This window comes from Pangasianodon hypophthalmus, chromosome 16 (genome assembly GCF_027358585.1).
Source record: "Pangasianodon hypophthalmus isolate fPanHyp1 chromosome 16, fPanHyp1.pri, whole genome shotgun sequence".
NCBI classification, from domain to species: Eukaryota; Metazoa; Chordata; class Actinopteri; order Siluriformes; family Pangasiidae; genus Pangasianodon; species Pangasianodon hypophthalmus.
In genome coordinates this window covers 6,966,371-7,254,728 of record NC_069725.1, presented here as the reverse complement: position 1 = coordinate 7,254,728, position 288,358 = coordinate 6,966,371, and the positions used below count along the sequence as shown (strand labels likewise).

Sequence of the window (288,358 nt, the reverse complement as noted above, 5' to 3'; positions counted from 1 at the left end):
GCAGAAAAGTCATCTGTCCTGAAGATTTTCCCGTGGTGGAAAACTTTTACAAAGCACCGATGCTGGAGACTCCTTCCATAAATGTTAAATATTAAATATTAATGATGTGTTCTTTGTTCAACAACACCACGTTTTTTTTAAAAAAATCTGTTCGGTATTATTCTTAGATTATGTGGAGCATGGGATTTGATTTACAGCCAGAAATGTGGTTAGAGCTGCTATTCTAGAAAATTAATCAACACCTTCTGACCAATAGCTGTGGTATAATTTAGGATCAGGAATATTCGAATATGAATAGTTTGAGATACAAGATGCACAGAGCATCATGCATGATATAAAAAGGGCATTTACTAATAAAGCTGGTGTAATCAGTACTAAACAGATTCTTAACTATATTAGTAAATGTCATTTTTTATACACCCCTAACATTAAAACTACAGACCTAATATTGTGTAGGTCCTCTTTGTGCCACCGAAACACCTCTGACCCATCGATGCATGGACTCCACAAGACCTCTGAAGGTGTGCCGTGGTATCTGGCACCAAGACGTTAGCAGCAGATCCTTTAGGTTCTGTAAGTTGTGAGGTGGGGCCTCCATGGATCGGACTTGTTTGTCCAGCACATACCACAGATTCCGCACAATCGGATTGAGATCTGGGAAATTATAGGCCAAGTGAACACCTTGAACTCTTTGTCATGTTCCTCAAACCATTCCTGAACAATTTTTTTTGCAGTGTGGCAGGGCGTGTTATCCTGCTGAAAGAGGCCACTGCCATTAGGGAATATCATTGCCGTGAAGGGAGGTGTACTTGGTCTGCAACAATGTTTAGGTAGGTGGTACGGGTCAAAGTAACATCCACATGAATGCCAGGACCCAAGGTTTCCCAGCAGAACACTGCCCAGAGCATCACGTTGCCCCTCCGCCAGCTTGCCTTCTTCCCGTAATACATCTTGGTGCCATCTCTTCCCCAGGTAAGCGACGCACAAGCCCGTCCACCTGATGTAAAAGAAACGTGATTCATCAGACCAGGCCACTTTCTTCCATTGCTCCATGGTCCAGTTCCCATTGTAGACGCTTTTGGTGAACTTTGAAGGCGCTTTTTGTGGGGAATTTTGGGGCCAAGTCAACACTTCGAACTCTTTGTCATGCTCCTCAAACCATTCCTGAACTATTTTCGCAGTGTGACAGGGCACAACACACTTGCCCATTTTTCCTGCTTCTAACACATCAACTTTGAGAACTGACTGTTCACCTGCTGCCTGATATACCCTACACCTTGACAGGTTCCACTGTAATGAGATAATCAGTATTATTCATGTCACCTGTCAGTGGTTTTAATGTTATGGCTGATCGTGTATCTTTAATCTATTCATATCATTGATATCGTGAGAAGACAGTTATCTTGGATGACGCAATCTTATCCAGCCGGTTGATCCTGCTTTGCAGTAATAGCTCTTACATGATCAGCTTTAAATTAATTTAAGAATCTTGATAAGTGCTAAATGAATAGATTTCAAACCCACATTAACATGAAGTATATTGGATTCTAACAGTAGGTGGTTGTGTTAGCAATTCTGATCAGCCATTATTCTCAATAGTCCATGTCCATAAACGGTGCAACCACAATGTCTTATTTGATAAGTAGTTAATTAATCCTCTTCATGTTCTTCTGGATATGAGGAGATGTAAAACTGAGGCGTGGTGTGATGACAGTGCACTCTGTGTAGCATGTCACCTGGAACACGACAACCACAAGTATGCTTCATCATGTGATCATTATGGGAAAGTGAAAAAAGAAAAAAAAAGAATGTACAAATACATTTTTGCTGTTTATTCTGCAGCCGCACCCCAACAGAGTGCAGGATTTAACTTGGGTGGAGAAGAATATGGGTGGGGAACCTTTTCTTTTTGTCAACATAACCTGTCCTTTTAGTCACAGAAAGTACCAGTGTGACAAAAAAAAAGTATACATATTAATCAGACGTGAAGGGAATTGAGAAGGTATGGTGTCTAGGAGTATGAGATTATTTAATTTGACGATGGCCTCATTTACTTTTAGAAATAAGTAGCTAGTTTTATTGGGATTAAGAAACTCTTAACTCAGGAACAGCCTCTGCTGTCAGTCTCTTTGAAATCCACATTCCAAACACTCATGGCTCATGGCCTGCTCTTTAGCTGCTCTATTTTGGGTCTTGTGATAGTGTTATACAGTGAAGTATGTATGGAGACAGACAGGAAAGACGTGTTTGGCTTCGGGCTGAATATGTAAAGTTTCGTTTTGTTGTCGGCTATGCCTCCTGCCTGAATGTGATTGGCTGCTGAAATTATAGGCTATGTAACTATTTTTTTTTTGTTCTTTATTTGTAATCCTCAAAGAGCTGCAGTTTAGGTGCTGTATTGGCGAAAGGCTAGTCAGCACGAGGTCGTGTCACGTGACATTGATTCGCAAATATTGTCCCCGGGCTGATAGTGCAATGTTAATGAATGGATCAATGAAGTGGATCATGCCAGGCTGATAAATCTGTGGCACACCCCGTTTCACCCATGCTGGTCACGAACACTCATTTTCAGAGACATGCATCTGACAAAATTACAGTTGTTATCTGGTTAGTGTTATACATTTGTCTAATGCCTTTAAAAAACAGACATATTACTGTATTGTGTGTCTTTTAAAGCAGATTTTAGAGGTGTTATCTTCTCAAATAAACACCCCTTAGTTGGTGAATGTTTAATTAATAAGAGAATTAAAGCTGTGCAAGGGGAGTTGGAAATAGGGTCTTTAAAGGGTACTTATTTTTCCATCTTGGCTATCCTCCAAAAAAAAAAAAAAAAAAAAAAACTAGTCAATTAGTGTCTTAAGCTGCAGAAACAAAAAAAACATTATTGGTTCTAGCAAAAAAATAATGGGTTTGAAAGGTTTTCATGAGAGTCAGGCGTAGGCTCAAAGTGAGTCCTGGGCCGCCATACTGTTTACATCCAGTATATATTCAGTATACACACACACACACACACACACACACACGCACACACGCACACGCACATACAGTTGAGGTCAAAAGTTTACATCCCCCTTTCAGAATCTGCAAAATGTTTATTATTTTACCAATATAAGAGGGATCATACTGTGTTGTTACCTGAATGATCCACAGCTGTGTTTTTTTATTTAGTGATAGTTGTTCATGAGTCTCTTGTTTGTCCTGAACAGTTAAACTGCCTGCTGTTCTTCAGAAAAATCCTTCAGGTCCCACAAATTCTTTGGTTTTCCAGCAATTTTTGTGTATTTGAACCCTTTCCAACAATGACTGTATGATTTTGAGATCCATCTTTTCACACTGAGGACAACTGAGGGACTCATATGCAACTATTACAGAAGGTTCAAACGCTCACAGATGCTCCAGAAGGAAAAACCAAGCATTAAGAGCCGGGGGGTGAAAACTTTCTGAATTTGAAGATCAGGGTAAATTTAACTTATTTTGTCTTCTGGGAAACATGTAACTATCTTCTTTAGCCTCTGAAGGGCAGTACTAAATGAAAAAATACGATATTTAGGCAAAATAAGAAAAATGTACACATCTCCATTCTGTTCAAAAGTTTCCACCCCCCGGCTCTTAATGCATGGTTTTTCCTTCTGGAGCATCTGTGAGTGTTTGAACCTTCTGTAATAGTTGCATATGAGTCCCTCAGTTGTCCTCAGTGTGAAAAGATGGATCTCAAAATCATACAGTCATTGTTGGAAAGGGTTCAAATACACAAAAAATGCTGGAAAACCAAAGAATTTGTGGGACCTGAAGGATTTTTCTGAAGAACAGCAGGCAGTTTAACTGTTCAGGACAAACAAGGAACTCATGAACAACTATCACTAAACAAAAAAACACAGCTGTGGATCATTCAGGTAACAACACAGTATTAAGAATCAAGTGGATGTAAACTTTTGAACGGGGTCATTTTTATAAATTCAGCTATTATTTTCTCTTGTGGACTATATGTAAACATCTTTTATGTGAAATATCTTATTCAGGTCAGCACTAAATAAACAATAACATGTATTTTGTATGAAACTCTTATTTTGGTAAAATAATTAACATTTTGCAGATTCTGAAAGGGGGATGTAAACTTTTGACCTCAACTGTGTGTATATATATATATATATATATATATATACATATATATATATATATATATGTTTGACCACTTCGTGTTTGCTTTAGTGTTCATTATCTCACTGGTTCGTTGCCAGTTCCAGGTGAGTTTTGGGATCCTGTTATATTATGGGATGTGATTTCTAAATAATTGTTTGCTTTGCGTGGTTGCTCTGCATACAACAGCCACACCCTGCGATATACCTTCAGGATATTTGATATAGACACAAAGAAATTGCCCCAATGTCAAGTAGCAGGTGACTGGCACCTGCTAAGTGAAATAGGGGGGAAAAAAACTGAAACACTTCTTGTATTACTGCAGTTAGTGCCATCAAAGATGTGACAGCAATCTAATCTGTGCTATTTATTTTGAAGTATCGTAATGGACACTTTGACTCGCTGTTCTCCTCGGCTAAAGAGTCCACTTCGTGGGAGAACTATGATTGCAAATAAAATATGTTCATCATTCAGGTCAACCTCTTTTTTTTTTATTAATGAAAAGGCTGCTGGAGAGGGGTTAGGCATCTTTACCTGTGAGACAGCCATCCAGAGTGATTTCTACTTCTTGTGGTGACGGTGTTTTAGAAGAAAAAAAAAACACGTGACCATTTGCACATCTTGAGGCCTTTAACAAATTCAGGCGAGCGATTGGCTACAGAGGATCATCAAACAAATTAATTGTTTCCCCTCCGTGGTAAGAAGGTGCTACTCTCCCAAATTGAGTGCCTGCACTTGGTTATTGCACTTTAATAGCTTGCTCGCCAAACTAACCATATATTACGCCGTGTGCAGGCTCAGATCGGAGAAGATGAATAGGCTATTAATTAGAGTTGCGCTGAGAGGGCACAGGGGATAGACTACTCATAGCCCTGCAATCAGCGTCAACGGGGCCCTTCTCTCTGTACACCAGCCAGGCCACTGTCAGGTCAAAAGGCTCCACTTCTAACTCACATACCCCAAAGGACAAGTGAAAACATCTCAGCTCGCCAGTGTATGTCATGGATGAACCATCTCAGGCTTTGCTATGAAGATTCAGCCATCTGATTGTCGTAAATATCAGCTGTATTGTCACACTGAGGCGAAACTAGTCAACAACTGACTCACGTACTGCTGACTTTAAATGAGAAAGTTATGGATAAAACATTTGACATCCGAGGATGATTTGCAGCAAAAAGGCTACTTTGGCTTCATTGCCGAGCTGCGCTTTCCGAATTAGCTTTTTATCACAATTAATTAAAGGAGTTGTTCCATCTTGTGCTCATCCGCGTGGGATAAATAAGTCAGAGCCAAGGATATATGTCCCTTTATTAGCGGCCATGATCTCGCCAGCATCTGTAGCTACAGAGCTGTCTGTGTTTGCCTCGACTTTACCGACGAGTTGTGCGCCATCAATCACACCAAGCGCTAGTTTTATGGCTCGTTTTGTTAAAAACCTCTTTTTTTTAATGCAAGGTATCAGAGTTATGGCCTGTCTATGCAAATAAGGCAATTTTGACAGTTCGTTATTCATGCCATCGCCTTTTTAAACACTTAAAGGGAATAAATTCGTCGCTGACAGGCTGCTCTGAAATTGGCACTAAATATTATTAAATATTTTAACAAGTTCCTTGTAAATATGCCTTAAATGTTTGAATGATGGGCAGCAAGAAAAATGGCCTTGCATCAACTTATTAGAGGCAATAAAGTGGCCATGATTTATGGCAGAACAACTTAGGACACCATTTTCCTTTTTTCTTTTTTTTCTTTTTGCCTATCTTATCCCGTTTGTCCTGATGCGCACAGTAAACAGCTAAGCGTTGTTTAAAACCCGGTGATTTTTATAAGTCATGATACATCAGGGAGAAGCATGAAGGGTCCATGCAGCCCATCAGTTAGACAATCACTCTGATGGTGTACTGTACATCACGGGCGTACTTTTAACATCTTTTAAAGTGCTTCTTATCTTTTTATTGTTAAATGCTTTAAATTTTGTGGTGCCGCGAGCCATGAGCAATGACTTCGAAGGCGTGTTTTTGTGTTTATAGCAAGGCGTGAGTGTCCTGTTATGAGTATCAGTATGAAATCACTTTAATTGAACAGAGCACTATTTGAGATTAGTGTGAGGTGGTTGAGATATATGCCCTGTGCAACAAAAATTTAAGTCTTGCCATGGAATTTTCATAGCTTCCTCATCAATATGTCCAAATCCTACTACCTGCATTTTGTGTGCGTAGGGTTTCTATGGAGCTGATTGTTTACTGTACATAACAAAGTTTTTTGGCTATCTGTCAGAAAAGGCATTTAGATGACTCAGAGCAGATCTGTTTTTTCAAACTTCAAAAAAAAAAAAAAAAAAACGTCAATGAAAAGCCGTTTTATACTGTACTATTCACTGTTCAGAACTTTGCCATGTAGGAATGGTTATCATTGTTTGGCTTTTTTATCTTTAATAAAGAGTTTTTGTAGTGGCCAAGGCTGCCCTCAGGCCTGCTGCTGGATGCAGGTGTGGGAAAGGCCTGCAGTTCATCAGCCTGTAGTTCTTGTTTCAGACACGACTCGTCCGTGCTCTCCAGATGTTTAATAAGAGCCTCCGCTGCTCTGGACTCTTTATTTGATGATCACATATACCAAGTCATTCATTTGTGTCAATAAAAAGCCAAGCAAACGGTATTTTCTAGAAATAGATTGCGCAATATCAAAACCACGAGCTTGGTTTGTGTTATCTATTATTACAGACCTTTTGTAAAAGAAAATGAAAAAAAAGATGAATGCAAAGGAATATATGTCTGCCAGAGTGTTTTAGCTGCTACATATTGGGAATCACTGTTTTCACAGATGGTTTTAATTGGCCTTATCTCTGAAAACTGTAAATCATTTCCAAAAAAAAAAAATAATACAATTCAGACTCCACACACACGCACACACACACAGTGTGTGTGTGTGTGTGTGTGTGTGTATATATATATATATATATATATATATATATATATATATATATATATATATATATGTGTGTGTGTGTGTGTGTGTGTGTGTGTATATATATATATATATATATATATATATATATATATATATATAGTGTGTGTGTGTGTGTGTGTGTGTGTGTGAGTGTGTGTGTGGAGTCTGAATTGTATTTTTTTTATGATTTACAGTATATATGATCTAATACAATATATAATATGATCTAATATATAATATGATCTAATACAGTCCAATTACATAATATATGCAAGGATCAAAAGACTGGGCAAATATTGATTGTACAAAATATATATTAGACACAACTCTCTCCTTTTTCCTCTAACACATTTTTTTAAGTAATAGTATTTTCTGCCAAAAATATGGACAAGAATATTTAAAATAAATGCTACCAAATTGCCTTCCTCAAAAAAGTAATTAACACATTTAACACATGTACACACACCTTTAACACATGTACGACAGATGGTTGCACAAATTTGTTGGACTGCACAAATTAGTTATTGGATGTAAAAATACGCAATCTGGGGTATAACAAAAAAAGTTTAAAACGTCTTTAAAACGTGAAAATTTGACATGAAGATGATTCATAAGAACATACAATGTGAAATGAGAAGGAGCAAAAATGTTTGGCAAAAACTAAAGGCAAGGGGGTGCCAATAATTCTGGAGTTGATGCTATAAACTATATAGTCTACGGATATATAGTCCCTTTTCAGAAAATGTTAAGTAAGGAGTAAAAAATGATGGGGTGGTACGGTGCGGAATTACTGTTACCAGGTGATTATTTTCCTAGAACAGCATGTCTTGAAGTGTTTTTTTTTTCACAGCAATTTGCCAGTAATTACAAAATTATAGAATGATCATGATATCTTCTAGTTACATTTAATGTTGTGGAACGTCCATGAGAGAAGTTAATTCCTGTTATTACTTATGTTATAACAGTTATAAATAGTCATTCCTTCACCAGCCTCTCTTTTGTTTCTCTCTCTTGAAGTTAATATCGCAAACTGTCAGAGATGTCAAATTAATCAACACATTTTGACAAATCAGATTTAAGAATTTAAAGTGCTCTGGTAATAAACACGAACTTTTCCAGTCCTGGCATTCAAGCATAACACCTATTCTAAGTGTATTTCACTGTATAATTTTGATCTTGTGGTGCAGCTCTCTGTTTTCTTCAGCATGCATGTCCGGGTGTGTCATTCCTAACAGTAGCGAGGTGACGGCTGGCCTCTCACCCCTCTCTTTCCTCTCTCCCACCCTTCTGCAAGTTTTTTTGCCAGCTTAGCAGAATATGAGTGTCTGTTCGGTCTGGCTGTAACCTTGCCACCAGCTCCTGGGTGCTCCCCCACCCACATCTGTGTTAAGACTGGAACAGCGATGACTCAAGGCCCACAATGATGAGTGCACCTCGAGGGAAGGAAATAAAACTTGGGGCGTGGAGGAGAAGGAGGGTAGGCAGAGTGGCTTTAACAGTGGCTGGATGTGATGGGGGCTTTTGGGCTAAAAGCTCGGGCAGCTCTCGCCTCGCCTTATTCGATTAGGCTGTCTGTTCCACAGGAAGCGCTGAAAGGCACTGGCGATAGTATCGCTATGAGGAGCGCCACGCGCAGACCCACAGACAGTTGCCAGTCCTCCTCTTTTGAATGCCAAAGTGGTCTTCAATCTAGTTAGAGCTGGACTGGCTCTCCAAATTCCCCCTCAGGTCCTGATTAGGAGGGTTAAATATGAGGAGCTCTGTGTTGGTATTTCTATGGTTGCTCTTGTGCTGTGCACATTGCATTTTTAAAAAATTATTTATCATCTCCTTGCCATATGCCTTGCAACTTTTTTTGACTCCGCAGTTGCTCTTTGTAAAAGCAATGAGTATTTTGGAATGTTCAGAGTTTGAACTACATTATTCAAAACAAGATATATTCAAAATTTGTTATACCTAAAACACATTTGGGGCACTGTTGGCACAGTGGTTAAAGTCTCTGTGTTATTGATCAGAAGGTCGGAGGTTCAAGCCCCAGCATCATCAAGCTGCTGCTGTTGGGCCCCTGAGCAAGGCCCTTAACCTGCTCTGCTCTAGGGGTGCTGTATCATGCCCTGATCCCAGATTCCTCACAAGCTGGGATATGTGAAGAAAAGAACTTCGCTGTACTGTATATGTGACACATAAAGGTTTCTTCTTCTTTAAAAAACATATCTGAGTAAATAAAATATAATATCTGAGTACGGGTCCCACTATGATTGAGGAAGATCTTTCCTATTGTGGTCCTAAAGGGAAGACAGCAGAGCAAAATGGCTATGGGAAGAAAAAAATTGGAAAAATGGGGTCCTGATCTTCTTGGAAATGCCACAATAAATCGCAGCGCCTCCCCAATGGATGGATGATTAAATGTGCTCCTAAACTGCCCTGATTTGTGGGGGCACCTTGCCGATTTTATTTGCCACTGTTAACATTTTCATTCCTGCATTATGCATGCTGCTCTGGGGCAAGGAAGTGCTACAAACAAATGGCCTGAGGGATGAGCGTAAACACAGACTGCCTCCAGAGCTGAGAGTGTGAGAAAGAAGGAGAGAGAAGCATCACTCGCTGGCTTTATTCCTCTTCGATCGTTTACTGTATAATGACCATCAGCTGCTTCTTGTTTGAGGTAAAGCTGCAGTGTTCCTGAGGTCATGAGGTTCTCTGCAGTGCACTGTAATGGTGTGTTCAAGTAGGAGCTGATTGCAAAGAAAGTGATGCAAAATGGTTTTAAATCATATGATTGCACCAACAGCTGGTGGAATGATTCTTTAAAAATCATCGTAAGTAACCCAAACTGCCAAATAAGCAATGCTTGTTCTACAATCATTTGTGTTTTATGATTTCATTGGTACATTTCACTTGTAAATCCAGTTGATATTTAACTACCATTTTTACAAGCTGTGGAGACTCTTTGTCTCTCTCGTAACATACATTGACATCTGTTTATTCATATAAAAGTTTATAATTTCACTTGTCTCCAGCTGATGAGTTCGCCACTCGCAGGGCCAGTGTGAGCCTGGTTAATGCCGGTATATGCACGTGTGTGTGTGTGTGTTTGGCATGGGATTGACATCCGATGTCAGCTCCCTTAGCATCACAGTGCAGTTAGATTTTCATCGCCTCTCGTCCCTCACTGCAACCCGATAATGCAAATCCATGCAAATAACACTTCACTGGCAGACCGTTCTCTGTGCCTGCTCTGTATTACACTCGGCACAGAGAAACTGTTCACGGTGACGCTTTTGATTTACATGAAGGAAATGGAAACGCTAGAAAAAAACAGGTTTTTACCCAAATATGGGTAAAGTACTGAATTGCAGTAAACCCCTAGCTGCAGATTAAATTTTTTCCCTAATACTTGGTTTATTTGTTCATCTCCAGTAAGCTCTTCAGGATCACTCAGCATGACATGGAAATACAGCCTAGATGGGACGCCAATCCATCACAGGTCACCATGCACACACTCATTCACACCTAGGGGCAATTTATCTTGCCGATTCACCGGCACGGTTTTGGGATGTGGGAGGAAAACAGAGAACCCAGAGGAAACACGCAAAGGAAGAACATGCGAAACTCCACACGGAAAGTTCAGGAACTGGGGAACCTGGAGCTGTAGGTGGCAATGCTATCCACTTCACCAGTGTGCCATCTTAATATCTGGGTATGCCAAACCTGACAGCTAAAGAGTTTCTGTCAATTTTAATACAATCATCCACTGGGTGTGCAATTCATGAGGCATATTATACTCTCCTCCTGTTCCAAATAATCCCACAAGTTTATCAATTCCTATAATCATCCACTGTGACAAACGTCCTTTGACGGGTGTCTTTTTGCCATTTGCCACTCTGTAACGTCCTTCATCTGACCCATTTATTATAACACTATCTCTGTTGATGGTGCTTATGACATGGTCACACACCACAGAGTCCATCCAACAACTGACAGTCAGGTTTAATATTAAGTTAGATTTGTTTTTAAAAATTAATAAAAAAATATTAAAATTCCCTGAAATATCACATTTTTTAGGGTAGCACATTACTCGATCCTTTGCTCGAACTGGGAGTTTTGCATGTTTTCCCCTTGTCTGTATGGTTTACCTCTGGGTTCTCCGGTTTCCCCTCACTTCCTGAAAACATGCCAGTAGGTGGATTGTTGGCTCTGAATTGCACCGAGGGGCGATTTAGATTCACCAGTCCACCTACTGGCATGAGTGTGTTCATGTTGCCCTGTTAGTTTTACTGGCCTCCCATCCATTGTGTATGTATTCCCATCTTGCACCCAATTTTCCGAGGATAGCCTCCGGATCCACCATGACCCCAACCAGGATAATGTGGTTACTGAAGATGAATGAATGAACCATTTACAAAAGTATTTCCGAACATGGCAGCAATTACAGCCTTAAGGTTTTTTGTGTTGGGGTGGGGGTGGGGGGGGACGTTCAGTCATTGTTGTGTTTTTGGTTATTGTCATATTGTCACTTCTGAGGTCTTGGGCAGCCAAAGGTGTGAAATCCTTTTTAAGCTCTTTAATTTTTGTAGATTAATGAAAAAAAGGTGTTAGAGTTTAATTTCATAGAAAGTGTAACAAAATGAGGAAGAAATATTGAGGTTGGAAAGCGTTTGTAGTATGAACTCACAGGACCAGGTTCAGTATTCATGGTGGTATTTGTGCTGTGATCGAGTGCAGTGAAACAGAGGCTGCGTTCTTTTCTTGGCTAAGCTTTCTCAGTTATCTCAGCTCTGGCGGTTAAAGAGCTCTCTTTTGCTTTGACATAATGTGACTCATGCACAGTGCATCAGAGGGAAGGCTGATATTGTCTTTTTATGACTTGACCTTTGAGTTATTAGTTTCCTCTTTGATGAATAACTGTTGTCGCCGTGCCTCCGAATAAGATGAGAGCGCCTTTTTTTGTGGAGACTTTCGCTTTTTCCGACAGCGCCTTTGCCACCTTTTGACACGCGGCCGAAAAAAGGAATTTGCTCTCTCATTCAGTTTGACAAGAAGATATGAGGCGATCTAATATGAAAAGTTATGGTTTGATTAATTGAGTGGAAAGTTGTGAGAAGGTCAAGAGCAGTTTGTTGGAAATGACTTTTGGTTCACAGAAAATGACCTTTCTCAGCGTAATTCTTGCACGTTGTCATATCTATTGGAAGCTGAAGTGCAACTGGAAACAATTAACATGACATCCTCCTCATATGTCACTCATTCCATCCCAGTGAATTTGAAACATTCTGTTCATCAGAGCACATGCATGGTGTGGTGTGCACTATTCATTCTGAGAATTATACAGAAAATTGTGGTCATAATTATACGATAAGACCACCTTCAGCGCAGTACAGATAGTGTTGATAGTGTGCATCGTTACACCACATAGCAGAAGCAGCTATATATCTTTATTTTTGGACTTTGTGGACCAGTCATGGCTCTGATGTAGGTGGAATATGTTATAGAGTAGAAGTCATAACTTATCATTGCAAGCCTCACTCTGCCATATGAAGTCATCTGGCAGTGGGATAAGAACTGAAATGATGAAATATAGATGCACTTTTATCGCTTTTTTATTTATTTATTTTGATTGCACTTCTCTCTATAAGAAATCTGACTTCCAGCCTTTGCTGTGTTGATAATCCAGTCCTCGATGAAGGGAGCAAATATTTAAGGTGTCCTCGGGTGTGATGCACATCTGTTTCGCAGCCCGAGGGCCAAATCCAGCACACAACAAGGCAACAAATGCTGATCCTGGCCTTCTCTGCAGCAAAATAAAATATGGCTCAAGTTTTCATTAAGGTGCTATTGATTAGCTTTTCCTGGCGATGAATTACGGGCGACGATAAATAAAAAGGAAAATATTTTTATGACTTTTTGCAGGCTATGCCAGAATTGGCTCACTTCTCTCTCGCTGGCCTCGACATGCGTGTTGTTGGTTTTTTTTACGCTCAAATTCTTGTGGCTCGCACAATGGCGGAGTGATGCTTTTTTTAATCTGCAAAAAACCAGCATTGGGTGTTTTCACGATAAATCGTCTCATCCCTTTTATGTGTCAGGAGTGAAAAAAAATTGAAAAAGGACAGAAATTGCAGACAGCCTGCTTGTTTCAGCCAGTCACTGCACAAAGTAAACATGTTCATTTTCGATGCCACGTAGGCTCCCATAAAAGGCAAATTAAATAAGAGAAAGTTGTTTGAAGAGAAGAATCAAGAAAAAAAATTTAGTATGAGGAATGTGAAAGACAAAGTTGAACGTGAGAGTTGTCTCTCTGTGGAAATTTATGTTCAACCCACTTTCAGAACATGTCCTACAGTGTTTTGTTTCTATTCCAACATCAAAGGAGGTTGATTTTCCTTTGCTTTTAAAGTTTAGCCCGGAGTTCACTTTTCTGCAGCGTTCTAGGCCTCTGTGTGTGGATCAGATTGCATCTCATGTTGTGAAGATGTACGGGGGCACATTTAGGGAATAAAATCTGAGGTAAGGCAAAGAGAGCGGTGATTTCTGAAAAGATGAAAGGCGTGCGGTTATTAGGAATTTTTCTGCTTCCTTTCTCTTGAAACGAGCTTGACACACTATTGTGCTCCAAAGCTACTTAATGATATATGATCTTTAGATTGATTTCTATTGGTTTTCATGTGACCGTCACAAAATGATGGAAAGCTTATCATCTTGACTGTTTGGTAGAAATCTGAGTTCTCTTTATCTGAAATTAAATTGTGTAGAAATTATGTATCATGATCTAAAAATATATATACTCTCTCTATGTAAATACAGTACATTGTCAATTCTATCTTGCTTATACCAAAAAGAAGAGAGAAAACAGGAAAACAGAAAAAGAAAGGAAGAAAGGAAGGGTGGGGTTGGGGGGGAGGTTTGGGGAAAACCTGGCATCCGTTCCAACTTTACTGTGCACCTGGGGAATATTTGGATGTTTGACTCAGGAACACTTTTATTGAAATAATTACATCTTTCACATTGTCCACCAGGCAGTTTGACTTGTTTTGTGATCCAAAACACATCTTGTTTACCACGATTAAAAAAAAAAAAAAAAAAAAAAAAAAAAACTCCCCCACCACCCCACGGCGGATTTCATGGGCCATTCTGTATGTGACCTGAACTGAGTTCATTTATTTAATTTTCTCCCCTAGATTGATTGGCTACAGCGCTCACAAACAAGTGATGAGGATTCAACTGGACATTTGTGAAATTCTGGGACAGAAAGCGTTTCTTGTGTGTCCGTGTGGTGGGCAAGGGGAGACGGGCCCTCCAGCCCTTTGAAACACGAGGCTTCAGAGATAACATTTCACACCCAATAGCGCTGCCCAACCATGCAGCCCACATGAAATAAGCCCTCGGCCTTTAGGTTTGGCTTTCATTTTTTTTTAAAGCTGTTGACAGGCGTTTCAAAATGTGCTGGAAAATGCATCTGAAACCTCACACTGCTGTAAACATATCTGAAACGACCCACTCCAATGACAGCGGCCTGTCTTTGGGTACACAGCAGATACACACAATAGAGATCAGGCAAAAAAAACAAGGTTTCATAAATTTATACTTTTATTCACTTCTAAACTTTCTACTTGGAACTTATAGTATACTTCCCTGAATTAAGCAGTTTTTCTAGTTAAAACATGAAGGGAAAAAATCAAAACATGCAAATAATCGCTTCCAGCGTGAATATTACGCAAGGAAAAATATCTCTTTCTTGGCAAAAGGGTTGTCAAGTATGTTGACACAACTATAATGACATCACTGTCTGAGTCTCTTTCTCAATGATGCAGAAATTATTGTATAATCTTCTTTAATTAATATTCCTCATACTCAACAAAGTGTCTTCAGCAGTTCCTCACTGACTTCACTTTCATAGCTTCTCAGAAGCACCTCTCTTTTTTAGCTCCTTTATTTGTTATTTCCAGTTTTTGACATTTTGACAAGTAAGCACAATGTCTACGGAAGACGCCAGAGGCTCCTGTGCTGCCACTTTTAGTTAATAATCTAAAGCTGTAGGTGTGTACCAGGTGTTTAGCTTAGATTTATTTTTCCAGAAGTCAAATGGAAAAGTGCCATCTTCCTCAGCAACCCCATTAATGCCTTATACCTCTGTACATGATCAAACCCTAAAACATGATTTTATTGCAGAATCTTGTTATGGTGAGGCATAGCTTCCAGTTTACGTTTTCAGTTAATAACAGCTTTGTGCGCACAGAGTCTCACAAATCAACACTTTGGGCGAAAGATCAGTTGGCTCAGTGCCCGTCAGCACCAGTCTATCGCCAGGACATGAGAGGGAGATAATACACGCGTTTGCACGCATGCACACCCTCATTCAGTCAGACACACACTCGCTTGCTCATACACACCTAGCGTCTCGCACGCTATTTCTTACTCTCTAACCCATAGCCCACATATTATATATGTCATTTTATTTAGATGTTGACTGCTTATTTCTAAACGCTCTGGGTGTAGCTGGATGTAAGTATGTAGAGGAACAAAGAAAAAAGAACTTTTCTCTTCGAAACAACTTTTATTTCACTACATTTACTACAAGGTTTAACTTTTTCCTTTTAATTATCTTTGACTTGTCAAAGATAATTTAACTAAAAAGTTAAACAAGATTTAAAATTACCCCTTGTGGAAAAAAGAAAAAAAAAGATTATTTATTATTATGTCTCAGTCATCGTTTAACCATTCTGCAAAGACAGGGAGCTTGCAACCAAAAAAAAAAAAAAAAACTGAATACCTTAATTCATCAATATTTCCTCTCAGACAACAGATGGTCCATATTTCCACTTAGAAAACAGATGGTACTGTTAGAAATAATATATTTTTGGTAACAATTTACATTAAAGTTCCCTTAACTGACGGTCTTTACTACATTATTTAACATTATACCAGTGAGTATAATACACAGAAGCAGTAGTTCTGGTTTATATTAATGTGCTCGTTCTTAACTCATTCATAGGGACTCATCTGGCAGACGCTCTCTGTGATCTAAAAATAATAATAAATGAATTAAATCAATAAATGCTTAGTTAAAGAAAGTAAAATGTATCATTTTTGATGTGGTAAAGGTTCTGCTTAGGGGACGTTTATGTAATATTTACGGAAGGAGTTTCAGGTGTTCACACTTTGTACCAGTCAGTTTCCCAGTTACATTATCAGCTGTGTTTAAAAAAAAAAAAAAAAAAAAAAAAGGAAAAAGGCTAGAAAGGGAAATGACTGTTTGCCCATATAACGTAAGTGATAACAGGAACTAACTTGTCTTGCATACGTTTAACAACATTAACTGTACCCAAAAGAAGTTAAAAAGTGTGAAAGGTCGTTTATTATAAATAAAAAATTTAATTCACTGTGGTATATGTGGAATTACACATTTCGGATTGTGCTGTTGTATAAAAATAATCCGCTTCACTGTGGTAATGGCCACCATCCCAGCGTGGATTATTTTCGTATAACAGCACAGGCCATCATGTGTTATTCCTTAACATACCATAAACCTAAGCATTAACAAACCGTAAGTAAGTTAATATATGCATTAATTAAAATTTTTAAATGTTAACAAAAATAAACCTGCATTGAATAATGTTTATTCAACCCCTGTCTTAAAATAAGTCATATTAATTAGCAAAAATTAAAATGACAGAATGTTCCTAAGTGTTGGCAGCTGAACTCTGGTCTCCGGGTGTAAATATTGGAACTTGTTATTCAGGCTCAGTTGTTCATTTGCCAGTTAACAACCGCAAACACTTTCATTGAGGTGTTGGTTAATGTAAGTCATTGTGTGTGTAATTGTAGTCATTGCTGATATGAACATTGGTTAATGCAAGTGTTTATTATTTGTCTTATTTAGTTTAATATTAAAAAAATCAACGAATAAAGTGTTAGTTACTTTGTCATCGATACTTGTGGTGTATTAATGCTGAAGTTCATCGTTTGCCCATGTCACCTTGTTACCTACTGTGCTAAATAATGCCAGTTAAGGAAAGCTTAGCAACAGGCATGATACCGCATGGTGACTGGTACAGTTTGGTCTGTTTAGCTTTCTTCCTGTTTTTGAAATAACTCTGACATTAATTATTTATATCTACATAAAGAAACTCTTTGTCTATATGTTATCACAAAAGCTTTACTTTCGCTGCAATCTCACTTAAGTCTGTTTATCCAATTTATCCAAACACGTAGTCTTTTACTTAATGAATCATTGAGCTAAATGAAGTAGTCACTAGCTGCTAGTGCTGTGGGTTATGAGCAGTTTGCACTGCGCTGATGGTATGAGTATGCCGTATGTCATTACTGACAAAGTTTTAGTCATTTCTTCCATTTGGTCTAGTGCTTGTAAAAGTCTGGAGTGTGAAAAAAAATCAACCCCCGGGGTCCTAATAGGGAGAAGAAAAGAAAGATGAATCTGTAAAGTGGGTTTTATTCCTATAACAGCATACAAATAGTAAGTTTTTGTGAACTGTTGCTAAGAAAACTTGAATAAAGCTTATGAAGCAAAGGGAAGAACCTACTGCATTTTCACTGCTTTTGACTTTTTTGAGCATTAGATAGGGGAATTCTAGTACAGTCATTTGCTCAAACGTACGTATATCTTCAGTCTATGGTTTGACGATGATGAAGATCATGAACAGCTCGATGTAATGAAATTTAACGAAAAATAAAGGTGTGTCCGATTTTGCAGTTACATTTGTAATGAAGGTATGTGTACACTGTAACATGGAGAAAAACGAGCAGAAATCACATGTTTATATTAGAATACACTCACTGTAATTATCGCTTCTACAGTAACAACTATAACAATGTCTATAGTAACAATTATAGAACTTGTGTAACTGTTGAAAAGTTTTCTGTGTGGTGAAGCATTTTTAGAAGGAATCTCCAGTGTCAGAACTTTGTAAATGTCAACGGTAACGCTGTAGGTTTTCTAACATGAAAAAGTCTTCAGGGTGGAGGGCTTTGTGATTTCTCAGAAACAGGATAAACTACAATTTTTTGTCTTCGTAACTTCAAGAAAGAGAAAAAAGAGAGGCAGGTTTACACGTAGATCACTAGTTTATAGCTGCCATCTCATAAGTGATGACAGGAACTAACACATATCATTACATTTAACAATATTATATATAAATATAAGCAGATAAAAAAAATATGATGTGGTGGTTTTTTTAAATAAATAATAATTGGTTAGTATTGGCTAATTACTGTAGTATAAGAGGAATAAAATACTATACCACATAAACATATGCAGAACATATGAAAGAAGTTCAGGATTAAAACAGTTCTCAATTTGAGTGCATAAAAGTACTTTTAATTTTCTTTTAATAATTACAAACTGACTAGAAGCAGTTGATTTTAGAATGTTGATTTTAGAAATTTGTATTTAATCTATAAACTTTGCAGAATTTTAAAATTTATTCTCCTTCTCAGTGTTAATTTTTTTATTCTAATAAAAAAAAATTGTAGACATTAAATAAAGTCTACAGTGATTTTAAACTAATAATCTTTTCAAAACAAAAACACAACATTGCTGTTTAATAGCAACCTGTATTGTGATACCTATTGTGTATCTTATTGTGAAACTTGAAACTGACTTCTATTTGATTTATATAAAAAATCTGATTTGGAACAAGTGTTACAGCTAATCTGCGGAGGAGTCGCTTGATTTTGTTGCTTATTGATTTCTGGGAGAAAAGTTAGAACCTTTGCTAACTTGGAATTAGAAAATTAATGATCTAATTGATGAGTTTTGCCTCAGTGAGTACAAACGAACTGTAAATCAAAAAACAATTCAGATTCAAGATTTGATTAGACTGGATTATCTTTAATGTCATTTACTTGAATTTTATATCATTTACTTGAGTTTAACACAGTTATAATTGCGATGGATCCGTGCATATAAGATATTTTAAAATAAGCACTTTTCCACTAATAGAGTCAAACATACAGTTGAAGTATGACTATACAATACTTTATATCCTAACCCTGGCCTACACCTGCTCTAGATAATCTAATCCAGCTAATCAGCTAATTAACAGCTCCTTCCTGTATTCAGGGTTAATTCAAGTGAGGAAAACAGAAAGAGCTCCAGGACCAGGTTTGGGAACCGTTGCTTTATGCGCAGCATGGATGAGGAGAGTTGCTCTGTACTCATTTCCTGCAAAGGCTATGACACACACTGAAGAGAGAGAGAGAGAGAGAGAGAGAGAGAGAGGCATGAGAGCGTCTTTCATCCGGGTCGTAACCGCTACCATTCCCATGAGGGCCACGCATAAGGTCTCAATTAGGCAGGCAGTCCTGCGCCAGGAGCATTTTGCTCACAGATTTGTTCGTGGAGAGAAATGGATGTCATACGTTGGGCTGTGTGAGTCCAGGCCCATGGCCACGGCACAAGGATGCAGAGCTTGCGATTAAAACCAGTTCCTTCTTATTACAAGTGGAATTTCCTCCATGCTGATTGAAGTTCCAGCATATTGCTGCCACACTCCCTCCCACAAAAGAGCAAAGACTTTTAAAGATTTTTGGAGTACAGGAAGGGGGAGCCTGGCAAAATGGAGGACTTTTTTTTTTAAACCCTCCCACGGTACTAGGCCATGTGTGTACAGTTTCAAAGTCACTTGATTTAGTGTAAGCTCTCCACAAATGATCGTTTTTGTCATAATTCGTTTCCGCCATGAAGGATTTTTTTCTTTTTTTTTTCCTTTTTCAGAAGTGGCTTCCAGTGACTAACTGATTTATGTGATCAGCTCAATTACCAGCAGTTGCGTGGACGGCCAGATGAATTTACGCTTGCTTTGAAGTGAGATCTAAGCAGCGTGAATTCATATCGGGAATTGATATGGATATGCTTTTTGTTTTAATCAAGAAAAAAAGCGAGAAAGCTGTGCAACAATAATCAAACTCGTGCCATTTAGCTTCTCTTTGCTAAGTTAATGGAATCCTGTAATGTTTAGTGTGAAGCATCAATCATGCAAAAATCTATTGTTGCATTAGCCTTGAAAGAACAATAATAATAAAAATGCTATAATGGCTTTAGCTTCCTTTCCATAAATCATGGTGCAGGGGGTACAGTGAGGCATGTGTGTGTGTGTTTATTATGAGGATGACTTAACTTTGTCGAATATGCTATTTCAGCCCTTTCAGGCTGTTGAGGACACTGAATATTGATGTGATAGTAAACAATAATAAAATAGTTTTTTTTCCCCACCTTTCATGTCTCATGGCCAAGTACAGCATATAACAGCGTGTATTTCTGGGTGACTGCGTTGGCTCTGGCACATTCGGCCGTGACTCTGAGCTGCAGCGTGCTGGATGCTGGATAGCCGTTCAACATTTGGCTGTAAATCACTGGTAAATGCATAAAAATGGTGTCGAGCGAGAGATTTACTGTAACGCTGAAAATCCTTTTAAACAAATATTAAAATAAGGCAACAAGGCGCCTGAAAGTCGTTTAAGAGGGCATCGCACTTCAGTTTGGACGCGAGCAGTGAAAGCTGACAGGCTGTCGGAATTTACATTGGTATTAGCATTTGATTGATGACACACTGCACGCACTTTGTTAAGTTGGTAAGATGCCGGTGAGGGGGAGTGCATTGTGCCGTTTCATTCTGCCAAGTGTGTGTGTGTGTGTGTAGAGACAGGAAACAAGGATTCTAAGACACAGCAAAGTCAGGTATCGATTGAAATGTATACACCCACTGGCCACTTTAATAGGAACACCGGTACCCCTGCACATCCATGCAATTATCCAATCAACCAATCATGTAGCAGCAGCAAAATGCATAAAATCATGCGGATACTGGTCAAGAGCTTCAGGTAATGTTCACATCAAACATCAGAATGGGGAAGAATGTGATCTCAGTGACTTTGACTGTGGCATGTTTGTAGACCGGCTGGCTTGAGTTGTCAGACTCCTGGGATTTTAATGCCACAGAATGGTGCAGAAAAATTAAAAAACATCCAGTGAGCGAAAGTTCTGTGGGTGGAAACCCCTTGTTGATGAGAGAGGTTTGAGCTCAAAGGAAAGCTACGGTAATCCAAATAACTCTTTACAACCGTTGTGAGCAGAAAAGCATCTCGGAACGCACAACACGTCGAAACTTCAGGTGGATGGGCTACAACAGAAGACCACATCGGGTTCCACTTTTGTCAGCCATGAAGAGGGATCTGAGGCTACAAAAAACTGGACAGTTGAAGATTAGAAAAAGACCAGACCAGACATTTTTTTCAAAATCCTAGGAGATCAGCAGTTTGTGAAATAAACCAACCTGTCTGGCACCAACAACCGTGCCACAGCCAAGTCACCGAGATCACATTTTTTCCCCTATTCTGATGTCCGATGTGAACATTAACTGAAGCTTTTGACCTGTATCTGCACAACTTTATGTGTCGCGCTGCTGCCATCCAATTGGCTGATTGAATAATTGCATGAATGAGGTGTACAGGTGTTCCTAATATAGTGGACAGTGAGTGTATTCTACATATTAGAAGCATTAATGTAAAAAAAATCTCACATATGCTATATAGCCATGTATATATGGTGCTCTACACAAAATATCAGCATATGCAGAAACCAGGCACAGGTTAAGTGTAGGGTTCTCTGTGTAACCTCAGTAAGCAGGTTTAATGTCTGTGCAGACATTTAGACTCACTCCACAGTCTAAAGAGAAAAAATCTCCATTACCTGACTCCATACTTAACACCCAGCACTGCACTTACACCGTGGGTGGAGAAGATAATGCTCTGAAAAGAGAGGTGGGGGAAGAAAAAACAAAAAGTATGAAATTAATAAAGCTTTTTAGCTGGCATAATCAGTCATTTTGAACTTGACTGGAGAGAGCAACAAAACAAATAAATTTTGGGGAGAGAATACATGTATTTTAATGCCTTCAAGCAAAACTAATTAAAGACGACACCTCATTTACATAAATAAGCATTATAATTTGCATGGAGGCACCAGGGAATATGGTGGAGAAAAAAAGAGAAAGCAATATTTTGCACTCTGCTAATTTCATTTTATTTGGGATTTAAGCCTAATAAAGATTCATTTTGGTGGGGAAGAGAATAATCAAAGGGGGGGAAATTTAAACTATCTCCAAAGATGCAGCAGTCACTATTCAAAGAGCCCCTTTCAGAGGCAGCAGAAACCCCCTAATCAGGAGTGGCACTTCCTGGCCTGGCTCCAAAGCTCCCAACTCCTTGAAAGGTGAAAAAAAATTTTTTAGAGCCCAATTTATTAGTATGCAGTTCTGGCATTGGTGGCTGAATTAATGGCGGTGACTGATAATGACTGTAATCGTGGCACAAATGGGGTGTTGAAATAGCAAACAACGGGCACCAGGCATGTAATGGGGCTTTTATTAATTACCCGAGCTGGGGCAGGAGTGAGACGCAGGATTTACAGTAGCGGCAGCGGCAGCCGGTCGGGCCGGCTTGGTCCGGTCTAATCGACACAGTGGAGGGGTTGGTGTGGGGATGGGGGGGCAATGCTCACACACTCACTTAAAGGTACTTTATAATGCTGCTGGAGTGATGCTGGACAGGCGACATTGGTGAGATCAGCAGCTTCAGTACAGGAGCATTGGAGAAAAAGGCTCAGGCTCATGTCACACATTAAATGTGTATGAGAGACAGAATGACAGAGAGAGTGTTTCAGGACTTTATGAGCTTTTTAGACTTAACAAGTGCAGATATCTTGAATATATAAAAAAAGTTGTCTAATATCTCTCATTATGAGATCACTATATAAAAAATATAAAACCATCAATCCTATTTCTAGACTTATTTACTCATTTTAAAGCTTAAAATGGTCATATTCTATTGGCTGTTAATTTTGCTTCATTCTAGAAATAAACACTTGAAATAAGCAAAATGATTTGCCAATAGAATAAGAAAATTTCAGGCTTGAAATGAGGAAGAATAAGTTATCTTAACATCTAAAGTACAATATAATGTAGATGACTCCATTTTATAATATTCTATCTAAGATTAACTCCTTTAACCCATATTATATAAGTTTTATATTTATTACATTTAAGATTTTTTTTCCCTCAAATCTAAATTCTAATCTCTTGGGAAACTGGATTTACTCATGCGTTATTCTGGTTGAGTAAAATGTGCCTTTGTTTTATTGAAATTGTCTTCTTAAGCCGAGGCAGACAGAACACTGACTCATACATTTTTTCATAATAATTGGACCAGCTGTTCCAAACCGCCTCTGTTTTACACAATATTTGCACATTTTATTAAAATACGACCTCAGCTGAGATTTTACAGATTATTGGCTGACCTTCATCATCGAGCCATATGTTTAGGAAGTCATGGCCTGCTTTAAAGCTTCTTTTTCTGTGGGGGTGGGAGGTGTGGTGTAGCAGAGTCTGGCCTTTTTTATATTATATTATAGCAGCAGCAATATCATGGACCAGACTGAGAAACCACCGGACCACTCAGATGTCAACTCACCCACATGAAAGGCTTGATTAAAAAACCTTCCTTATTATCAAACATATCCTTAATGGACAACATACTTTAAAATAAAATGAACAATTAGATTTTTATTGTTTTCGGGGCAGTTGTGGTTTATATAAATCATGGGCGTAAATTTTACAATAAAAAAAAACAGAGGCTGTCTTCGCATAGATAATCAAGTTAACGAGATCACACCGAGAACGATCTTCTGCTTCTCGTTCTTTCAGTTTCTTTAACTGTCATTGTTCTTAAATGTTCTTAGCTCACTGAGTTTAGGAAAAATGGAAAAAAAAGTACTCATGCAAAAGTCTAAAATTAAGTGCTATATATATATATATATATATATATATATATATATATATATATATATATATATATATATATATAAAATCTGATGTACATACACACACACATGTATGTATATATGTTTATCTCGTTTACAATGGCACCTGTCAAGGTGGGATATATTACGCAGCAAGTGAACAGTCTGTTCTCGAAGTTGATGTGTTAGAAGCAGGAAAACTGGGCAAGCGTATTGTGCCCTGCCACACTGCAGGTTTAAAGTGTTGACTTGGCACCAAAATTCCCCAGATCTCAATCCGATTGAGCATCTGTAAGATGTGCTGGACAAACAAGTCCGATCCATGGAGGCCCCACGTCGCAACTTACAGGACTTAAAGGATCTGCTGCTAATGTCTTGGTGCCAGATTCCACAGCACACCTTCATGCCTCATTGGCTCAGAGCTGTTTATATACAGTGAATAAATTTTTTTAACTAACCATGACTCAACTCAGCTGCCCTTTGAAAACCCCTTCACCCCTCACCCTGTCCCATCCCAGCACCAGAAGTGTATCCAGAACACACACACACACACACACACACACTACAAAGGGAGCAGCTGGGTTTTATTTCACTGAATAAAAGCAATACTGGTTGGAGGCCTTTGAAATCATTAATAGATAAAAAGAATGAATGCTCACATTACATCTGGGAAGAGAGAGATTGAAGCTTGATCGTTCGTCTCTCAGATCCGCCATTAGTTAGAATTAGTTACGTTTAACACAGACAGTAAATGACTGTAATCTCCAAACTATTGAGAAAATGATCTTGATGCTGTAAAGTGCTGCTGGTTTCAGTGTTAGCGAACACTAGATGATCGGTAATAAATCTGGGTGATGCTGAGTGCAGTTAAAGGGGAATCTGCACATCTGAGATAAGCACCCAGCATTAGTGACAGAACTATTTTTATTTGTCACAGGTAGGGCTGAGTATGGGTAAAAAAAAACAAAAAATGAGAGAGAGAGAGAGAGAGTTAATAAAAACATCAAAGTCTGCTAATTGGCTGGGTGCGCTGGAACTTAACTGGAACTTCTGGCTCTGTCTTCGACTTAAAGAGCAATTTCCTTGACATGACTTAGCTCTGTGTCATGGCTTTACTTTTGCCTGTGTATCACATAATTCTACCGGCGACTACAGAAAGTTCTTATAAATCATAAAAATACCCTTAAAAATATGAAGTTGCACAATTTTCATTATATTCAGTTCATTAATTACTAGTTGGTGCGATGGAATTTAATGCTCAACTCAACTTTAACTCTTTAAACATCCAAAAATATATTTAATTATTTATGTTAAAGCATATAATGTAGTGTCTACTATGAATGTATTTTGGACAGCAAGGAAAGTAACAACAAACCTACTGTATCTATCTTCCTATCTGTCTGTGTCTCTGTCTGTCTGTCTGTCAGGGTGTCTGTGTGTCTGTCTGCCTGTCAGGCTGTCTGCCTGTCTGGCTGTCTGTCCATCCTTGTGACTGTCTGCCTGTTCCTCTGTCCATATACCTATAGGTCTGTCTGTCCATATGTCTGTTTGTTTATCTGTCTATCAGACCATCTGTCTGTCTGCCTGTCCGTATGTCTGTCTGTCCATCCATCAGCCCACCTGTCCATCCGTTCATCTGGATCTCCACCCATCCATCTGTCTCCATCTGTATATCTGTCTGACCATCTATCTGTGTCTCTGTCTCGCTGTCTTTTTGTCTGTCTGCTTTTGTCTGGTTATCTGTCTGTCCATTTTACTGGTCTGTCCATCTGTCTGTCAGTTCATTTATCTAACAGTATGCATGTCTGTCTATCTGTATGTCCATCCATTAGCCCCTCTCTCTGTCTGTCTATCTATCTGTCTGGCTGTCCATCTGTCCATCCATCTGTTTGTCTGGCTGTCCGTATGGATGTCCATCTGTATATCTGTCTGTCCATTTATCTCTCATTTTGTACGCCTTGTCCATCTGCTTGTCCCTCCAACCATCTTTACATTAATCTCTCTGTCTAACTGTCTGTCTGTCTGTCCTATTCCTTGCCTATTATGGATGTTTTAATGCTTTTTTAAGCTCAGATAATCAACTCTCATTTCAGTTTAGTTTTATATAAAATATGGCTTATGTTGTTATTATAAAGAATACGGTAATTTCAGTCAACCATCATAGACATTATTACCTTGATAAGGTTCAGGAGGTTCAGATAAGGTTCCTGATGTAACCACTGAACACGGATCTAAACACAAGCCATTGCAAACATACACCCTCCAATTAGCTGATATGACACTGTTTTTTAGGCAAATAACACGTCAGCCACAAAACTAGGTGGTTTTCTGGTTCAGCTTGAGTTGTTTGATTGACACACTTAACTTTGTCCTGCTGAACTAGCATTTCTTGTAACTGTTGTATTATCAGGACATGAATCTGAAACATCCGAGATGAAATAACTGAACTAAGGAAGGATTATTGACAATTGTCTTGTAGTATCATGACTCGTGTGTGTTAAAACATGTTGATATGATTACTGTGTCAGAAAAGGGGCTTGTGTGTGTGTGTGTGTGTATGATGGACAGTCCTATATTTAAAGCAAACAGTGAACAGTGAGTGTTTTTATAAGCTTAGCCCTTGACTTGGGTTGTTAGTGCCTTTTAACACAGCTTGCGTGCGTGTGTGTTTTTTTTTCCATATTTAAAAATTGCTGTATCTCATTAAGTTTCCGAGCAGGCCATTTCTTTAAGATATTTTTTTCCCAAAAGTGCCTTTTGGGTGTGTGCTTATTTGCAGTTTGTGAGATCATGCTTAAGAAATGTGGTAAAAAACATTTCATGTTGCGACACATCAACCCTTGCTCCTATATAATCATCGTTTTTTTTCATATCCGACCAGACAGTCACTAAACATGCGATGAATGTGCCATTCTTCTTGTGTCTGGTGTGCTTTTTATTCTTCTCTCCATTTTGCTTTTACTGGAACTGTTTGATTCAGGTGAATTAAACTTGGCAGCATTCTCTATAGAACACATTAGGGTTCTGTTTTTTTTTTTCCCTGTAGGTCATCAGAACCACTGCAATGTAGCATATAGGCAAATAAAGCGGCCACCTTTGATCAAAGACAACAATGACACTTGTTTATCCTCTATGCACAGTGTGTGTGTGTGTGTGTGTGTGTGTGTGTGTGAGACCAAACGTCCCCACAAGGATAGGACTGTCTGACAGTTTTGACATTTTAGGGAAGTAGAATTGTCATACAGTCTGTTTTCACAGAATGTTTTTTTTTCTTCTTTTCAGTGTTAAATATAATAATTTTGTAGACAGTAAAAACATAATCGAACTTCATTTTCACAGTTTTTTAATTAATGCAACACTACTGTTTTTCTGGAAGTTTCTTAGAAAATCTCAATTGTGATACTTATCATATCATCGTACTGTCTTGTGATGTCTGCACGTGTTTGCACATGTGCAATTTATGTATAAATTTAGTAGTCCCTCGTAGTTCTGTGTTGCTCTCTGTTTGTCTTATGTAGCACCTTGGTCCAGGAGGAATGTTGTTTCATTTCACTATGTACTAACTGGCTGTATATGGTTGGAATGACAATAAACTCCACTTGACTTGACTTGACTTGACTTGATGTGTAGCGGAAATGTGTCCGAGAATCATGATATGATATTGTTGTCATATTACTCACTCTTAGTGTGAATGTGTAAAACCATAATTGTATCAGATACCGAGTTTAACACAGAAGACTTGAAGAGATTGCTATAACTACCTGTTAATAATTAGATTAAATTCCTAGACATTTTTATTTGTGTAGCATTTGCAGCTGGAGAGATAAAGAACTTCAGTTAAAGAAGGAAACAAGCTGATTGACACTTATGACAATAATTAAAGTTTAGTTTTAACATATTAGAAGCTCTCCGGATGTTGTGTAATGATGCAGTGCAAAATACAGACTATATTTCAAAAACAATTTTTAAAAAAATCTTCAAATCAGAAAACAGATTAAAACTAGAAGCGTTACATTGGAATGATTGTCATTCAGCACTAACGTCATTTTAAAGCCACAGCACACAGTGTGCTCATGCATCGCAGACATCCATTTTGACTTTGTTCTTGCCCTTTCTGTGTGAACTGTTATGGCGACATACATCACGCTGAGCTAATTAGCAATATAATTAGCATTGTAATTAGCGGCTATAATAATTTCTTTTATTTATTATGGTTTTGGTTATTTATCCGGTATAAAAGAGGAATGTATGGTCATTAGGTGGTCTTTTTATTATGTTGATTTCAGCCCTGATGTGACTTAAAGAAAGTATTCGCAAATTAGCTTATATGGTGGTGTTAGCATGGTGGCGGGAGTTAACTGGGACGATTGTTTTAAAGACTAAAGCATACCTATAGTACATGCTGGCTCTTCTGCAAGATGGAACATGTTTCCTAGTATATCTGGCTTTGCCTTACGATCATGCAGATGCCCAATGATCTCTTATACCATATCATGATTGTGGGAAAAAAAACTCTGCCTGACATCCATCCTAATGCGAATGTGACCAGTTGTGTTTCTGGAGAGCCCTTGGCAAAGGAGAGATGAATGGCAAATTAGTTTTCTCTTGAGGATAGACTAATTCAGTCGACTCTCAGAAGAACTTTATATGAGAGAATAAGAGCTGCGTTGTTTCAGTAGTGCATAGATGAAGATGCCTGTAAATGGTAGTCTACATAGACAGACACTTCCTGCTTCAGAAAAAAAAAAAACCGAAAGGGTTTTCAGCCATGAGATGTCTCTAAAAGGCTATATAATTCCTTTTTATCACTCTGACTGTCTTTGTCAGTAAGCTTCTCAGACTGCTGAATGCTCTCTTACGGCTTTTTTTTTTTATAAAGCCAGAAGCCCCTGTTTTCCCTTTGAAAGGGTTGCATGCAGAAATGCACAATCTAATAAGAGCACAAGATGGATGATAATGTCTTTTTATTAACTTACTGAGTGGTTTGTTTTGGTAAATTGAAAGTCGTATTTTTCTCTCTAAACATCTAATTGGGCTTTTGGCGGATTTTACAATGAAATGAAAGCGGTTATTGTGCCGTCGAAAGCAGCGCTGTTCGTAAAATCCAGTGTAAAAACAAGCCATTGACAAAACTAATATAAAATGATATATAAAAGCTGTCACGTGAACCGAATGCTGATTTGTCTATGTGGTATTCGCTTTGAGAACTTCAGAAAAAATCCAATAGGAAAGATTGCATGTGACGGCTCTGTTATGTATGGTGTTTCTTTAGGGATCAGCTGGCAGAGATGTAAGTGTGTGCAGCGTTTCTGCATGAAGAGAGACTGGAAGAGGGGAAGAGGAAGTGATCGACAGACAGAGCTCAGTTCAGCTGGACACAACAAGGTGAGTTTTACTTAGTGCATGGATCCACTTGCAGGATTTTTCAAAATCCAAATCCGGCTCTGAGCCATTAGATACTATTACATTATTACGGCGTGGGAATTAGGGGTGGCATCATTACTAATTTACTATTCGACCAGTAATTAAAAATAAAATAGAAGACTAGTCTAGTACAAATGAAATTCCTAGCTTCAATGCATTTTAGGTTATACTGTTAACAGTGAAATTAAATGATTTGGGAGGGTTTTCTGGCATGTATAACTTTATTTATTGTTATTTAATATTTATTTAGCTTTGAAGGACAATAAAAATAACTACAATCTTGCATACACCTCTTCAATTCAAAAAATTTGAAAAAGCATAGTTTTCAAGCATAGTCTTGTGCAGTTGAGTGTAGCTAAAGTACATTTAGCTGCTATCTTTACTGCTTCACTGTTTTTTCCATCTCCCCAACATCCCCACAGCTAAGACTTGTGAATATACTGTATTACTCGACTACACTATGAAACCCCTGTTGCAAATTCATTTATTTAAAGAATTTGTAAGCCATGTTGAGTATTTGCTGTTCACTTGAATTTTTTTTTCTTAACATGGCCATCCAAGAGCGAGGCAAGTTTCTGCTATCATAGCATTTTTCAATACAGGCAAATAATCAGTTTAATAAATCAGCGGGGGAGCGTGCATTATACAATGCCACTGAAGCAGATGAAGATATGAGCGTGTTTATGATCGTCTTGGTTTTCACACAACACAAAAGCCGACTGGCGGCGGTACAATAGCGGAGACTCGGAGCAACATTGAAGTTGCACCTCTGCTTCACAACACAGCTTAATTGAGTCACACATGCAGAGGAGCAGCCCAGTCACATCATGATACCCAGAGGCCTGGATTAATTAAGGGCTGAAAGCCCAGGAGTACTCAGTGTTCAGCAAGTGCAATTTGTGACTGCATTTTACCTCTGAGTGAAAGTTTACCTCTCAGTCCTGTGTAAAATAGCGTTCTGCGTGTCACACTTCTTTATAAATCTGTAATGCTTTGAAACATAACTTATTTAGTTAATGTTATGGATTCATATTTATAATGGTGTAGCAATCCTTGCTCTTTCGACAGGTTGTTACAACCTATATGTGTTTCATGACTCCAAAGTAAAGATGTTAATCCCACTACTACCCCTGCTGGTTGCAGGAATAGACCCCCTGCTTCCCTTCTGTTCCAGCCATCCTGCTTTGCTCTCCTAAGTGAATAGGGAGAGGTATGTCTCTGTGGGTAACGGCTGCCATGGAGGCACCTGGAGTGAAAGAGAGTCAGAGAGAGAAAGCTGGGGTTTAGGGATGAGTGGGGAGATTTTACTGGGCCTTAAAACCCCTCCTCATCCCACTGTCGTGCTGTGCACTGGTGGTCAGGCCCTGGCGGGGGGCAGGAGGAAGCTCCCTGCTAGACGAGATGTCTGCCAAGAGCTAGAGGAAGGTAGGCCTGTCCCTGCGAATGGGCAGAAAATTGAGGTTAACAAGCATGGCGCATGCTAAGTGGCAATGGGAGTCCCCAAGCTCGTGGTTAGGGCCCTGGCCCAGCAGCCTCCTCCTCCTCCTCCTCCTCCTCCTTGCAGAGATGCTGGCAGCGTTCTCTGGCAGGAAGTGACCCGAACTCCCTGTATGCCTTCCTCTCAAATTAAGCCATCATCACACTGTGAGCTACCGATCCAACTGAATTACTGATCTTACTGATGTTACATGGTAATGTACTCTCTGGGTCCATCAAATATGGTGCCTTGTCTTGTATGTTGCACTATTGTCCTGGACAATATTTTGTCTTCATAGATGGGATGATCGTAAAACTGGATTTGATGTGAACATATTTCAAATGAGTCAACTGTATTGTAGATTTGTAATAGACTTTTTTTGGTTTGGTATAGTAATGCTAGGTCATTTGCACACTTGTTTTTCTTTGTGGCTCATTTACCCAGAGAACATGATCAGTTCAACTTGACAGGTTACTTCCAGTTTCCAGTTTTGTGATGGTGAGGAATGAGTCGTTAGCGGAGGAGTTCATCAGTCCTATGAAAACCAGACTTTCATAGGACTGGAGCACTGTAATTAGTTCACCTTTTGGTACAGTGGTTGCACTGAGAGTATCGCATAAAAAGTCTTGTGCCCACCTGCATGGCTAAAAATCTTCTCGTACCAGAAAGGCTCCTCATTTGCAGGTATTCCTGCACATGCCATGCATAGAAAAAGCACTGTCTGATGTTTCCTGAGTGTTGGTGCCAAAGGCAAATAATAAAACCTAATGCCTAATATTTTGCAAATCTGCATGCAAAAAAGTGACAAATGGAATTGCGCAATCAATCCGTGGTCCTCCCCCAAACAAGCCCAGAATCGGTCTTAGGTATGGACTCACATATTTGGGCCAAGTGTGAAAGCACTCTTAGACCAAGGGCCAGAGGTACTAAGCTGTTGAAAAATTCTGCGTGAAAAACCTTGAGTGTTATGTACAAAAATGGCGTACAACCCTAAACTTGCAATCTAGGCACTACATATGCATCAAAATGCATTTCCTCTGCTTATGCATTAGAGGCAGAATTGCACCAAAGGGTGGAGAAATAGGAAGTGTGTCTGATTACATATATTCTATTTGTTGAACTAGCAGCAGCCAGTTTTATGAGTAATCTTGTATGCCACCCAAAACCAGGTGTAAATTAACACCAAATGTGTTGCTCTTAGATTTATAAATAGTGTTGCCAGGTGTCTCTTTTTTTTTTTTTTTTAGAATTGGGCTGCACTTGAACTGCCACTGCATTTTATTTTATTTATTCTCATATGTATTATTAATTTATGACAAAATATGTACTAATATGAGATCATTTTGGGACATTGGTGAAAGAACTATTAAGGGAAACTGTGTCATTTCATACTGCTTGTCGGTTGGGATGTTTTTGTCTTGCAACCTTGGCTATAGCACATACAGTATATCAGGAACACACATCTCACATCTAACAAAGAAATTCAACACATTAAACAGGACTTCTATTACATAATGTTTTCAAGATATTACAGGAGCTACAACTGACCACATGAACCCCAGTTTAATTGCACACTTTTATATGAATTAGCTACCTTATTCAATACCCAGCCATCTTTTTATTAAAAGCAATTAGCAATCAAATGGCATATTAGACGTATTCATTTCCTCCACACCGTTTACTTGTTCTGACATGAAAATCTTCACAGCCCACAGCTCCAGGGTTTCTCTTGAGCTGGGCTGATGGTTTCTGTGCATGTTCTCCAGGTGTCCCATCCTCGGTGTATTCCCACCTCACTATAAAGTGAGGTTCCTGGGATAGGCATCAGATCCAGTGCAGCTCTGACCCTGAAGGTGAATGAATGAACTTCATTTACTTAACGTATTATCTTCATTACTGAGCTTGCATTTCTTTCGTTTCAATCTTTTTGACAGCTTTATGGTTGACCATGTCCACCACTTCACCACTAAACTGAAATTTGTGCTTTATGTAGAGTGCATATAGTAGGCAGTCCTAGGTGCAGTTTGCATCAATTAATCAGAGGCACAGAAACTTACAGTATTTGCTGGAAGTATCAATTTTGACTGACTGACTGATCCCCAGTGTTGAAATGTGCATGTGAGAGAGTTGACTTATGCTTAAAACAAGGAGAAGCAACACAGCAATAAACTGGGAGAAGAGTAGCCAGGAACTCAGAGTTATTTGTTCGCCTCCTTTATTCCCAGAAATTCCAATATAGTTGTTCCCACTTGCTGCCACAGAACTGGCTAGTAGTTCTTACTCAAATGAGAAGTCAAATTGTGGAAAATTGAGACGTATGTCGGAATGTGGGTGGGACTCCAAAATAGTAAACCGGAGGAACAACATGTTCTATGTGGTATAGAAAGACTAGCTGGTATAACGAAGATCGTTGTAATTATTGTCAATATGGCATGGAGTCAAGACCCTCAGGTAGTATTTGAGGGTGAGGTCGGGTATTGTGAGGCTTGATAGTGTTATCAGATTCGAATACAGACACCTCTGTGCTGCTAGTGTCAAAGGCACTCTGAGCTTTCCCCGCTGATACCTACAGTGTGGATACTGAAGATTGAGCTGAATGCTCCACATCCTGCTTAAATCCCCTCCCCAGGTGTCCTAAGGCCTATGTATTTTTCCACCACCTTTCCTGCGGCAGTGCTTCCAGATGGCAAAGAGAGCTTATGTGCTGCAGTTTCAGTCAGGTGTACTTGTTATGCTCTTAAAGAGAAGGCTGAGTTGCAGAGTTTTCTTAAGACAGCGGCTCAGGAGAGGCCTTTCAAATCTAATCCTCTTCCCCTGATTCCAAGGGCTTGCAAATCTCCCTCGTTAACTTTGGGCTATGTTTGTCGGTGGGGCAATATTAAGTTGCTCTGATGAAAAGAGCTAAAGTTTAGACTGCCTTTGACTTTGGTGTTTTTAAAAGACATCAAGAAGATCCCTTTTCTTTTTTAGTTGCTTGATTGAGTTTGTGTGTGTGTGTGTGTGGGTGTGTGTGTGTGTTTTAAATGCTCAGAACTGCCACACCTTGATGTTGTAACCTAAATTCCCCCTCTGGTAATAATTTATGGAACTTTTATTATCTTATTTCTTCTTCAGTTCTTTGACTTTGGCAGGTTTTCCAAGAAGACTGTTTACAATTTACATTGCATTTCATGGAATATACAAAGTGTGTCAGATAGGCTACGTTAAATCTCTTTACAGTATCCCAACAAAAATGCATCTTCAGCTTCTGGCTATTCCCGTATGATTGACTAACTGTAGATTCCCTGGGAGGATACATACAATGTGTGTCGTGAAAATTCCCCTGCTGACATGCTTCATAAAAAAGGATGAAACAAAACAAAACAAAAAAAGACGGTCTCGGGTCCCCACGTTTGATTTTTTTTTCCCCTTTTTAAACAGTGCCGGGCTGATTGTGTTAGACACATGAAAGAGCCGAGGCATGGCCAGGGAGCCTCTATTCAGGGCTACACTTCTAGAAAAGCTGGCCGTATCTAACCCCTGGCGACTGGCTGGCCCTATCACTCAAACGTCCCAGCAGTCTTTGTGGCTTTCCCAAGACCACAGTGAAATGATCTCTTTTGTTGCGCATCATTAGTTCCATCTGCTGTGTGAGCCTGGCTGTCTGTTGCGGGGGCAGGACGCCGTCATGGTGGCCAGGGGGCGAGGCGAGAGACCCGCAGCCCTGACGCTCGTGTCCCGACCTCCTCCTTCTCATCTACCGCTTAGGACGCCTGCCTAGCTTTCTCTCACTCAGCCTCTTCCTTCTATTCATTTTCTTTAGTCTCTTTCTTTCAGTCTCGCTCTCTGTCAATTCAATTCAAGTCAATTCAAAGTAGCTTTATTGGCATGACCATATTAATATACAGTATTGCCAAAGCATTCGAATACATTTACACACACAAGCACACACGCATACACACACACACAAACACACACACACACATATACACACATGTTTGTCTTACTATCCTTGTGGGGACATTCCTTTGACATAATTGTTAATGCAGCTAATTAATGCTTTGCATCTAGCCCTAACCTTAACCTCACTAACCAAAAGGAAACTTTTTTTTTTTTTAAATAAAAGCTGCAGTATTTGTTATATAGAAGATTTTATTGTGGGGGCCAGCCAGATGTTGTGGGGGCCACCCAAAAGATCAGAAATACCTATCTTCGTGGGGACATTTTTGTATCACACTATGTGATCAACATATGTAATGTATGAAAGATACATTTAAAGCAGTGATTTTGATGCAATACAATATAATACAATATGATACAATGCTGCATTTGCATTAGAATTCTTTTTTTTTAATGCTTTTTTGCCCTGGCACTTTATATTATCATTGTGACCCATATCCTTCATCAGATCTGCCCTGAAATGACCACATATCTACATTTTGGAAATACTGTAATGATTCACATGCCCCATAAATGATGACTAAAACTGTCATACTTGCAAGATAATTCATCATTTCAGAAGTGAAAAATTGAATGAAGTAGTAGCACAAGACTTAATTATTTGCTCTGGAGGCCGGCTGACAGCCCATCAGCTGTTCATGATTAGAGCAAGAAGGGGAAAAATAGACCTGATGCATAGCTTTTGCTATTTTTGCAGCCATTAATGGCAGTCCTGCATTTTCACAGCAGCAGTAATGTTCCTTCTCATTGCAGTCACATGACCACATATCTGATCCATGAAAATGGCTTAGATCTAATTTGAAAAGATTAGATTTCAGTGTTCATACATGTGATTTGTGTGACTTCAACTGTGTAATGTGAATGTATCGAATTCACATTTGTTCAAACAGTGTGCAACACTTTGCCTTAAAAATAAAAAACCCAGTAGGCAAAACTCAATACAGCATATTTATAGAAGGGAGAGAATCTCGTTTCTCATGTTTTGGCAGGCAACAAAAATAAAGTAAATATGTTCTACTTAATATTTGAGCAGTTAGCTTAGGCCACGCCTCCTTCCATGGAACTGCACACCGCCTCCGTCACTGGGATTACAGACGGGGACAAATTTGTTGGTACCCTTCCATGAAAAAAGAAGAACCCACAATTTTCTCTGAAAAAACTTGGCATCCATCGTTGTTTATTCCATATTTAATAAAAATCAGACTTTGCTTTTGATTTTTGATTCAACAGAATATTTTAAACAATAAAACAAATGAAAATGGCATGGACAAAAATGATGGGACCCTTAACCTAATATTTTGTTGCACAACCTTTAGAGTTTCTGTAGCTTTCAGTGAGACTTCTGCACCTGTCAACAGGTAGTTTGTCCCACTCTTCCTGAGCAAACTGCTCCAGCTGTCTCAGGTTTGAAGTGTGCCTTCTCCAGACTGCAGGTTTCAGCTCCACAGATTCCATAGATGTTTGATAGGATTCAGATCAGGGCTCATAAAAGGCCACTTCAGAATAGTCCATTGTTTTGTTCTTAGCCATTCTTGGATGCTTTTACTGTGGGTTTTCGGTCTTTATCTTGTTGGAGGACTCATGACCTGAGACTGAGACAGAGCTTTCTGACGCTGGGCCGTACGTTTCGTTCCAGAATGCCTTGATAGTCATGAGATTTCATTGTGCCCTGCACAGATTCAAGGCACCCCATGCTAGATGCAGCAAAGTAGCCCCATAACATAACCCGAGCCTCTTCCATGTTTTATAGAAGGTATGCTGTTCTTTTCTTTGAAAGCTTCATTTTTTTGTCTGTGAACATAGAGCTGTTGTGACTTGCCAAAAAGCTCCAGTTTTGTCTCATCTAAACAAAGGACATTCTCCCAGAAGCATTGTGGCTTGTCAAATAAAATTCCAGTCTGGCTTTTTTATGTTTTTCTTTCAACAGTAGAGTCCTCCTGGGTCTTCTTCCATTGAGCCCACTGTCGCTCAAAAAGTGACGGATGGTGCGATCAGACACTGATGTACCTTGACCTTGGAGTTCAGCATGTATCTCTTTGTCTACCTTTTGCACTATCCTTCTGTTCAATCTGGAGATAATTTTCCTCTTGCGGCCACGTCCAGGGAGGTTGGCTACAGTCCCATGGACTTAAACTTCTTAATAATATTTGTAACTGTAGTCACAGGAACATCAAGCTGCTTAGAGATGGTCTTATAGCCTATGCCTTTAACATGCTTGTCTAATTTTCTTTCTGATCTCCTCAGACAACAGTCTCCTTTGCTTTCTCTGGTCCATGTTCAATGTGGTACACACGATGATACCAAACAGCAGAGTCACTACGTTTCTCCATTTAAATAGGCTAAATGACTGATTACAAGATCGAAGGCTGTGTGTGATACTATGTATACTAGGATATGTTAGCTAACAGTTAGCTAAAATCTTTTCTAGGGGTACCAACAATTCTGTCCACGCCATTTTAGAATATCTTTGTAGAATAAGCAATAATTTATCTCTTTTCACACTTTCTTTGCTTTACTCTATGACATACCAAAAGCATGCAGGTATACATGAGACAATTGCTTTTAATTTCTTCACATTTCAGGAGGAATGAAGCATTGTTTCAGTGCGCTGTAAGGGTACCAACAAATTTGTCCACATCTGTAACAGGCACAGAGACCACACGTCCTTTTGTAGGACTGACAGGCATAGAAGCAACGTCTCCTTAATTGGGACTGATGAGCAAACAGATCAAGCCTCCATCGTTGGGACTGACAGGCACGGAGGTTACACCTGCTTTACTAGGTCTGACACACACTGAGGCCACACCTCATTCACTAGGACTGAAAGACACAGAAGCCACACCTCCTCCTTCACTGGCACTGACAAACATTGAGGCCACACCTCCTCCTTCACTGGCACTGACAAATATTGAGGCCACACCTCCTCCTTCACTGGCACTGACAAATATTGAGGCCATGTCTCCTCCTTCACTGGGACTGACAGACACACAGGTAACACCTTCATCCCCTGGACTGAGAGACATCAAGGCCACACGTCCTCCTTCACTGGGACTGACAGGCACTGAAGCTGTGTCTCCTTATTCCAGCTATAAGCCTGTCTGACCAGTACAGATGCACTTCTATCTTTCTCCATCTCCCTGTGCATTGGTGAATTCATGTTTAGGTATTTATTCAGGCATTTGGCAGAAAGGCAGAGGGGCTTGTGCTTATATTTCTGCTTGGATGGAGGCATGTTAGAAGAAAATCATTCCTCATATTCCTACGGAACACACAGTCTAGTGTGTAGTTAACAGATATGTGCACACAGATGTTTGGTGTTTTCACAATATTATGAAGTGTCAATTTGTGAATATTCATAAAGGTTAATGAAGTATCCCAGTAAAGCTCGGCTATATTGCAGACCAACTCTCCTGAGGAAAATGTGTTCCATATTTAATACATAACCAAACACGTATGCAAATGTGGGGGAAAAAAACAATCATTCGCACTATATACAGGTATACACAGTATACAGTATATAGTATATAACTATATAACTTATACAACTATATAACTGTATATGTATCCAGGGAGAATAAAGAGAGTAACTTTAGCGTACAATGAATGTAGGGGTAGTTAATAAGGTTAAGGGTCATTCGTCAGCCCTGCGAGTAAAATGCAAAATTCAAAAATCTGAAATTGTGAGATAGATAGATATTGTAGTTAGACAGACAGACAGATAGATATTCATATTCATGTTAACATTTATAATTACATGTTATATATCTTCTAAACTTCGCTTATTTTTTATTTAGATGGTCACTAAAGTTCTGCTTGTACTGATTTTCCCTCTATCCGAGATGCACCAAACAGATGTAACATTTTCTCCCTGCAAGAAAATATTTTATTCATGATTTATATGAAACATAAATCTTCAGAAAGTCTTAGAGCTGATGGGCATACACAATTTAACATCTGTCTTCCTCAGAATAATTAATAGCGCAGAGGAACACTGGGGACCAAGACGTCAGGACTTTTCCTCCCCTTCCCTTTCTGTAATTATTGTCAAAAACAAAGCAAGCATGGATTTGCATCTAACAGTTGTGTCACTGTTTTCTAGGCTTGGGAAATAAAGTGAAGGAGCTGATTAATCCTGGAACTATACAGAAGTTCTGTCTATGTGCATGTTTTAAATGTTCGTGATGTAAATAATATAAAGGCTATAGATGTATTTGTAAGATTTATGTTCATAGTCAGTTTTCAGTGTCATGCAGTTGATGATAATGCATATCACAAGCGATATGTGTGTGTGTGTGTGTGTGTGTGTGTGTGTGTCGGTGCGTGTGCGCGCACATGGATTTTCTCAGCCTAAGTTTGGCAGGCCCCAGAGGTCATCTAATATAACCTGACCTCACACATAACGTTTTGGAACAGTAAGCTAATCCTTTACTGTAGGATTACTGTAATGTCTGCCTGATGCATAGAGCACAGAGACATAGGGACACCGCAGATTGACTGCAGGACTGGACACTATTGGATAAATGACTGTGTTGCTATCGCCCTGAGTGACATCCTGTTGCCCAAAATCCAAAGTGCTATATTTGTTGCAGCTATTATGAAATAAAAACCCTCTGAAAAAGGCCACTATTCGGTTTGAATTGATTCCCTGAAAACTCCTGCGGTGAATGGGCTTTCATTTTGATGGCATTACTATAGAGAGAATGTGTTGTGTCAGTTTCACCTCTCCATTACTTTGTCCATTAGGGTGAAACCGCCTGATTTTATTTCTCGCACTCTATTTTCTGTGATAAAATGGAAATTCAAACGCTTATTAAGTCTGAGTGACATCTATGTCTGGGAGCTGGAAGGAAAGTAAGTCAACTATATCTCGTTTCAGTTCATTTTTGCTCAATTTCCCTCTCGTGATCAAATATTTCACTTTCCAGTAGGGTCCTAATGGGAGTGTCAGTTTCGGGAGGCCTTATCTCACTGCCTCTGCTGCCATTAGTTTCAAATTTCTACCTGTCAACAGTAAAAGCAACGGGTCTCCGTCTTAACCCGTTTCTCTCTCGCTCTGCGTTAACTAATGTCGCTGGTTCAACTGCCAGTTTTAAACCACAGGAGTATATTGTATGGAGGCTGAGATTAAACCTGCTTGTGTTGGGTGTTGACTTTTCATTGCCTCTCAGGTTTTTTTTTTTTTAAAAAAAACATGATCTATTCTGTACAGTTCCACCCAATGGTATGTTGTTCAACGAGCACTCATTTTGTAACGACTTTCTGTTTGGCCTTATTTACCCTTTATTTTAATCAAGCATGTCATTTATCCACCCTCAGCACACCCAGAGTTTTACATTCTGGTTTCTTACAGAATTTATTGCTAATACAGTAATTAGCGAATAATACAGGGAAGGTTCCGGCTCAAAATGATGTGGTACGATGAATGTCACAACATTTTTACACATTGAGCCACACCTCAAAGATACAGTTTCTCTGTTTATTGTGTAGCATGCTTTTAACGCTCTATTAGTTTAAAAATAAATGACCTTTGATGGCTTTTCAATAAAACACTCTGGGTTGTGAAACCCGCAGAAACTGTGTCATACAGGGCAGACCCCCCATTCCCTTCCTAAAATAAGCCCTCCATTTCCTTTTTGGTTCTCCCGGAGGACTCGTTGTTATTCTGTTGTCTTTATCTAACCTTGTCAGGAAGGTCTAGATTGTTTTTTTGTTATATAGTCAATCCTTTTACAGATCCTCTAACGTATGTTTATTTAGACTCCCATCTTCAGGGTGACATAACTTGTCTGAATTTAATGATATTATGACTACTTCCAAAACTATGTGTCTTGCTCTGCTAGTGAAAATGAACGAGAATGATGGCACGTAGCACCGAAATGGGTAGTGGCTTGGGAAATCCCTTCACATGACATGTCATGGACATTTTAAAGGACTGTATAGGATGTCCTTAACTGAAACGTGCTTCTGTTTTGCATGTATCTCTACCACAAGTGAGGTTCTAGCATTTTAAAATCTGATTAACCCTGGAAGTGAAAAGGAGATAGTTGTATTTAAAGATTGCATTGAAATACCACTGAAAGATGCCCCACCTCTACATTTATAACCTAATGTACTTACGGGAAACCACAAGGCAAATTTTAAAGAATTATGTGTTTCCAGTAGGAAATAAGTTATCTCTTGATTATCAGCATCATCCACATCAGTCTCTGTCTCATTGCCTAAGGTAAATCACTCACAGCATTTAAACATGAGCCTCATTGTCGTCTCTTCAATCCACTGATCTCTGTCCACACTAACATTGCCAATCCTAATTAATTCATTTACTTTTATTTGCTAAATTTCCTGTCTTTTTATTAGGTCATTTGCATATTTAAAACTTTGTACAGAGACTGTTGTCTGTACTGACAGCCAGTATCTGATTACAGTCAATTATGTCAATTTCACTATGGCACACATCTATGCAAAAACTTGATTAAATCATGACTCATTGCGTGAGAAAAGCACACTTAGCTAGCATGTAGAAAAATGCAGAAAAATGCCAAGGCAAGGTTAGAAATTAGCCTAAATAAAAACATTTCCATGTTATTTTTGGTAAAATATATTAATGTTTTCTTAAAGTAGACATGTCAGAGTATATTATTGACTGAAAAACCTTAGGTCAAGAGCCAGTATTTAATCATTTTTGGTTGTTTTCCAGAATTTTGCCGACTTCTGATGGGTTTTCCCAGACCCCCACACAGTTTCCAAATGCATTGCGCTGCACTTTCAAGGCGCATCACTTTAGTTCCAGCAAACACAAAGCACCCTAAAGTGTTACAGAGCGTGAAATGTTAAATAACTGTTAGGAGCCACTTCACCTTATTACCCTACCATATGGAGAGCGTGTCAGTGCCATAGAGAGAGGAACAGACCAAGCTGATTTTGGAAACACAGTGTAAACAGAAGATGTTTACTTAGGCTTGGCCTTCACTCAGAATCATAGCTTTGTGAAATTAAGTACATTTTTAATGTTTCATCCAAGGGAACATCTAAAACCAGTGTTAACTGTTTTCGTTACTCTTGTGCTCTCATAGTATGGAGAACTCTTTTGAGAATTTATACGGATGAAAAAAAAATCTGAGATTTATATAGTGTGTCATCTGTGCATTAAAAATGCCTTTGCATTTGTGCAAAGAGTAGGAACTGCTGTTATTTTCTTTATTTTTCATTTGTATGATTTATTTACTCATAAATGGGCAAATGTTTCTGTGTACTCTGACATTCAGCTGAACCCACTTTTCCCTTAAAGCATATGATTTTCCCCCCACCTTTTTTTGCACCATCATAGGAGGATAATTGTACTTGAGCCAAGAACGTATTGGACCATTAAACCACTGCCTCTCCCAGTAAAGCTATTCTCCTTTGTGTAAATGCATTGGAATTACTTTCAGGGGGCGTTACAGAAAGAATATGTGAAAGGCTACTTATTCTCCTAATGATTCTTTGTCCTTTTAAAAGTCATCAGGCTCGTTTAGAAGTGGATATGTACAGGGGAAGAGGTGCCCCCTGAGACTGAGGTCATCTCCATCTCCTCATCCAAGGCCAGGAAGTAAGTTTGTGTGAATGGACGTCTGCCAGTTGAGGTTGCTCGGGCTGGTAATGTAGGTTACGTGTCTGTCATACAGCCCACAAGCTTCTTTTAAGTGAGTGCTGAGGCTGTGTATTAGCATGGCATCTCGCGAGAGTTAAAGGTGCAATACTCTTTTTTTTTTTCATTTCTTACTAGTTGAAATAACCTGGAAAAGTTGTAGAATATGTAAAAGAATCATTGTTTAAGCAGCGACTTCACCACAAATATATAATGTGGTTGAGAAAACCCATTTGGAAAGCTGTAATCTGGACCGGAATGCTTGTCTGTGTTTACATGGGCCTCCTGTCAGTCTTTTTATAGACACTCCCTATTGGCTCTTCACTCCACCTCCATCTCAATCTATTTCGAAATGAAAACATGGCAAAATCTGCTGTGTGCGAGATAACGAATCAAGTAAATGCATTTTTATCACTTAGAGAGCCAGGTAAGGTAATGCTTTGGATGAACCACCATCATAGAAATGTATGTAATGCTAGCTAACTCACATGCAGGTAACAGTGCTTACTAACTAAGTGACATTCAGCTTAAAACCTCATGGGAGCTCATTAGAATAAAGCAGGACAATGAAGGCACTCTTGAACATTCGCACAGCAGCCAATCAGAATGGAATTTTGCATGCTTATACTGTAATGTTATAACTTTACTATTAAAGTGGACAAAACCATCCATTTTACTGGGGTTGTGCTTTGTTTACGTGGGCAGGAATGGGAGGTGGGTGCAAGGAGTAAAGAAAAATCTGTCAAGTGTTGTCATATTTCTCCTACTTAACCACTAGAGCTCCAATCTTGACTAATCTTGACTAATACCCCTTTAATAAGTTATGATATTTGGGTGTATATAGTTGAAATGTATATAATATATTTCACAAGGATGTCTGGAAAAATATTTTTCCAGGGCGTATCCTGTGAAACCTTAATCCCACTACAGTATGTTGTTAACACCTAGATTCTGTGGTTTCAAAAGTGTTGCAAAAAAGAGCATTGCCAAAGAAAAGGAGCATTATGATGAAAATAGATTCATATGAGTATGGTTCAGGTACACACCTCAATTCTTAAAAACAAATTATCCCATCCGTTCATACTCATGAGGTGAACAGTCACCCTTTGCAGCATGAGTCCTGAATCCCAGGAATCACACCACTGTTGTCAAAGAATGGGAAACAGTGCCAAGCTGTACTTCCCTGTAGCAAGAGAGCTGGGTTATTAAATGGGAACAGAAGCAAGTTCTCCTATCTCACTCAAGAAACCGTGCAGATTCCCATTGCTCAGCTTTTCCTCACTGTGCCAAAAATGAAACGGTAGACCTTTTTCCCCCTTTAGAGTATGACTTCTTCCAATTATGTATTTTGTCGAGTTTTCACGTGTTCGTGACTTCAGGCATGGGCAGGCCACAGCACTGCTCTAAAAAGGTACTGCTGAATCACTCCAATTTGCTATAATCATTCCGGGCTTTTCATCGACAGATATCTCTTATGCAAAAAAATGGCAAGACTGAGACTCTGAAATCTAGGACGTTTTACCCTGAGGAAATTCTCTGCTCTGTTCTTTAGCCTGATTTATGAGCATTTGATGAAAAATGATCAAAGTGACTCTAATTTATGATCCATCATCTAATTCTTTACTTTTACAGATAGTATTAAATTCTTAATTGAAAACCTAAGGCTTGGACAGTGTAGAATTATTACTCAAGCAAATAAATGCAATGTGGGAAAAAAAATTAAATCAAATTAAATCAAATAACATTTGATGGTGAGGTACATCCCAAGAGCTGCTAAAGAGACATGTGGACTTTATTGGATTTTGCTGCCATTTTAGCAGCTCTGTGACAGTCGTTGTCCCTTGGGGCAGGTTGGTTGGCCAAATACATCTCCCAAGGTCAGTTTGCAAGTCACCCATGCCTGTGTGTTAAAAAAGATGGAAAAGAGAGATAGGACAGGATGAAGGGATAGTTAAAATAAACAGAATTTATATGAGTTATATGCGTATGTCTGATTTATTTACCTACCAGTCGATTTTCAGTTTGGGTGACATCGGATGCAAGGGAACAGTGCTGAAAACCGTGGCGAATAGGTCTGTTTGAGTTTAAAATTCAAGAGGAAAGGAATCCATCTGGAGGATGAATAATTTAGATGGCTCAAGTTGGTTCCTGTTGCTGTTGTTTGTGCCGTGCTCCCCCCTCCTCCCAGCAGCCCCCTGAACAGATGTGGCTCCCGAGGCTTGTTCTTCACACTCTGAGGTTAGATATGGCACTGTACATGAGGGACTGCAGTGTGGTGGATAGACTGACTCAAAACAAGTGATCACACCTGCAGTGCAGGTTTGCATGCTCTGAATCTTCTGTATTCAATGTAATAAGCATTATTGTGCATATGATGTGGGTTAGCTAAGTCGGTTTGCTTCTGGCCTTGGCAAGCAACAGTTTTAATATTCTTCAGCTTCAGTCTCAGCTAAAATGGCAGAAATCATTGTTATTGATATTATCAAGTCTTGGATTTGGAGCGAAACTTCCATTTGTGCGATAGAAAGTGATAAATACACACATTTGGGTGTTACTGCTGATATAGAAATTGTTAGAATTGGACAAATAGTTTTTTATATATATATACATATAAATAAAAGAGTTCAGGGAGTAACTGCAGTGTACTTCAGTAATAATCTCTGCACAAAGTCTCCAGAGAAACAGTTTCAGAGAAACAGCACTCAAATTGTACTATATATGTATGTATATACTCACCAGCCACTTAAATAGGAGAACATTTAACTGAAGCTCTTGTATCTGTATCTGTATCTGCATCCTGTATCTGCATGATTTTATGCATTGTGCTGCTGCCACACAATTGACTGATTGGATCATTTCATGAATGAACAGGGGTACAGGTGTTCCTATTAAAGTGGCCAGTGAGTGTATAGTGAATGTATTGTTATTTGACTGGCTCGGAGAGCTGAAATTCATATACTTGAAATTGAAATGTAATTTTAGTTGATATTCACGTCACTTTAGCACATGGACAGTGTTTTGTATATCACAGAGTACGGCAACTGCTATACATTAGTATAGGACCTTAATCATTGTGTTGAAGTGATTTTGAAAGCATTATTAGAGGAAGTGTGGTAAAAAATAAAGAGAAAACAGATGATTTTTTTTTTTAAAACAAAAGAGCTAATTACTAAAAATCATAACAGAACAATTGATCCTGAAAATTGACATTGACTGCCGCTAAACTTGTTTCAACTGAGTTAGCCGATATACTAATAACTAGCAATATTAGCAAAATTAAAAACTATGACACAACTAGCTAGTTCTTCGTAAGAAACACACTTTCACAAGTCGGTGAATGGACCACATTAGATTTAAATTTCTTATGTTTCTATACAAAAGGGATCATGTGGCGTTGTGGTGAATAAAGGCTAATACTACTGAAAACACTTCATGCACACATGCTGTCATATGTTTCTATATAACATTCCTGCAGATGTAACTCTTCACCAAACTTTTTTTTTTTTTTTTGTCTGGGAGAACTTTTCATAAGTCTGCACAAGAGTCATGGAAAATGTGGAATTTCAGAGAATGGAGAAAATGTTGGATATTGTTTTGTCACAGTAAGACACCTTCAACCCCAAGGTTCTAAATGTGTTGTCTTAGACATTCCCTTATTCCCTGCACTAATGCAACCTTCCTAATGAACATCGCATTTCTTTGTTTTCCATTTTCATTATACAGTTAATGAACTTTTAAAATTAGCACGGAAATACAAGCGCAGATAACTCACACAAGTCTATAGGCTCTGAGTAGAATTATGTTAAACATCACCATAACAACTTTTTAAGGTTGTTTTATCTATTTTTGATTTTAAATCTACTTAAGCAACCGGAAGAATGTGCAAACTAAGAATTTCATTATATATGGAAGCTTGTGCATCTGAATTCAGTATTCAGTTTTTGAATACTGGGGAAAAAAGAACCAAGAACATAGAACTTTTCACAAGGGAAGTGCAAGAATCCTGATCTTGCAAATTATATACCTAAAAAACATGTCATTCCCCTAACAAAAGAAAATGTAATCACATAACACAATACTCATAGTTAACACAATACACCAAAGGGCTGAAATTACATTGACGATAACTGATGTAAATCAATATTCAGTGTGTATTTTCTTAGTCATTCTGGTTGTTGTTTTTTCATTTGGATCAGATTTTTGCTTTCCATGACTCCATGAATTTGTTTATGTCTCTAACAAAACTGTTGTATTTATGCATACAAGTTTCCACTGGTTCTCTAGTAAATGAGGAACTAACAGAGCCCAGGTCTAACATCTATTTAAAAGCATCTATGGGTAATACAAATGTATATGTGTATACATTATTTTCATTTTAAACTTAAATATTAATATAAAAAGTGACCAAATATCCGTTAGTTTGGTAATCTGGTCTCCAAAGAGGTCACCGAAAGGTGGTTGGAAAATGCCGAAAAAAGAAGAAGAGAATAAATCGTCATTTCTTTTTGAATCTTCATCTTATTCTTTCTCTCATCTCAGTCCTTATTCTTTCTCTCCTCCTATGGTGTGTTTATGTGAGGTGTGAGGTGGCGTGTCTCTCTTTAAGAGGAGCAGAGGAAATTGTGTGTGTGTGTGTGTGTGTGTGTGTGAGGGGGGTTACATGGGGAGGTGTTTGGGGGGTTGATGTGACAGGCCTTTGGAATCCCAACCTCTCTCTCTCCTGGCGCCCGCACTAATCAACCCCTGTAATTTATGCAGAAAATATGATTTATATTTAATTTCACTACACTTGCATTGTTAATTTGAGATGTAATTAACGCGTCGCCACGGCAACTAATTTCTCAATGCCGTAAATTATCGCCGCCTTTTCATCAAAATTCAGTTACTTTGGCTCCTGTGTGCAATGTACTGATGCAATTAGGTTACCGGGGCAACCTGAAAGTGTTCATTTTCTTTTGTGTAATTGCAGCGAGGCAGAAGTTTTTATAACAGGGAGTCATGTTCACTTTTTTTTCAACAAAGAAAGCTTGCACATTTTAGCACCTCTGTAAAGAGTGCCTGCTAATACTGTGGTACAACAAATATGCCCCTGGTTTTTTCTCCTGCTCTCTGTTTCTGTCTCATTACACACACACACACACACACATACACACACTTGCAGTAATCTGATCCTTTGACTTTACATGAGTATTAGATTACAATGTTTATCTCTTTCTGTCCAGTTGACTTTCTATGTGGCATATCAGAATATTGCACAATTTACCTGGTGTGTGAGTGTGTCACCTCAGTCCTTCATTCTTTCATTCCTCATCAACCGTTTGCCTCTTAATAAAGGGGATCTAATTTGCTCGCGACACATTTGGAGCCTGGGTTTGCCATCAGCTTCTCTGTCGGTAGGCGCCGAGAGGGAATAAGTTCTCCAATGCCCAGTCGTCTCATCGTCCTCCCTCCTCCAACCCTCCCGAAACTGGCTTGCAGTGGAAATAACAGGTCATTGGCTCCTAAGCTCTGGTTAACTGAAAAGGTAATTAAATTTGTAAGCAGGCTTTTTGAATCTTCCGAGCCTGGCCAATAATATGAGTGGGGATTACAGCCATCCTGAGGCAGTGCTTGTAGTCTGACTCCTCAGTAGCGAAGGCTCGGGCCTTCTGACCAGGCCAGATCTGCAGCTCCAAACCATAATTAGCTTCAGTTTATCCCTAATAGTCCTGGCACACTGTTCAGCACTGATGGAGGGATATTTCTCATGCAAAAAAGCTTAAATGTGGCCAAACACTTCACTTTAAATCACTTAGAATGAGAACATTGTGGCGTTTAACTAGCAAGCGCCAACATTTTCTTACCATACAACATATTTAAATGCCACATTATAAATGAAAATACTTTCCCCCAAAACAGTTGTCTGTGCATTTGTAACTGCCTTTCATCATTTTAAAGGATTTTTTGCTCTCGCCGGAATGTCCCAGCGCGTCTTCTGCAGCTGTCAGCAGTAACCTCGACATATCCTTAGTACTTTGATATCTCCGTTCTGTTTGATTCTCTGTGATTTTACCAGGGGATTGACTCGCTGTATCTGTTTCTGTAAGAGGGGGATTTCAGGGGGAGAAGGTGTCTTATCCTGCTCCGCTGTCCCTGCTGACAGAAAACAACAGATTACAATCATTTACAGAGACAGCGTAAAGCATGAGTGGGAGGAGAGCCGGAGGCCTCTCTGGACGGGCTCCTCGGGGACACCCTGAAAGAAAAAGCACCCTGTTTAAAAGCACGGCCCTCAGCACACCGGTGACACGTTCGATTTCCGCTACGACTACTTTCATGATATTCTGTTTTACGAGGATGTCGAGCTCCAAATGACTACCAGCCTCTTCAGATGAAGTGGCTGTAGCATAATTACTGCTGCTACTTTCCAGCCTTTGATCAAATCTTGTTGTTTTCTGTGTCTGACATTCTCTCCATGTGTGTCAAACGTGAGGAGCTTCTCCCTGTTTATCCATAATGCATCATGCTCATGAAGTGGGGGACGGTAGCCTCTTGGGCGAGTCCTGATCATATTGTTGATGTTGTACAGTGCAGTTATACGTATATAACACCACATCGGTCTGAGCAGAGTGGTGGCAAAGTTATTCCGGTCTTAGAGAAGGAAAAGTTGTATGTTTGATTTTATACCAGCTGAATTCTCGAGTCTAACTGGTCGGATGGTGTTGATTATTTTTCTATGTTAACCTTTCCATAATAACACCTAATTCACATGGACCTGTATGGCAACCACTCCACATAATCTAAGACTAATAATAAACAAATTAAAAAAAACGTTTTGTTATTTACAAAGAAAAATTTATAATTTTTGATATGTTGAAGTTTTCTGTAAGGAGACGTTTATGTAAGATTTATGGAATGAGTCTCCAGTGTCAGCAACAGTAAGTTTTCCACCACAGGAAAGTCTTTGAGACTTCAAGAGACATAAAAAAAGACAGGCTGGTGAAGGAACAACTGTTTATAGCTTCTATAACAAAAGCTATCAGGAACTAATTTGTTTTGTGGACGTTCCACAATATTATGTATATATAATGTATATACATAATGGATATAATGTATCCAGAATTTATTGAATATGCAAAGTCTTGTTCTTTAATAAGTAAAACATTGGTAGCATTGGCAAATTGCTGTGGTATAAGAGAAATAAAGCGCTTCAGGATGTGCTGTTACAGGAAGCTAATAAACTTCAGGGTGGTAACAGCCGTCACGCCCCAGTGTTGTTAATTAATTTCCTATAACAGCATGCCCATATTTTATTCCTTACTTATTCAACACAGATACATTTTCAATGATAATGAAACTGTTTTTAGAAAGTTTTTACATAAACCTATGATTAAGGACTAATGAACTGCAGTTCACAAATGATTTTGAGCATTTTTGTGTTTATTTTAAAGCTCAAGTTCAGTGGATTCATACAAAGCCATTTTCATTTCATTATTTCTTAACCTTGACATGATCACTGGAAACAGTTTCCATAATCTCTCTTCTTTACTGTTTAGTATGACAAATATGATAAACCTTTGATTTTATCTTCTCTTTGAATAATTAAAAAAAAACAATAAAAACACATCTACAAAAAGTTTATTAAGCATGTTTGCTTATTGAAGTCTAAAGCAGTATTTGCTTTTGTCACATTTATTCCCCTTTTACCAGTGCAAGGGTCTCTGGAAGACGAGTTACCAAGGAACACAAAATTTTAATTAGTGTATTTTAATCATTCAGGCTTTTCGAGCTAATCCACAGACCCCTGAGAATTCCCAAGATGCAGCACTGCACTGCTTTACCATTTATTGTTGAGTCTATTATAATTACTGTTAGCAGGTGGGGGCTGGGAGACGTTTATTATGTTTTTCCATCTTTATTATAATTACTGGAAAAAAAAAATGAAAGGATGCTGTTTCATTAAGTTTAGAGATGATGCCATGTTAGCCTCCTGTCCTCCATCTCATTGCGGTTTTGTGCTTTAAAGCAATTACATTCGCTTTCATTCTCTGGTATTTATACATTTACAGATCCATATAAAAAAAGATAAATAGCAAAGGATAGAGAAAAGGGGAAAGGCATGAGGGAAAAAAAGAGATGGTCTTAATGAAGGGCTTTTCCGGGGCTGCCTTTCAAAATCCATCTAAAGCTCTGAAATCTGTGTGTGTCTGTGTGTAAAATCCAAATGTTTCAGATAGAATAATTGGAGCCGGATCAGAACCCATGAACAGACAGGAGGATGTGTTTTCTTCATTTACTCACTCTGTAAAAAAAAAAATGAAGATAAGACGTTGGGAATAAGTCTTTAAGCCTTCAGCTTTGGGTGTTCTACAGGGATTTTTTTCTCGAATCTCCTAAAATCGTTTGTTTTTAATGTCAGTGTTTGGATTCATTTGCAGCTTTATTTGCAGCTTGTTCACAGACTGCCTTCTATGAACTGAGACTTAGAAGTGAATTTTGGAGGTGTTTTTTTTTTTCAGAGGGTGTTTTAATAAATGCTTGTTGGATGTGTTTGATGGGAAATGGCTTAAATAAACAGCTCTAATCTGATGTGTCTGTATGTACAGTTTTATAATTTCTATCTCCATATTCCATACAGCAGTGTAACATAATGTCACATTTGACAAGATATCTGTTTAGTACAAAGTTGGGTTGTTTTCTTCCTCTAAGTTCACTTCTGCCTCATTTTCAGAATTCCAGCATGTATGATGTGTATTTGGTGCCGAATCATGTGGCTATTTCTGTGCCCCTCTGTAAGTCTGCAGCATTGCTGACAGCCCTGTTTTTTCAAGTTTTCATGGAAAATTCCACATGTCCTTATTAGCTGAGAAAGCAGAAATATATTTCACAGCAGATCCCGGGAAAAAAATTAATTAATGGAGCACTGCGGTGAGCGAAAGGCCAGCGCAAGGCAATTATAGTGTCTTTGTGAAGTGTCAGGATTTTGGAATTATAGAATCAGGCCGGACTGCCAGTGGTAATTATGGTCGAAGGAGGAAATCTCCTCACACCTTTGCTCATATTTAACAATTTTCAACTCAATTTCTAGAGCTCGGCTCTCTCTGTACCCCTGTGGCCTACACTGATTTTGTAGGACTTAAGCACGTCTCCTGATTCGGCTCTTTAAATCATTTTTGTCTAAACTTTACAAGTATAATACCATGACTACTGCAGTGCTTGAGGAAGATAATAACTTTAAAAAGCCTCTAGAACAGACTGTGTGCTGACAGCTTTATTATATACAGCCAGTATGCTTCAACTTGATGTAAGCAGAGGATAAGAAATTTATCCAAAAGAGGGGACTAAACCACAACAGAGTTCGGTGCGTCTTTTCTACTGAAAAATCTCCCATGATGCCCAGTACTGTAATCCACAGATGGCTTAAGCTAGGTCTTTGTTGGGTTGGGTTGTCTGCCTTACACCATGTGTTGTGATGTGGATTTAACTCTTGTTTTTACAGATTAGGACCAAAGTGATGGCTTTGGGGACTTCAGCCAGTGCTCGGTCTTTGTAGACACTTTAAGGGTTAGCTTCGACATTTGTTATGTCTGAGGCAAGCTTGTATTACTGATAAGCGACTATTTGGACTGCACATTGTCATTTTGGTAGAAGGCTAAATTAAATTGAAGCGTGACACTAGTCTTAGTTGTTCTTAGCCGTATTGTGGAATTGAGCTTAATTGAGGTTTATCACGGGTAAGATTTGGTGGTAATGTCTTCATGTTTGTTATTCTCTTTCAAACCTGAGGTTAGATTGTTGGCAATCAGGATCAACAATCTTCAACAAATCTTCCTCTCTTGATGTGGAATATGGAATGTGGATGAATACAAGACTGCAAATCATATACAGAATGGGGCAATTTGTGATGTTAATGTTTTTCAGCGACTCTTCAGGGAAGTGAAGACAAACACGCAATTAGTGTGTTTGCCGGCTCGAGTGTGGCTCAGAAACTGTGAGCGGCGTGTCACAGACAGGAACTGAAATCTCAGGTGAGATGCTGGCGAGTCACCTGACAGCCTTTCCACTTCAAACGTCTCCATCCCCAGTGTGGAATACATGCTCTGGATATCCCTTGAGCCAAGCGCATCAAAGGCTGTTTTCTTAACCCTTAACAAAGTGATGGGTATCGCTTAGGAACTTGTGGAGTTTCTTACAATGATGACCTGGTGGGTAATTTACTCCGGTATTCTAATAATTCAATTTCACAGTTTAATGTAAAAAAAAATCCAGAATGAATTATCTTAAAATGACTACAAGTTCTAATAATACTTGGTTGGGCAGAAAAAAAGAATTTCACTGTGCTTTAATGTACATGTGACAAATAAAGGCTTCTTATTCTTCTAATACTTTCCTCGCTTAAGAGAGATATACACCACTCTTCCACTGACTGACTGCAATTCAGCTAGAGTTCATGAGGCCTGTTTTGGTGTTTCACCTCCTGTTAAACTACCAACACCAACAAATTCTGCAGCTTCCTTTGAGATTTCCGTTTGATGTACAAAGTGTGATAACACCCTATTACCATTCTGCGAAGTCCTTCTTCTGATCAGTTATACTCACCACTGTCACTACTGATGCACACCTCAGACTAAGGGTAACTACATTTTTAAAGGTCTAGCCACATAGACCTCTGCTTAAGTAACTTAGTGGTTCAATGGTTAAGCTACTGGTTTACTGTTCAGAAGGTCAGGGGTTCAAACCTCAGCACTGCAAGTTACCACTAACCCTAAACCCTATCTGTTCCAGGGGTGATGTATCATGGCTGACCCCAACTTACTAACAAGCTGGGATATGTGAAGAAAAGAGTTTCACTGTGCTGTAATATGTACAAATAATGGCTTCTTCTAAAGAAGATACCTTTAATGCTTAACCATTAATGATTAATTTATAGCTATAAATAAGACGGTTTGATTGAATGCTTTGTTTCACATTAGCGCTTATGACTACAGCCGTGGACTCTGAACAGATATGACACGTTTATAGCATTTAAACAACATCTTTAGTAGAGAGAGATCAGTTGGTTGAGACTGACCAATCATCTCAGTGGGAACAAATGTCTTATTCTCATCCCCAAGTTCTCAAAATTTAACTTGACTTGTGAGTGTTTAAAGTAGTGAACAAGTGGTGAAAGGAGGAAAGGAAGTACACGTGTCTTAGTGCTCACAGAATTGCACCTTGTTCACCTTGTTTTAATGATCACACTTGCTCTGCGTGCTCTCTGGTCATCTGCCCTCGCACTCTCTATTAAAGATACTGTTTAAAAGCCATACACATTTCTTTTGAATTTGACATGGGACAATAAATGTACACGTCTTCATCCAATCATTGTTAAAGATTTGGCGCTAATGTCTCCAGCCCTGTAGCTGGTCTCTGGTCTGATGAGCTGTCTTCAGCCAAAAATAACCAGTGAAGACGTTACCATCAAATCTTACCTATGATAAACCTCATTTAAGATTAACACTGCAATACAGTTACCTTTCAATGCTTAAACCTCAAAGATTAGTTTATGGCTATAAATCAGACAATTCAATGTGGTTATATTTTGTTTCATAGTGGTGATTCATGTCACAACTTTTGACTAGCGCCACAAACTCTGAATTGATGAGATGCAGTCAAATTTGACACAAGGAACACACTTCTCTCTCCATTCATTTTTAAACACTGTTTTACTTGTCTGCTTTTTTAGACAAGCCGTGTAGTCAGTTCGCTAATCAGACTAGAAATGGGAAATAAAATTGAAAACCCACCATTCTGAGCTAATGTCTCTAGCCTTATAGCTAGTCTGGTCTGATGAGCTGCCTTCAGCTAAGTAATTTACTTAACTGCATGTGATTGGATAAGCTGCATATGTTAGTATGTTTAAATTGGTACATGTGTCTGGTCTGCTACAGTTTTTTTTTTTCAAGTTCTTCGTTCTGTCTGCTGAAATATACTATGAAATTTTCTGCATCTGTGCAGCAATCTGGTTTGTCCAAGTTTGCAACAAAAAGGCAGTGCTATTGATGAATGCAACAATTTTTTTGTCCTTGTAGCTTATGTTCTTGTTATAGCATTAAATTAATTCAAACATGGAGGAACTGGAAGGCCTTAAAAAGGCTGAGGTCAGAAAAGGAGCAAAAGATGATGAGCTGTGTAATGCTTCTGGCGAAGCGAACGCATGTTTCAAATGAACAGAAGAAGAAATTGGGCTTAACTGAAACCATATGGTATCGCGCTACAGAAGAGGTCTGCTTAAGAGGATCATGGCTGAGTAATAAAAGGAGACAGTAAAAGGGCACGTGTGGCGCTTTGGGTGCATGATCGGCGTTCTTTCTCATTCAGAACAGGTCCTTTAAAGGACCAGTAGTGCAAGAGTGAAGCCTATTAATCAGACTGCTCAATGCAATGGACACACACACACACACTCACACACACATGCTTAGATGCACCATCATGAGAGTCTTAAGCCAGTGCTCTCAGAATGCTATATTTCCTATTAGTACTTTGTGTCTATAATTATTACTATTAAACCAGGCGCCCTTGTTGTACCCTATGTAATTTTGTAATTATAATTAGGATTTCTTGATCTTGTCTTGTCCCTTGTTCTTCTCGATATGACTGTGGAATTGAAATTTGTGCCTAAGTTTAATCATAACAACCCTCTGGATAAAGAGGCATACTGCACCAATTACTCTCTTTTCTCTCAACTCATACACTTTCCAAGGCTCCGTCATGACATTGTCAGGTTCTTTTCTTTTTTTTATTTAATGGAGTGTGGAATTTAAGAGATGTTTCTCTTTATTTTCACACCGTTCAGCCTAATTAAATGAAATGAAAAGGTAGTCTTTGAGTGCCGAGCTTTGAAACTCAGGCAGCAGATGACTTTATTTTATTGTTTAACATTTAGGTTTAATTCACTCAACGTGTGCTACTCATTTAGCCCCTTTTTATCATTTTTATTATGGCTGTTTATGTCACTTAAACACGACAGGCTGATTTTCAGCTTATTGTCCAACTGCTAAATGTTAATATATAGCCACAAAACACTGAATTCATTTGGGAAATGGCACATACAATAAGAGACCACTTATTTACCCGTGGTTAAACAGGAACGCTTTTATTTTCTGGAGTTAACAAGTAGGCCCTGGATGTCCATTGAAAGACGCAGTTCTGTATGAGGATTCTGTATTAGCACTCGTGGTATGTTTGTTCATTTACTGTAGCTTTTCAGTGTCATATTGGTGGTTACAGACTGACTGCTTCAGCTTAAATTGGCTGCAGTGGTGACACTGATTATCCGGACCTCAGCGAGATCTGCTGGTTAAGTAACCGTGTCTACAGCAGAGAGAACGCAGAAAACGATCCTCTGCTGTTGTGTTAAAGGACTGCTCCAAAGTTTTTCAGCAGTCTGTGCAAGATTATCACAGCAAATTTCTCTGTAGTGAGAAGAACTAATATGTGCTCATGCAGAATTCACTTATAATATCAGATGATTAAAACAGGGCACTGTCATGAATTCTTCACTTGAAAGTTTTTGTAAATTCAGCTCTAAATCTACATAATTTCAGAGACGGGACTGCTTTTTCAGAGGGAATAATTAGTCATAGACATGTAAGCAGTGACTTTTTGCTTTTTATAGTATTGCTCAAGTGTTTGAAAGTTAGGTGAAACTATATAAGAGCATCTTCAGTAAGTCTGTTAACATCTGTTTTTCAAATAGAAATTGATGTAGTGAATTTGTATTCACATTACACACACCGTCCACTTTATTACAAACACTTATACACCTGCTTATTCGTGCAAATATCCAATAGCAGCAACGCAATGAACAAATTCATGTAGGTACAGGTCAAGAGCTTCCGTTAATGTTGGCGCTGACAGGATGGCTACAGTAACTCAATTAACCACTCTTTACAACCGTGGTGAGCAGAAAAGCATCTCAGAATGCATAACACTTCAAACCTTGAGGTGTTTGCACTACAACAACCGAAGACCATATCAGGTTCCTCTCCTTTTAGCCAAGAACAGGGAAATGAGCCTACGGTTGGCACAGGCTCACCGAAACTGGACAATTGAAGATTGGAAAAACCTCTTTTTCCATTCTCCAAATGATTGGATGAATATCAAGCAATGTTTTCCCATTCTCCAGCTGCCCAGTTTCAGTGAGCCTGTGTCCAAAATTTGATGTGCATTACACCACATTTGTAAAGAGTGGTTATTTGAGTTATGTAGCCAGTCTGAACCTGCAGAACTGCTGTTCACTGGATGTTTTTGGTTTTCGCACCATTTTCTGGACACTATTATACATGAAAATCCCAGAAGATCAGTAGTTTCTGAAACACTCAAACCATGCCTGTCTGGCACCAACGATCATGCCACGGTCAAAGTCACTGAGATCACATGTTTTCTCACATTCTGTGGCTAGATGCGAACATTAATGAGTGTATTTATATACAATATACGTGAGTTCTCTATCCTTTACATTATCCTAATTTAAAAAAGAAATTTTTCATTCATGCTTGTCACACTGGTTTCATGACAATTTTTTTCTTAATGGAATAAACTTTCTAAAATATTCTATATGTGCTAGATCTCTCTGTTTTTTTTTCTTTTTATCACGCTGCAACTCATATGCAGCAGGAGTACAGAAGCACAGTACAGGCAAGCCTGTGTGTTTTTTTTCTTTAATGTATGCAGTGATGTGATTACACAGGCCTGAGTGTCACCTCCTTTTTAGCATGAATTTCCTCTATATTAAATGTAAGCTGCTATAGGACCCAGAGGGGCCTCAACACTCTCTTTTCCAATGATGTTGTCAGCCATGTGGGTCCCCCCCTCAGAGAGAGGAGGAGTAATCAGGCCTTTCATCTCTAGAGGAGGAGAGCCAGGTTCAGGCTGACTGCATCGCTTCTGCCAGTCCATGTGGGCTCACGCTTCTCAAGCTTTCCCCGGCACGCGGCAGAAGTCTTGGAAAAGATTTTGCACTGCAGCGTATATATTCTGTGTGTGTGTGTTTTTACATGTGTTTTAAATTACAGGGCTGGTTTGTACGATCTACACCACATTAAGTCATTTGTATCCTTTGTAGATAAGTGCTGAAGCGTGAAGTATCGAGTTCAGCATGTGAAGCTAGCTCTAAACGTTTCGAAATGTTACTTATGGTGGTTAATGGGGTGAACTTGCTGAATAAAAGCCAGCCACATGTGCAGGAGGTTGTAATGGAGGAACTGATAGCTGGTGCTTTGCTCTTCTCTCAGAATCATACATACAGTTTGGAATAGAGGGCTAATAATTGTACATTCTTAAAAAAAAAATCGCATCCTTTAAGGGTTCTTCAGTTGTCCACCTGGAAAAACCCTTAAAGGAATAATAGTCTATATTTTTAGTTTATTACTTGTACAGATAACCTAGAAAATATTAAAACATGATTAAAAATTATGGTTGAAGCCATGACTTGAGAACTGGTGGCTGAGAAGACCTGTTTGATTTGAAAAACTGATTTCCGGTCCAGAATGATTGTTTGTATTTGGATGGACCTCCTGTCAGTTATTTTATAGACACTCTATGGCCACCGTAGATCCTTGGGGTGGAGCTTTGCGAACATGGACGGGAATGGGATGGGGTGGTCTGAAGGAGTAAAAAAAATACTAACAATTCAAATGTCGAACCCACCTACTGTACCAGCTGTAGAACCTAGAACTAGAATCCTTTTAGGGTGTTAAGAATCCTCAGCTACCCCAAGAACTCCATAAGATATTGATAAACATGTAGAGAATGGAATTCTTATACTATTATATATGCATGTAGTGTCCCAGGTGGGAAAAATTATACTACGATTGCATGTTAGACATCTTCATTATATATTTTTCCAGAAACAAATAATGAGAAAAACTGTATTCTCATGATTAAAGCACCAGTTTAGCAAAAGATCAAAATCATGTCTTGTTTCATTAAAGAGTAAATTGCTTCTATTCTTTTAAAACTTTTTTTTTAATACAAACGCTAGATCCAAAATCCCTTCATTTGTGTAGGTGTTAGAAGGCTGGAAGTATCGTTCTGTTCTGTGCACCTCCCTAAAATAGCAGACGTACCGAGCTTGTAAGAAAATTAGGGAATTTAATTTCCTTGAGTAATGAAAATGTCATGCACCATTTAATAAAACTCCATGAAAAAAGCCAACATTCCTCCCAGCGCAGATAGCTGTGCCCTGTGGATTTGAAAGTTAGACCGCCTGCCCCTTTTGATGTTTTCGCTCGTTTTTGTTTCCTTTTTCTTGATGTGATTTCAAATTAATCAGAACAGCTTCTTTGTAAATACAAAAAGGAAAAAAAAAGTTGTTTGGTGTCGCCCACAACTCACAGCACAGCAATTTGCTGCCACAGATAACTCTCTCTTTCAAACCTGGAATTATTTTACGTTTATGAGTTTGTCTCATCTTCAAGGTCAAAAATGTAATTTTTGCTCTTTCAAAGGGTTATAACCTTAAAAGGGAGCCTCATCCGAGGTGATTAATGAGAGACTCCAGCATTTGATGTTTCAACGTTGACATTTTAAACTTATATATTTTATATGCACGGCCGGGAGGAGGGGAAAAAATGAAGCTACGCATTCATGTGGAATAAACGGTATTGCGGAGAAGAAAGGCCGGGCTGGGTATCATTTTAATAGAACAGTTAGAGTGCAATGGTTTTTCTTGGTGATTTTTATTTGAGGTTTTTATGTGTGCGCAAGCTGATTTAAAGGCACACTAAATCATTGGGGATGGGGAGTAGTGGATTATGCATTTAATCAAGTAGCAGGCCTTGGAAAAGTGGCTGGCCGAATCACTAGGGCATCGGCTCAGGGCCCTATAACACTCTGGCTGTCCTGAAAAGAGGCGTTCTATTTTCACCTGCGTGTGAGGTGAAATAAACGGACTTTATACTTGACTGAAAGAGGGTGCTGCATTTTCAGATTTAGTGCCTGATTTCCAGCATTTCCATGTGCATATGCAATTCCATGCTTGGACAAAGAATGGAATTGGACCGATCGTCTTGTTCATAAAATCTCCTGAAAGGCCAGATTTGTTTTGAAGAAGCTCTCAGAGTTCTTGCAGGATGCACAATAGCCTATTGGAATGGTCGCATCGAAAGCAATTTTATGTGCGCAATAATAAAGCTCAGGAAATGGAAAGCATAAGAATGCCGCAGTTAGCCATAAAGGCTCTATAGTGATCTCGCATTCACACCCACGGCCCTGCTGTCATCCCGTCTCTCAGCGCCGTCACTCAACAATCACATGTTCGGTGGCTCTAATGGAGACGGATACGTGCGTGTGTGTGTGTGTGTGTGTGTGTGTGAAGGGGGGTCAAAGCCAGAAACAGCGTGTGAGAACTTGCAGTCCGGTGGTGTTGAGAAAGCAAGCTGGCACGTGCACAGGTGGAGCAGTGGCGTGCTGTTTGATTTCCACCGCCCGGAGCTGTGTTTGGAAAGGAGAGAGCGAAAGGTAGGCCAAGCATACACACAACTCAGGGCCACCGACGGCACCATGTTAGACGTCAGACAAGACTGCCCTGCTTTCCTGTTCATAAAACATGCCCATTATTGCTGGCCCATTGAAAATTAATATGTGCTTAATGCTTGATGACTTGCATTTTCCTGAAGGACCACGAAAGCTTTTAGCTCACTGGTTAATTTATATGTGACAGTGTTCTGCCTGACACTGCTGTAAAAATGCATGATGACTTTATTGCGGCAAGTGTTCACAATTTAGCAGGAAGTCACTGGAAAGCAAGAGAAAGTTCTGGTATGAGGGTGAGAAAAATCTTATCTGGTGTTATTCGAGTGGTTTTGGTTGTGTTTTCTAAGCTCTAATGCTACTTGATCTCAGAGATAATATGTAGTAAGTTAATATGTGAGTCTTCAGAATTAGGCATTAAGCAACAATGTAGAAAATTCACCATATGTATAGATATGAAGGCTGTAGGATTTTGATAACTATAATTTAAACCACAGCATTGTTGAATTCTTGATTCTGATTGTTCAGAAGGTTTTGATTAGTTTTCTATAACAGCTGCTCTAACAGTAGTTCCGACTGGGATCCACGAGAGGGATTACAAAAAACTGTACCATGCTGTACTAATAGAGACCAGTTATGAACTCGAGTGAGGAATTGTCAGAGCCAGAATTGCCACACCACGCTGACACTGCAAAAAAAAAAGCGGTTTAGCCACACCCACTTTGGGATGAACTATGCAGATACAGATAGTTGCACTGTGATATACCCCTAGAGTGGATGCTCCACATAAACTTGTCGATATGCTGAATTTTTCTGCGAGGACATGTTTATTTAGCATTTTTCGAAGGAGTCTCCAGTGCCAGAACTTTGTAACAATCATAGGTGAAGTTGTGACATTAAGTTTTCTGACATGGGAAAGTCTTCAGGACAGGATTTTGCACTTTTCGGTTTGTCTGAAACATAACAAGCTGAATGTTTTTGTCTTATTAACTTCAAGAGGGAGACAAAAGCGAGAATCAACTGTTCATAGCTGTAATAACATAAGTAATAACAGTAACATGTTCAACAATATTAATTGTAACTAATAATAGATAAAAAGTACAAATGTACAATGTTCTTTAATAAATAAAAATTGTTAGCATTGGCAAATCGCTGTAGTATAAGAGGAATAAAAGACGACAAACATCACTCGTTTCATAGCAGATGCCAACTTCTGGCTTCAGGTTTCCAGGTTTGTGGGGTAAAATTCTGTACTCACCTGCACCCCTCAGGTACTTATTACAATTCCCAGCAATCCTGTTGCTGAACTTGTTTTAGCCAAACCCAAACCTTATGATTATTTACAATCATGGAAAAATCATTTGCAATTCAAAAAAAAGTGTGTAAAGCTTGTGTGTAAAGATCGTTCATCAACTCCATATGTTCATGGAGTGCTCCATCACTCCATACATTATCTGTATAAGGTGGTCAAATTGGTGAAAGAAACTATCATCCATTTTAAAAATGTCTTTAAAAATAAACATTGTATCCGGCTAGCATTTGTTTTCTCCTCCTATTTGCTCCAGTGGGGGATTAGAGCTGCCAGTCATGCTGAGTGACAGCTCTCGAATCGCATGCTTTCAGCAAAGTGGCTGATTTTTGTCAGGCCTTGTCAGCGAGACAGAGCGCTGTTATCAGGAGCACCTTGTTTGGAGACGCTCAAAACCGCTAAACCCGCAATTCATGGGAGATCTGTTTACAATCTGCGGCAGCCTCTGACTGCTAAGCAGGCTGCAGTGATGCACCGGCGGCTGCTCAGAGGAGAGGAGCTGAGTGATTACCGCAGCCGTGCCGAGAGAGCGTGTAGACCAACAAACAGTGCTCAGACACACACACACACACACACACGCACTCAGAGAAACACAGAGAGCTCCATCAGAGCTCATTCAGGCTCTCTGGCCCTGAGCTGGTAAAAAAAGATGGTAAGGCTTTATTAGTTAATCTGTGTTGGAAAGTTGGGATTCCCAGGATCCCCCCTGAATGACCAGGATAAAACGGTTCCTGAAGATTGGTCTGAGATAATGTGCAATAGTATAGTTAGTCTTGAAATGAAGCTGTTTAAAGCTGTGAGTAAAAAAGTTTAAAAAAAAAAACAAACAGGCAACATCCTGAAGCACTAACATTTTGTTCAATGTAATTTATGTCTTTAGCAAAAGCAAGTATAACTCATCGGTTTTGTGGGTCAGAGGCACTCCAGCTTTTTCAGCAGCAGTAAGATACGTCAGTACAATACGGGATGTGCTATTATAGGAAAATAATCAATGACGGGACGTGCTATTACAGGAAAATAATCAATGACAGGGTGGTGTATTGTGGCCCAATGTGAAGTGGAGTTACTGTTACCACCCCAAAGTTGATTGTGTTCCAATAACAGCATGTGAAAGTGTTTTTATTCCTCTTATACCACAACAATTTGCCAATAATAATTTTTTTTTTATTAATTAAAGAACATGTCATACTCTTTATCAATTTATGGTTACATTTAATATTGTGGAACGTGTGTAAAAGAAATTAATTCATGTTATCAATAACATTGTAACAGGTGTAAACAGTCATCCTCTCACAAGCCTCGTTTTTCTCTCTCTTGAATTTAATAAGCAAAAAAAAAAAAAAAGCTTTACTTCTGACTGTTACAAAGCGCTGACAGGAGACTCCTTCCAAAATGTAAATTAAACATCTCCTTAGAGAAACCTTCACCATATCAACGACTAGGCACATTTTTAAAATCAGTTAATTATGTATTAGAACTAGTGTTTTAATATAAACCTTGCAACTGGAACTACTGTCCGAGCTGTGCTGTTACAGAAAATTAATCATCACCTTCTGACCAATCAGAATCGAGCATTCAACAGTGTTGTTTTATAAACCTGGAATAACAAAGCAAACTGCTTTGTGACAATGTCCATTGTTAAAAGCGCTATACAAATGAAATTGAATTGAATTGAATAACATGTCTTCTATTTTTGTGACCCATTGTATTCTATGTAAGGCTGTTTTATTAATGTACAGCACACTGTTAATAACAGTGACGTTTACACACTGTCATAACGTGAGCTTAACGTGAACGTTCATAGTACTTCTGATGAATTACAGCAGACTGACTGACAGGTTTTGTTTGCTTTACATTATATTTCACCATTTGTTATTTTGAGGATAAATCTTCTAAATCTGAATTCAGCCAGATGATTTCAAATGCAGGTTATATCCTGACTCAGCTATTAAAAAATAATTTCTATTTTGCTGCCCATTAAAAGATTTTAATATTAAATCTATTATATTATTACAGTATCATATCAGTTAAGCTTACATATTGTTAAGTGGATATTAGGTGTATTTTAAAGCAAAAATAAATATTAATAATAAAGGGAAATGAATGAAGGTGATAACCCTGTAAGAAAAGAAAAATCTAGCTATCCTAAAAACAACATTTTATTTCACTCCATTCTGAATAGGAGATATTTTATTTACGCCACCACAGACAGATCGAGAGCATTGCTAGGAAACGTCTGTGTACTGCATCTGGGACTTTGATATATATTACGGCTTTGTAAATAAATCCACACAAAGTGGCAAGGGGAGAATTTTATCTGAAATGTGGTATTTAGGAGATTCGGAGTGAATGATGATATGTGACAATCAGTCACAGCAATTAGTGTTGCTGTTAAGAGGCCTTTTTGTTTTCTCTCACCCATACAGAATGTCACAAATAAATCCTCACTTGCATTTGCATATTAATTGGATCGGAGACGTCAGGCATCTTTCATTAAGCAAAATGATCTGCATATTTGGAGACATAAAATAGTTTATTTCGACGTGGGAAAAAGAAGTCATTGAAAATTGACCGCGCTGTGGATGGAGCTTGACATGTTAACCCATTGAGTGCTGGATGTAGCTGGTGTGCTTTGTTACAGTTTCCGAGGGAATTGGGCTTTGTGAGTTAAAACAATAAAACAAAGCTGAGCACCAAAGAAGACATTTCTCACACACTGTATGGACTGAGTTCAGTGGTGATTAAATATGCTTTTTAGATAATGTTTGCATAGGAACCGCTTAGCCTCTGTGTGGAAATGTATACGACTAATGTTTGAGTAAAAGCCAGGATCATTTCAGGTTATCTCACTACTATGGCTAGAGGCTCTCTCACTGAATAACGTCTTATATGTAATCAGAACACTGTATAGACTCACAGAATTGGGAAGATTTATGGCTTTATAATGAAATGCTACACAATCTATTTGCACGGCCGTTATATTTTTTTCGCTGTACTGTACTACTACACGAGCTAATGTTCTCCTTATAAATGTGTCTGTCAGATGAAAAGCAAATATGAGCGAGGACTAATTCGAGATGGCAAGCCAGTACAGACCTGGAGGGAGCCGAATGTGTCGGGATCTTTGTGCGTCAGACGTAGCCGTGCTTTGTTTGCTGTCGTTCTGAAGGGAAAAATCGACATCGGTGTGGTTCGATATGATTAAGGCAGGGGGAGGACGGTAATGGAAGGGCTGTGTATCGAGGGGTCTGCATGGTTAGGGGCTAGACTTGTGAATAATTTGATTAGGTTGCAGGGGAATATATCTGAAGGATTATGTAAATGGGCTTGCCCCCATGCCGAATTCTTTTGAACTCCTCAGAACTCGCATCTGCTGGGGTCGGCAGCCAGACAGGACGGCTTGCCTGCGCCGCCGCTGATTCCTCTGTGTTTCCGTGAAGTGTTTAAAGGTCATATCGGGAACAAACAAAATTGCCCCTGATAGAGCTGAAAGGGCTTCTGTCATAAATGGCTCAAATTTATCTTTTGTTGATTAAAAATGAATGATAATTGTGAATGCATAAACATTTGCGCACCAAAGATTGGGGTTTAATGTGTTTATTATCCCATCATAATTAGTCTTCATAGCCAAGCCACTAACATTCTGTCTAAGCCACATACACACACATGGTAGTACACACTCTGTATTTTCCAGGCATTTTCTAGCCTGCCGTCTCACCCTTCTTGATTATGAGATTTTTTTCCCCCTTGGCCTTATTTGGTATATTTCTGGGTGGGGATGTGTTTGTGTTGGGCTCTATGGCAACCAAAGTCAAGGTGACCAAGACCATGTTGAACACATTAGATTAGCCGAACACAGACACAGAGACAATGCAGCCTGCACAAAACACAATTTATCTGCTGCCTGATTGGAGGCCTTTCAGAAAGCAGCCCCGTCTGCCTGCCTGGACGTCCGTCTGTCTGGGGATTTATTACCGGGTGAGTGTGAGCACTGCTCTTCTGCTGCTCTGCCTCTGGCTGTGCGCGTGCATATGTGTGTGTGTGTGTTTGTGTGTGTGTGTTGGCTGAATGGACCAGCAGTGGACCACATTGGGCCTGTTAGATAAAACAGATTGGACTGTACTACTGTTCGGGGTGGAGTTTTAGGCATGCATGGGAGCAGTTTTACTTCACCTCACAGTAACAGGAATGAAAGCAGAAATGTACATTGAGATTATTTTCAATTCTGTAAAAGAACGTGGCATTTTTTCTTACCTGACTTGATTACTTTAGAATGGAAATTACATATTTTCTGATGTTCTTTCTGGTTATTAGGTTATTATAACACAGTATATTTATGATTTTAGGGTATTGGAATTACTTTAGGTATTAGATATATTGGAAACTGATATGATAGCAAAATCAGTGTTGAATATCAACTGGTTTGAACTCCTCTAGCTTGAGGAAGGGCTTTTTTCAGAAACTTACTGTTTCTCTGGAAATTTTGTGTACTGTGATACACTTAATTTTTACTAGACCTACTATTATTAATGAAGTTCACTGCAGTCGCTTCCTGGATACTTCTTCAGATTCATTCACTGTACATACATATATACAGACACTCACCACCCACTTTATTAGGAACACCTGCTCCTTCATGCAATTATCCAATCAGCCAAACATGTGGCAGCAGCACAGTGTATAAAATCATGCAGATACCGGTCAAGAGCTATAGGTAATGTTCACATCAAACATCCGAATGGGGGGAAATGTGATATCAGTGATTTTGACCATGGTATGGTTGTTGGTGCCAGACGAGCTGGTTTGAGTATTTCGCTTTCAAACTGCTGATCAGCTGGGATTATCACACACAGCAGTTTCTAGAATTTACACAGAATGTTGTAAAAAGCAAAAAACATCCAGTTCTTCAGGTGGAAATGCCTGGTTGATGAGAAAAGTCAGAGCAGAATGGTCAGATTGGTTTGAGCTGACAGGAAGGCTATGATAACTCAAATAATCACTCTTTACAACCGTGGTGAGCAGAAACGCATCTTGAAACACATAACACGTCAGACCTTGAGGCGGATGGGCTACAACAGCAGAAGACCACATCGAGTTCTACTCCTGTCAGCCATGAACAGATATCTGAGTCTACAGTGGGCACAGGCTCACCAAAAGTGGATAGATGAAAATTGGAAAAACATAACTTCTTTTTTTCCCCTAATCTTCAACTGCCCAGTTTTGGACAGTTATCATCCTTCAAAATTATGTAGATATAAAATCATGTAGACATCAGCATGGAAAAAAGAGAATACACATTACTATGTAGAGAAAAAAATTAATTTATTAAATTTCATGAAAATCCCTGTGAAAAATCATGCAATGACTATTATAATGGATGCAGAATGTAAAGGGCTTAAATATCTTAATTCTGATCTTAAATATCTCATTAAAGGCTTTTAAATTCATAATTACAGTATTTAATTTGTTAAAAAATTTGTGTGGTTTCTAATATCAGGAGGCATATATTTAAACAGATTGAGTGTAATTATCAGCCTGACTAAGCTCGATCGATCTCCAAAACAGCTAAATGCCACGAAGTTTAGCAGCTGAGCTCAAATCTGGCAGCACATGCACATAAACAGCAGTAATAATTTATTCTCTCGTCAGCGCCGGATCTGTGGCTCGGGTCTACGCTCGAGCCCGTCGCTTTTCCGAGGGGAAGTGTTAAAGAATGCTTCATAGAAAGTGCAGCATGCTTTCCTATGCTGTAAAAGTAATCTCTCTGGCAGATGCTAAATTCGCAGCCTTCAGAACATAGATGGGAAGGTGCAGAGAAACGGAGTTTTTTGCTCTTTGCATGCTTTGTCTCTGTTTCTTAACCAATGCTGCAAACATGTGAAGGAGTGAACAGAGAACTCTGCAGCACTGGACTCCTCAGATGATCTCTGAGATGGTAGAGAATTTCTTAGACTTGAAACTTCTCTCTCTGTCTGTGGCCTTGCTCTGAGTGTGGAATGCACAGCGCAGCTCATGGCCCTAACAGGAAAAGTGCAAGGCTGAAAGCACGGCGCTCACACACACACACACACACACACACACACACACATCAGAGGCGTCTTAGGATAAAGTTTTTCATACACAGCTGTTTAAGGTTTTTCCTCTGAAACACAGTAGTCCACCCTGGCTCACAGCCACTTGTCACTGAGGTTGTAAGTGATTTAAGGGCGACAGCTGGATAACTGAGATTTTATTTATGTGTATTCAGATTGCTTTTGCTGCTGGCCAAGCTCATTCTGGACTTTGTGTTTGCATTGTTATCTACCACAGAGGTTTACATTAGACAGCTGAAATAAGAAAAAAAAACAGAATAAAGTGGAAATCTTAACCGGAGGGCAGTTTGAATCTGAAAAGCGTCTGCTTCCTCTTCAGAATCTCACGCCGGAGAGGAAAACAACATTTCTCAGGAAGGGTCAGGGACAGGCTCTGCATTTGTCCACATTTCTTCTGATAGCTGGAAAAAAATCCCAGAAATAACTTGTGTGTTTGAGGGGGATGGGGGACTGATAGAGAATTCAGATGTGTGTTTTTAACCCACACGCCACAGTTCATGTCCTCTCAAGACACTCCGACACTTACTGTGTGTGTGTTTTGTGGGATGGGGTGGGGGGTGGGCGGAGGTGACTGGTCTAATAGAAAATAATGCTGCTTTGGAGTCACCTGGATTTTTGATCATGCTGTGTGACTGTGTATGTGTGTGTGTGTGTGTGTGTGTGTGTGTGTGTGTGTGTGTGTGTGTGTGAGGAGAGATCCAGAAGCATTATTACCCTTGAGAGGTGAAAGGTCAAGCATTAAGCAAACTGCCTGTTTCAAGGCGCGCACTAGAGATCTCACTCCTCTGGCCCTGGAAATCCTCTAGCGTCTTGTCTAAATAATCAAGAAGTCCTTCGGCGTAGATGCTGCCCCTGATAAATAAACACCAGAGACCGAGACTAAACACGTTATTATGGTGGATATTGATGCGATGTTTGAAACTGTGTGGATTTTCCCTCCTTCACCTCAGATAAAGCAAGCACCTTGTGTTATCTAAGGGATTTCTTTTTTTCTTTTTTTTATTTTTCCACAGTAGGAGAAAGGCGGGGTGCTCCTGTGGCCTTACACTACAAGTTTACCTTTGATCCAGAGTTCTTTTTTTGTCTTGATATGTTTTTTGACCTTCTAAAAAGGAACAGTAAGTTTCGACCTCATTAATTTAAAAAAAAGGAGGAAAAACAATAGAATGGCCGGAAGAAGGAAGTCACATCATATCAAAAGGAGATTAGAAACTGAAGAAAGGGCATTAAAATTCTCCTTGAAAAAAAGTCAACACTGAAATTATAGGCTCTCTGAATATCACTTATGTCCAAGTTCATTTTTCTACCTTGTTTTCGTTGGCTGTGTATATTTGTGTGCTTATTAATTTACAGTGTGGTATTCCGGTTGCTCCTGTCCATTAAAACCCCTGACTAACTTCAGTAGCAGCCTTTTTTTGACTCCGTGCTGCCATGTACTTGTTGACAAATATGTGGCACTCCTGCAAGAGCTAGAGACACACACACACACACACACTCACACATACACAGCACATTATCGCACACTCAAAATAACCCAGAATGCCGGTGGTCCCATATTAGGTAATGTAGCTCTACCAGAAAGGAAGTGAATGAGAAATTTATTGACAAGCCTGGGTTGGTGCAGGTTTGCAGGAGGAACAGTGTGACCTTCAGCTCAGGCCTGTTCAACACCAGCACTATATCACCTACCAACACAAGCATGGGTGTCAAAACAGACTAAAAACATGCACAGCCTTGAGTAGTATTGAAGTTTTTAAAAAATCATGTCTATCATGAAAAGGCTTTCATGAGTCATTGTGTGTTTTGGAGGAGATTCTACTTTTTGGAATGAGATTTCGCTCAAATCTTATTTGCCATTCTCAATGCTTTGTGTCTCTGTCCAAACTTATTAAATTATTTAATAAGTTTAATTATTTTTGTGCCAGGTAGACTGGTTTAGCTGTTAAAAGCTAGTTTTTCTACATTTTTTTTTCAGCTGCATCATGCAACAGTTCTAAACTGCGTAAATTTTGTACGTCAAGAATTCTGTATATTTTAAATGATATTTTCTATAATTTTGTTATCAAAATGAAATATTTTACATTTTCACCCAAATTTTACCTCTTTTTACTGACGCACAGTTTGGAGAAAAATTGTATGTAAATTAAAGCATAGATACTTTGCCAAAATCTTGACAGGAAGGCAAAAAAGGTTTTTAAACATTCTCATGTATTCAGAAAAAAGTAAATATGTTTAATGGATGAAACGAGCTGACCACAAGTTCATCATGGCTGACCCTGCATGACTAGCTAGTTCACTAAGGAAACTATTATGCTAACTCTGACAAACCTAGAATTTGGATTGCTGCTTAGCTGATGATTAATAAGCCTGAATGAATGTTAAAAAAAAAACTAGCTAGCTAATTTAAATGACTAAATTACAAAACCTAACTAGCTAGCTAAATTACTTAGATAAATTACAAAAATAACTAGCTCAATAATTTTGCTAGCTAATTTGCACAACTTAACTAGGTGATTCAACTTGAAGTTAACTCACCATACTTCTTTAGAGTTGATGACAAGTATTAAACGCTGATATTTCACTTTTTCTTGGCATCCCACGGAAATGACTCATCATGAATGAATCAGTAAATCTAGAAAAAGACATCTTACGGTCAAAATGCAAACAAAAGCCAGGCAATGTATGTGTACATGTATTCAATTTACATAAAATCTTTTTGAGCAAAAAAAATCTTCCAAAATTATACTTAATACTTAATAAAATAATACTTATTTTAATAATAAGTAATTACTTAATTATTTTCCACAACTGCATACACATGGACCATTCTGTTTGAATCTTCAATTATTTAAAAATTTCTATGACAAAATTTTAAGGAATAACAAAATATCTAAAGAATTGGATGTTTTTTTTTTTTTAAAACAATAAGTTATACATAGAGTTTTAAAAAACTGCACACAGCTGCAGGTTTATTACAGTAAGCGTTTGTTCTGTATATTGTGTTCCACCACTGGACTTACAGAGATAGCGCTCTCTTTTGTAATGCGCCTCACTTGAATTTTGTTCTATTTTTATCGTGATTTTTCTCCTTGAAAAGGAGCAAAGTGACGGTGGGAGGCAGCGCATGGTGTCCCGGGCCCTCTTTAGGAAAAGTGACACTCTGCCTTTAAAAAAACCCTTTTGAGCAGGGAGATAAGGAATTTAGTGGCTTTATCAGAAATGCCTCTGTTTAATTTAACAGGGTGAGGCACTTAGGCTCTGGCACCGGCCTTTTGGCCCTAGTGATAAATTTGCAAGAAAGTGGAAAAGCTCAGAAGCTCGAGAACAGATTAGTGGGATACAAATATAGAAGTGACACTATTAGTCAGGTGCTCGCCTCAACAAGTGGCCGGCTCTGATAGGAGTGTGTGCTGGAGGCTGTGCTGTTTCTGCTACTGCTGCTGGATTGATTGCAGTGTCAGATTGATTGGAGCAGTGAAGCATGGGCCGTTTGTGTTTCCCATAACTACTGACCTCCTCTCTTCCTGCTCTAGGCTCTCGTTCTCTTTTCCTCGTTCTCCCTTCCTGCCAGCTTTACTCCCTCCCTCCTCCCTTATTCTGTGCAACAGTTGGTGTGTGTTCATCTTGGCTGTGCTCCATGGCCTGTTTGATGTGGTTTGCAGAAGTCCCGATCTGCAGTCCCTGGCCACTCTTTCTGTCATCGGTAGACCTGCTGTCTCTTCAGCCTCCATTGACTCCGTTTAACCTCCGCCTACCTACGGCACGTTTAAACAGCTGCTCGCCTCCCTGCTCCTCTCTGAGATGAGAAGATTGTTATTGTGTCATTCTGTCAAGCGCTGATTCAGTGTTTGCTGTAGGATTCCAGTTTTTCGCAGGGTCTTTGGCTTCTATATTCAGATCTTCACACAACAAACATATGTTGTGTCTTAACATAAACTGTTCAGGGGTCTAATGATGTCATGTAGCATTGAGCCAAACCAACAGCTGAATTTCTGTTTTACAGGCTTAAATTAGCCACGTATACTATCACGTCTTCTGAAGCATACAGCACTAAGTTGCATTCCTCTCTGAAGAGCATGCTGTATTTTCCATAAAGAGAAAGAGAGGGAGAGAGAGTAGGGTACAGCAGAGACAAATGGCCCTGCACGAGTCACTGTTGATTCAGAGGACTGTGCCGAAGAGAGGCAGTGACCCTACATGGGCACCTTTCCTGCCTATACCGGCACGTATAAGGTAAACCGATAGGCGAGTGAAATATCTTCCACTTACACAAAAGAAGGCAAGCTGGAAGAGGGCAGACAGGACGGATATGGATTTGCTCACAAAGCTGATAAGGTCTGGTTTTGGAAATAAATAGTCTTTGCCAAGAACATTCAGTCATGCTAAGTGGAAGAGAAGCTCCAGCTCACAGCGGCTGCACACTGGACCATCTGAAGCAACTCTCAGGAAAATGATATTATTAAAGTCCACAGTTGTCCATTTTAAGGGAATTGCTTTGAACTATTGACATAATTACCTCTGTAAATGCATGCAAAAAAAGTGTTTTCATCAGTTTACTCTTAACACCAAGTCTGTTTAAAACAAAATGATCCACTGTGCATTTTAAAATTAAAATTCCCATTAAAGGTGGTACAATAATACCAGATTTTTCAAATAAAAACCAGGCTATGCTCTGATTTATTAATTTATAATGTACTATATTTCTGGTATAGCTGATTTGACCAGGGAAGATTTTCTGAAGTACGTTCATTCATCTTTAGTAAGCACTTTATACTGGTCAGGGGAGGACAGTGCAGCGCCGACCAGTACTGCCCTATGAACATCTTACACAACATAAACAAATATCCATCATATAGAAAGATCTTTTATAAGAAGACGTCATGGAGATGAGAGCAGTGAGAAGAACTGCATTTACTTGCAATGTAGATGAGACATCAAATAAGAAAAATCAGATTTTTGTTTTCTGGACTTCACAAGAATCACATTTTCTTTCCTGTATAAAGTTTTTAAAATCATGCCACTGAAGCTAGAGTTTATGTCAATGTCATTTTTGATATAACTGTGTTCGTAAGGTGAAATAAAAATAACCAGTGTTGGAAATCTCATACTTGTACACATACCTGATCTCACTGACATATAAACGGTTTCTATGTGTCATTCTCTATAAATATTGTGCAGATTTCAAACGATTGGGTTAAAGATGAGTAGACATTGAGTATTTAAATAAATGCAAAAAAAAAAAAAAAATCACAAGAGGAGGGTTAATGCAGCATGTGTTACTAATGAGTGAACAGAACTTGAGGATTAACTCAAGAGCTGGATGTATGTGTGAGATATGTGATCCTAGCAAGGATGAATGATCTCACTTTCCTTTTAAGTCAGGTCCGAGCATGAGGTGTGATAACTGGCGTGTAAACACACACGGCTGCCCCTCGGGCGCTGTCCAGGAGAGCAGGACTCTCAGTTCCAGGACCAGGCGGAGATGTACAGGGAGCAGACGCTGCTGTCACGTCACGCTCACCTCCTTGTATCTGCCTGCGGCTACACATGCCACCGTCGCCGTCCCTGCCTCATGCCAGCCCTCTCACACACTCCTAGACACAAGAGCACACACACACGCACACACACTTGCTGTTGCTGTACAGAAGAGATGTGAAGGGTGCAGGCAGGGGCATCTCATCTCTCCTTACAGTGCCATAACAACCTCACAATCTCCAGAGACGTTTATATTAAGCTAACTACAGCTATCAAAACAGCTTTCAGGTGGTTTCAGTACACTGCACAAGAGATACAGCTTATTTCCTTCCACATCCTCTTCTTTTTGTGTTTTCAGATCTATGATGTATGATCCAGCTGCACTGGTATGGTACAGTAGTGGAATTGTAATCTAGTGCGGAGGTGTCACTGGATTTGAGGAAATCTTTTCATTCTTGCTCTGTCCTGTTCTGGCTTACACACCTAAAAATAAAACTCCCACATCTCTCTCTATAGACTAATGACATAGAAGAAACTATTTTTGATTTTCGAAAGAACTTTTTGATGGACTGTTTTTACTGGCGCCACAGAGAACTATAAAGATTTATAGTTAAATAAATGTTACTATTGTGTGCAAGGATCTTTGTGATAGAAAAGAAGTCTTAGGTTTATTATGGAAACAACAAACATTTTCTTGGGATTCTCAAACTTTCTGCAGCAAGGGTCCCCTTTCAAAAAAAATTCACAGGACCCCATCAGTACAGATTTATTTCTCCAACTATTCAAATATTAGGCTCATTATTTAAACATGCATGATAATATTTTTACTATTTATTATATATATATAGGATATAGAACTTTTCCCCCAACTTTCCACTCAAAGAATGCAATTTTATTAAAATTGTTATTAGATTCAAGTAGATATTATTTATAGACCTACTTGTTTTTGAGTTATTACGTTACGTGCTGCTTCTCAAAATGGGATAGCCAGAAGATCATTAAGTGTAGCCAGGAGCCTTTTTGTTAATAACATTGCAGTGACGGAGATCATATTAAAGTTGTTATCGTTGTTATAGTCATCAAGTTGCTATAAGCTATGTAAACTAGAAGTCTAATTGGCCACAAGAACTAATGTTTAATCTAAACTTCAATAACTTAAAGTAAGTACAAATAATGTCAGTTTTAATAAAGTTAGCAAATGTTAATATAAAAGTTTTGAATCTACATTTATCACAATGTGTAATGGGTTAGGGTTATATGAGTTTAGAAATAAAACAGTAAACAGATAAATACAAATGTACATTTTTGCCTAATTAAGTTAATAAATAAATCTATTCTGTGGTCATAAGGATCCTTGGGGTTTATATTATTTTATTTTATTTCATTTTTTGTACATTTATGTAAATTTTTTTTTTTGCTTTGTTTTATTTTTTGGTTTATTTTGCTCTTGCTTTGCTTTGCTTGTTTTTGTTTTTGTTTTTGTTTATTTTCACCGGAAGCGGTCCTGACTTTGAGAACTTCTTCTTTAGGGAACCAGAAATGGTTCTCCAATGGCATCACGCTGAAGAACATTTTTCTAGCACTTTTCTGAGAGTGTAATCGGAGCTGGTAGTGGTGCTGCTGAAGAGAAAACCACATGGATCGTGGATGATGAACCTATTCCAGTCCATCACTGCCAGAAATGTGCACTTTGCTTTTAGTATGGAAAGTGTAGTTTTGGTATTTTGTTATAGCAACCCAACTTTCCACCACGTAACCATCGGCATTATGAGTGTATGGATTCATAAAGAAAAAGCCATTCTCTTTCTTTCAAGCTTTCTTTCCTTTCCAGTGTTTAGCGACATTTAGTTCCTTACAGATCAACAGCCAGGAGAAGTGGCTTGGATTTAGAACGTATTTTTAACTGAGGCCAACAGGGATGAAGCTTTTAAACCTGATTACTTATTAGGCAAATTCTCCCTTATTGGGCATGAGAATTTTTTGCAAATTTATTTAAATGAGCAAAGCCTGATAAATGAACAGTGGCGCCAGTGATTAATTAATTGAATAATTAATGAGATGTATGCCTATTAATAATGCAGCTCTGTATTGTCCTTCAAATAAGTGTTTTTTTTTCTCAGATTGGACCAGGAGGCTAAAAATAACATCTTAATAGATTTATAAAATGTAAAGCACTTCAGATTGTGCCTTTTTGTGAGTGATTACAGTGTTTATTAATTAATATTTAAAATATTTTACTAATGAAGGATCTGGTGAGGGGTGGGAGTGAAACATAGCCCACACATGCAGTGAGCGGCTGTGTGAGTCTGATCTGTCCTCACTCCCAGCCCTGCGTACTGACACAGTTCAGGCCTAATACTTGTCTATTCCGATTAGGATTAGTTTGTGTCACAGCCACTCAGAGAAACGAGGGCTGATAATCTAATAAATCAAGATAAAAAACAGAGAGATTGGTTTACCGAGGAGCAGGATTTAGAGCTAGGCATCTCCGAGCGACACGGGGATTAGGCGAGCTTTTGATGCTGCTCTCTGCAGGCAGAGGCCGGCCACATGCACAGGGGCACGCACGGGGAGAGAGAGATACACTCAGAGAAACAGAGAGAGAGAGAGAGAGAGAGAGAGGGCTAGCCAGGGCTTTATTTTGCCGAATAGGCAGGAAGTTTAACTGGCAATGACAAGGTCATGGTAGGCCCCATACAAAAAGGCTTTGTTCCATAGGCAGATTAAACGGCTCTTCCCCAGTTTTTACACTTTTGGATCATGTCAGACATGTTGTGAGTTAATCCGGACCGGAGAGGAAACATTATGGCAGGAGGGGAAGAGAGAAAGACACACACACACTCACACAGAGTGAGAGCGAGAGAGAGAGAGTGAGAGAGATCAGTGATTTCTATTGGGGCTCAGGGAAGTCTAAGAAGAACTATATGTCAGAATGTTTTGCACCTTTTTTTTGCATTATTTTAGTTATAATTAATAATGCTATAATTCCTAAAATTAATATCAGTTAGTTTTATTGCATAATAATAATAATAATAATAATAATAATAAGTATTATTATTATTATTATTATTTATGATTGTATTGTTGTATAACTTATAGCTGTCTTTAACTGCTTACCCCTGGCTTATATTTCTGTTGTTCATCGTAAAGCATATTATTCAATAACTACAGTGACACTGAGCAAAAAGATATGTAGTTACAGGAGTGAGGAACACAAATGAGTCCTGCGACTTGAAGAGGTTAATAATCTTATGATTATAATTTCAGTTTTAAACAGCAAAATTAATTAAAAAAAATCCAGCATTCTCAAAGAGAACCATGATGTATAACTAGTGGGTCTGTGGTTTTTGTCTAATCTAATCTAACCTAACTGACTGCTCAGTTGAACTGAAAACCTGAAAAAGCACAATACTTTTAGATAAAAGAAACTATAATTTGACAGATAAATAAATAAAGTGGTCTAGTATGCCTAATTTGTGCTTCAGTCTAGGGTTAGGGTTGCCCTGAAAATGTGAAAACACGGGAAAGGGTTCCATGGCTACAAAAAGTTTGTGTACCCCTGATGTACATTCTTCCTGGTCTGGCTGGTGTGTTGATGATCTTGTTGAGCTGTATGGATGTGCGTGTATTTCACTCTTCTTTGCGTTTTGCTAACGTTGTACACTTTGTGTGTTGGCTTTGCATAGCCATGGCAACAGGCCAGGCCTGGGCATGTCAGAGGGCTCTGTTTCACTTGGCTCTGCATTGTGCCTGGTGTTTGGAGCATTTCTCAAAAGAATTGTCAGTGTATTAGAAACTGACGTCGCTGTTCGGTGGACTGTTCAATGTCAGCGTACTTAAAAAAACGTTGTTGTCATTTGGAACTATTGTTTTTCATGTCTGGAGAGTTTAACTATCTGTCTGAGTAAATGGTTAGTTACTTCTTGCTAAATTATTAATATATAAACCTGTGTCATTCACATTCAGGCGGAAGAAAGACTTTAGTGGAGTATCTGGAACACCTTTATGCCACCTTATAAGCACGCTGGATTATCTAAATAACTGCTGACATCATTTAGCTTTCCATAAGCATATGCTGCTGATAATACCGGCTAAACTTGTATTAACCTGAATGATCAGTTTTGTTTTCTTTTTTTAACATTTGTACCAAGAAAGAGTTCAACATCCACTACATTTTCAGCATTTGAACAACCTGTCTGAGACTGAATATATTTATGCCACTCATTTTGATCATTTTAATCATTTTGGATCATTCTGATTGAGTCAGCCTTTGTTAAATTGACTTTATTACTCTTATTACAAAAAATGAATTTGAAGCTCAACCAATAAAGGCTGTGAGAGGCTGTGCAGCCAACCTCTGGCAAAACACTTTTTCCCTTTCTTGGGAGACATTTGGCAATATCATTTGGTAATTAACAGGAAAACGAGAGAGAAATAGAAAAGCCAATTACCTCTCTGAGGTAGCTAAAGGCCATTTTAAACTGTGTGCCCATGACATAATAATGTTTATGGTAAATATTATAGTCGGAGTCAGAAAGAGCCTGGCGTGAGAGCGAGGGGGGAAAAAAAGGCATCAATCTGAGACTGAGAATAATTTATTAAGATCTGAGATGCGCCAATTATGTGGAAAGGACCAAAAAGAAAAAAAAAAATCAAACTCTCCAGGAACTGCATACATGATTGCAATCTTGATTAAATCCCCCTGGATCTAATGAGTTGATTTTCTGCTGTTAATATTGCATTGGCTGATGATGGATTCGTTAAGATAATGGAACGAAGCTAAAATATAAATGACTCCCTGTCAAGGAGCAGATTTTCGTCATTTTGTGTCTGACACCTCCACCGTCGGGGATTTGCTTAGGCCTTTTTGAGCTCACATTGACCAGCTGTGGAATACTGATCATGTTGTGGAGTGCGGCTTCCTCCTTTACTCACAGTAAATATGCCTTTTTTATTCCAGAGCTAGAAGAAAGGATTACTTCTCAAAAATGCTTCTTTCCAAGCTTTTCTTAGCTGTTGTTGTTGTTGTTGTTGTTGTTGTTTTTTAAAGGCCCAGCCTGTAATAATCTATCCGCGAGTTGAAAATACTGTGAATGGGCAACTGAAGGCCAGACCTGACAATGAACTGTTTGTATTGACTTGTTTTTAGAGATGAATAAATGATGAGGCCTGTCTTGGGTGCAGATCTGGCCTGCTTGGTCTGTCTCACTTTCTTTTAAATGGCCTGTCACTTAGGTCAACAAGACGGCTGGAATTTGCACTCCATGCCATATTGATCACTTTTCATACATGAGTAACACGAGTGGTTTGCACAGCAGTGTGGAGGAAACATAATGCAAAAAGCATTAATAATCATACAGGATACTAGACTAGGGATTAGCGGAGGGTGCATTCATATACACATAAACACAGACACTCACACACACACACACGCACATACACGCACACACACGCACACAGATGCCGGGAGCTCTTTGCTAGAGATCATGCATCATAAGAAAGTCGGGGTGGTTATGGTAACACAGCTAATCAAACATGTCTGTCAAGACCCATCTGGGTAACGGGAAGTTCAATAACAGAGTGGAATAATGGTGTTTTCTAAGACGGAGACTAAAAATATATGACAAGCATGCAATCAAGTGTTATTAGCTCATGCCTTGTTTCCTTTAAGATCTCAGAAAATGGCTCCCTTACCAACCATAATCATAGGTAAAGTTTTGATTTTATGACATTTCCAGATTGCTGTTGGATGTCATACGAAGTGCTCCCCAAACGTCTCTGCTTTCTCTAATCATCTTAATCGCTATTGTAGTCCGTTTTCATGCTTGGCCTGGCCCCCCGACCCCCCACCGCTCCTCTGCTCTCTCTGATATTACCAGGGAAACTGCATGATCGGGCCTCGCCCTCGGCCCTTTCTTCCATGTGTCACTTTTTTTTGTCCTGTAACATGTTTTTGCTCAAAAGTTTTTTAATCAATCAAGGATAAGGCAGAAAAGCGGCTTTGTCACGGCTGGGCCCGGGGTCGTGTGATGCTTGCTTTGCATAGTGACAGGTCCTCAAAGGAACAGAAAGGAATATTTTGGGGGGAAAATAGTGGTTTCCATGGTGCTGGCACTTGTTGCGCGCTGCTCCCTATTCTTTGCTCCCACGTGAGCGGGCTATTTCAAAGGGACAGACAACAAAAATTAGGGCAGGAGGGCAGGATGGGGCACAGAGGTAGCTGCCCTCAGCCCTGGGCCTGTCCTCTCCAGCAGACAGCGGAGAAAAGCGGCCAGAAGTGACAGCAAAAAAGGAGGCCTATGTGCCTCTGTCAGCTCCACATAACGAGCGTTATTAAGTAAATGTTCGATTTTTCATTGTGCCATAGCTGTTGAAAAGAGGCACAGAGGGGAGCACATAGTATTTGAAAGGAACAAAGCTGGAGAGGAAAGATCGTGTACTTTAGTGGCTCCAGTCATATGACTTCAGTGTCACGCAATCATTGATGGCTTTTCTGTGTAATATGGTGGCCGATTCTAATTTTATTTCGCTAACAAACAAGACATGGTTGTATATTCTGACAAAAAGGTTTGTTATACCAAGATGCATTGGAGTCCAAAATTCTGAAAGCACCTGTGAAAATGCTTCTTTTTGCATTCATTTCTTAATTCAATATAACATATTTCATTACAAATGAGATTATCAGCAATAACTTGAGTGAAAAGCGGAAGTATTTACATGAATTTCAGAATTTCTTAGTGCTTGGTATGTCCCATATTACTTTTGCATTAATGACTTCCAGTTTTAAATAATAATAATAAAAAAAAACAACAGATTTTCAATGTGGAGTGACTCTACTGTATATGGGATGCTTGTTTAAAGGTGTATGTTCCTGTTGGCGCACTCTGAACTGGCACTTGACCATCTAGTTAGCTGACAATTTTCCTATCCTCTATTTCATTAATTGTTTTGGAGCATTGCTGTGGGTGTCTGCAGGTACAGGTATATAATTCAGCTATGAAATATAAATGAACTTGACGCAGGTTTAATGCAGAACGTCACTGACTGATTATCTTTCACCGCACCTTGCATTCTTTTCGCAGTTGTGTATTCTTCTCGGTTTTGGGAATGGCTTAATAAGGTCAAGGTTTTCTTGCTTGTCAGGACTCTGTTAAACAATTTGCAATCATTTCCATAGCATCAACACCACCCACAATATCACACAAGGTTACTGCCACCATTCAACATTCCACATGGAGGAAAAGACAATTAATTGCAGTTTTAGTGATGGAAAAACCTGATGTGTTCGCTTCTCTGAGCTTTCTTTTGCTGCAGCAGAGCCGTGCCACCCTTTTGGCTTCATTAAAAGGCGCTCTGTGTTCTTGATTGAGTTACTTAACCAATAAGCCTAACCAATAAGCCTTTCCTGGCAGGAAGCGAAAGGAAGGCTCTAAATGTCAGGTTTTCATGTCGGCCGTCCACTGCCTAATTTCCTTGCCAAAGGGATCCGGGCCATATGTGTCAATAATTGGCGAGCTGGTTTGTCTTTGAGATCCTCCACAATCTGCTGCCAGTCTGCAAGTAAAGGTTAAGGGAGTGCTGGGATATCTTCCTTGATGGCATTTTATCATGCAAGGCATGCCCTGTTTCCTGATGAATATATTAAAATTATTACTGTGCAAACAGACTTTCTAATTACTGACCTGCTTGCCATTGTACTCTGCGCTCTCCGTTCATGTGTTTTCTCCTCTCTTTCTCTCTCTCTCTCTCTCTCTCTCTCTCTCTGTCTCTCATTCTCTTTTACTCTCTCCCACTCTCTTTCCATGTCTTGTTTATTTATCTGCACCAGTGAATACAAAATACAGAGCAATGTCATTTCCAGCCTCATGAAAATAATTTTGAAAATGCCAATCTTTCCTATTATATGGTGTAATTACAGACCTTTTTATTATATTTTTATTATAAACTGATGGGGAAATCCTCGAGAGGGGAAAATATCTCATCAAAAATAGGGGCGTTCCTGATATAGACATTTTCATTTCACAAACGGTTGTTTCAAAACGTTAAGTGGTTAAGTATATATTTCTAAAAGAATCCACATTTCCCTGAAACTCAGTCAAAATGAAACATGAGAAACAACATTACAGGTGTGTCTGCAATGCAGTTGAAATATTTGTGAGAATGAGAAATGCCTCACAATCTCATGACTGAAAACTTGGCAAAAGCTCTCTGATGATCATAAATCTCAGATATGTGTTTCATTACCTTCTCAATTATGCTCTCTACTTGCTTTGGTGAGGTATGAGAAATATGAGGTAGCTGAAAAACACATTCCTCGCTATTTTTGATAGGCATTTGTTTGTCACCTACCCTGACACGCAGCAGGTTTCTCCAGTTAGAAAGCCAAAAAAAAGGCAACATTTCTATTTTGTCTATTTTCACTCTCCACAACTTCAGTACATGCACAATGGAAATGTTTTCAACTTAACCTGTTTGCAGTGAAAGGGCGTAAAAGGGCAAGCCTGTTGTTTACTTGACTGTAGAGGTGTTGCATAGGGCTTTGATCAGAAACCTGATAAGAGGCACAATTTAAAGAAAGGGACACTGCAGTTCCTAACAAAGACAATTAAAGGAAAATAGAAGACAGCCCCAGTGGGTTAAAAATAGAAAATTAGCAACATGCATGCCGGAATGCACAGACCCCCCCACCACCCCCCCCACCCACGCTCCGACCACCCCCCTCCCCCATCTTTCTACCGCCATCCAAACTTACTGAACCTGCATTGTTATGTACGATCAGATCTGCCAGTTCCTCCTCTAAGCTCCTTGTCACATTTTGACTTAATGAAGTGCAACTTGGAAGGGAATTGGGTTCATCATGCTAGTCGCACGATGCTCCCTTGTTGTAGCAAACAGGAGCAGCATGGGACCAAAGCGCTACAGCGCGAGTCGTTATCATTCCGGTCAGTCTGTTTAACACAAAATTAAACAAAGAACTAATTAGTGCCTCATGAATTAATAACTGCACTGTTGCCGAGTAGAAGTTGGGTTGCTGAGGGGAGATATAAAATAAGTAGGGAGACCAGGTTCGAATTATTATTACTTTTTGAGACGCTTGTGCTCTCAAGGTTAGGAAACTTTGTGAGCTGTCACAGTCACTCAAGTGCATGGAGCATGGGGTGGGGGAGTGAGAGTGAGTGTGTATGTGTGTGTGTGTGTGTGTGTCAGAGAGGCAGAAAAGCTTGTCTGTACTCAGGCATGGACAGATGGCAGAGATCTGCAAGGAAGAAGTGCATGTAGAATAGGCACATAGACACATCAAGTTAAACATTTGCATAATTCAGACACCTTTAGATATTTATAAAGAATTTACTGATTTTTTTTTTTTAATTGTTGTGATTAATTATCAGAGGTCTGCATATTTGTGCTTGAGTTTGATCCAACCATCAACAAATGCTCCCATACAAATAGACAGGTGGTATTTTATTTGTATATTATTATTATTAATATTATTATTATTATTTTCAGCACGGATCGTTTCAGCACGGATAATTCAGTCACTGGAAAAAAGAGATGCATTTTTCTTTTTTTCCCCCAGATTTTTGCATGGGAAACAAGGCCACTGTGGTGCGCACCCATTTCTCATTTGCAGTATCTGCAATATGCCTTTTTAATCTTTGTCCATTAACCACTTTGTAATCCACTTTTCCCTCTCCCAATCTGCAGTCATTTTAGAATAATTCAGAAGAACTGAATATATACAATGAATGATTGAGCCTCACTACTCAGTTTGAACGTGCTCTTCCCTTTGTTCGCCATCGCCTATGTTTCATTAGATTTAATTCAGATTATTTGCTTTAAAACAAGATCTTTTTTGGAATAGCCCAAAAAAAGTCACCTGGGGTCTTGATTTTTCAATCCGCACCCATATTCCACTTTGGCCCAATTGGGTGTAAATACCAAGTGCAGTTAACTTTTTTGAAAATTGAACAATGGATAAATAAAAATAAAAAACCTTGGCAGAGTGCTGGTTTATAAGCCAAATAAAATAACAAAAAAGGCATATTGTTTTACTGCTAAACTGTGAAGTGGCAAATGGATTTACAGCCATGACTTTCTTTTGTTTGTTTGCTGTTAAGCCACAAATCTCTTTGACAGTATAAATTATGTCTCTACATCAAATAATTCATAAACTATTAGGCAACATGTAAGACAAGATCTTACATGATATAGGCACCATTACAGATTTTAAGGGTTTAAACCTAAACTACTTTTCTTAAAAAGCACACTATGCTGAAATTACAATATATACATCACAACATATGTTATCTACTGAAAAACTAGCAACTACAATGGCTAGCTATGACATGGTGCACTGTTTTGTGTCTGGTGCATGCTCTGTTGCTCACTGCACATATAGATATCACATATATATCATGAGCAAACCCTGTGTGGATGTTTTGCTTATGAAGGAATCAGAAGAAAGTGTCACAGTTGACTTGGCTTTACTGCCTGGTGTAATATGAGAGTTGCGCTGGCCTCGGCTAATGCGTGCTGCCCAAGGTCATATCGGCTAATAAAATCCTCCCCTCAATCAGATTTTAGGATTACTGATTCTAAGCAAATTATCATTGGCAAGCTGTGCTGAAATATTTGCAAAAGTGGTTAAGCGGATGGCACACCTGCTCCTCGGTGAGGAAAACGCAGAGTCGTCACCTGTCAGGCTTTACCAAGTATGACATCATACTGTTGTCACACTGTGTGAGCGTGTGAGGGGTCATGGCAAAGGTGGCAGAAGCTCCTGCTTCAGTTCGCGAGTTTTTTTTTTTTTTTTTTTTTTTTTACGGCTTACCCTCAAATGACTGCACCTTCAGCAATGCTTATGGCTGTATATGTGGAGTTAATAGTGTGTTTTATGAGCTAACCTATGAATAGTTGTTTGCCTCTTGACTAATCAAAGTCTTTGTTTTGCTCTTCTCTTGCTGTTTTTGCAGATGAAATGAGCCTGTGAATGGAGTGACTTGTCAGAGAGAGAGAACAAGGTAGGACAAACCAGGACCTCTGAGTAATGACCGTCCTTCTGATCCTCACCTCTCAAATCCCCCCACAGGAAAATCAAGTGTCCTCGTTTATTACAGCAGGATCAATGTGGCCAGGGCTGTAAAAATTGACAAATTAGTTATTAGTTTCACAACATTTTTTTTTCCTTCTGGCTGATTAACTTACAAGGAGGTGCTAGAATGCGTCACATTCTTCCTCATATAGGCGTAGAGTGAACTGTGTTTATCTAGGCAAAACGTGTTGCATCACATTCTTCTATATTTTACTGTAAATTTCCACTTAAAGTGAAACTGAAATCTAAGCAGGTATAAGGATAAAGATACATCCTAAAACTAAAGAAATTTACCATCAATACATCTGTGTTTTTGAATACTGGGAAAACCCCTACTGATGATGCATCTTGAAGATAGAAGTCAAATTTTTGTGCAAATGTTTCTAAGCAGCTATTACAGAAGAATGCCACAGAGTTATGGAACCGTAAGCCAAACCAACTTGACCACATGAGAAATTCAGAACTAAAAGAAATGACGCTTATGTTCACACAAATGAATTCATAAAAATATATGAATGCCGATCCTGCTCCCAAACCTAGCGTTAACTTTTTATACAACTTGAGTTGTGCTCATCGTTATGAATTTGCAAAATCGAGAACATGTTGAGAAAAACTTCACTGGGGACTTTTTTTTTTTTTGAGTTTTGTATGAAGTGGAGAGGAAATTGCATTTTCTTCATGTTATCTGTAGCAACCTCTCTCAAAGATCTACCATAACCTAAAGTGCTGGCTCACACTAAATATATGTACTTTCCTCTAGCCACTAGCCAATTTGTTTGCAAAGAGAGTCTCATCCGGATGTTGCCGGGTTTCTGGCATCTCTGGCTCAACAAGTTAAATTTGATCGACCAAACTCAATGTCATATGAGAGAACCACTCACTGTCTTTTCTTTTTACATATTATGCTAGATAGCTTAGCTAAAGTTGCCTTTCAGCAGTAGCTGATTTAACTTTAATAGCTAGCCTCATTCCCTAACAAGCTAGCTAATATTAGGCTGTCATACTATGCAATGAAAATCATGAGCTAAAAAATGAACTACTAGTCTAATTATTATTTTGTGTAATCAAAACCAAAAGGCAGGTTTGGTAACAACAGGGTAGTAAGCTATCTAAGATTAGCGTATAGCTATATTAGGACAATAATCTAGCTAAAATTAGGGCGATTAACAAGCTAACATTAGTGCATTCAACAAGCTAATATTACGGTAGTAAACTAGTTAAAATTAGCGCAGTATGCAAGCTACTATTAGGGTAGTAAACTAGCTAGTGTTAATATAGTAAACTAGCTAACATTAAGGCGTTAAACAAGCTAATATTAGGGTAAAAACAATCTAGAATTAGGGCATTAACCAAGCTAATATTTGGTTAATAAAACTAGCTAACATTAGGGCATTAAACAAGCTAATATTAGGGTAGTAATCTAATTAACATTAGGGTCGTATCCTAGCTAACATTAGACACAGTATTTTGATTTTAAACTGGTAGCCATTTTCTCTAACAAGCTAGTGAACATTAGGCTAACCATAAATAAAACTAGTAGCCACGTGTGTTAGCATGCTTCCTGATGTTAGGTTACCTACTGTATTGTGTATAACTATGTGATTTGTGTAATGCTTCATAGGTGTTGTAGTAAGAGAAATTTGAGTCTCAAATCTGATTGGTCAGATGGTGTTGAAGTTTTTTATAACAGCAGGTCTGACAGTAGTTCCGGCTGTAATTTGGTTTAGAGGTTTATATTAATGCACTCCTACTAATACGTTATCGTTTCTATAGTAATGGCTTATTCACAGGGGTTTGTATGGCAGATGCTCTACATAATCTGAGACTAATAATAAATGGATTAAAAATATGCTATTTAATAAAGAAAAATGTATCATTTATATACATTTATATAATATATATTAATGTATTTGATATGGGGATGTTTTCTGTAAGGAGGTGTTTATTTAACATTTATTGAAGTAGTCTGAGCACTTTGTATGATTTCTGACACGGGAGAGTCTTCAGGACACAGGGCGTTTGGTAACATGACAAACTGCATTTTTTTGTCTTATTAACTTCAAGAGAGAGAGAAAAAAGGTGTGGGAACAACTGGTTATTTATAGCTGTTATAACATAAGTGAAAACAGGAAGTTGTCTGGCGGACTTTCCACAACATTAAATCTAACTATATGTGGATAAAAAGTATGATTTCACTCTTTAATTAATAAAAAATGTAATTCAAGATGTTTAACTTTGATTGATTAGTTTCCTATGACAGCACGCACCCAAGTGTTTTATTCTTTACTTATGTAACAAGACAATCAAAATGTTACAATAAAGTTTAATGAGAGAATAGCTCTTTAAACAGTAAAATGTCTTGACCGTTCAATGAGATCATAGACCGTGATGTTTTCAGATTCAGTTACAAACTGAAAGAAGAATTTTAGGCAGTTCTGCTGAGGTAGGCGTTCTTGTCATTGGGGACCCAGGCGCTGGCTTTGCCCCTGGCTCCAAAGTCAAGAGAGATAGGGGTGTGGAGGAGTGATGCTGTGTTTTGTCTCATGTCAGTCCGGGGGGTCGTCCTCATGACCCGAGGGGCTGTCCTGACCATGATAACATGACTCGGAGAACTCGGCTCTGCCACACAACAGCCTTTTGTCCTGCCAGTGTCTGTCAGCAGAGAGGAAGACACACAGTCGCAGCATCAATCACAGCCAAACTACATCTAAACAACGTCCACCAGCCCTCATATACGCAGTGTATATTCTGCGCCTGTACATGTGCCTTGTCTGTGTGTGTAAATAAATGTTCCATATTCAACGAGGATAAAAACGATGTTTTTTCCATATCTTGGCCTAATATGCTTTAGGAGTCCCAGCTTGCCTTTCAGAGAGCAGAGTGTGCCAAGCCAGGCAGCTTGTGCATCATGACCCAATTCTCCCCTCGCCACAACCTGAATGGCTGGAGTATAGTTAGCTTAATTGGGTTTTGATATATTTAATTCAGCTAATCAGAAAGCCCAACTGGCTCCAACATGGGGCCTGCGTGCCTTTCTCTTTTCCACAAAGCTCCCAGAGACCAGGCGGGTGCGGAGTAAGAGCCTCCCAGAATGGATTCCCTCTCAAACAGTGGGAAGAAAATTAAACTGCCAAATTTGTTTTCATTGGTTCAGGGCTTCTGCAGGGAGTTGGAGGCTTTTAATTGCGCTGTAGCTGTGAAGAATCAGTTGGGCCATTTTTAAAACAACATAAAAAAGCAAGCAGCTCCCTTTTGCCTGGCTGTTTTCTTTTAAAGCTCAACAGTGTTTGATGTAGCACAAAGATTCTGATACTATATTATACTTCTTTAGTAATTACCTACACTCTATGATCTCCTATACAGTTTAGTTGTATGTATGAAAAGAGCTGAGTTACTTAATATGTCATAGTCTTAAAATACAACCCAGTGCTAATTGCTTATTGGACCAATAAAAGACAATGTGTTCTGTCATTATATTATATTTCACTTCTTTTTGCTGAAACTTTAGCTTTGAACACCCCCCCACTCCCCACCCCCTTGAACAACGATCCAAAAAAAAAGAAACCTCCATCACCAGCTCTTTTGTTTGCCCAGGCCCTATTTTCTCTCTCGTTCTCTTTCTCTCTATTTTTTGGCCTTTGATATTTTTTCCAGTGTGTCAAAACAAGCCGAGCCTACATGGAAACGGCAGCCCTGTGTAAATATTTATGATGTAACATCTCCATGTGAATAGACTTTCCTCTGAGCCCATCCATCACGGCCGCCACCTTGTGAAAGGGCTCCCCCCGGCCATGCGCTCAGGCCGCAGGAAGGGCGCACGGGAGCGCCGCGTCCCCTTGCGCTCAAAGCATTTGTTTTTTTTTTCTTTTGACCAAGACTTTCTGGACCGGCAGGGCATTCGGGACTGTGTCCTCTCTCGCCTTTCTGGAGCCCCCCAAAAAACTTCAAAGCAGATCGGAGGCTTTTGTCTGTGTGACGTGGCCGCTGGCCTGCAAAATGCTGCGACAGAAAAATGCGATGTAGGTCAAATCATGAAAAGTGGAATAGACGGCCCTTGCTATCATCTTATGCTAACTAGAATGAGTCTGGGCACAGGTTGCAGAAATCCTCCAAATGAGGTGTTTAGCGTTAGCCGGAACAAGCACATGGCCTTGTCCTTCTTTATATGAAGCCATTGAGAGCTCATGTTGAAACAGCTGCAAGGTTTGCAGAAACAATGTCTCATTATTTAGAGTGCCATGCAACAATGGCTGGCCGTTCGTGTTAACAGCTAAATCAGAGAATCAGACCTTACAGTCACTTTAATTAGACTCTATACTTGAAAACTAATGTTTTAAGCTGCATCCAATCATCATCCAGTTCTCAAGCTCTCAAGTTCACAATACTCCCCCCTTCCCACACACACACACACACACACTTTTTTCCTCACAAAAATATTAACCACAGGCATTACCACTGTCACACCTGGCCGTGTTAGAGACAGGTGTGGTCTCCTCCTGTCTGGATCGGGTATATTTTTCCTCTCTCCTCTTGCACAATCCCCCTCTGCTTGGTGAGAAATTAGCTATTGCAAAGACGAGCCTCTCAGTAGAGCAACATTACAGTGTCTCTCTGTGCTTTTTATCACAACAGACGGTTGCTAAGATGTAATTATCGCTGTCTCCCTCTGATAGACTGAGCCACGGGCTGAAAAGGTAATATGGATTATCACAATAGTTCTACGGCTCAATACTGCTATCTAACTTTATCCATTTATCTGCAATGATAGGAATCCTTTGTGTTGTGCGCCAGTGTAGCATGTATCTAAATAATAAAGGCTATTGTCTCGCCTCAGAAGAGAACGGATTGTCTTTTTAATTTCACCGGTTTTATTATTGTTAATATTCATGCCATGACAGCTGCGCACGCCTGAAACTGAAATATTGAGCCCAAAAACATGGCTGTGAAAACAGCAGGAAGGTGGAGAGAAACCTGAGCAATTATGCAGAATAAATCCTGCTTCAGATCCTCTATCTGTTTGCCATCAAAAAGCAGGAATGTTTCCGTATCACCCATAATATTACAGCACACCATCAAGGATAAATATTTCTCTCCCCTCTCCACACTACCTCTCTCTGTCCCTCCCTCTGCTCCTGTGTGTGTGTGTGTGTGTGTGTGTGTGTGAAGCGGTGAGCGAGCGATGAGTGCTGGGCTTTGAAGAGTATATATAAAATAGATGACATTTTTTCCTTTTCTCTCTAATTTTGAGTGCCTCTTTTCTCTCAGCAGATCTATTCAAGCTTTCAATACCCCCTCCCTTTCTCGTGCGCTTTTCTCAGCAAGCAGGAGGGTTTTACTTTACTCCTTTGTCATCCTAATTGATTGCATTAACCTTTTGAGTATTGAATTTCCTGTGCATCACGCCGAGCACAATGTGGAATATTATCATAATCCCTCCAAGTAATGGACACAGGGCAATCAACAATGCTTTAGGAAAAGTACATCTTTGAAAGATGGAGCATCTTATTATTTCCAATCAAAAGGCTCCCTCGGACTGGCAGGCTTTGAGAAACTTTGAAAGCCGTTTTAAGGTGTTGCAGCTCTCTGCGCTTCACGCCACCATGTCTTTGAAGTGAGCGTTTAAGGGGCTTTTGTTCTTAGTGCAGAATTGGAGAGCTAAAAGGGTTTGAAGAAACATCTTTTCCAGATGCTAATGATACACTGAAGTAGAATGAGTACTAAAATAAACCACTTGCTGTTTTAGTATCATCTTACACCATTTTATCTTTTATCTCATCATGCCATTTTAATTTTTCCATTTAATTTTTGATGAACACATGATAAGTGATCTCATATGAGGGCGCCTTAACTAATACTACACAGCATTTGGTTTAACCATTATGTCCAGCATGTGCTGACTTACGGAGAAAAACACTACAATCATGAATCACAGTTCATTATCATACGACTAGACCATTATTACAATTTCTGTACTGCTATTCATGTCCATCTGAGTGTGGAGCATGGTGTAACAGTGAAATCAGGCAGAGCAGAGCTGTATGAGGAGCCAAGAGCTTCCTCAGCTGAATGAGAGCCAGCGCATGTGTGTATTGATATGATAATGTGCATGTGTGTGCGTGTGTGTGTGTGTGTGTATATGTACGGCAGGACCACCCGCTCACCTGAAACAGCACCCAGGGTGTTTTTCTCCTTATGTGCACACACACATCTGTGTACGTTTATCATGCTGGTCAGGACCCATTTGGGGGAGATGTGCACGTTGGTGTCTACATACTTCTTCTCAGGAATCACAACTACAGACAAGTTACAATAAGTTTGTATACAGCATTAAATTATGAAATTATATATACAGTATACATACAGTTCTTTAGGAACACCTGTATACTTCCTCATTCATGCAATTATCTAATCAGCCAATCAAGTGGCTGCAGTGCAGTGCATAAAATCATGTGGATACGGGCCAGCAGCTTCGGTAATGTTGAGTATTTCTATAACTGCTGATCTCCTGGGATTTTCACACACAACTGTATCTGTATCATGTATCTCAGAATGGTGCAATAAAGAAAAAACATCCAGTGAGTGGCAGTTCTGCGAACAGAAATGCCTTGTTGATGAGAGAAGTCAATGGAGAATGGCCAGAATGGTTTGAGCTGACAGAAAGGCTAGAGTAACTCAGATAACCACTCTGTACAAGTGTGGTGAAAAGCAGAAAGCATCTCAGAATACACAACATTCTGAGGCGGATGGGCTACAACAGCAGAAGACCACGTACGGTTCCATTTCTGTCAGCCAAGAACAGAAAGCTGAGGACACAGTGGGAACAGATTCACCAAAACTGGACAATTGAAGACTAGAAAAACATCACCTGGTCTGATGAATCTTGATTTTTGCTGAGACACACAGATGTTAGGGTCAGAATTTGGTGCCAGCAGCATGAATTCCTGGACCCAACCTGCCTTGTGTCAACAGTCCAGGCTGGTGGAGGTGGTGTAATGGTGTGGGGAATGTTTTCTTGGCACACTTTTGACTTGTTAATACCAATCAATGCCACAGCCTATTTGAATATTGTTGCTGACCATGTGCATCTCTTCATGGCCACAATTTACTGATCTTACAGTAGCTACTTCCAGCATGATAATGCACCATGTCACAAAGCAAAAGTCGTCTCAAACTGGTTTCATGAACATGACAATGAGTTCAGTGTTCTTCAGTGTCCTTCCCAGTCACTGGATCTAAATCCAGTAGACCTCCTTTGGGATGTGGTAGAACAGGAGACACTTTCACAGTGCACCTAAAAAATCTGTAGGAATTGCATGATGCAGTCATGTCAACATGGACCAGAATCTCAAACGAATGTTCCCAACATCTTGTGGAATCCATGCCATGAAGAATTGAGGCTGTTTTGAGAGCAAAGGGAGGCCCTACCCAGTATTAGTGTAGTGTTCCTAATAAAGTGCTTGCTGCATGCATACATATATCTACATTTAAATACTACATTTATCTTTATACAGTATTTTCTCCTCAACATGTTGCTGTTTTTGATGTTTGATTGATCACTGGTTTCTAAATAGAAGACACTGTAGATAGTAGTTATATTGTTCTGTTTAAACAGATTCAAAAGTGTGTTGTTAATTAAAAAAGAAAAAGATATAATCGTTGATAAGATGAAGGTTTCTTTAAGGAGATATTTATTTAGCATTTTTGGAAGGAGTCTCCAGTGTCAGAGCTTTGTAGCTGGAAATTTTGCCCAAAAGCTATAGGTTGTCCAATATGAGAACGTCTTCAGGACAGAAGACGCTGTGTGTAGCCTTTTGTCTCTAACATGATAAGCTACATTTTTTTTTTTAATCTTATTAACTTCAGGAGAGAGTAAATAATAGAGGGTGGTGAAGGAACAACTGTTTATAGCGGTTGTAACATAAGTAAAAACAGGAACTAACTTGTTTCGCAGATGTTCCACGTAATTAATGCGACTATAAACATATAAAAAGTCATTCATGAATAAATAAAAATTTGTTAGAGTTGGCAAATTGCTGTGGTATGAAAAGAATAAAACACTTCCGGATGTACTGTTGTACGAAATTAAGCAGCTGTCAGTAACCCTGCTTTGCATCAGGCTGCATCGCACAACCTCATAGTTTATTGTTTTCCTATAACAGCGTGCCCCATCATCCTTAATGCGATACAGCTTTCTTGGTATTTTGACTAAGTACACCACCGTACCTCACTCTGGACATCACAGTTTTTCATGAAATTTTTAAAAACCTATGCTGTCACATGGCAATAGTGTCATATTAGGATCTTTTTTATAAATATATTGGAGTCCAAAAGTCTGAGAATTTTGCATTCTTTTCTAACTTAATACCAAAATTTTCATTACCATAAATTTTCATTATTATATTATCAGGAATAACTTGAGGAAGAAGTAGAATGTTAGAAATATTTATATGAATTTCAGAAGTTTGTGAAGAACTTGTCGATTAAATCCAGTTGAATATCATCTGAACTCGTACTTCACTGGAAGAGATAATCCTCAAGGATAAAAGTGTTAACGTGGTCAGTATCGCACATTTGCTTAGATGTACATGGTAACCAAGAAATAGTGTGTGATCTTGAATACAGAATACTCAAGATGTTGACCGTTTCCTTACTTTGTTTTCAATTCTAAAACTTTCTGTTTATTTCCAGTTCCAGTTACTTCCAATTAATCTTGGATTTTGATACATTTTATAACATCATTAACACTCTTGTATGACGTATTCCCACTGTCATGTGGCCTTTCACTTTCAGATGAAGCAAAATCTGCAGTTAACATGCTGAATGGACGAACGACTTCAATCCAGAGAGCAAGCCGGAGGAGTGTGTATGATTTCTAATAGATAAAATGTGAGCGCTCTGCCATGCCTTTCACTGTCATTATAGTGACAAAAAACTATTCTTTCATCAAAACCAGTGCTCCTATTGGTAATGGGACATGGCTTGTTGAATTTCTGCGTCGTAACAAAAGGCCGTGTCTGCCTATGGGGCTCGGCTGCACGCAGCCACCTGGCTCCTCTGTCCCTCTCTTTTGTATTTCAGGATTTATTCAACAAAACCCTGAAAAGTGGAGCGCTGCGGGGAAAAAAAAGAGCGCCAAACTGACTTTTCAGGTTTTAATGGGAGGGTAAACAACAGTGCAACGCATGAAATTAATTGATTGTTGAGCAACACAGAAGCTGTGTTATCACGTTTCCCTGGTAACTGGAAATTATTGTCTGGTTGCTTAGATGAATTGAAGCAAAACAGCCTTTAATTCATATGAGCTGTGTTATATATATATATATATATATATATATATATATATATATATATATATATATATATACATTTTTTTTCCACCCGGGTGTGGAAAAATCAATTGAAAGGGACCCTTATATCCAAGCTGGTGTGGTTTCTGATCAATAATTATTGTAAAGCACAGATACAGTGGCATGCTTTGATGGGTTCAGGTTAGACATTTAAAGATATTGGATGTTTGTATTTATAGAAAAAGTGTTCAAATGATGAACAGCAGTGCCGATATCTCAATTTTAGGCGGTGAAAAGGTCACGAGGCTCATTTTGTCTGGGTTTTTTGTGCTAAACACACTGCATGACAAAATGGAGGATTTGGTTGAACGAGTGGTCAAGGTCATTTAAAGAGACAACGCCACCAGGCTGCTCACCTGCTGAAACCTCTGCCTTTCCTATTCAAATGTGCAAAAGCACAGAGCCACACGCTGTAAAAGACATGGCTCATCTCCGTCGTCCTGACATTACTCTCAGGTCAAGGCTGACAAGCTGACATCATGTGTGGAGAAAAAAAATGAGTGTGTAGCATATATAGTCCTCAAGAGATCTGCTTCCTTCTCTGAAACTGTACAACTGTAAGTCATGCTGCTCATGAGAGCCTTGCGTCGTTAGTGCAAACCAGGACGTCTGTGGTACGCTAAAGAGGGAACAGACTGACACAAAATGAAACACTGAGAAGTTCTGAAGGTCTGAGAGCGAGTCTTTTAGAGGAACCTCATTCATTACAGGAGTGTCTACTGCATGATGCGTTCTTTCCACATTAATATCTATTATCGGGTGATAAATGACAGAAATGGCCACCGCTGTATTGCTTTCTGTGTATTTTAGCACGCTGTCAAATAAACTGCACGGAAAAGGCAGGAGCAGGAGGGAGATCCCGGAGGTCTCTGATCTCATCTCAGTCCGAGCTTGAGTTTCATCTTCTGCTTTGGTCAGGACAGGACTTGGAGTTGGCATTTTCAACATTTATTTCGGCAACTGACACTTGGTGTCGTATTTCCTGCCTTTGCCCAAACCAGCTGTCAGCTACTGCACACTGAGATTCTTCAAGCTCTGAAGTTTAAAACAAACAGCATGGCAGTGGAAACGGTTTAATGCTTACACACCTACAGTATTTCTTTCACTTTGTAAATTCTCATGCTTTTCACATGCACAAGGTGGTTGTTTGATTTGCCCCACCCCAGCATTTTATGGCTTTTATAACTTTGTTTAAACAAAACTCTCTCTCTCTTTATCTTTTTCTTTATCTATCTCCCAGCTCGCTGTTTTGCTGTTTTTCTGGCCTCATACTGTATGTCCATGTGAATCAAGTCCTTTTGAAGCACACATATAGGAATCCGATCTAATCTGGTTGCTGCTTGCTATTTTCAACAGGTCCATCGAAAACTCCACCTCCCCTACTGCACCCGGCTCGTCTCGCTATCTGCCTGACCCACATGCTAGTCACATGGGCTGTTTTTTCTGGTCTGGCATTTTATGGAAAACCTGTGGGAAAGATAAATCCACAGGGTTTTTTTTTCAGTGCTTTTTTCTCCTACCTCACCCTTTCAGGAGGACGTGGCCTGAACTAGGTGCTCTTGTCTCAGATTCAGACAACTCCATGCTGTCCGTGACATCTTTACTCGTGACAGCTACCACATCCACACAATTTGACTGGATTTCCTTTTTGGTGCACTGTGTACTTGTGTCACTGCTGTATGCTGTTCTGACATGTCTGCAGTCGTACAGGACACTGTGGGTGGCAGAAGAAAAAGCGTAAAGTAGATCTGAGATCAGGCCGAGCATTAGGTTCGGCGCCATGACCCATTCCCCTTCACACTGGCGTCTGCCTGTAAATTTTCTGCTGCCCTTGCTATTCAGCCAATTACACCAAAAGAGCTTTAGTGATTTTTTTTTTCTCCCTCTCCCCAGCTGGGTCTTTATTTATTTATTTATTTATTTCACAGACGAATGCAAAGCATCTTTGAAGGTTAAAAAAATTGCTGAATTTCATAGCGCTCATAACGCAAATCTTTTTTTCAGCTGATCAATAGGTGTCAGCTCTGCGCGCTCTGTAAAACAAACGCCTGCATGATATAAATCAGCTAAATCAGTCGCACACCTCGTTCGAATTCAAATATATGTTAGAACAAATAAGTAATTATTAAAAACTAGGCGACTTGCTGCAGGACAATGAAATGAAGACGAATACAGTGTCAACACATAGGGGGTGGGGGGGAGATGTGTGGGGGTCTGGCACGGCTCAAAGTCAGGAGGAACATTCTGTTTTGCTCCAAACAATGTGGAACTCAGCCACGCTAAACATGCTATTCTAGTATATGACTATATGTGTGGAGATTGTCAAAATGGACTCTAGTTGGAGTCCTGTTACAAGCACATGTGCACAAGTGGAGAACTTGGAGGGCTCGTAATTTGTTTATAAAAAGCATATCGATAGCAAGAAGAGTAAAAAGATGAAAACTATGCTGCAAGGTTGGGGTATAAAGTGCTGTGGCTTTTTTTGTCATACAACTAAAAAATATGCTGGAACTTTTAATAAAGAAGAATTGAGTCCAATGTGGACAGAGTTGCTAGGTCTCAGCAAAAATTGCAGCCCAAGAACATCTAAAAAGCTACACAAAATGACATTAAACTAGCGCAAAAAGTTGGAAAAGGGAAACATTTTTCTTCTTTTTCTCAGTCTTTGCTTGGGAAACAAGTTCACTGTGGTGCACGCAAATTTCTTTGCAGTTCACTTTGTTATAGCATTTCACCTTTTTTTTTTATCATCACTTGGTATGACCATTGTCCACTCCCCAACCCCACTTTTCCCCCTCCCAATCTTTGCAATATACTGTATCTTATAGCAGAAATGTTTGTGGAAATTGATTAGATTTAATTCCGATTTACTATAGCTTACTATAAATTTTCCAGCAATGTTCAATGTCATTAATAAGAAATCCAACAGAGAAGTAGTGGAGACACCTAACATTGGACTGCATGGTTCCAGAATGCAGTGCAGCTACGCAAAGTGGTTTCATTGAGTTACGGCATAGACTAGTCTCGGCTAGTTAGCGAGCTACAAGATGACGAGCATGATGGAGTAGAAGGCGGTATTAGCATGAAAGATGAAGCTATGGAGCTGACTTGTTTCAGAAGAGTGTACATCTGCATCACTCTTTTTTAGTTGATATAAAGCATGGGCTAATCCCCCCTGACACCACCACAGGTAGTCGAATGACAGACCAACATGTTCAAAGAAGTTTAATCCAAAAATAATAATAATAATAATAATTTTTTTTTTTAAATCTTGGACACCATTAAAGATCATATGTTGATTGTTAAGCTTAATATGCAAGTCATTCAAGGTGGATTTCTACTTTAACCAAGTCCCCATCATGTATCTAATAGCCACTCCAGAAAGCTCTCTTGTCCATTATAGGGAAGTAGATAACCTTTTAAAAAGTCCTATTTATTTCCTGACCTGCCCCGTTAACAGGGCCATTTATATAGTGCTTTATATAGAGCTTCGCTTCTGCCCTAAACACTGTAATCTGAGGATTGTTTCTTCTTCCATCCCTACATCAGACTCCATGCTGCATTACTGTTTTCTCCATCTACTGTTTTCCCCATCTTGCTCTAAATGAGGCCACATGCCCGAGTATGTTCAGTACCCGATGTTTGTGAAGCCTCTGTAGAGCTATCAGTAGAATGTTGAATGTGGTTGAGAACTACAAAGCAGTCAGGGAATGCGCTCATAGTATTCCAGCATCTCACATTCTGGTGCTAAAAGTGCAGAATTTTTGAGGTATTAGATCTGAGAGATTTGTTCTTTGTCATTATAAAGTTGAGACCCTGATTAGCAAGTTTAGATTTAACTGCATGGAGCTGGTGACAGTAAATGGGCCTGGTACGAGTCGTGATTGTGATTAACATGATCTATTACCAACATTATCAGCATGTTTCCTCAATGTAACACTGAAAAGTCATTAAACATTATCATTCCTTGTCATTGAGGTGGTATCCTCAAGGGGATATGTCTTGTGCCTTAAGTGTCTTTTACATGAGAATGTGAATGTCATTTCCTTAAAAAGTGGGCTAATTATACACCTTAAATTTAGAGATACAGCACTTTCCCAGGTGAAAGATACAAAAAAAGTTGTTTTAAGGGGCGCCACATGCACGTTTAATACCTTTTTTTAATGAAGTATAAATTGATTTCACCAACACATTTGAGTGTTTTAACCCCTCAATCCTAATTTTCCTCACTCATAAGCTTTAAGATTTCTAACAGTAAACTGGGGCTTTAATGGATTAAGTCATCCACTGCATATTCATTGCACATTGCATATGATCTCATGAAAAATTCGTAAGCATCAAGGCAATGTGGTTGGATTTGATCTCCTTCCTTGTTTGAGGCCCCCAGGTGGTGCAACAGGTAGTTAGCTCTATCGTCAGGAGATTGTGTGTTCAAATTCCAGCAATGCCACAGACATTGGTGACCGGCAGAGAGACCAAATGATTGGCTGTGTTCTCTGGGTGGGTGGGATGGCATACTCTCTCTCTCGCTTGTCACAATGACACTAGCCAGTCATGGGTTTCTGTGAGCTCATGTATGCAGAAGAGGGTAGATAGCACTTTCCTCCAAGTGAGGCAGCATGAGCAGTTCAAAAAGATGTGGTTGGCTGATTCTTCATGTGTCTTGGAGGAAGCACTTTTTTGCATTCACCATCTCTGGTTGGTAGCCTTCATATGATAGGGGAGAGTGCTGGCTTGTGGGTGGGAACTGGCATGTTACCAAAATGGGAAAAAAACTTCACTTTTGGATCCTTGTTTGTTAGTTGGACCATGGTGGATCCTTTACATATGTTGTTTCCTTTATTAGACTGGTTGTTAGCTCAGAGGGCTACAGAACAACATGAAAAGCAGGTTTGATAACCTTGTGTTACAAGTGACAATTGTTCATTTTCTATTCTGTTCATTTGAGCCAGATTCCGGTGACAGATGCAAGCAACAATCCAAACAACTGACTTATGCGATGTGTTCAGAAACCTCCGCTGAATTTAGCTACCTGTGTTTAGTTTCCATTTAGTTGCAATTGGTGGTCAAAAGTGTAAACAAAGCCAGGGTCTCATATTTTCCCTTGTTTAACTTGAAACTACAAAAATACATTTAAACAAAAATACAATTTTACGTTGCCTTTTGAGGAGGGGGACACAGTAGCTTAGTGGTTAGCACTGTTGCCTCATACCTCTGGGGTTGGGGGTATGAATTCTGCCTCTGCCCTGTATACACGGAGTTTGTATGTTCTCCCCGTGATTTGGGGGTTTCCTCCAGGTACTCCAGTTTCCTTCCCCAGTTCAAAGACATGTGTTGTAGGCTGATTGGCATTTCCAAATTGTCTGTATTGTGTGAATGGGTGTGCGATTGTGCCCTGCAATGGGTTGGCACCCTGTCCAGGGTGTCCCCTGCCTTGTGCCCCAAGTCCCCTGGGATAGGCTCCAGACTACCCCGTGACCCTGTGTAGGATAAGCGGTATGGAAGATGGATGGATTTTACAAAAATAGAACCATCTCATATCAGCACTTACAAAAGCCATATAAGTGCCAGAGACAAACTGCAAGTGGCATCAATGGCTTTGAACAAAACAGAAGGATTAGATGACTTGGTGTATATGGACCAGGCTGTGTGTATGCCACTATCATCTCTGAGGCAGTACTGAGCCATGTTGGGACCAAGAGTAGACCTCAGCAGCTTTCCTGAGCACTGGGCTCGGCTTTGGCTCTCTCACCATCTGCCTTTCACTGTAAACGTGCATTAGCATCCGGCACAGGATTAGCGAGCAAAATCCCTGGGTTTTTCAACCAGTTGACAAATATCAGATTTGTCTCAAAAAATTAGCTCCATCCATATCTCCTGCCATATGACACACAAAAAAGATTATCTTTAATACCCAGTCAGCTTGAGTATGGAAAAAAGTAGATTAAAGTTTAGCGATATCGACCGAGCCACTTATATTAGATCTCACAGATCTGCTCAGTTTCAGACACAACCTGCCAGAATGCCTGTTATTTTTTTGCCTGTTTTGTTTGTCTAGAAACAACTAATAGTGATATTTATCTTATTAATCATCGCCCAATCCAGTGTCTGAAGCCTGTCTTTTTAGTATATGGCTTTTAAACAAACATGGGGAGTAGTTAAAGAGTGTTAAGTGAATAAAGGCAGCAGGTGTCCTTTTAGCAGAGGCTTTGTAGTGCTGCCTGGCTGCTGTGCTGTTGTTTTAGCTTTGCATTGGCCTATAGCGGGGGGTGGAGGGCGAAACAGGCCTCGCGGGTGACCTGAGACCCCACTACTGTCCCATTGTGAGCACTTTTGTGCAAAGGTAGCTGCCATGTTTGATCTCAGCTGCCGTTTGAAAAAAAGAGCAGGGCCTTTGCATTAGCATGATGTGGAATACAATTAACAACGAAACGTAGTTTGTTGCAAATCCATTGTTTCTCTGCTCATGTTGTGATGTCCATTTATTTTGGTTTATATATATTTATTTCGTTTATATATCACCTGTTTTTGGGAAAACATCACCTGTTTTTTTTTTTTGGTTTTTTTTCAGTCTTCTGTCCTGTTTTGGCAAGCCTATGCCTACTATAGCCTCATATTCCTGTTCTTGACTGACAAGAGTGGAACCCGATGAGGTCTTGTGCTACTATAATTCGTCCACCTCAAGGTTAGGTGTGTTGTGCAGTTTGAGTTGCTTTTCTGCTCAGCACATTTGTAAAGAGTGGTTGTTTTAGTCACCATAGCCTTCCTGGGGGATCAAACCAGTCTAGCCATGTTCCTCTGACCTCTTTCATCAACCTAGAGACACACACACAAAAAAAAAATACATCCAATGAGTGTCTGTCTTGTTTGAGGAAACACCTTGTTGATGAGAGAGGTTTGAGCTTACAGGAAGGTTATGGTAAATAAATAACTACTCTTTACAATCACGGCAATCCGAAAAGCATCTTAGAATACACAACATGCCGAATCTTGAACCGCATGTCCTTCAATAGCTACAGCAGTTCTAGTTGGCAAAATATAAACAAACTTTAAAATACAGTGACCCTGCACAGGCAGCTACTAAGGATGAATGAATGAAGCCTGTAAATGCATGGTGCAGTATCGTACTTTCTTGTTATGAACATGGTCTTTGTTTGTCCCATGAGCTTCATATCTCAAACATATGTTAACATGACTTTTTGTTGCATCCCAGTCCCAATGCACAACTCTAGTTTCTAATTCTGATAAGCTCTCTTTAAAAAATGTAAAATATATATATATATCCTAATCGTATGTGTAAGAACATTGTGTGTTCATTCCGAATCATGTATTCGTATACAGTTACATCCCTATGTAGCAAGTGACTCTAAAAGGCATATTACTTTAGATAAATTTCATTAGAAAAGCTAATTTGAAATGTGATGAAGCAAGTTACAATTCCGCTTACTAGCTATTAAAGATTACACCGCAGCAGGACATTGTCCTTAAGCTTACGCTAAATAAGTATGTTCCCATCCCCATTTAATTAACGTGCTCTTAATAACGGTGTGGAGGGAACACACTGGTCTCCTGTGCACCTGCACACACAGGATGCTGCCTCCGTGCTCTCTTTCAGGACCACCTTCATACCCAGAGGTTGCCTCCTCAACGCAGGAGCCCATAAATGAAATTAAGGTGTCAATTAGTCAATTACGGCATAATAACTCGGAGGGCAGACGTTTAGAGGCCGAGTGCACCTCAGCTAAGTTCATTTCCTCCGGTCCAGGAGCCTGCATTTGGCACACGTCACTCTCCGGCCCAGAGCCGCTGCACAAGGCCGACCGCCTCACTAATTCTGTTTACCGCTAGATATCTTTTTGGATCAACAATTTCCTTTCATGGTTTATGGGGGTTTTTTTTCTTTTTTTTATTCCAGATGCAAGGATGCCGTTTTTCTCCTTCAATATGGCTTCAGAGAATTTTATAATTTAGTAATTAAAATCTTTGATAGGCTCTAGAAATTGCATCTAATTGAATTTAATGGGGAGATGAATTTCAATTTTATTTGATTACCGGGAACCCTGGCATAGGTATTTATGGAAAAAAACTGTACAAAAATATGCTGTGTGGGCTAAGATGGCATAATAAAATTAGAGATAATCAGATTTCTCTGTCATGAATTTCGCTCTAATTTCACTATAATTTTCCATTAGATAGCTGGTTTACAAATATTTGCTCATCTACGATGGAAGAAGCTATCTGTCTAAAGCGATTATGGTCAAGGCCTTCAGAAATGTGGCCCTTTCTCTCTGTGTTTTTAAAACCAGATTGCGTGGGACCAAAATTAGGCAGATTGCATTAGGACCGTCTGCATCCGGGAGAGATACTGAAACATAATGATTAGAGGCAGGGGATGAAAGCCGTGTCAGGAAAAAGGGTTTTGACAGTGAATGATGTTTTTAAAGTGAAGCTCAGGTTTATATCCTTGCACAGGAATGATGTTTGCATCTCTGCACTTGCACGTGCTACATGTACAGTATATGCAAACAAGCACTGCTGATTCTCTGCTCATTTGAGTGGCATCTTGAAACTGGTAAACTAATTTGATCAAGTCGTTTCCGCTTCTTAAGATCACTACGAGCAATCAGAACGATGCCCAAATAGTCGGTGATGAGTTCCAGCTGCCACTGTTTTATATGTACTCGGGTTTAGTATGCAAGATGCTCACCCTGAAATAAGTAAATAAATAAATAAATAAATAAATAAACAAACAAACAAGGCTTTCCAACCAGACGTGAGGGGGAATAATATCCAGCATCACAGACTCAGTAGAACAATACAAGGGCAAACGCTTTCTTTGGCCTTCTTTTCAAAGCGCCATGCTACACTCCAGCGTTGTCACATTCAATTTCCTGTCAATTTCACGATCCAGACTTGAGAAAAGTGGCTGAGAAAAAAAAGGAAAAAAAGTTCAGCCTTATTTTTAGCAGTGAAAAAAAATCTCAACAGGCGACCTTTTTTCACTCAAGAAAGATGATGATACTCTTCTCTGCGTGTCTCTTCTCCTTTTTTTTTCCTCCTCCTGCTCTTTTTGGCTACACCTCTCAGTTGCCCACTCAGTCTGTGCTGCCCCACTGGCTGAGACAGCGAGAGGGTTCAAACACAATCTAACTCCCAGCAAAGGTCAGATTTCTCACTCCGCATGGCCCCAGGCCTTGGGCACAAAAGCCCCTCGATTCACATCTTTCAAGCGGGCGCGGGCTTTTGTCCTGCCGGAGCGAGGCGCTTGGAGCAGGCGGCCATCAGACCAGCCCCTCCTGGAGTGCGCAGTCAGGGGCAGCTAAACGTCTGGCCCCTGCGTCCCTTTGACTGATGCGGCCCTGCCATGTCACAGCCCCCACCCCGTTCGGCCCCATGCCCTCATGCCCCCATGCCCCGAGCATCCCATCATAATAGGCCACATCAAACGGCATTCAGCTCCTCTCCAAAAAACAGAGATGGCAGCAGGGGAAAAAAAAAAGATCGCCCACCCGTGTTTGCCACAGCATACGGTGCAGTCAAGTCGATCTGGCAGCATAGGAATTTCACAACATGTCCTGGTGTTATATACAGAGCCATGAGTGAGGAATCTAAAAACTGTTTAAGAGTTCTTCCTTGTATCTGAAGACAGTTGGGAATTTTTTGGGAAAAAGGTGGCTGATTCATTAAGAGGATTTGTGGTTTTACTGCAAAATCTGAAGTTGTGAAAGTTCAGTTTGAGACTTTGCGAGTATGAGAGTGTAACTGTCATGGGCTCTCTCTGCTTTAAGGTGGGAACATGTGACCATTGTTGGATTATGACTCATACTCCTAATTACTGAATCAACCAAAACCTGTTTTCTGCATGCTGTATGTGAGACAGCAGTTAGCAAACAGGAACTAGGGATTGACTCATTTCACAGAATTATAAGCCATCACCTAAAATATACATTTCCTCTTTTCAAGACATTTTTCTCAGTGCTTTTTTTTTTTTTTTTAATTTTAAGTTTTGGTCCATAGCAGAAATCAGAACTACACACTTCTTGGACTGTGCGTTTCATTGTTCGGTTCACTCTGTGCCATGTTCAACAAAGTGCGTGTCATTGCGTCAGGACCCTCAAAAAGGAATATATTTCACTTTGTGGAATTATGCTAATTGGGGAAATATTGTGAAAATGTTCAGTGAGCACTTTGCATGCCACGATGGAAGAAACTGCCAGGCAAATAAGGGCCTTGTCTTATAAAGTATTCATTGCCACCTGGTAACGGCCGCCGTTTATCATTTCACCTGTAATTACAATGAAAACTGATACCTTATCAGAGGGACAGAAGGACAGACAGAGAGGAGGGGAAGAGTAAAAAAGAAAAGGAGGGAACGAGTGAAGGAGGGAGGGAGGGACAAGTGTTCGGGGGATGGTTAGGCTATAGGTTTTTTTTTTTCTCTTCATAATTTACAACCAACTGTTCTCAGATCGGGTTACTTACTCCACTTAGTATGATTTTTAGCTCTGCTTATAATACAGCAATTTTAGATTGCTTTTTTTTTTTTTTTTTTTTTTTAGAAAAGATTTAGACCTTATTTGATATACTAATTTATTTTCACAATTTATATTTTATTTTATTTGATGTTTGCACTTCAGATCTGAATAACTGACTCCCTTTTCATTTTTTATTTCTCAACTTTTCATCTGTGACTGAAGTTTATTGCTAGTTATTAAATGTCACCGAGAACAAACTTCCTGTTTTCTTGAATATAAGTCTGATAAAATTCCCTCTGCCACTCAGATGCCGAGCACGAACATTCAGTGAAAAAAAAAAAATTGAATTCCGTTTGGTGGCAGAAATGCCGGAATATAAAATATGTAATGAGCCATGTAGACATTTTTTCTAAACCCTCCGCTGCTCCCTCCCTCCTTATTTGCTCATTTGCATGGGGCTGGACTCAGCCCTTCCCCTTGAGTGTGGGACAGCCTGTAGAATGCAGAGAAAGAAAAGCCCAACCCACTCAGGGGAGGAGGGAAAAAAAAGTCTGCTCCAGTTCCTGCTCTTCCGTAATTTCCTATCGCCAACTGCTTGGGGTGTGTGTGTGTATGAGTGAGTGTGTGAGCAAACTAGAGAGCGAGAGAGAGAGAGAGAGTGAACGAGGGGGCCATCTCTGTGTTCTCTCACCTACACCCCCCCCATCAAAGCGCAAAGAGGAGGGGCCAGAGCCAGCTGCCAATCAACTTCACTCGTGGCAGCCGGCATTATCTCGCCTGAAAACTATTGACAGATTACATGTCAAGGAGTTTAGTACATGATTGAGAGAAAAAAAAAAAAAAGACTCTTTATCACCCACTTATTCTAGTCTGAACTTCCCGCAGGCCAGATTCCTCTCTGATGATTTTCACACAGAGTTTGTTGTATTATGAAAGTTACATGCTTGGGAGGATTTAACTTCGACTCTCCTGAATATGGTAAGTGCTCTTCTTCTTCTACTTCTTCTTCTATTTGTTCTTCTTCTTCTCCTAACTGTCTGTTGTGCTTTCACGTGAAAGGTGCGCCTGTATTACACAGTGTTTTTCGAATGGGGAAGTTGCTTGTGTTTTAGTGTGTGTGTGTGTGTGTGTATATGTGTGCGTGTGTGTGTATATGTGTGCGCCTTTATTTATAACTGAGTGACAGATCTCGGGGCTGATTACAGTATTAAATACGATCCTTTCCCTCACCTCTCCATTTTCCTCCTTCAGTACTTTCAAAAATATGTAACTGATACTCGACAGGTCTGAGGAATCAGAAATAGGAATGCTTTCATTTTATACCTGAAAGTACCTCAATTTATTTATTTATTAGTCTCAGTTATTGCCGTACGTCACGTCATGTTTACCTCGTCTCCTCTCTGAACTCGTCCACTTCCCTCTCCGTCTGTATGTTTATCTTAGTTTATTTCATTTTTGGACATTAAATACATGTTTCTAGAGGAACAGGATAAAGGATAGAGTTAACACACACAGGTATGTGAAGTGTAAGCGCTTGGCCTAAGGGTTTGTTGCCAAGGGGACTGAACAAACAAACTGTTGTGCCGGCTTTGTTTTGACACATGTAAGGACACACAGAACAAGTGATATCCCTCACTTTATCCCCGCGTCCCCCCGTTTAGGGATATTTCGGCGCATGTGAAACTGATCTCCAGAGCTTACTATATCCTCTGTTTTTTCCATGATGTTTTTGGGAAGCTTTAATGCCTCGGGAAACATTTTAGTGTAGTCCAGGAACTTTTCAATCCTGTAAATCGAAAATGTCCTTTATATTAATTTTATAGTGTTATGAATCAAATCTTAGATTGTGTTTAAAGGTAGAAATGAACATAAACAGCCTAGATTGTGTTGTGCACATATAAATGTGTGTGAATAGGATTTTATATATTTTTATTATACACACAATTAGTTATGTATTTTTATGGCATCTGGATTTATGCTCTGCTTTTAGTGTAGAATAGATATGTGCCATTTTTTTCAGTATATAATAATATACATTTTAATTGATGTTATATTTTGTTCAACCCAGAAACAAGAGAAGTTAACTTTTTTCTGTGTATAAAGTCCATTTAACACATTTTTTTGCATCAAGGGCATTTTTATTATTATGAGTGATTTCATAAGGTTTTAGATTTGTCTTTTTGCTTTATTTAATTTTTTTTTTTTTTTTAGACAATCAATCCTAAGTCCTCTACGTATTTAATAAACCATAAAAAAGAAGTGAGAAAAGCAGAAAATGAAACTTTATGTCTGCTCTTACTCAGACAGAGCACAGTGTACTGAATTCTGGGAATCAATCTTTTTTTTTTTAAATGCAAAACCCCCAGATGTACTGTGTATTTTTATGTTATTTTTCCCTGTGGTTTCTCTGATACCTAATAATCAAAAGGACACTGAATAGGTCCAAAGACACACCCTCGGTTTTCAGATGTACCCTTTTAGTTCTGTGCTCTCTGTCCGGACTGCACGTAATTTTACGACTCGTCATTCACTACAGTGGCTTTTCTTTCCTTTGGAGTCTGAGTGTGTAGTTTTAATCCACCGTGAGCACCTTTACAGGCTGAAAGGAGGAAGAAAAAACACACACACATGAGTCAAGGTCTGTAGCCCTCGATAACCTTCATCACAGTTTAGCAACAAGCGAATCAACTTGATGTCTTAAGCAATAAAAAGCCTGGTGCTGTCTTAAATCGCCAGCCTTCGGATGACAGTAAATTTACATTTTTTAATTAAATGAGCTGGATTTTTTACGAGGAGGCCGGGCTATGCTAATGGGAATGTTGTGTACTGCAGATTAACAGAGTTTTTGATATAAATTTAGAAGGAGGACAGTGTGAGGGAGAGGGGGCATGAGGCGTCATGTTTAACCCCTTTTAATCCGAGTTCTCCAGTGGGACGCTGAGTGTGGAAAGGGTTAGTGATTCAGGCTGACATGTAAAACCATGAATTAAAATCTTATATCTAATTGATTATGGGTCTGAAAAGTGCACTTTGAATCAAATTACTAGCTAATTTAATTCAGACTTCTTTCTTTAATCCATTTTTTATAATAAACATGGCATGCATTCCACAAAACAAGTCTATAGGTTTGATCTTTATATTTTTTTTAACCTTAAATGTAACCATTGTCCAGTTTGTACAAAATGGAGAACTGGAGATTAAATTGTAATAACTGACTGTTAGACTTAAACGTGTTAGCGTGATTTTACAGGGTCTGTCTTTAGGGAGTGATGTGTAAAAAAAAAAGAAGTGAGAGAAGCAGAAAGAGAGATGGATAGTAGGACAGCTGGCTGAGCCAGTACGGGTGCATTCTGATCAGACTCCCCAACATTGTAATTAACTCAGCATCCCAATACCTGCTACCTTTTACCTAGTTACCTAGCAAATAAATATATTTTAGCAACAGGAAAAGAGAGATATGAAGAGCAGAGGTGTTTAAATGATGTTTGTGAGTTGTCCATGGAGTGAGAGGAGCTGTGAAAAGGAAATAGTTCTTCCTCTCCTTCTCTCCTCCTCTCCTCTCCTCTCCTCTCCTCTCTTGTGCACTCATGCAGGCGCTCGGTCCTAATTAAAAGCTCAAAGCATTTCTGTCACCAATGCACAGTAATAGGCTAATTAATACTGCAAGAGGAAGTATGCGCAAATAATGCACGTCATACCTTTAGTCCCTCGAAGGATTTACTTGTTAGTATTTTAATAGCAATCTATTATTATTATTATTATTATTATTATTACTATTATTATTATTATTATTATTATTTTGTAGCTGTACTCTTTCCTAAGATCAATCAACTGTTTCCTCATCAGGTGTATTCAGGTAATTTTCTGTAATGGCACGAAGTAAATGTAAAGTTCTCCTCTGTCACACTGTCAGCTCCTAAAGTTTGGCATCTTATCTCTTATTGGTAGTGTAGCTCAACAAGAAGTGTGACAAATGCCATTTGAAATTCAAAAGGGAGCTGTTTCCTCTTAACGTCCATTCTGTGGACTCCGAACACTTCATATTATTCCACGGAAAAGTGACAAAGTTCCGCCTAAAGACGTTCTCCCTCACAAAGGGCTCGTAGAACGGCTCTATTTCACGTTTATGATCTTCCACATGAAATTCTAATTTCATGCAAAGTGGGAGAGAGGAATAATCTGCCGCCGCTGATATGGCATATAAGAGAGAAAAGAGGAATACGAAGAAGCAATTAGCACGGTGTAAAATACCTCAGTCCGTTTGTCTGAAAGCATGAGCTCCACTGGCCTAGAATGAAATTTGCATGCTTGGCTTATCGACGCACACTTATTAGGCCGTCTGAAAGGAAGATTAAGCCAGCACAAAATGTGGCGTCTAATCCTTTTAAACGTGGCAGGAGGGGGGTTTAAGGTGGGAGCGACCCTGTGGGCAGGTTGGAGGCAGGAATGGTACGGTCGTTAAAGACAGGGGCAGTCTGCGCTGCTCAGGCTTGTGGTTTAATTCCCATGAAGAGGTGTGTACTCGTTTAGACTTTATTTCAGTCCACGGTTTGTGGGCGAGGCTTTCTGAAATTGGGAAGAGCTAACTATGCCCAGTTTCAATAGAGCGTACATGAAAAGAAGCAAGTATAGTTTTATATACAGGAAATTCAGAAGAATTACCTTCCTTCTTGTATATGTTATATAAAAGCATATTTCTGTCCATCTGGATAAAGATCAGTGAATAAAGTTGACTTTAATCCAGTGCAATTACAAAGTTGCTTTCAATAAACTTAAGCCATATAAAAGGCCTACAGTGCTGTTTAACTGCTTAGTGACTGCTGTTAAAGCACTGATTGACTCAGCTAATAGACTGATAGTTTATCTGTATGTCAGAGGTCCTCTTCTTCTTATCTTTGCCCAAAACTCAGGGGTCAGAGCGAGCCGGCAAAGTCCATGTGCGCTTGTTTGGGTGGTCTTGCACTGCACGCTGCTTATGTAGCTCTGTGCACACATGCCATCAATCAGCGTCAAAATTTGTCAAGCTGTAATTGGTGCACGTCACTCAGCTAATAGATCATGTAAGGACACACACCAACGGCTGGAAACGCACACTTGCTCAAAGTGCAAGTGAACATTTTTGCTTTCATTTTTTTACCCCATTGATAAGAAAAAGAAGTGCACGGCTGTGTGTTCTCTGTCACCTTCATCCTGAGAGAGTGTTTGCACTGGAGCGCCACCGGGCCGATATCCTGTCCTCTCTGGTAATTGACTGCAAACAGGGGCGCTCGCGTCTGAAAGCTCCCCTGACGCGGGTCCCCGCGTTCTGTGTGTTTTTTCCTGTGACATTCTATTCACTTGGGTCAGTAGCAGGCAGCAGCAGCAATAATTACTGTCTGTACATGATAAATCTGAAGCCCAGCTGTTCCGTTCTGTCACGGAATACACAGTGTAGAGCAGCGAGAGGGGACGAGGAGAGTGTGGTGGGGGTGACGGGGCTCAGGAGTTTGCTGTTTGACTGAATTTTTTTTTTAACTCTGTAACTTGATAGGATTACATGGTTCTAGGGCCTACACCTGTTAAGAGGCTGTTAACAGAACAGTTGGCGGTCTCATGCTGGAGCTTAGTGTTATTTTTTTTTTTTTTACTCTGTCCTCTTTTGGGATTTTCTCGCTCCATACACACTCACACAGAAGTTGGGATTTTCTCCATTCTCTTCTCTTGGTAAGTGAGGAGATTAAGGAGGAAGAGGGCAAGGTGATGTCACCTCATGGTGGCCATCAAAGCTGAGATTTTACAGCAAGGCCTCTAAACAGGTCAGCCGGCAATCAGGTTGTGTTTGCTGTTGTCAAGATGACACGCGCAACTGCTGCCTCCTTAAATTGCTGTGCCTTGAATGCTAAAAAAAGACGAACTCTGACACTCCGTGTGGGAAAACAAAAAAAAAAGAAAGAAAGAAAAAAGTTTGGGGCTCTCGCAGGTTTTTCCATTCTCATCAGGCAGCTTGTGAAATGAGTCAAACACAATGTCAGCTCTCTGGCAAACAAGCAACCTGACACCAGGCTTGTGCCGTATTATTTGTACGATTTTATGCCCATCTATTCATATGCAGTGAGTAATGAATTAAAGGGCATCCGAGGCTGCAGAAGCCAGCCTTGTGTCTCGACATGATTTAGATATTTTCCACAACTGCTCAGAACACGACAAATGCCACGTTATGGTGTGGAGACTGTACAAGTAGTATAAGAATCGCTGTTTCGTTTCCAGTGCAGGTTAAACAGCGTCATCGAAACGTTGTCTGCTTAGCCAAAAAGTCCGAAAAGAAAAAGACTGAAAATGCTAATGACTTGTTTATTTCGCCTGTATTGCTTCACAACCATGTTTGGCTTCTCTGCGCTCTCAACACCTGTCCCCTCTCTTGTGCTGGGATTTTCTATATTTGGCTGTAAGTTGGGTTCATCATTTGCTGCAAAAGGGCACTGTTTCTTACTGGAGAGAGATAGGGAAAGATAGAGAGGGAGGAAAAGACAGAGAGATCTAGTCACATGGGAACTTTTTTTTATCTCAAATTTTCGATAAAAGTAATTTCCATTTCCCAGCTCAATAGAGTCTTTGTGATGAAACAGTCTGTAAGATATGATAAAAAAGTCCAGATCAAGCCAGTAAAACTGACATTATATACTATCTATAATTACACAACATGACTCCATAGCTACTTATTTCTGCAACCGACAGTAATCTTATCTAAGACAAGGAGGAGAAGGAGGAGGGAAGAAATGTTTAATAATCATAATTCAGGGAGTTTTGATGGTCTTGATAAGTAATCTAGGCCTGCTGATAAATAAAGGAACAGAATGACTTTCAACTAATTCCCCTCCCTGCTGAGCGATGAGGGTTCACCAAGTGTCCTGTCCATGCGAATCCCCACTATAGCTGCTCTACAGAGGGAAATAAGCAGCACGGCCCTTAATTGTTTGGGAAGTATGGCCCCTCTCGGCCGCCTGCGCTCTCCCCTCTCCCCTGCTTCATTTCAGAGACGGGCCTCGGCTGCCCGAGAATGGCGTTAATTTTTTTATTACCTGTTTGACTCTCAAGCCTTATTACTGTAGCCCCTTAATGTTCGGCGTAACCGTGGAAACCGGATGAATAAACGTCCGCAAAAGAAAATGAGATGATTAAACAGGTCACCCTTGCAAAACAAATTCGCTCGGCCGAGCACAATTTGTGTGCCGTGCGCCTGACTTAACAGTTTGCTAACAAGCGCACTGTTTGTGAGGAGAAATAAAAAAACGCAAGAGGAAAGAAAGGAACACTGAACACGGCGTAATCCGTTAAGGAAAACAGATGCAAATTCTTAAGTGTTACTTTAGGTATTGTGTTACATCCTATGTAGTTTCCTATTTCTCTTTAGTGGATAATATTTTTAAATATTTTAAAACTCAGGCACATTTTTTTATTTTATTTACTTAATTTATGTTAATGTACAAATCTGTATTTATACATATGGCATATGTATATGAGTCAGTGAACGTGGTTAGTGCTTAATAAAAGACCATATGGGATTAATGCCCTGTTGGGAACATCTTCTTGTGGAATACCATCTCTACTGTGTGTCTAATTATCTTCTTTTAAGAAGTTTTGGTCGCTTTTACATGCTTGATCACTTTTTCATACCAGGCTGCTTTTGAACCTTTCTGATACCCGTCATTTAAAGATGTCATTCTGGGTTTTTATTATTGTGTATTCTTAAATATTCTGTTGAACCACTTTTAAAAAGTATTATGTCTTAATAAAAAGTTTAAGTCTCGCTCTCATCCATTTAGACACTAGGTGAAAGGTATGTGTGGATTTTTTTTTAATGCCTTTCGGATCTTCTTTATGGAAGCGTACCACTTAAGGGTGTTGGCTGAAACACTTTGTGCCATTCCTAAAAAGCAAGCGTATCATCTCAATTTTGTCTCTTTCCAATAAGAGAGATGGATGGACAGCTTCTTTCAGTTCTTCCCAACCAGAAGAGAGGCACATTTTGAGAGAGAGAGAGAGAGAGAGAGAGTGCTCCTACCTCACTGCCAGAGTGTCTATGGCAGAAACTGAAAAGCACTTGTGCATTATTGATGTTTTAATTTGTGCAAATGCCCGAGTCTTTGTTAAGTGATTATAGTGCTGTGCAGATAGAAGGCAGGTTCTTTGGGCAGAAACAGGAGCTGGTGGCCCGGTTCAGGGGAGTGGCCCCGCCCTGGCACCATCCAGCACAAAGATGGAAAATATCAACGTGTCAGAGATTAAAAAAAAAAAAAAGAGCCAGTTGATCTTTTGTACTTATTATTTTTCTTCTGTCAGCTACACCTCTCCCATTTATGGTGGCGGTTTATAGGCCTTTTACATCCCTTATCAAAAATTATTTGATGTAAATATAATAGAACTGACCTGAAAAGCCCCATAAGCAAATAAGGTGTGTGTCACGCCAGCAGCTGACCTTGGGAAAGAATGCTACAGTAAGTTATAATGCCTCACGCTAGAAAAACAAACCCATAAAACAATAGTTTCGGAAAGTGAGCTGGTTTAGGTAAATATGAGAGAATGATGGCTTTTTTATACTATGCCACGTCATAAATGTTTCCATGATGGCTTGCCTTTTTTTTTTTTTTTTTACTGCAAGTCATTAGTGCTTGTGCTACTTTTAGTTTAAACAAAAGATTCAGGTGGATCATGAAGGGAAAGGAGGGAGTGTTGTTAATTCAAGGCAGAAAAAGAATGTCCATGAATGCGGGCTCTGTATCGTCAGGAGGACTGCAAGTCACCAATAATACCTAATTTGATTGTGTGTGTGTTTGTGTGCATTGTGAAAGCACACTGAGTGATATTTCAAGTATTCAGAGGCTGAATGCTGAACCATACCCACAACTTTACCCACAGCTTTTCATCCAAACTGGTTTTCAGTTAACTTTATATACATAACTTTATGTATAGTTTACATACACATGTGACAGATACTCGTTTACACCAAGAGTAGAAATGAGGAGAAATGAGAAATGTGTGAATTTCCCTCTGTCTCTGAGACTGTGCTGTTGTAGAGTAGAGAGTGTGCTGCTAGCTCACTGACACAAACACACTCACAAACACACATTTGATTTACTATCCTTGTGAGGACCTTCCACTGACATTATTAATGAGGCTAATTAATGCTATGCTAGCATATACACCTAAACTTAACCCTAACCTTAACCTCAGTAATGAAAATGAAACATTTTGCCTCTTTTCATTTTTTTTAATACAAGCGGAAGAAAAAAAGCAACATTTTTCCTCATGAGGACCTGTCATATATTCCCATCTACGTTTGGTCCCTACCAAGATATAAAAACATGCCCACACACACACACACACACACACACACACACACACACACACACATACACACATGCTGCCTCCGCCTACATTTACAGCTTTATTAAGCTGTCTCATGAAGGCTTAGCAGGGAAATACAGTGAAAAGAAAAGACACATATTACTTTGATGATCTGATGTCATTTGTGGACTCCACACACGTAGGCTTCATTGTGTGTGTAAAGGAGAGGGAAAGAGGGGGGGAAAAGACGGCTCTGAAATGTGGGATTTCAATTAGCTGCGTAATCTGAACCTGCCTGCTTTGATCGGGCCATTTTCTGAATAAGAACAGCAGCACTTGTAAAACATTAATTACACAGAGATGTTTTTTTTTTTTTTTTTTTCAAAACATAGCAGTCTAAAGTGTGCTTTATTTGACACTCCTTGAAAGAAAGAAACCCACCTCGCACTAAAACGGCCATTTGAACCCTCGGCATTAGGGATGAAAAGAGCCTGAAAAGAGTGGGCGCAGGAAGTGGATGTGTGATATGAAAAATCCCTTGTTCAAATATCAGAAATAAAGAAATGTGCCTGTCAGTGAAAGACTAGCCTTCTTCATTTTTTAACGCATTTCTCAGTGACAGATGACATTTAGGCCATCTATTGGATCACATTTCTGACATTATCTCTTATTTCACTGAAGCCAGGATTTATTAATAATTCATGCAAATGCTGGGAGGGTGCTGATGGAGAAAAAAGATACATTAAAAGAATTATTCGCTCTAATTATTCACGCCTAATTGCTTTATTGGGTTTATTGAGACTTCGGGATTAATGACTTATTGGTTTAGGGTTAGTTATCACTGTCTAGGTGAATATTCAGGAATATTCAGTAACAGAAAAATATGAAAGTGAGTGTGTGAGTGAGTGTGTATGGAGCTGTAGTGGAAATTTGATTTACTTCTGCTAAGCAGGCCTGTGTATATTCTCAGACTGAAATGTATACTGGATCCTCACGTGTTGAGCCTCGTAAAGGTTTTAATCCAACCCGTCGATTTGCTGCTGGAATGTTCTGTGCATATTCACAATCTTCCACCAGCTTCCTGTAAGCAACTGTAATTATGACATTTGTTTGTCACATTTGCTATATTTTGTAGCCATGACAAAGTGTTCTGAGGTGAATATACTATGACACATTCGAGTAATTCCAGTTTAAAGTACGCCTACATCATGATGTGCGTAGAAAGAAATAAGACAAAGTACAAAATGTTTCGGGACCAGTTTTACATGTTTCGTTGCATATCACTCCTTTTCTGTATGTTTCTGTGATAAGCGGTCATACAGGAGATGCATTAAAAGTGCCATAACTCGCACACGCAGCCAGGCTAAAATCAATTGGAATGGATAGTTAAGCTGGCGCTAAAAATCAATGAGCAATTCATGTCCTTGATCACACTGTGTCATCTCTCTCAATGTTGGAGCTCGGAGGCCGGCAGAGCATGACCACCCCCTCCTCTTGACACATTACAGTTATTTGACTTTGAATGGCGGATATACAGATGTGTATGTAAGTCATGTTGAATTTTTGTTTGCCTTAATACACATTTGATTCCAAAATTGGGATGCACAGCCTCGATGTTGCTTATGTAAAGAGCTAGCAAGCTGAATATATATGTATATAGTTATATATATTCTATATAGTTATATTCTATAGTATATATTCTATAGTATAGTTAACCACACTCATAAAATTGGTTCTCGGTGAAGGTGGAAGTGCAAGCACACCACCTCGCAAGCTAGGACTGAAAATTCAGTGTTTCAAAATAGTAATTTTGTCCTTATTAATGTCATTAGTGCAACAGTCAGCATGGATCAAATCAGCAGCTGACTGAAGGAACTCCCCTGTCTCGGCACAATGACGGGATGGTGTCATGACTGATTTGACCATTCTGCGTTGATGGCTGAGATTTCCACTGTTCTCCGCGCTCAGATGATGCCTATGGTCGTTCAGATCCACCCCCTCCTCCATATATTCCTACTTTTCTATTTCCATTTCCATTTCGAACACACTCTTGTATCTTGGAGCAGTGTGTATTCTTAGACTAAAGCAGTTATTATGAAGATTTCTGGTATTATGAATCAGTATGCTATCATTACTCAGTCTCTGTTTGGGTGTTTAATTCTTATCTTAAGAGCTATGTAAAAATTCATATTCCCTAATACCCCCCTAGACAAGAATTTATTTGGTACCTATCTTCTTGGCCTGTTGTAATCATTGAGAACTTTTTTAAACCATAATTATCTTTACAATTTGGATCTGCTTAGGCACAAAATGTATTTAAAAGCTGCAAAATAATATCATTCGTGCTATCACTTTCATAATCTTCCTGCTTGCGTGAGAGCGAAATGGAGGGACATGAATGGACACAGTCATCCACGACGGCTATGTGACACAGTTAATAATGCAGAGCTGCTATTGGACACTGCTGTGATAAAAGATGACAATGGATGACATTTGTGAGCCTAAGCCTCACTGAAATCGATGTGTGTTAAAAGGCATCGGACTGATGGCATGGTGCTTTCAAAGAGGAAGTACAAATTATTTTTTCCCCCCCAAAAGGTGAAAACCTTATTCTGAGCTCCGGTGCTGTGCAGAACCTCTTGCTTTCTGGGGTCGTAATTTGTTAAACATTTGCATAACCTCTCAAAGAGCAGTTGTTTGGCACAACAGGTGTCTTTTTTTTTCTCCACACTAATGTTGTAAAGGGCACTCTGTCACACAGGGTGAAGGCTTCAGATTTAGAGGAAGGGCCTTCGCACCAGTTGTCTGATGAGATAGAAAAAGCGTGTGAGAGAAGGCAGCACATGGCCTGCTGACTCTGAGAGGTGACATGTCCTCAAGCAGCTGGTGTATTTTCTTTTTTTTTTTATGAAAGAGGGTATTTTTTCCCTCTTTTCCAAAAGGGAGTGCTTGAATGTTTGTGACAACTGGGATCGAGTATTGCGCATGCCATGCACATGAGCGTTGTTTCGGTGTGTGTCCTCCAGCAAGGCCAGCCAGTGGACGAGAAGATTTCAGCACCATTATTTTAATTACACAAACATTTTCTGGAATACACCCAATGACGTTGGCTTATGGTTAATTGTAGAGGCAGAATAATACGATCCTCTGGGTGTGCAGTGTGTAAAAATACACCTTTGAGTCGCATCAGTTTTGCTTGCATTCTCTCTTTCTCTCTTTACTCCCCTCCCTCTCTCTTTCAATCCATCTGCATCATGTCGATCTGTCAGGCTGCCAGTGTCTGTTCCAATTAGATTCCACTTAATACACGTAACCTCGATTAACATGCAATCAAGCTCAGATAAATCACGTCCTTTAAGTCTCCCCCCACTCTGCCGCCGCCACTGTTCCTCCTGCATCATCCTGTTTTCTTCACCAGAACATTTTGCCGTCGAGCCTGAGATCGCACACAGCACGTCGGATTCAAGCGAGGCTTCGGAAACTGCTTTGCGTTTTCCCTCCTGAAAATATTCTTATCTCTGCATTTCAGTATGCTTTTGTATCCTTCTTCATCTTTTTTTTTTAATATTTTCAGAAGCCCAATTAGGAATATGTGCAAAAGGGAAAAAAAAGTTAATTTTTACATAATTTGCTCTTGGGTGGGAGGGTCTACCCAGGAAACACTGAAATAAAAAATAGCTCAAAAATTAAATAAGAATATAAATAAATAAATAGAGAAAAACAACCCAGGGTAAGAAAGAAAACGCCTAGACATAGCGCTCAGGGGTGCTATTTTATTAATCAAGGCAAAAGTGCTAACATTGGCATGTTGAACAGATTAGAATTTTAATAACAGGCCAGGTTAAAGTGCTGGCACGTCCATGAAGAGATCCTGTCAGTCGGGAACGGCTCACACATAACACACCCCTCCCTCCCCTTTTTCCCGAGCTCTGTGTGTCCTCCTCAGTGCTGATAAACACAGGCCTCCTCCTGTGGGGCCATGGAGGACGATTAGGACTTCACCTCTTCATCAGATAGTGCACGAGTACTTCTCATTATTAACCCACACTGCGTCCAGCTCTCCAGCCTGAGAGCCGGGTTTTACCCCGCAGTCTCGACGCTCCTTCTGCACACATGTGTAGAGCTGGAAGTGTTGGAAAATGAGTAGTGTGAGGTGATTCGGTAGCCATTAGGCAGCAGTGTTTCTCTGCATTTACAGGGACTTCGACTGATAGTCAGCAAGTGTGTAAATAGAGCTTGGATTTAAAATAAATTAAGCTATGAGAAAGGCTCAGGTTGATCCTTTTCTTATCTCTAGTGCTGAGTTGTCAGCTCCGAGCCTTTTATGGGACTTTGGTAAAGCCCATGTAGACAAGTGCAAGAGTCGCCTGAGATTCACCATTCCTGCTGAGTAAAAATAACTCTTCACTGGGTCCTAATAAAAGTGAACTTCATTACTCTGGCTATTGTAGTCATATTTTATTTTGTACACAGGAACACACATTATAGGACATGCAAGCATAATCAGATAGCATTTATGTCCCTTATCAGGACGATTTATAATTCTTCGAGTTTATGAATGTTTTTAAAAGTTCTTATCTGCCATTCTGGTGCAGCGATGCTGCACTGAAAAGACTAGTTCACCCTTAAAGTATGAGTAATCTTTTTTTCCGTTCCCAGAGAAAAATCGGCGAATAACGCTGATGAGGTTTAGCAGATTCAGCCAGGCGATGGGCGAATATAATAAGTGTTTTCGCAGACGTCACCCGTGATTATTTCATCTTGCTGTTTTGGGTGAATGTGGTGGATTTAGAGGCTCGGCCTCTATTGTGCTGACATCACCCTTTAACAAGCTGAATTAAATCATGGCTAAAATCATTTGAAACTCTCCCAGAGTCCTGAATGCCCAAACAAAGCGTCTCTGGGAAATTTTGAGAGAATGATTTAACAGGGAGGGTGGGAGTGTGAGGGTACATGTTAGTGTGTGTGGCATGTGTTAGAGTAAAGTGCAGAATGATGGAAGCGGGGCAAGTTCACACTCGGAAAACTGTACGAGCGAAAACACTTTATCTGCATTTAAATACAGTGTTTATTTAGTTGTCATTTAGAGTATTGTTTCAATAAACCGCAAATAGCAAAAATATTTGTCTAATAAATGTATATTATCTTGTTTTTGTCCATTGTCAAACAAGCATAATGACACAACTGCTATTATATAAACATATTTTGCCATCACATTTAAGTGTGCTATTGTGGTAATGTTTTTTTCACAGTGGAAGTTTTATAGCTTTGTCTATAAGCTGCATTTTAAATTTGTGCTTTTAATAAAAGTTGTGTTTATTAAATGGTACTAAATGTGCATAGGAATATATAAATATAAAATGTGCATAGGAATATATATATATATATATATATATATATATATATATATATATATATTTTTGTTTGTTTGTTTGTTTGTTTTGTTTTTATTTATGTATTGGCAATTTTGTAAAAAGCCATTCTAAACATTTTTTTTTCTATTTTAATTTTTTTTATGATTAAATTCTTTTAGGGCAATTAATTCAGGTGCACAGACAGGTTAAGGTGGAGAAAATAGCCTCAGTGGAAAATCTGAATTAGGATTCAACACATGACACACAGGCATTATTGCATCATAAAATATAACAGCCAATCATGTGTCAGTATGCAAATTAAACCCATGAAACACCAATTTGCCAGGGAAAGGGGGACATTTCTAATTTGCATTTTTATAGAATCTAGGATTTGAGAGTAAAACTGTAGGTAGTGGCTTTCTCTGTTTTTTTTTTGTTTTTGTTTTTTTTTGTGGACTCATCACATAAAGTAAATTATAATTCAATATAGATAAAAATGTAAAAATGATGATGTTCAGGCTCCAAGCATATGAGGATCTGTTGAGATGCAGTGTGTCGAGTCATGAGGCTCAGCACAGCCAGTGAGGAGCAATGAGACTGGATTAGCCAAGGCCAAGTGAGCAGGGTGAGTAGTGCAGAGCTGCTTTGCTGCTCAACACCACATGAGCTCCATCAGCCCATGAGCTGCCAGAATAGTCCAGGGTGAAGAAGTGAGAGAGAGAAAGAGCACGGGGAGCCGGAGTGTCAGAGAAGAGAGCGAGAGTTAAAGCAAATGGGAGTTTGGAAAATTATCCTATTAAATTGAATTAAAGAGGCAGTCTTAATTTATCCCAAGAATGATGGATTCGAATAATTAAGGGTGTTAATGGGGAGTGGTTAGGAAGAGCGGGAAAAGGGGGTAGCAGATATGTAGAAGCACAAGAGATGGGAATGGGGGGTCAGACCTGAGCCCAGCACTTAGAGGGCCATCAGAGTCGAGTTTTTATGAGCCGGCCACTCGGGGCATTGCTTTACAGCTCCCAGCGATTAGCCATACGCAGGTTAGGAGCAGGCGAACAGCCTCTCTGGCTTTCTCAAGGTGCTCTGTCACTTTTTCTCTGGAGAGGAAGGAAGCTGTAAGGTAATATGTTTAGCGAGCAGACAACAGATCAAAGCTGCTCTTGGTTAGCGAGCTTTTTGCGGCTTTGCGTGCGTGTGTGGTCAAGGGATGTGGCAGAAAACGAAAACAAACACTCCAAGCGAGCATCAGCACTTTTGGATATGTGTGTGTGTGTGTGTGTGTGTGTCTGGGTTGAGTGGTGTTGCTCAGTGTTTGGACAGTTTTATTTGTTTGTTATTATAAGGCCTAGTTATTTGAGCAGGACTGGGGTTTCAGTCCATTTCCATACCACAGAGTTTATCCGCATGTCCTTAATTCTTGCTGATGTGCAGGCCTTGGGCACTGTCTGTGATTGAGGGGCTGTGTCACCACTGGAAATTATCCTGTGGCCTCAGAGAATGACTGTGGATGGTTGTGCATAGGTGAGCACTGGGCAATGAAAAAAAAAATCTAAACTAGTGTTTCTGAGGAACTAATTTCACACAGACATTTACTTGTGTTTTGAGATTTCTTTTCAATATGAACACTTGATTTTTTGTTCCATAGAGGAGTGTGTGTGTGTGTGTGTGTGTGTGTGTGTAAGGGGGGGGGGGGGGGGGGGGGGTGTAAAAAAAAGAAGTGAGATATCTAAAAAAAAAACCCTGTGAACTCATCTTTACAGTGCAGTCCACAAATGAATACTTTGTCGCTAACATCTATTAGCTTACCTGTATGCATATTAGCCAGAGGAAGCCATCTGAAATTAGAGCTCAAATAATTTTATGCTACTTTTCTCCTTGAGAAAAAAAAAGAAATATTGCGGGGGGGGGGGGGGGGGGGGGGGGGGTGAGAGAAAGGGTGAGAGAGAGAGGGTGACAGTGAGGGGAGGGAAAAAACAATCTCATCAAGCGAGAGGCCGTTTGCTTAGCAAGAGCTGACAGTCTTTGTGTATGTAAATGAAGAATTTAGACTAATGGAGTTGAACCATTTCTAATTTTGTGATGGCAAGAGGATTTTGATTGAAAGTAATTAAGCAAGCTAGCTGTAAAATTAATTAAAGCAAAAGGAGGGGGGATTTTTATTGGATTGGATAGCGATATAGCTGCTGTCAGGCAGGGGGACAAATGGGGGTGACCTGGATTCACTGCCCTCCCTCCTCCCACTCGGGACTTTTATGTCACTTTAATCTCCTTAGAGCGGCTGGTGTGCATTTGTTCGAAATAATCAAGGAAATATGGTCAGAAATTGTCAGCTTTCAGATCTAATTTACCTGACAGCCTCGCGAAAAGTGTGTGTGTGCGCGTGAATGTGCGCGGCAGTTTCTTTTTTTTTCCTTTCCTTCTCTCTCGTCTCTCTCTTCAGCTTGGCAGAAAATGCTTTTGACAGTTTGGAGACGTCTCAGCTCCTCAGGAATAAACGACGAGGAACCTGGTCAGGTTGAGATGAACCCTTCAGTGAGAGGGTGCATCAGTTAAGAGAGTCACATAAACAGTTATAGTAGTGACAGGAGTAATTCATTGGGAGCTGGTGAGCCACAAGTTTCACTCTGTCCTGCTTTGACTTCCTGCATGAGCTTTGAGGATCCTCCATTCAGGAAGTCATAGATAACTTTATAACACAAAAGCCCCACACCACAATGCCAGGCTGCAAACTGGATTATACTTACTTACTGTACATTTTATAGCACTCTCTCTTCTGAAATAAAATTAAAATACATCATATCTTAGTGAGACAATGGCAGCTATATTGAATAAGTGGTACTCTGAGGGAAAAGATAAGATAAGAAATACTCTTGTTCATTACTTCTAAGAACTGCTTATAAAGGTCAGTGTAGTTGCCAGCGGAAGTGTCCTTATGGTAACCATAAGAGGTTAACCGCAAAGACGACCCTTGAGGACCCATCCAAGGTTATAGGTTATGTAGTAATGTGTACAGCCAGATTATTTAATATCTTATTTTATTGTATACTTTATTTTATATTAAATTAATACTATATTTTATTGTATCCCCACAGTGTAACCAGTGCTATTCAGCTAGCTTCCTGATTTATTTATGGCACTGTCAGCTAGCTAGATTTTCATGTTTACCTAACATACACCAAAGGCAGTCTCTTGTCACACAAGCTAGCTTGTTAACACCAGTTAAGCTAGCTAAGTTAACACAAGTTAGCTAGAGTTAGCTTTATATTTCCTACTCCAGTTACATCCCCTCAGTGTAACCAGTGCTAGCCAGTTAGCGTCATACTTTATTTTAATGGTATATTAGCTAGCTAGCTTTTTATGTTTGGCTAACCTTCCCACACTAGCAAAAACTAGTCTAGCTTTAATGTTACCCAATCTAAGGTCATTCCTAAATGAAACCAGCTAGCTTCATCTAACACTTTATTTTATGACACTGTTTGGTTGTAGCTTCTTATGTTTAGCTAACATACTACAAATACAGTCTCTTTTCACACTACCTTGTTTAATAGCAAGCTAATACCTTAGCCAGATTTTGCAAACTGGTGTTCATGTTTTTTTTTTTTAAATATCTTTCAATATAATATCATTGAAGTGAGCCAGGTTGACCTTTGAGTAACTATGAGGGAGATTTCAGCTAATGCAACAGACAGTATGAGCCTGTGAGACATACACTGAGAATAGGAAGCACTAGAAGAAAGAGATCATTATGTTCAACACAGAGAGGCGTGAATTTAAAAAAACAAAAAAACTAAAAAGGATAGGGTCAGTTAGTACAGCATCACAGCTTCCTCAGGTTCTATGTATATGAGAACACAAGGTACTGGCAGGAACTGGAAGTCACTCTGGTTTATAACTACTGAAAACCTAAATGCCTCTTGCTCTCACTCAGGTGTCTGTCACCAGCCCTTTTGCTCTTACGATTAAGAGCTATTCATTATGGACTGTGACGTAGATAGAGGAGGCAGTGTGTATAGGGCCTGGGCAGTTCATCTAACAGGATTAAACTGCTGTGAAAACCCTCACAGAGACCCCCCTTTAGAGATCCCCCACCCCAATATCCGGCCCCCTTTTGCCAATTAATATAATAAAAGATGGAACAAAGAGCTTCTCTGCTTTTCATAATTAAACTTGGCTGTCTCTAGAGGACGCTGTGCTTCATCTCTCTCCAGTAGTGCATCACTGAGCCCCCAGTGCCCAGCCCTAGGCCCCAGCGTGAGCTGTAGACATGGCGGGGGAGATATTGCACGAGTGTGTGGCCTTCCACACACCACCAGACTCGATCATAATGGAAAGAGTGTGTCTCTCCATCTGCTGTTAACTGATGAGTGGAAAGTGAGACGAACCCCAGCAGTGCCCACTGAATCCCTCCATAGAGCAGCCTGCCTTCCGTGTAGTCTGAAAACTGTGTCAAATAGAATAGTGGAGACCAGGGTGCTCATTGAATTCCATAATGCACTGCTTGGGGTTAATGTCCAGGGGTTGTCAAAAAATAAATAAATAAATAAATAAATAAAAATAAAATTTAATGAAAGTAAATAAAATTCAATAAATAGTTCTAAGATTTAAAAAAAAATATTTTAATAATTTTTTAGCATATTAACATCGATTTTCCTATTTTCTAGTTTTATTAAAATAAAAAATAAATATATTAAAATTGCTGTTAGATTTACGTTTGATTATTCATACATTATTTGTACATTTTTATTAGGCTTCAGATTAAACCCATTTAATTCATGTGACCAGTTAATTAAGTAAATAACTATAACAGGTTTATCACTCTAACAACTCTAACAACTGTAATAACATTTGATAGTGATTTCGACCACCAGTTTTTAATCACATCATTTGAAAAAAAAAAAAAATCAAATTGTAGACCCGCAGGCTTTATGGCAAAGACCCCTGGGATCCCACAGACCCCATTCTGAGAACCATGGCCCTAGTGGTTACAGAATACTCATATCCATAATTTCCATGATATCCATTCATCCATAAATAGGGTGCAATACACTAGGCTTGTATGAGGCAGTTAACAAACTTATTTTCAGAATAAGAGGCTTTCATATATGTACTGTGTGTGTGTGTGTGTGTGTGTGTTAAGGAAAGAAAAGGCGAGAAAGAAAAGTGAGCATCCTTTTCTCAGCCGACAGAGCTGGCAGAAATTAGTTTCACACAATATGCAAATTCCTGCAATTGAAAAAAGAGGGTGTTTAAGTGACAGGTTGATATGTGATTAAACGACAATTAAAGTGCTGGAAGCATGCGGCAGCAGCGGGTCAAGTGCTGTACGCTGGAGCTAAAAGGTAGCAGACTATTGAGGTAACAGTCATGGGGGAGGCCAGGAACAGAGCCCAAAACAAATTAGCGACTGCGAGAAAAGGCTGTCACGGCCTGTCAATAAAACGGAAAGAGAGAGAGAGAGAGAGAGAGAGAGAAAGAAAGAGATAAAGACAGAGGGAAAGTGTGTGAGGAAAGAAATCTGGGTAATAGGACAAACAAGAGCATAAACAGAAATGGTGTAGAGGTGCAGTTGTCATATGCAAGAGTAGGCTCTTGGCTGACTGCTTAATTGGCCATATTCCATGGTGCCATGGCCGTGTTCCCCGGCGCTTGACTAGTCCACCCTGTAGCGCGTCTTGGAGTTGTTCTACGCAGGGATTGGCTTTCCCTGCGAGCCTGTCCTGACAGCAGATGGCTGTGGCCTTTAATCCCCTTTGATGCTGTGCTGGGCAGTTGCTCGTGAACATCTCTTGCAAAGCCCTGAAAACTTGAGCTACTTTTCCTCTAACTGACCCCAATTGTCAAGGACCTGGCAGCTGTCACACTTTGTTAACTTTGTCTTAAGTGTAAGACTGAAGGGCGCAGGTTCCTCTGTCTCTTTTCTTTCTCTCTCGATGACTTCCTGTTTGCTGTCTGTCATATTATGCTCATTCCTCAAAGCTCTTGATGCACACCGGCCAGTGGGACGTGTACTTTTGGAACACTCGAGCACTTATTTTTAATCAGAAATTATGGCACAGTTGTTCTCCATTCCCCAAATTGGACCGAAGTTTCTGAGGGTGCAATATTGTGACCACAGATGGCTCGCGTTCGACTAAGAGGCTTAGCTTTCATCATCTTAATTATTTTCAAGCTCACCTTAATTATTGTCAATTATAAGGAACACACAGGCATTTGCTGCACTTCCTGTTAAGCCCACAGGTTTTGGTTTCTCAAGCGATCCATCTTGGACGGTTAGAGGAGAAAAGCTGTGCGCTTGCTAATCAAGGTTGCTTCAGCATATGTGATTACAAAACTGTGTGGTGTAGGGAGCGGGTATTTTACATAACAACAAAAGACTAGACTTGAAAGGGGGAAAATATGTCTTTTTCACTTTGAGACAAACATAGATCCCTATCTGCAAACTTCATCTACAAGTACTGACTTGCTGACTTGTGTGTGTGTGTGTTTTTTTTTTTTTGAAATACCTTGAAATTTACAGTTGACTGTTCTCATTCACCCTAGACACACACACACACACACACCTTAAATATGACAGGGAACTTTGTATTGAACATAACCGACAAAAATGAATAGGTCTGTAAAAAAAAGGAGGGGGCGGAAGCAAAAGGAAAGAAATATGCCCTTTCAGCTGCTTTGAATCATATTTGCTTTTATCGCCGTTTTTATGATCTGCAGATCAGAATAAGGGCTTTCAGGTTTGGAGAGTTGTCCATTTGAGAGAGATGTGTGGTACATAAATCCTGCACTTCTGCAGAAAGTGCCTCTTTCGCAGAAAGTCCCATGATGGCAGTGAGCTCACTAATGGAATTTTTAAAGAATTAAGATGCCTGCTTTCAACTGTTCCTTACTGAACGAGCTCATAACTGAATACGTACATTTCAACCTTATGACCCTCACTGTAAGTTCATATAAAGATGTATTGAAAGTCCCTTGAGAAGAGGAATAGCACAAAAGAATGCTTGTCTGCTTACTGTAGTCGCTTAACAATTGTAGCATTTAAGAATAGACTCGTATTAAACGGCTGTGATTAAATTAAAAATCACTCACCCAAATGTTTCACTGTGTTGGCACCATTATCACCTCTGCTTCTTATTAATTCTGCACTGTAAATAGATTCAGGGCTGAACTTTAGCGTAACCCGTGTCTTCCAATTTGCCTCTTTCCTCTCAACTAGCTGCGCGATCCTAATTAGAGAGAAACTGCGGGAAAAAAAGACAGGCTGCATAGTTGTGGCATGTGATTGTGCTCGAGTATCTTTATTTTCCCGTTCATAAAAAGACTCAGCACCAAAGCGTTGCGGTAATCAGAGTGCGTAGCAAGCCATCTGTTTGATTTTAGAATATGTTCGTTTCTGTGATGGGATTGTAACAGGAGCGTTTACCATAATCATGGCATAATCTGTTCGCATTAGCTCTCCCTGATGCTCGTAGCTAATGGGGGGAGCAGATCCTGCCTGAGGTGTCATTACGCTCACACCTGATCTTCAACGGATAGAGGACTATTTCAGGACTGAAATGCGATTGTTTTAATACTTTAATCCACGTGCCCTTGGCATTCAGGATTTTGCAGAAGGTAAATTTTTTTTTGCTGACTGCTTGTGTCTTATACCTGCTCTCTTCCTCCTGAGTCAAAATCCTTTTTTTTTTTTTTTTGCTTTTCACACTAAACCATGTAGGATCATGTTGAAAGCTGGTAGAACTAATATTTTCTTTTAATCAAAGACCTCTTTATCAGATCCCAGTGATGAAACACTGATTTGACTAGTTGGCAGGAAATGTATCACTCTTGACTTGACTGCACGCTAACGTTAAGCTCTTCAGGCCTGGCTTGTCAGCCGCCTGTCGGAGACACCAGCAGTGACGGCTGGTCAGCGCAGCGATAGCCCCCCGAGGGACAGTTAACCCTCCAAATTCCCCCTACTGGCCCGGTTTTGCCCATCCCTGAGTGGCAGAGAGTTCGAGGGCAAGATTGGTCTGGGGGTCACTAGTCAGCTGGGTGTAGGGTTGATAATAATGCTTGCTGATTGTTTCAGAAATCCTTCATTTGTGAGGAGAGCCTCATTAAGCAGCAGGCGTACAGGCGCATTAGGGTCCAGAGGAAGCTGCAGCCGGTGAGAATGCATTAGAGAGGATGCACGCACTGCTCTCCCCTCCTGTCCTCCAGCTTTTTTCCTGATCTAATGTACTTTCAGAGGAATTGGAAATAGGGGTCAATAATTATGCATTTTAATTATTAACCTGCCTCCTCCTTAATTGTGCTTTTTAAAGCCTCTGTGCGCAGACATGATACTTTATTGCTCTGTTGGTCTGGGCAAGCCTGGGCCGGATCACTCTACTATCAGCCATAACCCACCTTTATGTTAGTGCACCATAATGGTGTGGCTTTTTACTGCGGCAGAGAGCACTTCTCCTACTGTACGTTTTTTGAGCCATCCAGCGTGTGTGTGTGTGTGTGTGTATGTGTGTGTGTGTGTCAGCCACATTCAGTGAATCATTTTAATTAGAAGGTGATTGATTGACAGAATGGCTCTGGGTGCAAAAGAATTGATATATAGAAACTCTACATGTCGCTGACCTCAATACACAGAAGCATAAAGTCATCAGTAAAAGTATAATTGTTCCAAAATGATCTATATTAATACTAATTACTAGTACTAATAGTAGTAATAATACTACTAATAACTGTGTATTGTGGGTGTGCAGATTACAATTACTCCATTGCCGTACTAAAGTCAATTTTCCTCCTGTTTTTCATTCCCTTGATACTTCTGACTTTTACTCACTTTATTAAATTAAATTTAATAAATCTCTACCTTCTACTCACTACATTTCAAAACAGATTCATTACTGTATAATCTAGATACAGTATTTCATAAGTTACAATGGGATTATTTTTACTTTTATTGCATCAGACCGCTTTAAAAGGATTAAAACGTCTAACAAAGCTAAATTCTAATGGAAATGACAACAAGAACATGGGGTGAAGGATCTCATGCTGTATTTATTCATAAATTTCTAGATTTTTGTAAGATAGACTGTTTGTGCATGAACATGCAAGCACAATATCTTACACTTATGAAGAAGAACTTGAAAAAACCTCTCTCACATTTAAAAAAAATTGTTAAAAAAAACATATTTCATAAGATGCAGGTGATCTGATACCTATCCATCATCTCTTAGCATCTAAACTAGTTTGTATTTTTGGATTTATTATAATGCTATTTAATGTTTATGATATAAGCGGTGTAGCTGTTATACATTATAATTTGTAATCAGTAAGGAAAATCAGTGTTTCTTTTTCATGCATGCTGTAAGTAAAGAATAAAACTGAATGGTGCAGGCTGTTCTAGTAAAATAATCTAGTGGTGTGATGTCCCAGTGAGTTTTATTCATCTCATACCACAGCAATTTTTCAGTGTTTACTATTATAAATTTATTAATGAACAACATTTTATAGGTTTTGTTCCTTTTTTTTTTTTTTCCATATACAGTTGACAGTTACATTTAATGTTGTGGAACATATGCGAGAAAAGTTAGTTCCTGTTCTCATTCATGTTATAGCAGTTTAAAACCATTATTCCCTCACCAGCCTCTCTTCTGTGTTTTGTAATAAGACAAAATCACAGCTTGTTGGAAACTCCAAAGTCATCTGTCCTGAAAATGTACTGACTGTTACACTGACACTGGAGACTCCTTCCATAAACATCCCCTTTACCAAAAGCTTCACCATATCAGTTATACATTTTCCTTTGTTAATTAACAACATGCTTTTGAATCTGTTTTTTATTTAACAATAATAAGAAACAATATTATAGTAGAATGAGTGCTTTATTTTAAACGTCATTTTAAATTCAGCCGGAACTACTTGTCAGGTGCAGAAAACGAATCAACATCTTCTGACCAATCAAAATTGAGAATTCAACAGCACTTGAGTAAAAAAAATTGAAAGATGTACTTTTAAAATGTAACTTTATTAGCATATTTACATTTACATTTACATTTACTTGTGTAAGGAGTATATGATGTTCAAATGTGTAAGGTCACGTCGGCGAATGTTGTGGCTGGAGTCAGTTTGGAGAGACGCAGTTTGGGAACATCAGCTCAAGCAGAAGGGCTTTTGGAGTAGGAAGTTGTGGTTCATGATCAGTCCAGTGTGAGCTTATTGCTGCTGGTGGATGGAGTGCGAGACAGCCTGTTATTCACTGTGGGAATGTTTGCTTTGGGACACAAGTATGTTATTGTTGCCACGTTGATAAAATGGGGGTGGGGGGTGGGGAGGGGGGGGATGCTGTCTGCTGGGGTGGCAAAACTCAAAACTGCAACGCTTACCTCAAAATCACGCTGTGGGAACACATCCCATCAATATCTAACCATTCCTAAACAGCAGGTGATTTTAAACCCCTATTTTACAACTTATTAATGTAGCGCTTAAAAAGCGAATCGATAGAGGCTGTGTGTGGCGGTGTTAGGTTCACCACTTAGGAGCCGGTGCTGTCAAGCGTCTCATACACCTACAATTTTACAGTACACGGAACTGCACTTTTACGCTGTCAGAGCCCCAGATCTACTTCTGCTGTGTGGGAGCTAAAGAGGAACATTGTAATTACTGTCTCAGAATTCATATAGCGATACATAAAATAGTATTTATCCAGTCTCGTGTGCCGGGTGTCGGGGGCCGACGGCAGGGAGGGGCATGTTTTTGCACAATAGACAGTAGGAGCAATCAGGAGGAGTCGTGACTCCTGCATCTTCTCTGTCTCCTGTTTCGCCTTCAAAACCACCCCCTCCTCTCCCTCCACCTCCCCTCACAGCCATCACTCAGACACACCTACGCACAAATAAACATAAAAAGCTAATTTGTTAGCTCCCTCATTTCAGAGGCCCAGGCACGGAATATTGTAGACGCAAACTAATGCTTTGTCAAATGTTGACATGTGTCGTGAACACACTGCCCACAGCAGCACATTTATAAAGAGAGCAAGCAAAGAAAAAAGAGGAGAGGAGATTAGCAAACTGCTTAGCCCCAGCACTCGCAGACCTAGTGGGAGAAAGGAAATGCTCCTAAACACATGTATTAATGCACAGGAAATTAGGTATAAACACAAGTAGAAAGAAAGAAATGTTTCTAAAAATACATTATTATTAGTATGAGGCTCCAGTGTTAGTGCTGTGTCAATGGCATCCAACCATCCATTTATTCATCTATCTCCATCCATCCATCCATCCATCCATCTATTCATCTACCACTAAATTCTCATCCATCCACCCATTCACCCTTCTAGTCACCTATCTATTTTCATCCATCCACCCATCCATCCATCCATACACCCACCTTTCCATTCACCCATACATCTAATAATCTATCTCTATCCATCCACCTAACCATCCATCCATCCATCTTCTCATACATCTATCTACCCATCCATCTGTTTTCATCCATCCATCCATACACCCACTCATACACTCACCTGTATAGTTTTTCATCTATCTCCATCCATCTATCCATCCATCCTTTTTTCTCATCCATCTATTCATCTATTTTCTTATGTCCATCCAGCCATCCTTCCATCCACCCATCCATGTATCCTCATCAACCAATTCATTCATCCACCCATACATCTATTCATCCATCCATCCATCCATCCATCCTGTCCCATGCTCTAGCGATGTCTGGCATGATTATTATGTCCTTTAGAGAAACCCACATTACACATGAAATTAGGAAACAAAGTGCACACACCTCTTAATACGTGAGCACCTCCAATATGCTGATGTTTTCTTTTGCACACTGTGTTTGCTAAATTGCCTTTGACTGCATGCATTGGTAATGGAACTTTATGTCCTTGCAGAAAGGACAGCTAGTCCGTTTCAGTTAGGGCCTGGACCATCTTCCATGGCTGGCTTTCACAAGACTTTTTTTTCCCTCTAATACTCTGCCTTATGAATAAATGAAGCCTATGAAGCATTTTTTTCCATATTTGTGTAAATTGCTTTAAAAGCATTTTATCATGTCATAAAAAAGCGCAATTGATCTGCAGAGCTCGGGCCATTGGGCAGCTGTGTGTTTTGTTAATGGCCACTTTGCTCCAAGCAGCTTATTAAAAAATTTATATATAAATGCTAAAATTGCATAAATTATTTAAGCACAAAGTAAGCATTTTTGTTTCAGTCAGGGGGTGGGGTGGGGCGGATATTGAAAAGGAGACTGAGTTTAGGATATTAAGCTCAGATAGAGGATCAGTCATATACCTTTTGAAATGCATAGATCACATCTAAACATAGGCACTCGCATATGTCACACACTCACACACTCACATAGACACACCATGCACAGGCACAAAAATATATATATTTTTTGATGACTTCGTTTCAGCAAGCACGGAATGTCACCCATATCCTGGTTGATTGTACTTTCGAGTTTTATGATGTTTTTTCATTGATTTGTTTCCCCGGCGCAGCTGCCGACCTCTATTGAGGGACGAACGTAATCAGCGCTGACGCAAATTAGATGGTTATTCGTTTCGAAAATTGACAGAAAAACAATAAAAAAGATGAAATGCTCCCAAATCAATAGATATAATGAAATTCAAATAATCCGAGAGATGAGGTCTCCATGGCAACTGATAATGTGGAAAAGAAAACAATTTAATAAAGGACAGACACGCTTTGAAAACAGATTGGGGGGGGGGCTGTAAAGCGAGAAGCAGATGAGAGGAGGGCAGGTGGGGGGGCAGGAAAGACAGAGGGAGGGAGAGAGAGGAGGGGAGAGTGAGGGGACATTTGTGGCGGCTGCATGGCAGGTCCTAGTGCTTGTTTCTCTGGTGTGAAGGATCTGTGTCTATCCCAAGGACACCCGAATAATTAGAAAAGTGTGCAGGGCAGAAAGTGCAGATTCAGGTTTTAATACGCAAAAAAATTATTTCAGGGGCAGTCAATCGGAAAACCATTTGTTGGTGACCTTCCTGAGAGGCCCCCTGGTAAAGGGCAAGATGGAGGCTGCGTGGCAGGCCGGGCTGAGTTATGGCATATTTGTGTTTTTATAGTGGCACAGGGAATGGAGAATGGGGCGGGGGAGGGTGGTGTGAAAGGAGGGGGGTCCTGCTACAGGACCACAGTGGAAGTGTATATGTGTGTGTGAGTGTGTGTTGCTGTACAGGTCCGGGTTGCTGCTACTAAAGAGGGGAGGGTGAGAGAGAACAGAGGGGAGAGAGGGACAGAAAGGGGGAACTTGCAGATGTGGCTGTATTTACAGATCAGTTGTCAGAAAAGCCATTTAGAGAGAACGGGGCAAATCCCAGCACAACGACAGCAGAAGTGTACCTTTAACAGAAAAAGACAGGACGATGTCAAGCACACGGCATGTCAGTTCAGAAATCAAGAGTCATTAAGTCCGTGCGACTTATCTTCTGTGTCTGGTAGTGCTTGAGAAAAGATGCTTAACTGAATTTTCAGATGTTTAGATGAAAGACACACTGACTCACTCTTTTATTTCAAATAATACAACACAGCACTACCCTGCATTGTTTATTGAAAAGTGATAAAAACGAGTCGAACCTGTCTCACAGTCAGTTTGTTTAATTCAACGCTATCATTGAGATCCAGGATAACATGTCCTGTTAGCAGCTGTCATTATCCTGTTCAGAGCAGTAAGCAAATTAAAGCTGAGGGCATGGGGCCGAGCGACATCTCCTAAGACTTGTATCCTGATCCCGGTTATGGTACAATCTGCTGCTGTTAAGCCATAAACGTGAGTAGAACTCAATAAAGCTTAAGGGAGTGTGTGGACAAACTGTGGGTCAAAGATAGCATGCGTGTATGCATGTATGTATTGTGTAGGTATTATGCAGCGTATGAGACAGACACACACTGATCGTCCCTGGGTGAGAGCACACAAAGCCCTCTATCACACACAGCTCACCCTCCCATTTGAGTTGATGCCCTGCTCTCGTTCCACATTATTTCCTCAGGACGGACACACCTAGTATTTGATGAATAATAGTTTTTCAGGTCACCCTTGAAACCTTCCACTTACGGTAATGTGCAGTTTGGGGGCGGTCCGGTTCGCGATATTAATTTGAGGCTTAGTCTCAAATTCTTCTGTCTGAGTCCGCTGTCTCAGCGGGAGAGAGCTGTCATCAGGGCAGCTGCGAGGCCTGACATTAATATTGCGATGTGAAAAGTGGCCCGCATGTAGGAGAGAAACTTGAAATTCCTTGCTAAACAATAACTCGGAGCCTGCGAATCTGGCAGGCGTGTGTCAATGACTCGGACGGAGGCTTGTTTTCTCGTCTAAATGAATCACTTGGGGACAAAAAAGCCACCATCATGGGGTGAGATGGTGAAATGTGAGAGCAGGGCATCTGCTTTCGGTGTAGCGAGTGTAGAGTTTGTGGCACATGTTATCAGTGTCAACAGCAGCCGTGCATGGTCTCTCCCTCCCTCCCTTTCTCTCTCTCTCTCTCTCTCTCTCTCTCTCTCTCTGTATCCATGATATTGCCCCTGCCCATGGCTGCTACTCGCTCATTGACTCTGTGTAACTCAATCTGAGAGGCTGGAGCCTAGCGGAGTGGGCTCGCCTGCCGTGTTCTCATCCAGCCTGGACAGTCAGCCACGCGCTCGGCACACTGGAGAGAGCAGCTTAAGTGGCCTCTCTCTATCTCCATCTCGCTCTCTCTTCCGGGCCTTTTTTTTCCATAACGGCTGTAGAGGTAGAGAGCAGAGGGTGGTGAAGGACCCCTACTGGTAAAGTGGGTAAACACGCACAGCCCTGACATCTGTGCTGCATGCACGAGTGCGAGAGACACAAGGAGCAAGGGAGAGAGTGTGGGGACGAGTGCGAGTGCAGCCTAGCCGTGGAGGCGTGTGGGGAGACGGGGGGAAAAAATGCCGTGCTTCGTGGAGAGAATTCCGCCCGAGCGTCAGGGAGAGGTGAGACGCAAACAGGAGGGCCGTCTCTTGCCAGGTAAGGCTCGAGCCAGACACAACACACACTCACAGCGAACTCTAGACATGTGCGCACACACACACACACACACACACACACACACACACACACACACACACACACACTGGCTGAGGTGCTGCTAGGGTCAGGTGTGATGTCAGAATGTGTGATAATTCCACTGTGTGTGCAAGTCAACCCACACAAAACTGATAAAAAAATCGACAAAAAACCTAATGATTATTCTCTAACTTCTGGAAAAAAAGAAGAAGTGAAATAAGACTGCAAAATGTTCTTGTTTAAAAATTCAGAAAACTTAATGTCAAGCTTACTGGCATTTTTTAAATATTTTATTCAAATCGTGTTCCACAGGAGTGATATAAAGAAACAGGCCTAATTCTTCAACAAATGAAGAGTTCTTGAGAACTAATCGTTCAGATGTCTAATCTTCTGCAGTTTCGGTTTGTGTTGGTTTTGGATTAGCCATTGTGTACTTTTTGTCTCAAATTGTTGTTCTTAATTACCACCCAGGCCTGTGAGAAGGATGGCACTGAATTTCTCAGCTCGCTGACATGTGGTGTTATTTGCCCAGCTAAGCGGCTCCCTGCTAGCATGGAGTGAGCTCTCAGCCGCTCGCTTAGATACAGATGTTCTAAGGATTTTGCCGAGCACCAGGGAGCACAGAGGGGTTTGTATTTGTGCCTGCATTTGGCTCGGATGTGCGGTGTTCTGGCTTAATCCAGTGCGCCTCTCAATTAAACTTTCCTTTTTGTTAAATAAATACAGTGTCGCTAAAACTAAACACACATTTGCATGGAGCCTCTCAAGTTTCAGGCCATAATGGGCTCAGCGCAGGCCTGAAAAACAGAGGCCATATAGACCGAGAAATAGACAGATGAGTGGAGAATGTTTGTTCTTTTTCCATCTTTGTTGATTTGTTTCTCTTGCCAACAGACTTGAGCCTTCAGTGAAGGTGAGATCAGGCATGAATTGGGTTCACGTTTCTGTGGTGATCTGGCAACGGTTCCGATGTCCCAGTGGATTGTTTTGTTTGTTTGTGTGTGAGCGTGTGTGTGTATGTGTGTGTGTGTGTGTCTGCGTGTGTAGGCGTGTTTGCGTTTCCGTCCGTGCACACACTTGCGCGAGATTTTACTAAGCAGATATTTCCCCTGTTTTCGCTCTGAGCCGCGGGAGATTGATGACTGAATTGTGGAGTACATGTTAACAGTAACTGCTGATTTATTGAGATACTTAGGGTAAGTGAGGCGGCCCTGACTCAGAGGGGTGGAACAAGATATAGTCCTTTTAGCTTAATGCAGAAATAGAGCCTTTTTAAGGAATAATTGTGATTACTGCTTGGGGGTTGGGGGAGCGCAGGGGAGGGAGGCTTTTAACTCGAGGAGAGGTGAAGGAACCACAGGGGATGCAAGAGACACTTTGCATTTTCCTAGAATTTGTTTTGCATTCAATTGCAAGTTACTGGCGCAGTTTCAGGTATTGGGTTAGTGATTTTTTTTCTGAAACCACACTCAAACAGGTTTGCATACATTTGACAAACATACTCAGAAACGGTGCCATTTTAGAGGAATTGGTCTCATTTCTTCATCCCCTGAGCATGTTTGCCTTCAGCAGGATTCAAATCCACTTTAAAGATTCATGCGACTTCAATCTGATATCCCTCCATCTCTATATATTTTTTCCTCGCAGCACAGAATAAGGAATAGCACTTCCCTGCAGAAGAGGAATGGCCCTTTTTTTCCAAACCACCTTTTAGACTGAGTGAAATGTTTCCCCAGTTCGCTCAGGGACGACTTTATTTCTTAGCAGGGATTTAACACTCACTCAGTACCCCCATAAATACAAGCTTCCCCAGCAGCCCAGGAGCCATAACTCATGCTCTAACTCTCAGGCTAACCAAACTCATATTGCAGAGAGAGCTTTGTTTGGCTTTGTTTCTGCTCGCTGAAACCCTTCAGATTACTGTCTCAGCCGCACTCAAACCTCTTCCTCTATAACTCTGCACAAGAACATGATTTCACACTGTTTTTTCAGCTACGTGTGTTAAATTGAAGACTAGGCTTGTTGACAGCAAGGCTGCTATTGTTTAATGAACATGTAGCTGGTGGCACCTGTTGAAGTCCAGGCTCTTCCTACCACATCATTAATGACACTATACTTGTGGCTAGAAGACGCCCACGCAGAGCATTGCGGCTAGGCCGAGTCATTTATAGCCCGACGTTCACCTGAAGTGCTCATTTTAAAACTTCTAAAAAACCTAGGTAAGATAATTAATAATTTAAGTGAGGAATAAATCTTTGCCTTTTGTCATTTTTTCCTTAAGTTTTATTCCTCTTATATCATGGCAATTTGCCAACACTAAAAATGAATTTTTTTATTAAAGAATGACACGTCATATCTTTTGTTGTAAAGTTATTTCCTGTTATAATTTATGTCATAGCAACTATAAACAGTCATTCCCCCACCAGCCTTTCTTTTTCTCACTCTTGAAGTTAATAAGACAAATAATTTCAGCTTACCATGTTACCAAGCCCTCTTTCCTGAAGACTGTCCTATACCCTTTCTTTTTCCTGAACAGCCTTCAGGAAGAGTTAACTGCTAATAAACTAGTTCCTATTTGTCACAAGTTGGATTTCAGTATCTGATTCTCAATTTGCACTAAAGTTATCTCTGTAATTTTTTATTAAACATTTATTTAACTGTCAAAAACTATAGCAAGCAAAACTATTTTGCTATTCACTAATATTAGCTAAGTTAGATAACTGTCTAGCTTGGCATACTTGTTCTGATGCTCAGAGTTTCCTAGTATGATGTCATCCTCTATTAATTTGCATATGAAGCATGATAGGTTCATTTTGTGACATCACAAACTGACCTCAACGTAACACTTTCTAAGTCAATTTTTAACAGAAAGTCTGAGAGAGTCATTTAAAAAAGTAAATTTAGCACAATATTAACAAGTTTGATAACAGGAGTCAGCCACGCTAAAGATGTTTACTGTTTTTACAAAAATCAGTCGTTTTTCGAGTACAGAGGTACTTTAATAATCAGAGAACAAAAGTCCAAACAATAAAAATTGAGTTGTTTTGAGTTGGACATGTGGAAAGAAAGGCTTCTGATGTACTCATTTCTAATCTGTGTGAAAGAAGAGATACTCTTTCATGGCCTCTGATTAGTTATGATCTGTACTGTAGTACCTTCCGTTCTGCTTTTTACCTCCTCACTTTCCACACGTATCTGACACACACAACTCCTCCATACACTTGAAGCCCTCTGAAGTCTTGTTCCCATGTTCCACCTTTTCTGAGGCTTTGCAACTTGCATTATTTGCGTAAAAGACAAAGTGCTAGGAGGTATATTGTTCAGGTAGTCCATTTTTTTCCTCCTTCCCTTCTGTTTGATCTCTCCATCCTCCCCATGAGAGAGCAATGCCGAAAACATCCTTTGAAAAGATGACGTTGCTGAAAATGTGCAGCAGCAGTCCATCACCTCGCATAAGGCCCCTGCGTGAAAACAAAAGCGCTTGTTGCTGTGTCTGATAAAGCGCTGCTGCTGCACGGAGCTTTTCATCTTTCGCTACCTGTTAGAGCAGCTGCCGCCGTATCGTTTGTTCAGGCTCTCTCACACGGTGTTATTGGTGTGCCCAGGACGCCATAAGCTGATCAGTGGGAAAAGGTGTGGCGCGTGTCCAGGCTGGTACCCAGGCTGGTGCCAGTCCCCAGGTTTGGCTCTCACGTTGTGGGTTGATGTCTGGGAAGCAGCGGGGGCTTCGCTGTACCTTTATTACGCATCAGCTGGATACCAAACTAATTTGATAAAGCAGCACTTAATACAGCGCACACACGCTGCCACCGTGCCTGGCTCGCTGACAAGTGTGTCACGCCACCTGGCAAAAGGCTGGCACCATGCTTCGGCATGGGATACGGCGGAGGAGAGTGGAACACGTGGCAGAAAGAGAGAGAAGGAGAACGAGTGGAAAATAGAAGGTGTGGAGAGAGGAGTTAGAGAGAAGACGAGGGAGGATGACAGACATTAAGAAGGTGGAAAAACTGTTGAGGTAGAAAAGAGAGAAACACACTGAGAGGTTGCTTTGGTAATTACTAGCTCTGTGCCCAGGCAGTGGAGGCCAGTGTGTTTATGTGTGCATGTGTGTGCATGTGTGTGTATGTGTGTGTATGTGTGTGTGTGTGCGCTTCAGGCCCTGGTGCTCTGATAATGAAGGGTTAGTGTTGCAGTTCTGACAGTGTTAATCTCCCCATCGCTCTTGGCTGAAATTTACCCTGCTGGGGAGAGAGCGGCAAGCCCACCTGACAGCGCAGTTTACCCACAGCCTGACACCCGCTACACACACACACACACTCATACACACACATACTCACATTGGGACCAGCCTTCAGCACCCATCCTCATCTCGAAGACAAAAGAAAAAGGAAATAGAAAGAATAAAGGGATAAAGATCGCAGAGGGGGAAAACTTTATCTTTGCTTTTCTTCTCATCCTATTTGAAGTTTGTGGAGAGGCGCTTAAGCATTGCGGCAGCGCAGGCACAGCCGTATGAATATGCATCGCACCATATGGCTGCACTAGCACTGGGATTAGGTGTGTCCAGAAGGTAGATCAGCATCAATGCATTATTCCTCAATAAATATTCCTCACGTACAACACACATTCCTTTAGGATGAGCACAGGAAAGAGGTGGTCACTCAGTATGGCAGAGGGAGTGAGAGGGATGGACCGAGAGAGTGAATGTGTGAGTTAATGAGTGAGTGAGCAAGTGAGCGAGTGAGTGAGCGAGTGAGTGAGTGAGTGAGTGAGCAAGTGAGTGAGTGAAAGAGTTCACCCAGTGATTGTATTTTTAGAGTTCAGATGCACACCCTGACACAGCCTTGATTAAAAGTGATATTTCTGACACATTAGGATGCGTGCTGGAAGTAACCTTCTCCAAAGCCTTCATTATTAGATGCATGACAGACTTGAATATTTATAAAATATGTTTTAATAATTAATAACAGCAATCTGCTACAGTAATTCATCAAATTTGCACTTCAGCGGAGTATCCGTTTTCACTTTAAAATAATAATAAGGCAAACCCTAATGCCGACGAAAGGCAAAATTGCAACCTACACTTGTCTGAAGCTCATCATAAGCTTCAGTGCATTCATGACATTTAGGTCAATGCAAAAAAAAGACAGTGTTAATGATTTTGGTTCTTCCTGCTGTTTTTGTCACCACCACTTTACTTGCACATTTCTGTGCTGCAGAGAAGAAAAAAGGCTGTTGTGCTGTTTACTTGTTGTGTTGCTTCAGTTTGCAGGAGGCTATACTGCATAAATAAAATCAGGAAACCAAAATGTTTTAGTGTAGAATATACAAGAAGGTGTTGTGGTTTTATCAAAAGCAAATTCTTTGTTTGAGTCAGCCAGCAACACTTCCTTTATGTGTTCTCTGACCAAAATAGCACACAGTTTCAGTAAAGCAGCACTCTACCTCCTCAAGCTTTTTTTTCTTTGCTCTTTTTTTAACAAAACACAGATACCTGTTTGAATTTGTGAAACATTTAAATCACAACAGAAGAATAGAAGTTTTTACTTCTAACTTATATTTCAAACTGTAGTTTTTAATATACCGTGTATGCAGATGAATATACTGTCATTATAGACAAATAAACCAACATGAATTAGACATGACCTACAGCCTAGGGGCCACACACACACACACACACACACACACACACACACACACACGGTTGTCTTACTATCCTTCTGAGGACACTTCCACTGACATAATTATTAATGTACCTAATTAATGCTCTGCCTACTCCTACTTTCTATAGGTTTTTTTTTTCCTGTAAAAATGCAGTTTTCTGTGTGGGAGCCACCTAAATGTCCTCACAAAGCTAAAAGTGTAAGATATTCCTATCTGGCGACTTGTTTTTGTCTTTGTAAGAAGAAGGACACAGGACACAGAAATTCCTTTCTCATATACCTGATGCAGCAGACATTTAGAGGACACCTGTAACTCATTCCTGCCTGCATTAAATAAGAAAGAGAGAGAGGAAGGGGAAAAAAAGAATGGCAAAGTCTGTGAAGCACAGCAAATGTTTTAATGGTGGCCGGGGATCGAAGTTGTCAGCAAGGCTTCCTGTCTGGAAATGCAGTTTTTTTTGCTTAAAGTCACCTCCTCCTCTCATCTCATGCAGAAGACGCAGGGACCTGCAGTGGGCAGGCAGAATTTGAGGAAATTGCTTTAAAAACATTGAACGCGTGTGAGCGCAGGGAGCCGCAAAACAAATTTTAAGAGGTAACCTTGGAAATCAATTAAGCTTTCCATGTGAGCTGGAAATGTTTCCAAAGAAAAGCCACCCTGTTTAATTTTCCCCTTCTTTCTTAAAGGACGTGCTTCCCGTCAAGCTGCATCTTACTAAAAGCTTTGTTGCTCTGCCTTATTTAATTTTAAATATAGGCTGTTAAAAAGTTGAGATGCTTGTTTAAGAAATGCCACAATTCATTGTGGTGATTGTGGTGGCATAGCCAAACGTCTAAACACAGTTTTTAGGTTCAGCACAAAGGTGATTGATATTCATTTGGATGATGGTGGTTTATAGCTACGAAAAAAAAGCTGAGTCAATGAGAGAGAAAGAGAGAGATGGAGAAAGGGAGAAAGGTTAAGTTGTGTTTTTTAAGATGGCCATGTACATCCTTGGCTCTCTGCTGGTGGGTCCAGGTCTTTTCGCTTTCTCTCTCTCTGACTCTCACATGGACGGCAGGTGGAGGTTTCTGCACTCCTAATTGATAACTAATCGAGCAGCTTGTGCTGTGTTCCCCCTGGAGGATGGCGCCCTAATGGTGGCTTGGCTTGCTCAGCAGTGTGGCCCCGGAAACCGCTAAATGAAATATATCCTATCAGATAATGACTCTGAGTGACACACTCTGACACCAAGCAGCGGCCGACCTCTCCGCCGTCCCTCCTCCCTCCAGCTCTTGAGCTCATCCTATGCATCGGCACTGGGCACGGTTCCTTGTGCCGGCAATACAACCAACTCAAGCAGTTAATCTGTATGAATATCAGCTTAAGGACCCTCGAGAGGTGTCGGGAGGCTCTGTGCAGTGCCTTTGCCATGCCCTGCTGCCAAACCTGCTGCCAAACCTGCTGCCAGCTCCTCACAGAGGTCTTGCCACCAAGCTCTGAGCTGCCAATGTGGCTAATTAACCTCAACCGCCAGGGTCGCACTCAATCTGGCTCCATCTGAAGCACTGCTTTTACACAGAAGCTAAATGCTATAGATTGTTTCAGTCAGATCTACTAATGAATTTAAAAAAAAACTGTAAATAGTAGAATGCCAATGGTTTCATGTTTGCAAAATAATAATTTGCACGACTCCATTTGTATCAGCAGTTATGAAGATTAAGGTTCAGGGATGTATATGAAATTGGATAAAAGTAAAATGAATATATATATATATATATATATATATATATATATATATATATATATATATATATATATATATATATATATATATATTCATTTTACTTTTATCCAATTTCATATATAAAAGCAGTGCATATATATATATATATATATATATATATATATATATATATATATATATATGTGTGTGTGTGTGTGTGTGTGTGTGTGTGTATATATACACCAGACACAGTTCTTCTGGAGACTTTGACTATCACACTTGCTTCTTATTTTTGCAGCAAAACCCAGCAGCCTTCATTATGTTTTTTTGTCTGAAAAGTGTCTCTTATGTAATATGCTGCTTTCTTTACTGACATACAAACATTTTTCTGTAACACTTAATTTTGTGCTGGAAAACTAATGTTTGGAAATCTAAAATGTTTTTGTACTGAATCAATAATGTAGAAGTCATAAAATAAAAATCTATAACAAAGTTTGTACTAAAAAAATAGGGTGCCTAAGACTTTTGCACTGTACATATATATATATATATATATATATATAGCTTGTTCAACTTTGTTCATGTTTTTCCTGAGATCAAATTCCAAAAGGCTTTAGAACTTTTGTTTTAAAGTATTTTGCCAGTCTGACTTCCTGTTCTTCAGTCTTCATACCTTCGTTCCTTAGTTGTGCAACAATCATCTAAGCTAAAAGTTTATTAGATAAGCTCAGGGTCACTAACAAAGTTCATCTCTCACGTTGTTGAGTGTATTGAGCACTCTTCTTTTTTTTCCATAAGAATTTTTTTCTTAGAATTGTGATTTTGCGGCCTAATTGCTCCCCTTACAGCATATTTCCTTTTCCGTTTTGCATTTAAAAATATACAGTGGCATTTTGTATCCATTGTGCTGCATGGTGTGTGTCCGTGTGTGCCTTTGTTTTTTCAGGGCTTGTTTGTTTGTGCTAGTCGCAGCGGTCCCTGGCTGGAGTATTGTACTTGGCTGAAGGCTCCTGTCTGCAAGAGCAGGAGGAGGGGGGTATAGAGAGAGAGAGAGAGAGAGAGAGAGAGAGAGGTTCGCTGAGAAGTCAAAGCAGGTCCCTCAAGGTCGGCTCAAAGACAGCATGCAGCGTGCAAGGTCACATCCAAGACTAAAAGCAATAAGTGCTTTATTGATAGCAAAAACACACTACAAGCATCAGCTGATTAATAATAAAACAGATTTGTGTCTGTCTGTGTGTCTGCCTTCGTCTTTGTTGATGTCCTCAGATTTTGGGACTTCAAACATTTGTTGTTTGAGTGAAAAAGTGTTTTGGTGCATTTATATGTTGAGCATAATTGTTTTGTCTCGATGTGCATCCTCAGACTAAGGATTGATTCCTGCAGTGGAATCTAAAAAATTTATTAGAATCCATCAGATAAAAGAGGACAGGGAAGTGAAGTGGGTGTGCATGAAATACCACACGTTTCAGCATTCTTTTATAGCGTCACTTCACATTTTATTTGGCCCATAAGCCCTCTGTGCTAATAGCTTACTTAAATTCAATGTAGTGATTTTCAACCACTATTAGATACTATTTTGTGAAGTATAATTCAGTAGCTCCAGAAAAATCCAAAAGTAACTAATGTGTTTTTTTATATTTTTATATCCTGATCCCCACAAGGACAGGCATATCTGTCAGTTTTGACCTTGTGAGGAGATTTGGCTTCTTTTTAGTTTTTATTTATTACTTTTAGTTACTGCGGTTAAGGTTAGTGCCAGGTTTAGGCACTATGGTATGTAGGCATACCATTAATTAACTGCAATAATAATTGTCAGTGAAAGGTCCTCACAAGTTTAGTAGGACAGTCGCGTGTGTGCGTTTGTGTTTTTGTCAACTGAATGTCTTTTGCTATTCTTTCATATGAAAGTAAAAGTAAGCCACCCTCAAGTACAAAAGCCCAACAAGCCTGTTTTTCCTCCAAAACTTGCTAAGAAACAAGAAATCCATCTGTGTTTTTCTTCTGGGAAATGGGCTGGTATTCACCCCATAAGAACATTCCCGCCTCACTCAGTACCCCAACAACACCCTCTTCCCCTGACTCCTATCCCTTTAAAATGCAGTCAGCAATGGCATTGTTTTTAATCATCAGAACCCAGAAATTATTATTATCGCCTCTGACGCGGCAATTAAAACTTCAGGTCAGAAGCACAACGAGCGGTGATCAGCGGTGAAGCTGAGAAGTTTTAATTAGACGATCAGAACCATTAATGCACAAAAAAAAGGTGTGCGCTGGGAAATTAACGCGAACGTCTTAATCAGGGTTACCAACTCCGAAGAGGAGTCAAGTGAACAGAGAGCAAAAAACAAATCATTTCCGCACCACTGGGACAAAACTCAATTAAATATGCATGCAGAAAATGGAAATTTGGAGCATCAGCACAGACTGTTGGAAAAAATTACGGCAAATCTGGACACGGGGTCGCGGACCTGCTTATTGTTATTCTTGTGTAATAAAAGTGAAAGAGGGGGCCAGATGCCGGGGACTGGAGGATTGGTCCATCAGTGGCTTTCCGCTTGGCTTCCCTGAGCCCACGTTCACACCCTCAGGGGAGCATGGAAACACACACACGTCCTGCAAGCTGTAAATTCATAAAATAAAAACAGAATAGCACTGTTTTATTTTTATTTCAGGTGTGGGAGGTCGGTGCTTGTGCATTTTTGTGTGTGTATGAGTAGGGGGCAGGGAACACACACACACACCCACACACACACACTCATACATACATACATACATACATACATACATACATGGAGCTGTGGATACAGACTTCCATTGGAAACAGGGACACAGAGAGTTCATGCAGGCATATGCCAAGAGCCCGGCCTTGTCAATTAATCTGCCAAGTAGGTTATGATCTTATAGAGGTTCTTTTTAAGGACAGAGAAGAAGAGATATGAAACTGTGAAGCATGCTAAATAATGAAAAATAATCTCTTACAATCCTGGCATTTCCCATGCCTATTTTATGTTAATTAACTCACCATATGATGGGGGTTTTGTCCTTGTCAGTCAAGCTATGCTGAAATGGCGAATGAATTCCCCACATTACACCACTAACACCCTGCATGACTGCGAGGCTGGACCGGGGATCAGGTTATAGATTTATAGACAGATGCCACAAGTCTCTCAGTATAGCTGAACATACAGGAACATATTTCCTATAGAAAGCAGCAAGCAGCAGATCTATGTTGGGAAATAGGAGTGGTTTGGTTTGTTTCTAGAACATTCTGCTTGCGGTAAAATGCCAGGTGATGAACGCATATGTCATCTCCTACAATTTCTGTGTATACCTTGTCTGTCAGAGAATGAGAAAATGAAGAGAGAGAGAGAGAGAGAGAGAGAGAGAGAGAGAGGGAGAGAGAGAGAGAAGGAGAGGACAGGACATGCCAATCTAAGCAGTCATTAACAGCCACTTCCCCACTCTGGCAGGCTGATTACAGTCTGCACACGTTCACACAAATAATGCACTTCCAACAGCATTATTAGGATTTGAAACACCACTTGATTGGGCATGATATCATTCTGGCACATAAACAGAAGCTCCGCATTAAACAAGAAGACATGGAGAGTCTGGAGAGCCGTGACAGACTGACTTCATGAGAGAGCTTTCTTTCTTTCTTTTTTAAGGAGTGTTTTTATTTCAGTCATTTTTGTAGCATTTGCTGTGGCAAAGTAGCTCCGTTCTGACAAGAAGCAGGACTTATGAGGCCTTTGATGTACATCTTGGGCCGTGCAGATAAAACGGAAGACCTCTCTCGCTCTTATTGTCGAAATTGTTTAAAATAGTTTGAGCATTTTTTTCCGCAAAGGTTTTCTCCTTATACAGTAACGGGATTACCCGCCTTCCAGCTCTGCAGTCTTTCCGCGAAAATCTTGTCAGCGTTACAATAAACATATCCACTTAAGAAAAACAAGTTTGGTTTAGTTATGATGATCTCTGCTGCTCCGTTTATGAAGTCGAGGTGGACGAGCATCTTCGAGCACCTCTGAGACCCGGCTGAATCCCCGTCGTTCCGCTTGCGCTTAGAAAAGCAGGTCAGAGTCTGGAATTAATAGGGCTTTGCTGCTTGTTACACCTATTTTTGTGAACGTGAACGGCGGTCCCATGAGAGCTGGAAAGCCTCCCGTGTGAGTGCCTGTGCTTTCATCTCCGTCCCCGCTGATTTTATCGCATTGTACGCTATCATGCACACAAACGACTGGAGGTAAACAGCATGGTTGCCATAGCAATCGGCAGTGTCGGCAAAAGCAGAGGCAGCTCAGTTTAGCAGGCGTGTACTCAAAATCAGCGGTTATGAGTGGCTAGGCCTGTTTTTTGAGCTCTGTCTTGTATAATTCTTTTATTACTCTTTTAACCACAGGTCTTTTAATGCATATCATATACACCGTCCACTTTATTAGGAACACCGGTACACCTGGACATTCATGCACTTATCCAGTCAGCCAATCATGTAGCAGCAGCACAATACATAAAATCATGCAGAAAATGTGATAGGCATGTTTGTTGGCACCAGAAGGGCTGGTTTGGGTATTTCAGAAACTGCTGATGTCATGGGATTTTCACGCACAACAGTATTGAGAGTTTAGTTAGAAAGGTGCGAAAAACAAAAAACATCCAATTCTGTTGGCAGAAACACACTGTTGATGAGATGTGCCTACTGTAGTCTCAGATACCTGTTCTTGGATGAAACCGATGTGGTCTTCTGCTGTTGTAGCCCATCTGCTTCAAGGTCTGTCATAATGTGCACGTTGATATGCTTTTCTGCTCACCACGGTTGTAAAGAGTGGTTATTTAAGTTACCGATGCCTTCATATTAGCTCGAACCGTTCCTGCCACACAGGTCACCTGACCTCTCTCATCAGCAAGAGATGTGTGACCTCTATCTGCATGAATTTATGCATTGCGCTGCTGCCACATGATTCACTGATTAAATAATTACAGTACATAAATGAGCAGGTATACAGGTGTTCCTAATAAAATGAACAGTGTGTGTATACCGCCATTATAGATTAGGATTACATTAGGATATGATCTTCAGAATCAATAGATGCTGAACATCAATGGGTGCTTGTTAGCAAAAAACACACACAAATTGTGGATAATGGAAAGAAAGCACTTCCTGCAAGGTGAAGCTAGATTGCGCTGTTCAGGAAATCTGTACTTAAAGCATGAAATAGTAGCACAGTAACCAGAAAAATGACCTATACTGTTACGCCCAAATGACCTCAATCTTCCTTTGGAGGTGTTCTGAAAAAATACTTTATAATTTATGTCTTCCACTTCCTAATAGTTTTTCCAGCTGATTTTTTTGGTCCTAAATTGCTGCCCTCTACAGCATGAACCCTTCACCCCGGCCCTGCAATTGTCTCAGGGTGAAAGCCTGCTGTTCAGCAGTGTTTAGATTCCAGTGGTGTGTGTGCGGTACAGAGAGACGCGGGACGACGCTCGATGCATAATTCCTCAGCTTATTGTTTCAGAGAGGAAGGGCTGAGCACAAACACAGTAACTGAGAAAGCATGTGCCGAGGCCACAGGGCCCCCAGGACGCTGTCTGACAGGACAGTGTAACCTTCGGCTGCGTGTATTTAACACTCGAAAACAGCAACCAAAAAAAAAAAAGCAAAAGTGGAGACAATGTGGAGTAATAGTGTAGTAATGGAATGACTGAGTGGGAAATCCTGATTAGGTCATCTGGTGCATGTGTTTGCACAAGAATGGTATGTCCCCTGGTTTGTATTGATGAGTTTATGAGAACAGGTCAGAAATAGCAATTCTGGCTGTGTATGGTGGATAAATAAATGTGCACCATGTCCACTATGTATTTTACAGCACAGGGAAGAAAAAGATCACCTTAAAAGTACACATGGAAAACTTAATTAAAAATGAGGTTCAGTAAGACATGAATCAGTCATGTTATGAACCTATAAAAGTACAGAGAGGATTCTGCCCCAAAAAAATGAAACCTGCATATACAGAGGGTCACCTAGGAAAAATTTATAACAGATTATTTATATAATGCATTTGCTTAAGGTTAATATATTTTTGATTGGCTTGCGACGCTTGCCATATTGTCCATTTGGACGGTGCAGGTGAGATCTGGAGCCACTGTGCCAAATACACACATATTCCTTTTCTGAAAAAACAGTAGCTCTTAACATCAGCAGATTTGGCCTCCTCTAGTCAATGAGGTGCACACAGGAAGTGTGGGTCTGTCTCTCTGTGTGTGTGTGTGTGTGTCTCAATCTAAGATAAACATTTTGATCTCTTCTGAAAAGACCACCAACCTAACATTTTTGTACCACACCATCCTGTGGAACTTCCACAGTGGAACAATTTTATAAGTCTGCTGCTGTTCTGCACTATATGTGACCTGTAGAGTCTTCAAGAGTTCCTGCTTTCAAATAAAAATCACCAAAAATATCCACCTTGTAAAACAACCATGACTCTTTTGTATCTCCGTTGGATTATTGTGTGTGTGTGTGTGTGTGTGTGTGTGTTGGGGGTGGTATTTCCACATTGTGGGATTTTTTTTTGTATCTGCATGTGAAATGGTATTTAGAGCATTTCATAGAAGTTTATTAAAGTAAGCTTTCTACCTGAGGTGAAAAGAAGGTTAAAAAAAAATCTCTATCCCCCAATTGCTTTGTCACCTTAATTTTTTTGAATGCAGTGCTATTCCTGGAGGCCCAAAATTCCGTCATCATTTGGTCATTCCCCTGCTCTAATATACCTGCTAAGTCTCATAATCTACCAGCGAGTTGAGTCAGGTGTGTTTGAGCATTGAAAACCGCAAACTGTGGACTCCACATGGCTCCAGCACTGTAACATGACTGTAACTGTGGAACAGGAAGGTGACGCTGGGTTAAAGGCTTAGTGCTTTCAGCTGCTGGCTGAAAGCACCATCTTTTGCCTTTATGCCATTTTTGTGTGCCTTCTAGAGCTTTCTGCAGAGAGCCGTCATGTCCCCCCGCTGTCAGAGTTAAGGCTGAACAGAGCTCTCATTGGCAGGAGCTTGGGCCTCTTTAGGTAAAGAGAGTCTACAGTGTCAGGCTGTTTTTATTCCGCTGTCATGTCGAGGATTAAATCTCAATGCAGTGGCTGCTCAGTGCACCGTTGGGGGTCTGATTGTGATCTAGTCGTCTTTTTGCTTTTAGGTTCTCAGTGACAGAAAAGATGAAGTCTGTCCTCTCATCTTTTCTCTCTTGCTCTCTCTCTCTTTTGGTACTTACAGTATATACATGTAGCTTAACTCTTTTCCGTTTTTATGGTTGAATTGGTGAACTGACTATTTTAAGAAAAATATGGAGGCAGAATCAGCATTGAGGCTTTTAGTCAGACTACTTCATTATTTCTTGTGAAAGCCGTTGTTTTACAGTATGTAAGTGCCATGTAGTAACAGCATCACTCTTCTGAAACACTTTGTTAACCTTCGTCTGTAGCTTGTATCTGAGGAAAAGGATCATAGTCACAGAATTACAATATTGCATTAGTTATCAACAATTTTTTTCTAAATTGATTTTTTTCTCTGTCTCTCTTTCTTATTTGCAGCTGAAAGGGGTTTATGCACTGAAAAGACCTCAGGAAAATCCACGATGGCCGCCAAAAGAAAAGGTGGCCTAAAACTCAACGCTATCTGTGCCAAGTTGAGCCGGCAGGTGGTGTACGATGGCAGCTCCCAGAACGCAGAGGGCGACCCGAGCCTGGCGGACAACAGCGAGCGGGGCAGTTCGCACTACGACGAGGGCGACAGACCCGATAGCGATTTCTCCGAAGGCCTGACGCTGGGCCAGAGCCTAGAGGATGACCAGAAACGGCGTGAGGCCATCGAGAAGTGGGTGAATGGCGAGTATGCTGATGACCCGGCATCCTTAGATGATGATGAGCCAAAGGGGTCCAAAGCCAATGGCGGAGAAGACGGGCCTCCAGAGGGCGTGTACATGGTACAGCCCAAAGGCTGTAGTGATGAAGAAGACAATGGGGATGAAGCCGAAGCAATGCCTATGTCCCACGAGGGCAGTTACCATGACGACAGGGACTCAGATAGTCCTCAAAAAGAGACGAGCTATCCGCCATCCAGTGAGACCCCTAACTGCCAAGCTTCCTTCTCTTCTCCAGGTACAAATCCAGCATTAAGAGCTCTCAAACGTCTTCTTTAGATGTTAGTTTAGTTTTATCTTACCTCAAAACATTCAAGAACTATAACCACAAGGAGAGTTTGACACAGGAAATGGAGCTGTATTCTTACAGACTTAAACGATTTTTATCTGAAAGCGCTATCTAGAGTTACTACATGAATATCCAGTGACGCTATTCTGACAGGTGCAACTGGGAAGACAGGAACTTATGTGATTTCCTGCAACAATAACTGAATATTTGGAACAGGCTCACAGAGAAAACTGTGTTATACACATAGCAGCAGAGAGCCAGTAGTGTTGGCAGGGCAGATTAAATATTATATTACACCCAAGATTATATTTTGAGCGTTTTATTTTACTACCTACCAAATCCAGCACTATAGTAGCCAAGCCTCTTCTGCTTGAAGTTTCTGTCATTACAGAGTAACTCTGTAACACTGAATCCGTCTCACATATGACATATTAAATAAGAGACAGCTACATGTGCATGGTGGGAGAAAAGAGCTCAGGGAGAGCTCATGTTTTTATGAGCACCTTACTTGCAGAAGCAGGCTAATTGCACTTGTGTACCATCCAAGAATTTTGCTTTTTGACCTCTGGAAAAAATTTGCCTTCAAAGCGTATGCTTTCTCTTCTTAGTATCAGGCATTACTATCAGTCAGATTAGATGGCAAACTTGTTGGCATATCCTATAAAGTGGCAATAACACCAGAAAACAGCAAAAACAAATATTTACTGCTTAACAACGGCCTGAACTTTGAGACCGGCCACAGACTTATCTGTGATCTGTGAGGTACAGTAGTGCTCGAAACGCAATACCACTCAAGCTGAAGTAGATAACAAATGCAGATAAGGCACCGCTGCCCCTTTTTTTCAGTACAGCAGTTAAAATCTGGTTGGTCTGGTACATTTTTTCGCTTACAGTACTTCACTTTGCAAAAGACCTATTTTCCATTTCATCTTATTTTCCACTAGCATGACTGTTTGCCTGTGACGGTTTAATTCTGCTTTTCCACACCTTGCAGCTATAGCGAAAGTGGTCTCTTCTTATTGAAGGTCTTCTCAGCAAATGTTTGTGCTTTTAATTAGTTCTATTTGTAAAAAAAAAAAAAAAAAAGCATGAAATATGCTACACCTTTTGTCTGTAGCAGTTTACAGTGCATCTCACAACAGTGGCAAAGTGTTTCATGGCTACATCAAGCACACGCTTCTTTTTTTTTTTCTTTTGACTTGTTTTTCTTCCTCCTCCCCCCCCTCCTCTTCTCCCTCCTCCTCTTTTGTTAATTGTAACTAGGGCATCTATATTGCCGTGTTACTGCGCGGTTCACAATTAAAATATTTTTTTCCCCTTCCCTTTCCTCGCTGCTGTCTTTCAAAGGCTGATGCGGAGCGCACATAATTATGCATATAAACATAGTGGCTTAATTATCTCTCACAACATCAGTGACAATGTAATTAACAAACATTGCAAGATCAATGAGAGAAACTGCGACCTTCAAAACATTTAACTCCTCACTTGGAGGCGCCGTGTGGGTTCCCTATCAGCTCCACGAGCCCAGAGTGCTCCTTTGACGCCTCGCAGAATTCACACACAGCCCATAAAAAGTCAGCTCTGTAAAAAAGCGACTGTTAATACAGTGAGAGAGATGAGCTTCGGATCATATCAGCTGGACCACGGGTGCAATTAGACTCTTCAAAGGTTATATTCATTCATTTTAGTCTTCTGGGGCATTTTTAATTTTTATTTTTTATTTATTTATTTTTTTTTATCTGTAGAACATGTGTAAGTAGTTAAATAGGAATACTATTTTTATTCACTTTTAATTGGTACCTATATAAACATTATTAGCTTTTTCTCATTTGTTCATTTTCCCTTATGAAATTAATTTTTACTTGCAATACCGTCAAAAATAAATAAGTAAAACAAACTGAATGACTGGCACCAGACATTTTCCTGCTGTACTCAAGTTGTCAGTAAATCGTTGATTAGTCCATAAATAGCCCCCCCACACACTCCCTGTAAGTGGGTCCTAATCATTTCTTCCCTTCTCACACACATTCAGATGCTCACCCTGGGATTCGATGGCCATGTTTGGCCAGCAAAAGAGAGATATAGCCTAGTGCCTATTTGTTATCACACAGTGCAGGAAAAAAATGTAGCTCAATTGCCTCAAACGCAGACAAGGACTATGTCACAGGCTGGAATGTGGCAGCGTAAAGTGGCGAGACTAAGGGTACTTCTTTTTACACTCTCCAGTGATGAGAGTGAGAGTGAGGGGGGGAGCGAGGAAGGAAGGTAAAACGAGCGAGTCAGGAGCGCAGCCAGGCAAATCACACCTTTCCGCCAAAGCCGCGGCTTCCCAGCCACAGGCACATGGCATGATTAGGAGGATGTGTGATAAGGTTGGAGAAGAAAAGCTCATTTACATGCTGTTTTAAAAGGTTATCTGCTCTCAGGTCCTGGCTTAATGTGCGCAGTTTGAGTCTAATCATTCTACTGACATTGATAGTGCGTTCAACACTCAAAAACATTCATCTATTACTTTTATTTTTATACTTTTTTTTTTTAATTGTAACTCCTGACATTACTAGTTCTGGTACTACCATGACTTCCACTGCAATATGGGTATTTACACGAATGCAGAAAAACAGAACAAGCCTGCAAATACAGATTTTACTAAACATACAGCCAGTGACAGTAATCATAGATAGCTACTTTGAGCAGCAGAGGGGGATTTCTATAAGGAAATGATGGGACTTTCCCCACTGTTTAAAAGCCTATGGGTGAAATAAGACCAGAGACATGATTGGCTTTGATTAGTGTCCTTGGAAAATGTTCAGGGATAGAGATTAAAGACCTTGTGCTTACTTTAAAGCTGGGTAAAATCGCATGACCCAACATGACAGCCTGGAAGCAGTCACGTCCTATATGAACGTACAGAGACTAAATTTCAAATTTATGACTGATATCCAGCCTTATCAGAGTGAGTCATGTTCTTTAAACAGTTAAAAATTTTCTTGTCACTGTTAAAAGATGTTAATTATTAATTAGGAATTAAATAATAAAAAAAAATTGCTTTTGCCATAAAACAGCTCAAATGATCTACGCCCTACAGTATCAGAAGGATCAAATCCAGATGCAAAAATAAATCAGCCCTTATCATTCATTCAGCCTAATAAATGTACTGTATGTCCAAACAATGTTAATCATTTTAATTTTTAAAATAAGCAAGGTATGTATGCCTTATCCAAGTATTTTACCCAAAAACAAAGAAGCGGATGTTTCCTCTAAAATGCCTCATATAGTTCGTTTAAATTTTTCATGATCCTTCAATCTGCCAGATCGCCTTTCATTGTAATGTGCTATGGAGAGGAGTAACCCTGATGCTGCGATGGAAATTTGGGGATTATTTTACATGCTGAGAATGAGATGTGAAAAGCAGGGGGGAGAGAGACCGATTTAGCCATAACACAGAAATACGAGACCAAAGCTGAAATATTTTGGTATTAATTACCAAGGCCGTGGCTCGCGTTACCGCTCTTACGTTTGCCGGCGATGAAAAAAGCAATCAAATAAATGAAGAAAAGGTCTGGAGCAGAGCTGGCTTAAGGCCAGGACAGAGAGAGGGAGAGGCCAAGAGTCCCGAGAGTGTATCCGACACCGGGGCGAAGTTGTCATCTAAAGCACGGTTCAAGCATCATGCCAGCTCTCCTGACAGACAAACTACCTTAAGACGATATTTTTTACATGCATATGCATGCGTAAACACTATATGAAACTTGGGGTGTGTGCCTTTCATGCAAGTGTATATACCTGGCTACAGGCATACATATAAACATACATATACACACTCTGTGAACTAACCCACATGCTCGTAGCAGTTCCTGCTTTTTAGACCAAAGCATTTATTTCCAGCCCATCTCCCTGAACCTTTTCCCCCAACCTGGATGAAAGTTAATGGCGCAGAATTAATTTCTACATAACGCAATTAAACTATGCGTTTATTGCATTTTTGCTCTGTCCTTGGGGAGGACAGTGTGTTTTAATTAACTTTAAAAGAAAAAGTGAACTTTCATTGCTCAAGTAAATGAAGAAATTTTAAGTGGCAACCAGTTAAATATTTTCCACACTATATGTGCAAGTGTGATAGATAGAACAACATTTGCATAGCAAAACAGTGCATGATTGATAAAATGGCATAAAAGGGTCCATGACATGATATTTAAATATACCACATATACCATGAAGTTTTTCTACTGTTCCAATATTTACATTTGTAAAAAGTTAACATTTTTTAACAGATCTCAAATCTCCTTTTCAGTGTTAATATATATTTTTAGGCAATAAATAAAAGTATTATCAAATTAATTTTGAAAGGTTTATTTTTTAAATGCTACTCTGTTTTAAATGCTACAATACACTACTGTTTTGTAGGCAGTTTGTTAGGAACCTTATTTATCGTGATACTTATCGTGATTATAATATTTTTGTCATATCGCCCAACTCTACAGTATATACAGTATATGCAAAGTGTGCATTACTTCAATACTTGACGTAAGGCTGAAGTATCACTGACTATGGATCAACATACGAGTTTAAACCTTGATGTTGTGTTAACTCTACTCTGCAGGGGAAGCCTCTGCCCTGCGTGACTATGCAGCCAGCACCATGAACGAGTTCCTCCACATGTTTGGCTATGAGGAACAGCAGGGCCGTGACGAGCTGGCTAAGAAGATCAGCTTTGAGAAGATGAAAGCTGCTACCTCAGACCCCTCATCGCTGACTAGTGAGGAGGCCACACGCCGAGCACGCTTCTCCAAGTACGAGGAGTACATCCGCAAGCTGAAGGCCGGAGAAGCACTGCCCTGGCCCATGCACACCAAACCCGAGGAGCTCAACTCGAAGATAACCCCAGAAAAGAGCGCCACACTCCTGCAGCCTTCCTCCTGCCTCCCAGGAGCCGAGCCTCAGATGTTTTCCACCAGCATGGAGCACAAGCAAGCTCAGCTCAGCGGCAACCCAACCGGCATTCCCACCCATAACCTGGCATCCCGCGCCTCCAAATATGACTTCTTCATCCAGAAGTTGAAGATGGGCGAGAGCCTGAGGCAGCAGAATGGCAATGCTTATAAGAGGCCTTCCAAATATGACCTGGAGAATGTCAAGTACTTGCACCTTTTCAAGCCAGGAGAGGGCAACCCTGATATGGGTGGGGCAATAGCTTTCAAGACAGGTAAAGTAGGCCGGCCTTCCAAATATGACATACGAAACATCCAGAAGCTTCTCCCTGGGAAGGGTGATTCTCCTATGATGCCTGGTGTTCTACCCTCCACACCGGGCACCCCCGGCACGCCCGTGATTCCCACAGCTGCTTCTGCCGGAGCTGTTGGACCCCCATGCTTACCGGTGGACCAGGTGGGCAATATGGGCTTTAACACTGACTACATGAAGTCCAGCTTCTCCAAAACTGACTCCATCACTACTGGAACTGTTTCCTCAGTCAAGTAAGAGTCCCTGCACATTTCACATATACACACCAAAACAAAAAGGCTTTCCACCAGATCTGAAATAAGGTTTGCCAAAGGTTAATCAGGCCACCACCATGGCTACACCCTGAATGAAGCATATTGGTTCTGTGTGTTAACATGATTGTCTGAATTAATCAGGGGTTTAATTTTTAGATGCCCACTGAACGCTTTGCTCTTGAACTAGCTACACTCAATCACTACGGACCCAGCAGCCCCCACCATGGGCATGGCAGTGATGATATATGGTTGGCTCTCACCCTCACTGAATGAATTACCCATTAAACCCTAGAAGTCTATGTTTAGAGCATGGATACCAGATAGTTAGATATATTACTGCTAAAAATTGTGTCGCCGTGGGATGCAAATTAATACATTTTAGCACTGTAGTATCATTTTTCTCTGGTCAGTTTCTCTGTGGAACACTTCATTTTGGCCTCTTATTTTCCAAGAACTCTGAGAAGGACTAAACCATTGTATAATTACGTTAAAAAAATATAGTACTGGTTTAGCTTTGGCGTCACACTTTAGCTGACTTCCTCTTTTCGCTCTGTTAGTGTAACAATTTGTGGTTTGATTAGTGTGGGAATGTGGCTAAACCAAGGTCTGCTGTGTTGGATGCTAAATTTTAAAACCAGTTTATGGGGCTCTTGCAGTGCTGGGACTGTCTCTGCTCAATCGTGACTTCTTGTGTACGTAAGGTTTATCTCAATGAGAACCTAGAGACCCTCAGGCTCTTGTTACATCAGAGTACAAATACACACACACACACACACACTCAAACATGCACACCCATGAGCATATACACATGCAGTCACAGCAGGTAATCTGCTGTCAAAACCAATGCCTTAAGAGGTATATTAACCTGAGGCTAGCTCCTGTGCAGAGCTGCTCAAGTTGTCACCAGTGCCAGGTTTGTGGAGAACCTGCTGCACACAGAGTCATTGTTCAGATGATGATAAAAGGTGTAATAAGAGCTTTAGTCATCCTTCAAATCGCAACCAGTTGAGTAAAAAAACCAAAAAAAAAAAACAAAACAAAAGCACATAGTCGTCGGTAGACTCGCCTCATCACTTCATCCTTCCATTGTGCACTCTCAAGATAAAAAATGCACATGAATCATTTATGCGTTCAGAAACATCTCTGCTCTGCGTTCATTTTTGGGAAGGCATGCATCAAGGTTCAGTGATACTTCCCTGATTCATTCGCAAATAAAACTGCTGTGACATGCTAGAAAATGTTTATTGATAGACCAAAGTTTGAAATGCTTAAGTAAATATTGTGACAGGTTTTTATTATTAACGACAGCATGTGTTGCCATTAATTCCATCCCTTTTCCGTGCACTACAACAGAAACGGCCTTCCTGCGGAGAAACCCGTGACAGAGGACGTCAATGTCTACCAGAAATATATTGCCAGGTATGAAAATATCCATCCTCTCAAAATTTAGAGCAACTTCTTGTTCTTTTTTTGAAGCTGTGTTTTATAGACTAATAAAGTATGTAGGCAAAATAGCTTTTGTGCATAGACTATAAATTACTTATAAGCAAGCAGGAAGATGAATTTACATAAAAGAAAGCAAGTGAGTCATTTCTTTGGCAGTACCACACTTCCTGCCAACACTGTGCTTCATGTAATAATGATGGCAAAGGCTGTGAAATCTTAAGCAAACATCGGGAAACATTTGCAAATACATTTCACACATTAGCTGCTTTTTATAAGCCAACTCCCCTGTGTTCACACACTCCTGAGCAGTTTTTCTGAGAAAACTAGCTGCTCAGATAACAGTTGTTTTTTTTCCCCTTTTTTTCATTTTCAATATCTCTGCCACAAATGAAGACACTGAATGAACTAAATGACAGACATTCACAAATCCAGACAAAGCACAGAGATAGATTCAGTGTGCTGCGGTATCAGGTTCTGTGTTCATTTTGCCGTGACACTAGAAAGGTGATTATCATTTGTTTATTTATTCAGGTTTTAAAGGGAGGAAAAAAACACGTTTCAAAGAGGCTGAGGCTGTGGCGTAAATGATTAGTCTCCCAAAGCCGTAACATGAAGGCCACAAATCAAAGCCCTGGCAGTAACAGACACACGTACTTACTCGCGCATATACACACACACACACACACACACACACACACACACACACACACAAAAACCCTCCTTGGACTGATTACATTTTGCAAGAAGATTTAATTAAGGAATTTTTAATGAGGCTTCTGCTGGCACTGCCAAGAACTGTTTTGATATTTGCACTGCATAATGCATAAAATTTGTCTAAACATCTCGGCAGTTGATGCGCGGGGAGGCAGCAGATAAGCCTAGATACAGTTTCAATTTCCGTGTTGGGGAAAATAAGAAAGGGAAGAAGAGGAGGAGAAAAAAGGAAAATGAGAACTCATAAAAAGGGCAAATGCGGCCTGGTACATCTTAGGGAGGGGGGGCTGGGGGAGGATCATCACTGGCTTCCACACTAATGAGAGCACACTCACACTAAAAAGCAGCTTTGTAAACTCGTCTACACCCACCTTCCCCCCTGCAGGAAAAGGGAAAAACTTCTTTATCTCCGAGCTCCTCTAGAGTTTGAGGTTTAAAAGCTTCCTTCATAGTGTTTAGTCGCAGTTTTGCCTTTTAAACGATTTCGTGCACCCACCATTGCCTTGCACTTTGATCGGCGTGTCTCCATTGTAACAGGAGATGTGCGGCAATCTCTGTATCGTGACCATATTAATATTTAATCGGCTGCTGAATAGCAGCGGCCCATTAGCCCCCTGACGCGGCGAGTGGGAATTGTCCACCGGCAAAGAGATACAGCTGGGTGATGAGCAGAGGGGTGGACCGCTCTCCCAACAGACCCTAATGTACACAAGGATGAACAGAGCGATGAGTGTGAGTGTGGCACTCTCGGGGGCTGTTAGGCATGGTCTGGATTGTACCCTACATTCATTTTGTTTAATTTTTTTTTAGAAGCAGTCGAAAGCACTCAAAGCCGAAACTACAGCACATGTCCTCTTCAGTACAATATTTGCCATTCATCTTAAGGTGCTTTCACATATGCAGTTTGGTGTGACTTGAACCCTGGTGTGTTTTCCCCCTCAGTGTGGTTCTGAGTGAGGTGATTTTTGGGTCCAATTAAACTCAGGTGAAGTTCAGTTGAGAAAATGATTCCACTCTGAATTGAGTGAACTGCAGGAAGTGACCCAAACATGACGTGTATTTTTTTTTTGTAGATGCAAGCTGATAAATTGACCCAAAGGACAGAGCTGTAGCCCTGCAGACGTGATGTGTCCTGAATAATTGGACTTTTGAGCAAAAAGATGGTGGATCTGATTTTAAAAAAAAGTTACTTATGTAATTATCAAATCAATTACTGAGTGCTGGTTCAGTGTTTTCTTTGCTTGGGTGTTTTTTTTTAAATTTTATTTCTTTATCCACTTAGCAAAGTTTTGTTTACCTTTTTCTGTCTCTATATTTGTGATCAATGATGAGTTTTATGAAGACACTTTCAGCCTTGTAGTGTGAAACCAACCCAAAACCAAATAGCGAATGAACCAAAAGTAATCATTTCGCTCTGATTCGGACTCAGTGTGAAAGCGCACTTCCCAAGTGCAATCAGTAAAAACATCCTGCGCTACGAGAAAAATTCTATTACTTAGCCGTTTTCTGTCTACTTCGGCAGATGGTGCTCTTGGCAGCAGCAATGCAAATGTTTATTTGTGTGTTTTGAGCTGTAATTGGAGGTTTTTAACAGTCATCATCGTCAGGGTTATAATCAGCCTGTAAACACTCAGGAAATGGGCCTCTTTAAAGCAGTGCCAATCTGCCGCAGCCCGGGCCAGTCAGACACCGAGAGCGAGGAGAGGGAGGAAGGGGAGGGGAGCACACAGACACACTCAAACCTTTCTATTAGGCCTAACCTTTCCCTGATTAAAGCACAGCCTGTTAACCTGGAGTGTCGAGCGCTGATTTGGCAGGGTTTAAAGCACGGGCAAATGAGTGAATTACGTCTGGGGTTACAGTTTAATAAGAGTCTACCTACTGCTTCTGAAGCCAATGGAACTAATTTGGTAGAGATTGCTGTGACTGAAGTGTGAATTGTAATCACATGGTTGTGGGAGCGTGGGCAGGTATGAGATTCCGCTTTTCTGTACGCGTTTGTAGTCGCCAGTAATGGCTCCTGTGCTCCGTGAAGATGATTCTGTCAGTGCGAGGGTGTTTATCAGTCGAGGATAAAAGGCTAAATTGCCCTTTAAAGCTCAGCCCTGTACGGATAGAGGTCACATTTCACTTCCTCACAAGAAGTGGCTGAAAATCACTCATTCGGAACATTCGACAAAAGGTTATGCTTTTAATTGCGCATAAAAGCTTTTCTTGCAAAGTGGCAATAGCTATTTTGTTGTTATACAGAAGCAGATATCTTGATCTGGAAAAGAGACTGTAATGATTTTTGTGCTGATTGTGTTTGCAGGTTTTCAGGGAGCCAGCACTGTGGACATGTGCACTGTGCCTATCAGTACAGAGAGCATTACCACTGCATGGACCCTGAGTGCAACTATCAGGTGAGCTTACCTGCCTCAGCACACACACACACACACACACACACACACACACACACACACACACACACGGAATGCTGTAGAGTTAAATAGAGCACTCTATCTCCCATCAGTGCTGTAGATATAGTGATGGAAGTAAAAGTCCCAAAGTATTCAGTCTGTCCAGTCTTATAAAGATTTCAGAGGAAATATAATAAGTGACAGTGATTTTATTTTAATGTATGAAAAGTTTCACTCATTAGTGGTAGGTGATTATAGAAAAATACCACAACCACATATGATGTTTAAACTAAACTAAAATAAAATAAATGAAAATAAATAATAAATAAAATAAAATTTTATATTTACTATTTATGACAAATTTGCACTTTAAAACTTAGTGATTTTTCTCCCTTAATATGTATTAATATTTAATGTTTGTATGTTTTTTTTTATTATTGACTTTTATAAAAGTCAAATGAGTTAATATCATATAATGATACAGATTTTTTTTAATTCTGTAAAAAGAACAGCTTTTAGATGCAAAACGCACATCTCATCTTTGACAGAAATATTTATGACTAAGGATTTTCAAATATTTATTAAAAAAAACAAACAAACAAAAAAAAAACGCTGATATTATTGCTGATAATGATGTGATAATGTCATATTGCTCACTCCAAAACTCCGTAATTCCAATTTCCTTTACAGTTAGTTTAGCAGACTGGCTGCAAATTCAGCCTCCAGCTCCCTCTCCACTTCCCAGACACCTTGATAAATGAGATGATGTGGGCCGAATAATGTCGTAGCCTCACAGCCATGGTTGAGCGCCTCGAAACAGCCATCTCTCACGATTTAAAAAGCCGCCTGAGCAAACAAGCAGTGAGGTTTCCGGACACTTGTTTGATGAGAGGACGAGTCCATAACTTACGACACCTTGGTGTCATAAGAAAGTGTCTCATCACTGTTTTGGCGCTTACTTACTGTCTGGTGAAGAGGCTGATAAACGTGCGAGAGAGGGTGATTTCAACGTGCTATTGCCTTATTACAGGAAACAGTAAAGTGTAGCACTGAATAATATCAAGTTCATTTCAACCCTTTTTATTAGTCAAATAAATTCCTCAATAAGATTGTTCCAGTAGGGCTTTTTCCCCCCTTTTTTTCCGAGGACATCTGCTGTTACTCTGGGGCCACTGTTAATCCCCCTTTCACGTTATTAATCTGATCCACGTCCCGAGAGTTGTCATGTACGACGCAGCAGAATCAGCATTAAGCAGATCAGAACATTGGCACAAAAGCCTCTTGCGCATATGGTGAGAAAATAAAAGGCAAATATGAGTAGATCTGTTGAAGGTGACAAAAATCCTTATGCAACCAAAAGCTGTTCTCTGTGTGAAGGCCGCTTGTGTAGTAATTCCAATTTTTCAGTACAAACATGTCGAGATCTTGTTAGTAGAGAAGACAGCTGTTGCATGAACTGCATATCGGCTTAGCAGCTCACGTCGAGCTTGTCAGAGAACAATTCCTCAGACTGCCTTTGCACAAACGTGCATTTGTAAAATACTTATTATAAAAGCAACTCGATCAAGCCAACTCCAAGCTGCTTAATGACTCGGAGACAAAGGCGATGACAGCCAGATATCTGTAGACAAGTTCTCAAATGCTTGGCTAGATGTTCCTAGCCTACAAGAAAAGTGAGGCTCAAATGAGCAGTCTTTTGGAGGTGATAACTCACGAAATGTTACATGACACAGTGGTGGAATATTATCCGGCCGCTCCGCTGCGACACCGGGCCCTTCTTCTCCTTTCATGGCCTTGTGTTCGTCCCGCACAGTACTGAGAATCCTAAAATAAATGTAGCAGGTCCTCATAACCCCAGATGACCACTCTGACTGAAACTTAAAGCTCAGTTTCAGCTCTTTCCCACCATTCTAGAAGATTCTGTCACATATATCTGAAATATCTGCCCTTAATAAGACCCAATATTCTTGTGGATATTTTCTGTACTGAAACGAGAAAGATGATATACGATATCTGCTCGAATGAGATGTGTATTTCTGTGAGCAATATTTTCCCCTGTATGTAAGACAAGCTTCATGTATACCCAATTACATTTTGCATTTTAGACGTTTCTGTCATATTTTTGTCTCTTGTTGCATATTTCTGTAGAAAATAAGCTCATTGATTTCATTGTCTCTTGTTACACTTCCTGTAACATCAGCTTAAGCCCAATTACCGCAGATTTGCTTCCTTCTATCTCAAGTTCTCTTTTTCCCCTACATCCCATTTGATTGGTTTTTTTCCCTCTCCACTCTGCTCTGTTGTATCATTTTAGGAGGGAATCTTGGTGTATTCCCTTCTTATTACATGCAAACCCTGAACGAAAAACCCACGCTTTACTACTTTAATTAAAACCACAATCAGCTGGGGGAATGAAAAGCAAAACATTTTTGGTGTCTTGTTTGTTTGTTTGTTCGTCATCTCTTTTCCCTGCACACGTTTGAGAAATCGTCTGCACGGAACATAATTTCTCTGAAGCCGAGAACATCAGAACTATGATCTTGCAAGTCGAGCGATCCGTCTTAATTAAAACACGGGAAAGGTAATAAAGATGCAGGCGTAGGAATTTTGCGCAAACAACGAGTCAGGAAGAAGTGTACTTGTATTCATATTGAAGCAGAGAGGTGAATGGTTAAGAGAATGAAGGAAAATGCCAAAAAAAAAAAAAAAACCTTCACATGCTCGTTGTATCACGAGATCAGTCTGAGATGTCTTGTGCTGGACACATGCTTCACATCGCTGACTTGGCTGCCAGTTGGCTCTCGTGCTGTGCAGCTGTTGCCAGACTGATAAAATAACATGTTGCTAGTTTCCTACAGTACACACAACCACCCACACACACGCACACACACACTCACACACACTACTAGCAGCAGCCTTTAGTAACCTGTTGCTGTGTTCCTGCTGAACAGAGATTCACCAGTAAACAGGATGTGATAAGGCACTACAACATGCACAAGAAGAGGGACAACTCGCTGCAGCACGGCTTCATGCGCTTCAGCCCTCTGGATGACTGCAGTGTGTATTACCACGGCTGCCACCTGAATGGCAAGAGCACTCACTACCACTGTATGCAGGTAAACAGTGTAGCATAACATCACTGCTGCACACACACACACCGCAGAAAGTCAAACCATCTCTCTGTATGACTAATGCAGCTAAGGTCAGAGTGGAAAGGTAGCACACTAGAAGGTCAACAGTGTGCAACTCGAAAACGAATAGCCGCAAAAAGTACACGCGGCACAATTCACAGTCTTGATTCAGTGCAGAAGACAGTGCGGAAATGTATCTATAATAAAGTAGAGTAAAAGATCTGACCGCTGTATGAGACCATTTCGTGTTCATGCTATATCACATGTCATGGAGCTGCTCATGCATTATAGCGGCAACACAAAAAGCCTCCATCTCAGTGCCAGCCATAGGAAGAGCGAGAGAGGCGAACTAAGACGCTTTTCACGATCCTGCCGCTTAACCAGGTCTATAAAAGGGAGTTATAGATCTTCCACTTTTTCCATTAGGCCCGAATTACCATTTAAGAGCAGTTTTCATTCGTTTGACAAAGGTGTCATAAAGTAAATAAGAGACAAATTACAACAGATGAACAAGACACAGTCCTGCACTTCCCTCGCACTCTCTCACTCCTTAATTGGCATGGATAAAAATTCAGTTAGTTGTTTATATAAACCCGACATTTTTCATCTTTTAGTACCAAGTGGAGAGTTGAAGATTATATCCCGCCAGATTTGTTTAATTTTTTTTTACATCTGCTTATTTTCAAGGTGTCACCATCCCGAGTGCTTTTTCACCGTGGGGTGCAGCGGCCAAGGGCAGATGGCTTAAGATGTATTCTTTTTTAAACCCCCCTAACGGCGTAATTGTTATTAGACATTTCAGCTCTTGTTTTAACAGCTCTGAGAACCAGCAGATGTTGGCACCCGTTCTGCTGATTTACAGGGGAAAAAAACAGAGTGGCATTTTTTTCATTGTTTGACTCAATATGGTGAAGTTGCCCTGTTTGCACGGTTGAAAAGTGCCAGGGATGATATACAATTGCTGGTTTTAATTCAAACATTAGTCTGTGCTCCCCTGCTGCCCGGAGGGCTCCTGAGTGCTGCTGCTGAGTAACAGAACCGTTCAGACGAAAGAAAGTGACAGTCTCTGTGACTACATCCCCTCCTCCATCTCTTACATTCGTTCTGCAATTTAACAGCAAGTCAGAGACAGTGGCCTTCTAATACAGAGTTGTATGTGTGGAAAGCCTTAAATGGAAGAAAGTTCTAACCACACACCACTCTGCTATGTTGCAGTTGCATTGTCTTATTTATTAAGGTCAGGCTTACACTATGCAAGTTTAGTGCACTTTTTGTCGTTTGCACTCACCTTGCACTTTGAATGCATTGCCTATGAAAAAACACGCCACAGATGTTTATGTGACGCAAAGATATATTGTTTTTTTTTTTTTTCTAGTTATTTGCAATTGCCAGGCATATAACCCCCATGCAGTCACCATGATCTGATGAGAAATCGTAATCTAATTCTTACCGCTGACATCAATTTATCTGAGTCACCACTAAGGAAAGAAGTAAGCATATGACACGATATGTATTCTGTACTTTTTTCCCGTTCATAAACACTTTGCATTTCATTTGTGTATGGATTGAGTCGTATCTGAAGTTAGAATGATGTCAGTGCAACCTGTTCAAAGAAAACTGCGCTGTCCCATCTGTTAACTTCTACTTTTACGGTTCGCTACTTGCACCCATTTTCACTAAATCTGAAACCTTAAGAATACTTAAGTTTCAGGTAGATTTTTATAGATCAAAGGCTTCATCACTCCCCGGATTGATTTTTTTAGTTGAATCAGTTGTGCAAAACAGAGGAATCCAACCACCAACATATAGTTCTCAGAGGACTCATTTTCCTCCTCTGCAAACTTTTGAAAGCCACAGTGTTTACTGTAGGTTGTCGTCCGCCTCTGCTTCACTTCTACTTCAAGCACCTTTGTTTTTTCCTTTCCCTGTTTCCATTAGGTGGGCTGTAACAAGGTGTACACTAGCACCTCAGATGTCATGACTCATGAGAACTTCCATAAGAAGAACGCACAGCTGATAAACGACGGCTTCCAGAGGTTCCGCGCCACTGAGGACTGCGGGACTGTGAGCTGTCAGTTTTACGGACAGAAGACCACCCACTTCCACTGCAGGTGAGGACCAGATACCCTCAGCCATCTGGATACTGTCCACGTACAATAAACGCAAATTAACCAGTGCTCCCTTTATTTTCCTTCGTCTTTTCTCAGGCGTCCCGGGTGCACCTTCACCTTCAAGAACAAGTGTGACATTGAGAAGCACAAGAGCTACCACATCAAGGATGACGCGTACGCCAAGGACGGCTTCAAGAAATTCTACAAGTACGAGGAGTGCAAGTATGAGGGCTGCGTGTACAGCAAGGCCACCAACCACTTCCACTGCATTCGCCAGGGCTGCGGCTTCACCTTCACCTCCACCAGCCAAATGACGTCGCACAAGCGAAAACACGAGCGCCGTCACGTCCGCTCCTCGGGGATGCTAGGCCTCACGTCCTCCTTCCTCCTGCCCAAGGAGGAGCATGAAGAATCCAGCAATGATGACCTGGTGGACTTCTCAGCCATCAGCAGCAAGAACTCCAGCCTGAGCGCTTCGCCCACCACACAGCAGTCCTCCACTGTGCCCCACCTGATGTCCACACCCACTACAGCCAGCACCTCCAGCCCCAGCGTCAAGCCCACTACCGCTCTGCCCGCCGCCAGCCGCATCTCCACTCTCCTCTCACAGGCTCTTCCCAGCAACATGCCTGTGGCCCTGGCGCTCTCTGGCAGTGCCCTGAGTGGTGCACCCAACTCGTTCTTCCCACTTTTACCCAGGCTGCCCCTGCAGATGCCCCCAGCAGCTGCTGGCATGATCTCTGCCATGAGCTCTAGTGCCCTCTCCACACCCCGAGACTCTGTGGCTCCAAGCTCCAGTTCAGTTGGTGAGGCGGCATCTGTGGCCTCAACCCCAACTTCCTACTCTGCCTCCTCCATCATGGACAAGATCTCGGCCAGTAAGGGCTTGATATCTCCCATGATGGCGAGGTTGGCTGCTGCTGCACTCAGTACTACGAGCAACCCTGACACAGGTTAGTGCGTTAACGGACATCCCATTCAGATTATTATTATTATTATTATTCTCCTTTTTGAGAGTTCGACTTGAAACATCTTGTCATGAAAAATTAAGGGTGCACACTGTAGAGCCTCCCTCTTCTTCTCTCCTCACCCTCTCTTCTTCTTACTTTTTCCTCTTCCTTTTGCTCTCTTTTCTCCTGTCTTTTTTAATCATTTTATAATTTTTTGTCTTTCTTCTTGTGTCTTTTTAAATACTTCATATAATTTTATATACAAGTTGCCAAATAACCCGATCTTTCTAACTATTTGTATAATATATTAGTGCATGAAGATCAGTGAAATAACAGCATAAAAAGGGTCTAAACAGGAACTGTGATCTCTTTTTTCAGTGCATTTAGCAATGATGTTTATGTGATCTATGAAAAGGAAGAATAAGCAAGCAGGTCCCATCTTTTCTTTTCACACCATTCTACCACCAGCACTTCCTCTTCTCTCTCTCTTTCTTTCTCTCTCTCTCTCTCTCTCTTTGTTCTGTCTGACAGTAAAAAGGGCACACATGGGCCATCAGCTCATTTGCTCCACAGACAGTACACAAATCTCTGATTTCAGGATTAGGGCAAATATTGAGGGGCTGCTTTGCTGCCCTAGACCCGTTATTGCAGTGATCATTGCCTTGATACCCACAATCCATTAGCTGATAAGTGCTGGAGTGGTAGCGAGCGGCCCCGGTAAAGCCGCCTCTAATAGCATTCTCAGGAGGTTTCCAGACTCTGTGTTCTACATGCTTCCTCATCATCAGCCTCTTATCTGCGCGTGCACTCGCTCCGACCAAATGGAGCCTGAACAAAATTAAGTTGAGAAATTGAAGGTATAAAGCAGTTTTTTTTTATAATGCAGACTGATACAAAGAGGAGGAAAAAATAACAGAAATTGTTGAGGCAGAAATGAGTCAGTGCTCAGTGAGGTGTGTGTTCTAATATATTCAATTTGACATTACATCTGTATTTCCCGTATGAGAATCGAGGATTTTTAGACACTAATACATTAGTGCATGAATAAGAATGATTTCTGCAGGAGTCAGTTCCTGTGAAAAATCTCTTTCCAGCACGTTTAGCAGAAGCTAGATGCTGTGAAAATCTCTTCTCAACTCGTTTAGCAGTGTCTCCTTTGAACATACTTGCAGCTCCAGATTATCTAGTGATTGGGTTGTATTGTGGGTATGGAGCAGGTGGGCTGTGGATAAAGACAGCATCGTGGAGGTTGTGTGGAAAGGGAATGGGACCAAAGAGAGCAGGCCCAGCTGCTGTAGGGGTGTGTATCCTGTCACACACTCCACCTCTGAGATCTCTGCAGATACTGAGAGATGAGCACCAGGAAAGGAAAGAGGGAACACACAACCTCTGACAAGCTCTGAGGGGTGGGATGGGGTCCATGTGTTGGACGGGGCACAGATGGTGTGACTCCATTCACTGGAGAGAGCGTGTGTGTGTGCGTGTGCGTGTGCGTGTGTGTCATAACTTCACACTTCAACATTGAGCTTGTGAGAACGTCTTGTGTTTAATTTAGTTATCTATGAGAAAAGAAAAAAATGTTGAGAGAAAAAAAGCCCCACACTAGGCAGAGAACAGATCACGAAGTGTCATTGCTAAATTTATGTGTTTGCTCAGAAATGGCGTGTGAACAGGACATTTGTGTAAAATATGAAGAGGATGTGGTCAGGGCCCAGCGTTTAGAAAGGAGTGAACAATGTTTACTGCGGCTATTTTCTCGCAGTTTCTTTTTTTCTCTCTTTTCTTTTTTTGATGCACGAGAAATGCACTCATTTCGGTGTCATCCGCTGCACTGACAAGTAACTTGCTAATGCATTCAGGTAGTATTATGTCCTCACTGAATGTTCAAGTTTTTTTTTTTTATTTTTATTTATTTTTTTTAAAATCTCCAGCCTACTCCGGAGTGTTACTCCAGATCCTGGAATCTAAAAGGCTCACTAATTAGACATACAGTACAAATGATCTTTCACAAGCGCGGTAACTTAGCAGGAGTAATTACACGCTAGAACATTATTCTTGGATAATTTCCAGAAAAATCCCTCTTTGAGATCAGGCGCCCTTTTTTTTTCTCTCCCGCCTTTCTCTCTCGCTAAGATTATCAGCGAGTTTGTCATGGAGACTGTGAGGCTGATAAAGAATTTAATGACTTCCCTTTCATGTGGTCATTATTTAACTGTCTTTTTTTAAACTTCAGGCAATTCATTCCCACAGGCAGCCTAAAGCAGAGCGAGTGTGCTGGCTGTGGTTTGATGTGAGCTGAGTGTGTGTGTGTGTGTGTGTGTGATCAGAGAGGAGGTTAACCTGGTGATGATTAGTTGTGTGTTAGTTATGTGCTAGTTCAAAAGATAACTAGAGAGCTTTTTTGGAGAAGCTGGCGCTGTTAATGAAATGGGGATTTCACAGTAGTAGTTGTGGCAGTTCCTCTGAATGAGTCATAATTTGTCAAATCACTTTTTTAACCAATGTAAACAGCCGTAAATGACAATGATGACGTCTGGCTTCCAGGATTTGCAATCACTAAGTGTGTGTGTTATAGGGGTTTACATTCTCACACACACACACACACACACGCAGCATTGAGGGCCAAGGGCAGTAATCCTTGCCTGTCACTATTCTTCAACAGGCCTGACTTCCTGAAAAGCAAGTTCTCCACAAAACCAATCACGGCTGATGCACTCAGCACTTCTATTCCTCTCCTTTTTTTTTCCAAAATAAAATACCACTTAGTGGCCACCAAAGGCAGAGCTTTCACTGTATAGCCTAAGGACAAATTAATATTTCAGTCACTTGGGGATTGGGGAAAAGCCGGGCCGCTCGTTCTTGTCAGCATTTTTACCCCATTCTATATCCTTCTTTTTTTTTTTTTTTTTTTTTAAATCCATACACCTTTGTGCAAAAAATGATCGAGAAGTTCAGCTGTCTGTTTGATCTGACTGATTTGATTGGCTGTCACCAATTGGCTGTCACCTCCAATATGACTGATGGAGGAGATGTTTCTTTTGGGCATGCTCAGTGGCTGACCGCCGTCCCTCGTCAGGACAACAAGGACAAGTGGCGATGAGAGGGAGGAGGTAGGGGTGGGTGGGTTAGTGGGAGAGATTCGCTCCATCTGAAGCTGCCACTTTCCCTCAGCATTAGCGTGCACTGTAATGACCGGTTAAGAGGCAGGCACGCAAATGGGTTGTGACAAGTGCTGCTGAAAAAGGAGTCTTTTTCCCTCATTCCTCCCGCCTCTCAATCACCATTTAAATGCCTTGACGGCTTGACATAATTCTGCAATAATTATCACTGCCAGCCCTCTCCTCAGCCTGGACACAAGTCAGATCGGATCTCATCACAGGGTAATAATGCTGACCAACAATAACTTCTCTCTCTCTCTCTCCCTCTGTCTTTCTGTCTCCTCAGGAAACGGACAGCAGGCTCAGGCAAGCCGGTTTAATCCGGTTCAAGTGAAGCAGGAGCCAATGGACAGCACCTCTGGCCCTCCCCAGGAGTCCATGCAAGAACACAGCCTTGACCTGAGCAAGAAAGACCACGGGTATGGCCTCTGAGCTGGCACGCCCGATCCACGCCCATTCCCACACACCCCGCACCACACTCATCACCCAGAGCCTTGTGATTTATCTCCTGAATAATAGTGTATTGTGTTAATTAGTGTGAGTGCTCTTGTTAAAACCACCTCACAAGGTGGGTCTGCAAAGTGGTCAAGGAGGAGATTTACACACTGTCCCCTTTCTCAGTCTCAAGTGCCCCCTGTGTGGAAATCTATCACACAAATGTAAAGATTTCCCCATAATATTTTTTTTCTTCTACCCTTTATAATGCACATGTCAAGTTTGAAACATGACATGTTCATTTAAATGAAAGGGCATTTGTGTAAACCTTGATTTTAACTCCCCCCCTCCACACACAAACACACACACACACACACTAACTCCACCCACCAACACCAGCACTCAGCTTTATACATTAAGTTACATCTTATTTATGTGTCTATTTCCTTCATTGCATATTCACACAGTCAGAAATAAATAATAATATTTACTGTTCCCATGCAAATCTTTGCCTAAACATTGCCCATTTTGCTCATTCCAGTAATGAATCAAACGGACACCCTGTGCCGGGAAATCCATCTCTTTTATCCTCACTTATGAATAAGGTAAGATCCATCCATCATGCACTTTCCAGCCCAAGACGAATTAGCAACATGCAGAGCGGGCTGTTTGTTTTTTAATGTTTCGCCCGCTAATAAGATGAGTTTGTATCATTTAAATTTTCCAGCCATTTTTCATACAGTGTAATTTCAGCCCTCCGCTCACAAATTAATATAATGAAGCAAGAGCTGGATGCCATGCCAGATATATAGAGATGTTTGTTTTTTGATGAGCTGTTTTGAACTTGGGGTGCATTTTTCCCCCCTCCTCCTCCTCTGTCTCTCTCTCTCTCTTTTCTATTCCAGCCGCTCTGTCTTTATTTATGGAGTTTGTAAATTATTTGATTAAAAAGTCAGCAGTGAGGAAAAAAAAGAGCAAGTGTCACCCTCATTTTTTAAAAAGACTAAGTGTTACTGGGTGAATATTTAAATGTTGTGTGTTTTTGTTGAGATTAAAATGGACATTGTTTTAATCATACATCTTTTCTGACTAATATAAATGCTATGGTGTGTGAGTTCCATTACCTTGATGATTTAAAGAGGTATCGGACTGTGTTTTTTTCCCCCAAGGGCCTCTTTTTCTCTCTTTCTCTGTGCCTGTCTTTATCTCTCTCGCTCTATGCTCCACTGACTATAGTCATACCCAGGCCTCATTCAGGGCTTCTGGCACAGAGCAGCTAGTGGGCGTTTTTAGGACTTCCATTCGGACTCGGCACACCGCATAAAGCTCGCCCAGACAGACACACAAACACACACACAGACAAAGAACACTTGGCATGTGTGTTGGCCTGCGCTCAAGTGGAGGCTGATTGTGTTTGTAAACTGAGTGTAATAACACTTGTCTGAGCATGCTTGCTCACGTGTACCAGTGTGTGAAGGTGTGTTCACTGTGTGTGCAGATGTCGCAGGTGAATCCGGGTTTCTTTAGCGCTCTGAACTTGAAGTCGGAGCTGGAGAGCGGCCAGGCAGCTGATAGCTCTGACGCAGCTCAGTACCTCAGCAGGCTGATCAAAAGACCTGTTCCGGAAAAATCCGCCGAGCTCTGGAAGACCTACCTGCGCAGGTGCGGTAAACATGGATTGCACTGGCCATAATATTGTGCACTTTACCTGATACAGTCGTTCTCCTGATTCTTGGCTCACAATATCCTGCTGTGTTGCAGTCCATTATTCTTCCCTGCCTTTGTGATTCCTGTTTTTACTTAACCCTGACCCTGTGCTTTGTCATTCTCCCTCTTTGTCTGCTTTTATCCTGTCACTGCCATGTGTGGTGTTTGTCCCTGGTTAGCGATGTAGAAATAAAACACTTGGCCAGGACAAATGATATTATGTATATAGTCCCAAAGCCAAGACAATATGTCACAGCTGCTTCTGTGCAAAGTGTTATCATGTTATTCAAGCCTTACGTACAAAACCAGGTCCCAGTGAAAGGAGAATTTCTCTTGATAACTGTTTTGCTTGTGTTATGTTATGTTGCCTATTATGTTATGTTATGGTGTTTTTTACACCTCTTTCATGTTCTTTCTTTCATTCATAGATATGATACTGACGAAGTCTGTGATGCCCAGTGTGACTTCCTGCACAAAGTCCACTTTCATTGTCTTGTGGAGGACTGCGGCGCACTCTTCAGTACGGTGGATGGAGCCATCAAACACTCCAAGTAAGCCTGCTTTTCATTCTCATCCACACTCTTAACGAGCAATAGATTGAGATTCGAGCTCTTCTGAATGCTCTCTCTCTCTCCCCTATTTACGTCATTATTTGGAGGTGATGTTAATGATGTGCTATGTTTAGCAGCTATATCACGGCCTCTCCGGTGGATCTAATTGGATGTAATGATGTCTCTCTGTCTCCCATTAGCTTCCACTTCAGAGCCAACCTAAAGGTTAAACCAGAGACCGCTTTCAACGAGGCCAAGGAGTCCAGCGAGGGCGTCCCCAATCAGCTCGCTGTGCCCGTCTCTGTGCCCAACACTCCGCCCATGGACGTGCCCAGTGCAGCAGTGTCAGGGGCCTATGCCTCTTCGCCTTCCTTGTTGGCATGGAAGCAGCTGACGGGCTCCATCCCCCCAGTTCCTGCTTCTGTGCCCAACATGGCCGCCTCCTCGCCACTTGCTACCACTTCATTGGAGAATGCCAAGCCTCAGGTCAAACCGGGCTTCCTGCAATTTCAAGACAAGTGAGTGCTTTAATGCATGAACAATAGAACTGCTATATGTATAGGAGAATATAATGAGCTAGTTATTCACTCTCTTTGGTTTTTGCCATGTGTTCTCTCCCCCAGTGACCCCTGTCTGGCAACTGACTGCAAATACTCCAACAAATTCCACTTCCACTGTCTGTTTGGCAACTGCAAGTATGTATGTAAGACGTCTGGAAAGGCCGAGTCACATTGCCTGGACCACATCAACCCCAACAACAGCCTGGTCAACGTGCGAGATCAGTTCTCTTACTACTCGCTACAGTGTCTCTGTCCCAACCCGGTGAGCTGAGAACTCATGCTTCACACAGCTACAATAGAAATGAAAGTTAACGCATGCTAGAAGACAAAAAAAAAAGAAAAAAGATGTTTACTTATAATTAAAACAAGATATTTATGCAATCTCATTACCACATGGTAAAAGAATTAAGATGAAAAATACGTAAATACCCCAAAGTGGGAAGGGGGAAAGAAAAGTGTAGGCTTTTCATCAAAAATGTCATCATTAATAGAACAAAGCACTCATTGTGCATCCTGTGCCCTTATTTGGAGCTAAACCTGTTCTAAATGAATTCATTTATGCACCACGTCCCCACTCTCCTAAACCCCCCTCCTCTCCTGAGCAGAGGAGATCCTGTTTGTCGTCTCCTGAGGGAGATGCCTCTCAGTAAACAGATGGTGGTTTGGAAACAGGTTACAACACAGGAGGGAAATACTCTTACCTCAGTGAGCTAGTCGTATAAAACATAGGCTTCAATTTGCTCCAGTGATCTTTAGTGGAGTCAGTGCTTAACATTCCAACAGAGCTGGTCAGTTAAATGTCTGCTGTAATGCACCCTGAAACTGAGAAATGGAAAGGAGCTAATTAACTAAGGAATAAAACAAAACTGTGTGGCCCAGTGCAAAGTGTAGAAAAGCATTGGGAGCTCAGTGGTTAGGGCATTGGGCTACTGATCTGAAGGACATTCAAATCCATCACCACCAAGCTGCCACTGTTGGACTCTTGAGCAATATCCTTAACCTTCACCTGCTTAGCTGTATCCTGCCTCAATCATGAGTCACTTTGGATAACAGTGTCAGCCAAATAAGTTGAAATGTAAAGAGAGTTGATTATTTTCCTAACAGCATGTCCAGAAGTGTTCTGTTCCTCTTATACTACAAACAATTTGCCAACAATTATGATTTTTATTAAAGACTTTTTATCCAGTTAGTTACATTTCATGTTTCTGGAACATCTATGGTACAAGTTCCTTTTATCACTAATATTATAATAACGGTAAACAGTTGTTCCTTCACCAGCCTCTTTTTTTCTTTTTTTTTTTTTAAATCTTACTGACTGTTGCAAAGCATTGACACTGGTGACTCCTTCCATAAATGTTAAATAAATGTTAAATCTCCTTACAGAAAACTTCACCATATCAAGATGTGTTTTTCTTTGGGAAATAACAACACATTTTATAAAAACATTTAAGATTGTTTAAGATTAGTCTTAGATTATGGGTAGTGTCTGCCCTACAAGTCCCCGTAATTTGCTTTGCAGCTGGAACTACTGTCGGAGCTGCTGTTACAGAAAATTAATCAACACTCTCTGACCAATTTGACTGGTGAAAGATAGAGCTTTAACGGGTTTAACAAATGATTAGTTGCTAAAAATTCTGCTCATTGCTGAAACGTCTGTCTTGTCTCCCAGCAATGTGAGTTCAGGATGAGAGGACACTATCATTGTCTGAGACAAAGCTGCTATTTTGTCACCAACATCACCACCAAACTGCCATGGCACATCAAGAAGCACGAGAAAGCTGAGCGACGTGCAGCCAACGGCTTCAAATACTTCACCAAGAGAGAGGAGTGCGGCCGTCTCGGTAAGGCTCTCAGCTCCAACGCAGCAGATCAGAGATATTGTAATTTGCTGTGTTTAGTGCTGGTCAATGTATTCCATTGTGTCTTGTGGTGTATAGACTTCCTACATGCCTCATTATTTCAGTTATTGTGTTATTATTAAAAGCCAGTGCTTCCTGGTAGTCTTGTTTAGTCAAAGCCCTACTTTATACACCAGCAGAGCAGAACAGAGGAGAAAGGTGTGAAATCACATCAGCGATGATGTAACAGTAATTCCGCATCAATACAGTCCCCCACTGCAAATGCGCTGTTTCCACACACTTCAGCAAGCAGGGGGAAGAAGCTGCTCCCTCCGCTGACATTGCTAATTGTTCCACTATCACAGCGCAATCACGAAAGTACAAAAGCAGCAAGCGGGATTCTGTAAAAGGTTTCCCTGTAGTATCCATGTCTCATCACATTAGTATTAGTGTGCTGATACTGGACATTTTGTATTAAATAAATTAAAGTTAAAATACCATCAAATTCCTGGCTATGTCAGATATACGTTTCATAACAAATAGTTTGAGCCACGTTAAAAATGGCTGCGGCAAATTCGAAAGCGGGGGACAGTTCATTTAGATTAAAACCAGCCCAAGAAAAATGGTGTCTGCCTTTTTTGTCATACATTAATACTTCAGTATTTATAGTAAGCAATCAAACAGAGGCTGTTTTCTTGGGTATATTTAACCTGTCAGGAATGAGCAATTACACATGTTTGTTAATTACTGTGCCTGTCTAGCTCGGTGTGTTTGTGTTGCTCTTTTTCAAACCTCGATCATCATCACACAGGCAAATTGAAAGCTTTTTTTCTCTCCCTTTCTCTCTCCTCCCCTTCTCTGCGGTACAGAAAAAGAAAAACTTTATGACAGGGTGGAAACAAAGTTTCAAAAAGCAAAACTCTTCTTACTTGTAACACCTCAGTTGTTTAAAAAAAAAAAAAAAAAAACCCGAATCGAGCATGTTACCAAAGCAAGCAGCAGGATGATGAGGAATTGATGGTTCAGCTGGACTGGGAGCAGGGTATCCATGGCAGCAACATTAAACACACCACTGAGGATGAGGTTACCAGGAAGCGCAGGCACAAAGATCTGCAATATTTCGGCTTGTCATTCCTATTTGCTCAGCTCGCTCTGTTTAAAGTGTCTTGCCTGTGCGTGCGTACAAAAGCGATCTGATGACAAGCAGCTTGTTGCACCATGCCGTGCCACGGATGCCATGGTAACAGACCAGCCGGCACCTGCCCTGAACGCTCCGCTTTTGATTATTTTTCTGTGCATTATTTGCAATAAAATTATCGCAAGCGTCCATTTGATTAGCCCATAAAAAAGCAGTCATTTAATTAAAAAAAAAAAGTATATAGCAATTAAAAATCTGCAGGGCTACCGTATGAAGGGAGGAGTGCAGAAAAGAGAAAAAGAGCAATGGACTGAACAAATACAATAACAGCAGATAGGTTGTGAAAAATGAATTTAATATGGAAATAATTGTGTGTTTACTTTGGTTTGCAGGGTTGTGCATTATTGCCTCTCCAAATGCAGAATGTATTTATGTAAATTCCAAATTGAATAAAAGATGTCATTGTAATAAAGAGCACCACAGGTCTAATCTCCGAAAGCTCCACTTTCTCAGTGTGACACTTTGGAGAAAGTAATAAGAGCCGGACTCATCTGCTCAGGCTTTTCCTCATCACCACCTTATTGAGAATCAGTGCTAGATTCGGCGTCTCGGAGGTCGGCCTTTGTTGCTTTTCGGTATTAATAAGAAATGCCTTCTGTTTTTCCTGCTTAGGCTGCAAGTACAACCAGGTGAACAGCCACTTCCACTGCATCCGTGAAGGCTGCATGTTCTCCTTCCTGCTTAAGCACCAGATGACATCTCACGCCCGCAAGCACATGAGGAGGATGCTGGGAAAGAACTTTGACCGAGTCCCATCCCAGGTACGTTATGTATACCAGATATGGATGCGATGACAATAAAGCCCACCTGAACATAGTAACCAAGGCCAACATCAAAACATCAGTATAATTTCTGCAGCAGTTTTGCCCATTTTTAAGAGTTTTTTTTTTTAAAGAGTTACAAGGACTAAATGGCAGCCCAATTGTGGAACCACCCAGTTAGTAATCGACACTGCTGTTTTGCATAAGCACAAATAAGGAGCAAGTTGACTGTAATGCAAATCATTGCTAATCGTGTAATAGGAATAGTTTAGCCGCAGGTTTGTGGACTGATTTGTGTTTCCCGTGTGCTAGGTGCTACCTCCAGGTCACCAGCCAGAGGACATGCAGCACATGGCTAGCATGGCCTCTTCCGGCACCCACTCGAGCCTGACCCAAAGCTTTTCCAACATGGCGGATGACAACGATGACTACATGGACTACATGGGTGGAGGAAGTCCACTGGGCCTCTCGTCTGAATCCTCCAACCAAGACCGCAGCTGCACCAGCACTCCTGTGGGCAATGACAGCTCCCCCGCAGGTGAGGACTTTTCTCCATCATCATCATCATCATTATTATTTTCCATTACCATCAGCAATATTTAATCTTTGGTTCCATTAAAGAGAAAGTTTATTATTTGATTCAAATGAATAGAAATGAATAGAAAGCAGTCATTAGTTAGTGGAATAAAATGTTCAAATGTATGAATGTTGGTTAATCAGCTGCACCGTACAGGCGTCACAGGATCACTGTGTGTTCAGATCCTCTGGGGTTTATGCCCCTAACAAGAGGCATCAATTAAAAATAGCTGCCTCTGCTGTACTTTTCCACTGCCAATTATAAACGTAACAACTTGTTCATGAAGCATCCGAGGCACCCAGTGTGTAGCAGTAATGACACTTATCAAATTATGGAGCAGTAAATTTATCATATAGTCGTGCACACACACAAACACACTCCTCCTCACATTAATGCCATGCCTGTGGCAACTTAACTGAGGCATCACAGACTCATAATATCCACCTACACCATGTCAACCTGAGAGAGCTTACATCTCTGGACTTAAATCTGGGCTTTCGCTATTTGACTCTAGCCTTTCCTGCATTGGAATGATTTACATGTTTTCACCGTTTGGTTTGAAAAATATTTATCTTTCATTCTCATCACTGTTGCTTTTGGCTGTTTGATTTTTTTCTGTCGCCATTTGGCTTTTGGTATTTCATTATTTGATCTCTTCCTTTTCTACCTCCCATCCCTGTGTGTGCGTGTACGTGTGTGTGTGTGTGTGTGTGTGTGTGTGTGTGCACCTGTCTGGAATGTCTCGTCCACACCCTTCCTTTCTTCCTTTCCTCCTCTCCACCACTCCTTTCCTTGGCATCTCTGTAGGACCAGGTTCTCAGGTCCCTGCTGCTAATCTTACTCCTACTCCCACTACCTCTGCTGACACTCTCCCCACCTCTCAATCTGCACCTCCTCCTCCTCCACTTCCTCCTCCACCTCCTCCATCTTTACCTCAAGCTCCGCTCCAGTCCCAGCCTCCTTCTTTCCCCCCAACCCTCCTGCGTCCTCCTCTTCCCTCACTCCCATACCTCCTCTCTCCATCCTGTGTCTCATACTCTCTGCTCAGCGCCTCTCTTGGAGCCACTCGGAGTGTTGTCATGCCAACCAACACACCAGCTTTCAGCCCCATCATTGCCACTCCGTCTCCGGTTAAAAATGACGTGCCTATAGTGCAGGACGCTGCAGGTACCTCTCTCCTGCCTCTGTTAGACCTCTGCAGCTTTAGAGTAGATTGACTTAGGCCTCACCTGTCTGCTTGTGTTTGTCTTTGAACCAGTGAAGCAGTAATTCAATAGCTTTAGTTCAAACAAGGCATTACGGGGTGGACAAATCCAGGAAAGTGAATCATTCAATGTCTTGATGTACCGGAAACTTTGCAGTTAATAACACATGCAAAAGTTAAACATATGTTAATTTAGCCCATTTATCACAGGATAAAAACTTATCTAGCTAGTCAGCTAGGTAAGTGCATTAATACACACCATTGTAAATATTTCATATGGCTAACTGGACCAATTGGAGGGATTGTGTTACATCCCATTAAAGTCAAAACATTTAGTTTAGTAGTTTTAAGTTAACTACTGACATAAAGGTTAATCCACATTGTTGCCTTTTTACTTCCTGTACTACCAAAAAAGTAATTCTGTAGCAATATCTGAATAGCAAGGACATTGTTCAGGCTAGCAAGGAGATAAGTTAATGTTATGTTACCTATTTAGCTATTTAAAAAAAATTATCAAAATATCTAGCCCAAGTATCATATGAAAAAAATCCATGGTTGTTAAAGAACATCTTGCAAGCTAAAAAGGTAAAAGTCACTTTTTACTTCCTCTACTAACAAAAAAGTGATTCTCTAACAATATCTGATGTGCAAGGGCATCAGGTTAGCAAGGAAATAAGTTAATGTTATATGACCTAACTAGCTATTAAAATGATCATAATACTTAATCTATGTGTAATACGAAAGAATCCATGTTTGTGTCTAAAAGTCTTGCTAGCTAGCTAGCTAGCAACATTAACTAGGCTAGAAAATGTAAATCTAATGTAAATGAATCCACAAAAAGTATGACGAGCTAGTCAGCTGGTTATGTGCAAAACACAGACCGGTGTTGACATTGTTTATCCTTGTAATTAGACCAGTTGGAGGATGTTCCATGTAAAAATACATATAAAAATTACATATAAAACTGTTAATCAGCAAAAGCTAATAGGGAGCAGGTAATGCATAGTAATGCTATGTCAGCAACCTGCTAAGTTAACACCTGAATTAAGTAAATATTATGTTAGCTAGCTAACTAGCAAGATGTCCATGAGACCTTGACAGCAATATACACTTGACAATGATACTTAGTTTACATTTCATGTACATAAATCCATGTTTGTGCCTTTTTTATTTCCCATACTAACAAAATAGTAAAATATGATTAAGCAAGCTAGCAAGAATACACATATGATGAGCTAGATACTTAAAAGCATTAATACTGACTGGTGTTAATAAAATATATAAAATGAAAATAAGGAGCAGGCTTTTTTGTGTGGTTAATGGGCAGGAGAAAAATGCTAGTAATCACTTTATGAGCAGTTGACTTAGTCACTTGTCTGCTGGGCAGTGACTAATAAAACATTGATAGCCTGGACACATAATCTGCTTGTCCCGGGCACTCAGCCTAATAATTTGTCCACCTCTGTATTTGCTACTAAAACAATTTTTAACCATAACTTAGTAGTAATCATTAATCATCTACTCATGATGACTTTCATTGACTACATTATGTTGCATGCAGTACCTGTCTTAAAGGCTGTTTTTCCCTACTGGGCAATATCTATTAAACAAAATTTATTCCAACCTTTTAGAGTACATGCAGTGTATTACACACTGTCAGTGAACTGTGCTGTGTAGTCTTCCATTAGCTGTCCTAATTGTGCCAGGGTTTTATAGAGGCCGTACTTCTCCAGACAGGGATTAGCATTAGCAGTGACCTCAGGCTGCTCACTAAAGCCCAAAGTTACAGACAGAGGAATTTCTAGACTCATTACTTTTACACCTGATAGACACCACAGACAAAACATGTTCTTATTGAAGAAATGCACTGGGCATCCCTGTCTTCTGTTAGATCATAGTATGGACTCATGTCAGACAAAGCAAGTAGGTTGTATATTTGCTCTCAGTCATGATTTGTGTAAATCATTTGTACTCATCCCTGCTCTACAGTGTTTTTATTTATATACTCACTGCCTCATTTCATCAACCCTAATGTGTCACTTTTCTTTCTCACATCCACAGGGAATACCATCTCCATTCCAGCAGCAAGTGGCGCCAAGAAGCGCTTCTGGATCATCGAGGACATGTCGCCGTTTGGCAAACGGCGCAAGACAGCATCCTCACGCAAGATGCTGGACGAGGGCATGATGCTTGATGGTTTCCGCCGCTACGACCTGTATGAGGACTGCAGGGACACAGCATGCCAGTTCTCGCTCAAGGTGACTCACTACCACTGCACCCGTGAGAACTGTGGCTACCGGTTCTGTGGCCGCACTCACATGTACAAACATGCGCAACACCACGACCGCGTCGACAACCTTGTCCTTGATGACTTCAAGCGCTTCAAGGCGTCACTGAGCTGCGACGTGGCTGACTGTCAGTTCTCAGGCAACTCAACACACTTCCACTGCCTGCGCTGCTCTTTCCGCTGCACAGACAGCACCAAGGTGACAGCCCACCGCAAGCACCACGGAAAGCAGGACGTAATCAGCGCTGCCGGCTTCTGCCAGTTCAGCTCCAGCACCGACTGTGCCGTGCCCGATTGCAAGTACAAGCTCAAGTGCTCGCACTTCCACTGCACCTACCCTGAGTGCAAGCACACGGTGGTAGGCATGTCGCAGATGGACTCGCACAAGCGCAAGCATGAGAAACAGGAGCGTGGTGAAGTGCCCTCGTCTGTCTCTCCTAATAGGGAGGCTGGGCAACACCAGACAGGGCTGGTGGCTCCACCAACTTCCATTAGTCTACCCCCTACATCACCTGGTGCTCAAGGGCTGCCGCACAATAATGCAGCCATGTACCTCCCTTCAGCAATGGGCACCGAGTACCCCAACCACCCACGCTCAACCCTCAGCCTGGATGGCTCTCTGAACCTCGGCACCAACGTCAGCAGCTCACTGTTCTTCCTGAAGAATGCCAGTGGCCTGGGCCTCAGCGACTCGCTGGACCTGAGCAAGAAGCTGCAACACCGCGAGGCACTGTTTCCTATGGGGCCTGGAGCTTCCATGCCTGCTTCCATGAGCCTGAGCAATCCACAGGATGACACCACGGGCACGTCAGGTGAGCCCGAGGATGAGCTCTCACCCGATGAAGAGCCCACGCATGAGGATGAGGACGACGAGGACGACGAGGAGGAGCCGGAGGAAGACCTGAACACGGACTCATATGACGACTCCATGCCCGAGCCCGATGGAGAGAAAGACAATGAAGAGTGTTTCGATGCTTCCATGAACCACGCCGAGGCTTCCCAACTGGAGAAAGACAAGTCTGAGGCTGACCTGTGAGCTACACTGTACGCACTCGAAGAAACAATCCCTGCGTGCAATGAACAAACCCCAGTTCGAGTGGCCTCGTTTATCAAGTTTAGAGATGCCGCACATGACAAGGAAATGACAAATACGCAAGAAAAGTGAAGGCCCAAAATGATTTACGATGTTTACATGATGACCAACATTATTAATTTAATTATGCATTAAAAATGAACAGAGAAACAGACAGACGAGGCCGTCTTTTACACATGGGTGGCAATGTAAACATTTTCCTACGCATCAGTCTTTTTTCGTGTGTGTGCGTGCATGTTTGATTTTAATTTATTCTATTTTGTTACTTTTTGTGTGTGGATAAAAAATATAAGAAAAAAAACAGTCTATATATATGAATATCTATATACAGTAGATGTGTGTGGATGTTAAAATACATTTGAAGTGCAGTCACAGAACTGCGGAATCCAAGAAAGAAATGGCACGCTTTTAAAACAAAGGAGAAGTTTTTGTTTTTTTTTTTAATGAATGTGTTGAAACAACTGATTCATTAACATCCTGCATTATTATTATTATTATTATTATTATTATTATTATTATTATTATTATTAGTGCAGGGGCCCGTAACAGTGCTTTGGCATTTTCCATTTCACACTTGATTCACTTTTTTAAAGGTTATTTCCAGTCATCACAGTTCTCACAGAAATGTTCTCAGTTGTGTCATAGGCTCCATTCCATTTGGACAGTGTGTCTCTCGAGGACAAACAGTGACAGTGACTGCAAGTTTCAGGCCATAACACATCTATCTCAGTATATGCACCTCACCAAAAAGCTAGCGTGCACTCCATTTTTATTTCCTCCTCTCTTTTCAAATGTGGACCGTTCCCCCCCTCCCATCCCATCCCCCGGCATTGCATATTGCTAGTGCACTTTTGTATAGACGAGGTTAGATAGTCAAGCCTCTATTTAAAACGTTTTGTTACGGTGTGCATCACTGCATTATTGTTGCTTTTTTTTTTTTTTTTTTTTTCGTTGTTATTGTTGTCACTGTTATCATTGCATTAGTCCTCCACTTGCACAGGCGTGACCAGTCGACGCTGGTGTTTGTTGCTGCAGAACGGCCCGTTGGGAAAACGGGACCAGACCGGGGAGGATCATGAATACTTGATGGTGCTGCTGCCCAGGGGGAAAAAAGGGAATCAATGCCAGCTCTTCGGCTCTCTATGGACTCCCACAATGCACTCAAGTATCCATCAGACACAAGGACGGAAGTGTGTTCTCTGAACGTAGGGAAGATCTAGTAGCTTGTAGGTAATTTTGTTCTTTCTTTCATTACAATTTGAGTAGCATGGATATTTAAAAAAAAAAAAGGTAGTGAGAAAATTCCCAGTTGGAGTCTGTGGTTGAAGATTCTTTAGAAACCTCATATATCTGCTCTTAACAGAGAGACTTTCTTGGGTATGGATTAAAAATGGAGGAACGTGTCACAGAGTCGCTGTAAGAAATGCTCGAGTGTGTGAATAATACAGACAAAAAGCTATGTTTCAAGCTTCGTTTTCTCTTTCTGAAAGCTGTGGTCTAGCTCCGATTGCAACCGTTTATTTAATATTTATGTGACCTTGCAAAGAGAAACGTTTAGGGTGTTTTTGCACTTTTTAGATTCATTTTTACCAGAAATACAATGGCATATATCTTTTAACAGGGAAATTGCTATACAATGTTTTTTTTTTTCACTTTGCTTTGATGCACAAATAATTGTCGGTGTGACGAAGACCTGTTGTTCTGTGTTTTATTTAAAAAAAAAAAAAAAAAAAAAGGGACTGATTTTCTTTGCTTCTGAGATTGGATGATTTCAATATGAAACAGGCATGCCAGAAGCAAGGCTGCCTAACGAGTAACACTAATGACGACTGTAATTTAAATGAATTCTATACAGAGGAAATTACTGCAGTGCTCCGCTCCAAATTACAGAAAAAAAAACAATGAATTTTATTTGCCTGGCTTCAGCAGAAAATGAGTGACTGTGTAGTGGAAAAAAAACTGAAGCGAGGAAATTACAATTAATCATTTCTTAAACACGGCTTTGAAAGAACTATCATAATATTAGGTAATTAAATGTGTAGATGATTATCTTCAAAATATTGTTGCAGGAGGGAGAAAAGGTTGTATAGTATTTTCTTCTGTACAAAAAACTATATATGAACAAAATGCTCTTTGATTAAAAGCTTCCTTTAAAAAGAAAACGGATAAAAACTGCAGAAATAAAGAATAAAAGGTTAATTACTGAAAGAATAAGAATAGTTTGCTCATGTGTGTGATTTTTTTTATTTTATTTTATTGTTATTCTCATGGTTTCCCCATAGAGATAGCCGGTTAGTGGTGAAAAATCTTTAAGCTGATCAGTGTAGCACTGAAACATTGAAGCTCCAATTCTACTTTTGCATTAGGAAATCATATTTTAAATACAGGGACAATGTACATCTGGTTCATGGTTGGTTTATTTAATACCATCTGTAATTCAGTTTTTTTTTTTTTGTTTGCCATTATTTTTTCGTGTGATTTGTTTTGTTTTGTTTTATTTAATGGAGTTTATTGTTCACTTGTATTCCAGCATGTATCTCTTGACAGGCTCTCTGCTCTCAAGTGCAAGCTGGACTCAATTCATGTCCACTCTCGTTGTTTCCTGATTAAAAATGACAAAAATAAAAAGACACAAAATGTTAAAAAAAAAAAACAACAACAAAACAAACAAAAAAACGGCTCTTTGGCTGGGAGATGATACTGTGCACTTGAATACATTTTATGTGTGTAAAATAGCAGGATTTGTAAAAAGTTAAAAAAATAAAGGAAATCTAATTATTACAAGTCAAACTTGCCGAGCAGTGTGTGTTTTAACCAGCCATGTTTTGCTTGCTGTGGTTTGAGTTGAGCTGTGGGGTTACGCATGGCTTTCCCAGAATGCCGAGCAGCTAATGGGCGCACAGACACGCACACACAAACACACTCAGAACCCCCTGCTGCGAGTGGCAAGGCCTGTGGCAAGACAGCAGCGCTGCTCTCACTGCATTCTGATACACACACGCTCATATACACATACATCTTTTTTTTTTTTTTTTTTGTTGAGAGCATGACCCAAAATAGCTACAAATGCACACTAACATCTAGGGTCAAAATGATAATAATCTGATGCAGGTTAATACAGAACTGGTTCTTTCCCTCACCAGGCCGATCCGGTCCTGCTCCAGCTGTTCTCTCTTCTTCCCTCCTCTCCCTTCAGGGTGTTTCTTTAAATAAAAACGAGCGAAGCCACCACCATCTGTCTGCCAGCTGGCATCCTGTATATAATCCTGGCAAAAAATATAATAATAAACAGAGAAAATTATATTATGAAAAAAAAACCCAAAAAAATAAAACAACAACAACAACAACAAAAAAGCAGACAGAAGCAACCTCCACATCCAGCATCGGCTGTTGCTGAAGTGACAGCTCATTTTACTGTTTTAATTACAGAAATAAAGAGAAGAGCAGAGTGTAAGTGGATTACATGTCTGCTTTTTATAACGTGGGAGGGGAAAATTACTTTAGGAAAGAAACAGTGAGATTTATACTTTTGCTGGCTAAAACGCAATATGCAACTCAGGATATAGAGCTTAATATATTTAGTATGAACAAATTATTTTAAAAACATGACCTCGAAATGACAAATTATGGAATTAATTTGATATGATGACATTTTAAATGCAGCTCAAAGTGCTGTATAGTGTGAAGTAAGAGAAATAATGAACCAAAAAGTAAAATAGGCAAATAATTATAATAATAATGTAGCAAATAATAGCACTGTCAGAAAGAAAACAATTACAACAACAATTTAAAAAAAAGTGTATATAAATTGCATAGAAGTACAATAATTGAAATAATATAAAAGTGATGTAAAAGAAACAAAAGTATGGAAAATGATAAAAGCTAAATAAAAGCTAAAATGAAAAAAATCAAAGATAGCTGAAGCCTGATGAAAGTTTAATGGTAATGTGTTCAAGATATCTGGTGCATAAAACCAAGACTTTTTAACAAAGCTTTGGCAAAAACTCATTTGTTGCAGGACCAGTTTTCCAAAATCATTGTAAAGATCAGCTTAACTTGGAGGGAGAGAGAAAGAAAGAGAAAGAGAAAGAGAGACAAATGCCTTCTCAACCATTTAACCATGATCTTTAGTGCTATGATTATTTTCGGGAAGCTCAGCCCTGATCTCTGTGGCCACAAAGCTTTTTAAAAAAAAAAAAAAAAAAAAAAAAAAAACATCACAAATTGGAGAGTTACGATTTATGTGAGCTCATACAGCCTATGTACTGTAATGAGAAAAACAGAGTATTCTGTAGCCTTATATATTGACATAAATCATCATTTGGTTCTCAGCAAGGGTGTAATTACTTTTGCCCACATGGCTTCTGCATATTGGCTGACTTTCTGGTAAACAAATAAGAACATGATGGAATCTGTTACACTGTGATTGTTACCTGATGTTCGATTTACTTAATTTTAGTACCTGATGAAAAACAGATGATGTCTTGATATATAAAGTCAAGAATGATTTTTTCCTCGTTTCTGTACACAGACCACACACAGTTTAACACCTTTTTTTTTCTTTTTTTCTTAGATTTGTTGCCACCGAGATCATGGCGCTGTGAAACCATTGTAGCACAAACACTATCATTTAATGGTAGAGCAAGCATCACATTGAGTACTCTCTCTCTCTAATAGTTAACATCATCTTTACAATATTTTTGGAAAAACAGGCTCTGGTTGAATTACCTCACGCGACTTTTGGGATTTTATAAGCAAACAGAAAAGTTCTGGAAACTGATTTCCAAATGATTTTATTTTCTGTATCATGAGTTGCATATTCCTTTTTGAGAATGTATTGCTCTTGTTTCTCGGGATTGTACACATGCAGGCCTGTGTGTGCGCGCTCCGTGACTGGCTCTTTACAGCCTGCTCTGGTGTGCAGCAGGTTTAAAGAGGAACAGTCAGGCCTGGAACCATGACAGGTGCACAGTACATATGTCTAGAGCTGCAGCAGCAGCACCACATGACACGAGCACACATGAAGTTCTCATCAATGGCCTCTATTCTTCACCACACAGCCCAAAGAGTTCAACCAAAACATGTTTTTGGATGAGGCAGCTGCTTACGATGATAGGCGTATTTTACGCCTTACGATGACTGAACGTATTTGACAGCCACATATGGAAACAAAGAATGAATGAGTCATTTTAACCATTTTACACAATGCATTAGTAAAAGGTCAAACTTTAGAATCAGACATAACACATAACGTTCTGCAAAATCCACAGCGCCTTGATTCAAGTGTGTCCTCTCTGCTATCATCTGCTATTCATCTATAACATCCCAAACATTATAGCAACAAAGATCAAGTCCAAAGGTCTCAACCTTCCAGTCCCACCCTTATACATCTCAGCTGCATACCAGCTTGACCTACAAAATCATAAAGACTGACCTTCTGCTCATCCAGGACTCTTATACACAATATGTTCATACTGAACCTCATTTCACACTTAGTGCTGTTTGTGCGTCACCTCTTCAGGAGTTTCCTAAGCTTATGAATGGTCTATAAATCACATCAATGCATCTATGTACAAGAAACTAAGTGCTTACTGGTTTATTCAGAATTCTTTGTGGAATAAGCCACAACGGCATGTGCTGTTACAGGAAAATAATCGACGACAGAATGGAGTGAAGCAGCCTGACACAAAGCGGTGTTACTGTTACCACCCCAATGATTGTTTTCCCATAACAGCATAATCCTGAAAGTATTTTATTCCTCTTACACCACAACAATTTGCCAACACCAACAAATTGTTAATTATTTAAAAAAAAAGTATACTTTTTTTTTTTTTTTTACAGCATACATTTTCGGTTTATAGTCATGATTAGTGTTGTGAAATACCCGCAAAACAAGTTCGTTCCTGTTCTGTCACTGGCCTCATTTTTTTTTTTTATCTGTCTTGAAGTTAATAAGACAAAAAAATGCAGCTTGTCTTGTTACAGAGAAAGTGCTCTGTCCTGAAGACTTTCTCATGTTGGAAAACATAAAAATTACAGCTTTACCTCTGACTGTTCCAAAGTATGATACTGCTAAAAAAATGTCTCCTTTCAGAAAACTTCAGCATATTAACAATTAAATGTTTTAAATATCCCCCCCCCCCCCCCCCTTTTTTTTTTCCATAGAAGTTCCTGTGAATTAGCTGTTACTTAAAATAATAATATTAGAATGAGCACATTAATAAAAACCCTGTGAATCGCCCTGCAGCCGGGACTATTATCAGAGCTGATGTTATAGAAAATTAATCAACACCTTGTGACCAATTAGCTTAGAGAATTCAATGGATCACTTTGCAAGCTATTGTTTGCCAAACTAAATGTAAATAAATGTAAATGAGGTAATAAAAAGATTCAATAATATGTAGTAAACATGCTAGTAATAGACACTGCATTAGTTCTTATTGCATCTCTGCAATGCTTTCTTCATGTGTTTATTGTTGCAATCACACAGGGCTTTATTTCAGGGGATCTTCCGTCATAGATTTAAAAAAGGATCCACGAGGAGGCCTTTGGTAGCAGCTGTTCTGTGTGTATCTGGGTGAGAAAAAAATTAAGTTCCAAGACCCTGAAGGGGGAAGCGAATTGGACACACATTCAAACAATTTAACATTTATAAGACTTTATTGGAATCAGGGTCACGTGCCAGCCATGTACAAACGCTACTGCACTCTCTCTCCTCCTCTGTGGACACAATATAAATCAGAGGATATTGTTTCAATATGTCTATAGGCTCAATGAGAAACTTCAGAACAAATAGGTCTAGCTTTGTAATTAGAACGCCGCATAATTGTAGGTTAAACATTACTCTGGTGAGCAAATGACAAACTTTTGTTCTCTGGCTTTCTGGCAAATATGTAGCCAAAAGCCTCATCCAGAGCGGGATAATTTCATCACTGTGTGAGCTTAATGCTAACCAAAAGCACAGCTGTCAAAATTGCACAGGCTTGTGCTTGAAGCTGCACAGCTGTGCATTAACCAGTGAAGAATTTCATTCTGAGAAGACGTCGCTTGGATATGGCACATGGATATATTTTCTAAAACTCTCTGAGACATATTTTCATTAGGAGGGAGAAGTGGTTATATTGAAGATGAACAATTTTGCATATATATTTTGCAAGATAGAATATTTGCAGCATTTCTGGTCTGTGTTTATGGTTCAGTAATAAATATTTAATATGCACAAAAAGCTGACTTACTGGTGGTCAGAGGTACTCATACCTTGTTATATTAAAGTTCTGATCTGCTGCTACTGATGTATTTCAGAGATCACAGATCTCAAGCTAATCACCCAAAGTGTGACTCACCTTATAGAAGCGAACAAACAACAAACAAGCTGCAAGTGGCAAGCATAACGAAACACACTAAACTGTTAGTGCATTTGGCGCCCAGCCAGGGAGCCATTCCATTTGAAGTAGCTTACTTAAAACTGAGCAGAGGTCTCTGGAGCAGAGAGAGCTGGGAGCAACAAGGCAATGGACTCAAGAGGAGCCAAATTCTGCTTCTGTGGGCACACATTTTCCCACACACTCATATGGAGGCAGGCCCGTTTTCTTGGCAACTGAAGAGATTCTGAAGTGCTATCCCATAAATTGGGTTAATTTGGCACGATTCCTTATAGAATTGGATGGATTGGTGGCAGGGGAAGCCCAGCAGACTGGCTGAGAATGAAGTGAAACAGTGTGATGGGATCTGTAGTGCTGTGATCATGGCAGGAACACGAACCCGACAGCATGCGACAGAGCCATAAAGAAGAGGCGTTTGTGAACGGAGAGTCACAAGACGTACACCGTTCAAATTTAATCCAATCAGTTTAAATGGAGGAAACAATAAAGAGATGAAAATGTGCAATAATGCCGGAATGCCCCGAAAAGGTTGTATTGGAAGTAAATGAACAATGTAATTGTGCTCGACAGTCACATTATTCAACATCTTAACTGAGGCAAAGTAAATACAAACCATAACCTGGCTCAATAAGCCAAAATTTTCCACATTGCCATAATTCCCATATGCATTACCTTCTTAGCCAGGAAATGCAAGCAGATACAAACCAGAGCGCAGACGCTGATAGAATCAAAACAGCACTCATTGTGGAAATGAGGAAAACAAACGCAACACAGTATTAAGGTAATGCACTGCAGAATCCCAAGCCAGCTTCAACAACTCTGCCCATTTATCTCAGTCTAAAAGCACGGCTGTAATAGGAGGACAGAGGGCACTGAGTCGGCCTCCTGCCATTCAACGAGATGTTTACGAGTTCTACCCTTGCTCCACAACCCCTCTCCCACCTCCCACCTCCCCCCTTCCCCAAACCTCTCGCCTTTTCTGACACCACTAATACCAACTATATGAGCCAAAGGGAATGACAATCTCCAAATGCATCCTTGCGCGCAGGGCCGAGCTAAATAAGGAGAGAGAGAGAGACGTTAAAATGCCGTGTTTGGTGGCACAGCTGCGCCCGGTGTGAAAAGGAGAGTGAAAACAGGTGGGACGGGGATGGTGGTAATCTTTCACATTATGGTGGTTGATAACACACAGCCTTCCTCCCTGCACTCACTTAAAACGCTGTAATTTAATACGGACTACATCAGACATGTGACATTTGCAGCACGGAAGAAGTGGAGGTTGGGAAGATTCAGATGATGCTAATAATAGCAATTGTGCACCAATGACTGGGGTTTTTGTTACCAGAGGCATTTTGTTAGTGATGTGGTCTTTCCAAAAGAAGAGGCTAGAAGTCCATCAAGGGTGGGTTGGAGGGGTGGGTTGGGATTGTTTTTTTATCATCTCACTAAAGGGTCAAAAGTTTGGATTGTATTTCATGCCAAATAAAATCCAAGCCAAAAGGACAAGGTCAGCAAAATTTCATCCTCATTTTTTTTTTTTTTTTTTTTTTTTTTGCACAGCAACCCTCACAGCTCTTTAGTGGTACTCAAAATACAGTCAGTTTTTTTCCACATTACATTCGTGTGGTGTATTTTAGAAACCAGTACAATAAAGACGTAAAGGCAATTTAGCAGAGGAGGAAAATCTAGAAAGACCAAACATTTGCTATGTCTCCGGAATATCTCTTCTTGTTAAGTAACACATCCCAACACACCCAACATCATGCCTCAATAAACACTCTAATGACCGAGCACTGCTCCAGCAAGGCGAGAAGACACGGTTAGCTCTCCAGGCATCAAACATTTGACTTATTCTATAGTCATTAAGAGCAGGATACACTGAGCTTGGTGTAATTACACAGGTAGTGCAACACGCAGGCAGTTGGTAGTGGTATTCATCATCTTAATTAAGGCATAAACTGTAAATGCTTGGAGTTAAAAACAGTGCTGTAAAATAGCAGTGTCTTATCAGCTGTGGGCCGTTCTGAGCTTGTCGCGACGATCCAGTGCAGCGCAGACACTCGAGAGCAGCCTCTGCATTTGCATGAATGATGAAGAAAGCCACAGAGAATTGGGAAAGATGGAGACAGGCCTGTTTGAGTCACCCTCCCTCCCCTTGCCCCTTCCTTTCTCTTCCTCCAGGCCTCCGGCATGCTTCAGGTGCTGCACGCATATGATGGTTCTATATGATTTGTCTAATTTGCAAGCTCCGGCAAGGCTTGCACCTGTTGCCCTGCCACTGCCTACAATCCTGGTTTCTCCCCACACTGACAGGCACCTCTAGATAATCCATTCTGCTCACAATAGTAGCGCTGCTCTCACCACCATTGTAGGACAAGGGCATTTTTCTCTCGCCATGCTCTCATATCCGCTATGCCGCTGATGGCTCATTACAGGCCAATTCATAAATATTGTCTCCAGTATTACCACTTCCAGACCCTCTCAGCTCCCTTGAGATTTATTCCGCTTTTACAGCCGGCTATTGTTTTTGTCCCCCATTTCTGTTTTTCAGCCCCCTCCACCACCTCCTTGTCCTTCTCGTTCTCTTCTCAGCCTAATACCTTTTTTGCCAAGCTGCCAATAACTAAGCCACTATAACATCAGAGACCCAACACCCTAGTAAAGCAGTCTCATATTTGTTCCAACCTGAACCCAGCCAAGGGAAACATCAAGTGATTTCAGATAGAGCGTGGAGGATGTGAGCCTGCTCACTACTTCAATATGTATACAGGCATTGATGGTGCAGCAGGTAGTGTTGGTGCCTCACAGCTCCGGTGTCCAAGGTTCGATCCCAAGCTCTGGTTACTGTGGGTTTCCTCTGCGTGCTGGTTTCCTCCCGAAAACATGCCAGAAGGTGGACTGCCTTCACTAAATTTCCCCTGCTAGGTGAGTGTGTGGTGCCCACTGACAGACTGGTGACCCATCCAGGGTGTATTCGTGCCTTCCGCCTAGTGCCTCCGGGATATGCCTTGGACCCACCATGACACTGAGCAGGATGATGCAGTTACTGAAGATGAATTGAATGACTGAATGACCACCTACTTTGTGCCACTGCAGTGGATTTTATTGAGGTCTTATACAAAGTCTTCTGTTACCTTTGCTGGACAAGCTCAAGCATACATACCTTGGTAGTTCCAGCCAAGTACAGCCAAGACAGACAAGCTTCTAATGGGAATCTATGCCTACACAAGCTTGGCAGTATTTAGCATATACACTCACCATCCACTTTATTAGGAACAACATCAGAATGAAGAAGTAGTGTGATCTCTGTGACTTTGATTGTGGCATGTTGGTACCAGAAGGGCTGGTTTAAGTGTTTCGTAAATTGCTGATCTCCTGGAAATTTCACACACAACAGTCTCTAAAGTTTACACAGAATGGTATAAAATACTCAAACCAGCCCTTCTGGTACCAACATCCATGTCACGATCAAAGTCACTTAGGTCACATTTTTTCTTCATCTTGATGTTTGATGTGAACATTAACTGAAGCTCTTGACATGTATTTGCATGAATTTTTTTTTGTATTGCGCTGCTGCCACATGATTGAGCTAACATATCATATATTAGCTCCACCCTGTACCATCAAGTCTAGATTACTAGTATCAAATCAAACAAGGCCTTAAAACAAAGCAGAGAATGCATGCATCCTGCAGTGTGAGATACCATCTGTCCATCAGTGCATTTCCTTTGAGTGTAAGACACCTAGTGATGTACCAGAGGCCTGGACCCATATGTGCACAACATCAAACAAGCTTCCTCCCACACCATCAGCGCTCAAGCTATCTGAGGAGGAAGCAGGAAGTGCACCTTTCTTATGCAAAGCTAAGGTGAATGTGGAGGGGCTTGCTCTGTTACTCATGCTGTTTTCATAAGAACGGAAAAGTGCTTTTGTACATAAGGTTTGGAATCACTGGTATCAATCTTTTTAAAAATAATTTTGTTATTCCAGTGCTGCAAAAGACGCATAATTACAATTAATTTTTACGGACTGGCCTTGATCAGTACTGTACTGCATGGTACAGTAGTGTTCATATGGTATAATAGGTTTCATCTGTTTTGTTCTTGGCCATCCTGCTACTCCTGAGAGCCGTGTAGATTAGTACTGTTTGGAGCATAATCCTGTGATATGTAGGTCATAGGTGAAATCCACTTCCCAGTTAAAGGTTTCATAGGAAGTGTCTCCATTTTAATCCCTGCACAAGGAGCCGGCGCTGTGAGCCCAACCCTTCAATGCTGGCCCTCCTGGGGCAAGAAGGGCTAACAACCCTCGCATTGATCCGAGGAGACACTCAGCCTTCTAACCTGCTGAGTGCTCAGTTCAGGAGAACAATGGAGTTCAGGCCACATCAATATGCTGCCCTATGGAGGGCTCCCTGTTTAGTACAGCGCCACTGATGAGGTTAAAGCTCCCACCTCCGGCCAGAGTCAGCCAGCCAGACACCTCGGATGTCTAAATAAGCAGCTTCAGTCTGGCTTTAGCGTTTTAACACCTCGATCTGCTTAAGTGTTCATTGAGATATAGTTTAGCCCAGATGGGTGACCATAAGTCGTCCCACTCTTTCAAATGTAGATGGGGTAAAGGAGGAAGCTTTCTGGGTAAAAATGCGCTGCTCCCATAAGACACTAAATGATGTACAAGTGCATTTATTACAGCAGGCCCTATAAATCTGAGCCTGGCCTGAACTCCAGGGAGAGGTTAATGGATTACAAAGGGATGCGGTATCGAACCTTCAAGAAGTTTATACACCACATCAATATGTGCAATGCTATTGATCATTTAGACCTTGACAGACAAATTAAATTCATAAACTTGATAATGCACTGGAATATTCGTACTGCTTACGACAGTGGAATAGTGTTTTTCCCCCTCTTTTTTGTTGTTTTAGGATCACACATTATTGATTGAATCTACTTAATAGAGACCTCATTGAAAAAAGCAAGAAGACTGCTGATCATATGTAAAATTTAGAGTGAACCGTCCAAGTCCCTATTAAAACTGTGGTGCAAATGGGCCTTTACGCGTAATTCAATTGTAGGATCGGTGAACATCACTGTTCTCAGCACTGCCTTACAAAGTGACGTGTTATTTTAACTTTATTTTTTACTAACCATCTAGAGCACATAGTCAGACATTAAAGATTAATGAATACTAATGCACAGTCCAAAGCAATAGTTCTCTTAAATGTATGTGTTAAAATGCTACAGCAGTGTGTAAGTGGCTCTACAAAAAACAGACAGTGGATTAAAAATCTTTTACAACAATAAAACAAAGGAAACTGAAGCAGGTGTTAAATCAATTTTATTACAAATATTTACATTCTCTCTCTTAAAATTGCTCTTTATCAGAATTTCATTGCATCATACTCACAATACTTGCCACCTAGCACTATAGCAAGAAGGCCATATCAGTTTTTCCAAGCTCTCGTGAATGAGTATGCACATAAACAAGTGCACGCACGCTGATGGTATGTGCCACTACTTTCCAGGCCTCCCCCCACTATTAGTCACCATTAATGCTCAACCGTTCTAACTGATTCACTCACATTTCCCCCCTTTTTCTAATTATTAGTAAGCCTTTAAAAATTATAACCTGGTATTACAGTATATCAGATGAATAAAGGTTCTTATTCACTATCATATATCACATGAATGCCACTTCATAGTCCATTGGTACAAGTCATCTCTAATCTAGACCATAACGAGATGCATGTCATCAGGCAGGCGGATATCCTCCATGGTGGGGAGGCTGAGCACCCGCTGCCACAGCCCACAACGCCTCACCTGCTTGGGCCATAATCACATTACTCTGAAGGCCATTTGTTAAAAGTGAAAATGTCAGAGCGGAGCAGACATCTCTAATTCTCTCTCCAGGATCTTTCTCACTTTTTTCTCATCAGCTGCCGAATGAGTAATTCTATTAGTTAAGTATTCATACGTTACTCTCCATTTGCATCAGCTGTGTGGTTTTTTTTTTTTTTTTTTCTTTTTCTTTTTCCTCGGGACTTGGACAGAAAAAGCCCCACAAAGAGAGAAGCCCGACTGCCGGCACCTCTGCTGAAGCATCCATTGTTTTACATGGTTTAATTACAAAGCCCCGGCACCGTTTCATGTTAAGATTATTCACTGTGGGAGGCCGGTATAATTTGGACTGGAGGCTTTGTCATGTAATATAATACAATAGAACAGGCTTTCGGTATTAGATTTGCGATTTTAGCCTCCTTGACATTTCAAGCTGCATGAACTAATACATCTGTTATTTGTCGATCATTTGATTATTAACATACTTCATAAACCAAATCAGCTGCCCAGCTGGAAACAGGAGAGACGCAAGTGAAGAGGCGCTCTTCTTTTCACCGTTATTCTGTCTCTGTCTGCAGTCCTCACTCACACAGAGAGCATTAAAAACAGTGCTTATCTTCCTCTTCGATGTTCAATTCTCAACACCACCAGGAAGTAAACCTATCATCACTCTAATCGGAAATTACAAGGACTTCCCCAGACATGCTAGCTGCTGTGGCTCGCCGTTACGTTATGCTGAGAGAGCACAGTGAACGACAAACAGATGTTTAAAGTCCAGACAAGAAGATGGAGGCTCAGGGTGGCTGCAATATAGAGCATCCCGGAAACTCAAAATTAGGTCACGTGACATTCTTTGGTGTCCATGATTTGTTGCTGTAGGCTTTTGTTTGGAATTAAATACAGCTGCGTTAACTAGCATGGATATACAGTATGGATACAGTACAGATATTAGCCTGTACATTATCAGAAACTACAGTTACTATTGTCAGGGGAAATGACTAGTCAGAAATGACGAGAGATATGGCTGAGCACACAATGTCTGCTTAATAATACACAGAAGATCATAATTCTGTCACCGTCTAATTCCACACTGTATGTTACTTACTGTGCTTGCCCAGGCACGCAAGAACGTCTGAGCTGTTACTTCAGTGTGTACGTTGAAAAGAAAAGTCACGACATGAGGGCACTGAACACAAATGATGTGATTACACTCCATTTGCTTCTTCTCAGTGAACTATGTGGCTGAGAGTTGGAATAAAAGAAGAGTGATGACAGGATTGAATTAAAAGCAAAGGGGAAACAGAGGAAGAGAGAATTTAAAGCAAAAAAACTCTTTCCTAATCCACCTCACTCTCGTTGCTGGCCCCTTCAGGACGCCGCAGCTTCTCCACCTGCTCGTTAAACTGTCCGTCTCCACCTCTCCTGTCTTCTGTCTGAACGCTCAGATGCTCTTCTTCGTCCACATGGGTCACGTCGTCCTCCTCTTCCTCCTCCTCCTCCTCCTCCTCCTCTTCTTCATCTTCTTTCCTCTCCTCCTCTCCTTGCACCTCCATGCGGACCTGGTCTTTCAGGTCAAGGGTGAGCATGGAGCCCAGACTGGCCTCTCCATTCAAGCCATGGGAGCCCGACACGCTGCCCTGTGAACTGTGGCCATCTTTGACAGGAGAGGAACTGGCCGACTCGTTACTGACGGGTGAGATGTCGCTGCTGCTGTTGGTGTGGTTGGCTGAGGGAGAGTTGGACAGGGCGCCCGGCTTCAGAGGGATCTGCCAGGACGGGATTTTGGGGAGGGATGGAGAAGCAGGGAACTGTCTCCTAGAATAGAGAACGAAAGCGAGAAAATATATATTCAATAAATTGTAAGGAAAGGCCAAATCAAACCTTGGCAAGTGCTAGATGATCAAGATTTATGCTCTTTACACATCTGTACCAAGCCTGCAAAACAATAAATACCTGGTTCAGGTGTGTTAGAAAAAAAAAAGGAGCAGGGAGCAAAATTGTGGACCATTTGAAGGTTTGAAAAACAATGGAACTCGGATTAAAAGGAATGATGATGAACAATGAAATGATAATATTTGAATAATTCTGTTTTTATACATATATATTATTTATACAAAGAAGAGTACATATAATTTTTTTGCATTTGATCACAATTCTTGCACAAATTTAGGAAGGAAGTAGTTCTGTCGCACTTTATCATTTAAAATCCACAGGAACTATCTTTCTGTTTCATATTTTCCCATTTCAGTTGTTGTTCTGATTTTTTGTGTTACATAAAGCCTTCTTTTGGAACATTTATTAACAAGATTCAGAGTAGCGCGGTGATGCAGCGGGTAGCATTGCCGCCTCTCAGCTCCAGGGTTCCCCAGTTCGATCCTGAGCTTGGGTTACTTTCTGTGTGGCGTTTCTGTGCATGTTCTCCCTGTGGGTTTTCCTCCAGTTTCCTCCCACCACTCAAAAACATGCCTGTCTGTGGACTGGCTCTGATAAGCTGCCCTTAGGTGTGAATGAGCGTGTGAATACGTGTTCGTGGTGCCTTGAGATGCACTGGCATCCCATTCAGGTTGTACTCCTGCCTCGAACCCAGTGTTACAGGAATAGGTTTAGGTGACCCTGACCAGGATAAAGCACTTACTGAAGATTAATGAATTAACAAGATTCAACAGCTCTCTTACTCCAATTCAATTCAATTTTATGTATATACCACTTCCACTATAAGTCAGTTTTGAATTATCATGTTTGTTTTCTTGGTGGGGAATTTGTGCTTGTGATAATTCTACACATGCTACAGATGTGGTAGATAGAGATTAGATTGAAATCTCTAAAGTTTTCTAACGTTCACTGGAAATCACCAAGATTGGTAAACACTATATAATTGTATACATTTACAATTTACACATTGTGCACTAGATATTATAACCCTTTTAACGAAAAATAATACTGCTTCTTAGTCACGCATACTGAATGACTCCTACGAGAAGTACCAACAGTTCTGTTTAAAGACATGTCCTTGAGATTTAGCCTTTTTATTCACGTTAGCTGGAATGAATGCCACATTCATTCCTCAGCCACTTAAGTACAACTGCACTCACAATTCAAGCTTCATGAATTAATAGAGATGTTATTTCACTGTATGTTATTGTACAACAGTACAACTAATCTGATAAAAGCTTTACAAATCAAATAGAGGCCTCTTCTCACAATGACCAGCCCATGTCTCGCTCCAAGCTCCAACTGCCTATTTATACAGATCCTTAGCAAAAAAAAAAAAAATGAGATCATGAACTCATGACTGTTAAAAACAGCACAAAGAATTAATCACAGTTTGCAGTACAAACAGCACAGGTGTTCCAAAATTTAAGCCACTCATGTCGGTGATAGCACTGACATTTCCAGCAGCATGAACTAAAAGACCTGTTATGTGTTCCTGATTTCATTAACATACTTCATAAACCAAGTTGCTCTGCTGGAGACAGAAGGAGCTGCTCTTGAACTTTATGTTGTTAACAAAAATATTTCTTTTAATCCTAGTATCTCTTAAAAATATTATAAATAATGTCTATTGTTCATTAAAGGAATACTCCAGACATTTAACAGTAAGGTAACTCCTTCCACAGTAATGTATGCATGGATACCAAATTTAAAAAAAAAAAAAAAAAAAAAAAAAAAAAAAAAAAAAAAAAACTTCTTTGAAATGAAAGAAAAAACAGAAAATTTGCAGTTTCCGAGCATCTTGTACTCATTGCTTAGTGTTATGGACACAGACACAATAGTATATCTGGGGAAGAAAAAAAAAAAAGTTTTGAAGTTCATCACTTCTGGGAAAACAATAATAAAACCTGATGATTTCTATCTAGGTACAACTGTGTGATTGTTCAATTAAATTTCCTCTAGAACCATGTAGGTTCCTCCCTAGGAAGTGGGTCTTGCTCTACTGTAGTAGCCCCTTATTTACAGCAACAATGGAATGTCAGTGTGTTTTCCTGCACAGTATTTCCTTTACCAGCAATCGCTTTGTTGAGGGGAAAAAAATGGTTGGAGTTTATTCATTTGGAAGAGGGAAGAACATGTACGAGGTCACGGTTAAGTGACGGACAATTTTCAGATGTTTTTTCCCCCCAGCTTGGGGCTCTTCAATGCCGGAATACGTTGCTTCTCTGTTGGGGACTCTCCATCAGTAGGAGTGAGTAAAAGGCTCTCGTTAATCTGTAATCGCTGTTCTCTATATTTACCTAGCTCGCTAGCTACTGTAAGGCTTGTTTAGATTCGGCATGGGGTGAGGTGTATCTTGAATGCTACTGTTGTATAAGTCAGTCAAACAATTAACACAACATCTCTCTGACTTCCTATTTCAGAAGGAAATACATCAACATACAGAATCAAATGACAGTTAAGGAGTCATTTGGTGGGGACTTTAAAATATTTATGCAAAACATATTTGGGAACAAAAAACTTCTCTTCAGACAAAAGTATTTGAAAGTTAAGCTCTAAATTTTTCTAAAACATTCTCTAAGAGACTTTTCCAGCAAGAAGAGAAGAGTTAGCAACAATTTTGATATTTATTACACTACTAGCTTTGATATTCTCTCTTGAATGCACAAAACATCTTAATATGCTTAATATGTGCTTTTGTTGTGTCAAGGGAAAATGACACAAAAAAATTTAACTAAAAGTGAACTTGAAAGTCAACTAAGTTCAAAGTAAACCAAGGAAGTGCCATGGTTTAGAGTTTGCTTGGAAACCACAAAACCATCATAAAAGCTAAGTAACAGGAAAGACTTTTTAAGGTATTGGCCCATTTTTTTAGACTTGAATAAACCTACATGAGAACAGGTTGGTAAGAATCTAAAGAATCAGGGGTCATCAACTGGCAGACCGTAGACTAAATGAGGACCTAGCAAAGTATTTCATGCGGATCAAATCGAGCACTCAATGCATCCTGTAGCAGAATGAATGAAATATGAAAAAAATCGGGCATAGTTCACCTTTTTTAAAAAACAAACAAACTGAAACATTGTGGTTACTCTAGCAGATCCTCTGTTGTAGCTTGTTGCACTTTTACTTTTGTAAATGGTTTAGCTGAAAGTAGTTTTCACAAACTATTACAGATTATTTTATTTACTTTCAATTTCATTTTTTTTAGTGTAGTGACAACATGGCTTATTCAAAAAAATATCAACGAGAGGGTTTTTTTTTTTTGGGGATGGGGGGGTTTAAATTCATTAATTTATTAATTAATAAATTCCTTTTATTTTTTCCTGCCAATTTCCACCTACCAGCCAAGTCGTCCCTATTATACAACAGCTACCAACCAGGAGAGGGTGAAGGCTAACACATGCTTCATCTGAGACACATGAAGCCAGCAAACTTCATCTTTTTGAACTGCTGCTCAAGCTACACCATACGTTCAGAGGAAAGCGCTATCCGCCCTCTTCCACACACAAACTCACAGATGCCCACTGAGAGAAAGCAGACCATCCCTGGCACGGAATCATCAGGATTTGAACTTATGATCTCCGAATGATAGGACAAATGCTTATCTGTTGGGCCACTCAGGAGCCACCAAGGAACGAGTTTATTGGCCGCTTCAAGATGTCTCATCTATTCTACGGCGTCAATCAAAAATGGTAACATGAAACACAGCATAACCACTTCAAACTCATGAGTCTTATTTATAGCCTTGAACTAATCACTAAGCATTAAAGGTTTCCTGCTGTCGCCATTCAGTCATGTTAGTCACTTATCTGGATCTTTTTTCAAGGAATTTTAGGCAGCCAGAGCTTCAAAGACTTGAGTTGAATACCCCCGAATACCCCTGCTCTTGATATTCATCAACTGCCCTTAGACTTTCATTATGGCTGAGTTTTGAGTCAGCAGGTTTGTCCGTTCTTTTCTTAGCACATGAGGGGTGCTGAAACTATTGTTTGCGGTAACTGTATGTACGTTAACGCTGCGGTAGAGATAGAGATTAGCCTGAAAACTCAAGAACATTCCTTTAAGTCTGTTGGGAATCACCGAAAACTTTCACGCTTAGTAATAAGCATTAACTGTGGAGTTCCCAGAGTTGCTCTTATGACCAACTTTAAGTGGCGTAGGAAAAAACATGGCGTGACATACTACTCAACCATTTCTGTCTCAGTTTCATGGTTCCTCATGTCTTACTAAGACCAGAGTTCACTTGCTTAGCTTAAAGTCAGCAAAATTTTATGGTCATGTGAACACCAATTAACTTGTTCTCAGCATCCCCAGAGGATGTTGAAGCTCCTAGATTCCTCCACAGTTCCTCCTAGTTACATCCATTCTGACTGATCAATCCCATCCCATTTCTGAACTTATTATTATGTACACATTAGATTTGCAAAATGCCACACTAATAGAGAAAGCTTTGCAGAAGTGAAAGACGTGGTTATGAGAAAGGTATAGCTTTAGATATTTTTCCCACACTTGAGAGCGATGATATCGGGCTAAAGTCTGTATGAGCAGCGTTAATGCTACTGCTATACACGCATTAAATATACACGCCTGGCACGCTTCATTTGAATAGCTTGACAGAAACATGCATAGCGGCAGACTGTAAACGTTTGCATTTCTTCTCCTATAGCCACATGTACCAGTCGGAGGTTCGCATGAGAACAAAAGACATATGAACTGAAAAAAAATAAATAAATTCTATGTGGCAACTGCTGGGGTATGAACTTAATATGCTAGCAGCATAATCCAGTGAACATTGACGAAAGAGAGATCCATACTGCTAAAATTTAAACACAAAAAATAGACTTGACTAGATTAAATGAATGGAGGTACAATTTCATTGTCTTAAATTTGTCTAATTTTGATAAAGGCTGTTGGTTAATGACTCAAAATGTATTTTCATTAAGTAGGTTTTACTTAAAACAAGTAGGTTTTACTTCAAATGAAATAGTTTCCCCAAACAGTTCGTAGTTTTATCTAGAACACAGCAGGAGCAGTGAGGAGCTCAGCCTGTTTCTGAACTTTTGGGTGAAGCTTCTCATCAAGCTGGTTGAGAAGATGGCAAGTGTGTGCAAATATTCCTCAGAAATATTTTTGGAAGGAGTCTCCAGTGTCAGCACTTTGTAACAGTCAGAGGTAAAGCTGTAACTAAGTTTCACCAAGAGTTCAAGATGGAGGGCTTTGATCTTTGTGGTTTCTCGATAACATGACAAGCTGCATTTCTTTTTTTATTAAACTTTAAAAAAAAAAAAAAAAAGACAGAGGCTGGTGAAGTAATGGCTGTTAACAGCTGCTATATCATAAGTGATTCAGAAATTTGTTTCACAGACTTTCCACAATATTAAATGTAACTATAAATGGAAAAAGTATGATGTGATGTAGTTTAATAATAAAAATATTTCGTGTTGGCAAATTTGTTGTATAAGTGGAATAAAAGGCTTCAGGGATGTGATGTTATAGGAAAATATGAGTGTGGGTATTTCCAAACATTTTGTTTATTATTGTTTGTATTGTGAATGCACCATGTGATAGCTGTTTTCTCCATTAGACCCTGTGAGTGTTTACCTGCTGAGCAAAAGTCCCTTTAATGAAGTGATCTCAGCCTTTAGCTCACTGATGCTCTGAGACTCCAGCATGCGGTTGGTAGCGGAGGAGGCCTGCAGATACAAAGACAAAAAAAAAAAAAAAAACCCAGACCATTAACCATTACAAGTTCTTTTCATCATATCATATTTCTCTAGAATCTAGAAAGAAACGTCTCTCACACAGCATTCTGGTTTCAGGTTTTTGCACGAAGAAATGAGTTTCACGGAATGAAGTCAGATTTATGAAAACCTTTTTGATTATCAGGTAGCTCATGCAAAACCTATGAGTCACGCACTGTTTTGGTACAAAAGCCACACTTTTATCACTCGATCAGCATGTACATTGTACAACACATCTGATAAGAGCTATAGGAATTGAGCACACATCTCTCCTAACTTCAGCTGGCCACTTGTGAGTCAAGGAAAAAGAGTAAAGAGTTCATGAGCTCAGGATCTTCTGAAAAAAGGCTAAGAGAATTAATCACGCCATTTTTACATATTTTTCCATATTTCCGACTACTGATTTGAGCCGGAGAGAGGTGCTTGATAAGAGGCCTCAAGCACAACAATGGCAGCATTCATCCAGCAGCCACAAGTCAGGGGGGTTTTATTAAAAAGAGCGTTATCACCTACTGCTTGGCAACGGAATGAATTGTTGCACGGAATGATGGACAATTGAAATGGCCTGCAAACATTTGAATAGCAAATGACTTCTTAAAAAAAATCATCCATCCTTTTTTTTTTTTAAAGACAGGTTGTTGATGATGCCATTTCCTGTAAAGAAGGCATCAAGCAAAACTGACAGTAAAGTTCAGAAAAATCTACCAAATAACCACCGCTCTTAGTATCTTTAAATGGCTACGCACTCTCAAGTCCATCACACGCTAACTGAGCTCTAACCACAAAATTTTGAACAACAAACTTCTTCAGTGCCCAAAGTGGGGCAGCTTCTGTACTGGAATTCAAGCGGATTAAGCAGAGCCTTGTTCCGAGGAGAAATAAGTCTCGTAAACCTACCCTGATTCACAAGGGTACCTGAAGCTTTGAAGCATCCACAAACAAACAGCCCTCATGCAGGGTTTAATCCCCCTGTCCACATGCCCTCCGAGGAAGACACTGAGACGGGAAGAAGGTATGGAACCAAAGCAAAAAGGCTGGGGAAAAGAAAACTAAAAGTCTAATTAAGTATGCCCAACTCACCAGGGGCTGCTAGTTAGCGAGCAGAGGCCCCTGTTGAGTGGAAACGGATAACTTGGTCCTTTCACATGTAATTACATCTAAAGGAAATTAATTGAATTGCATCTGAAAAGAATCAGACTCATTTTACGGCGTGGAATAGAAAAGGGGGAGGCATGGGTGAGGTTGGGGTTGGGGTTGCTCTACTATCTGCTCTTAAAGCCCTTCTGATAAAGTACTGTGTTTTTTGGAAGGCACATCAGATCCGGGCTGAGCGCATTAGGCCTGGTGAAGACGCTCTGATTACAGGCCTCACCTCATTACGACCATCATAATCCCCGACTCCCCACGGCACCAGCATAATAAGGCTGGAATGTGCCTCTCGCTCATTTTACCTGTGGAAAAAAAAATTAATTGCTTCGGCGGCTGAGCTTACACTTTGCAGACATAAAAATCTAAATAATATTTGCAAACAGGAGCTACGATGGGCCTCGAGACAGACTCGAATTCATGAGGCTCCCTGATCTACAGCAGGTGACAACGATGACTAAGACCATGCACAATATGTTCAGCTATGGGTGCCTTCTCTACATCCTACTCTTTACTGATTTCTGTGTCCTCTATGGCATAGCTAGTCCTCGTGGAGAATATTAACACCTCTCAGTGCGACTCTAGCACACAGAGAAACGCAGCAGGCAGCCGGCGCAAGCACTGAATACATTAGTAAACGCCTGCAGACCATTAGCAATGGATAATATCTTAACAAGGACGGTTTAAAAAGGTCTGAATGCAAATTAACTCACAGCTCCTCTCCCTGATAATATTTTCCTTGTGTAATGCATGTATATTTATGGTGGAATCAGCTTGAAACTAAATCCCTCAGGAGTGTTTCCAATGAAAGCAGTGGTACAATTCATTTCAGCCTGTTTATGCACTACCCCAGTGGCGTGCGTTTGGGCTGCAAGCTGAACGACTCCTAATCTTCCGCGTGCAGCTTCTAATAAGGGGAACTATCTCTGGATTTATAACAGGGATAAGGAGATATGAAAATTCTGGGCCTGTGACGATAATGTCCAACTCTGCTCATAATTCTGATAGCACATCCAAATACCAAACTGCCACCCACAGGGTCAATTTAATATTAAGCAATTACTGTGTAATAGTTCTATGTTAGATAGAACTATCCAACTATCTAATGATACCAGGCATGTTTTATCTTCAGACAAAATAAGATTTTCATACATACACTCACCTGCACCTTTAAAGGAACACCTGAACACCTGCTCATTCATGCAGTTATCCAATCAGTCAATCATGTGGCAGCAGCAGTGCATAAAATCATGCAAATGCAGGTCAAGAACTTCAGTTAATGTTCATATCAAACATCAGAGTGGAGAAAAATGTGATCTTAGTGACTTTGTGCCAGAGGCTGGTTTGGTTTCAGTGAGCAGAAAAGCATCTCAGAATGCACCACATGTCAAACCTTGATGAGGCTGGGCTACAACAGCAGAAGATCACACTGGGTTTCACTCCTGTCAGTCAAGAACTACAGGGAGCTACACTGGGCACAGGCTCACTGAAACGGGACAGCTGAAGTTTGGATAAACTAGTTTGGTAGCACTGCATCTGTGAAACATCATTTTAAACGTAGTTTATATTTTAGTGTTCTGCATTTTAAACTCGACCGACATTTGATTTTGTTTTGGTTTTGGCGGGAGATGATAGAAAAGAGCGCTTCCTCAGGTGAAGAAAGGCCACAAAACATCTTTTCCCACAGGATATAATGGAATCCTTACCAACATGTCAGTTTGGATGGGATTATATATTACCTGGGGTTATTTCTAGTTGTCATTTTATACAAAGTAAAATATGGTGTTATTTCATAGAAGGTAAAAAGTAAAGCCATTTCAAATAGGGCTGCAGACTGCAAATCCTAAGACACTCACGCTATAGTAAAATATACAAACCTCTGCTGTGAAGGCACAAGCTCAAAATTATTTTTGGCCCATTATTATTACACAGCACTGTAATACTGTGAAAAACGCCCAGGCGGCTAACAAGACAGTGCACACTGTAATTCAGTGGTTGAGACCATAAGAAATGTTTGCTTAGCAGCTGAAGGAACGGGAGTTGCCATGTGTTTTGGGTTAAACACACATTTCCGTGTTAAAGAGCCTTAATTGCCAAGCCTGGCGCATTACGCTCAGTTTTGAGAAACCCAGAAAGGCTCCCCAGAAAACCGCAAACTGAAAATGATAACTAGCTCAGCGGCTCGACATGTGTTTTTAATCACACGCTCCGGACCTGAAAACAATTTTCACAATTTCCCCTTACGGCTGGAGACAACAGGTCCTGCTTCTCTCCAAAGAAAATTTAAAGATCAAGACTTCGGCTGTAAAGTAGAGTTTATGGTTTGTTTAATGGATGTTTTGATGTGAAATACACTTTTTATACACTCGCTCTTCCAACAAGGCACTCATGGCAAATGATGGCAATGCTTTTTAATTCAATTTACATTTTAAGAGGAATCTTTAGCTCCCTTTCGCTTTGGCTGGCTGCTGTTCATGCTGTTTGAAGGTGCATTAAACAGATGGATGTGAGAGCTTCAGAGCCACTTGCACAGCTTCTGAGCACTTTGCCAGGTCAGTAGAAAAGAGATGCAAGAACAATAGTAGAAATTTTTCTGAATGTCATTTTTTTCGTTCATATTCACACATCGCCAGATGCGTTCGCATATGTTTTCCTGCGGGATCCAGATGCTGCAGTCAAACACCCATGTGCTTAACAAGCTGTGGACATAAAACATCGTTTCAGCTGTGATTCCAAAGAGCTTTCTGTTGCGTGTTATGGGATGATTTATCATAGAATCATGAGATACAAAGTGAGTAGAGTTTCACATTCTGAGGTATGAAGATGTGGTTCCAATAGGCAACACATTCCTAATGCCAGCTTTTTCTTCTCAGATAAGCATGAGACTTTATGGAGTAAAAGCACATGTTTTGAAAAGTTGAAAGGCATACACGGTCATGATGAGATGTTTTTACTGGAACATTATGACATCAGGATGCATTAAATTAGTGTGTGATAAAGAAAAGGCACAGGAGATGCCCTCAGGCAGGCCATCAGCGGAGATGCTGAAAGTCATTCTGCACGTAGAACGGAGCAGTACAGTACCTAGTAGAAGTCCATCAGCCCTGTGAGTGTGTAAATGTGATCTTAAACATGCATGACCTGTTTTGCCATTTGGCTGGCATTAAAGGTCCTTTATCTGGAGAAAATAGAGATGTAATGAGGACATGGAGAGGTGGCTTGCTGAGTCCTGCTGCTGTCCCTGGCAGACTTGTTTTAGCCTTCTGCTGATGCTCTTATATGCTCTTTAGCGGCCTTGTTATGGACACGTTCTCATTTTAGCAGCATATGAGCCATGTCGAGCTTAATATCTTCTTCAGGGCCGAGCATCCATCTCTATGGCACTGAAAAATGCCATGTGTTGGTTTAAGCTTAAACTGGCCTGACCACCTTGAGAGAGAAAGACATAGCAGAAAACCACAAAAATGCCAACGCAGAACTTTATTACAGTACTCACAAGGCACACTGCCCCTTGTTCTTCTTCTTGTTCTTCTCCTTCTGATTATTATTATTGTTATTATTATCATGCAGCATTATTAAGCCACCTCACAGCTCCACGGTCCCTACTTCGACCCTGAGCTTGAGTTATTGTCTGTCCTCCCACCTCCCCAAAAACAGGCCAGCATGTAGAATGGCTCTGCTAAATCGCCTCTAGGTGTGAATGAGTGTGTGAATGGGTGTGTCCATGGGTCCACGCTGTGATGGACTGGTGTCCCATTCAGATGTATTCCCACCTCACACTCAGTGTTCCATGGATAGGCTTTGGATTCACTGTGACCCTAACTAGGATAAAGCAGTTACTGAGGATGAAAGAATTATTAGTATTAATAGTAGTAGTCATAGTAGCAGCTGCATCAGCAGTAGTAATAGTAGTGCAGTAGTAGCAGTAATTACAGTATCAGTAGTAGTAGTAGCAGCAGAAGTATCAGCAGCTGTAGTAGCAGTAGTAGCAGTAGCAGCAGCAGTTGTAGTAGCAGTAGCAGCAGCAGTATTAGTATTAGCAGTAGTAGTAGCAGTATCAGTAGGAGCAGTAGGAGTAGTAGCAGCAGTAGTAGTAGTAGCAGCAGTAGTAGCAGTAGCAGCAGCAGTTGTAGTAGCAGTAGCAGCAGCAGCAGCAGTATTAGTATTAGTAGTAGCAGTAGGAGCAGTAGGAGTAGTAGCAGCAGCAGTAGTAGTAGTAGTAGCAGCAGTATCAGTAGGATCAGTAGGAGAAGTAGCAGCAGCAGCAGTATCAGTAGCAGCAGCAGTATTAGCAGTATCAGTAGGAGCAGTAGGAGTATTAGCAGCAGCAGTAGTAGTAGTAGTAGTAGCAGCAGTAGTAGGAGCAGTAGCAGTAGTTTTGGAGATCTCTTCAGTGAGAATTTATTTTTGGTTTAGATAAATGTCACAAAGAGCTTCAGAGCCGACCAATCAGCAGCTCTGCTTTACTCACACATGCAGAGCAGGTGCTCACCTTAGGGCCTCCCTTCTCTCCCTTACTGTCATCTCTCCATTACGTTCTCATCCCTCATATACCTTTTTTTGGGTTTCTTTCCTTCCATCTTTCAACTTCTGCATATACCTGCTTATATCAGATTGTTTTTTTTTCTTTGTCTTTTTTCCCTCTCATTCCTATACTTTGACTTTTTTTCTCCATCATCCCTGTCTTCTTTTCGCTGTGTTCTGTTCCTCTGGTCTTTATTACTCCACTTCTCTCTATCCAGTTCTTTACTTATTTCTCTTCTTCCTCTTTTTCCATTTCCCTTCTTTCCTCTTTTCATCATTGCTTTCCTTATTTAATCCCTCCATCTCTCTCAGCTGCTCACAAGCACTCTGCATTTCCTTTAGGAAATGGAAATCTAGTTTTATACACACCACCAGAATCAGAGCTCTTTACTATTCATGATATATTGGTGCGAAGACTACAGTAAGAAATGTAACCTTTTCTTCCAGGAGACTGCTGGATTCTCTGTAGATGTGTCCCCCCCTCTCTCTCTCTCTCTCTCTCTCTCTCTCTCTCTCTCTCTGATGTATCCTCATATCAACTCTTCCTCTATCAATCCTACAGTAAATGATGGAGTGTATGGACTGTATTCATAGAATTCATATGGATTCCATGCATTATTTTGTTTGGAGAATGTCATTTCCAGTGCAACACTGATATAATGAAGGCTATTACTCAAATTCGAGAAAATACGGTTACAGAGAACTATTGAATAAGGAGCACAATATTTAAGAGTGTACATTTTGTGTGTGTGTGTAGGGGTGGACAAGTTATAAATTCATTAGCTAGCTCACTAGGCAAGTGAGAGCTCCAGTGTGCTACCCAGTTACATGTTTTTGGATGTCCGGAAACCTAACTGACTCGGCTAAAAAAAAGTGGTAGCTAATGTAATGTATTAACGTATGGCGAGCTAGTTAGCTAGCTAAGTGCATTAATATAGACTTTTGCCAAACATGGATAAGGTGTAGGTGTGTTTGTCTTTTTTTAGTTTGTTGACCCTAGTTGTCCGCTGGGTAACTACAAATAATAAGCCCACACAAAATCCGCTTGTCCCGGACGCCCAGGCTTGTCATCTGTCCGCCCCTAAAGTGTATGTTGGAGAGAGTAAAATAAGCTTACATGCGAGTTAGCCAGCTCCTGAGACAGCTCCTGGATCTTCTTCTGCTGCTGGACCAACAACTCCTGCACTGAGGCTAAAGTCGTCTGCAATTGGGTCACTGTAAACAGAACACACACACACGCACATAAGACCCTCAGCATCAGTTTATGAATGCTTAGAGAAGATAAAGCTAATCGAATACAAATATGCTAAAATGTTCTCCAGCTCAGAATGTTTGTTCATGTTGCTCATAATTTTCTCTTTAGCTCTGCTTTTCCCTCAGTCAGTAATAGAAGATGACTATATTTGTTCATGATTAATCACCAGTGTCTGATCTTATATCAGCACACCGTCTCTAAACCTCCATTAGCATGGGTTAGTCTCTCTCGAACTCTCCAAACAATCAACAAGATGGGAAAAAAAAAAAAACAATCATTTGGGATGCAGCCGAGGAGGCTAGACGACGTGTCCTCACTAATCTGAGCGAATATAGCTCATTTTCCATCGACTCCCAAGATTAAATTATTGCCAGGTTGTGCCGTTCCCGTGCAACAGAGAAAGCCCGGGAAAGAAAAAAAAAAAAACAGTGCTAACAGGCCAAGAGTTGGTGTTATTAATGGGGGTATCATTGCAAATAACCCAGAGCACAAGTTGCTTTCTGCCTGCTTCCAGTCACACATGCATTTCCAAACAATGCATTAAGTTTCCAAACTGATTACGTTACAGAAAACCAATAAACGCCTCTATAAATCATGCTCTGTAAAGTGTTAAATCAACTCTAATTGGATTAACATCAGCAGATATTATTAGCTGCCAACTCTCCAGTGCACCGTTACACTGTTCTGCTTTCACAGAAACAGCTTTTTAACATACAAGCTAGGACACATTACATATGTTCTCTCTCCGCTGCTCACAACACGACACGGAGCAGCTACTAACAGGCTATAAGAAGAAGGGAGATGTGAAAAGAAAGGGCATTATAAGGGCATTATAAGGGCATAAAGAGTGGGCATTGATTATAAGGATAAGAAGGAGGTTAAGAAAGTTAAGGTTGCACTTTCAGAAAAGTTTTTTTTTGGCTACTATTACTAATATAAAATGCATAATTGGATCACCTTTTTTTTTTTTTTTTTTTTAAAAAACAATGTAATAATGAAGATACATCTGTGGCACCTAATATATTACTAGGTGTAAGTTAAGCAGACACTTTGAGGATTTAATACTTCAATTGCGCATGTTCAAGACCTCAGACGTAATTCCGTACTTAAGTGATATTCAAAAGTTGCGTGAGAGTTACGAAAGCAGGGTGGAGTTTCAGTGAAACAGAGACGCGTTTCAGTTATGTGCGATTCTGAACTTAAGTGAATTGTTCTTGTGTGATACTTTGCAATTTCATGGCCTCATGGCTACATTATGTTGTGTGTCCAATTAATGGTTGGCACAAGATATATATAAAAAAAATAAATAAAAACTGCAACATAAACAGGAAATGCTATTTTATAAGCTGTCAAATAATAAGGGTGGAAGCCATATTGCTAAATTAAACCAATTTAGCAATGAATAATCTAAGAATTATAACTAAGACTATTAATTAATATATTGGTAATATACAGCTTCTCATTCATGCATCATTGTATTAATTTCTTTTTATTTTGCATTTTTTAAATTCTCTTTGCTTTTAGGCAAGTGCTTGTGTTTAAAGGCGGTCCAACCTTGACTTGGATGCTTGGAAACCTTGGCATGACATCTTAAAGGTGGGAACTACATGCAGGTAATTTGCATCATCTAAGTGGAGAGCTTAGAAAATTTACTTAAGCAGGTGCATAACCCACTTCTGAATACAGGCAACTTTCCCCACATAACAAGTGACATACCTTTTAAACTGAGGTCACCAACTCTGAATTTGTAGCTATAATTACATATCTTTGTCTTCACTTGGTGCTAATGGTGTGCAAAATTTTCACTTGACTACAATAACACATTTAATAATGTATTCCTGAACAAGTGTTGACTGAGTGTAATTGATAAATTTTGACATAAACACTTGGTTCTTGGTAGAGCACACAAACTTTCAAACCCTGTGGGGTACACAGCTTTAGATGTCTATCATGTAGCACATGTTGTTGAAAATGCATAAACCTGATACACATTCACATGATATCCATCACTGTATTTTGTTTTGCTAAGGTTTGCTAACAACGTACTGTTTTGAGGTTAGCAAAGCAATACAGGCACTGTATTAAAAGTTTTACTGGAACAGCTAGAATTTTATATTGTTATAGAGCTATACCACAGCACCACTGAATTCACAAACCTATTTGGTGAGAAGGTGTTTATTCATTTTCTATAACAGCAGCTCTGACAGTAGTCCTGCTGCAAAGCAAATCACAGGTTTATATAGTAATGCTCTTGTTCGAACATGTTAACATTTCTATAGGAACAACTCACACAGGGACTTGGAAGGCGGACACGCCACATAAACTGACTCAAAAATGTGGGTAATTGTTGATATGGTGAAGTTTTCTGTGAGGAGATGATGATTGAGCATTTATGGAAAGAGTCTTCGCTGTTAGAGCTTTTGTCAGAGGTAGAGTTATCCGATACGGGAAAATCTTCACAACAAAGGAGTTTCTCTGTAACATGAATAGCTGTTTTTTTTTTATTTATTTATTCACTACGACAAGAAGAAAAAAGTTCCTAAAATATACTGCATTCTCAATATCCTGTCAATCACCCAGCCCTAGTTGCATTCCACCATCTCAGTATATTCCACCTGACTGTTGAAGTGAAACTACATATCACAGACAGTTGAATTCGTAAATCGGTGGAGTATTTACTGTATACAGGATAATGGATTTTCTGTGTACAGAAATGTCAGTTTAATAACACGTGGGCAACAACAGTGTAAGCAGAACTGTTAGCATAGACAGCTGCTCAGGTTTAACTCTGACGACGAATGTCAATTGCTCAGAAACAGCCCACATTCAGAGCTAAGAAGGAGAAGGCAAGAGATGATGAGGCCGGTCAGGCTGGCTCGGCTTGAAACAAACCACATCTTTGTAGAAAATGAGTGGGTGAATTTGAGAAGCTGCAAGTGGTCTCACAGCTGCTGCGACGAACCGTGTGGTGTGTGTTGTGTAAATTATTCAGCAGATACCTCTATATATCGTATACTACATATGTCCAGGCCTCTCTGTTTCTTTAATGGCCAGCTGGTCAGCAATATGCTCTGCTCTGACAAAGCAGCCAGACAGACAGTACGATTCCATTTACAGCCTGTCCGTGTATGTGTGTCTGTGTGTGTGTGTGTGTTTGTGTGCGCACACTGAAGTGCTTCCAAGCCCCGTTCATTAATTGTGTGTGCAAAGTCGCAGGGAAATCATAATAGGAGTCAGGGCCTGCTCGGAGGAGGGGAGAGTAATGTGGCCGTATTCAAAGAGACACATCACTTCATAGTGCTCAACACTGAAGAAATACATGAAGTTAACAAAGGGTGCAGGCAATTGGCAAGAGAGGCAGTCAATTGCTATTACTCATGTTGTGAGGAGAGGGGAAACTCACGCTGTAATTGCAACCCTCACCCAACTGTTAACTGAAATAGTCATTAAATACAATAGCAGCTTGGCTACTGCAGCCACAGCAAATTAGATCAGCAGTGTGACTGACTAACTAACTGAGGAAAGGTGGAATATTCTGAGCCACAGAGCCAGACAGAGAGACAGAGAGAGAGATAGAGAGACTCTGGAAAAATTAGAGAGGAAATTCAGCTCTGCATCGAGGCCACCCTTATCACGAAAATCTCCAACGTGACCCTAAACAAAGCAGGAATTAAAGCAGGTGAAACCAAATGGAATGACGACACGGACGTACCATAACACGAAGGAAGGATTTTTCTTTGCATATATGAACCAAAATGACAATGAAAGGGCTCATTTGTTAATCAGATTAAGAAAGCCACACTCAGCTTGCACGCAAAGGCTCCCAATTCACAAGGCCTCCTCAGGCACTCCCAAAGCACACGACAACAGTGCTGTGCAGAAAAGATTAAAATCACTAAACACATGTTAGACTCAGAAGCCTCACAAGAAAAATAGCCAGCTTGTCTGCCAGTGTGTTCAGCCCAATATTCTTGATGTACCATTTGTAACTGGTGACATCCTCTTTTGCGGCACTGGATTTGCTTATTTTGATCCCCTCGGGATCATAAAAAAACGACATTTAGAACAAGAGCAGCAGTAGACGGCCTCCAACCGACAGCAGTGCCAGACACAAATGTGTGGCCAGACACAAATTTGTTTTCACTGTTCTAAAAGCCTGAAATCAGGACAAATTCAAACTTGCCGTTAACGCTAGTAGGGTCTTATGCAAAGTAAGTAACGCCAGTTTTGTCAAAAGGCCAAAGTGCAAACAAAGATTAATCAAATAAATGTGACAGCATAAAAAAGAAAACAAAAAAGCAAGCGATTTTAAAGTTCTACTCTCATCTTGTATCCATGCACACACATACACAAACACTCCATTTTTCTTTTATTAATTAAATATGCAATTAAATCCTACCACTATGCTCCTGGGAACACTGAAAAAACTGAGCTGCCAGAAAAAGAATTAGTTATTTTGAACGAAAAAAATTATGTCTTCCAAAACAATGATGACTTTCCTAAATCAGGGAACTACTGAAAAGTTTGCTGGCCACGCTATCAGAATCTACTACAAAGCTGGGACACAGTGCTGCCGCGAGTCAAAATGGGGTCCTATAATGCTTGTGTGTCCGCCACCCCCGCCGAACCCCCCACCCCCCAAACACACACACACATTTCCTCCTTAATTTGGTCTTTCCTATTCCCACCCACAAGTTAAAACAATAAGTCATCACAGGACAGCTAGCAAGCAGGAAGGGTGGGGCCAACAGATGCATCCTCCAAGGAAGCCAACCTTGGAATCTTTTCAAATGCTGCTCTTGCTACAACGCAGCGTAACACTCTCTGAATAAAGTGCTATCTGCCCCCTTCTGTATACATGAGCTCAGAGATGCCCTCGATTGGCTAGTGTTGCTGTGATTGACAGGTGGAAAAGAGAATTCCCTCACTTCCACCTAGAAAGCACAGCCAGTTTTGCTCTCATTTTGGACTCCTGGCCACGAATGGCTGTGGCACTGTCGGCATTCAAACTCGCGATCTCCTGACAATAGGGCAAACACTTTTGCACCACTTATATGAATTTCAGGGACGATTTTCATTTAGTAATGATGAAGAACTCAGGAATGTAGAGATATGCTGCACTGTGCACTGTAAAGCAATGTTTAAGTCAGGCTACTGGAGCAAGCAACTGACAATAGGGGAAAAAGTTTGCCTCCTATTTGTATCTGTATTTGTATCTTATTTAAACGCATAATCTGTTCATTCTGAATTATGTATTAATACTCAGTTACATCCCTACTCTATGTGTAGAAGAGTGACAGAGTTGCCTAGTGAACGCAGCACTAACGAGACTAAAGTTTCTCTGGGAAGCATCCTGCTTTCATGGTTGCCAGCTCGTTTAATTACGGCAGTGAAGGAGTGGATGAGTGTTGGATGGGGGGATGAGCAGAGCACACAAGACGTGAAAGGAGGGGAGGAATCCCTCTCTGACAGCCCTCCTCAGATTCCTCACCTGTCCAAGGCAGAAGACGCACCTGTCACTGCACACTTAATCACCGTCCCGCTCGGGCTGCAGCCAAGAAGCCACACCAGCGCAACGAAAATTAAAATGAACTTTCTCGCCACGCAGTCACAAAGGGGAAAAAAATTATAACATGAAAAAAAGCGAAACGCTGTCACTCCCCTTTCCCTCATTAATATTCCGAGGTTAAGAGCTTTTCAGCGAAACGTAATTAATTGAGGCTGAGCTGACAGTAAACAAGCAATTTCAAATTAAAGCGAAATGACAGGACCGTCATTTGTAAAATGTGAGCAGATTTTGGCGACAGATAAATGAAGGAAAATGTTAAGGAGGAAGAAGTGATGAAGATATTAATCTTCACCTGTCTGTGTCAGCGTGCCACTCATGTCGACGATGCTGCTCTCGATCCTCTGCAGATGCTTCTTGTCCTCTTTGCTGCCCATAATGAGGGGAAGGATGTATTTCTGCAATTAAAAACATGACACGCTATTAGAATGCCTTGCAGGAAAGGGAGAAAACAGCGCCAACATTTGAGGGCATGCTCGACCGCACACGCCCAGAATAGGACGTACGTCTGCCAATTTGGGCTAAATGGGGCCTCACAGGAAAAGGACACAAATATCAGGAAAAAGGAAGTGAGTAAAAAATGTAAATAAAGTAAAGGAGCATGTTTACCTGATGTTATGCATTACAAATTGTAATTAGTACACTTTACATTGTGTTTTAAAGAGTCCAGGTCTTTTTCACCTCCTCCTTCTCCTTCTCCCTCTGGAAAATCTTGTGGTTTGCTCACTTCATCCTCAACAATTTGACTCAATAGCTGACAAGCAGGCCAAGAATTAAGCAACGGGGCGTGACTTTGGGTTCAACTTCATTAAGCCTTTTTGCCCACAGCCTGGCTGCTCCATTCCAACATGTCACCTTGTGAGCACAATTGCCTGTCAGAGTTAAGCCTTGTTCAACAACTCGTTCATACACAGAGGATGAGCTAATGGGTCGGAGGGCTAACACATCCCTGGGCTCTCTGACTCTTTTAAGACATACTGTATATGTAAGGTTCTTTTTTCCAAGCAAACAGTGCTCAATAGTATTAGATTAACAGGAGTTGGAACAGGAGGTCCTGTTGCGAGCTACAAGCACGTCAGGCCTTTTGTCTGCTGGAGAGGAACAGTTGGTCCGGCCAGGTTTTCACAGCGGCCCGAGCGTTGTTGACACTGGCAAAAGTAATAAACACTTTTAAGTTGAAAAAGATTAAATGGCTGTCAGCGCTGGGGTAATTAATAAGAGGGCTGCTGCGAGTGGTGTTTACACCATGCTCTATAGCATAAATAAAGGATGGGCCGAGCGCAGGGCATATGGTGGCACTGGCACGCCGCTCCTGTGATATGACAGCAGTGTGAGCGCTCACACCAGGGAATACCACCTAACCATGTCAGCACACACACACACACACACACACACACACACACACATGCACACACATGCACACACGCACAGCACAATAGAGAGACTGATATAAGAGAGAAGAAACAGTCTGGTGAGAAAAGAGGAAAGGGATCTAAAATACAAGAAGAAGAGGATCTAAAACAACAAATTATATACTGTATATGTTTAACAACATGCAATGTTCAGATGTTGCATTCTAAAACAAATTCTTAATTCAAATTTTGTCAGAAATAATTACATAAATACAGATGCAAAATTTGCATCCCTTCTGAATGGAAAAAAGAAACTGTAAGTCTATTCTATTTTACAATTTTATCCAAAAACAGATTTCTATCTAAATGTTAAAAATTAAATGTGGCTGTATTGTGCAACACAACAAAAAAAAAATCCTAAAACATAAGACAAAATCAACTTTTTTTTTTTTTTTTGATGTTTTACCCCAACCTTCTCAGTTTGAAAAGATCTAAAAGATCTAAAAGCTGTTAAGAGGATACAAACAGACTTGTGGCTAAGGGACAGGGTGGTTATAAATGTTAAAGATATTATATAACATTTATATGACATTAAAAAGAAAAAAAAAAAAGAGAAATCCAAGCTTTTGAACTTTTGATACCCTAAATTACACTATCTGACAATTGTGTTATCGGTGATAATAAAAGGAACATCTGGGACACACACAATACAGGTGTTGTTGCTATAATTAGAGTAGTCTTTCTGATTGTCCTAAGAGTATGCAAACATTTGTGCTCGACCACTGATCGATAGATAGATAGACAGATGCACAGACAGATAGCTAAGACAGTAGTGGAAATAGAAAACAATGCAAGATGCAAAACATGTATTAAAATTACAAAGCTAGATAACAGTCTCAGCTTAACAAACAAGAAATTAGATAAAGAATATTGAGATTACAAAAATAAATATTTACATATGAAAACAAAATGTAAGGTACTCAGATATGAAATATTTCATAAATGGACATCATAATGTGCCGCGGAAATGTTGCGGTTATTATTAATAATTATACCACAGTGTTGTTGAATTCTGATTGAAGATGTTAATTCGTCTTCAGCATGAAACAGCAGCTCTGACAGTAGTTACGGCTAAATCACAGGAGCTCTAATCAGTTATCATTTCTATAGTAACAGCTCTTTTACAGGGACTTGTATGGCACACGCACCACATATCCTAACACTAATAATAAGCGGATAACAAATATTGTTGACATGACATAGCTTTCTGTAAGGACATGTATGGAAGGAGTCTCCAGTGTCAGCACTTTGTAACAGTCAGCAAACGTTTCTGCTACAAGTCTTGAGGACAGATGACTTTTATGAGCTTTATGTTTTCTCGGTAACATGACAAGCTGCGTTGCTTGAATCTTATGAAACATGAAGGGAGAGAGAAAAAAAAAATGAGAAGCTGGTGCAGGAACTACTGTTTTATAGCTGTTATAATGCAAGCAATAACAAGAACTAACTTGTTTTGTGATGTTACACAACACTGAAACTATGACATCATTATTTAGTTAAAAAAATGTCATTGTCAACTTGCTGTAGTATAATACGAACAGAACTCTTCAGAGCATGCTGTTATAGGAAAATAATCATCTCAAGGTGGTAGCAGTTGCTTTGCCAGTGACTATTTTCCTATTGTTGCAGCACACTGTCATGTTTTGTTCCTTATGTGTACAATGTTTAAATGTGTTTGTTGGCTGTACAGTGAAATTAGAACAGCATCATGAGTACAAGTACAGTGGAAACATAGAAATTCCACAATACTGAGACAGAAATGACATTTGGACTGAAAAAACACAGATCTCCTGTGTCATGTGGAAAAAATGGCTCTCTGGGCAATTCTTCCCAAACTATTAATAATGTCAGTTGTGTAGCTGCAGAGCCATGAGAGGCTTTATAGAGCTGTGTGTGCTGACAGCAGCAGAGGGGTCTAACTGAAGTGGCTGTTTTGAAGGCGTGCACACCCACGCACACACACACAAATGCCAGCCAGTGCACTGCAACATGCATACACTCAACCTGAACATGACTTCATGCGAGTACTCCAACCTAGAGCTGCTCGGTGCACAACGACCCGGACTTGCTGCTCCTCCAGCTATAAAAGGGAGTAATGGAGTCCACATGCCCCTGTGGCCAGTGTGGGATTACGAGTCCTGACTAACAGGGTCTCCCCTTAGCGTTCAAATCAAAGGACGTGCGCTGGCGCTGGGTTTTTCCGTAAAGGAAAAATAAAATGAAGAGAAAAAGTGCTTGAGATGAGCTCATGCGCATGACGCAAAGCAGACAGGGTGATGTACATGCACCGCGCTCTCCAAGTCGAGCCTCATGGTAAAATTACCCACAAACGGGAACCTCGCCCGATATCCTTGCCTCTTGAAGTAAATGTATAGAAAAGAAAGCCAGAATCTGCAGATAGACTGGACATGATTTTTTTTTTCTCTTTTTTTTTCATAACCCTGGGGGTGTTTCAGGTCAGGCAGGAACTTACGCGGTATAGGTGATGGAAGCCAAAGGCCATTCCTGCCATGATGATGGCCAGGGCACCATAGTCTCTCCATCTGTAACCAGGGGGACCTGCAGAGACACACAAACACAGCAGACACTGACAAGAGCTGCAGATATTATACACACACCAGCACTGCTGCACCGGGGACTTCTAAAACAAAACAGAAAAAAAAATGCATTACAAAATAACAGGAAACTAATTCAAAGCAACGGTGCTGTTAGATAAAAGTATGTATACCAAAGTGATGCAGCAAAGACAGTAGTTCTGGCTGCAAGATAAATCACAGGTTTATATTAATGTGCTCGTTCTAATCTGTTATTGTTTTTATACTAACAGCTCATTCAAAGAGACGCTATAGATAAATGAGTTTCAAAAACGTGCATGAGTGTTGATACTCTTTAAGGAGATGTTTATTTAGCATTGATGACTCCAGTATCAGCCACTTTGTAACAAGTCAGAGGTGAAGTTGTAATGTTACGTTTTCTGATACGGGAAAGCCTTCAGAACGGATGGCTTTGCAGTTTCTCTGTAACATGACAAGCTGTATTTTATTGTCTCATTTTAGAAAAGAGAGGTTGGTGAGAGAGAGGGGGATTTTTGCCCTTCCACAACATTAAACGGGTAAAAAATACAATGTGTCATTCTTTTGTTAAAAAAAGAAAAAAAAAGTAACTGCTGTGGTAGAAGAGGAATAAAAGTGTCAAGACATGCTGTTATAAAAGATCTTCAACTTTTTTGTGGTAACACACCATACACCACCTTGTCATGCTTTATTCCTTACATGACTAAGACAAAAAGGTTACTACTACTCAGTATGAGTGAAACAGAATGATATTCTCTTTGTGAATAAGCACAGTGGAAACCCTTTCCTGATGGCCACCTTAAACGGTAGAGCAGCTACAGATGCATCATAATGAAAATGACACAAAATAGCACAGGAAGAGTTTTCATTTTTCTTCTAACCCCTGTACAGTAGCCGTATGGTGAAGTGTGTTCTGAGCACTATGAGGAAACTGTTGCCACATCAATGACTCCCACACACTCATTCTCAGAAGCACACACATCGAACTGATAAAAATATCAGTTTCTTCTCTGCTCAGTTTCTAAACACAAAAAAGAATAAAACACACAGGAGAGAGAGAGCTACAGTATTACTCAGGCTGTAGTGTGGGAATTCCACGTACGACCCACATTTTACAACTTGAGGAAATGAACAATCAAGCTATAAACTCAATGAAGTTTCTGAGAAATACACCAAAATGAAGTATGCACTTGTTCAAAGATCAGACCTCAGCCAATAGCAGGCATTTCCACCCATGACAAAGCAGCTATTTGTGATGTGGCAAAGTCCTGTGAATAGGTTAAAAAAAAATTATCATGCAAATAATCGTAGACCTAGGAGAAAAGTAATTAAGGCACGTCTGGCTGTGGCAGGTCAACATGTCAGATACAAAATGCTCCGTTTTGTAACATACTGAGCCTGGGGAACAGGTGTGTTGCTGTAATTTGTCTGAATCCACTCCACTGAATACAAATAAACAAGGCCTCTAATAGACTTGCAGACAAATCTGGTTCTTTTTTTTCGTTGTTTTTAAGGCTATGTCTATGGAAAAACAGGTGGCCACGCATGAATGAGCAGATGACGATAACTTTTGATGGCATCTTGTATGATTTGACATGCAAAAAATACCCTAACCGCCCATCCCAGGTTAGTCTAAGGGTGCTTTCAGGTGATGTTTGATGCCCGTGGGCACGTCAACAACATTCCTGTCAAAGCCTTTACTCTGACTCACATTCCTAAAATAACAAGAAACACAACTGTAACACAGCAGTTTGGGCTGTTTCATAGTTAACACCTAGTGTATAGGATTCCAGTAGCGCTTAGAGGATGTAGGTACTTGAACCAAAATCCATGCTGACTTCCTTCTGTTCCTGAGCACTTTCTCTTCCTCCATCTCACACAGCTGCTTTTCATTTGGTCACTTAAGGTGTGCGCCTGAGCCCCATTCCCCCTGCTTTTTTCCAATCTCCTCTCAAATTTATTGGGTTCAGGGGAGACACTACTGTCCTTCTGCCAGCTGAAAATAGGGATCAGAGTATTCATTACTCCGACAGAGATGGATGCAGGTCTCTGTGCATCGTCCCCATAACAAGGACATCAAAGAGAAGTAGTCCTCCTCTTTTCAGCCTGACCCCCACACAAGACTCCCTGCTCTCACCTCATTATGCACTTCTCTTATAGCCGTTTTGATATAAAACCCTCCGTTAGAGGCGGCCTGGAGCCTAACTGCATGGCCATCCCATCAGCGGTGCTTTCATTACAAAACATGAGATGCTGGGGAGTCAAGGACAGTGTGGCAATAAATGAGGGTGGAATACATCTGGAATCATTGTCATATAGGTTAAGCATTAGGCGGACTTCATTCTGCATTGGTAAATCAGTGGTCGACTCGCTGCTCGTAACCCCCGCGAGGTAATAAAGATACAGGTTGGAGCAGGCCCTTTTCCTTGCCTTTCCAAACCCATTGCCGTAAGTAAGAGATTGCCATGATGGAGTGAGCATTGTATCACACGGCCCAAGCCGTCTTCCTGCGTATGGGAATTAATTACAGATCTACGCAAATAGGAGGTCATGTACTGTCGTGAGGTAACCTAGAACAGAACGATGGGATTCATGGTGACAACTAAATTTACAGCAAGTCTTAGAGGAAAACATGCTGTTACTATGTTATAATAAGCAGCCCGTGCTAGGCATAACTGCTGCACATGTCCCTACATGGCTTACTTGCTCATTCTTTCGACAGGCAATTAAAAACACACACACACACACACACACACACACACACACAAAAGCAACCTTTCTGACATCAAAATTTGAAAACGAATTGAAATATAACCTACAGAAAACCACACTGACACTGTAGTAACAAACAAAATGCTAAATAACATGCCATAAATGAATAGAATACAGTCAAAGATGTAAGGAAAAATAATTGAAAGGCCTTTCAAACAAGCAGAGGAAGGATGTATTGGCTTAAATAACAAACCCAACGCATGGAGCATGCCTAATAACCCTGTCCTGTCTTAAAACCAGTGCTAATTTTCACACAGTAAGACAAGTCTTTTGACTTTCCTTTAATTTTCAGTCAATCGTTACTCATGTCATTAATTCATTTTAGTCCATTTTACTCTGACCAAAACAGCATACGTGTTTACCTGTGCGATCGAATGCATAATGAATAAATGAATGTGTGACTATTGATTTGTACCATAAAATGTTTTTCTTTTGTTTTTTTTGAGAAACTAAACTTGATGACCTGTGAGGTTACTCAGACCGCATCAAAGCGCAGATCACACCCAAACAGTCTGAGTCGTCCGTGCCATTTGTACCATTTTATTTTTCAACCTGTACAAACAAACCAGCCTGTTTTGTTTCTCAAAGCCATACCAAATCCCAAAGAACCCACACAGTTTTAATGTGTTAGTATTTTCCTTACAATGTATTTTCATTTCATCAAAGATAGTTTGAAATTCAAAGCGTTTTAATTTCATCCAGGCACAGATGTTTTGGTCTGGTTTTTGCATTGTTGACGAAATTTTTAAAAACATTACATCAACAAGCATTTTCATCAGTACTTTTGTTGACTGTTTTTGGGAAAATCTGTCAAATGTCACTGTGACTGAATTTCTAACCAGAAAAAAAATGGGTTTTTTGGGCAAAACTTTTTTTTCTGTCTATAACATACTTTCACCGCTTATTTATTTCATTCATTTTATTTTTACTTTTAATTCTTGCCTAGGCTTCCTGCAAAGCTCATGATGTGTAAGGAGCCAGTTTCATAACCACAATGCTAAAAACTGCCAGTCTGTCCTATCTAAAATGCCATGAAATCTTAATCTGTGTGCCATGATTTGATCAAGTTGTTGGATGAGCTACAATAGCCTAATCAGTTCAGTTTGAAATCAGATACTGGCTGTCAAAATGTCTGTAATGCCCCTGTGCTGCAGTTGGAAAATAAAATCTTTAAATGAAATTTTCTCCCTTTTCACCCTTGACCCCCCCCAACCACACTTTAAAGTGCTATAACTAGTAATACCCGCAAGAGAGAAAGATATTTCTGCTCAGGAAAGCTGTCACCACGTGAAGGGTCTTCCCAGGCCTCCATACAATCATCCTAGACCAGACACACCATTGCAGTAAACTGGCTAATATTTCAAAGCTGACATTTTAGAAGTGGTTATGATTTTTGACTTCAAACCTACTCCAGGCTAGGCAAAACTGTACATCCCCGTCTTACTGAAAATTGGTGCGGTGGTCGTAATTTTATATCCAGAATCTTATATTCGAATTGATCAGGCATCGGTCATGTTAGTGCAACCAGCCCCTGGACACTGACTGACATTCACAAGATAAAGTGTTTCACGCAGCTTTGATCTGGCTTATACAGTACTGAGCATGAAAATGCTGAAGTCTAAGCTGTAGCATTCATACAAGGGAGCTCCATAAAGTTTCTGAGTGACGGTAATCTATAATATAAGCTTGTGAGCGCAGACAGTCCTGGGAGATCTGGAATAAGGATGTAACCGAATACGTATATAGTACTTGGATGAAACAGATAATGTGTTCTAAACGGATACAAATACAGATACAAATAGAAGACACAATATTTGTTGTTTGCTTTTTTTGCTTTTTTTTTTTTTTGTAGCTGGGGTGAAAGTGTACTGATCGTTACTAATTGCCTGGTCAGGGTCGCGGTAGTTTAAATTAGGCTACCAGTTTTAGTTTATTTATAGTTTCGAGAAATAAAACGAATTAAATTTGTTAGAAAATATGGCAGGCAGGTACAGCTGAGAACAATAATGAACTCCAGTGATGAAGTTAAGGTTGAGGAACTGTCATTGCCAGAATTCACGGATCATGCAGACAAGTGCTGGCATTTCTACCTCTGGGGTTTTTCCAGTGTTTTCCAGTGTTTCCTGGGGCATAGCTGTAGTAGGGTTCACATTTAATTTTTTTTTTTTTTTTAAAACTTTCCAGTTTAGGCCATTTTGGATTTAAATAAATAATAATAAAAAAAAGACAAGAAAAAAAACAGATATGAATATTTGGAACACTAAACATATACACCCCTAGTCTGGACAAAGTTTATCTCCTCTTCGCTAACTTCCAGCTACGACAAATAGTGGTACTGTAACACTCACTGTAGGGTGCAGGAGCAAGAGGTGGGCTGTGGATGATGTGAGGAGGTCCTGATTGACTCAGAGCCAGTGCTTCCTCAACACTGCCAGAGCGCTGGATGGCCAAGTCTACCTCCTCATCGGTCAAGCCTGGGTGAAGAGAGTAATCAAATGCAGCATGAGTTACAGGGTGTAACTGTAATGAACAAACACACTCCCATGATCATGACTATATGTAACCTGACTTCCACCACCAGCCTTGATTTAAACTAGGTTAACTGTACTGACACTATGAGGAATAATCACAGGAATCAGCTCTAGAGGGTTAAAGCTGCTCTGACTGGCACAGCACAGATCTTCTCCATTACTGGCAGTCCAGGCAGCGAGATAGACCTCGTCCATTTGCAGCTGCCTTATTTCCCCAGGTGGAGCTCTTCGAAACCCCAGACAGATAAAATGCATTATTTTAATTCCTTCATTGTAATGTAAATGTATTACATAATTTTGCAAATGCCAATATAATCTAATCTTCAGATCTTTTTTAATGATTTTAGTCATGATTAAATTGCATTGAGGTCTCTGATGGAAAATGACAGGGGAGGGGGGAGAAAAAAAATCTAATTTTAACATTCCCTTTTGTGGAAAAAACTGGGGGTTTATTTCCAACACCTCATGCAGCCACTGGTCTTCGTCTTGTCTTTATTAAACAATTTGAAGTAAACAAAGACCCAAAACTGCATCCACCAACGTGTGAAAAAAAGAGAACAGGCCTTTAGAGGGTGTCTATTCATACAGCTGGAGTTGAGCTTTGGACATTTAATGAACACATAAAAGTGGTGAAAACATTATAGGCTCCCTTCACAACTGGCACATAAAAACAAATTGTGCCCATTTAAAGCTGACGATTTTAAAAGAATACAGCTTCTATCAAAATGTGAAGTTAAACAAATCAGTTTTATACATGTGCTGTATAACACCACACCTACTCCCTCTGTGACCTTTGTTTGTCCACAGCAGTGTCATCTGTCATTGTGTGTTTAGCGCTCTCTCTCTCTCTCTCTCTCTATCTCTGTGCTGCTTACCGGAGACGTCCCCCTGGGCATTTCACCACTCTACTCCACACACTTTCATACGACTCTGTCTGCCAGGGAACCAAAAGGCTGAGCTTTTGCTCCAAATGGAGCCAGTTAAACAGCAGACAGGGAGCTGTTTTTTTTGTGCTGTAATACATATATCATAAATGTGTCAAATGCCAGTGGCACATGTGTTTAAACAGTACAGCAAGAGCTAAGAGCTTGGCAGAGAACAGAGACTCTGCCTGTTCAGCCCTGTCTACTGTCAGCTGGGTATGAAAACCGAGGCCCTGCCATACACTGTGTGCTTGGAGACGAAATGATACAAATGAGAGCTGCAGGGGAAAAAATCTGATAACAGAAAGCAAAGGAAAAAAAATGAATCTGGAGCAAATCAGTGTTTGTAACTCGCATGCGTTCAACAGTAGAAGTAGGAACATAAGTAACAAACCTAAGAGACTTAGCAAAAACATTGGCTATGATGGTGAAAACAGTGATACAGCAAGAGATTCATTACTGTTATAAATATTATCCAGTATTTTTTAAGTCGATGCTAAACACACATCTAATGTCAACTGTAAAGTGAGTGGACAATTTACATGTTTATTAAATGTAAAGTGCAGTCATAAAAAAAAAAAAAATAAATAAAAAATAAAAAAAATAAAAATCAACGACAACGTGGTGTGTGAAGTTGATTATTTTCCAATAACAGCGTGTTCCCAAGTGATTTACTCCTCTTATTCCACAGAAACTTTCAATGTTAACATTTTTTTATTAATTAAAGGATGACGTACTATTTATCCGTTTATAGTTGTATTTATTTTTCCAGAACAGTCATGTTATATAATGGAGCAGTTATAAACATGGTTGTCCGTCACCAGCCACTCTTTTTTCCCCTTTAAGTTAATGAAACAATAATAAATAAATAAATGTATAAAATAAATAAATAGCGATAGATAGATAGATAGATAGATAGATAGATAAATAAGTAAATGTCTACTCACAGTTAGCTTCAAGAATTCAAATATATCAAAATTATACACATTTTAAAAATCAGATTATGCAGAGTGTATAAGTCTCAGTGTAAGTTGTTACTATAGAAATGACAAGATTAAGTGATTCAGTCCAGGCTGTTAAAGAAAATGTAATCAACGCCATCTGACCAATCAGAATGAAGAATTCAACAGTGCTATGGTATAGAAAATTTTAATGGTGAACTTGGCAATAGCGATTTATCTAAATGACGTTTTGCCAACACCAAAAATGACGTTAACGAAAATTTAGATGTACACACATCTGATCATTTTGGTATTTAATCACGAGGTTTTTAATTAAATTTTTAATTAAATAATTCTGATAACCCAGTGGAGAGTTCCCAGAGTTATCCTCGAAACATTGTTATGACGTCATGGTGACTTGGTCTACATATATAACAACTACTCAAACCAGCCTGAAAATGTACACCTAAAGAGAATTTAGTGCTTTTAGTCATTTAGTCTTCGAGTACGAAAAGAGAACAACATTTACTTAAGTGCACCCACTAGACTCGCCATCCCAAAGTAATAAAACACAGAGCAAAATCTGGTTTCTGGGCCTAATTTTATGAAGAAAAAAGCTGTGCATATTGCTGTAGACTCATTTCCCCTGTCAGAGGGAGTGTTAATGAAATTTATACCTCCACCATTTTCATTAAAATGACCATTTACTCACTTTTATCACTCATGCAGAAATCTCCAGGTTAAGGTCAAAGGCACGGGGAGATTCTTTTAAATGCGCTGAACACATGGGCTGAGGCATGGGAGGGAGGCGGAAGGCTGGGGTAGTTCAGTCTCACGGACTAAAATGGCCATGAAAATTGTTGAATAATTTAAGGCAAATATTGGCCATCCTGTCTTGCGTGGCGGTGCAAGTGGCAGGAAGTGGCCGCAGCCATGTGCTGAGCTGGTGCAGTCAGTCTGCGCTGTCCAATAAGCAATAATGTGTCCCTGGACTCAGCATTTATCTGAGTGGTGCAGACTGCACGGTGGCAGACTATTGAATGAGACAGAAAGACACCCCCACGCCACACACATACTCACACACACATCCACCGCCCCATCCAAATCACCTCCTGCAGGACAGCCAGAAAGAAACTGGCCCTCCTGAGAAGTTTCTATACTCACCTTGGCATGTGTAGGGGCTCCATTTGCTTTCTAAAGACTTCATAATAAACAAATACGTGCAAATCTGTCACGTCATTTGAATTCTTAAATAGCACCTGGTGTGAAACTACAAAAGGCTTCTTGTTCTCAAAATGAGATGCAGGCAAATTCATTAACACGTTCGCTTTTTCTTGTCGATTTTAAGCCCAGTCAGCTAGTTTGCTTGCCTGTGATGTCATTATTGCAAAGAAAATGGGACGACAAATAAAAAGGCCTTTGAGATCCAATCTGAAAAGAAAGACAACAAGGTGAGGGGGGAGTTTTACATATAAAAGGGAAGGGACGCGAAAAGAAAAAAAAAATTTATTACAGTTTCCAAAACATATACAACGACCTCCTGGACCCTTTTATTTCAAATCGACCCGCTGGGAGATGACTTTTTTTAAGCCATATATTACATCTAATGATGACACCATAAAAAAAAAGAACAATAATGGAAAGCTATTCTGTATTTCATTATACTGTATTATTTGGTGCACCTGATACACACAGCGCCTGTTTATGAGTCACCGTATTAGCACATGCTCAGCTGAAGCATTTGCTTTGACCTTGCCATTCTCATTGGGGCATGAAATTACGGTGGTGGCACCTCGATATTACAGCTATAAATACTGTAAACTGCATATCTGGGCTACGTTTTCTATTGTCTTTCAACATAAACCTGATCGGTATTTATTTAAAGGAAAACCCATTGCCCGTCCGATTATTTACAGCTCTATTTTCTGGACTCTGGTTTTCAGGCTGTTTTTCGTTTGCCTCTTTATTTATTTATTTATTAGTAGTAGTAGTAGTAGTATTTTTTAAGATGATGACGCGATAATTCTGCGGCTTTTGACTTTACGGGTTAAGAACAAGCTTGAACAGCCAATTATAAAACTGCTTACTAAAATATTTTGGCTGAATAAAGACAAACACTGTTTTATTAGCCTACAAGGTCTGCAATAAGGTGCCCTTGAGTGAATATTACTAACTTTTTGAATATGATTTTTTCCCCCAAGCCATATGTCATAACACGACAGAGGACATGGGTAAATAGAGGTCAGTAATTTATGCGCTTTGCATGTGTGCTTGTTCACATGACTGAATGTTCACATGCCCTAAATAATGACCACTCATTTATTTACAGATTATTTTTTTTTAAAAAAGGAGGCTCTCATTTCCCCTGCTTTATCACCCTTTGCTGATGACAAAGTGGGAGAGAGAAGCTGGGCTAGGTGGCGCCGTGGAGTAATTTATAACCACATCAATCCCCCCGCCTTCTCCGCAGGCCTTGGTCATTGCCATTTTTGTCCAAGAGGCGAGTTGCATTGCCTCACCTGCACACACCATCCTATTAATATCTAGGATGATGAACCACATCCTTTCCTGCATGGCATGTGCAGTATTACACTAGTAGTGCTCCTGTGTTCCTTATGACCCTCTGCTATAAAGAAACAACGATGATGAAGAACACTAAAGAAGACAGAAAGAGTCTGAATCCACCACTATTGATGAATACAGAATGTTCATCTGTATTCATCTATAGTGGTGGACAAATGATAAATTCATTAAGTAAATGCAGTAGTGTGCTGCCCAGTCACATGCTTTGGTTGACTGGAATCCTAACTAATTGGCTAAAATTGAAAGAAATTGTTAATATTGAAAATATAATACTGAACCAGCCCATAATACACTACTGCTCAACATTTCCAGAATGTCCAGAATTCAAAGCGGATCCATAGAGCAGCCATAGGGTAGCAATATTTTTGTTAAACCCCTTGAATTAAAGCTGAAAGTCTACACTTCAACCACATCTTGATTGCTTCATTTCAAATCCTTTGTGGTGGTATACAGAGGCAAACTGACAAAAATTATTATGTTTTCATGGAGCTCACTTTGTGCACAGGGTTATTGTCATGCTGGAACAGGTTTGAGTCTGTGGGTTCCAGTGAAGGGAAATTGTAATGCTACAGCATACTAAGACATTCATACGATATTGAGCTTCCAACTTTGTGGCAACACTTTGGATTAGAAGCACGTATGGGTGTGATACTTGGGTGTCTGCAAACTTTTGCCCATATAGTGTACATTCACTGGCCACTTTAATGCAATTCACTACTGCAATTATCCAATCAGCCAATCATGCGGCAGCAGTGCAATACATAAAATCATGCAGATACAGGTCAAGAGTTTCAATTAATGTTTACATCAAATTACATGTGGCATACATGTTGGTGCCAGACAGGCTGGTTTGATTGTTTCAGAAACTGCTGATCTCCTGAGATTTCACACAAAACAGTCTCTAGAGTTTACACAGAATGGTGTGAAGGGAAAAAAAAAAAAAAAAAAAAACATCCAGGGAGCGGCAGTTCTGCAAGCAGAAATGTCAGAGAACTGCCAGACTGGTTTGAGCTAGCAAGAAGTCTACAGCAGCTAAAAAAACAACTCCTGCAGAAAAGCATTTCAGAACGCACAAAATGTCAATTTAAGGTGGAGGGCCTACAACAAGACCTTCCACTTCTATCAGTCAAGAACAGGTGAAGACTGGAAAAAGACTGGGCGATGTTTTTCACTTAATGTTGGCCTATTAAAGGCATAAAGGCATGCATATACATATATATCTATATGTATATATCTATATATATAGATAGATACTTACTTAATAGTCCAAAAAACATTTTTACATAGTACCAAAAAGTTATGCTAATCAGAAGGAAGTGTTACGGCGTGTGTGTCAAACACGTTTCATTTGGTCCGAGGGAACACTGAAAATATAATACTGAAACGATCCATAATACACTACTGCTCAACATTTACAGAATGTTCAGAATTCAAAGCGGATCCATAGCGTAGCCATCCAAAGCTAGTTACCGTAAACTTCCGTATATAAGTGCATGGTTTCTACCACGGCTGGCTTGATCGTGGTCTGAAAACGCAGGTTAAAATCCACACCTGTTTGCTGTGCTTGATGTAAGTCGCACTCGATTCAGAAGCATGTCGTGTGCTGTTACAGTGACCCAAAATGACCCAATGACCCAAAACGTACCGCGAAAGCAACCCAGGAGCTTCTTAAGGCAAAAAATGTTCTTAAATGGCTGACTCAGTCACCTGACCTCAACCCAAATGAGCATGCTCCAAGTATTAACAATAATCCTAATATTTATGATTGTTAGTTTGTCCTTTTGAGCCTGTGAAAATGGAGGTACTCCGTAAAACTGGCTGTAAAGGTTTATACAATATTTGTGTTAAACCCTTTGAATTAAAGCTGAAAGTCTACACTTCAATCACATCTTGATTGCTTCATTTCAAATCTATTGTGGTGGTATACAGAGGCAAAATTACAAAAACTCATTTGTCCACCCCTGGATCTAGCATATTTTTCTATTTAAAGCTAAGAGGATATGAGTTAAGGGTTTCCTTATAACAGGGTTTCATGAACCCCTATGGGCTTGTGATGGCATTGCACGGGGTTCATAAGACTCTGATAGAAATGTCAATGTCACCTTACATTAAATTTTATATACACTATATGGCCAAACGTTTGTGGACACCTGACCATCACACCATACGTGCTTGTTGAACATCCCATTCCAGACTTAGTCCCACTTTGCTGTTGTAAAAACCTCCACTCTTCTGGGAAGGCTTTCCACTAGATTTTGGAGTGTGGCTGTGGTTCATCCCAAAAGTTGTTCAATGGGGTTGAGGTCAGGGCTCTGCGCAGGCCACTCAAGTTCTTCCACTCCACCCTTGCCAAACCATGTTTTCATGGAGCTCACTTTGTGCACAAATTTATTGTCATGCTGGAACAGGTTTGAATCTCTTGGTTCCAGTGAAGGGAAACTGTAATGCTACAGCATACCAAGACATTCTATACATTCTATACAGACAGGCTGTTTTGAGTGTTTCAGAAACTGCTGATCTCCTGAGATTTTCACAGTCTCTAGAGTTTACACAGAATGGTGTGAAAAAAACAACAACAACAAAAAACCCATCCAGGGAGCGGCAGTTCTGCAAGCAGCAATGTCAGAGAACGGCCAGACTGGTTTGAGCTAGCAAGAAGTCTACAGCAGCTGAAAAGAAAAAAAAACAACTCTTGCGGAAAAGCATTTCAGAATGCACAAAACGTCAGTTTGAGGTGGAGGGCCTACAACAGCAGACGACAACATCAGGTTCTACTTCTAACAGCCAAGAACAGTTGAAGACTGGAAAGACTGGAAAGAGTTGAAGACTGGAAAGACTGGGCGATGTTTTTCACTTAATGTAGGCCTATTAAAGGTATATATATATATACACACACATATATATACACACCCACACACCCACACACACACACACACACACACACACACACACACACACACACACACACACACACTGAATACACCTACTTTAGGATATGGAGTTGAAATGATCGTAAGCCTTCTTTAAAAGTACAATGCCATTTCATATATGAGGTTAAAAATACAGCACCACGACGTTTACTATATTTATATTTGACTATAGTTACGGAACATTAGCCCTCACATTTCTATATACACACTCAAACCAATCAGCAACAACAAATGAGAGAGTGGGTCGGTGTGTCTCAGTGCAGATTAAAGCATTAGAGTGCATGTAAATAACATGTGGAGGAAAGATTATTGTGTAAAGATCCTGCAACATGTAATCAAAGCGCTGCCTGTGTTCCCCTTCATCAGCTGCGCTGCCTGCTGCAGGAATCCAATTTAAATCCCACTCCAGCATGCGACGCTATTGTTTTATTTTATGTGAGAGCTGACATTTCTCCTCACTAATACACAGCAAAATCGGAAAATATTTACATAAATATGACATTAAACTGTATTGGAAAATTAAGATGGACACATGCTGTTGTTTTGGGAATGTGATTGAGTTGGAGTGGGTTATGGAGGGGTTCTCAGGAGGTCAGTCAATTTTTTTTTTCTTATTTAATTTTTTTTTATAGACATGGTGCAGTGGAGGATATTGGAAAGGAAACAGAAGTTTATACCCTTTATAAGTGTGCTACTGCACAAAACCCAAATAAAAACATAATCTAACAATAAAAAAAAGAAGTAACCGATTTCTGTTTTTGCTCAAATCACAGCTATTAATTTCACCATATCATCAAATTAAATGATGCGCATCTTACTCCTAGGAACACACTGAAAAAAAGCATTTAGTTATAGCCGAGCGTGCACTGAAATTTACGTACCATACATAATTAAGATGAATATCAAAGCGAGAACTTACTCCACGGTTAAATGGTATGGTGTGTTTATAAATGGTGTGTTTAGAGCTTCTAACCATGACCTTGGTTTAACCTTAACCCTAATTAATGGGTATTAGCTATAAACAGACCAAATTAAAGGTCACCCTCATAGCTCTTATTTATGCTAGTGGATTTAAGGCATGCTTTAATATGAAATATGTCCAGCATTTTTTTTAAATAAACCTCACCTCTAAGTAAAAATGACAAAACCTGTCAAAGAAAAAAAAGACAAGACTGCAGTAACAACACGAAGAGGAGTTTGCTCCTGTTCTAACTGCTTCTGTGAACTCAGCGGGACTCTGACAGGGGAAAAAAGCAAATTTTGTACGAAATTTAATAAAGTGAAATTGGCTTAAGATTACTCAGCACTTTGCCACCAGATTAGTCTCCCTCCCTCCCAGCCTTCAAATTGCACGAGTTGCTTTTAAAGTGATACGACGTTGTGACATAATTACATTGTTCAAGGTGAGGCGCGCTAGAAATGGCTCTTTGCTGACACAAGGCCATTTTCCACAACATGCAAATTTACAGACGAGAACGGCGGCGCTATTCAAAGACATAACTCTCAGTAGAAATGTCCTTAACCAAAACAAATCAAGGTTAACACTGTTGATCTACACATCGACACATAGGGGTTGCTGCGACATCATGACATTGGGATCAGGATGAATTACATTCGCAATCAAAAAGCAAAAACAGCTCGTGTGCTAACTGTCATAATTCCTTTTTATATAAGTTTATTCATGTTGTGCAGTTGACCTCCACCAGGATTACTCAACTAAACTTTTTATGTAACAGTCCAGTTCACTAACTTACAGAGTCTGGACTAACAAGACTGAATGGCAACAACAGTTACATTTTAATACTTCACCATTAGTGATTAGTTCCTGGTTATAAATAAAACACTGGTTAAAGTACCAGTTCTATTTTGCTTCACAGTTGTGCTTAACATTACCACTTTTGACTAAAGCCATGAACTCTAAACAGATGAGATGCATCTGTTTTCAATTTCACACAGGGAGAATAAACACACAGTTCTTTGGCCATTTTATTCGTTGACATTTTTTTAAACAATTCATGATATCAGTTCCCTAATCAGACCAGAAAGGGTAAATAAAATATTAAAAACGTGAAAAAGTCTGCAAAAACTTTCCAGGCTAATGTCTATCTCGACGCTTTCTAAATTTGTTTGAATTAGCAACGGGGGTGCTTGACCGAAAAAGTTTGGGAACCGCTGCCTAAACCATACTACAGCAACGTCCATATCTCGGCCCAGTGGATGTTTATTTTTTATCTTTGCAGTGAGCCTTTTTCAGAAATACCTTTCTAAGAAACAAGAACAATTACGGAATTTGATCTTTCGTTTCCTGATTGTTTTTGTTATATACACAATTATGTGCAAAGCCAATTCAGGACAAATATTTCCTAATAAAATTTTTCCTTTTATTTTGACCACCAGGTTTTGTAGTTTTATTAATGGTCGAGTAATATCGTGATATTTTTAGTCTAGGTTAGACTGTAACACTAATGTCTTCAGCTAAATAACTTATATAAATGCATGTGACTGGACAGATGGACAGAGAATCTGCTACAGAAGTTGAGATGGTTCAAACAACTACAGTTATTGACGTATAGCCAGAGAGAGTAACAGACTCTGATACAGTATGTTTTCAAGTGCTTGGGTCTGATCCACTAAAATACTTTTCCGGGTCCAGGTCCTGACCGCTGTCTGCCATCTGACGACTCATGTCTTAGACAGTTAATAACACACATCCTAGTTTAACATGCTGTCATGATTGCTAGACTATTAAACAGACATATTATCCAAAACATATTATCCAAAAGTTTTTTAAAAAATTCATTCAGATGCAAAATAATTAGAAGTATTGAGTTAATAACATAATCTGGGAATAGTGTCTGCATTCAAAGAATCTCCAAAAATCCCTGGCAAATATGAAAAATATACATATTTACAATGTTATTAACTCAACATCATGTGGCCGAGTCTATCCACATATATAGATCTACAGAAGCCCAAGCACACCCCAGGGACACATTGCTCTGGGAATTTAATTCTGTGAAGTCAAAATATGTCTAGTGGCACTAAATTGTTCAGAGTAGGTGTGAAGCTGGGCAAAATTTACGGTACTGATAATCCAACAACCCAGTATCACGCTTTTTGGCATATGCTAAGCCACAGTGAGAAGAACTGTGAGGAACTTGTGTAAGAAAGTTATTCTCTATATTTGGACATGGTTTGTCTTTGTAGTATTTAAAAGACGTACAGTATTCTGTATGTACTGTAAATTATATTGACTTCTTTATCATCATATCTCATGATACCGCAAAGATTAGATCAGATAATGAGCAAATCTAGAGCTTTTTCTTTAACCGTGTCTCATTTATTCTGATCCATGAAATGCTACGGAAACTTGATTTGTTTTGATTATACAGAGTTTTATTGTAACCTCCAGGCTCTGGTGGGGGGATGGGGTCCGAACGTACCGTTTGGCTGTTTTAGTGAAAACACACGCTAGAAAATTGTGTTTTAACTAAACACACATGTAGGAAAGTTTACATAAACGCTTTTTTCCCCCCTATTTTAGGAAAAGCACTGTCTCCAGTGTTTGGTAGCTACATCGTAACTACACCATCTCCAAGAGCCTGGTGGTTACCACAAAACCCCGTATATAGCACGTATCCAGCATCCACCATGACAACCTTGACTTTATTAGATTTTTATCATTATTGGATAAAATTCTTCAGTGGGATCTGTAATAAATATTCTTACCTGATGTTAAATATATACTTGTGATATATATTATGATAAATAATGTGCCGTTATTTAGATATATACTATATCTTGTGTTAGCTAAGTCAAACATACATTGATAAATTCTATTTCACATTATTGAACTTAAAACAATCTCCAGGTATCTTGACAGACAACGAGGCCACAATTTGCAAGCAGGAAAAAGTGGATTAAGAGGAGAACTAATGTGAAATGGGAGGAAGGGGTGGGGCTTCCAGGAAGTGTCCGTGAATATCTGAGAGTTCAGAATACCTATACTATCAGATTCACATCTATTCGCCATTTTTGTTGGAGAAAATTCTGTTGGCGTATTTGCAAGCGCTAACTTTTAGCCGCATACACCGATATTAAAATACGTAAAGGTCGGCAGGTCCATTATTAAGATCTAGTTCAGCTCTATAAACACAAAAAACACACTATTCATCAGACTGCCTGAAGAAAAAACTGAAACTGGATGTGGATTTGAAAACAGAAAGCATTAGAAAGAAATTAAGAAGCCATCATTCAATATTAACATTATGCAAGCAGCAAGAATGAGCTATGAATTATAAATAAAGCTGACCTGCTGCTAAAGAGATGCAGTGATGAGGGGAAGTTCTAAGGACACTAGGTAGTCATAATAGCTTCATGATGTGAACAAGACCAGTCTGCAAATATAGATTAAGTCTCATGTTAACTCGGCTGCTTGTGCAGCTTTTAAGCCTTCTGGCACTGACCGAGTCCAAATCTCAGGGCTTTCTGGATTAATTAGCCCCTCACACTCGCACACACTCTCTCACACACATGCTCACAAAGAATTTATGGGAGGAAATGAAAGGAAAAATTATTTCAGGAAGATGCTCTAATCTATGTTGGAACAAGAAACATAAAGCCTGATGTCTTAAAAAAAAGATTAGCGATGTAGTGATAAACCTCTCCTGTGTGGACACGCTGTTAGTTTAATGCCAAAGAAAACATTCGACAACTACAAGAAAAAGCCAGAAATATGAAAAATTTTATTTTCCCCCTTGTTGCATTTTTTAAACTAAATCAAATTGAGTTTAATGACTAAATCTGAATTTCCAGGCTCATCACACGTTTTAATATAATTTACACCACGGCACTGTTGAATTTTTGAATCTCATTGGTCGGAAGCAAAATCGCACGATATTAATTAATTAAGCAATATCGCACAAGCAAGAGTGTGGTACTGAATATCAGCAGGGCTGTGACAGGCCGGGTGCCGTAGCTAATCACAGCCGTGCCGATATTCAACATAACTGCACGATTCCGATTGTGCTTTTACACAACAGTTCTATAAACAAGAAATTAATACTGACTAACTGACATTTCAGACACAATATGTGAAATGTTTCGTATTTTTTTGTCCTGCTAACGGAAATAGATCTCGAAGAAGCTGCACTCACTGATAGCCTGTCAGCTAGCTGGCTAGCTTGCTGTTCGTTGGGCCTACATTGATTTGTACATTTCTGTTAGAGGTGTATCCGGTGAAATTGGGTTTGCTTCGACCTTTTCATCTTCATCTGGCAAGCTTTCATATTTTAAGCCAAAAGCTATATTCATGAAAAATGTATCATTTGCCATGTCCGCTGATGATGTTGCTAACTCTACTGTAGTAACGGTTTCAGTTTGACGGTTGCTAGAACTGGAATTTTACGTGGCGAACACGGACAAGTGGAATGATAGAAACACTGAAATGTCCCAGTGCGGGTATACTGAATATAAGCACTCTTGGAAAGCCAATCGTCCAATCGGATTAGTGAACCGGAACTAAGAGTTGTATAATTTTCTCTAATAGCGGCTCTGACAGTAGTTTCGATTGCAAAGCAAATGACAGGTTTATATAAATAAACCTGCTCGTTCTAATACACATCGTTTCTATAGTAACAGCTAATTCGTAAGTCACATAATCAAAGACTAAAAATAAACACATTACAAATGTGCTGTTATTTAACAAAGAAAATATTTAATGGTTGATATGGTGAGGCTTTTTTAAAATTTTTTTTTTTTTTTAACATTTTGTAAAGAGTCTCTGGCGGCAAAGTTTTCTGCCACGGGAAAAGGGACATCTTCAGATGGAAGAGCTTTGCACTTTCTGATTTCTCTGAAATATGATTTCTCTTGTTGTTGTATTACCTTCTAGAGAGAGGGAGAAAAGACACCAGAGGGAATGACTTACTTTACGGTAAGTGATAGAAGGAACTAAGTCTCGTGGGCGTTCCCCAACGTTAAATGTAACTATAAATAGATAAAAAGTAAGCTCTGTCACTCTTTAATTAATAGATATTGCTAGCGTTGGCAAATATATGTGATATGAAAGGGGGGAAAACCACTTCTGCTTCGTATTGGGCTGCATCCAATGACGATTGTTGATTATTTTCGGCATAACTCATCATGTTTTATACCTTATGCATTACACATAATTGGGTCAAATAGTTACGTATAATATATTACGGGAAAAATGTGCCTATATATATTATTGTTATTATTAATATTTCCTGTAAAAGAAGATACTTTTCATTGCATAATCCACGATCTCTCAAGTCTGGCAGCCTTTTTATTTTTTTAATCATTCTTAAAATTCTTAAAACATGTCAAAGCACAATTAGCGTCATGTCTCCTGTTTTAATTCAGAGCACAGATTAATGAATCATGGTCTGATGCATTGTGTGGCATACATCACACGCGCATATTGATAAACAGCCCTGAATTTAGAGCGAATGCAAATTTGTGCTCACACCACACTAATCTTATGGTCGATAAAATGTTCCGATGGATTCCAGGCCTTTAATATTTATGATAACAGCTAAATTAAGTAAAAGCCTTAAAATGCTGGGAGGGAGCATAATTGACAATTGCACTGAAAGTACAGGAGAGTTTGTCAATATTAATTTTCTGCATCCCAAAGAAGCGTCACAACTAGTAGGTCATTTATCCACCTCACAGCCAAGGCTGAGCTCTATGAAGGGGGGGGGGGGGGGGGGGGAAGAAAAAAATATATCGACCACTGCTTGACCCAACAGGGCCTGCAGCCATGGCCTTTCACCCTGTTCCCCACCCCAAACCCTGTTCCCCCTCAAAGTGACCTCACAGGATTAGCATTTTTAGCCAAGAGTCCATGGTTCATTACTGCACTGTGTTACGACTCACCTTTTTTCTTTAAGAAAGCTTTTCTGGTAGCCAACGGACTCTGACGAACTTTCGGGTTCTGCAAGAACTTCACCGCTGTAGCAATCTGCGAAAGCGTAAAAAGAAAAAAAAAAATCATAAGTGTCAAGTAACCTGCAGAAGTCTTCGGCAAATGGCACGCTCAAAAGCTCATTACAAATAAGAGGTGGAATAATTCTTCCATGGGCAATTACTGTGCACGTCTCCTGCGCCGCGGTATATCATCAGCCAAGAGCAGGAACCTTAGAGAAACTCGCCTGCACAGTAAGTATATGGAGGCTAGACCACCAAACCACTTTAGAGATAAATCTAGGAAACGAGTGAATCAGCAGTTATAAAATTATCCCATCAAGGTTTGCTGAATAAATGGGGTATGGACTTTAATTTGCCATTATCCTCTTTAAGACAAACTCCAAGCCTTAAGTGAGCAGGGACTGAAAATCTATACTTAATGCTGAAGTGCTCATCTGTATCTAATAACTGCTGAATACCTGCCTGAAAACTTCAGCGATTCTTTAAGAAGAAAATGCATTATGATTAAATAACTGAGGCTGCATGTTGTAATGACCATGTGTTAATGCACTAGAAAATTAAATATCAGGACATATGTAGTTGTAAGTGCAGTGGGGTGTTGATCGATTCCATCCTGTTTTCCGTCGAGATGCCCCTTAATTTGCCACTTTAGCATGCTTTCTGCAAGAATTAAAAAAACCGCCTCCTTCCTTAAACGCCATTACGACATGAATTTGAAGTGGGGGGGGCCTCCGGAGTGCAGCTTTTAAAGAACAGATAAACATGAAATAACATCTGGAGGTAGGTGGAAGCGCACACTCGAGCTTAGAGCCGAGCGCTCTCGTTATCGCACCTGTGGTCCCCGTGATTCAATTGTAAAAGTCATCCCTCTAATAGGTTGAAAGGTTTTGATTACTCTTCTTTTTCTTTAAGCGGGCAAAAGATAAAAAGTGATTGAGCACACTGTCTGTGGTAATTCATTTTAGGTAATGCATTGCATATACTAAAGACCTGTTTCAATCCAAAAGAATTGCATTTTGAAAATAGGGCCGAGGACGACGTAGGACGGCGAGGCGAGCCGGCCATGAACATAACTCTTCAAAAACAAATAAAGACACAGCGAGGCGGGGACGCGGTTTCCCTATCAAAACCCATAATATTGATTTCAGCTTTAATTTACACTACAGAGGCAGACCTCAGTTTCTTTTTTTTTTTTTGCCCCAAGCAAAATATTAAACAAGTTACACCCATTCAATTAAATATTATATCTATAGCACTTTTAACGATAGACACTGTCATGAGGTCGAATATCAGGCATAATTATTTCTATTAGAATTTCCTGAACTATGAATATTGCCATATCTAGTTGAAACAATCACCGAATCTCACTAAGTTAGGATACTAACTAATACAGGAGTAGGCTTGTGCGACTACGATATTGTCATTCTTATTACACGATAATATCGCCGATTATGCCAAAAGAGCTATATTTATAAAGACGAGCAAATCGACACGTGAATCTGAAACTGTGCAGGTGTTTTGAACTCTCCAATATTAACATATGCTTTCTGGAAGCCCTGCCCCCTTCCTCCATCTCATGCGCTCTCGCTTACTGTTACGGCAAATGGAGGATATTTTAAGTTCATTAATGTGAAACTAAATCTATCAGTATATGTTCAAAAAGCTAACAATAGAGAAATAAATATATATCAAATATATAGGTTTCATTTATTTAGCAGCGATGTCACTGTCAAAACGCAGCTCTTTCTGACCCAAAAAGATTAAACAGGCCCACAATGAAGTGTCAAAGCTAACCCTTTACAAATAATGCTAATAGTGATGATAATTAGGAAGTGATTAAATATACTGTTGCTTTTTTTGTTTGTTTGTTTGTTTTTTGGCCTGGCGCTCTCCTGCTAAATAAAGAGCAGCATAAACAGAGAAAATGTTGGCCATGTGAACATTACACAACCAATTTCTAAAAGGAAGTAACTTTTTTTAAAAACTGTATACCACATATTTCTTACGCAACTTATTAGTCCCTCCTGTACTCTCCTTATAACTGAAATGGTGGAAATGCTTGTTTTCCTGTTGATTCTCAACGATTAATCGTTTATCATGATCATTTAAAATGGAAAATTGTGATCAGGGAAACATCAATATATCGCACAAGCGTTTTTTTTTTTTCTAACAAAAATAATAAAAGTTTGAGTAAAAGCCAAAAATAGGACGATGGTGTAGGATTTCACAAAACTTGAAATGAAATTTTAATTTTGAGCAAAGGATCATTTAAAATACTGACTTGCTCACCTTACTTAACATAACATAGCCATTTTATAACCTCAAGCTCACACTGAGGAACATACACTGCAAGTTGTAAATGTTCAGCTCCAAACTCCTCTTGCTTGTCTTTTTCTCTAAGAATAACGTTCGACTGAAGGCTTGTTTCTGTTTGCGCGACTCCATTTTCTGCACAAGCCCGGATTGCGCTAAATGATGACGTGAGCAGAATGTAGTCGTTTTCTTTAAGGTCTATCGTTAGAGGATCTTCATCATAATCTGACATGAAGAACACATCTGTTACAGAATTTAGCCAAGATTTTATTGGGATCTCATACAGCATGACAAATAATCTTAAACCACTGCTGTAACTGCACAGTGTAAATCCATATTAATTAAGACATTTCTTACTTAAAATAAAATAACTGAAATAGATAAAAAAAATCCTGTTGGTTTTTTTCATCACCACATCTGATTAGATGTGACTTAATCCTGCGTTCTTTGACAAACTCTGTGTAAGGTGTAAGCGTGTTAAACACAGTCACCTGAAACCTGACAGCGGGTTACAGAATGTGCGTGATAAAAACCCCAATGCAGGTTTGAGCAGAACTGTTGCAGTAAAAACACAAAAAGAGAGCATGCATTCAAAAGATCAACTTCAAAGAGGTTTCAAATGTGAAATGAAGACTGAAATGATTCAAAAACAGAAACCTCACAAAGGAGAGCGAGAGAGAGAGAGAGTGTATGTGTGTGTGTGTGTGTGTGTGCGTGTGTATGTGTGTGCGCGTGTATGTGTGTGCGCGTGTGGAGCTGTTGGCCCTGGATTAAACGACAAAATGATTCAATCCCTTAATTCAAATGTGTGTATGGTGGTCTGGGAAAACCCTTCAGATGTCGCTGTGGCTGAATTCTGGAAAATGACCAAAAGTGATGAGAAAAATTTTTTGTTTTTTTGTTGGGTTTTTTTTTTGGCCATTAATACACTTTGACATTTTGAAGTTATTTAATTAACAACAACTTGGAAATGTTTTTATTTAGGCAACTTTCTAATCTTGCTTTGGGATCTGCCTGCAGAGATCTTACCGTGTACGGAGACAGTTCAAGAAACGTAGTGGGAACTGCAGTCAGTCTGCCTCGAGACGTCTAAAACCTCGCGAGCTAAGTGAGCTTTCCTCACACAGCGAACGTCATGTTGTTGTATAGCTACACGCCAAAACAAAACGAGCATAAGCCAGATCAGTTCAGTTTGTAGTCAGATTCCGGACGACAAAATGACTGCGATGCTCCTGTGCAGCCACGTCATCATTAAAACAGAGTAAAGCACTCACACATTCATCAAACTTTATAATGTTTGAATGACCTAATAAAAACATTAATAACAAGAAATTTAAAAGCGACTGAATGACTCAGCAATTATTTCCTCACCGGTTTTAGCACGAACAGAGATCAGTCAATTGACGGCGATGATGGCGGCGATGAGGCATAAGTAGATAAGGTTATAAATGTGGAATTGGACTAAAATCTTTAAATGCGGTTTTGATCTTTTTCACTTTTGGGGGATTTTAAAATGTTATAACTTTACTTATGACTGAGATATGTGCAAAAGAGAAACGTATTTCAGTCCAGGAAAGTCTGTAGTTACATCAAAATTTCATTACGCAAAGGGTTTTCCCACACCGCTACACATATAATAAAACTAGAGATGGCACCGAGCCGGTACTCCGTAGCAGTACCAAGCTGATACCAGAAACTGTGGTGGATCAGATATCGGATCCTGTAACAAATGACAAAGATTTGGAGAAGAAATTTATTTCTGGAACTGGAAGTGTTTACGTACAAAGAGACGTGACTGGTTTGTCTTTTGTTAGGATTGATTTTATGATATATTTATACTTTAAGTGATTTTTGTGTCAAACTGTGAAGTGCTTCAGCTTTAAAAAGACAAAAAAAAACATTTTAAAGCTTATTAGTTTTTAAAGAAAACATCTCGGATGAGTATTGGAATCGTCTGATACTCAAGGTTTCAGTATGGGTATCGGAAAAGAGTAAGTGGTATCATGCCATCTTTAAGAAAATCTAAAAAAAATTCCATGAGTTTCCATGATTTTCCTGTTAGTTCTAACAGTACAAAACATTCAATAATGTCTTAACTGAATCATTGCAGGCCAAAAGTATGACATTTCTGCAAGCTGTTATAACCTGTACATGAATGTATATTCATGGAATGTATATTCCCTCTGTATACATTTGTATAGTCGTATCTGTATAGTCGTATTTGTATATTCTTCTGCTGTTATATTGTCTATTGTCTCTTGTTCTAGTGCTATAACACTGGAATTTCCCACCTGGGATTAATAAAGTGTCTTATCTTATTATATCTTATCTCCAAATCCGTGTTCTGGATCATTTCATTTTTTAACACAGTTAAAAAAAAAAAAAACGACTCGTTCTCCTCGACTGCTCATGGGTCAGCGGAAATGATACGAGGTCTACGCCTGCTTTTACAGCTTCTGCTGATGGACGCAGCCTGACATTCTTGCAAACACTTGCCTAAGAGATGAACCTCAAAGTGGGATTACAAATAAGGCAGATGTCCATTTATTTTCCCCGAGTGTTGCGCATGATCTACAGGGAGAAGAAAAGTGCTTTTCTTTGCAGATGACATAGCTGCTTTATGCAAGTTCCACTCAGACATCTCAATCAATTATAACCACATTGCGCAGATTTTAGTCTTGTCTAGTTATTGACGTATAGATCACCCTTGCTGTAGTGTAAGGTAGTAGCGCACAATTGTGCTTTTAAGCGGGAGAGCTGCATCACTCTAAGTCAGTACAAGGCACATTTGCTTTGGCAGGCCAAATATTAACCTAAATTAAAAAGGTGGCTGCATGTTGCTTTGCTGAATACCAGTAAATACTCTTTGTTAATAACCATTATTTTCTAGTGTTTCTTGTAAGGCTAAAATTGCTAATGCACTGAAAGTGCTCTGTGTTCTAACCAATAATCTTTACAAATGAGATAAATGATCAAGTGTCAGGGCGCAACTTAAAAAGTGGCGAAAACTCAATCACAGAGGCCGAGCAGCATTTAAGCGGCATGCCTGGAGACAGCGCTGCCACGGTGAGCCTGATGACTGGAGCAAGTCTCACAAATCATACAGCAATCTTATTGAGTTTGGATTGGACAAGGCTTTAATAGAGCACTTTCCCCCCCCTCACACTTCCCTTAAATTTGGAGGAAGAAGCGCTATCCCTCATCCTAATGACATCTGACCTGCAGTGCTCTCTGTGTTTCTTTTACACGCCTGTTCTGGCGCTTTTACATAAAATGGACTTATTTATTGACAGTGTACACTACATCATATTGGGGTTTGAGATGTGACCTCACCTCAGAGCATACAGAGGACTGAGTGAGCTTTTCACACGTAGTATAGCAAAGAACATGAATAGTACTGAATACGTAATATAAATATTTTATAATATAGAGCTCAGCACTAACAAATTTCATGTCTGGGATATTAGTTTTGATTCATAGTCACCCTGTGGATAACCAGAGAAGAAAAAAAAAAAAACTTCTTATTGACTTTAGAAAAAAAAAAAAAGCTTTTATTTTGTTTGTATGTTTAAACGTAATGTGGTTCACGGTCATGTGATGCACCTTGATGCAGTAACTATACCGCGAGTTTCCGAAATCCCAACACATCAGCCGCTATCTGATTAATTAGAGTGCACAGACATGAGATGAGTTTTCAACCACATCTCGCAGTTAAAATGTTGGCTGATTTTTTTCACAAACATGACGTGCTACCGAATCTGTATTAATGCACTTAACTAGCTAGCCACATGTTATTATATTACATTATTATAAACCGATATTTAGCCTAGACAGCAGCACAGCAGCTTTAACATGCTCGGTGGGCTCGTTAGTAAATTTAAGATTTGTAAACCTTTGGGAAACAAGTCATTTACATTAAAACTACTACTAATTGTGGATTGTTTTATTAATGTTGTTACTGTACGTATTGTTGCACCAATATCTTTCACCATGATTCTTTGTTTTGCTGTAATTGTTTTACATTTTTTAATTTTAAACTATCTATTTTTTGTGGCTTCTACCCTTATAGGTATCACTGATTATTTTATTCTTTTGCCTTCTTTTCATTCTTTAATGTTCGTTCTTTAAAATGAAAATAAACATAAATAAAGATTATTATTATTATTATTATTATTATTAAAATCAAATCCAGTGTTATACACAGTATTATATAATTAATATTATATACAGTCCTGTGCAAAAGTCTTAGGCATATGTAAAGACATGCTGGAATGCAAAAATGCCTTTAAAAATAATGAAATTAAACATTTCTACATAAAAAAAATTATACTATACAAAGCAGTAAACAGCAAAAAACGAAACAAAGTCAATATCTGTTGTGACAACCCTTTGCTTTTTACCAATGCATCAGTAGTCTCAGGTACACTTTGTTCAGTTTTATAAGGAAATTAGCTAATACGTTTTTCTGACATTTTGGAGAATCTGACGGTTTTTCTGGAGACTTTGACTGGAGACTCGCACTTGTACTGTTTTTCTGTTTGACAGCCTATATTATTATTTAAGTGTATAATATTATTAAGTGGTGTATAACGTAATATGTTACTTTCTCTACTGACATACTAACATTTTTCTGGAACATAACATTTTATGTTGGAAAAGTAATGTTTTAAAATCGAAAATATATTTTTTACTGATTCAATAACAAAGAAGTCTACAAATAAACATCTACAACAAAATGTACAAAACTAGGGTGCCTAAGACTTTTGCACAGTGCTGTATGTATTAAATAATAAGGAGTTTGTAGCACACAATGATTGCAACGAGAAGATCTAAGAGCCTGTAAAATAAGTAGAGAGTTAAATAAGAAAATGAAATTCAATAACACAAAATGCAGAGACACTGGTTCACATAACATGAAAACAAAACAATAAAAACTAGAGTGCTCTTCAGAAGATAAAATACTGCCAGCTTTTATGAGATACTTTTGACCTACAGCATTTGTCATTTACAAAAAACCCTGAAAACTTCCAGCTGAAACTGGCTAACAACACGAGACTTACTGCTAACATTTTATTGCTATATATATAGCAAGAGAGTGTGATTATATAACAAATTTCCTGTCTTAAGCCTACATTTCTTAATACTTCACTTTCAGATTAAGCATCAGACAGTAACACACTGTGTATTCATTCAGTGTGTAACTTAAACACGGAAGCTTGATGATTTTACTGTATAACTTCCTCTCTTGGGTGAGAGCATTTGAGGTTTAGCTGTTTGAATGTACAAACTGTAAAGTAATTTCTAAACTTGTAAAAGGGCAGTTTTGTTTAGAAATGCTGCCATCTAACTACCGCATATGAAAAGGAACACTTCCTGTTAAAGAGCTCTTTTGGAGCAAGCAGAGCTGAATAGAGAAGGCTACTGAAATAAAAATCAATCACATCTAATAAAAGAATTTTAAAAGTAGCTCTTGCACCGTCTTTCGCAAATTATTTAGGTCATATGGTATTGAGCAGTTTCTACTTTAAGCAGAAGAAGAAGAAAAAGCAGAAGACGAAGAGCTATTATTATTATTATTATTATTATTATTATTATGTACTTTATTCATATATTAATAACTGTAATTATTGACCAGCTTTCATACATGTAGTAGCTCAAATTGTTTGATCATTAATTAAAAAAGGATTTTAAAATAATATAATACACAGGATAAAATAAAAGAGAAAGTGAAAATATAAACACACCATAACAATAATAATAATGTCATTGTTATTTATTCATATAATGATAACTGTATTATAGAGTACTTTTCATACATGTGGTAGCTCAGTGTTCAATGATTAATAAAAAAAGAAAAAGTGATAAAAAATAAAAGTAGCAAAAAGTTTTTTAATAGAATGCACAGAACAAAAAAAAAGGTTAAAATAAAAGTGAAACTGTAAGTATGAACATAGGAGAGGATAAGGAGATAAAAAGTACATAAACACAGAATAAAATACTCTTTCACTATCGCTATTTAAATGTAAAGTAATAAAAAGAAGAAACTTGATATCAGAAGGCGGTCTTGGGTAAGAGATGTTCGCTAAGGTCAGTGATTACGTCTGGTTCGGAGAGGACACCAGAGCTGACGGTAGATGGGGGGCCATGAGCAGAGCTAAAAGGAAACGATAAGGGAAGCTAAAAGGAAATCGTTATCAGCTCTTGCTATCCAGACTCGGTGTGAATCAATTCATTCCAAATTGCCCTGTACATTTGTGCAGAAGCAGCCTTGATATAATAAAAGGCTAATAGAGACAGGTACAATTGTGTTAGCGAGGTCTCAAATTCCTCCAAAACAAAGGTTAAAGGAGAGACAGAGAGGGAGGGGGTGGGGAAGGGAAGGGAGGATAGCTGACTTTCAATATTAATTAACTGGACGACTCCGTAACGGAGACGCTGTCTAGTAAGCTTTCAGTGCAGCGAGAGCTTGTTTCTTTTTGGGGAAAAAAAAAATGGACTGGAGGTTTGATTCAATTATCTATTCCTTCCATCTGCTAACTGGCTGATCCACTAAATGGTGTTTTTAATCTTTTTAAAAGAACATGGCTAAACATCCTTCTAATTATGACATCTCTTCCTGTTAAACTGACCTTTAGCAGGCACACAGACCCTCCTGGGAATGGTGAAGAGAAATGACACCTGACTGAGTGTGTGTGGGTGTGTGTGTGTATAAAAATATAAAAATATATATAGTTCTTGTGTATGTATATATGTGTGGTATATACATGACAGATGGCCAAAAAAAAAAAAAACAGAGTACACCAACACGCTTCATAGCTGCTGATTTAAAACAGCGTGTCCTGAAGTGTTTTATTCCTCTTACACCACAGCAATTTGCCAATTTATCCATTTAGAGTCACTTTTAATGTTTTAGAACATCCAAAAACCATTAGAGCAGCTATAAATAGCAGTTTTTCCCTCAAGAGCCTGTTTTTCCTCTCTCAAAGTTAATAAAACAGAAAAGCGTAGCTTGTCATGTTACTGAATAAAGTCCTCTGTCCTGAAGACTTTCTCGTGTCAGAAAACATAACGTCTTACAAAGCGCTGACGCTGGAGACTCCTTCCAATAACGTTAAATAAAAGAAATCTCCTCACAGAAAACTTTTATACAAATAAAAATAAATTGAGAAAAATACTGGAAAAAATAACGTATTAGAATGAGCGCATTAATATAAACATGTCTGAACTGTGCTGTTATAGAAAACTCATCAACACCTTCTGGCCAATCAGAGTGCAGAATTCAAAAGCGCTGGGGTGTAATTCTACTTTAACCACAGTTAGAAATATTAATCATGAAATGACTCGTCACACAAGTCATTTTGCAAACCAGCTGACACTCAGCTTTAATCCTTCACCGTTTCTTCCGAGTTGTCATGCCTGTGATATGTTGTTGGGGTTTTCCTTATTTCGCTACTCCATTCTCTGTTTCTGACGCCGACCTCAAAGCCTGCAGCCCTCCTCTTTCCTCTCTTCTACACTTTTAGAAGGTCACATTCAGGCTGCACTCAATAAAAACCTCTAGCTCTGATGACAACGTAGGCTACACATTTTTTCCGTTTTACTGGACGTGTATCGAGCTCTGTCAGCTTCAGCAGATGAGAATGTGGATATTCGTGCTGGTGGCCCTTTTTTATTGAATGCGCTGAACTTCTGCTATTCTGACTTCTAAAGGTCAGAATGAGCACACAGACGGCCTACAAAACGTGACATGAAGTGTGTGTCATGCAGTTTAACTTTGTATGTGTATACGTGCGTGTGTGTGCGTAGACATGTATTTAACCCTTCTGTGTGGATCCAAAAGAAACAAATGTCCTCACAATCACCTGGTACTTTTTTTTTTTCACCTGTTTTTTTTTTTTTTTTAATCTGAAAATGTTTTTCAAATTTTATTTGAAAATCTAAAAGAGATAAAATATTTCTAAGGTAAAGTTTAGATTCTGGTGCAGGCATTGCATTACTTAGTGAGTGTGTGTGTGCAGGAGAGAGAGAGATTCCTGTTTGAACCATATAAGTCATATCTGTGGCCTTATCTGTGATACACACACACCCACACATGCACACACACACACACATACACACACGTGTGCTACACCACCTCAGTACTCAGTCCTCCTGAGGTTAGAGTTAGGGTTAGATTTAGGTTTATCTTATAGCATTAATTATCAGCACGTCTTCACAAAGAAAAGAGTGCGATAGGAGTGTGTGTGGGAAAGAGAGAGAGCAAACAAGAAAAAGAAAATAGAGAGACAGAAAGACAAAGAAAGGGGGGGCAGAAAGAGATAGAAGATGAAAGTATGAGAAGGAAATACATAAGGAGACAAAGAGAGAGAGAGAAACAGAAAGAGAGAGCTAGAAAAAGAGTGAAAGAGACAGAAGTAGTGAAAGAGATAGAAAGAGAGAGAAATAGAGAAAGAGAAAGGGGAGAGAGTGAAGTAAGGAAAGAGAGAGAGAGAGACAGACAGACAGACAGAGACAGAAGTAGAGAAAGTGAGATAGAATGAGAGAGACAGAAGCAAAGAAAGAGAAAAAGAACTAAAGAGAGAGAGAGAGAACTAAACTCTTCACTGTGTACTATCTGTATATTCACTGGCTGAACAAAGTAAGTTGTATCTGAGGCCTCATCTGCTGCAACACACACACACACACACACACACACACAGTAATTCTGCCTAAACAAAAATGTTTATCACATCTGTAATACTTCCTATTACAGCTGTGGAATATGGCCTCCTGTTACCTTACTACAGCAAATCAGCAGAAACCTCCGGAGCAAATTCATCTTAATTCTTTTGGTAAATCATTCAAACTCGTATCCAGGCTCTCTCTCAGTCACTCAGTACTGTTTTAATAAGCGAGCACTGCAGGTCACATATTGCCTGGCAAGTGCAAAGGTGCCTCACTGCAGGACTGATGGGGGAAAAATATCAATATTTAATGGCAAGTCAGTGAAAAGAGAGACACATGGCTTTTCTGAGGCAGTGGAACTTCCTACAGGAGCAATTACAAAATGCCAAAATCACCACCAGTGATGCTTTAAGAGAATGAAAACTCCATCGGCTCTATATCCCACACCTGGGCCATTCATTCAAGCTGTTTATTATATGTTTTTTTTTTTTAAACACTATTAATGGCACCCTTTACCAAAACAGCCAGGCAGGCTGATGGCACATTCCAGTCTGGCCACAGAGTATTTATAAAACCAAAACACACATAAATCTCAAATCAGCCACGCTAACTGACACTTCGGCATAGAGAGGAAGGACGGGCATTTTTCACCAATACCTTTTTAATTCAGGTAAAAGCTCTGAACGGACAGGTTCAGAGTAACAGAGAGGGAGGGATCGGTGATCACACGTGAAACAGTGGCACTCAGGGCTTCACATTCATATATATATATATACAACAAACTACTCAGAGTCGCTCACCGCAAACACTCCAGCAGCAATCCAGTAATGGATACTTCCTCAGCTCCTCAATTGGTCAAAATGTTTTCATACAATAATTTAATTCAGAAACACTTTTACAAAGCAAGTGTAATCAATTTTAATTAGTTGAATTTTTTTTCTCCTCCTCCCCCAATCGCATAAAGTTTAATGTACTGCCATCGATCTCCTTTGTTCTTTAATGCAGTGCTGCTTTCCTGTAATTTGAGGCTTTTCTCTACCCCCCCCAACTCCTTTTACAGTCAATGATGACATTCAGTGACAGTCCACACATCTCTCCGAGTGGCAAATAAGACGAGTTTGCACACTAATGAAAACGAAACTGGCTAATTCCTTGACTCTAAGACACTTTGTTAATAAAACAGTTGCTTTCCTGAAAATGAGCATTTAAAAAAATGTACTGTTGTATAAAGGAAAAAAGCGCCTGTGCCAAACATAAATGAACAATGACAGATAATACTACAATGCCACGTCGTAACACGGCGTTGATGAGAAGCACAGATAAACACAAAGGCAATCTTGCGCTGCCAATGGAACCTTGCCCTTCATTTCCACAGAAGGGACGACCAGCCTTCACATCCAATTAGCTGATTGAAGCCAAATGAATACAGCACTAATACAGATATGGATATGGATATGAAGAGCTTTGCCTCCAATTGAGAACACTGAACTGATGGCTACTTTTCCTTTTCACCTGTTCTCAAGGTCCATGTTTAAAAAAAAAAAAAAAAAAAAATGCACCCACATACACACACAAAAACCGGTAGCAAACTGAGCACACACAGCTGCTTCTCCATCACCAAAAGGCCTAATAGATGTACAGTGCAGTGACAATTAAAGGGAAATGTGCTCGCCTATGATCAATTGATTGGGTGTAAGCTCCATGTGACACTTGGCGAGGACGGCCACACCGGCGACGGACAGATTGTGACATTCGGCTGACATTATCATCTCTCGACTGCCCGCATTCAATAGGGGAGGATGCTAATCACGCGTTGTGGATCAACAATTTTGCTGTCTTCAAAAGGCTAGGAATTGGTGCCGTGACCCTCTTGTGGATGACACCCACTGCTGTGCGCGGGTGTGTGAGAGAGAAAGTGAGAGAGAGAGAGAAAGAGAGAGAGAGATTTAGGGAATGAATGTACATGGCAAAACTAGAACCCTAAAAAGTGAGTGAAAGAAACAGAAAGCTTGTAAAAGTTAACTCACAGGGAGAAAAGTGATAAGAACACAAAGGAAAAAGCTAAGAAGGAAATAAAACCTCCAAAAGACAAGACAGAGGAAGAACTACAGACAGACAATGAGACACACCGCACTCCCAGACCGCGTCTCCCAAAGCTGTACCTCAGAAGATAACTATCACCATCTACTGGTCACATGTGGTACTGCAGCAAAGCGCACGACATCAGGATGAACTGGCAGGCCTGCCAGGCTTTTCGCATTAGTCAAAGCTGTCAAGATTGATTAGAGCAGCAGGGACAATGGAGCTCACATTTAAAGACATGCTCAACCCACAATCAGAGGCGCATGATTGGTGCACGGTGCAGGATACTGCTCCTCCATGCAGGGCAGACTGCAAACCTTTCCCTTGTTCAGACTTGTCAAACTGAAAACCCTCAATTCTGAAGATAGCCTGCATCACTCAAAACTGATCTTTTTCACCAAAACCAGGATATGTACAGATAACTGGTGAGATGAAATGCAAGTTGACTCACACTGAGAGGTGCCGTTCTTTGAGTTTACCCACAGATTCAGAGAAACACAAAGCTACTGGAGGAAGCTGCACATTCAAAAAAAACTCAACCCAAATTTTCTTTCAGGTTTGGGTTAAGCATTCAGTCATAAAGTAATCACAATCACGGCTCTGGTTTCTGCAAATTAACCGCTTCTAAAAGACCTCCTAATGCATTTGGTCTAGTACTGTGACCACTGCGTGGAAATCAAGCGTTCATATAAGTAGTATAACTAACCAAGAAGAGTCTGAAAGTTCTGAGAACCGAGCAAGTGTTCACAACAAATCATGGTTCCTCGGAATTCTCAGAAATCATATTGAGATCAGCCATCAACAGCAATTAATACGTCATGATAATCACGTTATTGACATGATAACTGTGTTCACACGTGCTCATTTACTGTAACAGAGCAGTCTTTTGTTGACCTTTGTGATTTTTTTTTATCTTGTACCATTGCTTAACTCTAAAATTGTTCAAGAGAACATAAATAACATAAGGTCTAGGTGTTTTTTTTTAAATCCAGATTTAAAATGTACTAATTTAATTTATTCTTAGTTATTCAAACTTGTCATTAATTTTGTTATATTTTCAAGATTTGTAGCAATTTTCATATATGTGTATTAAATTCATAATTTTTATAAATTGCAAATTATTAATTGTTCTACGTAATGCATTAGTGCTCGGGCAATATAACAATATAATATTGATATCAAGATACATTATGTTACACAACATATGTCTGAGATATTGTGGGTTTTGTAATGTCTTTTAATAACATTCGAACATTTGACCACATCCACCATTTTCAGATAATTCTGAAGCCCAGAGCTTGATTTTGTGACAAATACATAGAAAAACCTATGAAAGCAAAAAAACTCAGCCATTCATATACTTCAAAATGTTATAATTTATAAATGATGCCTAAAGTCATGCTTGATATACAGAACAAAACAAGAAAAACAAATCTTCAATCATTCCACTTTGCAGTCATCTCACGCAAAACTGTTTGTGTACAGCAAGGTGAGTGAACTTCTTGTGACCAGTGGTTTTATGGAGAGCAGGGGTAATACCGGGCCGTATGTGCGTATGAACTGCTCCAGTGTGACAGCATGGCGGGTGTGAGTGCAGGGGCTGCACTGGCAGGCCACTCGCTGACAGACACACACCTGCTCTGACATTTTCTGCCGACCTTGACTGAGAAAAACACAATGGCTTGTTTTCCTAGAGGAGAGACATCCAAAATAGTGTTCGCTTCTCTCACTGACTCTTCTCCCGTACCCTCTTACCTAAAAGCCCTCTCATCCAGGGAGGTAAGGAAGCGACAGAAATAGGTAGGTAAATTTTGGTCTCAAAAAAAGGTTAAATTAGTGCAGACCCAGCACCAGGAAGGACACTAATGAGCTGAAGACATCAGGGATGCTGTATGTGACAGAAGTGGTTCTTATTTAAAGTTAGCTTCCGCTGTGTGTTCAGGTGCAGCAGGTGTAAGAGGTGCCAGCTGCATACAGTGGGCATTGTGGGCAACCAAGCAGGTGCTGTTTCTGTTAAGGCAGCACATGCTCAGCTGGCTCTAACCTGAGCCCTGTCTTTAATACTCCAAAACATACTTGGCTCAGAGCTGTTCCCCAACAAAATATAATTCATAAAGAAGCATGAAGATAAGAAAAGTTGGTACAAAATAAAGATATGAACTGAGATACAGTTATGGCCACTAAACCCCTGAATATTAGATTTCTCCAAAGATACTATTTTGATTATTGATCTAATACTTTGTATGAAATACTTCACACATGAGTGCACAGTGGTGCAGTGGGTAAAGCAGCTCACAGCTCAAGGTCCTTGGTTCGATCGTAATCTCAGGTTACTGCCTGCATGGATTTTCACATGTTCTACCCGTCTGCATTAGTTTCCTCTGTTTCCTCCAAAGAACAGGTGGAATGACTACACTAAATTGTCCTTAAGTATAAACCTCTGTGTGCATTCTGCCCTGCAATGGACTGCCGGCACATCCAGATTGTATTCCCCATCCCATTCCCAGTGTTCCTGGCTTAGGCTCCGGATACACCGCGACCCTGAAGAGGAATGACTAAACTCAGTCTCCACAGACAGGTTTGCAGACACACCTCAAAGTGGAAAAGATTAACTGAAGCCTTTTATTATTGCCCTAGGAACTAGTCATGCTACACATGGTAACAGGGTGTGTTTCGCATAGCCTTACACTTCTATCAGCAGCATCAAAACAGTGCAAGTTTGACTCAGTTAATATGTTGGGAAATTAGTCGTCAACAGAATTACCGTTACTAGAGCCCAGAGGGAACAGGCATTTTCTATAAGCAAGTCCATGCAAAGACTGTTTTTCACAAGGATCATTGGGGGAAAAAAAAAAAAAAAAAAAAAAACACTGTTTTTTAGAAACATGGGAAAATGCAGAAACACAGGTTTGGAGATGCAGAATCAAGACTGAATGTCTGGAGGTACAGGACCAGGACTGAAGATCTGGAAATACTGGGTGAAGGCTTACAGTCTGAAGATTTCAGGCTAGGACTAGGAAGGAAGTTCTAAGTTACACTACCAAGTATAGGTCTGAGAGACTGGAGGTTTAGAACCAGGATTAAGCTGGATCTGACAATCCCAGGCTAAGACTGAGGGTCTAGAAATATAGGGCCAAGAAGGTACCAGACTTGGACTGAGGATCTGAAAATACCGAGCCTGGAGAGCCGATAGATTGGAGCTGTGATTGTTGCATAACCGGGGGGGCTAGAGGTCTTGACTGGTGAGGTCTGGAAATGTAGGACAAGAACTAGGAAGCTAGAACTCAGGATCTAGAGATACTGAGCTAGGACTGGGGAACCAAAGATGCCAGGATAGGACTGTGGGTCTGGAACCTAGGAATCATGGTGTAGAGATGAGCTAAGATTTTGGACTGAGGGTATGGAGAAAGTGGGATTGGACTGAGGGTCTAGGAGCTAAACATGAGAATCTAGAGATACTGGTCTAGGAAATTCAGTCTGGAGATGGCCTAAAGCTGACAGTCACAAGATATAAAACTAGAATCTCTGAATCTTAGTTTTGAATATATAATGTTAGGACTTGGTGTCTGAGGTCATAATGCTAAGACCTGGAATATAGAGCTATTATCGAGTATCTGGAGGTAGCAAGCTAGGACTGAGGCTCTGGACACAGTGGGCTAGGAGCGGGGGACCGAGAGAGCAAAGATGTAGGGGTGGAACTGGGGGTCTAGAGACATAGGGCTAGGTCTGAGGTTATGGAGACAGTGGGTTAGGAGTGAGGGTCTTGAAGCTAGAACTCAGGGTCTAGAGATTCTGAGCTAGGACTGAGGGAGCAAAGATGTAGGCTAGAATGGAGGGTCTACAGACATAGAAGGGTATGGAGACAGTGGGTTAGGACTGAGGGTCTAGGAGGTAAACCTGACAATCTAGATATACTGTGCTAGAATTGATGGTCTGAAGACAAAAAAACAGAATGTTAGACTAAGATATATAAAGGCAGGACTGATGGCCTGAGGATGCCATGCTAAGATCTGGGATACAGGGCTACGACTGACAGTCTGTAGGTAGTAAGCTAGGACGAAAGGCTGAATGTCTTGAGGCAAACCCTGTGACTGATAGTCTGGAGCTTTGCTGTGGCTGGGCCAACACTAAATCCTGGGACAGAAGCATAACGTCAGTCTCCAGCAGCCTCTAGTGCTCATATACAAGGCTGCAACAGATGAATGCACCGTAAGTTGTACATAAGACACTGTGAATGGAAATGTCAAAAAAAAGATATCTAAGATGTGATCTTTTTTGGCTACAGTTGTATGTAGTGTTGACCTACTGCTGCTCATTTTTCTGGAACTGATAAAGCCGTAATCTATCTGTGCCACACAGAAACATGGATCCTATTAGCGTTTCTCTCCAATTACTTTTCATCAAACTAAGAAAAACTGACAATTATTAATTAATATCCATTATGTGTTTTTTTTCCATTTCACAAAAGATGATGTGGGGTGAGGGTGAAAAAAATAGAAGCAATTAGCTGAACAAAATCAAAATATTATGTTTGAAAAGGCACTGATAAATGTCCTGGGAGCTCCCATTTTAAAGTGAAACTGTAATATATTCATGCTGCCATATTTCATTAAACTGCTATTACAGTCCTGATAGAACTATTAGTCACTTTATTATTAACAACATTAATGTATTTACATTTTTAGTGTACAAGCCAGTTTTCCAGCAATAATTTATGAACTAGACTTCAGATATTTTATAATGTTCCCTCATCTCAACCCTTTTGTGCTTATTATTGATTATAAAAACAGACTGAATTTTTATGTTTTCCCCTCCTCCCTTTCCAGATGCAGTCTCTTAATGTGCTGGCAAGGGGCCTCTGCATTAAGAGACTGAAATAAAGTGCATTTATGTCTGAAGCATAACTTCATAATTTACATTGCAACATTTATTAGAGGTGACAAATGAGTGTTTGGTCCACTCGTGCTTTTCCACAATGCAGCGCTCATTCAATCCATATAAATTACAGCTGGGATTGTGAGTGCTGGTGCGAATGATCCTATTATATTTATGCAGCAGCACACACATGGGTCTGCTGTGCTTAGTGTAACAAGAGAATCAGAAGTGCAGGCTGTTTATGATCTAATCCACGTAGTGCTTCTACATACTGTGGAGTCAAACTCCAAGATATAGCGGGGAAAAATAATAACAGAAAGAAGTTTAATTAAATTCAATACCACCGTCACCTACCTATGGGGCGCTTACATTCCCTTGTGTGCACTAACTTAAAGTTCCCATGAAACGGCTTGAGAGCCATGATTTGATTTCGTATGTTGACGTATTGCCATTTGACACAGGAAGTCAGAGTGACGGCTGTTGTTATACAACAGCCACTAGTGTTTGAGATACACCACACCCCCATGGAATCTAAACAAACTCTACAGTAGCTTAGAGAACTTGCTAAGCATGGAGTTTAGCAAGAGCCTTTTTTGAAATGTAGAGAAATTCTCACTGCTCCCTTCACCCATGCTTGTCGACTTTAACGAGGACAATATCCTAGATGTTGTTTTTGGGATTATGCCGTACATGTCTGAGCCGAGGTCTACCATCAGCGGCACCGATGTTGACAGAAAGTAGCAGGGTCGTCATTGGGAGGCATCTGATGAGGCGTCTGAACGTTATTGGGAGGCATCTGAACGAAAAAACTTACTTATTACTTACTCTCTCTGATGAAGCAACTCTGACAGTGGATAAAGACTGAATCGCATTCACACTCAGTCTGAGTTAGTAAAAAAATTCCAGCATTGAACATCCCCAAGGTGGTAAAACACTCCTCCTGACAACTTGCACAAATTCCACCCTCTTCAAAATGATGAATAAACTCCAACCATATATTGCTCAACAAAGAAATGTTTGGAAAAAGGAATATCATGCGGGAAGATGCAGAGCCAAAAGACGCACCAATGAACCATGTTTGCTGCTAACGGGCTGCTACTGAAGAGCAAAACCCACCCCTGAGGGTGGAACATATACATTCTAGACAGCATTTAATTGGACAAACACAAGATTAATACAGGTATGAGGCATTAAAAATATTTTAATAATTTTACAAGTGTCACACTATAAAATTAAAACAAGAATATCTACAAAACTATTTTCTGTATTGTTTTGCTAGATATAATGTCGTACAGCTGCCCATAACCCTAAAAGACAGGTACAAAACATCAGTTTTGACTTCGGGGCACTTTATAAGCAGAAAGTTTAAAGAAATATCCCTGAATTCAGGAGTTGCATACATGTGTAAACAACTCTCGCCTCTTCCTGTGCTAATATCCCTCAACCGATAAGTACTAAAAGCCAGCGTGTAACGTTAAATAATTATTTTAGAAATGTAGTTACAAACGCACCATGGGAATCCTTCCATTTAAACAAATAACTGACGCTGCAGGGGAGTCGGTGGATGAATTAGCAGCTAATAACTTACTGCGCAGGCCGATAAGGAACATTCCCAATGTGTCAATTACAAATTGTTCTTCTCTGATTTCCAGACTTATAAAAAAAAAATTGCTTTAAAGTGTGACGGGGAAATTTTGGCTTTTGGAGAGTACCAATGACACAGTTTCTCCCTCACTCGTTTGATCAAAATGTGCCAGGAATCAGCGTGTGATGCTTCCTGCGTTAAATGAAGGCCTCCCTACTAACAAATCAAAAAAAGAAAAACAGCACAGGCAAGGCTTCAGTCAGACACATATTCATTAAAGTCAGAAGGACAGGGCCTAGAATAAAAAAAAAAAAAAAGATGCTGACATATCAAAGGGTCTCAGTACCTGCATTACCATAGTCGTTTACTTATTAAAGCAGGGATGTTTCCTGTCAATCAGGGGGCCATCACGTCTCCTCATTTGCGGCGGAAAAACTGGCATAATTGCTTCTTATACTAATCAACACAACTTGGGGTAATTATGCCTTGAAAGTGACATTGGAGGCTGAGTGGGACGTGTGTGTGTGTGTGTGTGTGTGTGTGTGTGCGTGTGTGTGCCTGACAGTAGAGGCAGCTTGAGACTTCGAGTCTCCCCTCTCTTCTCTCTTGTCTCTCTCTTTCTCTCTGACATGTCTGCTCTTCTCAGAGCTTCCTCCAACATACAAATAAGGCTGGGAGGAAACTTATAATATCAGACTCCAGTAATTACAAAGTTGGCAACGGGTTTACAAAAAGCTGTACAGAAGCCTTTCCAGGCACTTGAAAAGCATGGCCGTGCTGCGATTGAATATGTGTCATATTTCTGTCATCTCTCAAGCAAACACATCATGACACAGCTAGGGCGAATTAGAAATTATAGATCTGCAGTAACCATTCTGCTTGGACTGATCCCCTGGCTAGGATCTTAAATTCTACATATAAGGTTTAAGAAGAAATTAAAGAAATTACATTTTTCCTTAATCCCAGACTTCAAATAAAGGCTTTCTCTTAAAAGTGGCTAGAACAATATGGACACTAGGGGAATAAAACTGAAATTTCCAGGAAGCTTCCCAGCACAATCAGAGGCTCAATCAGTGTGTGGTTTATCACACCACAAAAAGTCATAAAAGCTTGTAGAAAAAAGAAGCAGAGCGTTCGAAATGAGAGCACACAGAGCACACAAACAGATGACAATAACATAATTCAACATTAAAAAGATCAGTAAATAATTATTCTTATACCACAGCGCTGTTGAATTCTCAAATCTAATTGGTCAGAAGATGTTGATTCATTTCCTTAACAGCGGCTCTGACAGTAGTTCCAGCTGGAAGGCAAATCACAGGTTTATATTAATGCACACGTTCTAATAAGTTATTGTTTCTATAGTAACACACAGGGCGCTTGTATGGCAGACGCTCCACATAATCAAAGGCTAGTAATATATAGCTGGAAAAAGCGTATTGCTATTTAACAAAGGTATTTATGGAAAGAATCTCTAGTAGCAATGCTTTGTAATGGTCAGGAAGTTTTCTGCCACGGGGACAAATAACTTTTTGCGCTTAACAGTTTCTTGGTAACATGACAAGTTGCGTTTTTTTTTTTTTTGTTTTGTTTTAATTTATTAACTTCAAGAAAGAGAAAAAGGAGAAGCTGGTAAGGGAACAGCTAGCTGCTACTGCTGTTTGTAAAGCTTCTATATACTGTTTATAGCTACTATAACATAAGTGAAATGTTTTTTGCAGACATTTCCCAGTATTAAACGTAACTATAAATGGTTAAAAGGTATAAGAGGTTTTATAGTGGACAGTGCTGAGCAACAAATACATGCTACATAATTTAATAATTATGTTAATAATTAATAGGCACAGCTATGATACACAGTATGGTTGGGAAATCAAGGCAATAATGGATTGTGCATCAGCCAGGAAAAAAATGACTTAATATGCTCTTTAAGTCAAAGAGAAAACTATAGATTAAGACTAACACAATAAGGAATCATTTCCTGCTTGAATGAGAATAACTGACAGTGAGATGGGTGGAAGGAATTCTTCCACAAGTTACTAGTCAGCAGTGATTCAAGCAGATGCCAAAGTCACTGGTGCTTGACTCATTCTCCTAGACCTTCTCCTGATGATCGCTTTTGACTCATCTGACAAATCTAATCGAGCTTTCCTACAGGGCTATGACCATTCTATTGAAGAGTCACATGGTGCGAGTTGTCCAGAAGTCATCAGAAAAAGCCTGGGGACAGGAACAAGGACGGGGACAGGGACGAGGACGGGGACAAGGACGGGGCTAGCGACAGGAATGGGAACAGGTGCGGGGACGGGGACAGGTGCGGTGATAGCTCCTTCAGCAAGTTCATGTCTACTGACAACTTTCAGCACTCGCCGTCTCTCAGTTCAGCAGGCCATGCTCTCGTTTCAGTGGTTAAGTTTCTATTCAACAAGCTTTGTATGGGGAAAAAACAAATTAAACATGAGTTTAATTTGTGCAGTTAAATGTCAGAGCAATTTCTGGGAATGTCATGGGTGGTTTTTATTTCCTTTACACAGAACAGAACAGACTGAATTTATCAGCAGATATGTCTGCACCGATGTTAGCATGGACGGAGATCAGTGCCGTGAAGACACGAAGATGAGGTTCGTGTTTAAATGCCACAAGTGATTTTTTTTTTTTATCCTCGAATGATAAGGCAGAGACTGATGTGGATGATGCTGATAATCAAAATGATTCTTTAGCAGATTATAGGTTATAAGATATAAATGTGAAATTGGAATGAAATCCTTAATCGCAGCTTTTTTCCATTGTTAAGGGATCTTTAAAATGCTACAACTTTACTTATGACTAATATGTATGTGCAAAAAGAGAACATATTTCAGCTGAGGAAGGTCTGTAGCTTTCAGAACTATATATAAAGTCAAAATTTCATTAGCTGAAGGGTTTTCCCGGGCCACCACACCACACAAGTAGAACTCCTTCTTGTTACTAATTCATATGCCAGAACAAAGCTTATACTTAAAGTAAAATATACTTTAAACAAGAAGGAAGCTATTGGATATTGGTTACAATGATACTTCCACAGAAATCCACAGAAATACAAACGACTTGTTCTTGAGATATTGCGCAAACGAGTATCTCGCACGGACGGACGAATAGACAAACGGACAACCATAAAACACAATGCCTCCACCTCCTACTGGCTTAAAAATTAGAAATGACACCAATCCAATACCCAGCATCGGCTGAAAATTGGATTTGGAAAAGAAATGTATTTTTGGAAATGGAAATGTTTAGATATAAAGATATAGAGACTTGACCGTTTTCTTAGGGTTGATTTGATTTACACTGTATGTGTATTTATATTTATTATATTTACAGTGTAAACGATTTTTTATTTAAGAGGTAACTGAAGTGTTCAGTTAAAAAAACATTTTAAAGCTTAGTAGTTTTTAAAGAAAACAATATCAGATGAGTATAATTATCAGCTGTCACTCAAGGTTTTAATATCTGTGTCTGTATTATTGGACTTAACCAGCTAACTACTTTATTACATTGTTAGCTAGCACTTTTTAGCCTAGTCAGTTAGGTTACCCAGGCAACCCAAAGATGGGAGTGGGCAGCACATTAGAGATTTCATTTGCCCAATGGGCTAGCTAATGATTTTATAATTTGGCCACCTCTGCAGTCACTATAAGGGTTTTATTTGTTTTAGAAAAATGTGATCGAGTCTAATCCTTTATATTGTCTACATACATTTAATTAGTAGTGTACATGTATCAAGGTATGAGAAATTGGTGCATACAATAAAAGTTGAAAAGTAAAAGGAAGTCCTTCCTTTCGTACACAAAACCGTTATGTTATCAGATTTAAAAAAATAAAAGCTTGATTTCCTGATTGGAAGTATGTCAAAAGACATTCAGTGTTTCAGCAAACAGGACAGAATTGTAACGGAAAATTGAGAAAATGAATGAGCTTTTGATGTGGCGAGATGTCCGGCCATAAATCTGCTGCATATGGACCCTGAGGAATCGGCTTCACTGATCTGGTTCAGAGGGGACACAGAAAAGCAAAAACTGCAGAATTATGAAATCTGGACTCCACTCATCTCTATCAACGCACGCTTTTCAAAGAGCAACAACAACAACAACAAAAAATAATTGGTAACATCAAAAAAGAAAGCAGGGTGCAATTTTGGAAAATATAAAAAAAAGAGTCCAAATAATTCATGCAGATAAACATCAGAGAGTCAGAGGAAAGCCATGGGGTTTCATAGAAAAGCCATTTCTCAGTTCAAACAGGAAACTGAGAATTATGGTTTGTGTCATGCCTCAATTGTGTCAAGAGTGTCTCATACCAGTAAACAAACAACAGACTCAAGAGGGGATTCTACAAAATAAAAAAAAAAGAACCAGACACACATAGGGGGAAAGCCTGGCAACAAAGCAAAGCTTTTACAGGAAAAAAGCAGATGATTCACCTCTAATCAGCGATGTGTAGTGAGTCAAAAAGAGCCACCTGTGCTAAAGCGAGAGGCCTGAGCAAGCCCGCAGCCGTAAACTCATTTTCTGCAGCCAGCATCTGCAGCCCTCGAGAAGTGATCCGAGCACGCACGATAAATCTGACGTGAAATCATAATCATAAAAGCAATTAGCTGACCCTGCGCCGCTCGTCCTTGGACATGACAGTGAGAATTCATACAGAGTCCTCCAAGGATCCTGAAACGAAGGGAGGGAAGGGAGGGAGGGGAGAAAAGTGCAACACAGCAACAATAAAGCCCTTCCTGTGTCATTAAGCACAGACTCGGAGAGCTCAGGATGTACAAGTGGCACTCTCAAAAACACATCAGTACACTGAGCTCCCACTTCATCAGGGTTCGGTCAACAAGCACTCGGACTGATGTGTCCAAAATATGAACAGTTACCAGGCCTGGCTGTTATTAACAACAACATCACATGCGTTAAACAGGTTTATGAGATGTCTCGTTGTGTGGCGTCACTGTGTATACATCAACACTGATACTGGTATAGTGTACCGGTCCAACACCGCACTCATTTTTACTTGTAAAAAAATGCTCTGATACCAAAATCCAATACCATGTGATACTATTTGAGGTTGTGCTAATGATCAGACGACATGAAATGATAGTAATCTGGACTATTTCACGACTGATGATGGCAGTTCAAGAAAACTGTGCACTGCAGAAATATCAAGAGGAAGAAGTTCAAAATCTTCCTACAGTTAACCTGATAAAACATCGTAAACATAGAATTCAGCACAAGGAGTTCACTGCTAGCAGCAAACACTGGCTAGGTGAGGAAAAAAAACGTCTATAGACAATGCTAGGTGCGTGCAAACAGCTCTTACACAGTATGTTGTTCTTGATGATCCAAGATTGATTACAACTGATTATTGACAACGAAGGATTCTGATGCAATGAAGACAAAACGTACTTTACTTACAAAACAGAAAAACTATAATTGCATTTTTATATTATTTTTAACTTAGCTACAACTGAAAGCCAAAATGTGCATCCCTAATAGAAAGGAATCAGCATCCCATGTCATTTTAACAGGAAAAAAAAGAAAAACGCTGAAGGACCCTTCACATCTTGGCCCAGTATGAGTAGCTATGATGAACTTCTCCAAGTGGCCATCTTCCTCAATAATTTTGAATTATCTCCGAGCCTCAAGGCCCCATACCGACCATAATTCCCTTTACTGCAGGCCGCTCCAATAAAGGATTACAATTAAAGTAATAATCAAAAGTGGAAAAACAGGCAAAAATGAGATCTAAATTGCTGCAAAGCTTCACCAAAGGTATTAGTGGTTCAGATTTATTACCAGCCACCACCTCCTCTCATCTCTGGACTTTCATAACCAATATGAAAACGGAGGGCTGTCGTCGTTGTCCTGAGCAGCACCTCTGGCTAAACCATGCTGTGTTCCACAAGTCCCGACTGAACGCAGCTCATTTTCAAAACTAACACATCAGCAACAGATGTCAGCTGTAACTGTAGGGCACTGAGGGACAAACTGTGGGAGCAAATGGAGAAAGGAAGGGAAAAATGGGATAAGTGAATAAGACAGTGAGAGAAGGTCTGATAAAGCAGCTATAATGTTAATGCTGGCGTCTTGTCAATTTGTGCCCGAATCCTGGGCTTTGTGATGTTTTTTTTTAAACCTCTACATGGTGGCGATAGCAGAGGGGCTCCGGAAATTCGTAGACTGCTGAGCCAAAACAGATCACTTCAAAGCGCCTTATTTAACGCTCACTAAATTTTTCATCACAGTCGCTTAATATCCTGGGGAAGGGGAGCTTTTGAAGTCGCAGCGAGACCGGAATGTTCTTCTGACAACTTTCCCTTTTTTTTTCCCCCGCCTCTCCTCCTTTTTACCTCCTCCCTTGGCTTCTGCATCCCTGCCTCTTTCAACAGGAGGCCAGTGATATTTGGGGCACAGAGAGCGACCCCAGCGGGCAGAGCCGGCCTGCAGTAGGCCACAGAGCGTAGCGTGGTCATCACCCGCAACACACACGCACTAGAGCAAGGGTCGTCATCTGGCGGACTGCGGTCCTAGCAAAACATTCCAGCAGACCGAACTGAGCATACAATACTGTAGCAAAGCAGATAAACATATGAAACAAAAAACTGGCCATAGTTCAGCTACTATGTTTTCTAAACATGAACCAGCTCAGCATCTGTAGCAAATCCTTTAGCCTGAGGCAGCTCATCAGACCAGAGACTAGCTACAGAGCTAGAGCTCAGATAGTGGAAAGCTTTCACACACCTCCAGAGATTTTTCATTCTGCAGGGTGTCTGAAATGTCAGGATAAATCCAAATATGTTGAGCAAAATCCACAAAAAAACAATACAACAGCTCAGAAAAGAGCATAAAGGTGAACATGTAGAGCAGTGTGCATATGGATTCAAAACAAACATGAAGATTGGATGATAATTTCAACAAATGTTATGCTAATTTATACAATAGCTACTTCCGGTCCAATCATTTGATTGGTCAAGTGGGATTCCAAGGGTGCCTATATTTCCTATTACTGGACTGGGATGGTTCACTGTTTGTATCACTCTGCTTGTCTGTGTTCACTACGTAAATTCCACTTCCTAGTTGGAAACCATTACTACAGTAGAGTTAGTGATATCATCAGCAGACATTTTGGCTTTCATAAGAATGTACAAATCAGTGTGTTGACAGTCTATACAGTGAGTGTAGCTTCTTCGGGATCTGTGTCCATTAGCCATTAACATTCATTTGGCCATACTGTGTCTGAAACATCACTTACTTGATATTAATTTCTTGTTTATAAAGCAAAAAATATATGCATGCATATAAGAAATATATACATGCATATATATATATATATATATATATATATATATATATATATATATATAGAAATATATATATGCATGTATATATTTCTTATATGCATGCATATATATATATATATATATATATATATATATATATATATATATATATATATACACACATAACTGAGTATTGGCACGGCTGCACATGCAGTACACACCCTGTGGGCTCATGCCTATGGCTGAATCACAGCCACAGATATTCAGTTTTTTCAGATATTCAGTATAACCGCACTCTTGCTCATGCAATATTGCTTGATTCTAAAAATCCAGCGAAATATAATAACGATAGAAAAGATACAATAGATGGAATAAATTGCAGTGAGTGGGCGGGGCCGGCCCTGGGAGCCGAGCGTTGGAGCTCGAATGCGACTGGTGCTGCAGTTGAGTGACATGGCAGAGAAAAGAGCGCAGGTCCAAACCTGGCCTGATGGAGCGAGGTGAGTCAGAAGTATTTAACGTGACTGGTGTGCCTCAGCTGACACGCCGCCTCACGCCAACCCTGCCACCAGTCCCCTTTCCTCTCATCCACATCAAATCCTTTCAGACACAGATTTCAATTATTCACCTCATCCAAATAATGCCTTGTGACATGAATTATCCAGGACTGTAATAATCCACTTAACTGGGAAAGAGCAGCTCATCAAAATGAGAGAAGAAGGGAAAAGACACTCATGGACCAGTTGGGCAAAGCGAGCAGCCTTAACAACCTACATTTTGAGGAGTGGGGTTTCATATTTCCAAAATTGCCATGAAATCACATTAAACAAAAGAGAACAATTCAGAAAGTAGTCATGCAGAGACTATAAACATGCTATATACACTCACTGGCCACTTTAATAGGAACAGCTCTACACCTGCTCATTAGTGAAATTACCATGTATCAGTACAGTGTATAAAATCATGCAGAAACATGTTAGGAGCTTCAGTTAATGTTCATATCAAACATCAGAATGGGGGGAAAATGTGAGCTCAGTGACTTTTGTTAGTGCCAGGTAGGCTTGTCTGAGTATTTCAGAAACTGCTGTTCTCCTAGGATTTTCAAGCACAACAGTCTCTAGAGTTGACACAGAATGGCGTGGAAAAACAGCACCAAAAAAAAAGGAAAAAAAGCTGCAGCTCTGTACAGTGGAAAGGCCTTGATGAGAGAGGTCAGAGAAGAATGGCCAGACTGGTTTAAGCTGACAGGAAGGTTATGGTAACTCAAATAACCACTCTTTACAACCGTGGTGAGCAGAAGAGTATCTCAGAATGAGCAACATGATTTCAATACTTGAATGTTGATGTGGATGAGCTGTAACAGCAAAAAAACCACATTAGGTTCCACTCCTGAAGCTACAGTGGGGACATGAGCATTGAAACTGAGCAGACTAGAAAAACATTCCCAAGCTTCATCTTTATGTAACAATCTTACACGTGTTGAAGTCTGGGAAAAGTCGTCAGCTGTCGATGCAGCTGAATTCTGGCAAACAGCCAAAAATCAGGTTTTAAACAAAATTGGATTTTTCCGCATAACATTCTGACACCTCAACAAAAATGATGTGTAAATAGTTGCGTTAGCTTGTCTCGGCTTTTTGCAAAGATCATGTTAGGTAGCTATGGACGCAGTTTAAACTCCAGTGCAGAAAAATGACTGTAAAATCTTAATAAAGCTGGGTATAGAGATCGACACAGTTTTCATAATGACTATTATTATTTTTAATATTTTATTTCTTACATGTTGAATAAAATGCGAATGAAATCAGCAAACAAAGGCTGCTTTTAGACAGTGCGTCGGATACTGTCCTTTTCATTTTGGGGATAACCAGACTGAACTTGCGGTTGAGATACATGCAAAAGAGAAACATATTTCAGTTCTGGAAAGTCTGTAGTTTTCAGAACTGTATGTAGTAGAAAATGTCAAAGTTTCACCACGTGAAAGGTTTTTCCCAGGCCATCAAACGCTGTTCCTGTTTTGATTCTTAAATATAAATGTACACTGTTTTTAGTCACAAGGAGTATCAGTATGCATGCTGACCTGGATGGATCAAGACAAGACAGCCAAGTCCAAACACTGTGAACAATCTATACCATGACCTGTGTTTTGTTGTACATCTGAAAATCTGCATTATTCAGAATCATAAGCGTACAGAAAAGTGTGTCCTGAATGTTTCTGTTTGTTTGTTTGTTGGTAGGAGAGTTTTTGAGACTGGATTTCTCATCCAGAGTAAAAAGACCTTACCAGAGCTTCCCGTGGCGGAGTGTCTTCTCTCCCTGGAGGTCCGCTCTGCAAAGACAACAGCAGATTTGTATTACAGCTCCACCTAGAGGCATTCTCTATACAATACACTCGCTCTTTAAAAGACTCCTCAAACTTCACATGAGCTCTCATTCCACATATCTAACAAGTTGAGGTAGCAGGTTTTCAGATTACATTATTAAAATAATTAAATAGCCAAGTCAAATTCTACAAAGCCTTTATTATTTACATTTTTTTAAATGTGAATTAGGTTTTCTGGAACTTTTTCAACAAGGTATCTATGTGACAGTGTACTGTGATAAGTAAGAAATGAAACAGGACAGGGTGTGCCGTTACAGAAAAAAAAAAAAAAAAAAAATCCACAATGGTGTGGTGTGACATTTTTTTTTTTTTTTTTAAACAATTTATAGTTATTTTAATTTAATCTTATGGAATGTCTGTGAGACAAATTAGTTCCTGTTATCACTTCCCTTCATCAGCCTCTCTTTTTTTCTCTCTTAAAGTTAATAATAAGCTTGTCATATTACTGCAAAGCATAAACTCATCTATTGACACTGGAGACTCCTTCCAATAATGTTAAACATCACTTATCATTTCTTAAGAAATCTTCCTCATGTCAACAGTTAAACACTGTTAAATATCATTTTTTAAAATCCACTTATTCTTAGTCTTAGATAATATATCGCGTCCAGCATACAAGTCCCTGTGAAAGAGTTGTTACTATGGAAACGATAACGTATTACAAGGAACATATTAATATTAACTTGTGATTTAAACTACAGCCAGGACTACTGTCAGAGCTGCTGTTATAGAAACTAATCAACACCTTCTGACCAATCAGATTCAACAATTTAATAGTGCTACTGCATAAAGACATCTACAATAGTTATAGTTAATAGCTAATATATATATATATAGTTAGTTAAATAATTAACATAACTTTTCAAGATGATGATGTAGTTTCAGGTTTGATGTATCTGCTGAAAAGGGTGCCAATATTTTTACATCAGCATTGCCTACTTTTAAAAGAACGTATGTGAAAAAGCAGAGAAAAGTCTTCTAGTGCACCTACAAAGCAAACTAGCACACTTATGAATGTCGATTTATACTTCTGCATTAACATGTATTTGCGTTGTGACACAGAGAGGGGGATCATGGGTAAATGTGGCACACAGAGACGTGCTAGCACGCAGTCCTCCCACGCAGTCCTCCCAACTGTGTGTCGTGCGTACCTGTGGTGCTATGTGTCGAGCGAACGCTGATTGGTTGGCAGGGAGGCGTGTCTGATTGCGTATGCCGTGATATTTCTTCAGCAGGTTTAATCATCAAATTCAGATTACGTTTGTTTGATTCTGAATAATACTGTTAAAGTACATCTGAAGTGTGAACAATAAAATGCTAAACAATAAACTGTAGACAATAAAATGATAAACTATAAAGTGTAGACAATAAAATGAGAAATAATAAAGCGTAAACATCCAGAACTTTCTGTCTTCTATAGACGAGCTCATGCTCTGAAACTGCTTTCTGAAAGTGCAGTCTGTTAAAACCCTTAAAACAGCTCATGACTGAGCAGGATGAAAAACACTCAGACTAAAAGTCTCAGTTTAAACAGATTCACTCTGTTATTCTCAGACCGGTGTCTTAAATAAAAATTTCTCCTCTGTGATTACACTCTCGCACTAAACAGCGAGTATAAATGAACACAAGCAAGTTTTTCCTTCACACATGGCGAAATGATCACGTTACTGTATAATTCATTTACAGAAATCTAAAATCATATGATATTGTGTTGATATAAAGTGGGAGACTCTGTAGTGGCTGTAGTTCATTATAACAGCCAGTTGATTCCTACAGGATCACACACTTTTCTTTTTCTTCTGACAGACTCCCAATAAACACACAGTGTAGATGATGTAAACCATAACGACTCGATTAAATTAGTAAAGCATCCGTCAATCAGTGATTGACAGAATTGTGGATTTAAACACTAGTTACACACTGAAGTGCTTCGATATCAGAGCTGCTCATACTGCTGAATACAGACGAGTTAAAACGCTTCAGAAATGCTTCCAGTGAGAATTCACTTGGTTTATAATGAATCACGTGAGGTTTCTTTTCTCTCCCGGTAAATTTGGTTTAAAACATTTAGTGCGTGTTATTTTCTGTTTATTATTCCTACAATTAAACAAAGAACTTGTATTGATTTCTGATTTTCCTCTTCGATGTGTAAATCAGTAAATTCTGGTGTGTTTCATGCGACAGCGCCTCCTAGATAACACAGTCACCTTTACGTGCAAGTATGAACACTTCACCACGTGCAAGCGTCGTATAAATCAGCCTTAACACTTATCACTGCGCTAGATTACACTGTAACATCAATATCAGTGCCTCTGAAACTAGACTGCACACTTCTCATTTTCTGGATACACAATTCCACAAAGAGAAAACTGGCAAAAAAACAGTGATGGGAAACTAGAGACGACCACGACGGCTCACAAAACATGACACATTAACAACATGGAGCACTAGTAATATGTTTTCCATTGTTTAAGATCCATGCCTGTACAAAGACGGGAAAAAACTCCATCCAGATCCGATCTCAGCACAGTAAATATGATCACGCTGATTACTAAAGGCACCCTCCTCATGTTTCTGTCTCTTTGTCTATAGTATAACTCACTGCTTTACTCTCCTCTAGCTTTAGCTGCCATTCACATGCCACGACATACTGAGTCGATTCTGCAGTTATAGGAAAATAATCAATGATGGAGTGGTGTGATGCGGCCCTGTTATCGTAAGATAATTTATTTATTAAAGAATAACACACTTTTTATCCATTTATAGCGAAAGTTAGCTCCTGTTATCACTTAGACTATGGCAGCTTCTCAATGTCACGATATCTTTTTATTAATTTTTTTTTAGAATTACAAACTGACTGGAAGCAGCATATTCTTTAAAATTGCAAAAAAATGTTAAACAATTGTACAGCTTTTCATTTTTTCTCTTTATCAGTGTTACATTTTTTAAAATAAAAATCTTATTTTGTTCAATCAATAAAACTAAAAATAAATTCATAATAAATTTCTAGAACAATTATTAATTATTATTAATAGTTTTTTTAATGCAAGGCTACTGTACTGCTGGCTACATTATACATATGTCTGTGTCTGTGAATGTGTGTGTGTGTACACACACATACACATACACATATATGACATTTTTGAGAAATCGGCCACACTTATGGTGACGGTTTCTATGAGTTTTTTTATTTATTTTATTTATTTATAGAGGGAGTCTTCAGTGTCAGGCATAACTGACATAACTTCCTCTGTCCTGAATATTTTTCAGTGCCAGAAAACTTTTCAAAACTTACAGCTTTACTTCTGATTATTGGAAAGCACTGACACTGGAGACTCCTTCCACAAAGTTAAATAAACATCTCTTCACAAAAAAAACCCAAAAGTTCACCATATCAATAATCACACATAGAAACGATACTGTAATACAGGGTGTCCAGAGCCTTGCCCCAGGGATAAATGCGGCAGATGTGACAGATGTTAACTGGCCCGAATGTATTATAGGTGGCCAAAGTCTGCCTATAATACTAACAACATTATAATCTTATAAGTGGTGATGCTTCCAATCAGTAAGCATGGAAAATCTTTCAGGTAGTCTTGAAATAGTCCTTAACTAAAGTGGATTTGCAACCAATGTTGTTGTCATCTCTCTTTCGGCTGCTCCCGTTAGGGGTCGCCACAGCGGATCATTGGTCCGCGTATTCGATTTGGCACAGTTTTTACACCGGATGCCTTTCCTGAAGCAACCCTCCCCACTTTTATCCAGGCTTGGGTCAGTGGCTGGGGTTGAAGCCCTGGCTGGGAATCGAACCCGGGCCGCAGCGGTGAGAGCACTGCAGCCTAACCACTATTCCTCCAGGGACCCATTTGCAACCAATTGTCATTAAAAATGACAATTTATGATTGTTAGTTTGGCTAATTCCAGTCCAAATCATTTTTGAAGGCTACATATACAAAGTGCTGTAATTCCTACACTGTTCACCTGATTTGGATGTAAATACAAATTCAAAGCTGAAAGTATTTTGCATAATACATAACTAATATTTGGTGACCGGCCCTCAGGTATTTTGATGTGGTCTAATTTGTGGCCTAATTTTGGAAAAGTTTGAACAGCCCTGTTGTAATACGACAAGCGCATTGATACACAGCTGTGATTTGCCTTTGCACCGGAACTACTGTCAGAGCCGGTGTCATAGAAATGAATCAACACCTTCTGACCAATCAGCCTCGAGAATTTAACAGCGCTGTGGTGTAAAATATTATAACATGATCAGTATTAATGAACAGTCACGTGCGGAGAAGCTTTAAGGTCAGTCGCACAAGACCAAAGGTTTTTTTTGTTTGTTTTTTTTGTAATCTAAACGTGTGCTCTGTTAGCCTGCTAGCTGTCAGACCCGTGGACTCTAACCTAGGCTAGCCTTGGCTATCAGAGAATGCACGCAGAGTTAGCACCTTAGCTTGCTCATATGTGCAGAGAAACGATGTCCACTGCATTTGTCCACATGTCATGAGCAAAAACACTGTTTCAGGACTTGTAATGCAATGCTAAAGCTCCCTCTATCAGTGTTAATAATAACGCTGTCTGGCCTGCACCTGTCAGAAACAGCTAGCCTGCTAGCCGACATTAAGTGCGCTAAAAAAAACTTTTTTTCAAAATGCTATAATGTCGTCAGGAGTTGGCAGAACACGAGTGTGGTTTAAATCATGCAACAAACGTATAAGCTCAAATGCTGAATGTTCACAGCACGCGTTTAACTACCTGCTCTGACTGTTCCGAGGATGCCATCTTCCACTTCAGCCTGTGCAGTTAGCTAGGTAACCAGCTGAAGTGAAGCGGATGTGGCAGCGATTAGTCGAGCCTGGCGCAGGCCGAATAGTTGATCCAGAGCCGCGATAGTGTGCGTATATACGGGGTTTTACGGTAACCACCAGGCGTTTGGGGTAGAAAAGCTGCAATTCATCTGTTTTAGGTCAAATGTAGACACTAGAGAAGTTTATGTGCATCATTTTTCATTATTTACTGAATGTAACATCTGTTTCCTAGAATAGAATATTCCTTTTGTAAGGTTGTTCAAAGAAAACAATAACATTTTATGTAAATATAATGTACAAAAAATAGAAATAACAGATCTAGAAAATAAATGTGCATATTATGTCATAGTTCCAGAAAAGTAAAGTGTGTGAATTTTCCATAAATGTTTCATTTTCCATAAATCCTGCTCTAAGCTCTTCTCTCAGTGCTACAACAAACAACAACAACAATCCCTTCCTGAATGCCCAGATGTCTCAACTGGTAGACTTAGTACGTGCAAATGCAATAGAAATAAAACAGAATTGTAACTATCTGTATTTCTTTTTCATTAAAGTAGACAGAACAAAGCATTTGAGGGTTAGAGAGAGAATAAGGCTTTGCAAGAACGCAACGGTACAACATGTAAAATTCATGTAGACATGTACAGAATGGTGTGTGCCAAAATAAATGGACATCTCTTCTACATCCAAAAGGTGGTGACATTGTGGTACTAAAGAATCCAGTGCATTTATTGCTATTTAAAGACTAAAGTGCACAAAGTGTAAAGTGGGTTATTGTTGATTAGCCTGAACACGGGGTAGGTAGCTTGCGTTCTAGGAGGGGTGGGAAGGAAGTAGCGTAGAGTCTGGAAGTGATCTAGAGATGGAAGATGAAATATATGGCAGAGAAGGTAGAGTTGAGAGAAATGTAAACTGGTTGGGGGTAGAAAAACAGAAAAGAAAGAAGAGTTGGAGTCAGTTATCCGGAACAGATAGTGAGAATGAAAGAGGAGTTCAGTAGTAAATTACAAGTAGTGAATTGCTCAGCACAAACTGAGAGTAGAACAGAAAGACGATTAGAATTATAATTAGAGCAGCGGAAATATATCTGGAAGTCGAGGGGGTTTCTGTAGAACTAATAACCGATAAACTCAAGATGCAAACAGCAAATACCCAAGCAACATGTGGTGGGTCTTAATGGTGCTCTGAATCCTACAGTGGAATGCAAGGAGACTTACTGCAAATGGGCAAGAATTAAAAAAAATTTATTGCAGATCAGGGTAGCATACCTCATGTAATTTGTGTTCAAGAAACTTAACATAAACCTTAATTGAGTTTTATATTGCAGGGTTACAATTCTTGCATAGGGATAGAATATCTGGAATTGGAGGGGGAGTGGCTACATTTGTGAAAGGAGGAACAGGGTTTAGAATAGTAGAAGTGAATGTAGAATTTGAATCAGTGGTAGTAGAGGTGTGGATCGGGGGTCAGAATTTAAGAATAATTATTATTACAATTTGTGTGAAAGATTAAGCAGGGAAATTCTAGAGGGAATTAGGGGAGACGATTGTCACAAATTAGTATGGTGTGGTGATTTTAATGGGCATAGTATGTTATGGGGTAGTGATAAAACAGATTTCATTGGAAAATTATAGAGGATATGCTAGATTGGAGTGGTTTAGTGTGTTTAAATGATGGCAGGGCAACAAAAGTTGATTTCGCTAAAGGGAAGTTTTCTGCCATAGATTTAACCATTGGTTTAACCATTTAACAATTCGAAGGCTAAAATTATTGTTCGCATGCTGGACGTCAATAAAGGGACATACTGAATCTCATCCAGTTAAAAAGGTGCTGGTGAATTGCTTGGAACATGAGTCAGCTAATCTTAGAAGGTTTGGATGGATCTCAGAAAAAGAAGCCCAGTCTTTGGGATTGTTAAATATAGATAGAAGCCCTACTGTGGTTGTGTCACCTATCTCCCCTTGGCTATTCCCTCTGTCTTTAGTGGATCTTCGAGTACATGAAATAATCAATGATAAAAATAGAGTTATATCAGAGGAAGTAGTGGTTAAAAAGTATTTAGAGCAGAATTACTACTCAATGATTACAGTATTTACTGATGGTTCTAAAGATCCAGAAAGTGGTCGAGCTGCATCAGCTGTGTATATTCCACAGTTTCAAATTAAAATTAAGGGTGTTGGAGCAAGTAGGAGTATTCTCAACAGAGATGGTAGCAATTTTTATGGTAGCAATATTCGATGGGTGGAGGATAATCAACCTTCGAGCGAAATGGTCTGTTCAGACTCATTTTCTGTATTATCAGGCCCCACATGTGCTGGAAACCAAAGAAAGTACATCTTTATACCTAATATTTTAACTGTAAACAAACTTACTAGTATCTCATGCAAAATATCTTGTCTGGAAGATCTCCTTTCTTTGGTTTCCAGTACATGTGGGGGTGGATGGAAATGAGGAGGTAGACCATCTGGCAAAGCAGGCTCTAAAATTTTCTACTGTAGAGATAAATATCAAATTATGTAAAACATAAGTTAAGGCTTTAATTAGAATGGCTATAAAAAGAAAGTGGCAAGAAGTTTGGGATGAGGAAGAAAGGGGAAGACATCTATATCTCTGTATAAAATTGGGAAACATGAGTCTGGAAACTGCAGTAAATGTGGATCAACAGAAACTGTTGAGCATGTTCTATTATATTGTGACCTATCTGCTGGAAGAATTAAGAGAGACGGGAATAGGAAATTTATCACTTAACAATCTGCTGCATAATGGTTCAGATCAGTATAAAATACATAATGCATTATTGAGATATCTAAAGAAAGTAGGACTGTTTAATAGGATTTAGAGTTTTTGTTTGTTAGTTTGTTTTCCTTTTCAATGTTCCACACTCCAGCCCAGTAGGTGGCAGAAATGCACCTATCGTTGGTTTGCCAACCACCATAAAACTCCAGAAGAAGAAGAAGAAGAAGAAGTGCAAAGTGACTTTCCAAAATGGTGGCGCGGTAGCACGCATCTGTCACTTTGGGTCCACAAATATGGTGCATGTTACGTGTAGTCCACACCAACTGGTAAACTTTTACCAGAAATGTGCATTGCAAACACTGGCGAACATGCCTATCATCGCTAAGGAGAAATAAACGATGGACTGCGGGAAGAGCTACGTGAGATTGGGCTGCCACACGAACCAGGCCCTGGGACTGTGGTATGGCCTGATGCCGCTGGCCAGGATAGAGGGTGCCAGAATTGGCCGGCCACATTACGTGAACATTAATGGTGTTCACAAGGCTGCACCCCACCCCCACCTCAGCTGCTCAGACAACATCTCTGTTATGCTAATTCCAGCATACAGACCACTTCTGAAATGTGCCAAACCGGTTCTGAAACAGGTGAGAACCTAATCTAGGGGATTCATCTCAACACTTCAGGACTGTTTTGAGCACAGAGACTGGAATATGTTCAGAGAGGCTGCTTCATACCACAACACCACAGACTTGGTGGAATACACAGCATCAATGACTGGCTACATCAGCAAGTGCATAGATAATGTGATTTCCTTCAAGACCATCATCTGCACGTGCAAACTAGAAACCGTGGATGACTGCTGAACTGCGCTCAATGCTGAGACACTGCCTTCAGGTTTGATGACAAGGCAGCCCTCCGCACAGCAAGGGCCAATATGTCCCAGGCTATCAGAGAGGTGATCGCAACTATGCAGAAAGAATCCACTTCCTAAACACCAAGGACACAAGGCATATTTGGCAAGGTATTTGGACATCTCAGACTACAAAGCAAGACCACTTGTCTGTGATGGTGACGCATGGCTCCCAGACACACTGTACGATTTCTACACACAGTCTGAAACACAGAACAACATGCCAGCAGGGAAGACCACCCCAACTCCCACTGACCAAGTACTTTGTCTGTCTGCAGTAGGCGTCAGGAAGACTGCAGGTCCTGACAACATACCTGGCGGGGTACTCAGGGAATGTGCTGATCAGCGTGCAGATGTCCTCATAGACATCTTCAATATTTCCCTGAGCCAAGCAATTGTCCCTGTGTTCTTCAAGACGACAACCATCTTCCCTGTGCTGAAGAAATCATCTGTGTACTGCCTGAATGACTACTGGCTTGTTGGGTCTGCTGGGTCTGACCAGCCCCCTCTGCAACTGAATCTGGGACTTTTTGACCGGGAGACCCCAGTCTGTCATGATCGGCAACTCCACCTCCACCACCACCACCTCACTGAACACTGGCGCTCCCCTGGGCTGTGTGCTCCGTCCACTGCTGTTTACCCTGTTGGCACACGACTGTGCTACAAAGTACAGTTTGCTGAAGACACTACAGTTGTGGGCTTCATCAACAACAATGATGAATCACCATTAAGAGAGGAGGTGAACCAGCTCACAGAATGGTGGAAAGCCACCAATCTATCTCTTAATGTCAACAAGACTAAAGAGATGATTGTTGCTCCAAATTTATTGGTGTGCAAATGACAGAGGACCTCTCCTGGACTCTCAACACCACCTGCCTATCCATGAAGGCCACTTCCTGCAGAAGGCTGATGAGAGCCAAACTCCCCCCTCCCCCCTCCCATCCTCACCACCTTCTAAAGAGGGACACTAGACAGCATCCTGACCAGCTGTCTCACCGTACGGGAACTGCACAGTCTCCAACAGCAAAACCCTACAGCGGATTGTGAGAACAGCTGAAAAGAAAAACATCAGGGTCTCTACCCACCATCGTCACCTCATACGACAACCGCTGCATCCGTAAAGCCACTAGTATTGAGGACGACCCCTCAAACACCTAACTCAGTATAACTCAATACCACTGTACACCCACACTTTACAAAGCTGCATCAGACACTGCTACCAATAGTTTACAGCTTACAGCCCATGTTCTGTGTATTTATTGCCCTGTGTATTTATAGTTCTGTCCTTTGTATTTATTGTTCTGTCCTGTATATTCATTGTTCTGTTCTGTGTATTTATTGTCCTGCACTCATCTCACACTGTTGTGTATGTGCACTTTGTAGTCTTGCGTACTGTTATGTGTTACAATAAAAACCCATTTGACTTGATGTATAACCTCTTAGAAAAAGGATTCCTCAGGGAGTTCTTTGCATATTAAAGCTGACTTTTTTTTAAGTTGACTCTTTATATTTAAAGTTGGTTTCTTTTTAATTTAAAAGTTCACCTCTTTTTTTTTTTTTTGTTTTTGAAAGTTGACACTATTTATTTAAAGTTGACTTTATTTAGAGTTGGCTTTTATTAAGTTGACTCTTATTTAAATTTGGCTTCTTCTAAAGTGACTCTTTTTGTTTGAAATTGACTCTATTTAAAGCTGTTTTTTCTATTTTCTTTTTAAGTTTACTCTTTTTTTAAAGTTTTTTTATTTAAACATTGTCACTTTTTATTAAAAATGGACTCTTTATTTAAAGTTGACTCTATTCAAAGCAGGCCTTTTTTTAAAGTTGGCTCTTTTTTTCATTTAAAGTTGATGTCATATTTTAAAGTTGACCTCTTTTTTTATTTAAAGTTCACTCTTCATTTAGTGTTCTCTCTTTACTCTCACCATCCACTTTATTAGGAACACAGGTACACCTGCTCATTTATGCAGTTCTCCAATCAGCCAATCATGTGACAGCAGCACAGTGCATTAAATCATGTAGATACAGGTCAAGAGCTTCAGTTAATGTTCACATCAAACGTGCTTACCATGGTTATAAAGAGTGTTTATTTGAGTTGCTATAGACTTCCTGTCAGCTCAGACCAGTCTGGTCGTTCTCCTCCGATCTCTCTCTCTTCAGCAAGGTGTTTTAGCCTGCAGACCCTCTGCACAAAGGATGTTTTTTGTTTTTTGCACCATTCTGTGTAAACTCTAGGGAATGTTGTGTGTGAAATTCCCAGGAGATCAACAGTTTCTGAAATACTCAAACCAGCCCTTATGGTACCACTATCCATGCCATGGTTAAAGTCGCAGAGATCACACCTTTTCTTCATTCTGATGTTTGATGTGAACATTAACTGAAGCTCTTGACCTGCATCTGCATGATTAGATAACTGCATGAATGAGCAGGTGTACAGGTGTTCTTATTAAAGTGGACTTATTGTTTTAAAGTTGACTTTTTTTATTAAAACCTGTCTTCTTTTTTAAAGTTGTCTCTTTTAAAGTGGATTTCTTTTTTCAAGTTTGCTGTTTTATTTTAAAGTTGACTTCTTTTTAATATAAAGTTCACCTCTTTTTATTTAAAGTTGACTTTATTTAGAGTAGGCTTTTTTAAGTGCCCTTCTTTTTTAAGCTCTTTTTATTTTAAAAGTGGTTTCTTTTCTTAAAGTAGACTTTTTATTTGACTCTATTTAAGGTTGTCTCCTTTTTTAAAGCTGACTCTTTTATTTACAGTTGACACTTTTTTAAATTAGACTATTTATATATAGTTTTTTTTTAAGTTTACTTTTTTTGAAGTTGAATTCTTTTTTTTTTTTAGCAATTTAATTAAACGTGGCTTCTTTTTTTACAGTTGACTCTTTTCATTTAAAGTTGACTGTTTAAAGTTGGCTTTGTTTTAAAGTTGACCCTTTATTTAAAAATGTACTATTTTTATTTAAGGTTGATTTCTTTTTTTAAAAGTTAACTCTTTATTTAAAGTTGACTCCTCATCTAAACTTTGCTCATTTTATTTAAAATTACCTGAAGTTGACTTCTTTTTTTTAAAGTTGACTCTTTATTTAAAGGCTGCTCTTTTTAATTAAAGTTCACTCTTTATTTAAAGCTGACACTTTTTTATTTAAATTTGACTCCCTTTTTAAAGTTGTCTATTTTTATTTAAATTTGGGGTTTTTTAGGTTGACTATTTAAAGTTGTCACTTTTTATTTAAAGTTGACTCTTTTTTATTTAGATTTGACTCTTTTTTAAACTTGAGTCTTTTTATTTAAAGTTGACTCTTGGCTCATTTTTAGTGTTCTCTTTTTATTTAAAATTGCCTTTTTTTCAAGTTGACCTCTTTTTATTTAAGTGAAGTGAAGAGAAGTGAAAGTTTAGTCTTTATTTACGTTTACATTTATGGCATCTGGCAGTACTATCAGTCAGAAAAACCCTGTTGGAGAGGTAGTATAGTATGAAAAAAACACACATGGAGTTGACTCTTTTTCTCTTTTTATTTAAAGTTGAGTCTTTTTATTTAAAGCTGGCTTTTTTTTAAAGTTAACTCTTTTTATTTAAAGTTAACTCTTTATTTAAAGCTGGCTTCTTCTTTTTTTTTTTAAAGTTGAGTCTTTTTATTTAAAGCTGGCTTCTTTTTTTTATAGTTTACTTTTTTTTTTTTTTTAAGTTGAGTCTTTTTATTTAAAGTTGAGTCTTTTTTTTTAATAGAGTCTTTTTATTTAAAGTTGAGTCTTTTTATTTAAAGCTGGCTTCTTTTTTTTTTTTTTAAAGTTGAGTCTTTTTATTTAAAGTTGAGTCTTTTTATTTAAAGCTGGCTTCTTTTTTTTATAGTTTACTTTTTTTTTTTTTTAAAGTTGAGTCTTTTTATTTAAAGTTGAGTCTTTTTTTTTTTTTAAAGCTGGCTTCTTTTTTTTAATAGTTTACTTTTTTTTTTTTAAGTTGAGTCTTTTTATTTAAAGTTAACTCTTTATTTAAAGCTGGCTTCTTTTTTTTAATAGTTTACTTTTTTTTTTTTAAGTTGAGTCTTTTTATTTAAAGTTAACTCTTTATTTAAAGCTGGCTTCTTTTTTTAATAGCTGACTCTTTTGTTTTTAAAGTTGAGTCTTTTTATTTAAAGTTACGTCTTTTTATTTAAAGCTGGCTTCTTTTTTTAATAGTTGACTCTTTTTTAAAAAAGTTGAGCCTTTTTATTTAAAGCTGGCTTTTTTTAAGTTGAGTCTTTTTATTTAAAGCTGGCTTCTTTTTTTAATAGTTGACTCTTTTTTTTTGAGTCTTTTTATTTAAAGCTGGCTTCTTTTTTTAATAGTTGACTCTTTTTTTTGAGTCTTTTTATTTAAAGCTGGCTTCTTTTTTTAATAGTTGACTCTTGTTTTTAAAGTTGAGTCTTTTTATTTAAAGCTGGCTTTTTTTAAGTTGAGTCTTTTTATTTAAAGCTGGCTTCTTTTTTTGTTTGTTTGTTTTTTAAAGTTGAGTCTTTTTATTTAAAGCTGGCTTCTATTTTTTAATTTTTTTTTATTTTTTAATTATTTTTTTTTTTTTAAGTTGAGTCTTTTTATTTAAAGTCGACTTTTGTTTAATTACCTGTTTTGTGTGTGTGTGTGTGTGTGTGTTTTAAGTTTTTTTGCCCTAGTCTTTTCTTCTCCTCTGGTGTCCAATGAGTATCTCATTTAGTCCTCTGACTGACATTCGGCACTTTGTTGTATTTTTGATCAAATTGGTTGGAGTCGTTATCAAAGATGGAGGATGCGTCTCCAAGGAGCTAACCTCCTGCTGCTCCTTGAAATTAGCGTAGGAGATCTGTGGCTTTTCAGTCCTCCTAGGCTGATCAGTGTGTATCTCCTTTGGTCCTCTGATTGACCTTCCGCTCTTTTTGAACAATTTGGCCGGAGTTCCAATCAGAGGTGGAAGATGTGTCTCAGAGGAGCTAACATCCTGCTGCTCTTTGAAAGTACAGCTGGAGAGCTCTCTCTTTTCAATCCTCCTCTGGTGACAAGTTCTTCTCTCACTTAGTCCTTCACTCGACTTTAGACCCTTCACTGTATTTTTGACCAAAGTGACCGAAGTTCCAACCAAAGGTGGAAGCTGTGTCTCAGGGGAACTAATGTCCTGCCGCTTCTTGAAATTAGATTTGGGGATCTGTGGCTTTTCAGGCCTCCTATGGTGACCAGTATATGTCTTATTTAGTCCTTTGATTGACTTTAGATCCTTTGTTGTATTTTTGATCAAACTGGACGGAGTTGCAATCAAAGGTGGAAGCTGTATGTCGGATGAGCTAACATCCTGCTGCTCCATGAAAGTACAGCTGTAGAGCTCTCTCTTTTCAGTCCTCCTCTGGTGACCAGTGCTCATAGTCTTAGATAGACCACTAGATGGTCCTCTGACTGTCTTTTGACTCTTTGTTGTATTTTCAACAAAATTGCCCCGAGTTTCAAGCAAAGGTGTAATATGTGTCTCAGAGGAGCTAATGTCCTGTTGTTCCTTTTGAGTAAAATTGGAGATCTCTGGCTTTTCACTCTTTCTCTTTTGACTAATGAGTATCTCATTTAATCCTCTGGTTGACATTCGACACTTTGTCAAATTTTTCCTCAAATTGACCGGAGTTCCAGTCAAAGATGGAACATCTGTATCAGACGAGCTACTGTCCTGCTGCACCTTGGAAGTACAGCTGGAGAGCTCTTTCTTTTCAGTCCTCCTCTGGTGACCAGTGCACCTCTCGGTTAGTCCTCTGATCAGCTTTTGGTTCATTGTTGTATTACCGACTAAATTGACAATAGTTCTGATCAGACGTGGACAGTAAGCGGAGCTAATGCCATTGCTCCCCTCGTAAGTAAACTGAGAAATCTGTTCTACCTCATCACTCTGGCGCTGATGATTAGCGCTTAATTCGGCAGGTCCTACCTTCTGGCAACTTTCTGAAGATGTTCTTTCGAACATCTTGACTGAAGTGCAGAACGGAGATTTTTCACTCCGTCTGTGATGACCCGTCCTCTTATCAATCAGCATTTGGCACCTTGTAATTAGTGCAGGGCGCTTCCTCAGGTCTTGATCAGTAGGAATTAAGCTTTCCTTAATATTGAGATGAGGAAACCTGGTAGGTGTAGATCCTGAACACCTTAGTTTCTTAGTTGCCTTGTCATCCATTTGTTCCACAGACGTCCTCCTCCTGGGAGAAAACAGCCGCTTCCTTTCTCTTTGAAACATTACAGTCAAAACAAGATCAACTCCACCTTCACGCTTGCATGGGCGGTATTTATACTAGTTCAGCCCCACCCATTGTGACGCCATAGTCACGGTCACGAATGACGTCATCCACCTAGTTCTTTCGGGTGCTTCTCAATTTGTCTGTGGGTTTTGCCCATTTGCGCATGCGCGGGTCACCACACGACGCCAGCGGGAAGGACCTGATAGTCCCATGATTCATTGCGACTCACTGTTATGGCTTAGCGCTCGGCTAAGACCCATAACAGTAAATTGATAAGTTGTCTTACTTTCATTAAACGGTGCTAGTAAATCGTAGTTAACTTAAAATGATGCAAGAAATTCGTAATGTAATTGTCAAATCTTTGTTTATTTGGTACAAACAACACATAATATAGAAACACTCCCGAGTGCTACGCTACTGTTAGCTAAGGTAGCTAAGTTAGCTCAAACTCATAGCTCAGAGTGTTCAGACCTCAGCCATAACTCCGGATTAAGCCCTGAGCAGCCAGGCTTAGTGAAAACACTGACATGTCTCAGCTACACCTCTTTCTCAGCTCTGTTTACAAGTAACTTTCCTGAGAGTCTGAGTTTCCTGAGTAAGACTTTAGTGTCCTCTCTCTGAGAAAATGCAGACTGTTTCAGACGAACACCTGGTGCTCCAAACAATACCACATTAATATTTATCGTTAAGTTTATCCCGATATTACAACAACACATTTTAAATTTGTATCATTGTATTCAGAACATCACTGTACATGTATATTACTGTTCACCCATAGGAGATGACGCTGTGCAGTAAAGTGCTAGAGGAGATGCTTAAAGGAAATGCCAGAGATGATCAGTGATGTTCAGAAAGATGTTTAAAAATGTTTAAAGATGAAATAATGTTCAAAAAGATGTACAAAGATGTTAAAAGATAAAATAATGTTCAAAAATATATATATTAAAGATGTTTGAAGATAAAATGATGTTCAAAAAGATGTACAAAGATGTTAAAAGATAAAATAATGTTAAAAATAATATATTAAAGATGTTTGAACATAAAGTGATGATCAAAAAAGATATTTAAAGATAAAATGATGTTTTAAAAGATGTTTAAAGGTAAAATGTTCAAAAAGATATTAAAGATGTTTAAAGGTAAAATGATGCTCAAAAAGTTGTTTTAAAAGATGTTAAAAAGACGATTAAAGTAAAAACGAAGTTCAAAAAGATGTTTTAAAGATAAAATAATGTTAAGAAAGATGTTTAAAGATAAAACAATGTTCAAAAAGATGTTTACAAAAGATGCTTTAAGATGTTAAAAGATGTTTGAAGATGTTTAACATGTTGAAGAAGACGTGATCGCTGGTCAGGTGTTTGTCAGAATGTGGTGAAAGTGTAAACGTTTACTGCAACTTCATTTTCTGTTCCATTATTACTGAGGCCTGAACTCAGTAGTATTCTAGTATTCACATATTCTATTTCTTCCTTTTCCTGTGATAATGTGATTATTTTTGTCGTGTCATCTCAAATTATTTTAAATATGATGAGATCATGAGCAGATTGTCTATGTAAGCACAATATATAGACATTTCAGAAGGTATTTTGTAATATTTATGTGTATTAATGGTGTATTCATTTTTACATTATATTCCCTACTACACTTAACAAATGTGTCCAATTTAACACAGATGTGTTTAATGTGAGATTAATGCAAGTCTCTTATTTTCTTGATAATAATCCCTAAAAGATATAAAACAATAATAAGATATATATTTTTGATATATGGCATTTATTCAAAGCAGTTATAACACCTCATAACTGTTCTGTAATGGCATTTATCATTACAGGTTACATTTATATCATATTTATTACATTTCGCCATTTAAAAGTTTTATAGCATCACATTGCAAATTTTGCCTTAACTTTAAATCCAGTAAACCAGTAAAATCCTTTGTTTTCCAAAAACGGTTTATTATACACACATCAAGTTCATACATGAACTATGCAAAACAATATTTGACAGATTGCATTTATGTATTTTTTTTTTTTTTACCTACCTTTAAATCCTCACACAATGCATTACATTTATTATCTAAATGTTTCTAGAAAATTAAAAGTAAGCAATAAAAACAGCTTAATGGAATATATAAGGAGCATCACATAAATTCTTTAATAATGGAAGCCCTTGTTCATGCAAGAGGATTTGCCACTACTTTAAAACAACCTTTTTTGTATAGGGTTAGCCTTTTTATGATTATTAAATAAGTCCAAATGTCTAAAATCTGCTGTGACTTGTAACCATAACCATAGCAAAATCTTTGGTTTCAACGGCGTAAGGAAAGAGGTGCTCATCCAAATATAAAAGTTTCAGCAACATCTCTCAGTTTCAGCAATTGTGTGCAAAACTATTCCAAATAATCTTGTTCTCTAGTGTCAAACACACTGATACAATTAGTCACATAATGAAACTGCTTAAGGTCAGTCTTTAAATGAGTTTTTGAAGTTTGTAAACTTCAGTTTGTCAAGCAATTTGTCACCTTTGAACCAAGATCCAAGATCCAGATCTCCACTTATCCACATACTGTATGTCCTGTGTTGCATATAGGCTTTTTAGTGGGTGATTTTCAGTCTGACCAGCAGAGGAAGACAAACACAAGGATAAATTATTTCCCTGAAAATTCCAGTCCCTGCTGTGACTGAATTACGGTGGCCCTGAAGGACAAGGCACCTGAAAAAAGAGACAATTTTAAATTAAAAAGTGGTAAAAGAAAAGGAGTCAACTTAAAAACTTTAAATAAAAAAGAGGTGAACTTTAAATAGAGTTCACTTTAAATAAGGAAGTCAACTTTAATGAAAAGAGTAAACTTAAAAAAAAAAACCACACATGCCAAAAAATGAGGTGCAACTATAAATAGCTGGCAAAAAAAAAAGAGAGAGAGAGAGAGTGCTGTCTTTCTGGAAAAAGTTGCAAGTTAAATGCTGAAGCAACCTCACAAGGCACTGTGGGAGTGAGGCTTAGAAACAGTAAACGACAGCACAAATGTGGCCTGCATTAGCTCCGGGTCTAGAATGGAATCTACACTGAATCTTGTTATAATTTCCACTAAATATGCAACTGGATACAGTTCTTAGGTAAAATATGGTAAAAGCACAATGTGTGAATCGGGTGTTCCTTTTCCATGCTTGACTTCTAAATGCTAAATTGGTGTATTATAACACATGACTTAAACAAACATTTCATCACTATCTAAAGTATGGGGTATGATATGATGGAGTCATTGCAGCCAGCTCACTTAACAGGGTTTTACTCCCTGTGTTTCTGTCACGGGGTAACAGTCCCTCCACTTTTTTTCTTCATGCATTCCCCACTACTATCTTGCACTATGTTGCACATCAGACCTTTGCAGCTTCTTCAGGTTGTGCCTTCCTCACCAGTGTTTCATTGATTTGAGCCCATGACACCTCAGAAGGGCTCAACTGCCGAACCAGCATCCTGGAACTGCCCCCACGACTGCACTGGTCACTTCACTGTTCAGCTCAACCCTGCCTCCTTGCTGCTAGTTGGATTTTGCCACTGCTCTCCTCTCTGTGCTCCTTGGATCCTGGCTTCTCATGTGGCCTTAGAAAATGGGTGAAGAGTGGTCCATTTATTTTATGTTTTTGTTTATTCCTGTTCCTTGCTTGCTCCAATCCAACAGCCAGCTGGGACAGCACCTTGTCATGCCACGACAGAAACGTCCCATCCATCAGAATGCACTCCAGGCTGGCTGGTCTCTCACACAATGTGCAGCTAGGGCTTTCTGACAGTCCCCACCTTTGGAGTATTTTTTGCTGTCAATACAACATCATACACAGAGGAAAGTAATAACTTAAGTCAATGTTCCTCCATGCTCTACACCTCCTGCCACTTCAGAGACCTCTCCCGAACCTTCTCCCATCGTGTCCCGCACCCTGCTGTTTCATGGCTTCAGCTCTGGCATTCCTTTCCCTCTCCTCAGCCATCCAAATCTCTCTCTACACCATGCCACAACACTTCTTTGGGTTTCCTTCCTGTCTTCCATCTTGGCCTAGTAATGCAGTCCAGTCCATGCTACCCTGGTTCACTGTGCCAACAATGTCAGCATGATTCTGCTGCTCCTCTGCCTCCCTCAGTGCACTGCTGCCTGATCACTTGCAACCTGTCCGGATGTTAATATCTGCCTGGCGAACGTGGACATCCTTGCTGTCAAATAGCATCACGACCTGACATGCTTTACCCACCTTGTTCTCTTCCACCAGCTATGTTATTGGGAGCTACAGCTTGCTCCCTGTGCTGTAAATGTTGAGATGAACAAATGCTTTTTGGGACTGACAACCATCTTCTGAAGAAGCTGTTAATTTTCCTCTCCAGTGGTTCTACTGTTAAAAGAGGCACTTAATACCAAGCAGTGGTCACAGGAGCCTGGGAAGGGCCCCATGCTGATAGCCCCAGGCCTTGAACCTACCAGGGAGTCTACTCTTCTCCAGGGCTATCATCCAAGTATCTGCCTGGACCATAATCTCCTTTGCTATCTTACTATCATTGAGCTCAGCCGTATAACACTTCCCTCTCGGCCCTGTAACACTTCAGGCTCTTTACAGGCTTTTTGCTGACAGTGGGGATGGAGTCCTCACCAATTTTAATCAGAACCGATGCTGAACGCAGCCCCTCTCTCTTCAGGACTTTTTATGTAAAGAAAGAAAGCAATGTTCAAAAAGATGTTTTAAAAGATGTTTAAAGGTAAGATCATGTTCAAAAAGATGTTTTAAAAGATGTTCAAAAAGATATTTATGTAGTATATCACAGTACACATTATAATGAAAATCTGAACACATGACTACAAAAACACTTAAATTCAAGTTACTCAAACTCTCAAACGCTTTGTAGCCAGGGAGCCCTTTGAATGTAAAATAAATCCAATTATTAAAATAAAATCAAATTACTGTAATATTAGGCTCATTATTTAAATGTAAGTGTAATAGATAGTGAGGTAGCGAGTTTAATAGAGAGTGAGGTAGTGAGCTTAATAGAGAGTGAGGTAGTGAGTTTAGTGGTTAGTGAGTTTAGTGGATAGTGAGTTTAATAGATAGTGAGGCAGCGAGTTTGATAGAGAGTGAGTTAAATAGATAGTGAGGTAGTGAGTTTAACAGATAGTGAGGTAGCGTGTTTAATAGAGAGCGAGTTTAATAGATAGTGAGGTAGTGAGTTTAACAGATAGTGAGGTAGCGTGTTTAATAGAGAGTGAGTTTAATAGATAGTGAGGTAGCGTGTTTAACAGATAGTGAGGTAGCATGTTTGATAGAGAGTGAGTTTAATATAGAGTGAGTTTGATAGAGAGTGAGTTTAATAGATAGTGAGGTAGCGAGTTTAATATAGAGTGAGTTTGATAGAGAGTGAGTTTAATAGAGAGCGAGTTTAATAGATAGTGAGGTAGCGAGTTTGATAGAGAGTGAGTTTAATAGATAGTGAGGTAGTGAGTTTAGTAGAGAGTGAGTTTAATAGATAGTGAGGTAGCATGTTTGATAGAGAGTGAGTTTAATAGATAGTGAGGTAGCATGTTTGATAGAGAGTGAGATTAATATATAGTGAGGTAGTGTGTTTAACAGAGAGTGAGATTAATAGATAGTGAGGTAGTGAGTTTAATAGATAGTGAGGTAGCGTGTTTAATAGATAGCGAGTTTAATAAATAGTGAGGTAGTGTGTTTAATAGAGAGTGAGTTTAATAGATAATGGGGTAGTGAGTTTAACAGATAGCGAGCTTAATAGATAACGAGTTTAATAGATAGTGAGGTAGTGAGTTTAATAGAGATAGTGAGTTTAATAGATAGCGAGTTTAATAGATAATGAGTTTAATAGATAGCGAGTTTAATAGATAACGAGTTTAATAGATAGTGAGGTAGTGAGCTTGATATATTGCAAATATATCACTAGTAGGTTACCCATAAATAAGCATGTAGTGATATATTTGCAATATGCTAGACTCCTATTAGAGGTTTATTTCAGTATGTGCCATTTTCTCATTCATTATGTGTTAGGTTTTTTTTTTATTTTTCATTTTTAAATTGTCAAATTGTATTAAACTCACTACCTCACTATCTATCGATATAGCGAGGCACTAGTAAAAGGAAAACTGCTTCTTGAACATCAAGTATCATAAAATACTGAACATATTTGTTCTTGGAGGTCATGCTACTGTGAAACAAGTCAAACCTGTATTATTTTTTTTAAAAACCATACATGCTGATGAGGCTGGTTATGCAGAATATCCTCTAAAAATCAAATGAAATCTAGGCTGCTTTCTACTAATATTTTCAGTATTCAGTTATCACTACCTTTTATTCTACCCAACCATGGATGTTTCAGTGAATAACTTTGATTTAAAGTCAAATCCTATGCTATAATTTAGACATTCCACCTCCAGCTTTATAGAAGCTGTTATAGATATTAGATTTACCAGTTTTTACAAACACTAATTGCACCACACGTGGCATGGTGGTGCAGTGGGAAGCATGTTCATCTTAACACTCCAGGGTCCCAGGCTCGATCCCGATCTCAGGTTAATGCCTGTGTGATGTTTTGCAGGTTTTCTCCGTGTCCTTGTGGGTTTCTTCCAGGTTCTCCAGTTTCCTCCCACCTCTCAAAAACATGCTGGTAGGTGGATTCCCTACACTAAATTGCCCCTAGGTGTGAAAGAGTGTGTGAAATGTAATAGACTGGTGATAGGCTCTGGATCCACTTCGACCCTGACCAGGATAAAACCCATACTGAATATGAATGAATGAATGAATGAATGAATGAAGCTGGGATCAGTCTGGTCTGTATAGAAATCATACCACTTACAATCCTATTAATACAAAATGTGAAAGAATGAATACATGGCATACCATGACTGGTAAAATGACAATGAAAAATAATAAGAAATAAAC

General features: G+C 39.8%; 2 protein-coding genes and 1 long non-coding RNA gene across 9 annotated transcripts in view; 2 read left to right on the top strand and 1 right to left on the bottom strand.

Annotated features, from left to right (window-relative positions):
- The window catches only part of LOC128320586 (uncharacterized), a 104,367-nt gene extending 11,267 nt beyond the window's left edge, over nt 1-93,100 (top strand). Inside the window, exons 3-4 of the long non-coding RNA XR_008304141.1 lie at nt 29,166-29,278; nt 83,703-93,100. This is a non-coding gene — a long non-coding RNA (uncharacterized LOC128320586). The remainder of the gene's footprint in view (nt 1-29,165; nt 29,279-83,702) is intronic.
- Nucleotides 93,101-103,790: 10,690 nt separating this feature from the next.
- casz1 (castor zinc finger 1) lies at nt 103,791-183,341 on the top strand. 4 transcript variants are annotated; one of them, XM_053240583.1, is made up of 19 exons: nt 103,791-104,621; nt 148,319-148,885; nt 153,537-154,410; nt 155,785-155,850; nt 158,903-158,993; nt 161,942-162,106; nt 164,060-164,232; nt 164,329-165,185; nt 168,627-168,759; nt 169,317-169,380; nt 170,274-170,437; nt 170,911-171,033; nt 171,234-171,551; nt 171,657-171,855; nt 173,263-173,434; nt 175,242-175,390; nt 175,703-175,928; nt 176,775-177,134; nt 179,233-183,341. In XM_053240583.1, exons 1-19 carry the CDS (start codon nt 104,573-104,575, stop codon nt 180,492-180,494), a joined length of 6,012 nt encoding a protein of 2,003 aa, XP_053096558.1. In that variant the 5' UTR covers nt 103,791-104,572; the 3' UTR covers nt 180,495-183,341. The 4 variants fall into 4 exon arrangements, with proteins under 4 accessions (XP_053096558.1, XP_053096559.1, XP_053096557.1 ...); XM_053240582.1 differs by lacking the exon at nt 103,791-104,621 and adding an exon at nt 131,553-133,321; XM_053240584.1 differs by lacking the exons at nt 103,791-104,621; nt 161,942-162,106 and adding an exon at nt 131,552-133,321.
- On the bottom strand, nt 182,258-271,647 carry pex14 (peroxisomal biogenesis factor 14). 4 transcript variants are annotated; one of them, XM_026921125.3, is made up of 11 exons: nt 271,520-271,647; nt 266,663-266,707; nt 237,506-237,590; nt 223,046-223,171; nt 217,826-217,911; nt 214,236-214,338; nt 208,237-208,334; nt 201,310-201,401; nt 195,120-195,588; nt 183,692-183,817; nt 182,258-183,153 (listed from the first exon to the last, which is right to left on the bottom strand). In XM_026921125.3, the coding sequence occupies exons 1-11, from the start codon at nt 271,544-271,546 to the stop codon at nt 183,127-183,129; spliced, it is 1,284 nt and encodes a 427-aa protein (XP_026776926.3). In that variant the 5' UTR covers nt 271,547-271,647; the 3' UTR covers nt 182,258-183,126. The 4 variants fall into 4 exon arrangements, with proteins under 4 accessions (XP_026776926.3, XP_053096561.1, XP_053096562.1 ...); XM_053240586.1 differs by lacking the exon at nt 182,258-183,153 and adding an exon at nt 183,199-183,503; XM_053240587.1 differs by lacking the exon at nt 182,258-183,153 and adding an exon at nt 183,247-183,439.
- Between the last annotated feature and the right edge of the window lie 16,711 nt (nt 271,648-288,358).

What these genes read in the sequence shown, in the direction of transcription:
- pex14 (XM_053240586.1), bottom strand. Translation starts at nt 271,546, where the DNA reads ATGGCATCCTCGGAACAGTCAGAGCAG. An exon ending in AGGAGCTGGCTAACTCGCAT is followed by an intron (nt 201,402 to 208,236) that starts GTAAGCTTATTT and finishes TTGTATCTGCAG; the next exon opens with GCCTCCTCCGCTACCAACCG. An exon ending in AAGGGACTTTTGCTCAGCAG is followed by an intron (nt 195,589 to 201,309) that starts GTAAACACTCAC and finishes TCTCTATTCTAG; the next exon opens with GAGACAGTTCCCTGCTTCTC.
- casz1 (XM_053240582.1), top strand. Translation starts at nt 133,243, where the DNA reads ATGCCGTGCTTCGTGGAGAGAATTCCGCCCGAGCGTCAGGGAGAGGTG. An exon ending in GGAACTGTTTCCTCAGTCAA is followed by an intron (nt 154,411 to 155,784) that starts GTAAGAGTCCCT and finishes GCACTACAACAG; the next exon opens with AAACGGCCTTCCTGCGGAGA. An exon ending in CTGAGCAAGAAAGACCACGG is followed by an intron (nt 168,760 to 169,316) that starts GTATGGCCTCTG and finishes TGCTCATTCCAG; the next exon opens with TAATGAATCAAACGGACACC.